Source organism: Callorhinus ursinus, unplaced genomic scaffold, assembly GCF_003265705.2.
Source record: "Callorhinus ursinus isolate GAN/ISIS: 27379988/994484 unplaced genomic scaffold, GSC_fseal_2.0 scaffold9, whole genome shotgun sequence".
Classification (NCBI taxonomy): domain Eukaryota; kingdom Metazoa; phylum Chordata; class Mammalia; order Carnivora; family Otariidae; genus Callorhinus; species Callorhinus ursinus.
The window spans coordinates 6,873,174-7,123,453 of NW_027397071.1; the positions used below are offsets into that span (position 1 = coordinate 6,873,174).

The window sequence follows — 250,280 nt, forward strand, 5'->3', positions numbered from 1 at the left end:
TATGCTGAGTGAAATAAGTCAATCAGAGAAAGACATGTATCATATGACCTCACTGATATGAGGAATTCTTAATCTCAGGAACAAACTGAGGGTTGCTGGAGTGGTCGGGGGTGGGAGGGATGGGGTGGCTGGGTGATGGACATTGGGGAAGATATGTGCTACGGTGAGCGCTGTGAATTGTGCAAGACTGTTGAATCACAGATCTGTACTTCTGAAACAAATAATGCAACATATTTTAAGAAAAAAGAAAAAGAAGAAGATAGCAGGAGAGGAAGAATGAAGGGGAGTAAGTCAGAGGGGGAGACGAACCAGGAGAGATGATGGACTCTGAAAAACAAACTGAGGGTTCTAGAGGGGAGGGGCTGGGGGGATGGGTTAGCCTGGTGATGGGTATTAAGGAGGGCACATTCTGCATGGAGCACTGGGTGTTATGAACAAACAATGAATCATGGAACAGTACACCAAAACAAATTATGTAATATATGGTGATTAACATAACAATAAAAAATTAAAAAAAAAAAAAGAAGACCCAAGGAGAAGCTTGTTCGGAAGAGGGGAAATAGAAAACGATGTTTGGCCATGTTATGTTGAAGATCCCTATCATACACATCTCAAATTTGGGATCTAGGGAAGGGTCAGTTCTAGAGATAGAGATCTGAGAGTCATAGAATATACATAAATCCATAAATTGGCTGAAATCATTTAGGGCGAATGTGTACATAGAGAAGCAATGGGCTTGCAGGACAGTCCCCTGGCCCCGGGGCACCTGACATTGAGAAGCTGAGCAGAAGGGGAGCAATTGCAAATTGCTGGGATGTGCTGCCCCTGCCTCTGTGAAGACAGGAACAGGAAGCCAAGAATCCCTTCTTCCTCCTCCAGCTTCCAGTCTCCTCCTAGTGATCTCCAGTCGCGGGATAGAACGGGGTGCTAAATAGCCAGTTGGAAATGTGGTTTCCAAAGCTCTTGCCCTAGCATCGCAAAGTAGAGGATAGATAAGACAGTTGAAGCCGAGAGACCAGAGCTAACGGGCACCCACAATCTGCCTAAGGCCAGTCTGGACAGGGCTTTCTCCCAGACTTTCCTCCTGGCCTCTGAGAGCTAAGAGGTGGCGGAGTAGAGCAAAGACTAGGGGAAGCAGGCATCAGCTGAGAGCTGCCATATTGGGGGAAGTAGATCAGTCCATTAGCGCTGAAATGGGAATGGAGCAGCTGGGAACTGGCAGTATAAGAAACCCACAGAAAGGAGCACCGGAGTGGCTCCGTCTGTTAAGCGGCTGCCTTCAGCTCAGGTCGTGATCTCAGGGTCCTGGGATCAAGCCTCAGGTCAGGCTCCCTGCGCCGTGGGCAGCCTGCTTCTCCCTCTCCCTCTGCTTGCTGCTCCCCCTGCTCATGCTCAGTCTCTCAAATAAATAAATAAATAAAATATTAAAAAATAAACCCACAGAGAAAGCACTCGAGGGAGCTAAGCTGATGGGAGGATGGGAGGAGAAGCAAGAGGGAGGGAGGTCAGCCTTCCCTAAGAATAAGGATGAGAAAGTATTTGGGCTTTCAGCTGTGATTCAGAGTAAAGCTCAGAGAGCTAATTCCATCTCTGAAGCCTCCTCCCCCCACATCCATCTCTGGTCAAGGCAGAGAAGGTCAGGGAAGCCTTAGTCCTTCCTTTCAAATCCCTTTGTTTTTTGTTTCTTTAAGATTTTATTTATTTATTTGAGAGCACGAGAGAGCAGGAGCATGAACAGAGGGAAGAGGCAGAGGGAGAGGGAGAAGCAGGCTCCCTGCCAAGCAGGGAACCAAATGCAGGGCTCCATCCCAGCGTCCTGAGATCATGACCTGAACTGAAAGCAGATCCTCAACCAACTGAGCCACCCAGGCGCCCCTCAAATCCCTTTGGATTAGGTGGCTTTCAAAGTCCATTTCAAAATGGACTTCACCTGGAACAGGGCAGGGTGCAGAGACTTCCCAGATCTGAGAGGGGGTGGGGACCCTTGGGATGGGGGAACCTAGGCAATTCAGTTGTCTGTCTGGAGGGCTCCCCTCCACACCAACAATTCTTTAATTTAATGTCTCAAAAACAAACAAAAGAGGTAGGAAGTACTTCTGCCCCACGAGGTCCAGACTGACTCGCTTCCATCAGCTCACCCTTCAGATTCTTCCCATGCTCACCATCCGCCAGCTAGGACAACAGCTCCTGGGATTTAAAGACTATCAACCACCACCATATAGACGGGCTCTCTGCACTTAGTCTTGTTTGATCTCTCGCCACCCAAGGTTTCCTGGGGAGGTCCTAGTGCTTCATAATTTGAATCCCACTCCCAGTCTCTATGGTCATATGGGTCCCTCCAGTCTCCCGTGGTTCCCTATATGGCCTCAAGAGACTGAAAGCATTTTTTAAAATTTTATCTTATTTTTAGTAAGCTCCAAATTTAATATGGGGCTTGAACTCAGGACCCAGAGATCATGAGTCACATACTCTACCGACTGAGCCAGCCAGGTTACCCAAGACTGAAGGCGTTGTAAATACTTACAGTCAAGGACTGGGGAAGACATCCTAACATGCTCCCATCTGGCTTCTCATGACCCTGTGAATCTCAAGTCCTTCAGCATAGTCAGGGCCAGGCCTGGCCCCCAGCAAGGACTCTGACCACTATGCCATCACATCTTGTACCGCAGAGCTCCCCAACTTCTGCATGGGGCCTACCACTTAGTGCCTTTCTTGGAACTCTCAGCCCACATTCTACATCCGATCTGTGCAAAAACAAAGAGGATAGAACCTAGGCTCACCACTGATTTGGACAAAAGCCCTGGTGACTATTTAAACTGAAACGCATTAATAGCTCTGAATATTTTATGCCAGGTACATTAGAAGAACCAGCATTTTTTATTGAAGGCTGATCCCCCCATCATGGGTATTAATACATTTTGCTTCAGTGTGTCAGCCAAAGGGAAATTCACTTTAAGGACAAGGAAGGAGGCTCTTGGTCTCCTAGGTACTTTTGCCTAAGGAGATAAATCTTGCATGTATAGAAGGTGTGGCCTGGCTTCTGACAAAACTTCTGGAAGGCTCATCAGGAGAGCCTTTAAACCACATGTGAGTAAGAGTCCTGCCATCATATCCTGACCAGGGCTGAGCTACAGCTCTTTCCAGCAGATATTAATTCCCCAATGTCTGACGTGGAGCCCCTTCTGGTTTTCTACAGAGGATAATAAAGAAGTAAATGGGCTTAATTGCTTAGAGAGGGATTTGGTTGGTACGAGAAACTCACAGCAAAGAGCGGCTCTGTTTTCTCAGGTTGGGCCACTATTTCCCTCATGTTGAGTCTCTGATACGGCCACCCTTGGCCTGTGCTCTCAACCTCATTCATCAGTCAGGATCTGCCCGAGAAGCAAACCATTCTAGCTATTTTAAGCACAAAAAATGTAAATCCGAGATTTAGGCTGTGGGAAGGGTTGGAGGAGGGGGCTCTCAGCTGAGCCTCCAGGGGTAGGTCACAGAACTTCATCCAGGCGACCCAGCAGAATGACCAGTCTACCCTTCTCTTTTCCTTATTTGTTGGTCAAGCTGCTGTTAATTTACTGTTAAAGAGATTAAGAAATTATAAAGAAAATATAGTTAGATATTAAAGCAATATAAAACATGTTAGTTGTATTTAAAAACTTTTTTTTTTTGGTCATAAGATAATGACTCTTCAAGCCTATTGCAGGGTGAGGAGTCAATGAGAAAAAATTTCCTAGGAGCATTTTTTGGGGGGAATTTCACTTGTACGTTGCATCCTGCCTGTTTACCCAGCCTTGCTCTGATGCTTCCCTGGGCTTCTCTCCTCAGCATTCAGCTCCTTCATCGGGTCCAGCCTGTTAGCATCAACAAGGGTGGGGCCCCTTGTTCAAAAAGCAGGAAAGAGGGGCACCTGGGTGGCTCAGTCAGTTAAGCGTCCAACTCTTGGTTTCAGCTCAGGTCATGATCTCATGGGTCGTGGGATCCAGCCCCCAGGTCAGGCTCTGTGCTTGATGGGAGTCTGCTTGGGTATGCTCTCCCTCCGCCCCTTCCCCCACTCCCTTTCTCTCTTTCTCTCAAAAATAAATAAATAAATCTTAAAAAAAAAAAAAAAGGCAGGAGAAAAGCACCATTAAGGTTACTAAAATATAAGGCTCTTCCTTTCTTCCATAGCTTCTCTCTTGACTTGTTATGGTATTTACTGGCTGTTTAATCTCATTCTAAGTAAAATAAAAGTAATAATAAATTTGAATTATTAACAGACATCTTACAGTTATCTTTATATTGCACAATTCCAGTTTTACATGCAAGTGCAAGGTCATTTCGTTCATGTAAAGAATCACCAAAGTTACACGAGTCCTATTTCATAGTTTGTACATTCCTACACAGTTTGTTCTTAGGCAGCAGGCACAAAACTAACTCCGCTGTTTTTCCTTTATTTCTTGATGTGCACACATCCTATTCCACTTTCAGCTTGCACGTAACCAAAGGACCAAACGGAAAGACCTGTGGCTTGTCCCAGCTTTCCTTCTGTATTATCGTTTTCTGTGTAAGTGGTTGCCAATCCAAAGAAGTACCAAGAAGAAGAAGGGAAATGGTAAGTTTCCTTGGTTGGTCATGTTTCTCAGAACTCTCTTGCCCTCCTTCTGGTTTGAAGCAAGTTCTGGTGTGAAGACCAAGTGTGGCCTCCACGGGTGGTCAGCGCCCTACCACCACTTGCTCAGACTCTGATGGAACACACCTACCTTGTATTCCTCCCACACAGGAGGCCAGCACTCATCAGGCGTCACAAAAGTGACCTGCGAATGGGGCACCAAGGAGCAGCAAACACGCACCTGCACATCTCTTCTGTCCAAGTCCGTGTTCCATTGTCCCGCTAGACTTAACAAACACCAGTTAAAAGACAAAATCATTAGGAATTTCAAGCAGGTGGCATGAAACAAACATGTGGCCAGGGTGTAGGGAAACCAGAAGGAAGAACACATTATTTGGGGGTTAGAAGCAGCAGAACAGTTAGTCAGCCCCTTGGCGCGATGGGGCCGGCACCCCAGAAGGAGAAGGTGACATTGAAGGGGATTCCTCGAGAGACAAGGAGACCTTCTGTTGAGGGGCACAGCGAATCCCAGGCAAACCCACAGGGAAGGAACTGGTGAAGTAAGTACCCCGACCTCACTTTCCTCCCTCCCTCCCATCTCCTGCAGGGGCTCTGCCGTTGTAAAATGAATGGGAAGCCAGAAGGCAAGTGCACCCATCTATATAGATCAGCCTCCCAGAGCAGAGAGCAGGGTAGAGAGGGGTGGGCAGTGGATGAGGGCAGGGGAGGGAAACAGAAAATATCCCTGGGCCAAGGGGAAGGAGCAAGACCCCAGCTGGGTCATTCATACTCTTTCCCCTTGGAATCAGAATTCTGAGTGGAATCATAGGACAGAAGGTAGTTGGGGCTCATTCACCCTAACTGTCATGTTAATTATTATCGAGGTGGCAAGACTACGAGCTCTTGCTACCTTTCCTTGACTTAGTTATTCAGCTGTTCCTGCTATGCTATAGGATGTCCTACATTCTTCCAGGAAATTCTCCTTTTGCTTTAGTTAGCAAGAGTTCACTTTTGTTGCTTGAAAGCAACAAAACGATATAAACTCCTAAAGCTAGGAGGAAGGGATGACGCCCTCAAACTGGCAGCTGGGTGGATTTTGTGGACTGGATATGGGAGAGCCAGGAAGCAGCGAGACCAGCTCAGAGGTGCCTTCAATAGTCCACGGGAAGGACAATAAGGGCCTGAACCAGGAACAAGAGGACATGCTCTAGTGAGCATCGAGCCAGTCTCTGCCACAGTTTCCTAAGTTAAACATATAGTATCAGACCATGTGATGAACAGCCAAAGGTCTAATTTGGGGTCTGGAAATGTGGTCACCGTACGTGTTGACTTCCAATGATGGACCAGGCATGGTGGTTTTTTTGGGAGAGACAAAGATTAATAAGACCTAGGTCTGGCCCTATAGGATGTCACCTACATAAAGATCTTTAATTTGAGGTAAAAAGCAAGATGGGCCCTAATAGAGGGCACAAAAAAATCCAGCGGGAGAACTGGGGAGGAAGGGTGCTCCTTCCAACAGTGGGGACCTGGGAGCAGCACGGAGGCCTGGACTTGAAATGGGTACACTTAGTTCTGTTACAGAAAAATGATTCTGACACTTGTTAAAATGGTAAGGAAGACTTTATCCAGGACTATTGCAATAGGGGAGAGAGATGGGACTCTACAGCAAGGACAGCCAGGACTTATGAGGAGGAAGTCAGTGCATGGGAAACCACTGAGAAGTCACAGTAAGGGCAGAACGATTCCTGCTCAAATGACTTAGGAAGGCTCTTGGCTAAGACAGGGCTGAGCAGGCACAGAAAGTACAGGGCACAGATCAGGGGCCAGGGTTGAGGCGTAGTCGAGAAGAGGGCTTGGAGGAGCCTGACTAAAGTCTGGTCAAGGAGAGAGTCTTTGCTGGTCCTCGGCCCTTTGAAGAGAGCCGTGCACATAGGCAAGCATGCCCGGGGTGTGGAGAGGGATGTGGGGGGGGGGGCAGGAGGAGGGTGGTGCACAAATGGATGCACAAGCCTCCAGGTGGGGACCTGCCTCTGCTCCCTTAACCTCCCACTGTAGGAGAGTCTCCTGCTTTGGGACAAGTGCGCAGAAACCCTCACTAAACTGAAGCAGGGGCTTATTTGTGCTCCAAACGGAAGCCAACAAAAGCTCTAGGATTCCCATCCTGGCTTCATTTTATTTTATTTTTTTTAAGATTTTATTTATTTATTTGACAGAGAGAGAGAGAGCACAAGCAGGGGGAGCAGCAGAAGGAGAGGGAGAAGCAGGCTTCCCACTGAGCAGGGAGCCTGATGCGGGGCTCTATCCCAGGACCCTGGGATCATGACCTGAGCCAAAGGCAGACTCTTAACCAACTGAGCCACCCAGGCGCCCCCTGGCTTCATTTTATCAAAGCCTTGCAGTCTCCTTTCTGAGGGACTGAGCATGGGGTGAGTTGGAAGAGCCCAGAAAGCAAGGACTCAGTGAGGGTCCCTAGTTAAGCTCATGCCTGGGAGCCTCTTGGGAGGGGTTTCCACCCCAAACCTGCTCAGACGTATCCACTGCCGAGTCATCAAACTATAAAACCATGCTGGAGTTGGGGTATACTTCTGGGTGTTAAGAAAAATTACCCAAAACTTGTAAATGGGGCAACAATGTCCTGGTATACACTTTCACACTTTTACTACAGCATTTCCAATGAGCTTCTCATTTGAGACCCACAGTCTATAAAGTCAGATGCTGTTTGGAAAGAAAAACAAACAAACAAACACAACCACAGGCCCCAAAATGGAATCACTTATGCTAGGCCACGTCACCCAACGGGGACTTAATACCTCACCTGACAGCAGTTTCAACCTCCCCCACTCAGTCAGGAATTTTCTCTGTGGTCCCACAGGGTGATCTGCCACATGGGTTCTTTCTATCCCCCAAAGGAAGATGAGTTAATTCACCTAACAAGACCCTTCTGTCTTCAAAGAGAAGTGACCTCCCTCTGTTCATGACTCCCTTATCCAGCCTATAAAAAATTCTCCGTTTCTGTAGCCCTTTGGAGCTCCCCTCAGCTTGTTGATTGGGATGCTGCCGGATTTATGCAATGATTAATAAAGCCAATTCTTTAAAAGGTTTATTTATTTGAGAGAGAGAAAGAGAGAGGGCAAGAGAGGGCACGTGCATGCACAGGAACAGAAGCAGAGGGAAAGAGAATCCAAAGCAGACTACTGAGTGCAGAGCCGGAGGCGGGACTCGATCCCAAGACCCTGAGATCATGACCCGAGCTGAAAACAAGAGTCAGGCACTTAACCAACTGAGTCACCTACATCTTCAAAATTTTTGTTTTTACTGGGGCGCCTGGGTGGTTCAATCGTTAAGTGTCTGCCTTCGGCTCAGGTCATGGTCTGAGCCCCACGTCGGGCTCCCTGCTCGGCGGGAAGCCTGCTTCTCCCTCTCCCCACTTCCCCTGCTTGTGTTCCCTCTCTCGCTGTGTCTCTCTCTTTGTGAAAATAAATAAATAAAATCTTTAATTAAAAAAAAATTTTTTTTTTTTTAATTTACCAGCGTTAACTTTTAGACGATCCGTCAGTTGCAATGATTTCTTTTTGGCCAATAGAGGGGCAAATGTATTCTGTCCAGCAGAAAAGATAGGTCTGAAGCCTATAGGTTTATCGCCTGGTAGGACATCAAGCAAGTTTTGTAGTTAGCAATCTCTCTTTCTCTGGCTACTCTCCTGCCTCAGGTATCCTTCTTTGAAATGGCTTTACCGTTCTGCTCATTCCCGCACTAATGAATTAAGAAATGCTCATGATATATTGTCATGAGAGTCATGTTTTCACTTTTTGAAAATGATATTTTGACAAGGGGAACTTTCCCTGACCTGCGGTTTCTTGCCCTTTCAGACTCCCCCATAGACAACCACATCATCCAAACACAGGGACGGAGATCACAGGATGTTTGAGTGAAGGTGAGAGAGGGTGGGCGTGGGGGTGGGAGTTGCAAGGTGGTCTCGGGCATTTTCCTAGAAGATGGAATGTCTTCCCTAATTCATCTCGCAGCATCATGTCACTCTGGAGTCTCTGAGTCCCACCAACCTGAGTCTAGGCCCACAGCAATGAGTGAGCTGCTGGGGAGCCCAGGCCTGAGTCCCTTCAGTGTCACGGACTTGTGGGAATTGTGTGCAGCTCGTCTAGTTCTCCTTTTTGCCTGCTCCCTTGAGGGAAGGGGAGGTGAGGGAGGAAAACAGTCATCCCGTGGATCATCAGATTGGCCAGTAAGAGCACTAACCCCAGTTCGCTCTTTGGGGAGTCACACAGCCTATACTAGGTGAGTTTTCACACAAAGGGAGCTTTATTTGTAGCAAATAGGAATCACTGGTCCAAAGCCATGACTCCCCAAGTAAGGGTGAATGGGTTTTTTTTTATTCAGGGTTAGGATGACTATTTTGAAAGGGGGCCTTGTCATTGTATGTAGAGGAGAGCATAAGGTCAAGTTTGTGCCTTAAGGAAACATACCTAAGCATACATTGCATGTTCTGTAAAGGAGGCTTGTGTTCCTCCTTGGGTGGAGATTTTAGTAGTATTATGAGGTAGTCACTCCATGGTCCATCGGCACAGGCATGATTTGGGGGTTCAGTCAGGGTGGTCTGGGCCACCCCTCCAGGCAGCAGTTAATGCTTGAAAGGCAGTTTGGGTTTCTATTATGGGATGCTATGCACTTCTGGTCTTTTGCCTGAGTTAGGAGATAAACTGGAAAGAGGAGCTTAAGGGAAAAGGTGGGACAAATTTCGGTGGGTACAAGCCGGCGGGCAGTAAAGGTCAGGTCTTGGAGTCCAGCTGGTGGCAAGTCTACCCACCCAACTTCCATCTGCAAGGGGCAGTTTTCCTTTTGCCCCCCCCTCCCCCCGCCCTGCTGTGTAAACCCTTTAGGATTCAACACAAACCCCCCCCCCCCGTTTCTGTCTCTCTCTCTCTCTCTCACACACACACACACACACACACACACACACACACACACACACACCTGTCTAAAAAGGTCCCTGCTCCACTGTTCTCGCTTCCCCACTGCCCTCCAGGTGCTTCTCCTCCTTTTTTTCCTAAATGCATAAGGGGCGTTGGAGTTAGAGAGATAGCTTAGTGAAGCTTGGCCAATGTCTCCTAGGTCAGATCACAGAGCTTGAGTTCTCAAGGAATCAAAACTAATTCCAAAAACAAAATAATAATAATAACAGAGAGAAAGAAAAAAAAAGAAAAAGATATAAATGGCCTGGACTCAAAGCCAATTTGTTTTAGCATGCTAATGAAGCGTGCACTGAAATGCATTATTTTTGCATACATTACTTTGAAATGCAAATTACAAGAACTGTCAGTAACCATCTCCCTAATCTCCTGGGGTTAAAGGGCAAAGGGGAGAAAAGGACTTGAAAACCCATTTGCCAACTCTCTTCTGAAGCAGGGAAACCTCTGCCATCTCCCAGGGTTGTCTTCTGTCCCCACACTAAGCAGTGAAGTCCGAGAGTCCTGCTCACACTAAAAGTCAACGTGTCACCTTCGCAGCCTGTGGCCTTCAGAGGGCTACCAGCCTCGGGGACAGGTCTAAGAGTCAGAAGGAAAGCAATCACCTTCAGTTTTAGTATCCTCTCTGTAACCCCAACCGGGCCACAAAAAGAAGAGGGACGGTGGTGGGGGGTGGATTGTCAGTGAAGGGTACAGGCGAACCATTAAACTGTCCTCGGCAAAGCTGATTAGAACTCCCAAGTTCAGAGCTCAGGCCAACTCATTCAGAAATCAGCACTTCTGTTCCTAACCTTATATCACGGGCCCAGCCATGTAGGTCTCAGAAACACTGGTGGCCTGCCACTCCTGTGCCTTCTGAGGAGTCTGACTTGTGGTTAAAAACCTGTGTGCTTTGGGGTGCCTGAGGGGCTCAGTCAGTTAAGCCTTCAACTCAATTCCGGCTCAGGTCCTGAGCTCAGGGTTGTGAGATCAAGCCCCGCCTTGGCCTCTGTGCTCAGCGCAGAAGTCTGCTTGAGATTCTCTCTCCCTCTCCCTTTGCCCCTCCCTCCGCTCGTGGGCGCCCTCTCTCTCAAATTAATAAAATCCTTAAAAAACCAAAACCTGTGTGCTTTTTCAGGCCTGATGTGAGGCAGTCACAAAGGCTTTCCCAGCAGGCCCCAGCAGGAGCTGCCCTCCCCACACCAGACCCGGCCACAGTTAGTGCCTTCTGGTCCCTAAGAGGCATTGCAGTCAAGGGCTCAGGTTGCCCGTGGAGGGGCCCTGGCCAGCACTTCTCTCACATATTCACATTCCTCCCCTAGTGCCCTTCATTCCTACGTCTCTTGCCCTGGGGCCCTGGGCCGGTGCTTTACAAGGTAGGAGAGGAGTATCTGGAAGACACTTTTCCCTCTCTGACTCAGCGCTCAAGACTTTTCCACTCTAGCCCTTCCATTTTGCCTCCCTCCCTCAACCTGGGTCCTCAAAACTGCCAAAGCCTTTTGAATTGATTCCTGAGACCACCTCACATCTGTGTTGATCCACTTGACCCTCAACTGGTGGGGAAAATGGAACAAAGAGTTGGTGCTTCTTTGGTTTGAACTTCTGGCTTATCCCATTGCACTAAGGGGTTAAAGGCTTAACTCATTTATGGCTGGTGACTTTTAATCAGCTACTCAAAACCTGATAGCTATCTCTCTCTCCCCTCCAGCTCAGCTGAACTAACACCTGCTCTTGCTGTTGTCAAATCTATTAGACTAGGAAGTCCTTAAGGTCAAAAGTACTCTTTCCTGATAATAACAGGTAAGGTTTTCAGCATTTGCTGAACGCCAGACATAATGCTATGCACTTTGTATGCATTAGCTTGGCTAATTCTCATGACAATTGCCTTTATGACTGATAATTGTGTGCCAAGCACATTCTTACTCCCTTTCTTTAGATGGGAAAATTGTGGTTTAAAGACATTAACTGACTTGCCCAAATCACACAGCTTTTAAGTGGCAGAGTGGGAATTGGAACGCAGGTCTGTGCAATCTAAGGTCCAAATACTTCCTGACTCTCCTCCCTAGCACCTATACATTTGGCACTTGCCTGAATTCCTGGCATTCAGCAGGGCCTCAGTAAATACCTCTTGTGTGAGTAATTCTCAAGCGTCCATCTTCCTCCCTAATTGCTCATTCCTATGCCTCTCCGCGTTAACGCAGGACATTTCAGTGAGTTGCCCCAAGGCCACTTCTCAATTTGCCCAACACTGAGTGAATCATCTCCTCCATCTAAACATCTCTCCTTCCCGATGGTTCCATCTTGCCTCCTATACCACCATTTTCCAGCCCCCAACCTCACAATCTGGCAGTCGCGTGTACTTATCACTCCCCAACCACCCCCATCCCGCCCTTCACAGCTCCATACCTAACCTGATACCAAGTTCGATTGCTTTCCTCTTTGAAGGGGTTCTTAGATGTCCACCTTCCCACCTCTCTGAGACCACTCCGGTCTCGGCTTGCCTCGCCTGGCCTGATGACCAATACAGCTACCATCTCAGCGTCCATCCCTTTGAGGACACCTCACACATTCCCAAGATCGTAAAGCCTGATAATGGGCCACATAAAATTGCATTTTATGATAAAATAATAGGTTTGTTTAGGCTTGGGTCAGAGTGGAATTGGGGGTCTGTGTTTTGTTGAGGAAAGGAGATGGGTAGTTTCATGTTGTTAAAAATTGGTATGAATTTTTTTTTAAGATTCTATTTATTTGACAGAGAGAGAGAGAGAGCACAAGCAGGGGGAGTGGCAGGCAGAGGGAGAGCAGGCTCCCTGCTGAGCAGGAAGCCCAATGATAGGGCTCAATCCCAGGACCCTGGGATCATGACCTGAGCCGAAGGCAGATGCTTAACTGACTGAGCCACCCAGGTGTTCCAAAAATCGGTATGAATTTATGCCCTCCAGGACTGCTCATGCTCCGGGCAGCACAGACTGCTCCCAGATGGTAGTTGCCAGGCTCTCACCATTTGCTCTGAAAATCTGGCTCCCATTTTTATAAACGAACAAACAAAAATACCTACTATCTCTGAGAAGGATAGCATATGTTTATTAGGCTTATTAGACTCATTATAGTTGCAATTCATGGCGAGTTTTCTGGGCACAAAAAATTGCATAGGATAAGTGTTTCCATGACTTTAAACTATAAACAGAAATAATCCTATTAGTAATTGAAGATTATGAAAAATACTGGTAAGAAGCAAGTTTGCTGCTCCCAGGACTGCAGAGCGAACACTTTAAAGGACAATACCTTTGGCTGGTTGGGTCGGGAATTATTGGACAGTTAGATTTGCGAAGTGGGGTGTAACTACCCTGTCATCCTTAAGATAGCCTCCCAACCCAGGCCACTATCAGTCCCATCCACTGGTGGCAGGGCCCCATCAGGGTTGGCGCCAGGCCACAAGGAGAGGGTGGAGGGAAGCCCTGCGCCTGGGGTCCAGGGAAGAAAGCATGTCTGTGCACCTCTGTGGGCCCTGAAACCATGGTCTCCATTAGCCCCACGGTCTTGCCTCTCCTCTCCTAAGATCAGAGCACAGGTATTTTAAAGACCCTATCTGTCAAGATATATGAAGCCTTTGCAGACTCTTGTGAAAGTTTACACAAATCTGATTATCCGCCCCACCCTCCCCCCCCCCCCCCCCCCCCCCCCCCCCCCGCCCCGCCGTGAACTACATTACAGTAAATTCCTCCAACAAGATTAGCATCAAATAAATTTGCTGAATTTACTGCCAGTAGCCTTGGCCAGTGCTGGGGAAAGAGCAGAAAAAAACAGAGCCCTCTGTCCCTTTCTTGTCCATTCCTTCTTTCTCTCCCCACCCCATTGCTGAAACTTCTAGATCTTCAAGGGTGAGAGCTTGTAAGTCACACATGCCATTTCTTCAATGATCTGCAGCCACTGGGGCAGAATTTCGTCTGTCCCTGATCACATCCTGCCCTGTCCTTCTCTCCTGCCGGAAGGTAAACAGCCCTTCATTAACCCAGCAGCTCTGTCTCTCTTCCCTGGCAGTTCCTGCCGACTGGGGAGTGATAACTGAACCAAACGTTGGAGCTGAGATGAAAGTGATTTTTGTCCCAGAGGTCTGGGCTTGGGGCGGGTGTGAATGGACCAATAACTGGGTGTAGCCTGGGGAGGTCCTGCTCCATTATTACACAACTCACAAATGTGATCAGGATCTAAATCTAAAGTCTTTCCCCCTGGGAGCCCCACCTTTCTCCTCACATTCCAGGTCTAAATCTCTCTTTAATGTGCCAGGAGAGCGGGACTTGTCATTAGTCATAACTGTCAATCATCATTTCCTCCATCTTACCAAGTAGTGTCACCTAATTTCATCTCCTCTAACCTCACCACAGCCCAGAGGCCCAGGTAGGTTGTTACCTCTCTTTCTTTCTTTCTTTCTCTTTTCTTTTTTAAGATTTTACTTATTTATTTGAGAGAGAGAGAGAGCTCACGAGCATGAGCGGGTGGGGGAGGGGGCAGAGGGAGAAGTAGAAGCAGACTCCCTGCTGAGCAGAGAGCCCTGCTGGTGGCCACAACTCGGGGCTCGGTCCCAGGACCCTGGGATCATGACCTGAGCTGAAGGCAGACACTTAACCGACTGAGTCACCCAGGTGCCCCATTCATAGAAGATGAGCATGAAGCTCAAACACCGGTGAGCCAGGCTGGAACCCCATCCTGAAGAGACCTCAGTGGACTCTGTCTGTGCCCCGCCCACATGCCCTTGGCATTCACCTCCACACATCCAAGGTTACCACTTAGAACCTCTGTGTGCCTGGTCATCCAGAACTACCAGACAGTTGAAGGCCCCAGGAGCAGCAAGTGACAACAGGGCAGGGCATAAGCACTTAGCTTCCTAGCCCTCAGTTGGGATAACTACAGCATGTCCTACGCTGCCACTAAACTTCCCCAGCAGGATGGGGCTCCAGCTGCCCACAGTGGTAACTGGCTTGATAACAACCCTGTATTAGCGGCCTCCCAATACTTTCTTGCACGCACATCCATGTCTCCCGGTCTTCTTCAGGAGAACCCAAACCAAGACAAGTCACTTCAGTGGATGGTGCCCTAACTCTGGCCCTGCGATGGCGGCAGTAACAATGATGGTTGATGGGCTTCTCTGGAGCCCCCAGCTGGGGTCTACAAGGTGGGTTCCAGGTAGAATGACCTGCTCTCACCAGGAGGTGAGAGCAAATCCCAGTACTGGACGGTATGGGATGGGTGATAGGCCCTCATGAGAGAGCAAAGAGAGACTATGTCACTGGAAGTCGGGACAACTTGGCATGAGACACTGGAAAATATTTAGCAGGAACCTGAATTTATTGTGCATTTATTCAAGTTTCTAAAAATATTTACATATTCAGTTTATAATCCTAGCTAAGTGACATCAGGCAAACCACCAAAGCACTCTTGTGCATTGTTCATCCATCCATTCATTCATCAGACATTTCGAAAGCTCTGTGCCAGGTACAGCGCTAAGTGCACGAATGGAAAGATGTGACTACCCTCTGGAGCCCCCAGTCTAGAGGGACAGACCCTCTAGACAGAAAGTGCTGAACGGGAGACCTTGATAATCCGCGTTTCATCAGGTGGAGCCAGATGTTGGGGTGGTGGACAGAGGGTGTGCAAGGGAGCAGGGATGACAGGAGATTAGCAACCTCTCTTCCAGGAATGAGAGCCATGAGTTCCCAGGTGCAGTGGGAGGATCCCAGGCCAGCGTCAGGAGAGTGACTCTGGGCACCCCCTGTCCAGACAGCCGAAGTGCTTGGCTAGAGAAGCTCAATAAGCTATCTGTTCATTCGTCCACAGGCCAGACAGCTACTGAGCACTGACCAGGAACCAGACACTGTACTCAGTGCCCCGGAAACAAGGTCCATGAGTCACAGTCTCTGTAATCAAGGGACTTAACAGTTTAGGAGGAGAGACCGACAGGCTAACTAAGGAGGGAATGGAGTGTTGTAAATCTCTGCCCAGTGGGGACAGACAGAGGCCACAGCCAATTCTCCTGGGGGATGTCTGAAAAGATTTTACAGTGGGAGTATGAATCTTGGAGGATGAGTAAGGTTTGCGAGGCACAGGTGGGGAAACATTCTGATATTAATAACATCAGCATCTCCAGCAGTTACTGGATGTGTGAGCATGGAGGGCCACATCCGGCCTCTGCCTTGGCTGACTGACAGATGATGGTGCCCTACACCAAGAGGGAGGATGTGGAAGGAATATGGCACATCTGAGGAAGGGGAGAGATTGTCAGCTTTGTTTCAAACAGAGGGGAAGCATTCACTGAGATGAGAGCCCTGGGAATGGTCACACGAGTGGGTGGGTAGCAGAGGAGGACGGAGGCTTTCAAGTGTTGGAGAAGGGGTGCCTGGGTGGCTCAGTCGGTTAAGTGTCTATCTTCGGCTCAGGTCATGATCCCAGAGTCCTGGGATCGAGCCCCGCATCAGGCTCTCTGCTCAATGGGGAGCCTGCTTCTCCCTCTCCCTCTGTCCCCCCCCCCCCCCCCCCCGCTCTTCCTCTCTCTCTCTCTCAGAGGCAGAGATTGGAGTGATCCAGCTACAAGCCAAGGAATGCCACCATTGCGGGCAACCACCGGAAGTGGGAAAGAATGGAGGAAGGATTCTTCCCTAGAGCAGTCAGAGGGAGTGTGGCCCTGGATTTCAGATTTCTGGTCTCCGGAATTGAGAAAGAATACATTTCTGTTGCTTCAAGCCACCAATTTGTGATATAGTTTGTTACAGCAATCCTAGGAAAATACAGAGGGGGAGAGGAATACGTATGTACTTAGATAATGGCTTAGATTTTCGAAACTAAATACTGAAGCCTCGACTTGCTGCTAATCTAGGTGGCCTGGCTGAAATGACTGGGGAGGGGGGAGGCGGGAGGGACTCAGCTCTGTACCGCAGGTTGCTAGCAGGCTTGTCCGGGCCTGTTCTCAGGCGCCTTTGTAAAGGTGCAGTGAGTAAGCAGAATAGCCAAGGAGCCTTAATGCCTGGGCTTGGAACGGACACACCATCACTTCTGCTCCATTCTGTTGGCCAAAGAGAGGCAGGAGCTCAGCCCAGATTCAAGGGCGGGAGGGAGTGGAAAAAGAGACTTCTCTTCTTTAGAGAGAGACTGAAAAAACCACACAGCAAAAGATAGGTATGCAGATATACACCGAGTGGAGATCTTGAGCCATTAATGCAGTCAATCTATGCCACGTGTGTGTGTGTGTGTGTGTGTGTGTGTGTGTGTGTGTAGTGGGATAAAGCAAATGAGTCATTATATTCAAGCTTATAAGACAATTTTCAGAATAAGAGACAAGAGATACAAATCAAATGAGATGTAAAAACAGAAAACTAAGAAGTTAAGTGCAAATTATGTCATATAGATTTTGAGTTGGAAGTAACAGGACGAACTCGGGATTTTTTTCTAATAAAAAGAAAAAATATATTTAAATATTTTTAAATTTAATTTTTAAGGAAAGTTATACTTCTCTTTACCTAAGAAATACCTATTTCGTAGCTCTGTTCACCAGAAAGACCTAGAAACAGTGGCAAGCTGGTAGCAATGGGCATTGCTCCTATTCATGCTCTGTTCCCAAATATCATTTCCCACCAAAAAGAACTAGGGCTATCTGGAGAAATGGTTAATTCCAGCTGGAGCTGGAGATGTACAAGATAAGCCTGAATCTTCTCGCCTTGCCTGAAATCAGTGACGTTCTGGAAGACTTCTGGGGTTATGTCGGAAGGATGCAGCAGTCAGCTTAATTGGGTCCCGGCTAGCCCAAGTTAGGAAAATGTGAGCATCAAGAAGAATAATGACCGCAAAGGATTATAATGTGTCAAAAATATAAAATCTAAGAGTTTATAATTATACTTTAAAATAAAAACTCATCGTTTGTCACCTTTAGAGGTTTCTGGGACACTAACTCATTTTTCTGAAAATTGATAAATAAAAAGAAAAAAAATCAATGAAGCATTTATCCTACCTTTCTTGTAAAAAAAAAACAAAAACAACTGTATTCAGGTTAACCAAGCAGATGACGTTATTTTTAATAGAAGAATCACAGCTAATAATGTCAGGAGGAATTATTGAAATAGAAAACCACCATCATTGTAACTCATGATAAAATAATGAATCTAGGCAAACATTAGGCTTCTTGGGAAATTTATAATAAATGGTCAGGCTGACATTACTTGAACCCACTGATCAATCTTCACTTCCATAAAAGCGGGAGAGCCAAGCATCATGTTTCCTCTGATGAGCTACAATAGGAAGGGCATGCACGGCACAGCCTTTGACATACGCGTTCAACAAAACATGAACCAGAATCTAATTGGCTTGGTTTGTGTACCCCTAGAAGCAGACCCCAAAACTAGGTTTCACTTTAAATAGTTTATTTGGGACGTGACCCCGGAAAACCCCAACAGGGAAACAGGAAAGTGAGACAGACACTGTGAATGCTCACAATTCGACCTCTCTGCAGAACTCCAACAGTGGAGAACAAATTTCAGGGTCACGCACCTATGGGATGAACTCCCAGTCCATTGGTTAGGGTTTGCTCTTACGGACTTGGATTCTCCTGCATCCCTGACTTGTCCCGAGCACCGGTAAGTGTGGCTCAGAGTGAGACAAAAAGTCCTTAGGCAGTGAGATGACAACCTTTGGCAGGAGAAATGAATGCTCAGGGAAATGGAGAAGCATCAACAGTGTTTGCTACAGTGATCAATACTGTAGATCTAACTTCTACTTTACAGTAGAGTAACACATTCAACAGTACCCAGATCCAGCCAAATCCAGATTGAACAGTCAGCCAAATCCAGAATGTGAAAAATACTACATGAGAAATGACCTGTATTTCTTTCACAAATTAACGGCCTTAGGAAAAAGGGGTGGGGCGGGGTGCCTGGGTGGTACAGTCAGTTGAGCTTCTGACTCTTGGTTTTGGCTCAGGTTGTGATCTCAGGGTCATGAGATGAAGCCCAGTGTAGGGCTCTGTGCTCAGCGGGGAGACTGCTTGAAAATCTCTCCCCCTCAATCTGCCCCTCCTGCTCATACTCTCTCTCTCAAAATAAATAAATAAATAAATCTTTTTTAAAATTAAAAAAGGGGGGGCGGGTATTATAGATTAATAGAGACTTAGGTGAAGTATCAACCAAATGCAATGTGTAAATTTGGATCCTTATTTACATAAAAGTACTGTAAAAAGACACTTCATATAGTCAGGAAAAAAACTGAACAAGGACTGAGTATCAGAGAATATGAAGACATTACTCTTTATTTAGTTGAGGGTCGTTATAGTTATTGTGGCAAAGTTATTTTTTTTAAGTCCTTATCAGAGATTTAAAAAAATAGACAAAGCAAATTTAGGCAATAGGCAAAACATTAACAGCTGTTAAATCCAGGTGATGAGTGTCTGGCAATTCCTTATACTGTTCTGCAAACCTGATAAGAGAGGAGAAAGGGAGAGAGGAGCAGGAGAAGGGGTGATGGGAGGAGAGGACGCCAGACGACCTGAGTTTGAATCCTGAACGATGCTTTTTCCAGCTGACTTAACTTGAGCAAGTTGCTTCAATTCTGCCTGTTTTCTCCGTCTTCAAATTAGGCTACTCACAGTGCCTTATTCACTAAGATCAAGGTGAAGATTAAGTGAGTTAATATCAGTGCTCAGTAAACATTAGCTATTACACCACTGAGAGCGAGGTCCCACGTCTGATGTGCGGGGAATGCCAGCCTCTGCACCAGTCGGATCTAGCTGGGGGTGTGGTTCGGTAAGAATAGGGAGAAGAGCTCTTCCCGAAAACACGAAAGCCCGTGGCTGGGGAGCGGAGGGGAAGCCGTGCTCAGGCCCCGGGAATCCCAAGAGGAGGAAAGTAGAGTACTTACTGCATAGACAAAACACTGGGAGAGGAGGCATGACGTCCCAGGTACCTTTCACAACCAGGCGGCAGTAACCTCACTCGAATGAAGTACAGGAGCAGGGTGAGGCGAAGCCCCAAGATCGCCGCGGCAGAACACCAAGGCCAGAAGTCAGGGGGCAGTTACTGATATTTCTTTCACTCTAACTGCTACAGGGGACCTCTGGGTCTGGAACAGGAAGCATCAGGTGTAGCGTGTACCCACTAATGAGGCCCTGACCTTGACAGACAGACTGTGTGAATAAGGCAGGCTCACCATGCCTCTTCTAAGGACTCTCTCATTCCAGAAGATGCGTGGTATGCAAATTTCAAAGAGCTTATAGGGCTGGAAGTTATATTTTCCTGCCTCAGTTCAAGCCTCTGAAACCAAAGGAAGCTTTAATGGCTCAGTCTGGAAAAGAGGTCTGTGTTTCAGCTCCTCTCCAGCAGCCTAAATACACGTAGCCAGAGTGAGAATGAGCAGCGTCCGCAGTGACCGGGCTCCTAGAGTGACTGGGCTCCTCTCCCTGCCTCCGAGCTCCGGCAGGTGGAAATCCCTACTCAGTCACTCCATCGACTTCTGAATGGTGCACAGGGTTTGCTAGGTTCAGGGGACAAAACTAGCTATCACGCCCCAAACAGCCTGCTGGGCCCTTGGGGAGAATTCACAGGGGGGCTGCTTCCTCCCACCCTCCACCCAAACCGATCGTTTCCAGTCTGTCCTGGACTAGAGTGCCCTCTGGTGAGCACTAGACCTGATAGACACATCCCAGGAGCTTGGGAGGAGTAGAAAGAGCAGCGTGGTACAGTGGGGGTGCAAAGGAAAAAAGTTTGAATTTGCGGTTTGGAGAACTGGTTTCGAGTCCTAGCTCTGCCTCCGACTTATTTGTTCATTTGTTTGTTTATTTATTTCTCTTGGGAAAGTCAGTTGCCATCTGCAAGCCTCTGCTTCCTTATTTGTAAAATGAGAATAATAATAAAACCTTGACTACCCACAGCTGTTGTGAGATCAAGTGAGATAATGGGAGAGCAGAGGAACTCTTTTCAAAATTCAATTTCATGCAGAGCCCCAATACATAAAACATTAAATGGCATTTTATAATAATTTATTATTGTTTTACTTTTTATTTAAGCAATCTCTACATCCATCGCAGGGCTCAGACTCATGACCCCGAGATCAAGAGTTTCATGCTCTCCTGACTGAGTCAGCCAGGTGCCCCAAAATGGCATTTTATATGAAGAAATATAGTTTATAAATTAAGATTTATAATATTAACTTATTAAAGGCAATGCTATAATAATTAAGAGGCTGCTTTGATGAATAGAAAACTTTGAAATTGAGCTATTGGATGATGGTTGCAATCTCGTGTATCCTGTTTCTTTCTCACCTTTATTTTGGTTGCACAGAACAAGAATCCTCATTCACACAAATAAGTAGTTGTAAATTTTAGCAGTGTTTTAAACCTTGTAATCTTAGGGTCCTCTTTAACTCCCTTAATTCCAGAAGCTTTAAAGAAGACTCAGGGATTTCCCCTCAAATAGAATCAATAATAGTTTCCAGCAGCAGCTCAAATTCTTTATTTTAATAGTGAAGTTAAACACAAGGTAACCCACTCTGACAATAAATGCTAACTGTCTAGAAAGATAACATCATCACAATGCATCATGTGTTAACTTATTATACAGCAACAATTACACCATGGAAAAAAATGTGTCCAAACACATGTGCCTCATCTTGCGTTTTACTGGGTGTTTTTGGGGGCTGCTTTTTTTAAAGATTTTATTTGATTTATTTGTCAGAGAGAGAGAGAGCACAAGTAGGGGGAGCGGCAGGCAGAGGGAGAGGCAGGCTCCCCGTTGAGCAGGGAGCCCGATGCGGGACTTGATCCCAGGACCCTGGGATCATGACCTGAGCCGAAGGCAGACGCTTAACGGACTGAGCCACCCAGGTGCCCCGAGCCTATTTTTGCGTATTTGCCAGCACAATCTTGAGTAGACACAGTCGGGTCTAGATTTTTTTTTTTTTAAACAACAGAGCTACCACCTTCCTAGTCAATCATACTTAAAAGAAGTTCTAACTGAACTTGCACAGTCATGGCAAAAAAAAAAAAAAAAAAGCTTTATTTGGAGGTCTTTCTGCCAAAGGGGAGTTGGGAAAATGTTGTCCCTTGCTGCCATTCCTGGATATCCCTAACACGAACACCAGGAGGAGGATGGGACAGTTGTCCCCCTTCCCACTGGGCCATCCTGCAACTCCACACTGACCAGGTGGAAGCCCCCCACCCCCCCGCCCATGGCTCTTTCTAAATCCTTCCTAGCAGCTGAGACATCCTGCTCAGTTGCTGTGGCTGTGGACAGCAGGAAGTCCAGGTAGCCCCACCAGGATAAGAGACCCTTGCTGTTCTAGAAGCCCAGCTAAAGGGGGCACCACTGCCCCAAGGGTTGTCAAAAACCTGGGCAGCCTGTGTCCCTGCCATCTCACAGACTTGTTCGCTTCAGAGAATTAGGCTGGTTAAGGTCTGTTAGAGAATCCAGCTGGAAAAAACAAGTCCCAGAAACATGCAAGGCTTCCTAAATGCCACAATTGAGACAGAGGGTTTTCCTTGAGGGGATTTGGGGGCTCTTAGTCCAAAAGTAGCTGGCACTTCATTTACTTCAGGGAGGAAAGGAAAGTTTCCAGTAACTTCTGCAGGGACCAGACTTCATGGGGTTGGGCACAGTCTGTTCTGAGGAAGTTAGTAGACAGATGTGGTGTGACAAAAAGAACATTATATTCAAAATAAGGAGTCCCTTCGTTCAGAAATACAAGCTGAGAGAACTTGAAAAAGTCACTTGACCTCTTAGAGCCTCAGTTTCCTTACCTGTAAATGGATACAATACCTTACAGGGCTGTGATCAGAACTTTACAAACCCACGTATGTGGAGCACCTAAGGCTGAACCTCAAAATTATTACTTACATCTGAATAGAATACACCTCAGCTGGCCAAAGATCCTTTAAAATCTGCTAACAGATTTCAGGGGAAGGAGGAAAGTGTGAGAAAGTATATAAGGAGACTAACATCACTAAGAAATAGTAGGTACCTGGCCAATATAAGTATTATTATTTCACTTTTGAGAGTTGAAAGGGACCTGAGAAGTTGTCTAAATAGGCCCAGAACACACTGCTGAACTGATCCATAGAAACTGTGAGGAATCACAAATGCTTGTTTTCAGCCACTAAGTTTGAGGGTGATTTATTATACAGGAACAGTTAACAGATACAAAATGTAATAGACCTCTCTCATTCTTACCTCCCTACCCACTTTTTTCCCCACCAGTTTCAGTTTATGTGATTGTGGGAAAGGACAGACTGTCACAGCTCCAGAGCTGGGCATGGGAACCAGGCCTGGCCCATAGGTTGTTAACTAAAATCTGCCAGGAGCCTCTGGGAAAGCTTTTTCTTTTCTCATAAAGGAACAGTTGATGCTAGTGCCTTCCCTTCTCTTCTTACTGCCTTGAACCTGGTGGTGAGTTTTGGAGCCTCAGCAGCCATTTTGTAACCCTGAGGCAATGCGAGGAGCATTTTGAGGCTGTTGATGCATTGCCAAACCACTAAATCAACAGTGGCAACTGCCTACCTCCAGTCTTCCTGATATAAAACAAAAATTAATCTTTATTTTTAAATACATCTTATCTTTGTGTTAGTAGTCGTCTGTTTCTTACAGTTGAAAGCATTCCTAACAGAGCATCTCACTAGCCACAATAATTAACCAAAACTATAAAGAAAATTGAGATCACTACAAATTACAAATTATTTTTGTATTACTCTTTCTTCTTTGTAACTTCCAGTATTTTTACTTTATTTTTTTAAGATTTTATTTATTTATTTGAGAGAGAGCAAGAAAGAGAGAGAGAGCGTGAGCAGGGGGGGAGGGACAGAGGGGAAGGGAGAGGGAGAGAATCTCTAGCAGACCCTGCACTGAGCGCAGAGCCCCACACCGGGCACTGTGCAGGGCTCGATCCCCTGACCCTGAGATCATGACCTGAGCCGAAACCAAGAGTCAGAGGCTTACCCAACTGAGCCACTCAGGTGCCCCAACTTCCAGTATTCTTAAAAATGCCTTTTAGTAAGCACCTATTTTCGTGGTAATGAGAGGGGGGAATGAAGATTGAAACAATTTGCTAGCAACAAACTCAAAGGATAGAAGCAGCCTGACCTACTGTCAGGAGACAGACGCAGGTGTGACCTTATGATGTTCAATTTCCTTAACGATAAAGTGGACATAATGTTTCCTATCTACTTCGTATGGATATTGTTAGAATGAAATAAGATCATGTTTATAAGTGTACCTGGTGCTAAGTACTCATTTCTTTGTGCTTCCTATTAAAGTAGGAGTTCAGACGTAAGTGGCTGGGGGCTCCTGAGGGCAGGGAGGAAAGACTGGGTGTGGGAGCCTGGACAGCCACCTTCTGGTCACACCCCATACTCCCGGATCCAACCGCACCCCTTTCTGGGTGGTCTCTACCCCGCTTGTGCAGGCTGACAATGCAGCCTCTTTGAGAAGTGAAATTCCCCTGCCAGCTCCACATCTCATCCTACTTACTTCTCAGATCCTTTTGTTGATACTGAGTCTCTTTCATCTTCGTGAGCCACGTGTATCCTTCAGATTGTTCTCTAGAACTAAGGAGTAACTCCCTTTCCCCCAGCTGTCCCTGCAGCATTTTTTCCTGGCCTTCTACAGGTCTATGTCTGTCTGTGTCTCTCGTCTCTCTTCTTTCTCTCTCTCTCTCGAGGCTAATTAGCTTTCATAGACGTGTCCTTTACGGTTATATCTTCCATGTTAAAAAATGTGAATGGCAAGCGAGGTTTCTGGTGTGAAGTTTCTCCTTTGAAGTCTCTTAAAAAGACACCCGGGACTGATGAAGGCGTGGAAGTGATGCCCAGAATACTGAGACAGGACTTTCTTCTGCAAGGAAAGGGGTGCTGCACCCCAGCCATCCCCTGTTCACCCTTAAGGAGTCCCTTCGCGGTTTCCTCCCACGCTGGTCTGCAGCCCTCTACAGGAAGAACAAGGAGCCTTCAGCTACAGAGAGATGGTGGCCACAGGGACCGACCAGGGCTTCCCTGACACCTGCACGCCCACCCTCCCGCACGCGTCCTCACCCGCGCCCACGCACGTCAAGGGGCCGCTCCACCTGCTCACACGGACGTTGTGCGCATGCTCAGCCCGCAAACCAGAGGCGCGTGACAGCCGTAGCTTTTTACCGCATGCTTACGGCACAGAAAGACTTCACGTATATTATTCTCAAACCACTACGCTAATTCTGTAAAGTAGGAGTTATTAACCACCTTTTCGTGGATGAGGAAACTGACTCAGAAATGGGAAGGCACTTGCCCAACGACGCAGGGTGAGTAAATGGTAGAACCAGATTCTGATTCTAAGTCAGTCTGGTCTTTCCCTGTGCCATGCCACCTCCTGGCCTGAAGCAAAGCCCTAACACCGTTAAGTTAGAGGACACCCAACTTGATGGATCTCGATGGAAGAAATTGTTTTCCTCTGTTAGGCAACGTGATTTTCTGCAGAAAGGGAGCTTGGTACTTAAGTGTGCTTCATCAATGTTTCCCACCCTCTCCTTCCCTCTTTACTATTTGCTGGAACTGAGTTTTGATAAAAAAAAAAAAAAAAGCTTTACCCAATTCACTTCATTAGTCAGCTAAATGGTAGAGAAAACATCCAAAGAGAAACGCGGAGCTTAGCCACTTCCTTTAGCCTTTTGTCCAGCCCAGGCACATTTCCTAGAGCATCCACAGAGCAGGGACCTTCAACACAACAGAGGAGTGCACCGGCGTCGCTCCCTCGGTTGAGTCTGCCTTGAGGGGCGCCTGGGTGGCTCAGTCGTTAAGCGTCTGCCTTCGTTCGGCTCTGGTCATGATCCCAGGATCCTGGGATGGAGCCCCCCTGCATCGGGCTCCCTGTTTGGCGGGAAGCCTGCTTCTCACACTCCCGCTCCCCCTGCTTGTGTTCTCTCTCTCTCTGTCTCTCTATCAAATAAATGAATAAAATCTTAAAAAAAAAAAAAGAGTCTGCCTTGGGCTCAGGTCATGATCCCGGGGTCCTGGGAAGGAGTCCTGCATCATGCTCCTTGCAGGGAGCCTGCCCCTCCCCTCTGCTCATGCTCTCTCTCTCTCTCTCTCTCTCTCAATAAATAAATAGAATCTTAAAAAACAACAAAAAAAGACCACAGAGGAGGTGTGGGTCCTACCAGTTGGCAGCAGTTACATTAAATTTGTCTAAATAAAGGTTGTTTCTTCTAACTCCAGGCTCAGGGAAACTCATGTTTCAGAGGTTAAGAAGCAGACCTGATATTTGGTTCATTTCCTAATAAAATGAAGTTTTTAACTGGAAGACAAAGAAAGGAGAAGCACATCTGACATATTATTAACACCTGTACATGTTATTAACACAGCTGCCTCTCTAAATCCTAGGATGGAAAAAATGGAAAGGCATCTATCAATGTAGGCTGTGTTAGAGGAAAGTCTCCAGTGGCCCTAATCACACTCATCACATGGAGACCTGGGCATGCACATACACACACACACACCGAGGGGTTAAAAAGATAGAACCTTGGGCCTCCGCCTCAGAATGTCTCAGTGATTCAACAAATGTTTGTAGGAATAGACAGTTTATAAAGAAGATAAAGTGAATGAAAGCAAACAAAAATCCTGTTTTTGTTGTTGAAGAAACAAATGATCGAATAAATATTTGTTCCTGTAACAAATATGTACTGATCAACTATCCTACGCCTAGTGTTTGGTGTTGGGGCTGGGACAGCAAATAGTCAATGGTAAATGAAGCACAGCACTCACTGGCCTTTACAGATTCGCAGCCTGTTGGGAGAGAGACACAAGTCAACGGACAACTTCAAAACCCTGGGGTAAGGGCTACAGTATCAACTCTGTTCGGGTTCTCACTCCTACCGGCCACCCATTTGTCCTCAAACTAAGCTACAGATCAAAAACAGTCCCGATCCAAATCCCAGCGGGCTTTTTGGGGTAGAAATTGACAAGCTGCATTACAAAATTCATATGGAAATGTAAAGCACCTGGAATAATAGTCCAAAAAACTTTTAAAAGAAGCACTAAATTGAGAAAGTAACTGATCTCGATACTTTTTATAAAGTCAAGGCACTCGAGATGCAGTGGTCTTGGCACAAAGTGTGCCTGGAGGGTGGAAGATGAGAAGTCTTGGAGAGAGACGAGCCGTGGCCCATCCTGAGACTGGGGCTTAACTCTGTCTCCTACGAGCTGTGCTCTCTGGGCTTCAGAACAGGGGTAAATTAGATGATATCTCGGTTTTCTCACAGCTCTGACAGGCCAAGTGTACGAGGCACAACTACGGCCTGACCTTGGGTTGAGAAGTCATGGATTTCACAGATAACTTGAGAACAACCCTGGGCCGTCATAAGCAGGGGAGCCTAGCAGATTGTGATGAGAGAAGGGAAAAGCAAGTGGGATGGAGTCACAGTGTTCACATCACACACACACATGCACACATGGGCCAAGGAGGCAGTAAACCCTCAGACCAACAAGTATTGGCTAATTCCCTCTTCCTCCCCTGCTGCTTCTGGCCAGAATATCCGGCTGTCCAGTGAGGCGATGTCCCAGAATCCTCGCCACATGGACTTTCCCTCCCACGTCCCTTCCCCATCAAACCACAACCTTCTCTCCCTGAAGTTGCGAGGGCTGCTTTGACAAGAAGTGAAATCAGCCTGGTCCCAAACCTCTGCTTCTCATCCAGTGTCCTGGCGCAGTTCCCGAACCTCTCTGTGCTACAGTACCCTCTCCGGGGTGGTGGGGGTAACAGTCGTACCTCTCAGTGTGAGGGCGCTGCTGTGGGTTAAATAGTCAAGTGCTGAGGGCAGTGCCTGATAGTCACTCTGTTGCCAGTATTACTATTTGGTTTATTCTATTCTCCCGGACAGGCCACGGCGGATGCCACTGTTTGTCTCTGAGAGCCAAGGAATCCACTGGGAGGGATGAAAATAGAGACAGGAGAGAAACGGCCGTGGTCACAGCGCTCACCAGCCTTGTCACTCCCATCCCATCTGCCACATCTCTCTCTCCACTTTTCCTCTCTGCCCCGGAGTCCTGCCCCTTCGCTTTGACTTGTTTTTCCCCTCCCTCTGAGTTAAGAATCAAGCCTGGGACATGGGGACGGGAAGGGGGAGGAGGAGTTAGGGAAAGAAGGGGGAAGAAAAGAGGACGAATGGAGATTTTTTTTTCTTACTTTCCTTCCTTTTCTTTTCTTCCAGTCTGACTTCTAGAAAGGGGCCTAGACCCACTCCAGCCGTGCGCCTGGTGGAGGGAGCTGCTACCTGTGTTGTAATCATTCTGTATTAGGCAGGTTCCTTGTCCCCAAAGTCACACCAGCTGAGGCTAGGCAGCCTGGTGAGCCTTGCTCTGAAGTGCGAGCTCTTTCTAGCCCCCCCAACCCTGGGAACAGATGGGAGTGCCCGCCCCCACCCAACTCCCTCAGGAGGGCATGTATCACGCCCCCACCCTCCTACCCTCTGCTTTGCCCCCACTCCCAGCAGCCTGACAGGCCTTCCCCCCTCAACGAAAGCATCTGGCTTGCTCCACAACCAGCCCCCCACCCCCAATTTCTGTCAACTTCACTGCATCCAATGTTTGACGTTCTCTGATGTTTTCTGAACTTAAGACAAGGATTAAATTTTTATCAGCAAAGTACAATGTTCATTGAGTTCAAGTCCTTGGTAAATGTCACCACCAGTGGAGTCCAAACCTACCCTCCCACCGTCCACCCCCCCACCTCTGGTCCCTACCCCGCAGTCAGTGGGGAACAGAAAGACTGGGGTGGGCTTCTCATGAGCCTGAGAGGTGGCATGCTTCCAGTGCCCTCCTCTGAGCCCAGGGCTGGCTGTGGGCCCTGGAGTGAGCAGGGGCCCCTGGAGCTCCGTGGCTCCTCTGTCACCTATAGTGACACAGTGACATTTGGGAGGCTGAGCCCGCCTGTTTACCTGCTTCAGTTTTGATGGTTTCTACATGTCCCTGCTGGGCCGCATTCTCTCCTCTCCTCTCCCCTGCCTGGGTCAGAATGCTATAATGGCGCTCTCTCCCTCGGTCTCCCCCCACGCCCCCCACTCCACAACCCCAGGGAGGACTACCACACAGAAAGTGGTGAGCTGGGAAATAATGGAAATTACTCCTCTGCTCCCGCGAGCACTCCTCCCATCTGTGTAAATGACCTTGGGGAGGGAAAAAGAATATGTTTTGCCTCCCAGGGTCCTCCTGGTCAGACAAGGGACAGGTCCCCACCTCCAAGCACATATGTAATGCCCCAGAGGCCACCCAAGGACATGTGCAGTAGATATCGGGCTAGCGGGTGATGGAAGGCAGCATCAACCCTGGACACTGGCCTGAAGGCGGGGGTGGGAGGCAGGAGGAAGACGGGGCTTTGCTTCAGAGGAGCCACTTGGGAAAACGAGAGGGCCCAGGGAGGGAGGAGGAGGCTGTGGTGGAACCAGATGGGCCACCCTGCTGCATCTGCATCCCCTATAATGAACTATCTGCCAGAGACTAATTTCCCCTCAAAGGAAACTCATTCTTAGGCCCTTCATCTATGTATTCAGTTCAGAGCAATTTCATTTTCCCTGATCCAGGGACAGGAGGAACTGCGGCAGAACAGGAACCTAAATGCGGTGTTTATTCTTTGGAGGGACTGCAACCTCCCTTCAGCCCACATCCCTAGCCCTACCTTCTCCCAGCCCAGCAGACAAGAGCAGCAAATACTTATTTCATGCCAGTTGCTCTACACAGACCTATATGTTCCTTGTAACATCACTGGGCATGTTCCATTCTCAGCTTGACTGTATCAAAGAGGAAACGGAGACACCGTGAGGTTAAATAACTTGCCCAGGGACACTCAGTTAGTAAGTAATGGTGTTCCGGAACCTGGACTGGATCAGCCAATGGAAGAACCAAGCGGCACCCGGAGATCTTGGAGGATCGGAGGTTTATTTAACGCCAGCGGGGTCACAGGAGAGTGGTCTCCAAAGGTCTGAGCCCCGAGCACAAAGGGGGCAATTTATACACTTCTACTTCCACATACTTGGCATTTTTGGCACGTGCGCAAAGCGGGGCAGGGAGAAGCACCTGGATTGGTGCGCAGAGTGGGGAGAAGAACCCCGTCGTGCGGGAAGCAGAGCAGGGAGAAGAGCCCAGAAGAGCCCCAGGGCAAGGACTGGGACTCTCTTGCTGGCTCTGCTGGCCATCTTAGGACACAGATTTTCCTTATCAATGGGACCTGGTTCAAAGCCCCATGGCCTGGCTCCCAGGCCACAGCCTGAACCACTGCGCTTCACTGCCTCTTGGATGAGCCACAGGTTTACTTCCTCTATGTAGGCAAGTCAAGCAGAGCCCCCTCTGGAAGCCTGAGACCTAGGCTGTTCTAGAAGCCGTTGGTAGAGGCTGAGGGAGGTCAGGACTCAGGATGGAGACACACTGTGACAGGTGCAAGAGTGGAGGGGGTACCTGGAGCAAGTGTATCTGCAACCAGCAACAGCCATGAAGACCAACCATGGAGGCATCCGTCCAGAGGAGCCATGGGACCAATCCTCTCACTGGCCATTCACTTCTCAGACAAGAACTCCCAGTCCAGAGCAGAAATGAGCGGCCCGAGGCTGCCCATCGTAGGGACACGTATGCCTCCAGGCAACGTGGCTCTCGGGAGAGGCTGCTGAAGTCCTCTCTGATTCTTGGTCTCTTTCCCACTGCTCTCTGAGCCCCTCGTGGTGCTCCCTCTCCTTAGGGAATAACTTTGTCTACATGGGGCTGCTGGTTCCAAAACTAGACAAAGACATAACAAAAGAAAACTGCAGACCAAGATCACTCATGAACACAGATGTAAAAACCCTTAACAAAATATGAGCACATCAAATCCAACAATGTATAGAAAGAAAAATACACCATGATCAAATGGGTGCCACCCAGGAATGGTGTGAAATTGGTTTAACATTCAAAAATCAATCATTAATCTACCATATTAGTCAACTAAAAAAGGAAAGCTATATAATCATCTCAATAGGTGCATAAAAGCATTTGACAAAATTCAGCACCCATTCAGGATAATATTTCTCAGCACACTAGGAGTAGAAGAGAACATCCTCAGTCTCACAAAGAACACTTATGAAAAAAAGCTCCATCATTTCTGCAGTATTGCTATGCACTGAAGGTCTACATCCCAAAGTTCGTATGTTGAAGTCCTAATCCTCAAAGCAATGGTATTTAGAGGTGAGGCCTTTGAGAGGTTATTAGGTCCTGAGGGTGGAGCCTTCGTGAAGCGATTAGTGCCTTTATAAGTAAGAGAAGACAGGAGAGAGCTGTTTCCTTGCCACATCATATGAGGATACAGGAAGGAGTCATCCATCTGCAAACCTGGAAGAGGGCTCTCACCAAGAACTGAGTCAGCTGGCACCTTTATATTGGGCTTTCCAGCCTCCAGAACTGTGAGAAATAAATTTCTGCTGTTTAAGCCATCCCGCTATGGTAGTTTTATGACACTAGCCCAAACAGACGAAGACAAATATTGTACTGGTTGCAGAGAGCAGCCAGGTTGTGTGTGGGAGAAGACTGCACATGGGCTGCAATGCAGAAGGTATTCATTAGGGGCCATCTTAAAGGCTGGCTACAAGTGCCAAAGTAATTTAATAGGGAAAGAGAAGTCCTTTCAACAAATGGTGCTGGAATAATGGGATATCCATATAGGAGAAAACGAACTGCAACCCCTACTTCACACCATATATAAAACTTAACTTGAGGGGTGCCTGGGTGGCTCAGTCGGTTAAGCATCTGCCTTTGGCTCAGGTCATGATCTCAGGGTCCTGGGATCGAGTCCTGTGTCGGGCTCCCTGCTCTGCAGGGAGTCTGCTTCTCCCTCTCTCTCTGCCCTTCCCCATCACTCATTCTCTCTCTCTCTCTCCCTCTCTGTCTCCAATAAATAAATAAAATCTTTAAAAAATAACTTAAAAAAAACTTAACTTGAAATGAATTATAGATCCAAACATAAGAGCTAAAACTCATAATTCAGAATAAGAAAACAAAGGAGAAAAATCCATGCAGCCTTGCATAAGGCAAAAGATTTCTTAGGTAGGACCCCAAAATCACAAACCATAAAAGAAAATAATGATCATTGAACTTCATCAAAACTAAAACATTAGGGATGCCTGGCTGGCTCCGTCAGTAGAGCACGTGGCTCTGATCTCAGGTTGTGAGTTCAAGTCCCATGTTGGGTGTAGAGATTAAACAAACAAACAAAACTAAAACTTTACTCTTTGAAACATAGAGTTAAGGAAAATGTAAAGACAAGCCACAGACTGAGAGAAAATAATGCAAAACATATCTGAAATATATATTAAAAAATTTCTACAGCTCAATAATATAAAATAAATGACCTGATAGAAAGGATCAAAAGATTTGAACAGACACTGCAGTAAAGAAGATTTATGAATTTTAAGAATGGGCACATGAAAAGGTGCTCAGCATCATTACTTATTAGAGAAATAAAATCTAAAAATAGAATGAGATGCAACAGGACACCTAGTAGAATAACTAAAATTTAAAAGGCTTACAATACCAAGTGTTGGTGAATATGTGGAGATGACTAGAATGTTCATATACTGCTGGTGAGATTGTAAAGTGGCTCAACCAGTTTGGTAGCTTCTTATAAGATTAAAAAGTCATTTTCCATATGACCCAGCAATTTTATTTCTAGGTATTTAGCCAAGAAAAATGAAATCATAGGTGCACACAGACTGGTTCAAATGTTCATAACAGCTTAATTCAAAATAGCCAAAAACTGGGAAGAAGTCCAAATGTCTACAGACAAGAGAAAGGATTAAACAAATTGCACTACAATCGGGCGATGGACTATCACTCAGCAATCAAAAGGAGTGAACTACTGATCCTTCCAGCAATATGGAGGATTCTCAACATTACCCTGAGTGAAAGAAGTCAGACACAGAAGAGTTCATACTGTATGATTCCATATGTATGAAATTCTGGGAAATACAAACATACAATCTATATTTGTAGGGTTGCCTGGAGCCCAGGTATGAGGGGTGGGGGAAGGGTAGCCAGGGACAGGGCACAAGGGAAGTTTTGAGCCGATGAAAATGTTCTGTATCTTGATCAGGGTGGTGGTATACAAATGTGTCAAACCTCATCAAAATGTCCATTTAAAATGGGTGCATTTGGAGCACCTGGGGGGTTTAGTGAGTTAAGCGTCTGCTTAGCGCTAGGGTCATGATCCCAGGGCCCTGGAGTCCATCTCAGCGTCCTGGGATCGAGTCCCGCATCTGGCTCTCAGCTCAGCGGGGTGTCGGCTTCTGCCTCTCCCCCTGCCGCTCCCCCTGCTTGTGTTCTCTCGCGCGCGCTCTCTCAAATAAATTAATAAAATCTTTTTTAAAAAATTAAGGAAGCGCAGCATTCCATTGGGCTTTACCTTTTGTACCCCTCCATTTGCTTCCACAGGGCCCGGGGCCTCTCTGTCCGGAGACTTTTTCTCCGAGTGCTACAGGGCCCGTCCTCCAGAGCAACCCAAGAGTTAACACGGCCACCGAGCAGGCAGAGGGGGCACAAGTTCAGTCCCAAAGGCCGGCGGGAGGAGGGGATGCGCGGGGAGGGGCGGGGGACGAGGCCAAGCCTGCCGCGTGGGGTGTTGCGCCGCCAAACCGCGCAGGGCCAGGCCTCTCTCTCAACGACACGCGCCGCCGCCCGCCAGCTCCGGCCACCACCGCGCGGAGGCGGGATGCGCCCAGCGGACTCGGAGAGCCTGTCCCCTCGGCGGGGACCCTGTCCTCGCGTCCCAGAGACCTCGGGATGGCACCGTGGCGTCCCGAGACCTGGATGCACCCGACTCGGCGGGACCGGCGCGAGCACGCAGTCCGCTGCAGGCCGCCGGCCCCGCGGGCAGGCAGGAGCCCGGCAGGCGAGCCGCCTAAGGGGGCCCGCGGTCAGAAAGGAGAAGCTTCCCTGGGAGGGAAGCACCCCGCCCGGGAGGTGACCCGCTCTGGTTGGTCGGCGTCGGAGCTCACTTGGGACGCGACCCCGCGGCTCGGAATTGCCCAGAGCTTTTGGGCACGCTGCACCCCACTCCTGCCCCACTGAGGCGCGTCTTCCAGATGCCCCCCAAATCTGCGCGCTCCAGGGCTCCCGCGGGGCCACCGCCGAGACCCTCCCCATCCCGCGGTGGCTGCCTGCCCTGCTCACCGCGGAGACGCGCCTCCCTCCCCCAGTCCAGCACACATCCCAACACACACGCACACACGCACACACACACACACACACACACACCCCTACACCCCGACCCCCAACTTCGCCTCCTCTCCTTCTCCCTCTGGAACATCTAACTAATGTCGTCAATTGTAACCGTTTCCTTGTAAACTTAATTAAAAGATTTAACTGTAAAGATTGTTGATGTTCAATAGGCTTACTAGCAGCTTAATGTTTAAAAATCAGCAATTGAAAGCAAACAATGTTCGCACATCTCATTGGCTGGTGGCTGGCGTCCTAGCCGGCACCTGGGAGCTGGCGAGGAGCGCGAAAGAGACCTCCCCGCGTGGGAGCGACCTCGACCTTCCAGCCTTGAAGATTGTCCCAGGTATCAGTCCCAAGGAGAAAAATTCAGCGCTCTTATCCTCAGGGCCATGGCCATCAAGGCCTCATGGCTTCGTCTTAGGCAGAGAGGGAGCCCTTAGGGAGGGTGCAAAGCGGGACTTGGGGCAGCTCACGTTGCTCCTGCAATTCGTTGTCTGCAGGAACTCTGAGAGGCCCCGACAGCCCTCGTTTGGCCAGCTACCAACAGCTTTTCAGCGTCCACCTCCCAACCCTCCTCAAAAAACAGGAGATGCTCCCTCACGTGCCTTCCGGGGCTCCGACCAGGCTCTGGCTGGAATAGACCAAGCTGGGTCAGGGAATCCACGTGCATAAAAAGAAGTGAAAGAGAAACATAACCGTGTGCCAGAGTGAAAGAGAGACCAACGTCCCAAACCTGCTGCAAGCCCAAAGGTCCACCCTAAATAGCCTGACCCTCCTAGGCAGTGTGGCCTCCCCTCTTTACCACCAAATCCTAGGTATCTGGTCCCCTGCAGTTGCCACAGTCCATCACCAAACTCATCCTCTAGCCTTTCCTTGCAATTAGCCAAATTTTGAATGATGCCCCTTAAAACATCAGTAACCAAAAGTACCAGTGAGTGCTTAGTAAATGTATGCTTTTGTATGTATACTGTCCAGATGGTGACTCCAGTGGAGGGGTTACAGGCCCTGGGGAGGGCAGCAGGTCGGGATGCTGGGTTCTCAAACAGCACAGAGGCAGTTGCCTGTCTGGTGCGTGGGTGGGGTGCCAGCGCTCCTGATGGTGGGAGAGAAAAAAGGCAAGCATCCATTAGGGAATGGAGAGAGATCTCCGAGCTTGATAATATCTCCATCTTCCTCCCTCTTCCCTCTCCACACCCAGGCAACCAGTGCTTTTAGCTCAAGGCCTTATTGCTTCTTTCATGGATTATTTTTTTTTCAAAGATTTTATTTATTTATTTGAGAGAGAGAGAATGAGAGAGAGAGAGCACGAGAGGGAAGAGGGTCAGAGGGAGAAGCAGACTCCCTGCTGAGCAGGAAGCCCGATGTGGGACTCGATCCCGGGACTCCAGGATCATGACCTGAGCTGAAGGCAGTCGCTTAGCCAACTGAGCCACCCAGGCGCCCTCTTTTATGGATTATTGCCAAGCTACTAACTGGTTTCTCTGTCTGTATATTCACCCCAGCATCTGGCCGGACAGTCCTGTCTCTAATGTGGCAACCTGCCTCTGCCCTAGCCTAGGACCTTGCGAGTTTCTCTGTTGTCATGAGACACAACTCAGACTACAGGGCAGCCAGCTTCTTTCTGAGCTCACCCTTGGTCAGTTTTCAGCCTCATCTCTCACGGTCTCTCCTTACTTCTTATATTCCAGCCACAGCTAGCTACTTACTTGAACTCATCTCAAGCCTTCGTCCTTTGTAAATGCTTTCCCCTTGGCCTTTGTAGACATGACACACAGACACACAGACACACAGACACACACACACTTTTTACTTGGCTGATTCCCATTCACCTTTAAAGACTTGGTCCTCAGCATGCCTTCCTTACACTGGATTTAGTTTCTTTTCTAAATAGTTTCTACCATAGCACAGAGAACACACATCTATCATGACACTTATTACCCACTTCATCCCTCAACCCCTTCCATCTTTTCTAAGCATATATATAACTGTAAAGCATTTGGACTCTGGGCAGCTCAGTCCTGGAGGAGATGACCAGAACACAATCCATGTGTGCTGCAAGAATATGAGCTTTAGGGTGCACCTGGGTGGCTCAGTCAGTTGAGCCACTGACTTTCTGTTTCAGCTGAGGTCATGATCTCATGGGTTTTGGGATCCAGCCTGGGATATGGCTCCTGCTCAGCGGGGAGTCTGTTTGGAGATTCTCTCCTTCTGCCCCTCCTCTGGCTCTCTCTCTCTAAAATAAATGAATAAATCTAAAAAAAAAAAAAAGAAAAGAAAAGAAAAGAATATGAGCTTTAGAGCTGAGCAGATGTGGGTTCTAACCCTATTTGGCTTTTTTATCCTGTGTGATCTTTGGCAAATTACTTAACCTCTCTGAGTTTATAGAGTCCTTGTCTATAAAATCAGAAGAGTAATACCCACCTTATGGAATTGTTGTGAGGATTAAATGAGACAATTCACATAAAAAATGTCTGCCCCTCAATTCTCACTTAGCATGTGCTTTTTCCTGGTCCCGAATTCCGGCCAGTGAGACAGTTCATGAAGGCCCTCAGACTCTGTTCCCTTTCTGAGCTTTTGCATCTGTACATTGCTATCAATAACACATCACAGGGTCTTGTGGAGATTAATTGATTCAAGGTATGTGAAACCAGTTTATTGAATTATAATGTCATGGTAGGACTCAAGCAGGAAACGTTTTTTAAAGGGTGGGGAGGGGCAGAAGGAGAGAGAGAGAGAGAGAACCCCAAGCAGGTTCCATGCCCAATGTGTGAGCCCGACAGGGGGCTCAATCTCACAACCCTCACATCATGACCTGGGCTGAAAGGAAGAGTTGGAGGCTTGACTGACTGAGCCACCCAGGTACTCCAAGTAGAAAACAGTTTTAGTCTTTTCTTTTCTTTTTTTTTAAGATTTTATTTATTTGAGAGAGAGCACAAGCATGGGGGAGGGGCAGAAGGAGAGGGAGAGAAGCCGACTCCATAGCTGAGCAGGGAGCCTGATGAAGGACTCCATTCTAGAACCCTGGGATCATGACCTAAGCTGAAGGCAGAAGTTTAACGAACGGACTGAGCCACCCAGGCGCCCCAGAAACACTTTTATTCTTTATCATGGCTTCACCTTTAACCTCAACATGTGGACTCATTTTTGTGGTTCTGGATGAAATCTTGGGCAACTTCTGTGTATTTTTCTGGTTGCTTTCAGGTAGTAAATAGTCCTGCTCACTTTCATGAGTGAGAAAAGAGAAGAAAGTAATTGGTTAGCATTTACATTAATACATTCATATTAATGTAGGGAAGAAATACTTGTAAACACTACAGTCTTCATTGCTATAACTGGTCATGTGGCCAAAGCTAGTGTTTTTAACTGATTCTCTAGTATTCTTTCCATATTCTCTTTCCATATTGCTTTCAGCAAACACCTCACCTAATACAATCCCTTAAAGATATCAATATTAACATATTTTAACCTAGGCAGGTAAGTTATTTTCAAAACCAGAAGAGCCCACAATTGAGGGTCTGGAAAGCAAACATTTCCCTAGTGGGTCACTAGGAGTAACAATGGGAGGAGCCATTCCCATTTTAACCCCTTGATTTTCGGATTCATGATCCTGGCTATGGAAGAAACCAGCACTATATATTGGTTAATCACTGGGGGCATATACAGCATTCTGGGGGACATTGCCCTGCCCAGTGTTGGCACTCAACTCGTGTTGTCACTGAGTGTCCAAAAGATCATTCTACCATTCCTTCAGGCCATTTAGTTCAAGGTGATCAGGTACATTGTAAGACCTGTGAATTCTTTGATCATGAGCCCATTACCATATTTCATTTGCTGCTAAATGAGTTCCTTGGTCAGAAGCTATACTTAGTGGAATACCATAACAATAAATAAGATATTCTATAAGTCTCTGGATGGTGCTTTTGGCTGAAGCATGTGAACAGGGAAGGAAACTCCATGTCCAGAGTAAGTGTCTACTTGTGAGAAGAAGCACTGCTGCTTCCATTATGGAAGAGTTCCAGTATAACTGACCTATCACCAGGCGGCTGGCTGCTCACCCTGGAAAATGGTGCCAACACTGAGGGTTCAGTGCTGGTCTCTGCTGTTGGCAGTAACCATATCAGACTTGATGAATGGGACCCTATGTTGCTGAGCCATGCAGAGCTTCTATCTTTGCCACCATGTGCACTTTGATCATGCGCCATTGGGCAAAGGCAGGGACGACTGGAGAAAATGGGCAGGGAAAGAATATGGCATCTTGCTGTCTTGACTCTTAAGATCCTCCTCCAATGAGGTTGCACTTTGGTGAACACTCAAGTAAGATATGAATATTTTCACACTTTGTGTCACTTTAGAATGGTTCGGCCACCTACCTCTTCCCCATCATCCTTATCACCAAGTTCCCAAATACAGTCCCTCCAGTACTCTGAACTAAAAGTCAAACCTTTAGCCATAGCACACACACACCCTTTCTTTAGGGTCTGTCTATACCTCTGGCAATCTCTCCTTCCAGGCAAAATGAGCAATTATTTGTATCACTCAAATTTCTGCATACTGGGAAGACTTAAGAGTCCTCCCTGAGTGGGCCAGTAGTGCGGCAGCGCTCCACCTTCAGGTAGTACCCCAAATAATTCAAATCATGCAGAACCAACTCATACCATGCCCAACCATCAGTAAAGCAGGTCAGCCTTTTTTTGTTCCTCAGTCAACTGGTCATAGAGAACTTCTTGTGAGACCATAGGCATGGGTTGAGAAAGAGGAGGCAGTTTAGTAGAAATAAGAGCCATGGGAATCTGAGGCACTTGTTCATGCAACTCCTTCTGCCTTTAAGACTTGCTCAAGTCCAATCATGTATACATACCATTTCCACCGATAAGGGAATACTGCTGTGAATGCTCATCTTTATGGCTTTGTGGCCAAAGAACACCCTGTTTATGATGGGCAGCTCAGGTCATCGGTAACATGGTGATTCACAGTCAAACATTCAATCTCTAATAGCGTCCAATAAATGCTGGAAGCTATCAAAAGGAAAATAGTTATCTGAAGAGAATGGCATAGTTTGATCTGTAACCCTAAAGGTTTATTCTGATTCATCTTCAGAGGCTACCAAGAACTCTACACAGTATCTGTGGCTCCATATGGAACCAGACACTTCAAGCACCATCAGATGTGACAGTCAGTATGGCCCAAGGGGCAGATAACTCGGTACAGCAGCCTATACCTTTTTGCAGAGCCTTCTTTTGTTCTGGATCCTACTCAAAGCTGGAAGACTTTTGACTTTTCTGACAAATTAGTGAGAGCAGCTGCCCAAATGAAGAACATGTTATTTTTGAAATCCAAAGAGGCTCACTAAGCACTGTACCTCTTCCTTACTGGTAGGAGAAGCCAAAGGCAGCAACTTATCTTTCGTCTGAGCAGAGATGTTTTGGCATGTCCCCAATCACCAGGCTCCTGAAAAATTTACCAGGGTGGCAAGCTCCCTAATTTCTGTAGGATTTATTTCACACCATCCGGCATGCATAGGTCTTACCAAAGTGTCTAGAGTACTTGCTGATTCCCACTCACCAGGTCCATCCAGCACGATGGCATCCGTGTGGTTGACAAAGCCCTGAGGAAGGAGAGTGAAGGTGTATGGCTGGCCGTACCAGTTAAAGTAAACCGCTTCTGGTGATCTTTACTAACAGGTGTAAAGAAACAACATTTGCCAGACCAATAGCTGAATAACAGGTGCAAGGGATGTCTTTGCTCCAGTAGAGAAATCATGTCTGGAATAGAAGCTGAAATTGAGTCAGCCTAATTAGGTTTATGATAATCCACTGTTATTGCCCCAAATCCATCTGTATGCCACACAGGACAAACAGGCAAGTTGAAAGAAGATAATCACCATTACTATATCCTTCAAGTTCTGACAGTGACATTCATCTCTGCAATCTCTTCAGGAAAAATAGTACTTTGGGCTTACCATTTTGGTAGGTATGGGCCATTCTAGAGGCTTCTTCTTGACATATCCCACCGTTATAGCCTTCATTGCATGTGTTAGTGAGCCAACATTGGGTGGAAATGGAAGGGGTTCTTCTCGTACCTATCTCTAATGATTCATTAGCAAAATGCTACTTCTCACTCCTAAAGCCTTGGGCACTGCTGGTTTAGAGGTATTCGTTCCCAAGACAAGAATGTCTCCACCAGGGGACACCAAAATGATTCTATTAAAATGGAAGTAGAGGGTGCCTGGGTGGCTCAGTTGGTTAAGCAACTACCTTCGGCTCAGGTCATGATCCTGGAGTCCCAGGATCGAGTCCCGCATCGGGCTCCCTGCTCGGCAGGGAGTCTGCTTCTCCCTCGGACCCTCCCCCCTCTCATGTGCTCTCTCTCTCTCATTCTTTCTCTCAAAAAAAAAAAAAAAATCTTTAAAATGGAAGTAGAGACTGCCACCTGGCTACTTTGAGTTTGGTTTTTAGAAATCTCAACCCTGCAGCTACAGGAAACAAAGGTTTATTTTAAGGCAATCACAGAACAATCCTGCTCCCTTACCTATGTCTTGAATTGGGGATTTAAAGCCCTGAGCTCATAGTTTTCTTTCTCCACGTTCTTGAGTGCACTTAGAAGGAACCAACTAACCCTATTGTATTCTTTATCTCCGTTATATTGTTCAGTGGTAGCAACTACTTGGTCACCCAGAGCCTTACCTTCTATAGGTCTTTGATTCCAGGTGAGTTTAGGTGATAATTAATGTACCTGTCTTGCCACTGCGTGCCATAGTCGCCAGTGTCACCTTTACCCTTAGCAATAGGATCATTAATGCCTTTAAATCTAACCATATTAACTCAAGATTCCTATCCCTAAGGTTCTATTCCTCTGGAATCATTTCTACTACCTATAATATATTTGATATTGATTTGATAATGATCAAATTATCATTTGATAATTATAACACTAGTAGTGTTAATCAGGGCTCAATCAGGAAAGGAGAAACAGTAGCAGTATTGTGTAATAAGGGATTTATTAGAGGAATAAGGCCTTCTACATTTTTGGAGAAACTGGGGAAATATGCAGCTGAATGGAGAAGTTGGAGGATCAGAGAAAAGGTACTAATCAGCCTTCTGAAATCAGGCATGTCCAGTTGTTAGAGCAGGATCTAGAGAGTTGGTGGAGTTTACATGGAAGGCTGTTGCCTCTGTATCTGGAGGTTGGCCTGGGGTTGCTGTTGGTCAGAATGGCTGAGATTTGCTAAGAAAAGCTTGATATGAGGTCACCTGGGTGGTTCATGCGGTTAAGCGTCCAACTCTTGATCTCAGCTCAGGTCTTGATCTCAGGGTCGTGAGTTCAAGCCCTGCTTTGGGCCCCACGCTGGGCATGGAGCCTACTTAAAAAAAAAAAGAAAGAAAAAGTAAAAGTTTGATGTGGAATGAGGGAAAGTGAGTATAGTCTGGGACCTGCTGGCACCTCTAACCATGACAATCTTCAGAGAATAATTGCCACTGATGCACTTCTCTGCCTTCTAACTTCGGCAACTCTAGGGAAGAGAATTCTGGGAAATATAGTTTCAGCTTACCCAAATCAGCACAGTACAAAACCACCGCATGCCATGTATTAGCGGCCTGATAGTGAGCAAATTGTTTCATGTCTATGAGTTTCTCTAAGTCTCTTTTCCATCTCAGGATTTGGGCATTGTCTTCTGGAACACTGTCACCAGTTTTCTGGAAGATGCCCTATTGCTGGGTATGTCCCATTTGATATGGGCACTACCTCCTCCCAATGGCCATCTATGACTCCCTCTCAGCCCCAGGACTTGTGGCAGTCTTTGCCAGTTGGGGCCACCTCTCCGTTCCAGGCAGCCTTCCTGGGCAGTCCACACAGGCCCTCAGAAAACATGCAAACATCTGTGCTCCACTAAAATCTGGAAGTGCAGCTTGCTCCCAAGAGAGCTCTCTGGGCTCACTATCCAGGCCAGGAAACCATAGCCACTGGCCTTCAGATCATTTTTAGGCCTGAGTCCCTCTGTGCCCCACTGTCCAATCGATTCAAGTCAAGCTCTTGGAATTCTTTTCTGCAATCCCCCTAAGTAGGGTATAGTAAGAGAGAATCAACACCTAACCTTCCCCTTGGCTGGGGGAGGGAGGAGTGGCAACCTTCTCCAGACAGATCTTCACTACCACCTGTTTTTCTGCTTGAACTCTCTTATACAGGCTGGGTTTGGGTAATGGACTATTGATCACCCCTTTTCCAAATCTGCAGAAATAGTCTACCATCTTGATTGAGAATGTGGCGGTAGTTGAGAATAGCTGATACCTATCTTTCTTTTCCTGACCTTTGGGGCCTCTGCCCAAATTTTGAGATGGGAAGGGTCCCATTTAACATACTGTTACCTATAGAAAGAGCCTAACACGGTGCTTGACACAAGGCAGACATTCACTAACAGAGGTGATGGTGGATGGTCAGACATAGGAATCAATCCCACCTTTGAAATGGTTGGAACCCTCTCCCCATAAGCCAGACTGAAAAGGAATCTGTACCCTCATGTAAGGCTTAAAAGGTAGTTGCCTGGCCCTCCTTATGCTTCATCTACATGTCTCTTCCAAATACAATGTTTACAGCCATTGGAATCCAGTAGCTTCCGTACGCATGCACACACCCAGATCCACAACCCACACTCAGTGACAAATCACAAGTCCCAGGAGGTCAGGAACCAGCTTAGCTGTTCACAGTGGGGGAAGAGAGCAATGAGCACTCTCCTGTTCTGAAGTCCCATCTCAGTCACGGTAGATGGAGTGGGAACGTGACCTCGTGCCCTGAGCCCCTGGTAGCCAGTGCGCCCTGGTCTGACATCCAGGCTGGCCTCTGTCTTGATTAGTCAGTCTCTGTGCTAATCTAGCTTGTCTATGTGGTAAATATCAGCCTTGTTTGTGGGCGTGGAGATACTCAAATCCACGGATGCACAGAAACACCAGCAGCATGTGTGTACACACAGTCACTTCTTTACTCAGAGGTGCACATGCAGTTACTTTCCTTGTAAAAGCAGAAGTTACATGAACTTGGAAAAAATAAACTGAGCTGATCTGGGGTGCGATAACATATTAAGGAAGCATTTATCTGCTTCAAGCCTTTCTCTTGGCCTCCTAGTCTTTGTGTCTTCATTCCTTTGGTTGTTAGTTCCCACAAGTGGCACTGGAAAGGATTATAGGGGACACAGGCACAGCCTCCAAGAAATTCCAAACCCAGAAATACAGCGTCGAGTCATCATTTTCCAGATGGTAGGCACATACTGAGAAAGGTTCAATTTAAACACGAGGGCAGGGATTGGCAAAAGTTTTCTAGAAAGGGTCTGATAGTAAATATTTTAGGCCTGTGGGCCTTATGGTCTCTTTGCAGTGACTGAACTGCTGTCCCAGCAGGGAAGTAGACCTAGATAATAACAAACCAATGAGTACAGTTATGTTCCAATAAAACTTTATTTGCAAAAACAGTCAGTGGGCCAGATTCAGCCCATGGGCCTTAGTTTGCCGACCCCCCCCACTAGAATCTAAAGAAGACAGAAGCCATCAAAACTGGCTTCGCAGGTCTTCCAAACGTTGATACGGGCTCCGTTCTACCTCCTTCAGAAAGGACAAAATCCACTGTTTTGGGTGTGGCATCAGTTTTCTTCTAATTATTTTGTGCTGTGCTTAGGTATTTTGATGTTCTTCTGAACGAGTTTTCTCAGTCCCTCCTTTTTGTCTTTATTTTTCTCTTTCTGCATATATATCTCTAAATGCTTCCCATTCTTCATTCTGTCCCCTTGCACCCACGGGGTTTGTAGATTTTAGAATGAGACTCTTTCACATCCATCCTTGCTAAAAATCCTGGTTTCATTTCAGGTTCCTCATCTGTATTGGAGTACAGAGGCAATGTACAGCAAAGAACACTCATCTGGATCACCGGACATACCACCACCTTGCTGTGTGACTTTGAGCCAATCACCTAACCTCTCTGAGCTTCCCTTTCCTCATCTGTCAAATGAGAGAGTTGGCTAACTGATCTCTTAAATCCCTTCTAGCTCTAAGCTTGTGATTTTAGGAAGCTGCAGCCTCAACTTGAGGCAACTGTCAGGGGCCATTAATTATAGTGTCACTCACAGACCTTAATGAAACTGCCAGGAGGTCACAGAAATTAACCACATGATCTCTGATACTTGGCAACCTTCACAGCTGAGGGGGTGGGGATACCAGCTAACCTGAGAGAATCTGAGAACCCAGCCCACTGACAAATGACTCCAGGACCCCTATGCTCCAGGAAAATTAATTTGCGTTCCTAAACTGCCACTGAAGTAGCTACAAAATGGGCACAAATATTGACTTGTTGGAAGCAGAACCCTAGGGAGCTACGGTTGGAGGTAGGAGGCTTTCTCTTCTCCACCAGACACCCCTGTGTTGTATGGAGCTCTCCTGGCCACATAAAGGACACCTCTCAAAGCCCACCAAATAAACGTATGAGGAGGTCATAAGGAAACGGAGGCAAATTCCAGCATGTGCCAGAGGAAAGAGGCTTTCTCTGCAAGTAGAGGTGAGAGACCTCAGGGAGGATCAAGGAACCAGGACTCTGGCTGAGGCAGGGGCTGGCGGTGGTTGGCAGCTGAGGTGGGGGCCGTGGGGGGATTTATACAGCATCATCCCGACTCTCTCAGGCTCCCCTAGCTCATAGCCCAGCGGCTTGTGGATGCAGCAGATGGGCAGGGGGCTGGCACCCTCCCCCTGCTCAGTCTCAAGGGACGGGGAGGGAGTGGAGAAGCCCACAACATCCTGGCCTCCAGGAGAGCAGGCCTTTCTTGTCTGACTCTGCTACAGCCGCCTCATTTGTAGCCTAAATAATTCACTCACCAAATTCTCAAGGAGCATTAGAAGGAAAACAAAACCCAACCCCACCCTCACACTCAGGTTCCCACTGCACCAAAGGCAGGCCAGGAGGCTGGGAGGCAGCCCCAAGCTGCATAGAAGGCCTGCCTTCAAAGGTTCGCGGGGACTGGCAACCTTCCAAAAACAGCCTGGGGTCTGGTTTTGTACAGCCCTGGAGCTAAGAATGGTTGTTACAGTTTTAAAAGGCTTTTTAAAAAAAAAAAAAAAACAAATAAAACACACAACAACAAAGAAAAACATGTCAGAGACTATATATGGCCTGTAAAGCCTAAAATAATTGCTACCTGGCCCTTTCCAGAAAGTTTGCCAACCCCCTTTGTCCATTCCCCAGTCTTAAAGGAAGAGATGACAACCTCTGACTCCCCCACTCCCTGACCCCACTAGGTGCAGAGATTCAAAGTTGGCAGAGTTCTGATATTTACAATCGAGTGAGAAGCTGGCATCATTTTCCACCCCATTACCCAAACCAGAACTAAACAAAAACAAAAAGAAAAACCCTCGAGTGGGGTGAACAGTCTTGGTTCTGCTGCTTGGGGAAGAGGAGAAAGAAGCAGGGAGGGGCTGAGATTCAGCCTCAGCCCAATCATGGGGGGGTGGGGGGGGGTCAGAATTCAGCATTGTCCTGGTTGGTCTCTACTGCCCCCCCCCCCCCCCCGCTTCAAGCTCCACACCCTCCACACACACCCTGTGATCCCAGCTGATCCCAGCTGATCCTAGCAGTCACTGAGCCTATAATTCTTTTACTGATGAGATATCCAACCGGCCCCTGTCTCTGAGTCCCTGAAGCCTGTGTCGGTCTGACTCTGCCAACCCTCAATCATGGACAGAGGCTCCATCTGGCCCTGCAAGGCCTCCCCTACTGCCCAGCAGGGCCTTGGAAGGGAGAGGACTGTGACCAGCCCTGGACTCCACCCAGAGTCTCTCTTGGAGCCAGAGCTTCTGCGCGTTCCATTCAGCTTAAGCACTCGGGAAGGGATGTGTCAGACTAGACACAATGGAGCTGCCAGCTCAGAGCACCCCGGGTGTAACTGGGGTGAATGATCTCTGGCTGTCATGGGGCCTGGTAGTAATTTGGGGGGCTGAGGGCAGAGTAGAGATCCAGTGGTCCCACATGCTGGCATATGAGTATTCTGGATTACTTCGGGTAACAGGGACCTGTTCTAGAGTCTCCCAAGAGAAATGTTGCTGCTACCCTGCCAGTCCTTTGCAGGTTCCTGTTCTTGAGCTACAAATGATACGGAAGGCCCCAGTTGAATCCCGTATCCAGGTTAAGCCAAAGGCCTTAGAGATTTGGAAGCCCAAACTGGAAGATCTTGGGCAAGTCATCTTACCTCTTTGGGACGCAGCTTCCTCATCTGTTAAAATAAGCAAATAAACAAAAACCTGAGGTCCTTGGATGGGGGCGATTTTAAGGTCCTATCCATCCCATTCCCAATGAACAGCCCAAACTAAGCCACATCTCCGCAGAGCTTTGCTGGAAAGTTGTCTGGCTTCACGTCGGCTTTCCTTCCCCAAGTCAACCCAGTCCCAAGCAAATGAGATAAAGCTGGTCTCTCATGGAGGCGAGGATTTCCTTCAGCATGTTGGCAGCTTGCTGGGCGTTCAGACTGACATGAGGGAGGGAAGTGGCAGGTGGTGAACGTGACGTCTTGTCTTCGTGCCTTGTGGTGAGGGGGTGGCTGAAGGGCTGTGGGAGTCTCACCCTTGCACCCCCAACATGCCCGCAGCGTATGGTCCAGAAGCCGTACAGAGTCCTGTACCTTTAACGTCGATTAGCTCAATCATCTTTCAACAACTCTCCAACTTGACTGGACATTCCTCAAGGGCAGGAATTGTTCTGGGTCCCCCAGGAGAACCCAGCACAACACTAGGTGTGTGGCCGGAGATCTGTCCTTATCTGCTGAGCAACTCAGTTGAAATGCCCCTGGAAAGAGTGATTCTGCACTTGGCACAGGGCGTGTGTCCAGGTAAGTGAATCTCCACTTTTGTTGGCTGATAACAATACCGTTCTTCAGTCCATGGCTCAGTCAAGCTGTCCTTTCCAGGCCGTGACCCAAGAACTATCGTGTAACCTAGAGAGCAGGCAATGGAGGAAGGCTGGAGAAGGGACTGCCCAAGACTCCCCAGGAGATATACGTCATATGAAGCTCATTGATGCTGATCCCTTAGCCCTAAAGCAGTGCAGACTGGGAGAGCATGGCTGGCTTGGCCTACACAAACGTAAATCAAGCACACCTCACCACTGCTTGCTTCAGAGTGGCAACCCAAACTGCAAGCGCAGCGATCTATGGGCGACCAACCCAAACCTATAAAACAGTGACAGATGTTACAAGCCCTGTGGTGGGTCTCACTGTCTTCTGGTCTTAACCACACTCAGAATGGCTGTCTCCCTTGCCTGCTTGCAGATAGGAAGCTCCACTTTTTCTTGCTGTAACTCCTTCTGTTCTGTGCTCTCCAAATATGTGGCTCTCTTCAGAGCCCTGAAGGCTGCCTTCTCTTCTCTGTTTATGTGTCTGCTTGTTTGCTCTGTGTGGTGGTGGGAAGGGAGGGCAGAAGGCAGAGTTCTGCCTTGCCCCAAGTGTCACTCCTCTGTACAAAGGGTGATGGCAGAGTCATGCCACTGATTAGCTATGACACACATGCAATTGCTAATGAGTTTGATAAAATTTTAATTACCCCTTGTTCCCTGGGGCAGGCAGCGAACCATGAAAGTAATAATCCTCTTGGGTGCCATCGAAATAAGATAATAAAATGAGTGGAAGATGGGTGTGAACTGTAGGGAGTTAATCCTGGGGGTTGGGGCAGGGTCTGCAGCAGGGGTGGGTGGGCAGAGTGGCTCCCCCCTGCCCCCCCCCCGCACAGATGCCCCTCCAAATTATCTGGACCATTTCCTAATTCTCTATCTTGTTCTTATGGACCTGGGAGACAAACTCACCCTAGGGAGAAGAGGAAACCAAGGCATATGGAGCATCAGGGATTAGCCCAGGACACATCAGATTTCAAATCCTGAGGCCCTAACTCCGGTCCCCACAGTGGAGACAGTCCAGAGGGACTGTCCAGCCAGGCATGTGCCCACGTAGTTCATAGATCTCACCTTGGGACATGGATCTCCTAGACCCCCGGCTCCTTTGCCTCCCTCTGTCCCACCCCACGTGAAGGGGGAAGAGTAGGGTGGGTTGGAGTGGCCATCCCCGGATACCTTGGTGGTTTTGACTTTGTGTCCGCTGCTGCAGCTCCATCCTGACAGATCCGGGAGCACTTTGCACTCCTCCCCTGGCAGGCAGGGCTCCATCTGACACCACCACTTCTGCAGGACAATGGAGGCTGTGGGAGCAGGCGGCAGTGAGGGCAGCTCTAAGCTGTCCTCGAGGACAGAGTGCAGTCAAGGGCAGGAAGTCCATGCAGAATGAAGGGTGAGTTTGCACACTGCTGGCTTTGGGTCCTGCGTTCCCCTGTCTTCCCTGACTCCTGGCTGCCCAGAAAGGCAGCACTCGGGCTGAGGCTGGGGCACACACCTTATCACATTCGATCCCACTGATCCCTATATGTCACCATAGACAGCACGGGGAGAAGGCAGGGCAAGTTCTCAAAGGAGCCCTCCGGTCAGCAGAGAGATACGGTCTTCAACATTCCCACCTGGTGTATGTGAGCAAGTGCGCACCCCAGACCAGGAGTGCAGAGCAGGCATGCGTGTGAGCACACGCCGGCACGTTTATAGTCCTGCCACGTGAGTGTGAGCTCATGAGCATGGATGGGATCGTGGGAGAGGGGTGGGTGTGAGTAACACGTGTGTGTCCACGTCAAGGTCACCGAAGAATGAGAGGCGGGTGCATGTAAGAGGCTGGTGGAGGAGCAGGAGATGAAGAGGTCAACGCCTGACGCCAGGTTTGGGAGAGAAGATTCGAGGGACAGAATGTCTAGCGCTAGGCAGGGAGTGCGGATATGGGGGGGGGGCAGGCGCAGATCAGGGCCTCTCCTTATCTGTGAAGCGGGGATGGTCCCCATCTGCCCTCCTCCCCCCAGAGGTTACCCATCATTTGAGACTGATCCCGAAAGCCCTGGGCTGGTATGAAATTGCATCCCGAGCAGATGGTGCGGCCTGGACAGGCCTTCTTATCTCTGTGATTGGGCCTTCCCTGCCAGGGCCCGGCCTCTCACTCACCGTCCACGCAGGAGGGCTTTGCCCGTGTGGTGCCGGCCACCTGGCCAGAAAAGCAAGAGCACTGGACAGTCTGGGAGCGCTCCTCGATGCGGTTCCGGTTGCAGCAGCGATGAGCAGCAATCACCTCGCAGGTGCCCTGTTTCACCAGGACTGGAGCGACCAGACAAGGTCAGGGGCCCAGCCCACGCCATCCGGCAGCCCTGCTCTCTTCCCACCTGCCCTGCTTGTTCTTGGGCCCTCCTCCCAGCCAAGGGGAGGGGTGTTCAAAGGATGGCCAACTGCAGGGGAGGAGGAGGAAACGAAATCCTCCTGCTCCTTCAGCGGCCCGATCCTTCCTTCTGCCCCAGTGAGACCACACTCATCCCTCTTTGGCAGAGCCTGGCCCTGGGGCAGAAAAAAGGTGGAATTCCCCACCAGGCCCCACTTCCTCTGGCCTCTTCCGGGTGAGGGCAAGGGCCCTGGGGGCTTACATTGCGTGGGGAGGATCATCCGCTTACACAGGCTTTAGCCATTCCAGAAGGAAAACCACAGAATTAGGCCAGGAGGCTAGACTTAAGCCTCCACCCCCGGGGCTCTCTCCCTGCAGAACACCTTCTGGCCTGGAAGGAAAGGTGAGCCACAGGTCTGCCCACACCTTCTCTGGGCTGGGATTACAGAGGGGGGCAGATTTTCCTGGGTGAAAAACAGAGAAGGAGCCAGAACCCCTAGAATCTGCATTTTACTCGGCCTTGGAGATCTGCCTGCTGTGGAATGGGGTGGGGTGGTGCCCGGCTCTGCCGGCATCCCGGGAAACCTTCCCCCAGGCTCTGCCTCCTTGCCCAAACCTGTGGGAGTTGGCGGCTGCAAGGAAGCCGAGGCAAGGTGGGTCCACAGGCAGGCCAGGGAAAGTACCAGCAGCCAGTGGCCCGTACTCCAGTTCTGAGCGGTCCTCTCACGCATCCTGCCGAGAGAAGCACACAGCCGGCTCAAGGCTGAGCAGGAGCTCCCCAGCACCCAGCCCTAGCACCATGCGCTCTGGGAGGCCCAGAGGTGGGCAGGATGCACACACAAAGTGATGAGTACCGTGGAGGGAAAGGGAGCTGGGAGACTGCCCGGTCGGGAAAGCCACAGACAGCTTTGTAGGGGAGATGCCATTTAAGAGCGTCTTGAAGGATGAACCCGACATGGTCCCTTGGAGGGCTGTGCCATGGGAGGAACAATACTGCTGACCCCCATTTGTTGAGCACTTGACCCAGGCACATCACATACATGCTCTTGCGGCCCTCACGACTGTCCTACACAGTGGGATTATTTGTACCCACGGATGAGCAAACTGATCCTCAAAACGCCTGGCGACAACTTAAACAACCACCAATAAAGGACTGGCTAAATACATCTGTGGAGCATCTGTACGAATGCAGTTATATCCAGGCCTCTGTAAAATAGAAGGAGGAAATGCTTTATGTACTGAGGCGTGCAAAGATCTCTAACGATAAGCCACTATTAAGGGGAAAAAAAACAAACAAACAAACACAAAGTGCAGGATGGTGTGTAGAAAATGCGTAAAAGGGAGGGATTATATATGTTGCTTTAATATGCATAAGCTAGCTCTGGAAAATGTACCAAAGAAAACCTAGTAACATTGATTGCCACCAAGAAAGGGAAACGGTTTACTCAGAGATGGGGGTAGAAGGGAGACTTAATCTTTCTCCCCGTTGCTTTTTTTTATTGGGGGGAGGAGGGTTGAACTGAACTGGAGGAATGTAATAGCAATTCAATTTCAACAAATTTAAATTTAGAAAAGAAGAAACGACACCAGGGCTAATAGAAGTCAAACGACTGCCCCAGGCCAGGGAGCATGTGGGTGGCAGAGCCCAGAGCCCAGAAGCCGGTCCTATTCCTACCCCACTACTATGGCTTTTCCTCGGTTCTCTTCCTCTATCCCTGATGGGTCAGGCCTCCCATCTATCCCAGAGCACGAGCTAGAAAGAGAGGGGGTCCCAAGGAAGCAGAGGCAGAAAGCAGCAGGGGGCTGCCCAGGCATACCAGGAGTCTGGACCACCCCCCTCTGCTGCACGACTGGCCCCTTGGGACATCGCTGGAGTCCCTCAGGCATCAGCAGTCCTGGCAACACCGGAGACCAAACCAAATGCCGGGACCTTGGATAAGGTGCTTGATCTCTGTCACCACCACCTGCCCTCAACTGTCTCCCCTTCAGCTTTCTCCTCACTCACCTTTTTGGGGATCTTTCAGCTTCTGTCTGTTCATCCACAGGCCTCAGACTCACCCCACCTAGACAAGTAGGAAAGATTCTTGGGGGGTTGCCAGGGACAGAGGGAGCCCATGGCCCTGCAGGAGGTGAGGGAGGGCCTGGGTGAGGACAAAAGGTAGAATGGAGTAGAGCCCAATTCTGAAGCTGTTCCTCAAGGGGCAGGGTGGGAGGCAGAGGCTCTCCTCTGCCTTGCAGACTCTGTGAACACACAGGACAGCTAGCCCCGGAAGAGTAGCCTGAGGATTCCTCTGTCCCAGGAGTGAAGCAGGGCCGATAGTGGGGAGGTGTCTAGTAATCAACGCTATCAGGGTTCTGGCCTTGGGAGGGAGCTGAAGGCCAGGGAAGGATTCCTGAGCAGGATCTGACAAAATGCTGCTCCAAGGGGCCCCTGGACAAGACCCTGAGGTCTTGAATCCTTTTGTCTCCACCTCCTATCCCCACTGCACCTGCGTCCTGTTCTGGAGCAGAGCTGGCTCCATTCTGCCACCCTCACCCCCATTTCCATGCCGGAGGGCTAGAAGGGGGTGCCTCCCGGTCTCTAGCCCAACAGCTTCTCCATTTCTCCCGAAGACCTCTCTTCCCTTAGCCTCCAAAGGGAGGTGGAGCTGAAGCATGAAGCAGGTAGGATGGTGGGGCCCACAGAGGACTAGGGGGACAGATGGAGGAAGTGGTGCCAATATCCCAGAGATGGCAGCGTTCCACGGGCAAGAGCTTCCCAGCCTTCCAGATGTATCTCTTTTCTGAGTAGGTATCTCCTCTCCCTGTCCCCTTCAGGAACCTTCATTTTGATCGTTTCAAATACAGCTTTGTCTTCTCTTAGGCAGCCTTCATCCTTTTTCCCTCTGAGCTGCCATACCCGCCAACCCAGCTCTCCCATGAACCCCAAGACCCCCAAAAATGAGGGGGGTGCTTTTGGGCTGAGTCCTCTGGCATTCTATTCCCTCCCTCAGGGAGAAGCGGAAAAGGAAGCTTCTGGGGTTTGTTCTGGGCTTCCACACTCCTGCCTCAGTTTCCCAGCCTGTTTTCCCCAAACCCAGGCGCCAGGTATGGGGAGGCTGAGCTAGCAGCCAGCACACCAGCGTGGAGGTGGTTGAGGCTGTGGACCCCGAGACGCTTTAAGTTTCCCTGCCTTCTCCTGGCCCCCGCCAGCGCCCACTCACTGCTCCAAATTTCTGAGCCCCCATCCCCAGGATCTACCTGTCCTACGGCGGTGCCCACTTGCCTCTGAGTCCCGCACCAAGACTCCGAAAGGCGGATTTCAGGCGGGAGCAGCCGGCTCGGGTGCTGTCAAGTCAGGAGCCCCGCGTCCCCCACCAAGTTGCCGCCGGGTCCCTGACGCGGCGGGACTTCGGCCAAACTGGCATCACGGTCTTGCCCGGCTCCGCTCTGGGCACGGGGAACTCCTGGCCCGCCCGGCCAGCTCTGCAAGGCTCAGCCGGGGTGTTTCCGAAGCTCCCGCCGGTAGGCCAGGGAGCGCGCAGCCGCCGCCGCCTCCCTGTCGCCGGAGGCCGTCCCCGCTCCGCCAGCCGCCGCCGCCTCCTCCCGGACAGCTCCGGGCGCCGCGCAGTAGACGCACAGACGCGCGCAGCGGCCCCTGGCGGCCGAGGCTAGAAGAGCGAGGAGACGCCGGCCGGTCCCGCCGCGCTGTCCGCAGTCCGGGTGAACGTCTCCCTGGTGCAGGCTGGGCTAACCCAAAGAGGTCCCTCAAAACTCTCCGCCTTGTGGCTTCCGGGGTGGGAGGGGGCTGCGTGTGGGGAGGGATTGCCAAGACCCCCAGGGGTTTGGAGTCTTGAAGATTCTAGAACTGCACTATCCAGTAGGATAGCCACTAGTTGTATGTGGTTATTTAAGTTTAAATACAAATCAAATAAAATCTAAAAATTGTTTTTTATTTGCTGTTGACATCACCACTGACCATCTGGTGCTGGAGCTAGGGATCTTTCTGTCCTGGCTCTGTGACCTATTTGTAGCTACATCATGGTGGGCGCTGTGAAGAGCAGGTATTAGGGAACAGGGTGACACAGAGAAATGGTAAGCCAACTGCCCCAGAAACACTGAATAATAAAAATAGCCAGGATGTTAAATTTTTTCATCAGTCTTGGCTTGCTGTTGTTGTTTATGCCATTTATCTGAGAGCTGGTTCCAGTTTTTCTTAAACAAGAGGGAAATGCCCATAGCAGCAGCATGGTCTTTACCTCCGTTTGCCTTTGCCACTCTATGGGCCTTTGGATCTGATTTGTTTTTCTTTTCTTATGACTTCTATTTTTCTGGCTGTCTCTGCCCAGAGTGTAGGTATAATTACAGCAAGTCTAAAGACCTGAACGAAGGGTCACCTGAGTGGCTCGTTCGGTTAAGCATCTGCCTTTGGCTCAGGTCATGATCTCAGGGTCCTGGGATCAAGCCCCGCATTGGGCTCTCTGCTCAGTGGGGAGTCTGCTTCTCCCTCTCCCTCTGCACCTCCCCCCCCAGCTCATGCTCACTCTTTCTGTCTCAAATAAATAAATAAATAAATATAAAAAGACCTGAATGACCATTATGAGATTTTTATTTGGAAGCGGCAAGAAAAGCCACTCCTTCTGGGGGCACATCTTAGCTCAGAAACAGAGAGGGTTATGTTCAGGGAGCATTCTGCCCACAGAGCCCAGAAATGGAGTCCCAACCATGAACTCGGTGCCAGTGATTCCTGAGGGCTACCCTGACTTGCATTAGGGCCACAGGGCCTTGTCCCCATTTGGACAGTGCACGGGGTAGGAGGTGTCTCTGGAGATGTACTGATCAATTCCCTCACAGCTGCCTTAGGAACAGGTCTCTTTGGACTCAGCACCACTTTTCCTTTACAAGCAAGCGCTTAGTCTGGCCTCTGTCTCCCCCTGGCGGTGCCTAAGGATCTTGTTCATCGTGCAGGCTCAGCCTCTGCCTTCAGAGGAGGAAGGTGAAAGAGGAGGAACCCCCACTCTTCTCTCTGCCGTTCACCTCCTCCTTAGCACCCCCTCCACGATCCCGACAAATCAGCTTGGCTCATCAGACAGAACGGAGTTTGGGCATTTGGGGACTGGCACGGGTGTGAGTCTCTAGTTGGCTGTGTGACCTCTTGCGGCAAGTCCTGTAAAATGACAGGCGCGTCATCGGTAAAAAGAACATAAAACCCACCTCGAAGGGCTGCTGTTTGGTATAAATAAAGTGCTTTGTAGCGGGCCTACTATATAGTAAGTCCGAAGTTATTGCTGTTATCCTTATTAACTAGCCCTGCTGTGGTCAGGGGAGGCCTAAATGTGGGGGGAAATTGGGTCCTGAGAAGGAAAGTGGAGTCAGAGTGGCAATCGCTCTCCCAGATCTAGAGGTGGTCATCGATGGGGAACAGCGCCGTCAGGAGCCCAAGAACTTACCTCCGGCTCCCTAATTCAGGACGGTCGGCTCCAGCCCGCGTCCTTAGCACCCTCACAGTACGCCCAGCACCAGCTCCTCGCCCTCGCTCTCACTCCAGCAGCCCCAGCCAGAGGTGTTGTCACACGAGGTGCCTCACACCCAGCTGTGGCGGAAGCTACTGGTTTCGCTCTGAAGTCACCAGCTCCATCACCCTCCGGGCAGGCTGGCTGAACCGGGGGCGAGGAGACACCACCCCCGCCCCCTGTCACAATGGGGAAGGTCTACCTGATGTCTCATCTAGAGCACGGCTGAAATAGGATGTGCTTCCCTCGGTCCCTTTCCCACAACAGCAAACCCTTCTTCCCCAAAGAAACTGAGGCGGAGCGAAGCCTGAACGCGGCGGGAAGGAGCAGCGAGCAGATGGGGCGGTGCCGGGGGCGGCCCAGAGCAGGAGGAAGTTTTGCAGCGACCCGCCCTGCCCGCCCAGAGCCAATGGCCGGGAAGAGCCCGCAGGAGCGAGCACCGCCCACCGCGCGCCCTAGGGGGCGGGGCCCGCCTCGGGGCGGGGCCACGGCCGAGGGCGGGGCAGGGAGGCAGCATGCTAAACCGGGTGCGCTCGGCCGTGGCGCACCTGGTGAGCTCCGGGGGCGCCCCGCCTCCGCGCCCCAAGTCCCCAGATCTGCCCAACGCGCCCTCGGCGCAGACCGCCGCTCCTCCAGAAGCGCCCAGGAGCCCTCCGGCGAGGGCTGGGAGCTCAGCGCCCGCGAAGACAGTAGAGGCTCGAGCGAGCTTCTCCCGACCGACCTTCCTACAGCTGAGCCCAGGGGGGCTGCGACGCGCCGACGACCACGCTGGCCGGGCTGTGCAAAGCCCTCCGGACACCGGCCGTCGCCTGCCCTGGAGCACGGGCTACGCCGAGTGAGCGCCCCCGGGAAGACCCTGGGCAGGACGGGACCCTCCCAGCCCCCATCCCGTTCCCCAGCTGGGCATCCCCGGCGCTGGGCTGCGTGCCCCTCGCCGTGCTCGGCGCGAGGAGCTCCCTTCTCCCAGGACCTTTGCTTTCCTTTGGGCTTCGGGCCGCAGCACCCCCCCTCCCCCCCCGCCGCCCTTAAGCCCTTTCTCAAGTCGGTGCAGTCTTCCTCAGGACCTTTCAGCTCGTTGACTACCCTCACCCGCGCCGCCTCAGGACCTTGTTCCCTTCCAGAGCCCGGAGGGTGGAGGGCCCCGTGGAGGATGAGTTGGCCAGTTCTCAGTCGGGGCCCCGGCAGTTTAATGGCTAAAGGAGGCGGGGTTTCAAGGAGGGGGGGTGCCCTTTTAATAGAGGAGATGGCGGCCGGAGAGACTCGCTCCTGGGCTTCCCGACCCCAGCGCCCCAGTTCTCTGTCCCTCTTACCGTTCCCCTCCCCCTCCACACCCAGAAATAGCCCGCGACACCAGGCGGCCTCCGGCTTCCCCAGGGCCGAGGGAGGGGGCCGCCCGGGGAAGCAAAAGGGTCCCCTTTGAATGCCTCTCGGAGGGAGGGCATGGCACTGGCCTGGCAAAGAAGTGGACCCCCGGTCGTAGTGGGGAGCCGCCGGCTGAACCCCAGGCCGGGTGTATTTTTAATGTATCTACTGGGAAAGTAGAGCACTGAGGGAGATGGGGGCGCTGAAGCCGCTGAGGGTGGTGGCTCGTAGACCCCGGGCCCTACCACTAGTTCCTTTAGCTTTCTGCTTGAGAAGAGTTGGTGGTTCTGTGGCTCCTGCGCAGTCCAGGTGGGCTTCCAACCCTACCCTATTTCAATTCCTGTTTCCCTATCTGGGCTCAGCGCTTCCTCACTGCCAAAGCAGCAGAAACTTTCACTGGATGATTTTAAGATAAAGGTGGGTGCGCCCATGAGGGTGGGGTGCTGTGGAGGAGGCACTAGAAAAATTGATTAGGTTTCAGAGTGGGATGGAGGGTCTTGGCAAGCAGGGTAGTTAAGACCTCCTGCTGCCCCTGCCCAGCCTCTTCCCCAGCGGCCTGTGGGGGTGCCCCCTTTGCCAGGGACTGAGGAACTGAGGCAGGAACGAGCTGCTGCTGGTCTTTTTATGAGGTGGGGGGGCCTGACACCCAGACAGTACTCCTTGTGCCTTGCCCTGCCTCCCTTCCCTTCTCCTCCTCTTTCTGGCCTGGATCCCGGGTGGCTATGACCTTTCTCGGTTTGGCCAGCAGGCTAGAGAGGGTGTGTGTGTCTAAGGTGGGGGTTATTCCGGGACCTGGCCTAGTGTCCAAGCTGATGTGGTCACTCTGGCCTGGCAGGGTCATCAACGCTGGCAAAAGCCGGCACAATGAGGACCAGGCTTGCTGTGAGGTGGTGTATGTGGAAGGTCGGAAGAGTGTTTCAGGGGTGCCTAGGGAGCCTAGCCAAGGCCAGGTAAGCCCCCACCCCCTTCCCTCGCCTCCAGAGATGGTGACAACTCTCCCTGGGGGTTCTAGGCATCCAGTTTTAAATCTCAGGCCTAACTCCTCACTCAACTAGCTTTCTACCTCTGGCACAGAAGCTTCTACCTCTGGCACAGAACTGACATTGACCAGTTAGAATGTCAGTATAAATGTTCCGCTTACACTTAGAATGTAGGTGCTCCTGTACTTACGGATGATTTAATTCATTGCCAATGTTTATTTTTGTATCTTTTATCCTCCGAGTTTGGCTTTTTTTGATGCTTTACTTTCTGACACATAATAGGCCCTTGGTGAATGAATGAATAAATCTAATTTGCCTTTCATACCAAACTCTGACCTCCTCTCTGATGTTTGTATGGTTGCCTAGAGTCTTGCTCTTCTCCTTGTATCACACACACACACACACACACACACACACACACACACACACACTCCCTCATTCACCTCCAACTTTTCCTCCACCAGGGACTCTGCTTCTACTACTGGGGCCTATTTGATGGGCATGCAGGGGGCGGAGCTGCCGAAATGGCCTCCAGGCTTCTGCATCGCCACATCCGGGAGCAGCTAAAGGACCTGGTAGAGATACTCCAGGACCCCTCGCCACCTCCCCTCTGCCTTCCGTCTACCCCAGGAGCCCCAGGTTCCTCTGATGCTTCTCACTTGGTGGGTCCTCAGTCCTGCTGTTCTTCACAGAAGGAAGTGACCCATGAGAGCCTGGTAGTGGGGGCCATAGAGAATGCCTTCCAGTTCATGGTGAGTGGGTGGTCCCCAGGCAGGAGCCTGCTAGTCAACTGGTACGGGTCAACTCTGTATGGGAATCAAGTGGCCTAAGGGGCCCTGAGTTACCCACAACACCTTTGAGGGCCTGAGCAGAGTTTGGTTCAGAGGGGAGGGAAGGGGGAGTTATACCCATGTCTGCCTTCCCCTCCTCCAGTGTGGCTTGGCCGGGCCAGTTTATTTCTGCGGATGGGGGCAGTGGTTGTGTGCCTGGAACCTGTTCTTCATTCACCCCCTCTGACCCTTCCTCACATGGCAGGATGAGCAGATGGCCCGGGAGCGGCGTGGCCACCAAGTGGAGGGGGGCTGCTGTGCACTGGTTGTGGTCTACTTGCTAGGCAAGGTGTATGTGGCCAATGCAGGGGACAGCAGGTATGGGGAGGGGGCAGGGGGTCACCCTCTGGGATGGGGGAATAGAAGAGAATGAGGTGGTGGGTGTTACAAATCAAAAACCGAAGGGAGGGATGGTGTCAGGAGCGGTCACAGACATAAGGGATGGCCTGAAATAGCCACGAGGGGAGGAAAGATGGGGGTCTGGGTGAGGAACCCCAAGGGTCATTGTGGGGAAGGCCTGGTCTTTCTGGAATTCTCCACAAGGGGGCTGAGGAGAGCCCAGCCCAAACCTTTTCTTTCTCTGGGCAGAGCCATCATTGTCCGGAATGGTGAAATCATTCCAATGTCCCGGGAGTTCACCCCGGAGACTGAGCGCCAGCGTCTTCAGCTGCTTGTAAGTAGGAATTAACCTCCCTGCTCCCATTCTTTGTTGACTCTTGTGGCTCTCTGTGGCCTGTGGCCCCACCCTCACCACCCGGACCGCTCCTTACTGGCTGCTCACTGGGAAGGCCGCTCTGCTCGGCAGCGATGGCTGAGCTGGTGGAGTGCGTAGCAGGAAGGAACGTGGGCTACTCCAGGGCTCCCACTGTGGCCCCCGCTGGGGAAGGAAGTGAAATCAGAGGCTGGGAAAGGAAGTAGCCAAGGCCCCTGAGAGGCAGTATGGTTTAGTGCTTTAAAGTACTGACTCCGGAGCTGGACTGCCTGGGATTGAATCCTGGTTCGAGTCCTTTGCTCATTGTTTGATGTGCAGATGGTTCCCTTAAGTTGCATCAGTAGCTCCTGCCTTAAGGGTTGTCGTGAGGTTAGGCGAGTTCATATACATTATTTGTATTAGAACAGTGCATGGCACATGGTAAAGAAACCCCATTTAAGGCCCTGCTGTAATTAACCTCATCTATACGGCAGGGTGTGCTCTAAGCCTAATGCCCCCCTGGCCCTCTGCTCTGTCCGGCCACTCCCAACCGCAGGGCTTCCTGAAACCAGAGCTGCTAGGTGGTGAATTCACCCACCTTGAGTTCCCCCGCAGAATTCAGCCCAAGGAGCTGGGGCAGAGGATGCTGTACCGGGACCAGAACATGACCGGCTGGTAACACTTCCTTCCGAGCTGGGGCCCGTTCCCATGGCAACACAACCAGTCCCTCACCACCAGCAGCAAGGTGGAAGCTGGAGGCGGGGCCAGTCTGGGCGTTGGGGGGGGGATGTGGTCCTTCTTAGGGGTTTGTGTGAGGAGCATGGCTCCTCAGGGAGAGGGGCTTTGATGCCTGGGTGATGCCTCCTCTACTCCCCCCTCCCCAGGGCCTACAAAAAGATCGAGCTGGAGGATCTCAGGTTTCCTCTGGTCTGTGGGGAGGGCAAAAAGGTAAACTCCACGGCAGAGGTGGGAGAGGGCAGGAGGACCCACCACAACTTGTCTAGGGAGGTGGAGGTTCTACCCCAGGGCAGGGGTGGGAGGGCCCACAGCTTCAGAGGCTGGGAGAGGGCCGTGGCAGCACCCATACCCATTCCCTTTAGGCTCGAGTGATGGCCACCATTGGGGTGACCCGGGGCTTGGGAGACCACAACCTCAAGGTCTGCAGCTCCACTCTGCCCATCAAGCCCTTCCTCTCCTGCTTCCCTGAGGTGAGCCGTATGGGGGCTTCCTCAACTATACCTTCCCTCTAGGGGCCCTGGGCTGGCTTTCTCCCAGGGTCCCTTTGTCCCCCAGCTCCTTCTCCACTCTCTTCTCCCCGCCAGGTGCGAGTGTATGACCTGACGCAGTACGAGCACTGTCCAGATGACGTGCTAGTCCTGGGAACAGATGGACTGTGGGATGTGACCAGTGACTGTGAGGTAGCTGCCACTGTGGACAGGGTGCTGTCAGCCTATGAGCCCAATGACGCCAGCAGGTAGGGCTTGTATGGCGGTGGGGGGGGGTGACAGTGGGGAAGGTAGGGACAAAGGGAAGCAATGCTGGGGGACCCACATGAGGACCTGTGTATCGCTCTTCCCATGTACGTGTTGGAACATGAATGTGCATGTGTGCTTCTGGCAGGTACACAGCTCTGGCCCAAGCTCTGGTCCTGGGGGCCCGGGGCATCCCCCGGGACCGTGGCTGGCGTCTCCCCAACAACAAGCTGGGTTCCGGGGATGACATCTCGGTCTTCGTCATCCCCCTAGGGGGGCCAGGCAGTTACTCCTGAGGGGCTCAGCCCCACCCCTCCCACGACCCTCCTGGCCTCTCCATGCTTACCCTCCGCTGACCCAAACTCTGAACTTGTCTCCCTGACCTCCTTTAGTGGTAATGTAACTGAAGAAGGGGTGTCAGTTAGATCCAAAATTAATAGCTAGTGGCAAATAAACCAGATGGATAAAAATGTGTGTCATGGGGCGCCTGGGTGGCTCAGTCGTTAAGTGTCTGCCTTCGGCTCAGGTCATGATCCCAGGGTGCTGGGATTGAGCCCCGCATCGGGCTCCCTGCTCCGCGGGGAGCCTGCTTCTCCCTCTGCCACTCCCCCTGCTTGTGTTCCCTCTCTCCCTGTGTCTCTCTCTGTCAAATAAATAAATAAAATCTTTTAAAAAAAAATGTGCGCCTTTATTTACTTTGATTAGAAACCAAAAGGCTCTTTCAGGTGGTGGAAAGAACAGCAAAGCAGTCCTAAAAATGTAGTGCTCCCAGTTTCCATCCTCCCCCTCTGCTCGTCCCACTCCATGTGCTCTCATCCACTTCCATGGCTTCATCTACCTGCTGGCGTTTTCCAAGTCAGTATTTCCCCCAGATCCTTCCTGAGCTTTAGGCCCACATGTCCTAGCTGTCTCCTGAACATCTAGACATCCCACGGGCATTTCAACTCAACGTACTTCAAATGGAATCGATTATTTCCCTACAAACGTGTGCCTTCTCCTGGTTCATCATGTCCATGGGTATCATCAGCACATCAGCCCAAGTTAGAAATCTTAGCATTGGTCACCTTTGCTTCTGGCTCTTCCCCAGCAAGTAAATCAATCACTATGTGCTGTCGATATATATATATATATATATATATATATATATATCGCAAAATATATTTCCTATTTGTCCACCTATGCGCACCCCTACTGTTACTACTACATTAGGCTTTTAACTCTGTCTCCAGGTCATGGCCCTGTATCCCTGAATGTAACCTTTGCACAGGCTGAATCCAAGTTGGTTATTCCCCTGAGAGAACATTTCAGTGGTTCCCTACTGCACCTAGACCAAAATCAACACTCAACTCTTGAGTGTGGCAGACAAGGACATTCGTGATCTGGCCACCGTGTCCTTCCCTAGCCCTATCTTTCAGCCCCACCCCCACTCTCCTGGGGGTTCCATCACTCTTTGGGCCTATTGTGGCTCCAACCCATTTAACATCTACTCATCACCTTATCTGGAAAACTTGACTTGTTCTTCAGGGCCGAGTACCCCATAGCCCTTGCGTGCCCCCAGTACAACCCCTGCCTCCTGTATATATAACTGTCTACCTGGAGTAGCAGTTAAGGGCAGAGGCTCTAGAGTCCTCCTATCCAGGTCCTGGTGCCAAACCCACCACTAGCTCTGCAACCTCTCTCAGCCTCAATTTGCTTCTCAGCAAAACGGAAGTAACAGTGCTACCTCACAGAGTTGTTTTAAGGACTAAAGTAGTTCACGTCCGTATGTAGAGCCAGGTGCATGCAATAAAGATTCAATAACTTGCTATCTCTAAGTTGTTGGTGTTTGAATTTGGACCGTTAAGTTCTTTGAAGACCGAAATCAATCTGCAGTGTATGTTTATTGAGTGGGTGAAGAGGCCTGGGCGCCAAACTTCTCTGGACCTCAGCTTACTCATTTATCAAATGTGTGGGCTGCACTTCAGAGCTTTAAAATCTACATGACTTCTGACGTTCATTCATTCAGAGAATATTTCTGGAAAAAGGTATGTGCCACACAGCATGCTAGGCAGTGGGGAGCGACAGGTGGGAGGGGGATAAAGGACAGCAGGGAGCGAGCACCAACTCTGGAGCCAGACGGGCCTGACTGTCTGAACTCTCACTCTGTTCCATACAAATCACAAAGATTTGGGCAAGCCACTTAACTTCTCTGAGCCTCAGTTTCCTTACAGGCAAAAGAAGATGGGTATGCTTAACCCCAAGATCCGTGATGAGTACTAAAAGGGCTGAACTGGGCGCCTGGGTGGCTCAGTTGGTTGAGCGACTGCTTTCGGCTCAGGTCATGATCCCGGAGTCTCCGGATCGAGTCCCGCATCGGGCTCCCTGCTCCACGGGGAGCCTGCTTCTCCCTCTGACCCTTCCCCCTCTCATGTACTCTCTCTCTCTCTCTCTCTCTCACTCTCTCAAATAAATAATAAAAATAAAAATCTTTTAAAAAAATAAAAAAAATAAAAGGGCTGAACTATGTAGCAAACAGGTCACAAACTAATGAAGTATTGGTAGACGTCTTCAACCTCCATCCTTATCCACCTTAACAGAGATACACGGGTAGGTAAATACCCGATGTGACGTATCAGACCGGGCCAAGGGACACTTGGCCCTAGCGGCACCGAAATAACGCACTGGGGATGGAAGTTGACTTCCCAGCTGGGGATCAGGAAAAGCCTCCAGGAGTGCCCTTTGAGGGGTACGCAGTAATTGGACTCAAGGAAATTCCAGGCAGGGGGAAGGGAACTGTCAAGTGGAAAGCTGGCCTGGGTCTCATGGGACCCGAAAAGTCCTCAAGGCCGGGGCGTGAGGTTGGGCAGTACTTACGCGGCAGGATTCTACTAGCTGGGGGCGGCCGTCTTCCGCAGCCCCCTCCCGCGAGGTCCCAGGGGGTGTAGGCGCGCGTGGCCGCTTGGCCACGGGAGGGCAGCAGCGGCCCTTTCCCGACCGCACCCCGAGCGCCTCACAACTTTCCCGACGCGGGTCCGCCCCTGGGGGCTGGAAGGCGGGGCAGAGGCTGAGTCTTCCAGGGGTCCCGCCCGCCGCCCACTCCCCGACCGGCCAGGGATCCCAGCCTCGACCCCCCCGCCAGCAGCAGGGGCAAGCGCGGTGGCCCCAGGCAGGGCAGTGGGCAGGCGGAGCCAAGGGCCGCCCCCCCCGCCCCTCCGCCCCTCTGCCCCGCCCGGTCCCTCCCCCCGCCCCCCTGCCCCGGCCGGTCCCTCCCTCTGCGGGTCCCGCCCCCCGCCCCGCCGCGGCGCTGAAGGAGGACGGGGCGGGGCCCGGGCCCCCGGGTCAGTCTCAGCCTCCGGCACTGGCCGCGCAGCTGGAGGCAGCGGAGCGGAAGGTACTCGGGGCCGGGGGCCGGGGTGGCGGGGCGTCGCGGGAACTCGTCCCCGCGAGAGCACTTTCGCCCTCCTCCGCTTGGCCGGAGCTCGGGGCGCCGGGCGGGGAGGGGGCTTCGGCCAGAGCGCGCCGGGATGTGCTGGGGTCGGCCCGGCTGGCCCCTCCCCGGGCCGCGGCGAGGGCCGTCCCCCACCCGACTCCGGGAACTGCCCCGCGGGGCCTCTCGCCTTCTGTGTCCGAGCCTAGGTCCCTGCCCTTCCCCTCCCGGCTTCCCGGAACCTTACCCGCCGGGCGAGAAGCCAGGAGGCAACTTAGGGTCTCCGCGAGGGAGCCCCAGTCCAGCCGCTCTGGCTCCCCGGCCGGGTGGCCCGATGTGGACCTGGGCCGGGGTGTGAGTCCGGGCACGAATCCGCCTGGAGGTGGGAATTCCCCCAGGCCGGACCGGTGGAATGGCGGGAACAGGGGCGTGGTGTGACCAGGGGGGGCTGCCACTGCTCCCAGAGGTCTGGACGCCTCCCTAGACGGTTCCTGGAGTGTACCTGGGGCGGGAGGTAGGGGAGATTGGGAAGGGTCTAGCTCCTTTTTATGTGTGCAAGAATCTCCTCCCCTCCAGACCCCTCCCTCCCTTGCACCCCGCAAACCTGGCTAAAGATTATCCTGGGGCTTTGGGCTGGGAGGGTCTGAGGCTGAGTCCTATGCTCACTTCTGATTTTAAAGTTGAGGTGGTATCCGGTTCCTCCCCTAGCCCTCAGGGCTGGCCTGCAGGGTACAGCCCACCCCGGGTCGTCTGGAAATCTAGAGAATGCTTGAGGGGAGAGAGGGTGGGATGTCTTGTCTGCCTAAAGACCCCAGGAACGTCGGGCTCCATTCCAGCCTGTGTGTCAGGGTTCGGGTGCCCCTCTTAGGGTCAGTGGGGCAGTTCTTCTGGGTCTGCCCCTCACAGGGAGCTGTTTTTCTTGCCATGTTGGCCTTGGGCCTAGTGTCCTGGCCTGGCCTAGGCCAGCTGCTCTTCTTGCCCAATGAGAGCCCGAAGGGAAAGTCTTCTCATTGAGCTGGGGGCTCCAGGTCACTTAATGCATGTCCTTGCCCCTGAATTCTGTCTGTGCTCCCACCATCTGGTGCCACCTAGACTGCCCTGCTGCCCGAGGCCAGTGGCATGCTCACACCTTAGCAGCTGGTACTCACCGTGGGGGTGACTGCCCTTCATCACCACTGCCCATCCCAGGCGGGGCTACCCCAGCTTGTTTTCGCCCAGCTGGACCAATGGAACTAGCTGGACCGATGGGACTAGCGGGAGTGGGGGGGGAGCTGATCACCGGGGCAGAATCTCCAGGGAGTACCCCCTTTTTGATGGGACTAGCAGGAGTGGGGGGGAGCTGATCACCGGGGCAGAATCTCCAGGGAGTACCCCCTTTTTGAAGGGGATCTGCTGGCATGGTGAATGCCTTCTTGCCTGTCTCTCGGGGTACCAAGGAGAGAGCCCCTTTTGTGGTAGGGAGAGTGTGGCCATGTCCTCTCAACTCCTATAAATTCTGACTCATATCCACTTCCTCTCCTCCCGGTTTTGTGCCGTGTGTGTGTGTGTGTGTGTGTGTGTGTGTGGTGTGTGTGTGTGTGTGTGTGTGTGTGTGGTGTGTGTGTGTGTGTGTGTGTGTGTGTGTGTGTGTGTGGTGTGTGTGGTGTGTGTGTGTGTGTGTGTGTGTGTGTAGAGGCGGCAGGCCACCCAGGATCCCACCGTTGAAGAGAACTAGCTTTGGGCTTGGAGCATTCGCTTTCCTGAAAGGCAGACCAAGCCAGGGCTGTGGGGTGGTGGTGGTCTGTGGGGAGTACAAGAGTTCAGCCCAGTTTGACAGGATGTGGGACTGAGAGAAAAAGCCAGGTTTAGGGCAGAGATCAGGTTACCATCCCCTCCGCTCTTAACTACTCCCTGCCTGGTTGGTGAGGCTACTGGCCCTTGTTCAGCTCTTTTTTGGGAGCTCCTCCCAGCTCGGGCTCTAGCCCCCTCCCCCTTCCCAACAGCCTCGACGGTATATCGGCTCTGGAGCCCGCCCTCTCTTCCTCCAAGGCTGGAGGCTTGGGAACCTCAGCCGGCCGGAGGGCAGCTCCTCTCCCCAGGGAGGGAGGAAGTGAGGCTCGGCTCAGGGGCAGGGAGGCTGGGTAGGTGTGATGAACTGTGCAGATGCTTGCTCGGGTGTGTTGGGGGCCGGGGACCTATGGAAACCTCAGGAAGCTGACTCCTCGCCCTGAGTCACAGGGAGGGGTGGGCAGGGCCTTGGGGTGAGCTGGACAGAGAGGGGAGGAGGGGGCTGCTCTAGGGGGTGGGTGGAGGGGACTCCCTAGTGGATTATTCTCAGTCACTCTGCTGTGGTGGATGTGTGGTTCCCTACAGTGTGGTCATTGTCCCCTGCCTGGGGCAGAGTGACCCAGTGTTGCTGCCAGGCCCAGGAGGAAGGGGGGAGGAGGGCAGACTGCCCGAATGTGGGCTGTGGGCACTGCCGGGACTGAGCCTCCTTTGTGTGACTTGGGGCTGGCTTTGGGGACAGGTTTGGGGTGGGCCGGGGAAGCCAGTTAGCTGCTACCACTGCCCTCTGTCTGGGTTTCCCTGCCTCTACTCTTTTTCCCATCTCTGGGGAGATAGATAGAAAAGGCAACAGACCCCAGAGTCTCACACAGCCCTGCCTTGAATGCCATCCCTGCCACAACTCCGAACACACGTCGTAACCTTACTGAGCCTCACTTTCCCAGTGCGTCAAAATGGGAAGCACACCATCCACCTTTGCAGGCTTCTGGGGCCTGAGGGAGATGATTTTTGTCAAAATGCTCAGCCCGGTTTCCCTTACCCACCCGTCACCTTGGGGTGCTTCTGCCAGCCTGTGGGAGAGGGACTCCTCGCTTGTGACTGGGCAGGCATGACTTGTTCTGAGTGAGGGACAGTGTGTTCTTTTTTTTTTTAATTTGATTTCATATGGATTTTTTTTTTTAGATTTTATTTATTTATTCATGAGAGACAGAGAGAGAGAGAGAGAGAGGCAGAGTGAGAAGCAGGCTCCCAAGGAGCAGGGAGCCTGATGCGGGACTCGATCCCAAGACCCTGGGATCATGACCTGAGCCGAAAGCAGACGCCCAACCATCTGAGCCACCCAGGCGCCCCGGGACAGTGTGTTCTTGATTGGACCCTAGGGATTATGAAACTTTAAAAGTATCAAAATCCTGGTAACGCATCAAGTCTGACTTGAAGCCCTGGTATATATAGCAGATTAAAGCTGGCTCTTCCGGGCATGTCCCTAATCCCCGAGCACCCCTCTAAGTGTCCAGGATCCCACAGCAGGTGGTTCCCAGGTGGGTGGTTCCTCCACCTTCCGCCTCTGTATTCTAATCTGTCTAGGGAGACCTGTCTCCATATTCTCATCTCCCCAGGGGGACAGCTCAGTTGTCTGAACAATTGGTTCTTGGCAAAAACATGCCTGAGCAAGCCCCTTTCCCTCTCTTTGCTGGAGGCCTCAAGTTTCCAGGTCTTGGGGGCCCCAGAGAAATGGTTTTGGATTTCCTGGCTTTTCCCAAAATCCACCCTGCCTTTTTTTTTGTCAGCCCCGGGCCATGGCTGCGATCAGAAAGAAGCTGGTGATTGTGGGGGATGGGGCCTGTGGGAAGACCTGCCTCCTCATCGTCTTCAGCAAGGATCAGTTCCCCGAAGTCTACGTCCCCACTGTCTTTGAGAACTACATTGCAGACATAGAGGTGGATGGCAAACAGGTGAAGGCCAAGGCCCTTCCTGTCTCCCCTGGGAACCCCGCCCTGTCACCATGGACCTTGGCTGTCCTTCCTCACCATACATCCACTCCCTGCTCCTCTCCCCCTGCTGGAACCAGTACAAGTTAGGAAGCGAAATTGTAGTTTTAGGAAATCTAGATACACCTCCTGGTTCTCTATGCCCTGACTCTGTAATCTGGGCCCCGTCCTTTTGCCTCTGAGCTTAAGTCCCTCCGACTGCAAAATGGGGATAAGGGTAAGGCTTCCTTCAAAGGTCTTTGTGACTTAAAATCAAATCATGGTGCTCCTAAACTACATAAAGATCCAAGACCCGTCTCAGGATTTCTAGAAACTCACCTTATTTACGTTGTGTGACGGTGACTCGCATTGTCCCTGGCACAGAGCAAGTGCTCAGGAGAGAGATGTTGAGTGAACCTAAAGGACCAGTGGTTTCAGAGGACCTCTGGGTGGCAGGGGAGGGGTGGAACTGGGGCCCTCAGGCAGCTGCTCACTGGCCCTGTGCGTCAGGTGGAGCTGGCTCTGTGGGACACAGCCGGGCAGGAAGACTATGATCGCCTGCGGCCTCTCTCCTACCCGGACACTGACGTCATCCTCATGTGCTTCTCCATCGACAGCCCCGACAGCCTGGGTGAGGTGGGGGTGAGGGCGTTGGAGGAAGGGCACTGAGAAGCCCTTGGAATCAACCAACCCGAGGTAGCTGTCATCTCGGCTCATTTCAGCCACCTTCGGAGATGGGGTGCTGTCAGCCTCCTGCGCTGGGAGGACGCTGGCCCTTGGGAGGGCTTGGTGGGTGGGGGTACTGTGGGGGGGGCTCAGCTGTGAAAGGGACTGTTGTGCCCAAGAGCCTCTAACACTGCTGTGGGGAGAGAAGGGGGCCCTGGGGGTGGGGGAGGGAGCTTTCTAGCCTAAGTGGAGGCACCGACACCTGTTGGGACACATCTGTGCAGAAAACATTCCTGAGAAGTGGACCCCGGAGGTGAAGCACTTCTGCCCCAACGTGCCCATCATCCTGGTGGGGAATAAGAAGGATCTGAGACAGGATGAGCACACCAGGAGAGAGCTGGCCAAGATGAAGCAGGTGGGTGGGGTGGCCAGGCCAGGAGCCCCTGGAGGGGCTGATGACCCTTGTAGAGCCTACTCTCCAGCTGACCTCCCCTTGTGAGGTGGTCAGGTTTGCCTCCTCCTCCCCGGTGAGGAAGAACCCCAGCAGGGTCCTCAGTCTCAGGTCCTGATGAAATTGTGAGGGAACGGAGTGACTTGTCCAAGGTCACCTGGCATTTTAATGTCTTCATCTGTTGTCCATTCGGTTTGGGTTGGGACTATTAAGAGTACCCCTGTACTCATAGACAGCTTCTGACAATAGGTGTTCTGCTCGGGGTGTGCAGGCTGAGCCATCAGGGTACACCTGGGAAGGTATGGGCATTGGAAATGGTTGGAAAGCCCATGGAGTGAGGGCCCTGGCTTACCTGGTTAAGTGGCTCTCTGGCCAGAGGACTAGAGTCTATATGAAGTTGCCAGGATGAGGAATACAGACTATCCTGGAAGGATAATTATGGCAGAGTTTTAAGCTGGGTCACACCTGTATGTTAGAGAAATTCCTTTGGCAGGCCTAGAGCCTGGATTGGAAACGTGAGAACAGAGGTGGGGGCGGTTGGTTAGGAGGCGCTGGATACTGTTCGGGGCAGAGGAGGGTGTACCATGGATATGGGGCCAATGGAGACAATTTTTAATGTAAATGTTAGTGGCTCGGGTCCTGGCCTAGAAACTGCCCAGGGTGGCTGGGGCTTGGGTGCTCTGTGGGGTGAGGGCTGGAGGAGATTATTTGTTCTAGTTACACTTTACAGGTAAAGTGGGGAGAGGTACACTTAGCCAGCGGCGTCCTTTGACCTCTGGCCTTCTGTCTTCTCAGGAACCCGTGCGATCTGAGGAGGGCCGGGACATGGCAAACCGGATCAGTGCCTTTGGCTACCTCGAGTGCTCAGCCAAGACCAAGGAGGGGGTGAGGGAGGTATTCGAGATGGCCACTCGGGCCGGCCTCCAGGTTCGCAAGAATAAGCGCCGGAGGGGTTGTCCCATTCTCTGAGACCACCCAGGCCTCCCCTATTCCCCCCCCTTCCCTTCCCAGGGGTGCAGAAGCTGCCCACCTCCTGGCCCCACCCTCTTAGGGCTCCTCGTGGAAGCCTCCCTTTTCAGCTCCCTCCAGCCCAGGACTGCATCTGAGTTTCCCCAGCGCCACCAGCCCCCAAGGTGGTGGTGGTGGTGGTAGGCCGGCCCTCCCTCCCCACACTCTGGGTACCTAGGGCAAATTCCTGCCCTTCCAGAACAGAGTCCCTCCTGCTGCTGCCTCAGTCCAGGGGTGGGGCTCTCGATCCCTTAGGCCTTCCCCAGAGGATCATCACACACCAGCACTTTACACACTTCTGGCTTACAGGAGTGTCTGGGGTAGGGGACTGGGAGGGTGTAACCCCAAGCCCCGGGTCCCTGGCGTCTCTGGACAGGGACCTTGTCTCTGGCTCTACTTGGTGGGGGGCACGAATAAAGGCCACAGGCCCCAACATATGTGTGGCAGCTTCCTGTCTTTCTCTCCTGGTCCCTGTCTTGGCCGTGAGCCTAGAGTCCCATCTCTCCCAAGTTGATTGCCAGGCTGGTCCCCAGTCTGCAAAGGCAGGACTCCCGGGCAGGCAGGGTGGAGTCTTGGAGCAAAGGATGAGGTCATGCCTGGCTCTGGGCCTTGGAGGCGGGTGAGGGGAGTGGTCTGGAGCAGGGGCTAAACTTAGAAGCCTGTGGGTGGCTTCCTTGCCACCTCCCACTGGGTTTCCTCCCCCTGGACCTGGGGGCTGGGTTCCTCTCTGGCCGGGAGGGGTATGGCCCTGGGCAGCGTGTGACAGTCCCACCCTCCCATCTGGGGTCTGCCTGGGAGCTCAGGAAGGCCACAAGGCCAGAGGGGGGCAAGCTGAGGAGACAAGGAGGCTTTTGCATAGAACAAGATTTTGTTTTCAGTTTTTCTTCCTCCCCCTACCCCCAATTGTTAGCAGCTTGATGTGTCATTCTCCCCAGCAGGGGAGGGGCTGGAATGGCTTGGGTTGTAAACTCCCTCCCCCAGCCTTCCTGTCCCGTGGAGGGGCAGCTCAGCTGGGCTCTGGTTCGGGCTGGGTTCTGGTTCAGGGTCGGGTGGGCGGTTAAGGCTTGGCTGGTGTGAGAAGGCGGTCTGCTGTGTCTTCAGAGCTCATTCCTCCACTCTGGCTCTACTTGCAGGGACAGGCCATCTTCTCCCTCCCGCTCCTGGGGGAGGTAGTCGTGACCTTGGGGCCCTAGAAAGAAAAGAGGTGAGCCTGTCTTCCTTACCTTCTCCCCTAGTGCTGTCCCCTACCTGGCCCAGCCATACCTGAGGTAGAGGGCCTGAGCTTGCTCAGGCCTTGGAGCAAGTTCTGTCCCTGCTGCAGGTCCAGTTTGGCAGGGAAGGGGCACCCGGTGTACCCCCCGTTTTCTTTACAGAACTCCAGGAATCTGTGGGGTACAGGGACATTCACACACACAGAGCTGCGCAGGCCTGGCCGAAGAGCGCCGTTAGAGGCTGGAGGCTAGGCCTTGGTCCTGCTACACCGGCCTGTGCCTCTGGGCCAGTTGCTTATCCTCTGCCAGGTAACTTAAATGGGGGTATTGTGAGGACGAACAGACGAACCCACTGAACAGACCTGCGGATTAACTGAGCCACAAGGAGGTGCTTAATCTAGCTGCACCTGCCCCAGGTTGGGGGTTGTGGCTACCCAGAGGGATTATGGGGGTGGGAATGCTCACACTTTCCAGTCAGGGTCATGGCCCAGGAGGAGCGGGTTGCCCACCACGATGAGCAAAGCCTTGGCCCGGGTCACAGCCACGTTGAACCTCTGGAAGGAAGGAGTGCTAGGGTCATGGGAGGGAAGGACCTTAAGGAAGGAAGAATTCCTCAAACCGGCCACCAGCCCTCAAACCTTGGGGTTCTTAAGGAAACCCAGGTTAAAGTCCAGATCCAGCTGCACAAAGCTCTGGCTGCTCCGGACGGTGGAAATGAGGATGACGCTGCGCTCTTGGCCTTGGAACTCTTCCACGGAGCCCACCTGGAGGGTGAGAGACAGGGCCTGCAGCGCGGGGCTCACAGGGGAAGCAGAGGGGCGCACCCTGCCTCGGGGAGCTTGAGCTCCAAGGCCGGTGCAGGGAAGTTCCCGGGCATTTGTTGTAGTGGAGGGAGTGGGCAGGAAAGAGAATGGGAAGATTGCCCTGGAAGCTGACACCTGAAGGGGGAATCCAGGTAAGGGGGGGGGTGCGGGCTAGAAAGGGTTCTCAGCCAAGAAAACCCGGTGGCAAGGACTTGGTAACTCAGAGCAGTGGTTTTCAAACTTGCAGAAAGACAATCACTAAGTACTTGTTAAAGACAAACTGGAGGCCTTTAAGTCAGAGAGCAAACCCCGGCTGCACGCTAGATCACCTGAGGAGCCCTACAAAAATAGCGATGCCCTGGTTCTGGCCCCAGGTAGCTGTGCCAACCCACCGGGTGGGGCTCTGGCAGCAGGCGCGCTAAAAAGCTTTCCAGGTGATTCTTATCTGCAGGCAGTGGTGAGAACCACCACGTGAGAGTCCAAGCACTGAATGACTCAGAGGGTGGGAAGGGTGAGCAGGGACACTATCACATGATGGGTCAGGCAGGCTGGGAGTTCGGACTTCATCCTCAGGGCAGAGGCCGCAAAACGGCCTGGTGGATAAGAATCAAGAATCTGGTGGGGTGCTTCTTGGTCCCGGCCCGGAAGGACAAGCGGACAAGCCGGGATCTGCAGGAGGGAGGGCTAGGGACAGCCCCACTGTGTCTCAGGCAGTGAGCGTGGGGCACCTTGGGGAGGTCTCTGGAAGTGGAGGGAAGTGCGGGGAGTGTGAAACAGTGGTGAGTGTCACCTTCAAGTCTTTGATGTCATCCAGTCCCCGAAGCTCCTTGTCAAGTTTGGTGATGCAATGACGGATTTTTTCCACCTGGAAGATGGGGACAGGTGCCTTTCTCTCATTCCATTACCCCAGTGCAAAAGGGAGCCAGGCAGGTGGCCAGAGAGCTGGGGGGCAAAGAGGCAGGGACAGCTGACCTCTGAGCTCTTCTGAGATACGGGGCCAGCAGAGGCCTGAGCTCCTGGAACCTCCACCTAGTGGTCTGGCTACGAAGGAGGTACCATCTGGAAGGGGGATGTCCCACCCTCGATGGGAACTGAGGGCCTGACCTGCTTCCGATATGGAGAGATGACACCCACGCTTCGGGGGCTCAGGCGGGCTTTGCCCTTCTTGGAGGAGGGGGCCAGGAGCAGCTTCAGGTAGGAGGTCACTGTGGCAGCCTCTTCTGGGTTGAAGAATGATGGGCTATTGCCCTCACGCTCATCCTTGCCCATTACGCCATGAAAGATGATGGGAAAGCCCTGGATAGGGGGTCAGGGGAAACCTTCAGCCAGACCGCCCGTCTCCCTTCCCTCCCACCCCCACACCCATGCAGGGAATGTGGGATCCCAGGCCAAGGTGACAAAGCCTGTGACTTCCACTCAGAGCCGCCTCCTACCTTGCACCTTCAGTAGGAGGGAAGCTGGGGTACAGGGGCGGCAGCTTGAGCCCCGGCCCTGTTTAGCCTCACCTGTCGAGGCAGACCCTCCCAGCGGCAGAAGCGCTCTCGGTCCACAACGTCGGCACAGGCCTGCAGCTCCCCTTCATAATAGAGTTGGTTAGGGATATCCAGGATGGTGGGGTGGGACCTGGGAGGCAGGAGGAGGAAGATTACTTCTGCCCCACCCTCGGGGTTCCCCCTGCTCTACCTGCTCTGGGTCCACACACATCATCCTCCTGTCGCCCACCCCCTGGACGGCAGACCTGCTGAGCTACGGTGCCCCGCTAGGCACTCAACTGCACGAGGCAGAACCCAACGGGGTTCCTGAGAGCATCTGGCCCGTGGATTTCATGGGCCATATTTAAAAAGAAAACACAAGAAAGGGGGAACCTATCCTCAGGTTTCAATTTTGCCAAGGGAAGACAGTACAAAAACACTGATCACCTACTGTTGCCATTATCTGACGAAATAACGTGTTAACGCTAAAAGCAGAAGTAATAACACGTGACAGCTAAGGCCGACTGAACTCGAAAGTGGGACTTAATCTGAGGAACTCTGAACTTAGGAATTCATCTGAGCATTTTGGGTCCATGAACTCCTTGACTAAAGCAGACATACAGCTCTTTAATTTGAATAACAATTAGGTTTATGAAAAACTGCCTTGTCCCAATTTTGCTGATTTCTCCTCGGACTGCCGGGAGACCAGACAATCCTGCAACACACAACTAAGCAAACCGCTCTGAAGTGAAGCCACTTGCAAGGCCAGAGCCCATGAGCAGCAGTGATGGGGCTGGAGTGGAGATCCCATAACCTCGGAGCAGCAGGACCGCAGGATGGAGCCGTGGGCGGGGTGGGGGTGGGGCTGCGTGGGGCGGGTGAAGGCACGGCGAGGGGGCGGGGCTACCTGTAGTTGCGCAGCAGCTTGGTTATGAACTGGGGGTTATAGCCATTGGAGCCCTTCTTGTATAGGGCGTTGTAGGTCAGCAGCCGCTCCAGCAGTGAGTACCCCAGCCCATGCTTCTGGGTCAGCGGGGAGCGCAGCACGGGCCCCAGCTGCCTAGGGTCTCCTGCCAGCACCAGCTGCCCTCCTGGATTGTCTGTTTCCTTGACTTCCATCAGCCCTGAGAGGCGGGGTGCCGTGGGGAGAAAGTTAAGCAGCGGGACCTCCCCCAACCCCATGCAGGGCGGTACACATGCAGCCCACCCTGAACCCCTCACCTGCTATGGCCACCAGACTCTCGGGCTCCATGGAGTGGCCGGCCTCGTCGATGAAGATGTGTGTGAAGTGATCGATGGGAAACTGAGCTGAGACCAACCTGGGGAGCGTCAGGCCGGGCAGGGGTCATATCCGGGCACCTGACCAGCAAACCTGAATGCCCACCCGGGCTGGCCCCTCACCCCACTGCCAGGCACCATTCTTCCCCAGCCCCGCTACCTCCTTACTTCCACACACATATACACGCATGCGCACACACGCTTCCCACCTGCTGGCCGTGATGAGGGTGGTAATCAAGACACGATATTCCTGCAGCTTCTTCTTGGCGGGAAACACGTAATCCCCCTTCTTTGCATCCCAGTTACAGCAGGGCTGTGGAGTGGGGGGGGGGTCAGTCAGCTCCACCCATCCTCACCCTCACTCTGGGTCTCCCAGGCAATTTTCTCCACCTCTCTCACTGCCCACACAGGGAAATGGAAGGCCAGAGAGGGGTCCCGACCCACCCAAGCTCCTGCAGCGAGTATCAGAATCCAGGTAATAACCTCATTTCCTGGCCCCAGCATCTACCCTGAACCTCCCAGCACCCACCATCCCTCAGCCCTGCACACTTCTCCAGATACCTTGATGTCCTCGGGCACCATGCGAATGTCCCTGCTGGGGGCCAGGAGGCGGTAGATGGATCTGGGCAGGTGGACCCGGAGCCGCTGACAGAGGAGGTCAGCCCCTGAGTTGGACGGAGCGCAGGCCAGGATGTGGGCTTTGGGCAAGTGTTTCACCACCTGGGGTGGGGATAAGCACAGTGTGGGAAGCAGCTTCTTTGGCTCCAGAAGGAGGGGTAGGGGAGAGACTTGGTTGTGCCTCATGTTGGCATGGGGTGGCATTTGTGTCCCAGACCTGAGGGAAGCAGTGACACAAAAGGCAAGTTCTGACCACCCCCCGCCCCCCAGTCCAAGTACGCACTTTACTGCTGGAAACCTTGTGTAGTAAACATTCGAGTCTATGATGGCCGAAACATGACTGGTGACTCCCGAGTCGTGCAGGACCCACCCTGCCCAACAATGCTCAGCGGCCACACGGACTCGAGGCCAGCCTGGGGGTGATCAGGGAGCTGGAGGCGCCCAGAATCTGGGAGCTGCTTGGTCCCCGGGGGACTCAGCGTAGGCCCTGGGTCTATGCTCAAGGCCCCACCTGCTTGATGGCTTCCACTAGGGTGACAGTCTTGCCAGTGCCCGGAGGCCCAAAGATGATGTAGGGGGCTGGACGGGTGGTACCCATGACAATGTACTTCATGGCCTGCAGCTGCTCAGGGTTCGACTCCAGACTGCGGTCGTATAGCCTGGCAGAGGGGCCCGAAACAGGATGTCACCTGGTGTCCCAGAGGCTTCCCCAACTCCATCCCCAGTGCCCCCCACTCCAAGTAGCCCCAGAGCACCCCTGCCCGGTCTCACTTGAGCTTCACATCTGAGGGCAGCAGTGGGACCCCACGGGAGGCCACGGGAAAGAGCATGGGCCACAGCGGCCAGTGCCCCGTGAGCTCCAGGGCGCGGTGCTGCACCCGCAGGGGCTGGCGGTTGAAGGTAAAGTTCACCTTGAAGGTCAGCCCATCCACAAAGCGGCTCAGGAGGCTTTGGGAAAGGAGAGGGGGGAAAGAGCTCCAGTTAGGGCCAGGACTCTGCATCTACCCTGATGTCCAGTCCCACCAGCAGAAGCTGCTACTGAGGCATCTCGGGGCTCCCCCTGAAGAAAAGCTCTGTCTCTGGGGCCCCACTCATCTCAGGGAGAAACACATCTGCTGCTCTGGCCTAAGAAGTATCTATACACCCTTCTAGCAGCTCATGGGTCCCCCAACACCCACCTCGTGGAAAAGCTCAGCTTGACACGGTCCAATTCCACCTTATGTACAAAGCCCTTGTAGGTGACAGGGTCCTCCTGATGGGTCTCAGAGGACAGAAGTGCGAACAGGTGGTCACCCCGTAGCACTGAGGGGCGGCTCTCAGTCACCCCAGGAACCTGTGGGGTGTGGACACAAGCAAGCTTCTATCCCTGGCTACTGGAGGGCCCAACCGCCCGGCTCTTCACACCTCCTCTGAGGGACAAGGACTGAGGTGGTGTCCTTCTATCCCAAGACCCAGGGAGCTGTGCTGTTCTCCTCTTCCACCTGCCAGGGCAGAAGTCGGCGGATGAGCAAAGAGACAAGTCTGCCCCAACTGCATAGAGATGCTGTGCTGGGAACGCTCCCTGAACAATTTCGGGACTTGAGAGCCAGATTCCCAGCCCATCCGTTTGCCCTCTTGGCCAACTCGGATCCTCCTCTGCCCTTGAAATCTTGCTCGAAACTCAAGCTACTGCAGGAATCTTTCCCTGCTCATCCCTAGCCCCTGCCTCTCTTAGCTGGTGTCCTCCTCGGCGCCTGTGTGCGGGACTCTATGCTCATGTGTTACTGTGGGCTTATGCATACGACACTCGACATATGAGAGCTGGAAAGGGATCTAAGAATTATCTAGCCCAGCTCTGTACTTTTTAGATAAGGGAACTAAGGTCCAGAGAGAGCGCGGGACTTGCCCAAGGCCACAGAGCTAGCAGTAGCCCTGTGTGGACTAAAACCCAGGCCCTCCCTCCCCGTTGCCCTGCTCCGACACCCATCTGGGGCAGAGGAGGACTACTCTGCTCCTTGCTGAGCTCTCTGGGGGCAGAAACAGGGTTCCCCCCTCAGCCTACGGGCTGGCTGACGTGAGCCCGCCCTCCCTGCACCAGATCCGAGCCCCGACCTCCAGGGTGAGCAGCCTGGGGTTCTGGTCTGCGGGGTCCCAGGTCATGGGCACCGACTCCAGGTCATAGTGGCGGATGTCATGCTCCATCTGCAGCTCCTCCAGGTGCAGCAGGAGCCGGAGCTTCACCTCGTAGTTCCTCCACTGCAGGCCTGTCTCCAGCTGGGCCCTGGCGTGACGGGTGGGTAGACAGGAGAACAGGACGGGTCAGGCAACCCCAGTGCGCGGGAGCAGCCACCCTCCCAGCTCTGGGGCCCTGAAAGCACCAGGAATCAGAGAAGACTAGAAGGGCAGAGAAGTGGGTGGGGCTCAGAGGCCTCGGAGCACAGAGCCCTGGCTCTCCACTTCCTTCCGACACCCCTGCCCCCACCTCACACCCGACTTGGCATCTGCACCACGGATCCTAGGGCCTGGAACATTCTCCCGCCAAGATGCTCCTGTGACATATGCCCTCGCCTCATTCAAATGTCATTCTCTGCTCAAATATCACCTTCTCAAAGAGGACGGCACTAACTGCCCTCCGCAAGACAGCACACCCCGTCCCCTTATCTGAAAGTGCAGCTTTACCGGCGTTCTTCGTAGCCCTCAGCACTACATGAAACCATGAGATAGATGCTCATTTTCCCCCACTGCCATGGGCAAGGACCTCATGTGAATGGTTCACCTTGAACAGTGCCTGGCACGCGGTGCCTGCTCAGTACAGGAATGAAGGCGCACAGGAGGCTGAGGACAGCCATGGGGCAGGGCGAAGAGACATGGAAAGCCGCACGAGGGGGGCAGGAGGGTGGCTCTTACTTGATCTCCGCAATCTCCTTTGGGGCAGTGAAGATACTTGTCCCCTGAAGAAGGACGGGGAGCAGCTGCCGGAGGCGAGGGGGTGGGTAGTATGTGCCCAGTGCCATACTCAGCTCCAGGTCATAGCCCTTAGCGCTGTAAGAGTGGGGGAAGCAAAGTGACCACAAATTCAGAGCTCTCTCCCCTTCAGAGAGGTGGAGAAGGCCCCTCCCCGGAAGATGCAAGAAGCCCTTCTAGAAAACTATTGCTGAAGGGGGTCAGCAGCTTTTGCCCAAGGAGGCAGAACTCACTACCCGATGAAGCTGCTCATCCCAAGGCTGGACCATTCTCATTTTGGAACACATCATACTTGGAAACATTCAAAAAACACACATGGGGGCGCCTGGGTGGCTCAGTCAGTTAAGCGTCTGCCTTTGGCTCAGGTCATGATCCCAGGATGCTGGGATCGAGTCCCGAATCAGGCTCCCTGCTCAGAGGAGAGCTGCTTCTCCCTCTCCCTCTGCCTGCTGCTCCCCCTGCTTGTGTGCTCTCTCTCTGTCTCTGTCAAATAAATAAAATCTTAAAAAAAAAAAACAAAACAACAAAACCCACATATGTTAAGACACATGTATGTAAATAGTATGGGTGTAAGTAATCAGAAAATAGCTAATAAATGAGTACATAAGTAACATTCTCATTATCCAGGGATAACCAACATTTAACTCTTTGGTAGGTAAACTTCTAGACTTTGCCAATTTGTATTACATACATATAGTTTTAACAAAAAGAGCTCGATTGCTTACAGTTTGCTTTTCTAGCTCAGTTATCTTGTAAACCTCTAGCTATGTCAAAAAAAGATGTCTACACAAATTATAGGATTCCACTCATGGAATGTCCACATAGGCAAATCTATAGACACAGAAGGCAGATGCGTGGTTGCTCAGGGCTGGGGGGAATGGGGAGCAAAGGGGGTGGCAGCTAAAGGGCATGGGTTCCTTTGTGGGTGATGAAGTGTTCTAAAACGGGTCATGGTGATAGTTGCCTGTATCTGTGAATATACTGAGAATCTAAATTGTATACTTTAAATGGGTGAATTGTATGGTATGTGAATTATCTCCATAAATCTGTAAAAAGGAGAGAGAGAGAGGTCTACCACAAGCTGCCTGACAATCTATCATACGATCGAAAATGCTTAGCATTTTTTCAGAGTCACCTGCAACTTTCTTCCCCAACAGAAAAGGTCTCTGAGGCCCGGAGGAGTTACAAACTCACTTGGGAAAGGGGCCCCGGCTCGGGCTCTGGGCTGGACTAGGTTGGAGGGAAAAGGAGTTACCGATCAGGTCTCTCTCCTTCCTCTATCCGGCTGGTCACTACAGGGTTTCCAGTGATCCGGGTCCGCTTGAAGGGAGTCGTGGGCTTCAGCTGTGCAGCCAGGGGACTGTGGGCAACGGCGGCCAAGAATCGGGCGATGTAGAAAGTACCAGCTCCTTCTGAACCCGGCTCCCCGGGGCCCAGCAGCTCCCAGAGCACTGTGGCCGGGAAGTAGCCCACAAAGCTGGTCTTGCAATGGACATGGAGCTCGTAGCACTCGCCTGAGGGAGGACAGCAGAGTTAGACGGGACAGGGGAGGGACGCTCCCCCAGCAGCCACAGCCCAGGGTAGGAGCCCCCCACCCAACAGAGGGACAGCAAGAGCGTGTTTCCAGAGGCACCGACTCTTCCCAGGGCAAGCCCCTGTCCACCAAAGGCTCTTTCCTGTGGAAACCCACTCACCGGGGCCCAGTGGGCAGGGCAGCTCCTGGTCTCCATTGTAGAAGGCAAACTGGGGGGTCCGGCAGAGTGGGAAGAGGTGAGTGAGGGTGACAGGCTGGGTTCCTCCGTTCCGAAGCCTCAGGGTCAGCACCTCCTTGCGGTTCAAATCCAGGCGGATAAGGAGCTGCCCATCTCGGGCTTCATGGGGCCCCTGGACTTCCACGTCCACCCCATGTTTCCCGTGAAGATACTCAGCCCTGGGGAGAGCAGGAGTCAAGGCGGGGCTGGGACAGGAGGGGCCTAGAACAGGGGAGGCTGGCCAAGTGCCCGCTGAGCTCAGGAACCCCACCGCCTCTCCCCAGACCGACTAGCTCCTTCCCTACCCTTCCCCCACTTCTTGAAGGAGGGGGCTTTACCCCAAACTGAGGCCACCCACTCTTCCATCAGCCAGACAGCTTCCCCCACCAACACCCACACCCACACACCTGTCGTAGAAGATCTTGGCTAGCAGTGACTTGTGTTTGCTGATGTCTGACCCCAGCTTCACTCTCCTCTTTTCTGGGAACCATACGTTGGCCCAGCGGTCGAGTCTGAAGAACCTGACCCGAGTCTTGGTGACGTAGGCCAGATTTGCAATCTTCATTCCATACAGCATGGAGGAGAAGCCAGGGGCAGGGGTCCCAAAGCTGCCGGAAGCAGAGGAGACTGGGAAGTGAGGGAAGGCAGGGCTGCTGGTGGTTTTGGGGGGGGGGCAGAAGGGGTCGGTGTCTGCGGGTCGCTCTGTGTGGGACACACCAGCCCTGCTGCGGAACAGGGCAGGACCCAGGGACAGAGACTCAGGCCGGGGTCATAGGAATTTTTAATGTTTTCAGGGAATTCAATAGGACTTCCCAAGACAAAATATGATTGTTTTAAAACAGCAGGTTGTAGAGTGTGCATTTCTGAGGAGGAAAGCCCAGTACTGGGCTGGTGATTTGGAGGACTAAGGGAAGAGAGACAAAGAAATGAAGATTGGGGGGTGGGGTGCCGAAAAAAAAAAAGACAGCAACAACCCAGTGGAAAGAGCTAGGGCTAAGGGGAAGCCGAGTGAGTTGATTCAGAGGGGTGGACCTGGGGTCCTGCCTGACGGTGAGGAGGGAGAGAGGGGTCAGAGAGCGCACAGATGTCCATGGTGTGTGGACAAGGTGGCTGATCAGACAGCAGTTTCCACCTGAAGTCAAAGGGTGCAGGTGGACCCAAGCAGGAAGGGAAAGGATCCTTCTCCAGAGATCAAATAGCTTGGTTTTGTGCCTAGAGAAGGTGAAGACAGGGAAAACTGGTCAGAAGGACAATAAACTCAAGGTTTAGTGCCTGGAATTCAGTTTAGTCAACTCAACACTTACAGAGACCTGTTATGTGCCAGACCCTGCGCTAGGCCCTGGGACGGGGGAGGGTTCAATGAGGCAGGAGACCCAGGCCTGCCTCGAGGAGCCCGGCACAGACTGAACACACGGATTCCGGCATTGCTGCCGGGGGCGCAGCCAGGGAGGGGCACGGAGCCAGGCTGGCCACGAAGGCTTCCCGGGGACAGCGGTCTGAACTGAGTCCTGAGGAATGAATGGGTGTCAACCAGGCACAAGAGCTCGGAGCGTGAAGTGTGAGCCCAGGTGGAGGGCTATGCAAGAACAGGTGCAGGGCGTCAGGCGGGACCTCCCCCTCGGCCCCTGGCTGGGTCACCTCGGGCTACGTCACTTCTTGGGAGTCTCACTTTCCTCCCCTATGGAACAGGGACAAGGACAAGTTACCTGGCGGGGTTGCTATGAGGGTTGCCTGAGGGACGGGCGCTGCGGTGTCCATCTAGCCCAGCGCCTGGCACATAAGGAGACCTCCGTAAGGTGTGCTACGATTAGTATTACACACAGCCGGGGGGCACTACGGTGAAAAGGGCGGGGCGGGCGTGGTGGGAGGCAGCAGAGGTGGGCAGGGACCAGGTCACACAGGTTGGCGTGCCAGGCCAGGAAGCCTAGACTTGACCCTTCCCCTCCTTTCCTGACAACCAGGAGCTGGGGGGCATCCCCACATGTGACACATCCAAGATCTGGACAGCTGACCACCCTCCCTCGGTGCGTTCTACAGAACGCAAGCAAATTCGTTCGTAAGAACCATGGCAATCCCTATTTAACTTGGAAGGCTAAAGCAGCATGGTCACTCACTAGCGTGTAACGAGATCATTTATGGTCCGCACCATTCCCTGGTGCCCCCTGCCTGTCACTCTGCCCCTCTCCCTTCTCACCCCAAGCAAATGAGACTCATACTATTCGGAAAACTTTGAATCAGCTCTGATTTGTTTCAAAAAGATAGTAAGTCATTTCGAGAACATAACAGAAAATGCTCAGTAAATGTTACTTACTATTATTAGTATTCATATTAGTAGTAATAGTAGTACTAAGAGTAGCAGTGGTAGTAGGAGTAGCAACAACTTACTTTCAGCCCACGGCAGAAGCTACACTGCGGTTACAGAACACCCGCGGGTGGTGGGTTTTAAGCAGGGGAGTGGCAAGATCTTATGTGCATTTCAGATCACTCTGGCATCAGGATTGGAGGATGGATTTGCTGGAGGCAAGACTGTAGGCAGGGACACCAGTTAGAAAAAGGCCATTGCAACAGTCCAATTAAAAGATGACAAGGGCCTGAACGAGGTGGTGGTGAGGACAGAAGAGGGGCCAGATCTGATAATATTCAGAATGTAAAATCAGCAGAATCTGGTGATTAACAGGAGGGGGGAATGGAAGCAGGGGAAGAGGGAGGCGTCCAGACAGTGCTCAAATCCACGGCTTGGCTTCCGGGACCATTCCTGAGATAGAGGTAAAGACAGGAGGAGGAGAAGAAGGAGGCTGGAGGGCCGGCCATGATGTCTGGATTTGGACATGTTCAGTTCGAGATTCCTCTGGTCCAGAGGCGGCTGGCTCCAGGAGTCGGAAACTGAGAACTCAGGCCAAAGTCAAGCCTGAGTCTGGCCTAACACTCAGGAGTCCTCGGTGGTCCTTACAACCATGGAGGTGTGTGGGATCTCCCCAGGCAGTGTGAGTCGTCTGAGAAGAGTCGCGACCAGGACAACCCAGGGAGGAGGAGAAAACTTCCTAAGAGAGGGAGGAGAATCAGCAGGAAGTCTCCACATCAGGTATCAGGCTCAAATGCCGCCGCCGAGAGGTCCAGTCGCAAAGGGACAGAAATCAGGAGGTGTCACTGTTATTCACCAGGGCCCCTCGGTAAGTTCCACAGATGGAGCACAAACTCAAATGGCAACAGAAGCCAGGCTCCACGGGCATCTTCCATACCTGAGCCCTCTCCGGCACCTGCACGGTCCCATTTCTGAGCCATCAGTGGAAGGACTCACGTCCCTCATAACTCCACTTAAGCAAACAGTGCAGGTGCTTTGAGATGCAGCCAGCTCTCAGCTTAGTGTTGGGGAGCAGACAGGGCTCTGAGGGGGCTGAGCAAACCTGAGAGCGCATGCCCTGTCTTGGCGGGGGGGTACTCCTTGCTACTCATCTCCAGACAGCTGTGGCCGGCAGGGAATGGAAGCCCAAGATGGCCAGATCTTTTGGCTTTTAAGAGAAGCCCAAATCAGGGTGCCTGGGTGGCTCAGTTGGTTGGCCGTCCGACTCTTGGTTTCAGCTCAGGTCATGATCTCCTGCTCCGGAGATGGAGCCCCGTATGTCAGGCTCCCCGCTCAATGGGGAGTCTGCTTCCCCTAAGCCCCCTCTCCCCACTCGCACACACACACACTCTCTCTCTCAAATAAATGAATCTTAAAAAGAGAGAGAGAGAGAGAGAGAGAGAGAAACCCAAATCAAAATTTGAATGTGAAATCTATTTTTGGAAACTTCCGCATGGGCCCAAGAGCAGGAGGAACTCAACTTTGCAAGTTTTGCAACTTCACTTCTGCCTTGGGTACTACCGTCTAACTATTTCTCAAAATTACTCCCCATGCCTATTACCTACCACTCCTCAAATTCCCCTACCCCTGGTCTAAGGCGACAGCCATAACAAAAAAAATTTTTTTCCATCAGAAACTTAGTACATACTTGTGGAAAAAAAAGTCCCAATTGTTGTATTCTACATCTAGGCACCTAAATTTCTAGGAAAAAAGATGAACACATCCAGGGCGCCTGGGTGGCTCAGTTGGTTAAGCGACTGCCTTCGGCTCAGGTCATGATCCTGGAGTCCCTGGATCGAGTCCCGCATCGGGCTCCCTGCTCAGCAGGGAGTCTGCTTCTCCCTCTGACCCTCCCCCCATCTCATGTGCTTTCTCTCTCATTCTCTCTGTCTCTCAAATAAATAAATAAAATCTTTAAAAAAAAAAAAGAAAAAAGATGAACACATCCAGATGACCAGATGAAAAGATGTTCCAAAGGCAGAGAAATGCAAATTACAGTCACACTGAGACACCATTTTACTTCCATTAGACCAACAAAAGTGGAAAATAGAGCATGTGTTACTCTTGGGCATATGTGCAGAAGTGGGCTGTTGAACATTGCTGGTAGAAAGGTGGAGTACAACAACCTTTCGGGAAACAATCTGGCAACGTCTCCGAAAATCTGAAATACAGGTATCCTTTAACTCAGGAAATCACATGCCTGGGAGGGTATCCCATAGAAAGAACAGTGCCTAAGGATCTGATCCAATAATATTTAAGATGTAAAACAAATGTAAAGTAATTAACATAATGTAAAGTGAGGATGCTTACTGCAGATTTATTCACAGTGGTCGAAAACTGGAAACAAAAAAAGTGCCCATCAACAGGGAGACGGCTGAATAAATCGCCAATGCCTATAGCACGGAATACTAGGCAGCGGTGAAAAAGAACACATCACACCTACCCAGATGGCTGAAATTAAAAGCCTGACAACACCAAATGCTGCCGAGGACACGGACACACCAGAACACTCCTGCATCGTCAGAGTATAAACTGGTACAATCCCTTTGGAAAAACACGCCGTTTCATGTCAAACTAAACATATGTCCCAGTGTTCTGATTTTTAACGAAAAGAACATTACGGGTGCAATAAAAATTCATTAAATAATGCAACCATAACACCTAGTACAGAGCTAGTACTGGTATTTATCCAATAAATACTTGCTGGGAGAATGAGCGAAAGGATTATCAAATAATTTCAGACTACGCTTTTATAGACAGAACAGATGACACTGCAAACACTCAACCATTGGCTGGCATAGAGCACTCTGCTGGGCAGGGGCCTGGGGTGTTATACATCAAGTTATATACATGGTCCAAACTTGGACATATATAATATAATTATATAATAGTATTACATACCATTATAAATATAATAAATATATAACTTATATAATCCTTCACACATACTGTCCAAACTTGGACACATATATAATAATATATGAATATACATATAATAAGTACACATATAGATAAATATAATATATATAAAGGAAGGCAGGTAGTGGAAAGGAAGTAAAATGAAGACCATGACCCGGTCACACTACTTTTAGATGACTATGTACATTTGGAATTATTAGTTATAACCAAAAAGAATAAATTAAGGCTGACTTAAGTGATAAGAGCTATTTATCAGTAAGTTGCGGGGAAGTTGAGAAATGGGCTCAGGAAACCGGCAGGAACTAGGGAAGGCTGAGCAGCCTCATCCTAGACAAGGTCACAACAGAGGATGAGTCCAGCTGCCAACCACCAAGAAAGAGGTCAAGCAACTTGCCTAAGATTCAAAAATAAAAATAAACACATATTAACCCTGTGACCCAGCAACTCTCCTCCCAGGTATATCCCCAAGTGAAATGTACAGGAATGTTCACAGAGATTTTTATTCAACATGGCCCCAAACCCAGAGCAATGTTCATGAACAGAAGAACAGATAAACAAACTGATTTGTATTCAGATGAAGTGTAATACTCAGTGATAAAAAGAAACTACCGATGAACACAACATGGATGAATCTCAACCAGGAGGGCTCAGTTGATTTGAGTAGGCAGGCGGACTCTCTACCTTGGGGTCATGAGTTCGCACCCCACGTTTGCGGTAGAGTTTACTTAAAACAAACAAAACATTATGCTGAGTGAAAGGTGGTTTTCACAAGAGTGCATACCTGGGGCACCTGGGTGGCGAAGTTGGTTAAGCGTCTGACTCTTGGTTTCAGCTCAGGTCATGATTTCAGGGTTGTGAGATCCAATGGTGGGCTCAGCGGGAAGTCTGCTGGGAATTCTCTCTCTGTCTCCCCCTCTGCCCCCCTTCTCAAGTAAATAAATAAAATCTTTACAAAAACAAAACAAAAAAACCCAAGAGTGCATGCATACCTCTTGATTCTTAAATGAAGTTCCAGACAAGCACAATCTCAAAAAAAAAAAAAAAAAAAAAAAAAATCAGCAGTGGTCTCCTCTGGGTGGGTAAGGGTGAAGACCAACCAGGAAAGATGAGAGAACTTTTGGGGGTGATGTCATGTTCTATGTCTTGATAGGGACTACACAGGATGTATGGATTTGTTAAAACTCATAGAATGATATAGTTAAAATGTGTCCATTTCACGGTCTATAAGTTTTACTTAAATCTGGAACTATTACGGTTAATAATAATCATGCTGAAGCGTTTGGGGTGAGGTGCACTGAAGTCTGTAACTTACTCAGAAATGCATCAAAAATACTAAGATGGATCGATGGACAGGTGTGCAAAATACTAATTAAGAAATCTAGGTGAGGGTATATGGGGGTTTGCTGTACAATCCTTTCAACTTTTCTTTATGTTTGAAGTTTGTCATAATAAAATGTTGGGGAAAAAAATCCCAACGATGTATTAGAGGTCTACTAGATGATCAGGAATGATTTCTGTGATGTACTGCTGAGTAAGAAAAGCAGGATATGGAAAATGCATATGGCACGATCCTTTTTATTTATTTATTTTTAAGATTTTTATTTATTTATTTGAGAGAGACAGACAGAGCATTAAGCAGGGGGAGCAGCAGGCAGAGGGAGAGGGAGAAGAAGCAAGCTCCCCACAGAGCAGGGAGCCTGACTCGGGGCTTGATCCATCCCAGGACTCTGGGATCATGACCTGAGCCAGGGCAGGCACTTAGCGACTGAGCCACTCAGGTGCCCCAGCATGATCCTTTTTAAGTAAAACAACCCAAAGAACACCCTGGTTGATATCATGAGTTTTCTGAGCATGGGGCAGAAAGTGGAAATGGAAATGGAGGTAGGATACTGATGGGGGAGGGACCCACAATAACAAGGATATATTATAATGATCCCAGAGGGGGCAAACCGACAGAGGTTTGAAGTAAGTATGGGTGCATAAAGAGATAAATGATGGGGTGGACAGCCAAAGGATCAAAAAACTTACTAACACAGAACATTAAGGGCCCTCACTCCCAACTACCAGTTTAACTGTTCAAGGTGTATTTTTCTGTATGTACCTTTTTATATAAAGACTTTTTTAAAAGAATATTTTATTTATTTATTTGGCAGAGAGAGAGAGAGTGCGCACAAGCTGGGGGAGCAGCAGGCAGAGGGAGAAGCAGGCTCCCTGCTAGGCAGGGAACCTGACGCAGGACTCGGGCACCCCTAGACTTTTTTTTTTTTTAAGTAGGCTCCACAACGAATGCGGGGCTTGAACTCACAACCCTGAGATCAGCACCTGAGATCAGGTGTGCCTGGGTGGCTCAGTGGGTTAAGCATCTGCCTTTGGCTCAGGTCATGATCCCAGGGTCCTGGGATGGAGTCCCCTGTCGGGCTCCCTGCTCAGTGAGGAGGAGCCTGCTTCTCCCTCTCCCTCTGCTAGCGCTCTCTGGCTCTCTCTCTCTCTAATAAATAAATAAAATCTTTCAAAAAAAAAAAAGAACCTGAGATCATGAGTCAGACACTCCACTGACTAAGCCACCCAGGTGCCCCAAAGACTTTTTTTAAGCACACAAATTCTTCCTGTGTGCAGCACACTCTCTCCTGCAACAGACTTCTTTCACCACCATGGACATCCTTCTCGGACATTTTACCAAGCCCCCTTGCTCTTTGGGATGGCTCTAAAGGACAGCATGGTATGAATGCAGGTGGGTGTGTTTCACTACTTGTCCAGTGATAGACAGTTAGGCACCTACAATTTTTGCCTATTTCAAATGTTATAATAACCATCCATGCACAAAAACTCTTGTAGGAGACTCATGGGACAAATGCCTTCAAAGCAGAACTTCCGGGTCAAACAGAATGACTCTTCACAACTTCGGAAAGGTCTGCCAAACAACCCTCTAAATGGGTTGTACAGACAACGTTATCACTGACAAGAATTTGAGAATACCCTTTTCCCAGACCCTAACGCCAGCAATCTTCAATCTTTTCAACTTTTGACAATCTGATAAACAAACAAACAAACAAACAAAAATGGTACCTTGCTTAAATCTGCATTTCCCTCATCACTGACATAGTCGAGGATCTTTCCTTCTGTCTGTTAGTCATTTGGGTTTCTTCCCCTAAATCAGGAGTTATCACCAAACACAAATCAGATCATGGCCCCCATTCATGACCCCACGGTCTATAAGATGGAGTCCAACCTTTTAAATACGGCATACTTGGATCCTCTGCATAACAAGGATAATGCAAACACAGTAACACCATCAACATTTATTGGACACTCCTGAAGTCTCTGAATGCATGATCTCATTTAATCCTCACAACCAGGTAGCAACTATTATTATCCCGTTTTAGAGAAGATACTGAGGCACAGGTCCTCACGTCAATCCCTCCTCAACCCTCCACCGTACCTCGGCCATTCCCAACTACTTAGATCACTCTCCAGACTTTCCTGTCCTTGTGGGCATCCTCAGTCTGTAATGCCCTGCCCTTGGCCCGTTATTGTATGGTGAACAATAATGAATCTTTTTAGATGCAGTGCAGGAAAAGCGGCTAGAGGAATGGCATTTCAGAACAAAATACCAAATCTGGCAATGATCTTAAAGGGACATCTAGTTCTGTGTTTTACAAACCGTGAGCTGCAACTCCCATTAGTGGGTCAAGACCAGGATTTTTATTTTTATTTTTTTAAAGATTTTATTTATTTATTTATTTATTTGACAGAGAGAGAGACAGCAAGAGAAGGAACACAAGCAGCAGGGGTGGGAGAGGGAGAAGCAGGCCTCCCGCCGAGCAGGGAGCCCGATGCGGGGCTCGATCGCAGGACCCTGGGATCATGACCTGAGCCGAAGGCAGACGCTTAACGACTGAGCCACCCAGGCGCCCCATGAGACCAGGATTTTTATAAAACTGAAGTAGAACAGAATAAAAACTATCAGAGGGCAGGGAGTGAGACTCTTTACTGTTTCAAGGACACACATTGTTCTGTGAAAGCGGGGCATCCCAGGCCCCGAAGCAAAATGTATTCTTTACTGCCAAGAGAGGTCTCACCACCCAGCCATTCTTCACGCCAGAAGCATCTTTCTACAACCCTGAATCCGTCAACTCCTACTTTGAACTTTCTGTGCTTTCCTATTTCTGTTAAGATTAAAAGTAAGCAAACAAACAAGGCCTCTTGGCAGCGGCAAGGTCCTGCCCCATGGGGCGCCTGCCTCCCCTCTGGCCTCCCGTGACGGTCACGGAGTTCACTCTCAGCTTGTGAAGGTGCTACTCCCCCTGGGTCTGGAATGCTGTCCCCTTCCCCCTTATGTCCGTGAACTCCCGTTTATCCTTCCAGATTCTGTTCCAACATCACCTTCTCCCAGAAACCTCAGATTCCTAGATCAGGTCGAGGCTCCGAGTTACACACTCCAATCATGTCCTGGACCTTTTGTTTCTAGCACTTATCACAACTGTAATTAAATAATGATGTTTCACTGCCGCTGACTTCCTTAGACAGGTTCCTTCTGTGCATCTACAGCAACTCATGCAGTTTTGCTTTACTCACAGGAAGTATTCGGCCAAGATTCGTTGAAGAAAAGAATGAGTCTCCTCCCCCAAGTTCCTGTCACGAAACTTCTCGTGACACCCGTCGTTCCTCCATACGACAGCCTCCCAACCATCTCTGTAGTAATGACAGCTACCACTTCCAGAGCCCACACAATAGGCTTCGCAAGGTAAAGGCTTTTACCTAGGGAGCTCATTTTGGCCTCACCCAACCCTCAGAGAAGGGCATTCTTTTAGGCGCGGTAACAGGAAAATTTAGATAGTTGTTCAAAAATCCAGTGCAAAACTCGTAAATGGCCCAGCCAAGATCTGAACTCCAGCTATCTAAACACTATCCCAGCCCCTGCAGGACTCTATTTCATTTGTCCACACATCTGTCACCCCCCCCACCCCAACCCCCACTAGACTACGATTAGAGGCAGGAACCCAGGCACAGTCGCAGAGCCTCATTAAACATTATTTGCTAAATAATGACCAACCTGGCAGCGAGCATCACAACATCCTGAAATAACCTAGCTGGCCCCTCCCGCCATAGGAAATCTCCCTACAATTCCTGCCAGGGGGTGACTTGCTATAGCTCTCCCGGTGACCCATTCTCTCAGAGATCAACTCTAGATCAACTCGACTAATTCAATTCCATCCTGCCAGTACTTACAGAGCACCTACGACCTACCTGGGGACTGCCGAAAGGTGCTTATGTGACCAAAAGCCTGTCCCCACCTTCAGATGATCTGACCGTCTGGTTGGGGAGCCGGCCACATACTAGCTCCAGCACAACACAAGGCAGTGCAATTGGGCTATATAACCTGGCTGTGGAGAACGAGCTCCGAGGGCCCAGAGGAAGCAGCAGTGAATTCTCTAACCGTAACAGAAATCTCCAGCCACCAGGCCTGGGGAGGGGGAGGGGGGTATGTTGAATGAACCTAGTTCTGCCTTCTGCAGTGACAGGTATAATCCTCTCCACCATGACAGTCTTCAAAATAGTCAAGGATTACTATCTTGTTCTCTCCAATGTCTCTCTTTTCAAGCACACATTTCTCAAGGTTTTTTTTTTTTCTTTAAGTAATCTCTACATCCAACATGAGGCTTGAACTCATGACCCTGAAATCAAAGAGTGGCATGCTCTACCAACTGAGCCAGCCAGGTGCCCCTCTTAGGTTTTTTTGACTGGGTCTCATGACAGAATATGAATCAACATAGAAGCTTTTTCTCTTCCTCCTCCGAGCATTAACACTACCTCTAGCCTTCAAACCCAAGGCCAAGGTCAAGGTCACCTTCTCCAGCGAATTCCCTAATTACAGAGGAGTGGTATCTATTTGCATAAGAAAACACAAAATTCCCTAATAATTACAGGGGGTGGTATCTTAAAATGCATATAGTAAAAATTACTTTTGAAACCCCTTAAATTCACCCATGATGTGCATTATATCTGGTTTTCCGTATATGCAGTCTGACAGAGCTTGTTTTTCCCCAGGACTGGAATATGTTGCGTAGCTTTGGTTTAGAGCTGATAAAAGACTCTCTCCTTGACCAAACTTTAGTCGGGCTCCTCTGAACCCCCTTCTCGATTAGGCCTCAACCTTGCCCCCCACCCCTTAATGTGTCCCATCCACTGACCCAACTCTCTGCTGTTGGCTATCAGTTCCCAGCTGTCTTTGCTGTGTTGGGAGTAAAGCTTGCTTTCCCCTACTACAATAGTCTTAAAGTCTTCTCCACCAGTCTAACAAGTATCCAAGAATACATTCTGTAACAGAGCCAAAAGTAGTAGTTGACTTGTGTTCAGAGCCACGCTGCACTTATATTTTGTGAACATAGGTGAATTCAGGGATGTGAAGGGCTGATAATGTCTCAGTTGTAACTGCTCTTTCCTTAATTCTCTTTGGCAGAGAGAAGTATATTCCTTATCTCTATTATATTCCTCATGTTATCTGGCCATTTATGATAGTATATTGTATGCATGCATACACCATGCCTTATTATAGCCTCTGGCTCCCCTGGGCTCGCGTATTATTCATCTTTATATTCCCCACAGTGCCGAGCACAGGGTGAGGGCATAAACAGGTCATAATGGTTGCCCCTCTCTCAGATGCTGCTCGAGCCTGTTAATGTCCCTCTTAGAATGTGACACTCATCACTGGGGGAAAAAAAAAATCCAGATATGATCTGGTCACTACGTCCTCCCCCAACCGAAACCACACTTCTATTAACACAGTCTACCACTTCTTTGACTCTTTTAGCAGCCACACCGGCCTTCTGGTCTGTTAAAACCCAGAGCGTTTTTCAGGAGGAAAGACAGGAAGCCGACATCCCCACCACCCCGTATTTATTTGTGTAAGTCTTCACATTTATCCCTGTTAAATCGTGTCGTGGTTTTCGGCCCAAGGCTGCAGCCTGCTGATAGGTGCTTCTGAAGCACAATTCTGTGGTTTGCCAGAGAGAAGTGTCTGATTTTCACTTCGATGCTAGCCGGAAAAGGGGACCAAACAGCCCGCAGCCACAGGGGGAGAAGGGCCTCCAGGAGGCTGGCCCTGGGTCTCCATGGAGAAGCCACAGGTGCTAATGGAGGTTTGGTACGCACGTAGTTTGCGACCTTTTCTTCTTTGCCGAGCTGCCCGAGATTCTCCCTCCGACCCCGGCCCCGCTCAGCTCCCCGGGATAGCGGAGTCCCCCTGCAGCAGCCCCTCGGCAGCGGGGCGGGGGGTCCCCGCAGAGCCCGCGCCAGGGCCGGCCGCCAGCGGCAGGCAGCTCCCTCCCGCGGTCCCGCGATGCCTGGGCCCCCCTCCCGCGCTCCCCTCCCCCCACCCCGAGCGCAACCCCCCGCGCTCCCCGCCCTCCCCCCGCGAGCGGCGCGTGAGCGCGGGACCCCGCTCCCCGGCCCGGACCGCCGGTGGTGGTGGGGAGGGGGGGGCGCGGGCTGCGCGGGAGGCTCTGCGCGGGGACCGGGCGCAGGGGCCCGGCCGGGCAGAGCGGGCGGGCTCCGGGCGGCGCTGGCGGGGCGTGGGCACGGCGCGGGAGGGGAGGTCTGCGCCGCCCCGGGACCGGCTTGCGCCACTGGTGGAGCTGAGTCCCTCTGCGCCCCGGGGCGGGAAGGGTGGCCCCGCGGCGGGGGTCGTGGCGGCGAGCTGGGCCCGCGAATCTGGGCCGGGGAGTGGGCCGGCCCGTACCTGATCTTGAAATCCCAGTTATAAACGGTTCGCAGCCGCTCGCGATCTGTCTCCATGTCCAGTCCCCGATCGACCAGGAAACTCTCGAAGCACTGGCCCGTCTCCCGGAGCTGCCGGCAGCTGAACTTACTGGGCATCGCGGCGGCGGCTGCGGCCCAGGCAGGAGGGTCCGTGGAAATGAAACTGAAAGTCGCCGCCGCGGATGTAAGTTGGCGGCCCTGGGATGCGGGTGCAACAGGGGGAAGCCCCCTAACTCTGACCCCTGGTTCTGCAGGCTCCCTTCTCCCCACCAGGCTTCCCTCCTCTGTTCTTTTCCTACCTGAGCCTTCCCTTCGGTCTCTCCGTCCTATCCCCTCCCCCTCCTCCCATTAACTCTTTCCTAAGGAGTCTGACCCCTCCCTCAGGGCCCTCCCCTTACCCCAAGCTCCCTCCCCTGGCTTCGAGCCAGAATCCGAACGTGGCTACCGCCTGGGGCCCCCCTAGCCGCCCTGGCGGACTTCCGAGCCTTAGCTGGGGCTACTCCCACGCCCACCCCCCCGGGCCTCGGGACTTACTGAAAAGCGGGAGAGCAAAGGGCAGGGACTGGGACCTGGGTTGGCTGCCGCTGGGCTGGGACAGCTCATCCAGCACCTCCCCCAGACTGCTAGGGACAGAAACCAGTACGGAAGCGCGGCACGCCCCCCTCCCCCATTCTCCCTCCCCGGGCTTTTCAGACGCAGGGAGGAAGGCATAAGAGCCAAAGAAGTTCGGGGGAAAGAACCAAGTGTCTCTGAGATAAAGGTGTGTGTACGTGTGGGAGGGAGGGACAAGGGGCTCCGCCAGCACGAACAGTCATTACTTTTCTCAGCCGCACAGGTTTCGTTTTAGTGGAAAGGCTGGTGATCCCTGCCCTTGAGCTACGTATTTGGGCACTTAATTGCATTCCAGTCTGTATTGCTCTTTAATTGTTACGAGTATATAAGCAAGGGTTGCCCCAGTCATCAAAATATCAGCCTGCGAGCAAGAGGTTCCTCCGTGAGGCAGTAACTGGTTAATAGCTACAGCATCAGTACCAGGAAGAGAAGTAAAAAAGAGCAGCGCGCTTCAGAAGACAGACTATTAAGACAAACTAAGGGGGGGTGGGGCTCCCACGACAAACATAAAACAAGCCTCTGCATCTGTTTATGCTCCCTAATAAAACACACACACACACTAGAATGGGGCAAAGATAATAAAAGTTATATAAAAAAATGTCTTTAAACAAATATACCAGAGTTCCAAATATATCAAAGGTAGTGTTGTTCTCCAAAGTAATTCCCTGTAGGAGGCCACACACTCAATCTAACGTAGTGTGAGGAATGTCCAGCACCCAGGTCACGCTCCAGCTGGGCTACTCTTGTGCCTTTTCCCAGGCCAACAACCAACTAAAGCCAGGAATAACAGATTTTAGCAACAGGAAATGCAAAGTCAATGGGAACCAAAGCTAATGGGAAGGGGAAAACAGGGCAGGGAAGTTCTGTCTTAGAATTTGTCTTAGAAGTTGATTATGCCAAGTAGAGGAAAACACTAGAAGAGCCGATTTTACCCTTTTTCTCCGAGATTACCTGGGGAGGTTTGAGAGTAGGAAAGGGTGGAACCCCTTAAAATCGCCTTGTTACTTACCATTTCAAAAACGTACCATCGGCCACACCCACACTGAATGCCTGGCTCCTTTCTGATAAGCAGATCTAAGTCCCCATTACTTTTGGATACCTAACACGCCCTTCCTCTCTGGTTAGGCCCATCTCCTAGATGTCAAAACATGCAAATGGGTAGTGCAGTACCAACTTGAGTAAAAATGTGATGTGATGTGCCTGTGGTTACAATGAAACCTCTCTAAACCAGTTTCATCTAGAAAAGTACACTTCACGTGTTATAATTATTTTCACACATGGCTGTCTAGATGTCTAGAATGGTCTTCCTTCCCACTTTTGACATCCAGCTTAGGTCTCACTTCTTGAAACCTTCCCCAAATCCATCTGCACTTGTAAGGGTCTGACTTTAAAGTGGTTGATTTTAGTATGGGTCCAAGTAACACTGAAGGGAATCTGAAAGTTAACCTTGGCCAGCCACACTACTAGAATAAACCCATATAGCCTCCCAAGAGAACTACTTTGGAGAATATGAAAAAGCTCTGTATTTTCTTCATTACTTCTTGTTACCTCATAGTTACTTGGGTTCTACAATTCAGCATTTGAATGTTCTCTCAGTTCAGGTATTCCAGCTAGACTGTAGTCCTTAAGGCAGCTGTAAGTCGCCCTTCAACTGAATGCTGACATTGGTGAGAGGCTGTGGGAGGTACAGCTGATCCTCATTATTTGCAGATTGTCTTTGCAAGTTCACCTACTCCCTAAAGTTTATTCATCACCCCCAAATCGGTACTTGTGGTACCTTTGTAGTCATTCGTGGACATGTGCAGAGAGTGGCAAAACAAATTCGAGTTGCCCGGTGTATGTGTCCCTAGCTGAAATGAAACAAGGTAATGGTCTGCCTTCTTGTTTCAGCTCCTATTTTAAACAAACATCCTTTTCATGGTACACATTTTGCATGTTTGTCCTTTTTGTTGGTGATCTCCTTGCTTAAAATGGCCCCCATGCCTGTGTGGTGCTGCAGTGCTATCTGGGGTTCCTAAGCACAATGCCGGGATAGGCCTCACAGAGAAAATTCCTTAACCTTCGTTCAGGCATGAGTTCTATTGCTGTTGACTGGGAGTTCAATGTTAATGAATAAACAATGTATATTAAATAAGGTGATTTAAATAGAAACACATATAAAACAAGATCATGTATTGATCCGTTGACTAAAATGTTGTGGCCAGAAGTTCCCAGGAACCTAATCTTGTATTCCCCTACGAGCAGTGTTTAGTATTTGCCAACTCGGTGTTTGCTGACAACACTTCCTGTGAATAAGGAGAATCAACAGTATATTCTTATGTGTAATAGTGCTCTTTGATACATTGGATTTGAAGAGGTACGAGATTGGTTTCTGCCCTCAAAGAGCTAAGATCTACTGTCTTTTTATACATACTCTGTTCAAGGGAGAATTTTAGCTAGCTCAACTTGTCTTATGGGACCATCCGGTTTTGTTCTGTATTTACCAATCCTCCTTTCTTTGATTTCCCAAGCAGTAGGCACCTTGGTAGTTTTATGTAAGATTATAAAATTATAAATGGACATTCAGATACGTGTCAGTCTTTTGTGAGTTTGGAGAAAATGTGCCAAGGTTTGCCAAGCATCTCCCAAACCTAGATGAGTCCAGCATCAAAATTCTAGATTATAAAAGAGAACAGGCACTGGAAACTGGGCGACTAACAGCAGCACAACCACCCAGGCTCAAATGAAACAAATAGTTTTCAGCAGTGTAATTTCAAATCCAAATATAGGAGTGAGGCCTCACAGAAAACTGCTTTCCATCTGGCTGAGAAACCTTTGCCCTAGGACCCCACAGGCTGATTGCAGCAGTGCACTGATAAAATGAACACAATTCAAGCAAATATTCTGCTGAAGGTTAAGGAAGTCGGGTCTCTGCAGGACTTGGCAAGAAGTGCTGACTTCCTCCCAATTATACAAGTAACCAAGGGCTTCAGATGGCCAAGAGATTAAGAGTTTTTACAAAAGTCTATGGGCTAGGGAAATGGATGGGATAGGCTGGGGACAGGCTGATGGAGTTAAAGGCAAGAACATTCGAATCTGTTTGCGGTACAAGTACAGAGTGTAGTACAACAGACGTTCCCCCTAAAAGGTGGGAATTTGATCTCGCCTTAGATGGAATGTGAATCACTGCAACTCCTCGGGTTCTCTCTTAGGAACCAGGATAAAAACCTTTCTCTCATGTCTGTAGCGAAGTCCAATTTGCACGGAAGGGAAGCTGTATTTAGAGTTAAGTCAATGTGAAATATCACCCAAGGTCAGGGATTCTTTCATTTCTACTTCCTGCCTAGTGACCACAGCCATACTTGGGCCTTGCTTTCTCAATGACAGAGAAGATAACTAGAAATGGAAAACAAAAACAAAAACTTTGGGGTGCCTGGCTGGCTCAGTTGGTAGAGCAATGCAACTCTTGATCTTGGGGTTGTGAGTTTGAGCCCATGTTGGGAGTAGAGATTACTTAAAAATAAAATCTTAAAGAAAAAAACCAAAAAACCTGTGAACCATCCGTAGCCTCTGGGCGAAGAGCAGTATTATCCATAGAGACAATGCTCAAATAAAAAAAAAAAAAGAGCTGTTCTTTCCAAGTGTTTGGATAATCGCTGAATATGTAATAGGTAGGAACCAATTTCGGAAACCCTGAACATTCTCATCAAATAAGACCAAACACGGTTCTATCTTACCTTGAGAACAAAAACTGAAGAGATGGATTGAAAAGGAGAGACTCAGACAATTTAAGAACAAAACAGGTATATTTCTATTGGACTACCTGATACAGAGGATAGTGTGATATGAATGGATAGTATGAATGACACATAATACAAATATATTTTATTTGAAATAAACAAAAATGCTTACACAGCTCAACAGGTCACTTGGAAACAAACTTGCTTGACTGTATTACTGAGCAAAAACAAAGCTGAAGCACAAACACCCTTCTTTTTTGACATTTATTTGGAGATAGGTAGGAAGACACTACTTGGTTTTTTAAAAACTGACCTTCCCTTAAGGCCTGGTCATAGAAGTGTAAACAATGTAAATGAATCCACCAATACCAGTTGTCATATCATATCTATGTCACCTGTGTATTCTGAGATCACACATATACCTGCCAATATACCTGGGAAGGGTTGCTATATCACAGTTACATTTTCTTGGCAGGCAGAACTGAGGAAGAGTAATTTGGAACAAGTTTTACATTACATCCTATTTAGAACAAATCACTAGTATTCCCTTAAATAACAGGTTACAATAGAAAGATACTGCCTGGAACGTATCCTTTTCACTTTGGTTCATTTTTAGTTTTTGTTTGTGATTTACATAGTTGTTTGATTCATCGGCTTATAGTACAATCCTGCCACAAAGTATTAAAGCACAAGATACCTATTATTCCTTCAACATCTGCATTTTTCAAGTTTTATACTCTATTACATCCCTAGTATGTCAGCAGTTCTTGAATAATAAAAAATAATAAATGGGTAAAACCCTTCTAAAAATGCAGATGTCTGTAACTATAATGGTACTAGATGGGAAGGAGACAATGAGGGAAGAGAAAAAAAGCAAACACGTTCATGTGCAGGGAATGTGGTTCAAGTCTTTGGATTTAAAAACAACTTCCCTAGAGAAGCTGACTATAATGGAATTTCCAGAAAACTTCCTTTGCTCCCACAAAAGGACCTGAAAAGCCCAATCCAAACTTTTGAAAACTACAGTTATGAGATGCTATAAATGATGATCAAAGCAGTTGGAGGGAGAAGGATGAATGTGTCTTCCACTCAGCTAGTTTGTAGCGTAGCCTCTTTAGCTGTTGGTGGATCAGTAAAAACCACTGAAGTACCAGAAGTGCTTTGAAGGACAGGAGTAGAAAAGTACTGAGCGTATGACCTGTCTATATCAGTAACAGGGCTTCATGGCTAGGAAAATTTTCTAAACAGTAAAATGACTCCAGGATAGATCTCTCTCTCTCTCTCCATCATTAAATGTGGCAGAATTAAAAAAAAAAAAAATTTACAAGTAGATATAGTGAAAACAGAAAATTACAAGGCAGAGAACACAAAAGAATCAAGACGATGCTATAGGTTCAACAGTATTCCATGAGGCTAGAAAACCTGTTAGCTCTGAAAGCCCTAGCAAAATATCACTCTTGTTTATAAATCACTTATTTATCATATGACCGCATGTTGAATCCTTTCTTTCCACATACTGAAGAATCCTACATTCAGCCTTTAAGCATTCTGCATTTCTTTGCCAATCTTGTAGCTGAGTATCTTGTTCCAGTCGATTTTGGTGCGGGTAACCGGAAGCTGCCGGCGCAAGGCCTTGAATGTGGTGTCTGACATTGTTTGATAGTTTTCACTAATTGCTGTCTGCAATAGATAATTGAAGATAAGTTGCTTGAACGGAAATGGATGGTTGTGATTAGGAAAGTAACTCTGTAGTCAAAGGACATGCTTGAGTCTTCTAAGAAGGACAGACAGGATGTAATATTCCTAGTAAGCTCCTCTCCCATTTCTGAAGCGAGTTAAGAAGCCCACTTACATTATTTCTAAAACTAGGGCTATAATCCCTTCCAATGTTGAAACCTTGACTGTAAGCACAATGCCAGGTTGCAAGGTCTGTAGTCTCCATACTTACACTGAACAACACCGATATTTATGTTAAAAGAACAAAGAGAAGTCTAACAAAATGTGTTAGCAGCAAAATAATAAGGTACTAAAGATCTAGAAAAATTAGTTCCAAGTCTTCTTACCTGATATTCATTTTCTGCATGTTCTATGATTTTAATAAACTCCTTGGCAGTTTGGACTTCATTCTAATGGAGGAAGAGGGGAAATAGGATTTTTTTTTAAGTATAAGCAGTCAATAAAAGGATACTGAAAAGACCATCTTAAAGAAATCTTAAGATATGTAGAACAGTTTATAGTTTGTCAAGTGCTCCCATGCACGTTACCTTCTTTGATTCTCACAACCCTGTGAAGTAGATCTGTTATTAGCATCACCTCCATTTTGCAGATGAGAAAACAGAATCCTCGTAAGTGACTAGACCAAAATTATATGGCTCTTGAAAGATAAAGACAGGGTCTGAAAAAAGACCCCATGCTCTTTCCAATCTACCACAGTATGCCCAAATGTCTTGAAATATTTTTTTTTGAAGATTTTTATTTATTTATCAGAGAACGAGAGAGAGCGAGCATAAGCAGGGGGAGCGGCAGAGGCAGAGGGAGAAGCAGCCTTCCCGCAGAGCAGGGAGCCCGATGTGGGACTTGATCCCTGGACCCTGGGATCATGACCTGAGCCGAAAGCAGCTGCTTAACCGACTGAGCCACCCAGGCGCCCCAAATGTCTTGAAATTTTTATGCCTTGAAAATATCTCTAGTTTAAGATGATATAAACAATGCCCTCACCAATATTAGCCATATATGTTAAACTCATATACTCCTCTATTTGCTACTTACGATGTTCAACCAACCACATTTTGCTTTACATGATTCAGGTACAATATTAACATATCCTTTTCACTTTGGTTCATTTTTCATTCTCTCTTCATCATTAAGTAGAACAGAATTAAAAGGTTAAGATTTTTCTGCCTAGAGCAGCAGTCCCCAGATTCTTTCAGTCAAAACCATCTTTTGTTTTCACAACAACACTAAGACAAATCATTTGCTTTTCTACTTCCCCTCTCAAGTGTGCATAATGCAGGTCCCAGAAGCTACATGATGTGTGATGGCTTCATCACTCTGATGGCTAATGGAATGTGTGGGCACATATGAGAATCCAGTTGTCTTTTATTAAGTCAGACACTATGCAATTCGTAAAAATGTAAATCAATGCCATTCTTTGCACTATTTTTCTTTTTTTTGTTGGTTGGAAAATATAGTTGTTTTTCATGAAAATGTTACTTAGGTTAACAAGTAATGAATTTATTGTAATTTTTTTAAAAGATTTTATTTATTTGTCAGAGAGAGAGAGAGCACAAGCAGGGGGAGCAGCAATGGGAGAGGGAGAAGTAGGCTCCCTGATGAGAAAGGAGCCTGATGTGGGACTTGATCCCAGGACCCTGGGATCATGACCTGAGCCGAAGGCAGATGCTTAACTGACTGAGCCACCCAGGTGTCCCTGTTATTATATTTTTAAATTAATAAATATTTAACATTTCTCAGTTTTAATTTCTAATAAGGTATATATTGACAGATAAACATAAACAAAAGCTATTTTTTTGTTTTTAAAATTATTTATTTTTTAAAGATTTATTTATTTTAGAGAGAGAGAGAGAGAGTGCGTGCGGCTGTTGGGGGGGGAGGAGCAGAGGGAAAGAATCTCAAGCAGACTCTCTGCAGAGCACAGAACCCAATGTGGGGCTTGATCCCACAACCCCGAGATCGCGACCTGAGCCAAAATAAGGAGTTGGATGCTTAACCAACTGAGCCACCCAAGTATCCCTTTAATTTTTTAAAAAGTTTTATTTATTTTTTAAAGATTTTATTTATTTATTTATTTGGGAGAGAGAGAGCACAAGCAGAGGGAGCAGCAGAGGGAGAGGGATAAGCAAGCTCTGCAAGGAGCCCAATGCAGGGCTTGATCCCAGGACCAATTTTTTTTTTTAAGATTTTTTTTTTTTTTTTTAATGTAAGCTCTACACTCAACATGGGGCTCGAACTCACAACCCTGAGATCAAGTCATAGGCTCCACCGACCAAGCCATCCAGGTGCCCCAAACAAAAGCTATTTGAAGGTGCTCGATAACTTCTAGGATATAAAGAAGTATTGAGAATACAAAAAAAACTTATGTCCCTTCTTTCCAGGTATAGAACACATACTTTTTAATTGAGTATTCCTAAAAATGTTCAGCTTCTCTAGTGATACGAATGTAGCCCTATAGGATTTGCTGGCAAACTTTCCTTCTTCCTGGTATTTATTGACTAAAGATATTGCTATCCTTGAGCAAATCTCACAATTGAGAAAGAAAGAAATGTGGATTCTCTAAAGCCATTATCAATATTTGTCATTATATCATGTTATGTTACATAATGACTTCTTATATTTAGTCAAAGACTGTGAACTAATATAGTGGGTTGATTGCATACTTTTATAAGCTGCCAAAAACAAAGCACTGAAAACAAACTGAATTTCTAGTGGCAGAATCAGTACTCAGGATCAAAATCAACTTTTTAAAAAAAACTGAGGTACAAGTGAGACAGATATTAAGTATTCCACACTCACCGAAACAGTTACTGAATCCTGTACATCTTTATGACTAACCAACTGAACATTGCCATCTTCGTAATAGTGAACCTGTGTGAGACAATGGTTGAGCAAGTTTATGTGTAGTTCATATAGAAACCTATTGCTAAGGTATGAATCCATGCTTTAAGCCATGCCCAATCTTTTTTTTTTTAAAGCCATCTCCAATCTTTACCAACTCTGAACAAAATATTAATATGACCAACTGTAACTCACAATGGTGGTTAAAATTCATAGAACACTTTAAATTTTTAAGAATTCTCACTTTTCTTAGCAGGGGAAACTGATTATTAATTAAGTTCAACAAATATTTATTATGTGTTATTACATTCCAGGCACTGTGCTAGTATTGTGAATACAAAGACCTTAAATAAGATTCCACTCTTAAGAGTATTAAAATAATTAAAATAAAACCTAACATTAGTTTTTCTCTGTGAAAACCAAGGAATTTTAATGGATCCTAATCCCTTATACATCCCTCCACATATACAATCATTAATATTGGTAAGTAGATCTGACCAAGTGCAGGAAAAACTTAATTGACAGTTAAAGACAAATTGAGAAAAAATATGCTACTGGCAAATCAGACTACAAAAAAGCAAGACAAAAGCAGTTCTGAGGATGTATGGTAAAGTGGGGTGCTACAATTATGAGACCAATTAGCAAGAAGGAGGCATACACAAGAGACAGACTAACCAATGACATATCAGGAAGTTTTGGCAACTTACAAGATAGGTTCAATCATCTTAACATGGCTACAAACTGGCCACATAAAATAGGATGAGAGTATCCTTTTGTTATGTGCATTTGAACAGGGTCTTGCAAATAGGAGTTGTCACCTAAGTGGACAAGTAGAGAAGGACATCTAGCAAGGGGATAAAAAAAGTACGAGAGAATGGTTTAGTTTAGGGAAGAATAAAGAACTCACTGTAGATGAGTATGTGTGGGAGGGTAGTGTGGCAGGAGACAGTGCTCTGATGTGAGGTGGAGACAGACTCTGAAAAGCAAACTGCCTTATAAACCATGTTAAGAGTCCAGACTTTATCCTATTAAAGGTGATGGGACTCAGGGAAAGGGAATGTTTTAGAAAGATTACGCTTGTGTTATGAAGAAAATCACGTGGAGGGAGTGAAACTGGGGCATAATGCTAGAATAGTAGTCTAGGTACTGCCCGTTTCCTTCATCTAGTCCAGGCCACCAGGAGACATTTGGACAAAAAGGAATGTTTGTAGAGATAAAGCAGAAAAAAAGAACTGTACCTGCACTACTACAGCTACTGAGTCCTTACTCTACATTAAACACTATGCCAAACATTTTAGTTATTACGTATATGATCTCATTCAATCTTTACAAAAACTCTGAAACAGGGACCATTGTTATTCCTATTTTTATTTTTTTAAAAGATTTTATTTATTTGACAGAGCACAAGCGGGAGATGGGGGGGTTGGCAGGCAGAGGGAAAGGGAGAAGCAGGCTCCCTGCTGAGCAAGGAGCCTGACACTGGGCTCGATCCCAGGACCGTGAGATCATGACCTGGGCTGAAGGCAGACGCTTAACTGACTGAGCCACCCTGGCGCCCGTTATTCCCATTTTACAGATAAGGAAACTGAGGCTTGAGGCAGTTTAATAACTTATCCATGTTCACATATAGAGTAGGAAGAGGAACTAGAATATGAATTAGGTCAAATTCCAGAACTAAAACCATGTCCAACATGCATAATACCTCCCACTGTTAAGTTCTGTCACAAAATTAGAAATTCCCTGATCCAGGTAGAAGTAACATGTCTCATTAGGGACACTCTTCTAAGATATCATTAGAAGGGGATTAAAACAGTCAAGCCTTCATCTAGGCAGAAACCACGATCCTATTAGCAACAAAAGGACTTCCCTGGGCAATATGAATCCATACAGAGCCTTATTTAAGGGGACAAAAACCGGTGACTCTGTCCAGATGCGCAACACAAACTAGACTTTCCATACCTTCTCCAAACACTTACATTTCATCTTTTGGCTTTCTAAAGGAGTTTAAAGAGAAAAAGACAACTTAAGAATACACTGGAAAAGCAGGGAGTTGATAAATGCCTGTAATACCTACATGCAAGAATCAGAACAGAAAAGATCTGGGCAAAAAAGACTGGGCTAAGTAATGATGACATATAAAGGTTAAAATTCCAACAGACAAGTGAGATAGGGAAGCCGAATGAACTCCATTCTAGAAAGGCCCTTTTTCTGCTGTTTCTCTGCTAAGTCCTATTTACTCATGTTCTCATACTTTGCATCTGAGTAAACCAAAGAAGCTATGTTCCCACTCCAAGGGGACACAAGAAAGTTAATCATTTTCTAGGTTTCATCCCAGGCCCCCAAATACCTGATAACATCTAAGAACCGGATCCCAAGCACATTCTGGGACATTAGCTTCGAACAAACCTTGGTTGACACTGGCATTAACACACCCTACCTTTGGTGATTTATGGAATACACCTATTGTTCACCTGGCACTCACCTTTAACTGGAAACTACCCTGAATTCCTGAAGGAACATGTACCCTGGATCCCTTTCCAGTATAAATCCCTAACCCCAAGTGATGGGGAGACTCACTTTTCCTTTTCTGAGTCTCCCAGACACTCCATCTGCTAACTTACACTATTCAATAAACTCTGCTCTCACTTCCTCCTGGCTTGAGTTTCATTTCTATCCTATGCAAAACCAAGGACCCCCCTGGTTGGTCCTATGGGGCCCCCTCTGAGTCTTCAGATCTGGCTTGCCTATGTTACAAGGACAAGGATGTTCAAAATACAGGTGGGTCACACCCAGACACTAGTTTTGTTTGATCATTTTTTAACTAGAAACTGAAAGTCCAGAGGCTGAAAAGAACACTAGGAAGAGGAGTGAGTACCAACAGGATGAGGGATATTTAAAAAAATGGAGCTCTGTCCAGAGAAGAAACAAGGACTTACATATTTGAGACAGGTGTCTCAGAACCCATCTGAAAGAAGGAATTATGCAAGGCACATCTTTTTTTATCCAAAAATAAGGACTATGCAACTGGTTTGCATGGGTCGTAAGAACTAGAACACGGACAGGAATATAGAATAAGGCCACTAAGGCTTGCTGTTTATAAACTCAGTTGAAAATTCTAAAAATATTGACTTCATTATCTAATACACCAATGACAAATTAAGCTTAAACTCTGAGGATTGCTTTTTTTTTAATTTTTAAAAATTTTTAAAGATTTTATTTTTAAGTAATCTCTATACCCAGCACGGTGCTTGAACTTACAACTCCAAGATCAAGAACCAGCTGGGTGCTGCAAACTCTGTTGTAAAACAAAACTTTTTCTTTTTTGGGCAGGGAAGGGAACAAACCATTTTACTGAGGTGCCTAGGGGGAGGAGTCCAAGGGCTGGGAGGACAATGACATCAGATATCCTCAATGAGATCCTTGGCCAGAATCTCCCCAGCTTCAAAGTTGCCAAAAGCAATAAAACCTTTCTAGGTCTCATCTGCTAATAAAAATTTCAACATGACTATCATCAACATAAATCCTCAGAAAGTGTTGACTTCCCAGAACTACCCTTTTGCCTATAGAATAACCAAAGGGCTAAATATCTTAGTGACTTTTCCAAGTAATTCTCACTCTGATTTTTAAGATACCTATATGAAGCAAGCTTTTCCCCAAGGTGTGATGAGCCAATCTGGTTAGAAGGTGTAAATAAGGTCTAGGTACTGACCCCTATTTGAAGTCTTATCAGAAACTATCACCCTTTATGACATATACACTTAATTTATTGGTTTGCATTGGCAAAGTTGAAACACAAGCAACTACTTCCTTCCAGAAGAAAATAAAGTTACATAAATTTATAGTAAGCTACTCGGTTAATGCTAATGTCACAGTTACGGGAGATCTAAAGCATTAGGCTACTCATATATACAGTAAACAGAAGTAGAATAATATATATGTTGTCTTAGGTTGGGCTCCCCCAGAAGCATACCCCTAGACAAAGATTTGAGAGGAAGTAGTTTATTTGGGAGGTAATCTCAGGAAGGACTAGTAAGGACTGCGGTCTTGAGACACAGAAGGGAAGAAAGTGTTATAGGTGTGGGCCCTGGACTCTGGAAGACTAAGCAGAACATGCTTCAGAGTTGTCCGACCTAATGGGTGAGGAAGCTGGCATATTTATCTACCAACTCTTGTATGGCACTACAGATTGCTCCAGAGCTGTGAATTTAACATTTCTAGCTTGCCTCATCTGAGTCGGGCATGTTTCTGTGGCTAGGAAAAGTTCCCAGGAAGAAAGCTGCTGTTACTTGTAGCAGGGAGCTATCCTGAAAAGAGTGGGTACAGATGATATCTACCACATATGCTCTGATTAAATTATACCGTTTAAAAAGGCAGCTCTTGCTAATTGTTATAAAAGCAAGTCTTAACGCAATATAATAGAGGTACGATTAAATACTGATTTTCTCAGTTATCATTAACTTTTAATCTGACCTGAGAGTTAGTTGGGCTTAAGAATTAAATCACCCTCAATTTGAAAGTCAAATCTCTGCTAGGATATCAGAAGACTCTGACCCAGACAGGCATCCAATGAATTAACAAGCTCCTTATTCACCTGCCTATCTGTTCTGAAACAAGCATTAGAAATCTGCTCAGTTTGGTTACTTATATTCCATACTTGATGACACCTGGCAATTCTCTCTAGTTCCTCTGTTATTTACTTGATTTTAAAATCTTCTGTTATTACTGTAAAAAACAAAACAATAATCCCATTCATGTAGCTCTTTTCAGAGCAAAGAGTTAAGTTTTATGTCTATGTACACACTTAAATGAGGTAATATACAAGGGACCCTAAGTAAGTTATAGCAGCTGCTACTTAGTCACTTAATAATTGTTTTCCTCTTTCTTAGAACTGCTATTTTTAAAAATTATTATTATTATTATTATTTAAGTAGGCTCCATGCCCAGTGTGGAGCCCAATGCAAGGCTTGAACGAACTCACAACCCTGAGATCAAGACCTGAGCTGAGATCAGGAGCAGATGCTTAACTGACTGAACCACCCAGGTGCCCCCAGAACTGCTATTTGATAATTCCTGGAAAAACCTTAGGTTATATTTGGAAGAGAAAAATAATAAGCAAGCAGTACATACCACATGACTATCCTTTATCAATCCAGAATAGCTCTTTTTAACTACCTCCCCACAAAGGAGGCTCCTATTTCTATTTACTACCGTCCATCTTCCTTTGCATCTATCTACATATAGTTGTTCCTTACTTCAAATACCAACTTCCATGTTTGTTTTCAAGATGTGACATTTTAACATGGCCTATTAACATGTGGGGTCTCACCTGAATCTTAAGTACTCCAACCACCTGGGCTGTAGGTGGTGTGATGGTGAACTTCCACTCTGATCTCCAACGACCATTCCTATTAAAACACATACAAGACTGCATAGTTAGCTATTAGCCCAAGAAAGAGGTGATTTGCCACTAAGGCAGAGAATTTGGGAAAGGGGGAGAAAAGTCATTTCCAGTTTGACATATCGAAGGCTCTGTCTACTCAAATATAAGTCTATATCCAAGTGCCTAAACATAAGCCTTTTCTAAGTTATTTTGACTTTCATTCTTCAGTCTTGGAATAGAAAACCATGCCTATACTGTTCATGGGAGGTTCTTCCACACACAGATGGATGGGCTGCTGAGTTTTGCAATGAACTCACGTATTATTAACCAAACCCAAGTAAAACTCAGATTTTCAACTAGGCACTTTATTAATCAATCACTTATTCTCACTCGATATTAAGAGCACTTTTTAAAAAGATAGATTATAAAATCTCAGAATTGAAAGGAATCTAAATGTTCATATCTAAATCCCTCGTTTTACAGATGGGGAACTGAAGTCTCTCAGTCAAATAAGTTATCCCAAACTAGTTAGATTAAAAACCAAGTTTCAACTGCCAGTTTGGTTTCTTTCCAATATAAGTTAGATACAAATAGAAGAGAACATCTGCTTTCTTACCAGAAGTTTTTAGGCTGAAACTGGTGGCTTTCAATACATGCAATAATGGTCTGTTGCCCATCTATAGTTTTAGCATAAACCTATTGTTAAAAAAAAAAAAAGTTAGACTCTGAAAACATTTAATCTAAGTGACAAACACTGTACAAAAGCAGCATACTAAGTTCTTGGGGGAGACAAAGAATCAGGCAGGATGAGCTTATAACTCACAAGACTTCATGGGATGTGAACACAGAGCAGAACATGTTTAGTTCCACAAGAGACCCAGGTACAATGAACGCAGAAGGAAATACCACTCCTGACTAGGGGTACAAGGGAGATGCCAGTTAGGCTGGGCCTTACAAGACAGGTGAGATACTCATAAGCAGAGACTGAGAGGGAAGATGAGTAAACTGTTCAGACAGGAAACTGGGGGATTGTTCAGTGAAATGGTGATAATCCAGGATAATAGATTTAAGTCCCGTAGTTCTACATGTAAGGTAAAAAGTCTGGACATTATTCTACAGGCAACGGACAGAACCAAAACAACATAACCGGAACAATGGAGGAAAAGCTGAAGTTGGTTAGGAGGCCAGAGCATTAAATCTAGGCAATATGTCAGGGTAGTATCAGTGGGTATCAGGATGCAGAAGCATAACCAAGTCTAGCAAAATAGTGCAAGTGAAGGGCAAAAAAGGGGAAAGAGCCAAAGTATTTGCATGCTGAGATGACCAGAAAGATGGTAGTGTCATTAACAAACTGGGAAATTCAGCTAGTAGTTAGAAACCCCAACTGTTCCTTAATGTGGAAGAGGAAAACAGAAATGCAATACAAAGGAAAAAAAAAAAAAAAAAAAAAAAAACAAATGGTGCTTTACAGTCCACAAAATGTTTTCACGTCTACTTTCCCTATACTGAATAACTATGAGCTTTCAAGAGAGAGAAATACAGCAATGGGGAATGCCTACATTTACAAAGTTTGGGGAGAAGAAAAGAAGTACAAACAGACTTAGAATGAGTAAAGGGTGCTGACAGAGCAGTGTAAGCAAAAGAGAATTTCTGGAAGTAGCTGGTTGGTCTCAGTGTGAAATAGCATACGGAAGTCAAGGATGAAGGAAAGGATACTGAGTCAGGCAATTCAGGAACCATCAATAACCTCAGAGAGAAATTTCTATAGAGACTGAAGCCAAAATTCACAGGGTTAAGAAGTAGATAGGTAATGAAGCAGTGGCACTAGTAGGAGCAGAATGCTCCCAGGTGTGGTTATGTAGCAGAGAGAGATAAGGGAAGGAAAGAAGTGGAGGAGAGTGAGGAGGAGCAAGAGAGAAAAAGAGAAGAGAAGTAACTTACAGAAATTATTATGACTGAAGAAAAGTTTGTTCTCCTTAAGGACAGGAGAAATAAAAATATTTATTTCTAGGTAAAGAGAAATGTATCAGATAGGATAATATAAAATCAAGAATAAGGATCCGTCTTCCTAAGATTAAGTACAGTGGAAGAGGGAAGATTGCTGAGTGTAGAAAGAAGAGAAAAAGATTTCATGTCAGTCTTACTAAAATGTGGGGGATCAGAAAGATGCCTAAGGACATTGAGCATGGTTTGGAACACGCGATATAGAAAATATCATAGGGAATATTGAGGTGACATTAAGAATTATGAAGCAGGACAGCTCTGAGGATATAAAGCACTTGGATACAGTAGACACTGTTAGAACAATTCCATGGCTTTCTATAGCTCATCCGTTAGCTAAGACAAGTGAGAAAAGACAAAGTAGGGTTACTTGGTGTAGAAGCTCTCCAAAATAAGAACAGGTAGTGCCAAATTTTAAATAGGTAACAAATGTTAAGTAGAAAAAAGTCAATTTCTAAAAGAGTGTGTGTCATGTCTTCCTTCGCAATACTGGGTTGCAAAATGGAACTGTACTTATCCACCATAATGGGTTTTCTCCATTATTTAAAAAACAAAAAACAAACAAAAAACATGTAATAATAACAATATCCAACATTTAGGCAGAGCTTTCTTTGTGTCATTTTCCAAGCATTTTATATGCATTATTAGCTCATTCAATCTTCACAACAATCCTATGAGGTAAGAACTATTATTTCCATTTTGTAAGTGAAAACAGGTACTGAGATGTTAACTCCTTTGCCCAAGGTCACATAGCTAATTAAGTGGCAAGACAAGGATTCAAACAAGTTAGTATGGCTTCAAGTAAGGGCTCTTAACTAATATTCTATTACTGCCATTTAACTCATCATCATTACATACTGAAAATATTCTAATAGACATTTTTAAATCATATCTGCAATTTTACAAAGGAAAAATCATGATAGAGTCAAATGTAGCATTTTTTAATATCAAGAGGTAGTAAAAAAAAAAAGTCAAATTACCCGATTAAAAAAAAATAGTTCAAATAGTTTTGACAATCCACTGAAAGCATGTAAACTATATAAGAAGTACCTTTCTATAAAAATGCCTATACCAAAAAGTTATAAATGTGGCAATAGCTGTCTTGACAATCTTAATTTACTTTTTCCCCATGTCTAAAGATGTTTAAAAACTTTTTTTGATGGATAATAAGGCAATTTCTGATGAATAAATAAGACAAAGGTGAAATAGGATACAATGAAATTTAATATTTTTATGCACTGGGATTTTTAAAAAGAATTTTCCATATAAAATTTTCCATTCATACAAACTCTTTCAAAAATGAGTTAGGGAATAAAATACAGAGGAGACTCTTAAGAAGAAGTGATGTTTGCCTGGCCAAATCCCCCAAAGGATAAGGTAAATGTAAGAAATAAAACATTCTTTAATAATGAAGCAGGCAGATACTTAACAGTACAGAAGCCATTGGAATAATGATCTTTCACATAGGCCCTTAGAGCACTGTCACAGGATTCTCTCCAAGACTTCAGACCTCCATCTACGTCCTCTGGCTGGGGGTCACTTGCTTCTTTCCGTAAGTGATCAAACTTAAAGGAAATTTTGTTTCTTGGATCTAAAAATCTGCTATTCCCCAGGTCACCATGTTCTGTAATTAAGACCTTCCAAAGAATAATTACAAATATGAGTAACTGTAAAAAGACAGTTCTTGTCAAATTTTACAAAACAAATTAAATTCTGAAGACAGTTAACTTTTCATTTATACTTGGGTTTCTCTTCCCATATTGATTTTTTAACAAAGTCACATATTTTTTTTAATTTAATTTTATTTTTTAAGTAAACTCTACCCCCAACGTGGGGCTTGAACACATGACCCCAAGATCAAGAGTAGCATGCTCTATTGACTGAGCCAGCCAGGTGCTCCTCAAGTCATATTTTTATTCTTTTTTCTTAAAGATTTATTTATTTGAGAAAGAGAGAGAGAGAGGTTGGGGGGAGAGGGAGACACTCAAGCAGACTCTGCACGGAGCCTAACTAGGGGCTTATCTCACAACCCTGAGATCACGACCTGAGCTGAAATCGAGTTGGACGTTCAACCAACTGCACCACCCAGGCGCTCCTCACATTTTTATTCCTATAAAAATATTACGTTTATGGTTAAGTCACCTCTAAACCACATTTCCCCATCCTACCCTTCATTTCTTGGTTTCTGTCTAATGTATTGCCAATGTATATACCTTATACGTAGCTGTAACAATAACTTATCTGTACACTTTTATATTTTTTTACATATTTCATAAAACTTTCCCAGTCATTATACTTAGCATTTAAAATAGGTAATACAGGGGCGCCTGGGCGGCTCAGTCGTTAAGCGTCTGCCTTCGGCTCAGGTCATGATCCCAGGGTCCTGGGATCGAGCCCCACATCGGGCTCCCTGCTCAGTGGGAAGCCTGCTTCTCCCTCTCCCACTCTGCCTGCTTGTGTTCCCTTTCTCACTGTGTCTCTCTCTGTCAAATAAATAAATAAAATCTTAAAAAAAAAAATAGGTAATACATTCACATGGTTCAATAATGAAAAAATATAAAGTGAGATCTTTTTCTCACCTTTAACTCCTATTTACCAAATTCCTAATAAATTTCCTCTTCTCCACAAGGCAATTGATTTTATTAATTTAAAGCAAGGGTCAGCATGGCAGGTGCCACTTGTTTTTGTAAAGTTTTACTGAACACAGCCCTGCTTGTCTGTTTTTGTATTGTCTATGGCTGCTTTCCTGCAACAGCAGGGTTGAGTAGTCACAACTGACCCTGTCCAGCAAAGCTGAAAATATTTACTCTCTGGCTCTTTAAAAAAAATTTGCAATCCCTGATATATTCTTTCAGAGTTTCTTTTTTACAAATATAAGCAAGTATGGATACGTATTCTAACTCCCCACCCCTTTCTTTAACTCAAAAACTAGCATACTATACTATACTATACCTACTGTTGTGGTTTTTTTTTTTAAACTTAATATATCTAGAAGAACTTTCCCGATAAGTACTTGGAGAACTTCTTTGTTTTTGTTACAGTTGTATACTACACCATTGTATGCATATACAAAAATTTATTCAACCAGTCCTCTATTAATGGATAGTTGGGTTGTTTCCAATCTTTTGCTATTATGAACAATACTGCAACAAATGTCCTCGTATGTTCATTATGTACAAATTATGTATGTGTGCCAAGCACTCATGTGAGATAAATTCTCTGAAGGGGGACAACTACGTCAAAGGGAAAAATGTATTCATAATATGGACATACATAATATAGGGTGTCATTCCAAGTTACAAGCACATCATTAATAGAAATTTTAATTGGCATTTCTTATCATTTTTTTCAAGTCATTTTCTAGTTGAACTCTTTATTAATTAGGCAGATAAAACTTTGCATGTGTCGAGTTTCACTTATTTTTTCCTAATTTCCCATTTGTCTTTTGACACATTTACCATTTTTAATAATTACATATAATTTCACAATAGTGACATATCATAATATACTTAATCATTTCTGAATTGAAGGAGGTTTAAGCTACTTACAGTTTCCATTATCGAGAGCCACTATAAATTCTACCATAAATAAAATCTCCTGCTTAAAATAAATTCTTTGGAAAGAATTCCTAGTTTTAAGATTCCTGTCCTTATTACCAGACTAACCTTTAAGAAACTTGCTTATAATGATGGTAGGAACCATGAATGTAACTATTTCCTTAGTCTTACCCTCATAAAGCTTTCAAAAATCATCATAATTCTGTAACTTTCATAACTAAAAGGTAAATGTATTCACATTAAATTTTAATCTGCATTTCCTTAATTACTACTTCTGGGCAATCTAACACTTTTCTTTCTTTCCTTTTTCTTTCTTTCTTTTTTTTTTTTTTTTTGATCTAACACTTTTCTAAGTATGCTTTGTTATTTCCAACTTGGGTACAAGTGGTTCATGTCTGTTGCTTGTTTATTCACTGAACTCTTGGTATCATCCTTAGGTATCTGAATAACCTCTTTATCTATTATGCTTGAGAAACATATTTACTCCTTTTTAAATCTTACTTTTAAGCCTTTTTATTATGCAACGATCACTTTCTTTTATAACCTTCTTTCTTTTAAGTTTTTATTTATTTCAGTGTTCTCTACATCCAATGTTGGGCTGAAAATCACAATCCTGAGCTCAAGAGTTGCGTGCTCCACCGACTGAGCCAGCCAGGCACCTGCCTCCTTTTATGAACTTTTCTAATGTTTCATCATTACTTAAGTTATGATTCCCTTTCCATTTCCTACTAAATTTTTATGTTTTAAAAAAATACTTTACATTTAAACTCCACCTGGAATTAATCAAAATGTACAGCTGGCACTGGAAATCAAAGATTAATCTCATAAATTTTACCAATTGTTTCCTTTTCCCTTCTGTTTTATGATACTTAGGGGCTTTCTGATTGTTGCCTTGTGTCTTTCATTAGTCTTCTTTCATTTGTTTTTCCAACTAAAAAAATGACACTTTCCAGCTAGGAATGACAGAATTAAAGGAGTTCTGTCAGTAACTTACCAGTGGAAGTTGCTTCTGGAAAGGCCAATAGCACCTTTTCCAACTTCCTCTTTTTTCCTTCCTGGATCTTGGATTCAATGCCCTGAAATGGGGCAGCTCTCTTAAAGAGCATGATAATGAGGGGTGCCTGGGTGGCTCAGTCGGTTGGGTGTCTGCCTTCAGCTCAGGTCATGATCCCAGGGACCTGGGACGGAGCCCCGTGTCGGGCTCCCTGCTCAGCAAGGAGCCTGCTCCTCCCTCTCCCCCCTGCTTGTGAGTTCTCTCTCAAATCAATCAATCAATCAAGCTTAAAAAAAAAAGCATGATAATGAAAACGACACCTATGGAAGGCAGAATACAGAGCTGGAAGCAACTAGGATATCTGATGACATGGTGGAGCTACTGTAACAGCTCTAACATTATCTCTGGACTTCTTATATGACAAAAATCTCTACTTAGTTAACCTACTATAGTCAATTTTTATTATATGCAGGAGTGGCATCTATTTTATTTTTGTCTTATTTTTTCCTTTGTGAGTATGTGTACTTTATGGCACCTACTTTATTTTTTTTTAAGATTTTATTTTTCAGTAATCTCTATACCCAACATGGTGCTCGAACTTAGAACCCTGAAATCAAGCACTGCATGCTCTACTCACTAAGCCACCCAGGCGCGCCCCTATGGCATCTTTAATAATTTATACATCTTTCCTTGTTTTAGTGTCCAGTAATGGGTTTTTGTTGTTGCTGTTGTTATGGCTAAGAATGCAATATCCTTTTGACTATATTTTAAGCTGGCTACTACTGATACATGGGAATGCTCTTATAACATGTATCTGGACACATCTTATTATTTCAATAATTCCTATTTGCAAGCAATTTTTATTTTTTCAGTATTTATCTTTTATATTTGTAATCTATTTTCATTAAGAAAATTAAGATAAGCAAAAATATAAACCAAAACAAAAAAAATATAAACCAAAACAAACAATAAGCAAAACAAAGTCTAGTAATCCTGTAATTCCAACACACAGAGTTAACATTTGGTATATATTTTCCCACATTTCCTTTTCTATGTACATGTATATATCTTATAGTTTTGATTCTTAAGATGCATATGTCCTCCCATGATTTAACATTTCATAAAATGGGATTCATCTTATACTTGATGACATCTTAGGACTGTGTCATAGTTTAATTGGCAGTGTTTTTTCTTAGTGATACATAAAATAATGGTGCACTTTTCACAAAATTTAATATACAATGATTCTGGAGTGCTTGGGTGGCTCAGTTGATTAAGTGTCTGCCTTCGGCTCATGTCATGATCCCAGGGTCCTGGGATCGAGCTCCGCATTGGGCTCCCTGCTCAGTGTAGAGCCTGCTTCTCCCTCTCCTTCTGCCCGTCCTCCACACTCACGCTTTCTCTCTCTCTCAAATAAATAAATAAAATCTTAAAAAAAAAGATGCATTGATATATTAAGTTCACTTTAATATCTATTTAAAAAATAAACTTGCACAATTCTACATATGCTCCCTTATGTTCTACCTTAATATATCACAAACATCTTCCCAGGTCAGCATTCCCAGATCAGTATTTATACTGGTTTTCAATGACTACATGGTATTTTGGTCTACAGATAATTAATTTAATGTTGGGCATTTAGATTGTTCCCAACTTTTCACTATTATAAACCTTGCTTCAAATAATCTTTTTAATACATTTACATACTTATTTTCCTAGGAGAAATTCTGCAGATTTGTGGGTTCAAAGAAGATTGAGACTTTTAAAAGCATTTGGTATTTAGTGACATATTGCCTTTGAAGTGTACATTAATGAATTTGCAAAGTCCTGTCATACAATGTTAATAACTATGATAATAATGGAAATATTTGCTTTGTTCCTCTATTTAAATAGGGATGCCTATTTTCCTATACAATGTCAAATTTGATGTATCATGTTACTCTCACCAAGGAGAATTACATATGGCTCTAAAATCTGTATAAAACTCAACTCTTATTTTCACTATTCTTATTAGGGGCAGCTCTCTTTTCCAGTCAAAGAAACTCCAAGTATTATAAGAGAGAGGAAGAATTTCCTAATATGTAGAACATTTGCAAAAACTATGAAAACTAAGACATGAATTTATTCAGCATCTTATCTTCAGACATCTGCTTTGGTTTCTAAGATTTCTACTACCACCCAGGCACAGCCTTCCAAAATGAACAGCCATTACCTGATCTTCATATCCTTCTATCTTCACAGGTGTGAACTGATCCATGTTATACTGGGCAAATGCACTGTTTTTTAAAAAGTAAAAAAAGGAGGGGGGAAGAATTATATATAAATACAAAGGTAATTCACATAATAGTGAAAGAGAATGTGAAAACACTCTCTGGTGCTCTTTCCCTTTCTCTTTAGGCAACTGGTGTTTTCCTAACACCTTCCAGCTTTCTGAAGGAACTCTTCTCCACAAAGATCTCAGATGTGCCCTAAACTCTGAAATTACCTTTTCCTCTCCACCTCTAGGCTCCGATAGAACTCCCCCTTAGACTATTCCTAAGTTTTAAGAAATCCAGTTTTTGTGAATTACCAACAGTTTTCATCATTTAGACAGAAGCTTTCAGTAATTCAAAAAAATCTTCAATTGATGCACATTTTAGCAATGCTGTCTTTTTTATTCTGGGCTCTCTAAGGTAGGGCAGGTAGGAGAGACCACAATTAAATGTACTGGAAGACATCTGACATGAGGAGAGGGTGAAGTAAGAGTTGAGCATGAGTCAAGTCTCCGATGAGAGTTTAAGGCAGAAGAGATTATCTGAAAAGGGGGATATGAATAATCAAAGTGCATGCCTAATATTGTTGTTTACTTGTCCAGTACTACTACATTTACAAAATTGCATTTTCAATGGCTCCCTAGTACATCTTACAAAGTAAGCAAAAAGGGTAAAGTGAAAGAAAAATGGAAATAAGCTGCAGTGTAAAAAAGCATAATACACTTACAAAGTATCAATCTTCTCAGAGAATTCACTTGCCAAGGGAAGAGTTAAACACCTCTCCAACCCTATTTTAACTTAGTAAAACACCTACTAGACCACTGTTTTTAAGCAGACTAAATTCTTCCTAGACTTTTCAAGAGAAACCAAAGAAACAGATATTTAAAGCTAATCTTCAGTCTTTTCATTTTAAGTTATTATTGTGCTTTTTAATTAATCATTTCCTCAGAACACCACAACCCCATTAACAAAATGAGGCCTCAACACAGTAGTTCTTCAGAAAGGAATCTAAATTAAATGTTCATGGAAAGTGGATTTTTTTTTTTTTTAGAAAAGCTTAAGGAGTAAGGAATAAATAAGTATTCCATTCTAAAATACATCCTAAGATTACAGATTACAAATACCAACATCAAAATTTGTTAACATTTAATCCCATCTCAAGAAAATGGTATTTCCCATTCTACCATTTGTGTGGGCCCAAAATTTGAGATCACCTTTGATTCTTCTTTCTCTCAAATTTCACATGCAATCCCATCAGCAAATCTTATAGGTTCTACCTTGAATACATATTCAGAATCTGATTCCTTCCCATCACGCTTACTACCACTCTACTCCAAACCACCGCTATTTATCTCTGAACTACTGCAGTTAAGTCTTCTAACTACTCATCTTCCTTCAGTTTTTGCCCCCTGCATAGCAACCAGTGATTATTCTAAAATATAATCTCATTGAGTCATTGTCTGCTCAGAACACTAATATTCTGCCCTCTCTTTCAGAATAAAATCCTCTCTTTAACATGGCCTACAACACCCTAGTTAGTCCAGAAGGGCTGGGAATTAACAGAGAATGGTTCTAGGGATCAGAAGCAAAGGGCAGAAATCCAGGAAAGAGTAAATCCAAAGTTGTTCAGGCCTCCTTTATTTTATATAGAAGGCAATGATGATGAGGATGATGATTACTGAAACATTTACTGAACGCTTACTATGAGGACTATGGCCAAAGGACTGAAGTACCTCATTACAGAAAAAAAAAAAAACACCTGAATTTTTCATCCCTGTGGAAAATCAAGTATTTGGGCATAAGACAGTTCTCCTTTAGTAAGACTGTTCTCTGAAAATCTAGCATCTATAAGAACCAGAGTATTTATGAAAACAATGCTTTACTGTCAGGGCAATTAAAGCATCTGAACTAAATACCAAGTTCTACTGTTACTCCTAATTGGAAATGGGACAACAGGCTTAAGATACAATCAATCTTGGGTCTTGGCATTCCACTCCCCATCTCCTCTTCAGCAGTACCTTATCACGTGAAGGATAGAGTAGATTTATTTTGGGTAGCAGGATATACTAAGACCAATACATGGCAGGCAAGGAACTTGCCCTGTGAAATAGTGAATTCCTTATTATTAGAAGCATTCAGATTGGATAATCATCTTTTGACAAAATGTAGATGAGGTTCTCTCAATGATAGAGCAGAGACAGACGGGCTGAACTAGCAAATCATGAATGCCTTTTTCTATGGCATTCTATGCATCTAAGAGAAACCAGCATTAGAATGCATCTTTGGTGTGTGCCTAAATCAATGTATAATTAGAGTTTCATTCATGATGACAATTATAGTGATGCTGTACAAATGTTAGGGTTTGCAGAATCTGGTCCCAAAATGAGTTTCAAAAGAGCAGCACGGACAGGGCGGAAGATGACTGTTTCCCAGGTAGCAGCTCTTAAGACAGTTTTCTATAGCTAAAATCTAAACCAAATGATGATCACACCAAATGCTTTTATGATAATTATTTGTTGTGCTACATCAAAATCCTTGTCCCACCCTCTTTACCCCACCCTTTCCCAGTCACTATCCTTTTCTGGTTTCCTCTTTACAAAGGAACTCCGGGCCAATGACACAGACAGCAACTGAAAGAGAATTTTGTATGTAAAGAAGAGTAGTGATAAAGCCAGATAACAGGGGGCCTTGAAAGCTGGACAGTGTTTAGACTGGAAGAAAACAAAAACACACATCACTGTCATGTTTTTGAGGACAAAGATAAAATGAAAATGGTATTTTCATTTAATTAGCCGCCTGATAGTGATAAGGAATCAATGACTCGGTTGAATAACCATGCTATTATTCTACAGTTAATTCTATTAAGGTACTTTATGAATATCTACTATTTTGTAGCAATTTGGGAACATTATTCCTCAATAGCAGCCTAATTTTTCTATAGCTAGCGTTTAAAAAAAATTCAACATGAACTAAAAGGAGTATAGAAGAAACCCTAACAGCTCATATTAAGCTCTGCTTTAATAGGGAAAATCTGGGCAAAAAGAAAAATAAAAAAAATAAGATCATATATAGTAAGTTTAAAGGAAGTAAACAACATGGCATGTTTTCTCCAAGTAAAAAAATACAACTAAAACTGCTAACTGCTTTATACTGAAGTGTTTTATTTTAAACTTAGGTTTCAGGGTACAAATTTATTATCAACATAGTTTATCCAAAATTAAAATAAATATGTAAGTGGATCTTGAAGGATACTTACTGTGCTGCCCCTTCCCTGAGGAGATTGTCATTATTAAGCAGTAGCCGGACATCTGAGGAAAAAACATTAAAAGATGCTAAAATATTCAATAGAGGACAAACTTCAGAAATTTTTTTAAAAACTAGGCTTTGCAAAGTTAGTTTTCAGATATATGTACACATAGAAATTTTTTATTTTTTTAAATATTTTTGACAGAGAGAGAGAGGAGAACACACAAGCAGGGGGAGCAGCAGGCAGAGGGAGAAACAGGCCTCCCGTGGAGCAGGGAGCCCAATGCGGGGCTCGATCCCAGGACCGTGGGATCATGACCTGAGCCGAAGGCAGATGCTTTACTGACTGAGCCACCCAAGCACCCCTACATAGAAATTCTAAAAAACACAAATGAACAGATGCTAATGTTCATAAATTTGCATGTAATTATTTGTGGTACAATAATCCAACAATAACTTCTCAAAGAATTATTCATAGCAAATGAAAAACATTGTTTAAAGAAAGTTATAGTTAGGACTGTTAATTTTGTATCTAAAGAATCCTTTAAAATGAGATTAAGAATTGGAGGCTTTTCTATTAACATCACACCAAGAAAGCTGGGCAAAATTCAGTCAGTGGCAGTGAAATTGGCAAATATATTTTTCTATGAAGCATCTAATGTAGGGGACTATATCCTTTTAAAAAGCTGTGTGTCAAGAGTCTAGTCACTCTTCTTTTGGAAAAGAAGGGTCCTTGTCATATAAGAAACTACCAAGCATTAACTCCAACAGGGAAGACTAATCATAAGCCACAGGCCATTGACTCGTAGGGCTTCTGAAAGAAGAGGCTGGCGGAGGCCAGTATGTAGCATGCCAGTAAAAACCAGCCCTCATGCCACAAGTAGCTTGCCAATTTTTTTTTTAGTTGCTTGCCAATTCTTAATCTAATGCTTTCATATCAGTTATTCTCATGATATTCTGTAAAGTACATTCAATTGTCAGAAATAAAACAAGGGACTTCTAACTACAAAGGCTATTAATTTTGTTAAGACAAGAATTCATTTGAGCTTATCAGCTGGATAAAGTTCAAGTCATAGGAAAATTTCCTAAAAGCTCAGTTGTTGAAAATTTGTATTTGGTTGATATGGAAAAAAGACTAGAGAAAACAAGGCTGTATTTGTTTCTCTTGCTATTAGTGTTCAAAATCTACAAACAAGTCTATAAGGAAGAATGTCTGGATTTAGTTCTAATGTATTATTTATTCCTTATAGTAAATGTTTATATGTTCTCCTGGTTACTCTTTCTCTACATCATTAATTTTTATCGATGGAGATTACTGATTTTCTATGATGTATGGGGCTCTGGACCAAGTATAGACGAATATCACATAGTTCCTCTTAAGTAGGTAGCTGTCTAATGTAAAACTAGAATTTCAAAATAAATGTTTGCTCAAATGAGCCAAGATGCACAAAGAACTTTACAACGAATTTAACAACTTAAAATGGGGTTGTAATGATTGATTGTATCATGGAGTTCACGATGCCTCATCTACATTTTTCATTATATATTACATTAAGCCAGTGAATAGCACAGGTTATAAATGTATTGGAACAGTGGTTCCCAAACTGGCTGTGACTCAGAATCATCCAGGAGAACTTAATAAAACAGATTACCCAATTCCACCTCAGATCTAATGAATGAGAAATCTTAAGAGGATGGTAATGCTGGAAGCTGTATATGTAACAAGCTTCCCAGATGCAGTAAGTTCAGCCCCAATGGATTTAGAAAGTGTCCTATATGTATTACGGGCACATCTTGAATGAAAGCACTGCAGAAGCTTAAGCTATGATTTATAATGATAGATATAAAATTATGAAAACAATTTAGTATTGCTTCTCTATTTAATCATATTAAACTACTTTAAATCTTTTCTCACCTAAGATAGGTATCCTAATTTATGGGTTAAGAATTTGCTTTTGACTCAGACCTAGGTTTGAATCCTTGCTCTGACACCTGACCAGCTGGGTGGCATTAGTTATTTTCACCTGTTTGAATCTTGATTTCCTTAGCTATAGCTATAATGTGCTGTAAGGATTAAAAGAGATAGCTTATATGTAATTAAGGAGAGCTTAAATACTAATGTTTACTCACCATTGAACACTTCATTAAATTCCCCTGGGGGTGCATGAGTGATGAATTTAGCAGCTATGCGTACCTAAAGAGAAATCAATAAAATAAGAGTAATATACAAAAGGAGAAGGAATTATCAGATCACAAAAATTTCTTCACATTCCTTGAAATAACACTTCCTGTTTAAACCTTTACTGTTTAGTAGCAAAATTTTTTTTCACAAAATATCCCAAAACTTTTATCATCAATATAGGTTTGTCCTGATTTGGGGCTATCCATGCTGTTTTGATTACTTTTTAATTTTTCTTTAAAAAGTTGAATAATCCATTTTTGGTCAAAATACACTACAGTCATAGCTTTGCCCAGTCCAGTGGCAGTATCATAGCCAATGAAGTTTATCCGAGGCACAATTATTGCTAATTTAGAACTTTTCCCAAAATATACCACAGTCACAAAAAGAGAAAGCTATGATCCTAATCTCTTATAAACATTTAAGCAAAACTAAATAAAATATGAGTAAATTGGTAGGATACCAAATTGTGTTTATAGTGTTTATCCCAATGCAAGGATGGGTTCAAAACTAATAAATCATATAAAGGAGCAAACCCTTGCGAGTCTCTTAACTCATACTGGGAAAAAAAGACAAAATTCAACACTCAAATATCATAAAACAACAAAACTACTAATTCTGGATAGGAATAAATTTCTTTAACTTGAAAAGGGATTATCTACCAAAATTCTACAGCGTACCTAATAATGATGCAACAATGCAAGCAGTGTCCCTAATTTTAAAAACAAGACAAAGATGCCTTCTATCACCTAAACTATTAAACGCTGTACTAAAGGTTCTAAAGAATACTATCGACAATATTTCTTCTAAATCCCTCTCCTGACCCCTATTGCCCTTCTACTTTTCTGGATCTCCTATTTGAGATGGATGTTGAAATCTTAGGATCTAACCTGCATATCTCACTTTTTTCTCCTATATTTTTATCTTCTTGTCACTTTATACTTTATTTGGGGAGAAGGCCTCAGAGCTCCATTTTTCAATTCATGAAAATGCTCTTCAGTTATGTCTATTTTGCTATTCAGATAATTATTTTAACTGTTCTTTTAATTTCCACGACTTTTATTTTTGTGTGTGTAATAATCTCTTGAGTCTCCTTGGGGGTATTAACTACACTGACTTTAAAGTCTTGCTCTATGGACTGTTTCCTAAGAATTTAGATCTACTTTTTGTTTGAGTCTGGTGCTTTTCTTTCGTTGCACTGGTTTTCCACAAATGTTTGGCGTTCCTCCTTGAATTTAATTTAGCTTATCTGTTCTGTTTACCTGCAATTTGTCTCTAGTGATTATAGGGGAGGGAAAGAGTAGACTTGCTGCTAGGTATGAGATTAATTTGAGTGAGCCTCATAAGGGCCAAAGGCTCCCTGAAGTATTGCCCGGCCTCTCTGCTCTCAGTGCTCATTCTCAATGCTATATATATGTATTTTTTTCAAAGATTTATTTATTTATTTGAGAGAGAGAGAGAGAGCACAAGCGGGGGGAATGGCAGAAGGAGAGGGAGAAACAGGCTCCCCAAGCAGGGAGCCAGATGTGGGGCTCAATCCCAGGACCCTGAGATCATGACCCAAGTCTAAGGCAGACGCTCAATCAGTTGAGCCACCCAGGTGCCCCTCAATGCTATATTCTGAGGACAAATGCATTTCTGTCTGTAGTTTAGGCCAAATGGGAGAGAAAAGAGGAGTCAAGTGGTACAGTTAGCTTACAGAACAGTTCCCCAATTAATCTACACCAAGACTCTTCTGAGTCCTTTCTTTCTTGCTTCTTAAAGTTCTTCCAAATGGCTCCTACTTCCTAACAGTTTTCTTTAATGTGTTTTGGGTTATGATTTCTTCTGATCTTACTTTTGCCCCCATGTATTTACCATTTTGCTTTCTTTCTATGAAGAACTGCTAAAAAATTTTGGTCCAATGATGGCACTCTCACTTTTCAGTTACTAGTTCATTTCTCCTCTCACTCTATTTTTCCCCACTCTTTTCATTCTAGTAAGGTTTGGCATAAAAGGTGAGGTGAAACCATGTGCTCAGTCTGCCATATAATTTAATCTCTTACCTCTCAAGTCAAATGTGACATACAAAGAATGTACAAACCCATTTAAAAGAAAAAATAATTTGGAGTATCATTTGGCATTATACATATGTAATTATGATGTTAGCAATAATAGGACTGACCTCAAATGAGTCTCGCAGTATAATTCTAACACACTATGACAGAAAGAATGTTGATAATTCCCTAATTTTTGATGTGATAATGAGTATGAAGATGATTCAATTCACTGATGAGGGGCAATGAGGAACGTGATATATCTATCTACCAATAAACTGAGCCCTGCTTTCCAATAAGGCATCCTCTGCTGACTTCTTAATTTCCTTCGAACAATTTTAAATTCTTGCCGACCCAATCAAATTAAGGCTACCATCAAAGTCAAACCATTCTTAAGCAGAAAAAAAGACTTTCAAGAGTCTTGAAAATAAGGCTGGGAACTGAGAAGAAAATAAGAAAACAAAAAACACTTTACAACTTTAGGTTTATACAGAAAAGAAAAGCTAAAGCTGTCCCATGGACAAACTTATTTCTTCGTCAAGATAGACCTACTGACTGGGGCGTCTGGGTGGCTCAGTCGTTACGTGTCTGCCTTCGGCTCAGGTCATGATCCCAGGGTCCTGGGATCAAGCCCCGCATTGGGCTCCCTGCTCAGTGGGAAGCCTGCTTCTCCCTCTCCCATTACCGCTGCTTCTGTTCCCTCTCTCGCTGTGTCTCTCTTTGTCAAATAAATAAATAAAATCTTAAAAAAAAAATAGACAGACCAATTACTGATGGAGCAAGGTACACCGGAAACCTGGATTCTAATTACTGGCTGTGTCGGTCCATTAACTAACTAGATTTATGATTCTAGAAACACTACTAACCTTTTTTGGTCCTGAATTTCCTCATTATAATCCAATTCCTAAAACAGATGAGAAGATCTGCAAAATTTCTTTGAGCTGTAACTCTACCTGATTCTTTAAGACTTAGAAAACAAAACCTATATATGTGTGGAAGCAGAGGCGAGGAATCCACACCACAAACACTTAAAATATTCTTATGCACATAAAGTCTGAGAGCCCTGCCATGACAGGGTAATTACAGATAACTATTAGTTTTCTGGGATGAAAACTGGTGGAGATTAAGAGAAATACTCCATAAAGCTCTTATATTAACTAACAATAAAAAGAGTGGTTCTAATTAGGAAATAAGAAATGCTGCTCAACTCATGAAAATTATACTACACAGGACTAACAGTTCCCATATGGATTGCCAACTGTGTATATTTGCATTGGCATGTGCTGTTAATCATATTTCTGTCCTCATCAACTGTTGCTGTCAATCACTCATTTAAGAAATTAGTAAACCTACTTTGACAGCAAACCTATACTTTAGTCTATTTGTGGCAAATCTGCTGAGCGGCTATGGTCTATCCCACTTCTGTCCAGGTGCTTTTCCCATAACTCTTACATAATTGTGAAACTCCCTTCAGTCAAGAAAATTTAAGTGTTTGTAGTTCAAGGACCTGACACATACGTAGTAATACAGCAAGCAAGAATTAAAGGCCACAGTGAGGCACCAAGAAGATGTAATCAACTCTACATATGTATATAAGGAGGGATGGGGTGGCCTTTAAATACAGTGATGTATGAGCTGGACTGAAGGATGAATAATACCAAGGAGGGCATTCCAGTCAGAGGAAACAGTATGTACAAACTAAGACAACACAGTACAACAAACTGAATGTAGATATTTAAAAGATTTACAAAATGTAAAATAGTCCTTTTCCCACTAATTCTTTTTTTGTTTTGGAAAATAAAGTTTTTCCCAAAACAAAATACCAATCATTTATATTAACATGTAATAATTATGTTTTTAAATGAACTAATGCTTTCAAAATCTCTTAAGTCTTAATATTTAGTAAATAGATATAAGCTACATAAATAAAAACTTGATTCCTAAGAGTGTAAAGGAATCCCGAGAGCAAAAATGTCTGAGAAGGGGCACCTGGGTGGCTCAGTCATTAAGTGTCTGCCTTCGGCTCAGGTCATGATCCCAGGGTCCTGGGATCGAGCCCCACATCGGGCTCCCTGCTCGGCGAGAAGCCTGCTTCTCCCTCTCCCATTCCCCCTGCTTGTGTTCCCTCTGTTGCTGTCTCTCTGTCAAATAAATTTTAAAAATCTTAAAAAAAAAAAGTCTGAGAAGTGTTCTGTTGACATAGGTTGATGTTTATCATATGCTGTTGAGTGAAAAAAGTTCACACAATGATGTATTCCCGTTTTATTAAGAGTAAATATATTTACATACAAGTATAGCTACTAATTTTAATTAGGACTTCCTCTGGTATTACAAGATATTTTTCTTTCCTTTTTTGGCTTATCTCCATGTTCAAAAAGCTGTACAAGGAACATAAATTACTTGTATGATAAAGAGAATTTTTTTTTCCTGGAAGTTAGTACTTTTTAATCCCCTTTATCTATTTCACCCATTACTTCATTACTTGTACGTTAAAGATAATTTTTAAATTTTTAAAAATCAAAAGAGGAGCATGCGAACATCTCCCATCCAATAAATTAATTTTTTTAAAGATGAAAGAGGACAGGGGCGCCTGGCTGGCTCAGTCAGTAGAGCATGAGACTCTTGATCTTGGGGTTGTGAATTTGGTTGTGAATTTGAGCCCCACGCTGGGTATAGAGATTACTTAAAAATAAAGTCTTGAAAAAAAAAAAAGATGAAAGAGGACATAAACAAGATAAAGGCTTTGGAGTGATATCAAAACTGAAAGCATGGGTCAAGGAAGCTATAGGTCAAGAAAGCTAAAGGACAGGACAAAGTGAAGTCGGTAAAATGCTAAAAGCAACAAGGAAGGCTTTTCAAAGTTATACTTTGCATATGCTTTTTGACCAGGAGCTTAGCCTTATTCACTTCCTAGGGGCATAATGCCTTATGCTAGAAAATTTAGGATAATTGGTTAAATGAAGGGATTATATTGAAAAAGAAAAGTAAAACCTTGCTTCCATTTTCTAAAGGGAAAAAAACCACAAAGTGCACAAAAGTCAGAGAAAGAGGAATATCAAGTAGTAGTATTTGAATTCAGGCTTAAGTGCTGAAGAATTATAATACTTAAAGTGCTGAGAAAAAAAAAGTAAGTGATCTCCATAAATCTGAGAATATCAAGAATAGGAAAAATGGGGGTGCCCGGGTGGCTCAGATGGTTAAGTGTCAGCCTTTGGCTTGGGTCATGATCTCCAAGTCCTGGGATCCAGCCCCATGACCAGCTCCCAGCTCAGCAGGGAGTCTGCTCCTCCCTCTCCCTCTGCCTCTCCTCCTGCTTGTGCTCTCTCTGTCTCTCAAATGAATAGGTAAAATCTTTAAAAAAAAAAAAAAAAAAGGAAAAATGTCCAATTAAAGAAATGAAAACATCCCCTAATTTTTTTTTTTTAAAGATTTTATTTGACAGAGAGAGAGACAGCGAGAGAGGGAACGCAAGCAGGGGGAGGAGAGGGAGAAGCAGGCTTCCAGCCTAGCAGAGAGCCCAATTCAGGGCTTGATCCCGGGACCCCGGATCATGACCTGAGCCTAAAGCAGAGGCTTAACGACTGAGCAACCCAGGCGCCCCAACATCCCCCAATTTTTAAATGAAAGCTGGTGAGGTGAAGACATATGCAACAGCAAGGATGAAATTCTAAATGAATGGCTAAAAAGAATGTAGTCATCATTAAATGCCAAAGCTGGATCCCAAAAACACTATCATGGTCAATAATCCCCGTGTTATTTTCTGAGAGTTACTAAAAAAGGTGGACTACCTAGTATCAGACAAATCTTAGTATTTGTCAGTCTTTGACAATAGACTTTGAAGTGGCACGGTGATTGTCACTATAACAATACCATAAAAATACCCTGAAATAGTAGTTGAAATCTTAATGCTACATTTATATATTCTCTATAAAAATCTAAAGTCTGCTCCATGGTCTCCAAGGCCCTTCAAAATTTGGTTCCCTCACCCCCATGTCCTACTGTTTAGCTACTAGACCTTACAGCTATACTACTGCCTCAGGGCGATCGCATTTCTTGTTCCTTTTGCCAGAAATGCTCTTCTGTCAGAGCATCTTTTTTCAGTCAAGTCTCTGTTCAAATGTCACCTTCTGACGTCCTGACTCCTACATACAAATTAGCCACGATACTTTCTGTACCCTTCACAATTCTAGCCCATTTACTTTTTTTCTTCAGGGAACTTGTCAACACTGAACTACTACAGGGACGCCTAGTGGGCTCAGTTGGTGAAGCGTCTGACTCTGGATCTCAGCTCAGGTCATGACCTCGGGGCTGATAGATCAAGCCCCGTGTAGGGCTCTGTGCTGGGCGTGGAACCTGCTTAAGAGTCTCTCTTTTCCCTCTGCCCCCCCTTCCCCCTCCCTCTCTCTAAAGGAAAAAAAAAAAAAGAACTATACTTATGTTTCTTGCTCAACACCCCCAAAAGAATTCCAAGAACACAGAGCATGGATCAGCAAACTGCTAATGTAAAAGGCCATGCAGTGAACATTTTAGGGCTACGTGGGCCACATGGTCTTGGTCCCAACTGTAAACAAATGAGCACAGTTGTGTTCCATTAAGTTTTATTTATTTTTAATTGAGGTACTATTGGGAAATAAGGTTGTAAGATATTTAAAGTGTATGATGTGATTTGATAAACACATACATTGTAAAGGATTACCCCCACTGAGCTAATTTTTAAAAAATTTTTCTTTATTCATTTGACAGAGAGCGAGCCCAAGGAAGGGGAGCAGCAGGCGGAGGGTGAGGGAGAAGCAGGCTCCCCGCTGAGCAGAGAGCCAGGCCTGCCAATCCCAGGACTCAAGAGATCTGAGCCGAAGGCAGACGCCCAACTGACAAATACACCCAGGTGACCTGCTAATTATTTTTTTAAAAGATTTTTTTATTTGACAGAGAGAGAGAGAGTGAGAGAACACAAGCAGGGGGAGTGGCAGAGGGAGAGGGCGAGGGAGAGGGAGAAGCAGACTCCCCGCTGAGCAGGAAGCCAGACCCAGGGCTCCATACAGCACCCCAGATCATGATCAGATGCTTAACAGACTGAGCCACCCAGGCACTCCCCCCCAAACATTATTTTGGATACTCTTATTTGTATTTCATGTATTCCCATGTCATGAAATATTCTTCTGATTTTCCCCCCTAACCATTCAAAAAACATTAGCGTGTAGTCTATATAAAAACATGCAGTATATCAGATTTGCCAAGCCCTGGCACAGAACATAAGAACTCATTATGCTTGTTCTTTGCTGTATATCCAGAACTGAGATCTGGCACATGCTAGGAATGTAAATTAATGACTACTATTTTATTGTTTACAAAACTCTTTCATAACCAGTTTCTCTTTTGATCTTAAAACAGCTTGTTTAGGGGGCGCCTGGGTGGCTCAGTCGTTAAGCATCTGCCTTCAGCTCAGGTCCTGATCCCAGGGTCCTGGGATCGAGCCCCGCATCGGGCCCCCCGCTCAGCAGGAAGCCTGCTTCTCCCTCTCCCACTCCCCCTGCTTGTGTTCCCTCTCTCGCTGTGTCTCTGTCAAATAAATGAATAAAATCTTTAAAAAAAAAAAAAAAAAAGCTTGTTTAAGTAGGCAGGCAAGAGACACTTATCCCCACTATAAAAGGAATAGATTCAGGTCATATACCTATACAGAGGTGGACCTGGAACTGGACAATCAACTATACTATGCAGTAGTAACAGCTATTAAAATTCAGGAGGATTATCTTTAGCATGGTATCACATGGATTTAGCCTAGTCCTTTTAGAATTTTTTTTTTTAAATCAGGAATTGAGTAGAGCCTTGCTTATGAAAGCTGCAGTTGAAACAAAGTTAGGGATAAATACAATACAAAATACAAAAATACAAATACAAAATACAAAAAATAACTTTAAAAGTCAGTATTATCTAGCTTCAAAACTGGGTCAAAACTAACAAGATGAAGGGCACCTGGGTGGCTTAGCCAGCTGAGCATCTGCCTTCAGCTCAGGTCATGATCCCAGGGTCCTAAGACGGAGTCCAACTTTGGGCTCCCTGCTCAGCAAGGAGTCTGTTTCTCCCTCTACCCCTCCCCCCTGCTCATGAACTCTCACTCTCTAATAAAGATTAAAAAAAAAAATCTAACAAGATGAAATTTGGTAGAGGTAAAACACATCAGTGGCAGAAGTAAAAAGGGAAAGAGAAATGACTTAGTAGTTAGTCATTGCAAAAATATTTTTGAGGCAATAAAAATGACGGATGACGTTTTTAAAAACAGTGATTTAATCAATCATTCTTAAGACTGGGGTGGGAAAAGAAAGTTGAAAGCAGGTATATTGGGGTGCTTGGGTGGCTCAGCCAGTTAAGCGTCTGCCTTCGGCTCAGGTCATGATCCCAGGGACCGAGCCCCGCATCAGGCTCCCTGTTTACAGGGAGCCTGCTTCTCCCTCTCTCTCTGCTTGTGCTCTCTCACTCACTCTCAAATAAATAAAATTAATAATAAAAAAAGAAAGCATGTATCCTATAGAAGGGAGGCATGTCATCCCCAGCCTAATAGAGAATCACTGATATGGAGGTTCTGGATGAACAAAAACTGCTTTAAAAAACAAAAACAAAAACAAGGCTTTTAAAATAAATCCCGATTCCATAAAGTAGTAGTTTTACTGCACGTAGCATTTATCTGCAGTGAAGGATATAACTCCATGTATATCTATTTTATTTTATTTATTTTGTAAAAGATTTTTAACTAATCTCTACACCCAATGGGGGGCTCAAACCTATACAACCTGGAGATCAGTAGTCACACACTCCACCAACTGAGCCAACCAGGCGCCCCTCCACGTATATATTTTTTAAGTTTTAAAAAAAATTTTATTTTATTTATTTTTTAGAGTGGGGGAGGGGCAGAGGGAAAAGGAGAGAGAGATTCTTAAGCAGGCTCAGTCTCACAACCCCAAGATCATGATCTGAGCTAAAGTCAAGAGTCACATGCTCCACCGACGGAGCCAGCCAGGCACCTGCACATACATATATTTTGAAAGAGTAACTCAAGTCTTATACACAATTCTAATCCTTTATATACTTAAATACTCCAATAATGTTGATTTCACAGAATCCACTGTATTATGTTTCTAACCTAAAGCGGGAGAATTTATTTATTTTTTAAAAAGATTTTATTTATTTTTCAGAGAGAGACAGAGAGAGTGAGTGTGGCAGGCAGAGGGAGAAGCAGGCTTCCCGCTGAGCAAGGAGCCCCACGCGATGCAAGGGGTGCCTGAGTGGCTCAGTCGTTAAGCATCTGCCTTCAGCTCAGGTCATGATCCCAGCGTCCTGGGATCGAGCCCCGCATCAGGCTCCCGGCTCCGCAGGAAGCCTGCTTCTCCCTCTCCCACTTCCTCTGCTTGTGTTCCTTCTCTCGCTCTTTCTCTGTCAAAAAAAAAAAAAAAAAAAAGGAGCCCGATGCAGGACTCGATCCCAGGACCCTGGGATCATGACCCTGAGCCAAAGGCAGACACTTAACCAACTGAGCTACCCAGGCATCCCAAAAGGGAGAATTTTGAATCTATAAGTATCATTAAGAGGTAAGTTCTCCTAGATTTCAGTTTCCTCCCATTCTCCTTATCTTTTCACCTCTCCCTAAAAGGGGGAAATAAAGAAAAATACCTAATCTTTGCAAGATTCAAAATTTCATTATTACATTACTAATACCTGTACTGAAAGTTTAAACATCAAACTGAGAAAGTAGTATACCTTTACTGTTCCCCAGAAACTGCTAATTCTGTTAATTTTCAACTACTTATAGTAAGGAACTTTAGAAAATATATTAAAAGACACTTAGAAAATTTATAAAACTTGGGTTTTTAGCTTATTAAATAATAATCTTTTAATAACAGACCCCACATATTTCAACATTACATCTATTCATAACTAGCTTTTAAAATTATTTTCTTGAAAATCACATACAACAGGACTCGAGTACTTAACAACTACAGCTCTGTTTGAATGTCAGTGATAACTCTGTACAGGCAAGGAAGAAATTTTTCCCTAGATAATAGCCTTATTCTACTTATCAGGAAGGCCGAGGCCAGTTTATACTGCCCAATATACTTGTATATATTGTATACTTCAGGAGCCACATCTCTGCCAGCTTGTTTCTCTGGTGTCTACCAAAATCTTTACCTCCCACTACTGTGTGTATTAAAGACTTTGCTTCTGGGATTGACTTACACTGTCTTGAAAGTTTTGCCTCTCTTCTTATCTTTGCTGGTCTAAACCCTTCCCATCTTTTAAGGTTAGGTTCTTCTGTTTCTTTCCAAGAAGTACTCCCCGTACTTATAATTTCAAGAATCATCTACCATATTATACCATACTTTACCATACTTTGTTTGAACATTTATTATAGCACCTAAAATATAATTACTACCGATAATTAGTTCTATAGATACTATTCTGTCCCCCAAAACTGAAGTTTTCTTTGCAAACTGCCTTGCTTTCCTTTTCTATACTATACAAGGTCTAGCAAAGTAAACAGTATATAGCAGGCAATTACTAAGTGTTTACAAAAACCCTTTTGAATAAAACAATACTATGGAAGTCTTCTTAGCTTTTCAGATTATTATGGGATACTATGGCAAAATGGAAAGATACAGGCTCTGGAGTTGGGACAGACCTGGATTTGAATTTCAATCACTTACTGTCTTTAAATCACATCCTTACCCTAAAGTAGGATAGTACCTACTTCTTACAATTTTTGTGAAATTAAATAAGGTAATAATATTTGTCTTCAGCAGAATATTCAAAATATAGGGGCACCTGGCTGGCTGGAGCCCAGTTGGTGGAGCATGCAACTCTTTCGGGGTTGTGGGTTCAAGCCCTATGTCAGGTGTAGAGATTACTTAAAAATAAAATCTTAAAGAAATAAAATAAAATAGGCACAATAAATGTCAGCTATTGTTAACTGGTCCTATCAAGACAACTGCTGCTTTAAATTATCAAATGGAACAAACCCTTCAAATTATTAAGAAAATACTTTCTCTATTCTAGAAATTCTTTGGATCCTAGTCACCTTATATTCCCCATCATTACAGTCTTTACCAAAAACTATAAACAGCAGCAACCTTTTAACCGACCAAAAGTTCTCCAAAATGTCTCTGCTTCACTTCCCTTTAAAGTAGTAACACATCTTCCAAAGTTTACTTGTTTTCAACTAGGCTATACTTAAAAAATAGTAACCAGCTGTACTTTTGTAAATGTTTATTTTCCTTATATTATTCTACATCATTCCAGAGGTATTCAAGGATTAATAACTACATTTCTCCTCCTGAAAGAGATTTACCTTATTCTTATCCACTTAAGAGAGTAAGTTCTGTTTGCATGAAATTCAATGCTATTTCCCAAGAGGTTTTTTTTTTTGTTTGAAGATATTCAGATGTTGTTGTTACTTTTTTAAGGCTTTTTTTTTAAAGATTTTATTTATTTGAGATAGACTGAGCGAGCGAGAGAGCAGGAGCAGGGGAGCAGAGGGAGAGGGTGAAGCAGCCTCCTGGCTGAGCAGAAACTCGATCCCAGAACTCTGGGATCATGAACTGAGCCGAAGGCAGATGCGCTTAACCAAATGAGAACCCAGGCGCCCCAAGGCTTTACTTTTTTTAAGAGCAGTTTTAGGTTCACAGCAAAACTAAGAAGTTACAGAAATTTTCCATACACTCCCTGCCCCCCAAGATGCACACCTCCTCCATTATTAACACCCCTAGCACAGTTCATTTGTTCATTTCATGAACTTATGCTGATATATCATCATCCAAAGCCCAGGGTTTACATTAGGGTTCACTGTTTCTGTTGTACATTCTATGGATTTGGACAAATGTATGACATGTATCCACCATTATAGTATCATAGAGAATATTCACTGTGCTCTGCCTACTCTTCCCTCCCTCCCCCTAGCGTGGTTTTGTTGTTTTGTTTTGTTTTTTAAGATTTTTTTAAGATTTATTTGAAACAGAGAAAGAGTTTGAGAGCAAGAGAGGGGACGGGGGAGTGCGGGCACAGAGGGAGAAGCCGACTCCCCACTGAGCAGGGAGCCCAACGTGGAGGTCCATCCCAGGACCCTGGGATCATGACCTGAGCCGAAGGCAGATCTTAACTGACTGAGCCACCCAGGTGCCCACCACCCACCCTCATATTATTTTGACAAGAAAGAATTTTTTTTTTAAACATAAATTGCCTCAATGTGGTTCATTTCTTCATTTGATTCTAAAGCTTTCAGTATATCAACAATAAACTGTCTGGGGCAATAATGTAATAGGCAAGTTCCAAGCTGTTGACATGTTTATATGATAGTACAAAAGCTGTAGAATTGTGCCTTTATCAAATAAACAAATCCCTCCTGGCTGAGGGTTCTCAGAGGCTAATAAGAATTTAATTTAGGGCTGTAATTCTAGAAAAAAAAATATATTCCCAGTGATCTCTAGGACCAAATGGAATATTGGTTTCATTAAATAAAACTTACTGTAGCTGTTAGCTGTTTTTTTAAATTTCAAATAAACTAAATATTATTTTCCTACTTTAGAACTAGAGACACTATAAACACTCAGAATGTACTTAGAAATAAAAATTTAGCTATAAATAGTTTATCATTATCAGTAAGGGCAAAAGCTTAAAAGCATAAAATGTCTTAAATTAGGATTATTATAAAAAATAAACGATGGTACTTCCAAATAATTTGCCTTGTTTACTCTTTTTAAACCATTTTAAGTAGTTCTTAGAAACTGTTTCTCTATTAGCAACCAACTATAAGTTTTTTCAGGTAGGGAAAGCAGGTAAGTTTAAGTAGAGCAATTTCATTCACTCATTCATTCATCGAAGATCTAATTGGCTTTATTTAATGATTCATGAATTGGGCAGCATCCCATCTAGCAAATAGAAAGGAACTCCCAACAATTTCATTTTAAAACTTCTATCAACTCTAGGGTGCCTGGGTGGCTCAGCTGGTTAAGCGACTGCCTTTGGCTCAGGTCATGATACCGGAGTCCTGGGATCAAGTCCCACAATGGGCTTCCCTTGCTCAGCAGGAAGCCTGCTTCTCCCAACTCCCTCTGCCTGCCGCTCTCCCGGCTTGTGCTCTCTCTGTCAAATAAATAAATAAAATCTTTAAAAAAATAAACACACACAAACAAAAAACCTACTATCAACTCTAAAGAATAATTGCTTCAAAATTTATTAAAGTAACTATGTATCACACATGGAGTATCAAATTATCTTCTCGACCAAATGTTAGGCTACTCTGAGCCCTCTCTTCAGCTAGGCCTTGATCTTGGCTCCATCCTATCTATGACCTGCCTAACCCAGTCCTACCAAGAATCCTGTTGTCAGTTTAGTGAGAATTTGCCCACTTTTATCTGATCAAGTTCCTTATCCCCCACTTTTGATGTGTAAGTCCTCAATCTGCCTTTAACAAGAATCCTGTTAGATCTATTTAGCAAGAATCCCTCCACCCGTGATGTGTCCTCTTACTAATTTTCTATCCACTGACCCCCTCATTCTGCTTGATGGCTATAGATCCCTGGCTGTTTCTGCCTCATCTGGAGCTGCGATCTAGCTCTCTACACTAATGGAAAAATACTGAATAAAGTTTTCTTATTTTAACAAGTGTCAGAATATTTTTTTCTTGAACAGAGCCATCATTGTATTTTATGTCACCTAGTATAATATTATAAAAACATGACATACTTAAGCATAAAACTTACAACAGACAAGACCCAAAAATCTGCTCTTGCCTATTTTGTTTTCTAGTTAATCTTTCCCAACAATTCCCTTTTAACTTTTCTATGCATGAAGTTAGAAGGAAATCATCCCTTCGTTCTCATTCTGGACTCTCCTAATATAAAACCTCAGAATGTTGGTAAAAAGATTTCCAAGTATACGTCTTAAGTGTTCACTTAGAAGTTCAAAGTCAGTTGTAAGCCTTAAGACATCAACTACTGAACAGAAAAAAAAATTTAAGTACTGGCTCAATCTCAGTGAAGACTTAAAAAATTGTCTTACCTTAAATGCAAAATAGCATTGCTATTCATACGGAAGGAGGTAAGAGACCCTATTTATTTTTTTAAGATTTTATTTATTTGACACACAGAGAGAGACAGAGAGAGAGCAAGCAAACGTGTGCACAAGCAGGCAGAGCGGCAGGCAGAGGGAGAGGGAAAAGCAGGCTCCCTGCTCAGCTGGGAGCCCAATGGGGGGCTCGATCCCAGGACCCCGGGATCATGACCTGAGCCAAAGGCAGATGCTTAACCGACTGAGCCACCCAGGTGCCCCAAGACCCTATTTGTTTTAATTAGAGGATCTAAATGTCTAGATCAAGAATTGAGGAAGTAAAAAAGTCAGATATGTTCTAATGAGTCAGAAAAAAAGATAAAAATGAGTGAAAAGATCACAGAAGCAACTTGTTGCTTAGGAGCTGTGTTAAAATGTACACACTCTCATCACCTATTCTAGGTGACTGGGCAGACAGTTGAAGGATGCCAAGCGCCAAATATACAATGGGCATTGTTTTGGAAATAGGAAGACCAAGTTAAGAAACTAGGGAAAAATCCACAGCAAACACCCTGAGATGCAGATGCTGAGAGCAATGACCAAAGTCCAAAAGGGTAGAGTTCGGTGGTGAGAACCTTCGCCGCATGGAAACAAAAGCGGTGGGAAACAGGAAGCTTCTGACATGAAGATCTACTGCACATCTGGCATAATCTGGCATTCTAAGTTAAAGGTACATCTTTTTGCCAATTTTAATTTTTCTTCAAAATCTTTGGAAGTCAGATGTGGTTTCTCATGCCAGCTTTAACATTTAACTGCTTAGGTCTTTGTTTCTTCATCTGTGGGTATAATACCTGCTCATATCTAGGACTGTTTTAAGAATGCAATGAGGTAACACGAGACAGACTTACACATAGCAGATACTTAAGTTTCCTTCCCTAAGTAAATGCCTAGATGTTACTGAATTTTGAGTAACATGTTTTCTTTAAAGTTCGGATCTTTATATTTACCAGTTTGTTCATTCACTCAAAACAACAAAACACTTTACTGGGTCCAAGGCACGGAGAGGTTACTAAAGATAAAGACAAAAAGATTAGTGAAAAGGGGCGCCTGGGTGGCTAGGTTGGTTAAGCGTCTGCCTTCGGCTCAGGTCATGATCCCAGGGTCCTGAGGTCAAGCCCCCATCAGGCTCACTGCTCAGCAGGGAGTCTTCTCCCTCTCCCTATGCCCCCAACCCCTCTTGTGTGCTCTCGATTTCTTGCTCTCTCACTCTCAAATAAATAAAATCTTTAAAAAAAAAAGAATAGTGAAAGAAGCCACCAAATCCCCTTTTGCCTTAAGCTGATGGTTCTGAACTTCTGCTGTATGTTAGGACACCCTGGGGAACTTTAAAAATACTGATGTTTGGGTTTCACCCACAGAAACTCTGAGGTAACAGATATAGGGTATGGCTTGGGCATCAAGATTTTTTTTTTAAGATTGTATACAGTCAGCACCTTGGTTTTTCAAATTTTTGTACACTTTACCACTGTTAGCAAACGAATTTATACAAATAGCCCTCAGTAAAGATCTATCAATCATTTAAAAATAACTATAATTCAAAGCCAAATTACTAGTGCAAATACAGAGCACAGAACTTAAGAGGAAAGAGGAGATGGATATGGGCTGGGCTGGTGAAAGACTACTGTAAGGAAGCGGAAGGTGGGTCTAAACTGAGCTCTCCAAAGTGCTTTAGATTGTAGGGGGAAAAAAGGAGGGCATTACAAATGAGGGAACAGAGGCGCCTGGGTGGCTCAGTTGGTTAAGAGACTGCCTTCGGCTCAGGTCATGATCCTGGAGTCTCAGGATCAAGTCCCGCGAGCCCGCTTCTCCCTCTGACCCTCCCCCTCTCATGCTTCTCCCTCTGACCCTCCCCCTCTCATGCTCTCTCTAATAAATAAATAAAAAATCTTTAAAACAACAACAACAACAACAACAAAACAAATGAGGGAACAGTAAGAATGACAAAAGGTGGGGAAGAAAACAGCCTTTTGTAAGCAGACCAGTTTCATAGGAACAGAAGCTTTATTTGGAGATAATAAAAGAGAAGAGTAGAATAAGATGAGTCAGATGACAGTAGTTTTGCTAATATCAAGTCTGGTTTTATTCTGTAGGTAATGGAGAAGTGCTGAAGCTTTCTGAGTGGGAAGCTCCATTAATAAAATTAAACTGTTAGTAATATGGAAGTATTGGAGTCCTCAATACGGCTTCACAAAATCTGGAAATCATTCTGTCCTCTAACAGCTATGAAATCAAGACAGATGCTATTAAAGTCAGATTCATTCATTCATTCAACAAATATCTGACAGTGTACTATGTGTCAGCACTGTTTTAGGCAATGGAGACTCACCAGTGTATGGTTCTTGTGGATCTTACATTCAAATGGAGAAACAACAGATAACATTAAATAAACTACATGGTCTGGTAGCCATTGATAAATGCTAAGGAATAAAAAATAAGGGAAGGTAAGGGGATAATGAAATGTTAGGATTTGGAAATATACAGGGTGACCAGATAAGATTTCATTGAGAAAGTGACTTCTGATGAAAGAGGTAAAGGAAGTAAGGATATAGAAGGAAGACAACTCCAGCGTACAGAGCAAATACAAAGACGCTTTTAGGTGAGAATGTGTGGTTAGAACAGGGAGGACCAGCAGAAAACAGGAGATGAGGTCAGAGAGGTAAGTGGTAAAGACATAGAGACTTGGAGTAAGAGTAAGAACTTTTATTCTGAAGAGGATGGGAAGCCATTGATTTTGAACAAAAAAGTGACATGTTCCGACTTACATTTTCTAACCAGATTATTCTGGGTGCTGCATTGAAGAAAGCCTGCTGGCTGGTGAGGAGGAGGCAAGAGTAGCAGCAGGGGCACCAGAGAGAAAACTACTGCAATAACCTCAGCGAGCAATCACAGTGGTTTCTTCCATAGTATTTGGAATAAGGTGTGGTGAAAAACAGTCAAATTCTCGGTATATTTTGAAGGCAGAGCCTATAGGATTTGCTAATAGACTATATGTGGATTGTGAAAGAAACAGGAGCCAAAGATGACACTAAACTTTTTGGCCTGAGCAACTCAAGAATGAAGATGTCATGAAGAGGGGAAGGACTGCAGAAGCTGTAATATGTAAAATTTTGATATGTGAAAATGCAGAGAGAAAAAAGAGGCTGGAGGCAAAGAGAACAATTAAGAATGTTGTTAAAAATAATTCAAGCGTCAGAAAAGGTCCTGAATGAAGACTAATAGGAGAAGGATATGTGGATGGGCTGGACGTATTGTTAAGTAAAAAGTACATTTGTTTGCTTGTATATGCACAGAATAGAAAAGGTATAGAAGAAAGTGGTAATACTGGCTGCCTCTCGGGAACTGGATGGCTAGAAAACAGAGTGGGGAGACGTTTTACTCATGCTCTGTCCTACATTTTAATTTTAAGCAATGTGATTATAGATCCTATACATTATGATTTTCTTAAAAATACTAATGGAAATGGAGGAACAGAATCTAATGATAGGAAGGAATAACTTACAGAACTGGAATACTAACTGAACGTGAGAGAAGAGGCTAAGAAGGAAAAAGATGATGCCAACGCTCTGGGCCTGCGTGACTAAAAGGGAACAATGGTGGGATGAACTGAAATGCAAAGGGTGTCAGGAGGTTCTGATGAAGGGAAAAGGGAAAACAACAGTTAAGTGCATGTTAAAATTATCACCTAGTTCAGAAATCCCCAAGTAGTTAAACGGTCTTCAGTATCATGACTGATTTCTCCTACCCAGGGTTTCTATTTTCAGGAGCTGATCCATATAAGAACTTGAACTTCTTCTTCTTTTTTGGGGGGGGCATGTGAGAAAGTGAGGGAAATTCATGAGTAGAAAAGCACAAATGATAACTGATCTTATAGCGTGTGCTTTTTTGAGCTCTAAAGGAGAGAACTTAAAGCAGATGAAGGAAATACTTTTATTAGGGCTTCTGCAAGCCTAGATGTATATATTCATTGTCATTTGGGTATGCATAAGGCTTTGCAGTTTTATGGTATTTACCAGGAAAAATGCTCCCAGAGGGATCTAATGTTCCCAGCACTGGCATGGCAGATCACCAGTAATAGCAGCACTTGCTCAGGCACAATGAATGTCCAAAGAACCCAGAGTGTGGGACATATTCCGGAACCCAAGAAATACCTAGAGATTACCAAAAATAATTGGGGGCAGGGGGAGGGGTGAGGGAGCATGAGCCGAGGAAATATGAGAATGAAGGAAAAGTGTGATTGATTGGTTTCCTTCATATAAATAGGTTGTGCCTCAACTATGTACCTGGTGCTATGCTAGGCACTAAAGAAAAAGATAGGGTTTCAGTTACCAAAGAATTGTTTCATTATCGGGCAAATGTGCAAAAGCAGAAAATGATAGAAACTCCTTAAACACTTTAATGTTTCATTTTTTAAAACAGACTGTTTTTATTAGTTTGTAAAAGTTCGTTAAACTTTGTTGGGTTACTTTGATCCAATTCTCCTTACCTACTTTACATGAAAACTGAGGCCCACACAGGTTAAGTGATGTTTCCAAAATCACACTGGTGGCTAAAAGCTCAGCAGAGAGAGGCCAAATCTCCTGACACTCAGAATCATTCTTTCCCACTACATCACAATATTTCATTTATAATTCATTGAATGGACACCTCTATTCTGGTTTTTTCATTCATGGTTACATGGGAAAAACATGTGCATGTGAAAAAAATGCATAGCTTCTGATTCAGACAAACCTAGGGTCTGAATTTTCCGACAAATTACTTTCCTTAGCATTAACCTACACTCTTAACCAAAGACTGGGCATCTGAGTTTGCACCTGTTTAGGCTTTATGCACCCATCCAAGGATTTTGTAACAGATTCTATAAATACTACTCAGCTAATCTAATTGAAAAAAGGGAAGATAAAGAATGGCAGCACTAATACTAATTGATGACTTGTTAGAAAACACCTATAGCAAATAAGCTCTAGGGTTTATCCTATGAGGGTAACAAATCATCTAGTAAATTAAGGAGGTAATATATAATTTAAAAAATCCAGTTTAAAAGGATATTTTTCATGAGCTCTAACGGAGCCCTCAAATTTCTGTATCTATTTACATTTTCACATCTCTCTTAAATAATTTTGATAAACCTGTTTCTCAAAAAGTGCCTTAAAGATGATACAATTATCTAAGCTTAAGGCATATAGATTCATTTCTCAGTTATGGCATTTCTGAGGTTGTTCACAAATATTCTACTAGTTAATAAGCTGAAAGGAAAAATATGCTAATTGCACTTTTTTTCAACCTTAAAATTCTTTCTGCAATTACGTTTTAAAAATGCTGAATCATGAAATAAAGGAAACAGTGCAAGGAACCCAAATGAGAAGTCTGTCTCATACTTCAAGTTTTCTAATTATGGTATCTTGTCATTTTGGTCTTGTTAAGCATTTGGAACCAAGGAACTGAAGAGTCTAAGTGACTAGAAGAATACAACTCATTCTCAGAAACCGAACTCGAGGATAAAACTAAAAGCATTTATTTCTGCAAGTTATTTTACACTTTCAACTTCCTGTTTTATTTAGGCAGCTCAGCATGACCATTTCAGGTAACAATGTAGAAGTTAAAAAACCCAACTTCCTCTTTGTAAAGTGATAAAATCCCTAAGCAGTTTCTTATGAGAATGGTTGATCTTACTAGCTTTTAAGAAGTACTTGCAAGGAAATCAAAGACTACCAACACCAAATTCACCTCTGGGTTCACTGCTTTTAGGAAACGCAACAAAGATAAAAAAGCAGTATTAAAATATATTTGCATCATGACATAAATGCCTTAAAAAAATCCAAATCAAATGCAGTTGAGAATTTGGTTAAAAAGAGGATAAAATGGAAAGTTTACAGAGTTCCTTAAAGGAAGAATCGATACAAATTACAGCTGAAAATATCCTGATTTTAAAAATTTGTAATTGTGCCTTGGCTGTAAAAATTTTATAGGACAAGAATCTCTCTTAAGGGTTGTTTATGAATGCTAAGATATTCCTATCAACTAGTTTTGTTGGAAAAATACCTCAATTCCTGAATTCCTGAGTTAAAAGGAATTAGAAGTCTGGAGGAAAAGGGGGCAACATAGCTATGAAGCTGAAGGAGAACTGAAGTAATCTTACAAATCAAGGCCCTTTCTTTTTACTTACAGATTCGCAACAGAGAAATACAGTTCAGTTTCTGTCTGGGAATAAGAATCTAACAAAATTTCAGTGATCTCAAATCATATGGATTATATGAGACTTCTTGATATTAGCTATTCGTAGTTATCCACAATAATAAAGATGTAGCTAATCTAAAACTGTTTACTGAACATGAAATTCATCAGCATTTTGGGACAGATTTACCGTACTAATTTTGACATGCTTGCTGTGTCATTATTAAAATTAAGCAACAAAAGAAGTATGCTGGGAGATAAGAGGAAACTGGTCACAAATCAGCTGTTATAAAATCAAGACTATTAACATTATTAAACATTGTCAATATCCAAAGACATCTCAATTTGCACTTTTCATTTGAAATACATGTATTATATTTTCCCAAGTTTAATTAAAAAGGCATTCTAACCTATCGTGAAAGACAAAAACCCGACAATACTAGTAAACGTAGTATTGTTTGGACACCATAAACTTCAAAGTTTATTGTTATTTTAGTTTTTGGTGAAATTTTGTTGTAACAATATTTTTCCTTAAAACAAGTGGACAATCAGTTGAGCTAACAAATGTATGGTTATTCCAATTTTTACTATAATTTAATTTCATCCAAATCAAAACTCTTTGACTTAGACATTTTATTACAGTCTTCTCTTCAGCATAAATTCATATATATGATGTCCTTTTCTCCCGTTTTACACATGAGAATTTTCAAGAATGAGAAAATTCAATGCTAAAGTATTATTCAATGACTTGTGAGTGTTTAGCACATTCTTCAGTATTTCAAAATGACATGGTATATGTAAGTATGACATATCAAATCATTCTGTACCGAGTACTCCTGGATCATAAACTGTCCCTTGTGCCATCCCATTCTCTTTTATTAAAAAAAGAAAGAGCCCAGATACATTTACAGAGCAAGAAAGTACACATTTTGTTACAGTCACTGTGAGAAACAAAAGACATAATTCTTGTCCTATAACGAGTCATCTAGCGAAATCATTCTAATTTCTACAGGCCCTAAAATCAGGTAGTTACTGAAAAGCTTGACAAAGTGTTAAGAAAGGTGTGCAGCTGTCAGCAAAAAGTTATTCCACCTAACATAGAAGAATATGCTCTTGTATTTAAAACACATTTGAAGAAGTAAATAGGCAAATTACACACTGACAAATTTAACTATACTCAAAGACACCACAGTGGAGCATCAAAGAAAGCACGATGTTTTGTCCAGACTTGAATGTGTTAATATGAAGTTTATGTGCTATATAAAAAACCTTTATAGAGTTAAAAAAAAATTCGCTGGCTATTCTTGATTTGTTAACAAGAAATAGAAAACTATTTTTCAAAAATTACCGTTAATAGGATGTAAGACGCAAGGGATGGAGTCACGGCGGGCTAATGTGCATACATACAATCAATCAAGGGAGTGTCTACGGGGAAGAGTGGTGTTTAAATTCTGAAGCAAATGTCCTGAGGCTTACACATTTATTACTGAGAATCAGTTCAGCCGATAGTCAGTGAGAAAAGAGTGGATGGGCGGACAACACATGGGGACCTCTCCCTGTCGAGGAGTCGTGACAGCAAAATCACTTCCTGAGGAAGGAGGAGCAAAAGGGAAGTTAAGAGGCCACCCTGACCAGGAAGTGACTCGCCCTAAACTAGCCTCAATCATATTTAAAAATGGGGGGATGGGGAGAGCCCCAACAGTTGAAGGCGGTAAAATAACTGCTTCTTGATACGTCGAGACATCACCGTCGCCCCCTCTCTTAATTACAGAAAAAAGTCCACAGTCACGATTCAATAAAGGAAAGTCTCTTCGCTTGCAGGAAGGTCACTGGGCTGTGCCTCAGGCCCAGGAGGAGAAAAAGAGAGTTGAGGAATGGGGAACTGGGGCCACCGTGAGGCAGACGAAAGCCCCTAAAGAGAGAAGCGTCCCAACTGCAGAGCGTATGCCAGCACAGGCCAAGAAGCTTCTTTTTCCTGGGGACACTGCCAGGGTTCCCACCGCAGCCAGGTCGGGCCCCTGTTCCCTGTCGCGAGAGGAGGCAAGAGAGAGAGGCGGACCCCTTACCTTCTCCTCATCCGACACCCGGTCCTCGAAGTCGGCCATCTTGGGCTGCTCTGGCCCAACCCGGCTCTGGCGCGAGGCAGGCCGGGAAGGAAGCTGAGTGATGGAATCACCGCGGGGGCCGTTGGAAGGACCCGCCCGGAAACGCCGACCTAGAGGGCGCCATGTCAGTTACGGGAGCTCCGGGAAGTCTCAAACTCTGCCTTAAGCCTTTTCCTTAAATGATTTTAAGTCTAATTGCTTCCTCACTGAGTTACATTCATTTCCCCCATTCATCTATGAGACGCTGGGAGCGTGTTTCGACTATTCCTGACATCCGAGCTCCATCCGACCAAGCAATTGCTACTGTAGGTCTTCCCAGTACCAGTGATCTCCGTGGCAGCCGAGTCCAAAGGGCTAAGTGCTGCTCGGGCCCTGGAACGGTCGGTGGCTTTTCCAACCCCAGGAATAGGGTGAGAGGTGATCCTCACTCGTATGGAAGCAAAAACATTTCACTCCGAGATCACATCTCAGTCCAGTTCCTCCAGAATATGTGCCTCTAGTCACCCCTTCCCGCCCTTCGAAGGAAAGGTAACCCCAGTCCTGGGACTCTCCTCCACCTTCCAAATTTTCTTGCTCCGCTTTCCCTGGGACTCAGCCTTCACAGAGGCCAACTTCATGTCCGCCACTATCCCAGGATTCCCGACTCCCGGTTTCCTGCCCTTCTCCCCTCCCAGCTCCCGGAGCCTGCGGGAGCGGCAAGATGGCGGACGGTGACGGCTTGGGTGAAGCAGCGAGTGCTGCGGCATCTCCTCCTGCACCTGCTCCTGGCCTGAGCCCGTCGCTGGGCTGGAGGGAGCGGCTGCGGGCCGGGCTGGCGGGGACTGGGGCCTCGCTGTGGTTTGTGGCGGGGCTGGGACTGCTTTACGCTCTGAGGGTCCCGCTGAGGCTGTGTGAGAATTTGGCTGCGGGTGAGAGGCCCAGACCTCCCTGGGGACGGGCGGGGGAGCTAGAAGAGGGGCCGGGGGCAAGGGGCAAAGGGTTAGAGATTCTCCGCAGTCACTGGAGGGCTTTGGAGAATGAGTCGGTGGTGTGCGCGACCTAGTAGCGACTCCGCAGCTGATTGTCAAACCTGAGCCGCAGCTATGGGCTCCTCCCTTGAGCTCTTAAGATCCGCCCTCTCTTTTCTGTCCTCGTTTACCCGAGGAAGAGCCACCTGACAAGCTGTAGGCTTCAGGTAGTATGACAGATGAGAGCGTTTTCATATCGGTTGCAGAATTTATATACCCTCCCAGCATTGGTAGGATCCCTTGAAAATCATTCTTTTGAGTGTTTCGCGGATTAGCTGAGAGTTCCCACACCCAGACAACAAAGATGAGCGCTTCTGCAAAGACCTAAAAGGAAAAAAATGCCATGACCTTAGCCAAATATTTTAAGATAGTTCTGTCAAGAAAGTTTTCGTGGTATCTTGGTCTGTCCTTTGCTTTGGGCTTTATCTTGAGTAATAAAACAGTACAGGAAGTAAAGGGAAAGAGAGCCACAAACAGTAATGGGTTCTTTCCTTACTTCTTTCAACATTTGTAGAAAGCTTGCTATATTAGTCTGAGCTGAAGATACAAAGACGTGTAAGAAGTGATGATCCCCGTGGATTCTGCAAATACTATCCTTTACCTGTAGCCAGGACAAAGTGGATGGGAACCAGGGCCTCTTACCATGTCATTACATATTTCCACTCAAGCTCTGAACAAGATGAAAGTATTTCTGCTGTGTGTTGTCTGTGACTATCAGTACCTGTGGTTTATTTTTCTGCAACAAGAAAAGGCAAATGTCTCCTTTTCTATTTCATAAAATGACCTGAAATACTGTGAGATAATGGTCTGAAATATTTTGGACTTTTTAAAATATAGGTTCTATGTAAGTTCAGATATAACTAAACATACTAAAAATAAATTGGCCTTCCTAGACTGTTTGAAAGAGCTAATTTGGTGTCTCTGTCACTGGTTAATGAAGTGCTTACCTAGTGGTTTACATGCTCAGTGAAATATTATTCATTGACTTTTATCATTTATTTTTCTACGTGTTAACTAGATCAGCATTTAGAAGAGAGTAGTTAACTATGATAGATTTTTATTTATTTCTGAAACCCGTAGTATTTATGAGACAGTTATTTGAAGTGAAAAATCTGGTCCAGGCTTTCAGTGAGTCAGGTTCAAGGAGTTCTCTCAGTCTGTTGCTCTCCTCTTTGGTTTATTTTGCCTCTCTATCTGACATACCAAATACATACACATACTGGTTCCTTGCCTCTAATTTGAAACACTGGTTTGTATCTCACAAAATAATTAGGGAGTGGTTCTAAATCTCTTTTGTAACAGGATGTTTGTTTAGTTTATCCTTAGGGATTTGCAAAACTTCTTGTCGAAGTTATGGTTGATAGGTTCTTAATTTATTCTCAAAAGTAAACTGAATTATCTCATTTTGATTTGCTTAATTAACAAGTTATCAGTTTAAAATGCTACCCTTACGGGGAGCCTGGGTGGCTCAGTCGTTAAGCGTCTGCCTTCAGCTCAGGTCATGATCCCAGGGTCCTGGGTTCGAGCCCCATATCGGGCTCCCTGCTCAGCAGGAAGCCTGCTTCTCCCTCTCTCACTCTCCCAGCTTGTGTTCTCTCTCTCGCTGTGTCTCTCTCTGTCAAATAAATAAAATCTTAAAAAAAAAAAATGCTACCCTTACATGTTCAAAGGTAATTTTTAAGATATGATAGAATGGGAATTTAAAGTACCTTTTTAGGGGCACCTGGGTAGCTCAGTCGTTAAGCGACTGCCTTCGGCTCAGGTCATGTTCCCAGAGTCCTGGGATCGAGCCCCTCATCCAGCCCAGTATCGGACTCCCTGCTCAGCGAGAAGCCTGCTTCTCCCTCTCCCACTCCCCCTGTTTGTGTTCCCTCTCTCGCTGTGTCTCTCTCTGTCAAATAAACAAAAAAAACTTTAAAAAAGTACCTTTTTAAAAATTACAACTTTCTCAAATGAATCTCATCCTAGATATTAAAACTATGTTCCTCCACTCATAAAGACAACTGCGTATTTGTAACTTGAGTATTTTGAATTTGCGTTTTTTTAAACTTTGATTTTTTTTTTCCTTTTGCAGTGACAGTATTTTTAAATTCATTGACACCCAAATTCTACGTGGCACTTACAGGAACATCTTCTTTGATATCAGGACTAATATTTGTAAGTAGTTTCCATTTCCTTCATGGTTTGGTATTTATCTAAATATCAAATATCTTTATGGTTACAATAATTATAAATACTTATAGATCAGCGTTCTCAACATATTTCAAAATTTGAAAAAACACCGCATCTTCCTCTCCACTTTTAGAGACTGGCAGTATTCATTTGTATATGAAAGACTGTTGTATAATGGAAGGGGCAGGGGTTGGGGGTGGGTTCCCAACTAAATGCTTGCAGGGCCCAATTTAGTAACAAAAATGAATGAAATAGGCAGAGTGTAAAAATTAAGTTCCTTATTTACCTTTAGGATTGGGTAATCTGGACAATGCATACTCCTTCTGGAAGGGGATAAAGCCAGTTGTTGCCATATAGATTTGCAGACCACTATAATGAGATCTTCCAATTTTTCATATGATTTTGAAAGAATCTGGATGCAACAAGTTTTTATATAAAAGTCTCCCAATACTTTAATCTTGGCAACATCGGGCAGACTAAAAATTGTGTCTTGAATTCAACCTATAGATTGTCAATTATCTTCTCTGGAGTATTTTTTTTTAAATTTTTTTAAAGATTTTATTTATTTGAGAGAATCAGAGAGAGAGAGAGAGAGAGAGCATGAGAGGGGGGAGGGTCAGAGGGAGAAGCAGACTCCCTGCTGAGCAGGGAGTCCGATGTGGGACTCGATCCCGGGACTCCAGGATCATGACCTGAGCCGAAGGCAGTCGCTTAACCAACTGAGCCACCCAGGCACCCTTCTCTGGAGTATTTAAGAGCAGAGTATTGGAGCCAAGCTAACCATCCCTTTATTTATTTTTTAATTGTGAGAAGAAAATTTTTTAATTGAAGTATAGCTGACATATAATATTATATTAGTTTTCAGAACCATCACTTTAGTTGTGTGACTTTGAGCAAGTTAATTAACTTTTCTAAGCTTTAATTTCCTCATCTATAAACTGGGGGTGATAATATCAACTTCATAGGATTATGAAAACTAAATGAGATAATGTGTCTAAGAGCTTTCAATAACATGGTAGCTAGCTCAGAGTGAGCACTTAATGAATTTTGGGCCATTATTATTCTGAGAAGTCTTAACTTTAATTCAGCTTTCCCTTGTCTTAATTGAACTATCATTTTCAATTAAGAAATTAAAAAATATATATACATAATCTCTGTTAACATCCCTGGGAACTAGTGTTTCCTAGTATAAACTTTGGAAAAATACTGCTACAGATAAAAATCTTAGGAAGTATGGCATACATGACCAATGAATTTTTCTGTGCTTTTTTTCTCATCTCTAGATGGTGCTCTTCTGTTATAGTAGAAATAATGGCATTTGTATTAGAGTTTTTGTTTCTGTTTTTTTTTTTTTTTTAAATAGGGACTAATACTTGGCCATTTTGTTAAAGTGAAATGCTAGACAAGAAAGGGATTTTCTCTTGATCAAAAAAAAAATACTGAGGAATTTAAGATGAAATCTATGTGTTAGTATAGTTAAATTAGTTAAAATTTACTGATTATAAAGCCCACTCATAGTTCAGCATATTTTAGCATATGTAGTCAATAACATGTAAAAATCTAAACAAAGAGAATGATCTATCTCTAAACAACTGATGAGTGGAAAAAGCGTTAGTCTTGGAACCAGAAGATGTAGTTTTGAGTCTCGACTCTGCCACTTAATAGCTGATAACTTTGGGCAAGTTACATAAGTCTTAATTTCCTCATTTATAAGGGCAGAAAAGCTTACATATATGTTATACATGTATAAAACATAACACGTATAATACATAAAACAGTTCTTAACATTTGTTGTTCTTTTTTAAACCAGAGTTTTAAATTTACAAAAATTAAGAAATTCATACTGTAATAGCATCATATGGTGATGGTCCACTTGTTGTGAGCAAAGCATAATGTGTAGAGAAGTCAGATCACTCTGTTATACACCTGAAACTAATGTAACATTGTGGATCAACTATACTCAAATAAAAGAACTTTTTTAAGTAAATGAATTAGGTTCAGTAAGAGGTTAACAACAGTAGCTAATAATAAAATAGAGTGGTTATAACAATATACTGTAAAGAAAATTAGGAAATTCAAATAACATTTTAAAGGTTAAACTATGTCATGACCCTTATAATATTGATGAGTTTTTATTAGCAAAGGTTATTATGTTTATAATTTCTTTTACCCCCTGAAATACTGAAGCTATCTATGCTGTTTGTGTTACTTCCATCTGAAGGGGTAGGAGCTAGTGTGCTTAGGAGCTTGAAGAATAGCAATGAAGCCAGTTGTTTAGCTAATTATTACAAGTGAAAAGATTACTCTGAAAGGAAAACGCAAGATCCAGTGGGAGTGCATATAATACTCTTTTGTGTTCTGTGGAATCAGGGAAAGTTCCCTGAAGACCTGTCATTTAAGCTGAAACCCGAAAGAGCCAGGCAAAGGTAGTTGAGAATGCTAGAGTGTCCAAATATGAAACATTCTGCTAATTCAACACAGAGAGCTTTTTTTTTTTTAAAGTAATCTCTAGCCCAACATGGGGCTTGAACTTACAACCTGGAGATCAAGAGTTGCATGCTCTGCTGACTGAGCCAGCCAGGCGCTCCCACAGAGCTTCTTTTGATTCCTCTTTTTACAGCAGTGATAGACCATGAAAACATAAAAGAGTGAATATCCTGATTTTTAAATGGTTCAGTATGAGAATCAGCCTCTTAACCTACATTAATTATACTGCCAAATACTGGAGTAGTACTTCATTGTTCAAAAGGCATTTACAATTCTTGTTAACCATATTTAATAGATAGGACATTGAGACTCTGAGAGGCTAGAGGTTAAGTGACTTACCCAGAGCACACAGGTGGCCTAGGAGTCAAATGTGGGCTTTCTAGCCCTAGTCTTAATCCACCGTGCTAGTTATTTCAAAATTGTTTTTCTTTTAATTATGCTACAGATGGAGTAAAATGACAATGTAACGTAACAGAATTAGATTATTTACAGATTAAATGCTTCTTGCTGGTTTGTTTGTTTGCTTGTTTTAAGTAATCTCTACACCCAACATGGAGCTCAAACTCACAACCCAGAGATGAAGAGTCACATGCCCTACCGACTGAGCTGGCCAGGCACCCTTGTTTCTTGTTTTTTTTTTTAATATTTCATTTACAAATATATTTCTTCTAGTTTTGCCTCAGCTTGTTTAAATTTCATAACAAAAGCTATAAAAAAGGTATTTTATTTTTGCCTGGCATGTGTTATTGGGGAATCTTATGTTTGGCTTATTTTTTGGGTGGAGAGTACATTTAAAATTAAACGGGACTGTCTTGAAAGAATGTTTTAATTTGAGCTCATATATCTGCTGATCAGTTCTATTTTAAGTTAAGGATTTTTTGTTTGTTTGTCATAGATATTTGAATGGTGGTACTTCCATAAGCACGGCACGTCTTTTATTGAACAAGTATCTGTGAGCCATTTGCGACCACTGATGGGAGGAACAGAAAGCAGCATTTCAGAGCCAGGTTCTCCTTCTAGAAACAGAGAAAGTGAAACCAGCAGACAGAATTTGTCAGGTGACTATGTAAAAAATTTACAGAGCTGTATAGTTAAGATTGTGTTTGTCTCTGGGAGATAGGAAACTCACAACAGAGAGAAATTTGTCTTTCATGTAAATATAGGTAATCTGCAGCTGATACGGAGAGCAATGATCATCAGAGACCCAGTCTCCCATTTTGTTAGCCTGCCATCTCTAAGTGAAGTTTTTCCTTGTGGTCCAAGACAGTTGCTCTCGTTTACGCCATCATACCCACATTCTAATCAGGAAGGAGACTAGGCCAGTAGAAGGCCACTCTTTCCCCCTACTCAATCCCACAGCAGCCAAGGATACTTCTCAGAGTGTTACATACTGTTTCAGCTTACTTCCTACTGGTCAGACCTCTGCCAAATGGCCACAAGTAGCTATAAGGGAAGCTAGAAATTGTAATCATTTTCTTAGCATACATATGCTCGGCTAATAATTAGGAGATCTTATTAGATAAAGGAGAGAACAGAGACAATTAGCCATTTCTGCCAACATAGCAAAGTTAGGAAAAATACTTTTTCTTCTCAATATATTTACAAAGGCATCAAAATCTCAGTTATTCATGTATAGATAATCCATTGTCATACATTAATTGTAGGCTATTCCTCTGTATGTATCCAGTAATACAAAGTAAATATTATTAATGATATGCAATTAGGAAAGTAAAAATTTGAAGGCCAGATAGAAATGATATTTTTGGATTATTGTCCCTTTAATTTGATATCAGTAAAATTTATACAGTGATAATACAAATGACCTAATTCCATAGAGTGCCATAAAGTCTCATTTGTTCAGTAAACCTAACCACTAGAGTTGTATTAGTTTAGTAGAAAAATACTGCCACTTTTTAGATGTGGTCAGGGAAAGTCAGAGAGAGTGCCGTTTAGGCTGAGCCCTGAAGCATGAGCGGGTATTGACCAGGAATAGTAGGGGTGGGACTGGCACCCGTTCAAGAGTACAGGAAGGAATAATGGTGTTTTTCTTTCCCCTTTTCTTTGCTCCTCTTTCATAAAATAATTACAGAACTCCTAAGAATGAGACATATTAAGATGAATATGACATAGATCTGTCCTCAAGAAGCTGAGTCCAGTATGTAAATAACTATGACAATAATGCATTATGTGATCTTATTCCATGTTGTGAGATTGAGTCTATCATTGCATACAGAGAGTGAAGACACTCCCTACCCTGCGCTCTAGCCTGGTTCTACTGTGCGGCTTTTATGATCCTTCCTCTCTCCTTAGAATGTTCTTAATCTGGCAACCTTCTACTCATCTTTTACCATGATTCAACGTCATTTCAAATGTTACCTCCTTTCTAAAGCCTTTTCTAATTTCCCCAGAGAAAAATTAATCACTTTCTTTTTTTCTTCTCTTGGAACAAAAAGTATCTCTACTATAGCACTTATCACACAGTTCAGATGGTAGTTTACGTGACTGACTCTCATGTGACATTTCATTCATTTAAACAAGTCAGTTCCAAATGCTGTGCTAGGCTCCAAGAATACAAAAGTGAACAAAGTTGTAAAAGCTCATATTCTAAAGGGAGAAACTGAAAACCAAATGGATAATCACATTGTAATATGTTAAGTGAAGTGCTGTAATTGAATTGAATTATGAACTAAATGCTATAGAGATAGAAACAGGAGAATGACTAGATTTAATTGTATGCTGCGTGACAGCAGGGGTGGTCCAGGCCTTATTCATCTTTGTGCTGTCTGGCTAGCACTGTGCATAGCATAGAGTGACTATACAATAAATGTTGGTGAAATTAAGATTTAACTGCAGTTGATTAAGCTAATTCATTTTCCTCCCCCCCCCCTTTGTTTTTTAGAATGCAAGGTATGGAGAAACCCTCTAAATCTTTTCAGAGGAGCAGAATATAGGAGGTATTACATTTTGCTTTCAGTATAATTATTGCATTAGTTTTAGAGTAGAAGTGTTACGGAAACATTTGTTTTTATAAACACATCACAGCTCTTCTAGTTGGAGACACTGGTGTATAATAAGGTAAAATGATTAGCCCAAGCTTCAATTGGCAGCATCTTCACTGTATTTACTTCAATAATCATGAAAAACATTGCTTCAAACCATGTGTTTGTGATAATAGTAAGTATACATTTGGTTCCTGGTTTTGGCAAAAGGCCTTTTCAGAGAATTCATGAGATTAAGAAAAGAAGTACAAATGTCAGCATATGGTTATGCATATATGCTCAATTTCAAAATTTGAGGACTCACTAGAAAATATCCATTTGAACATTGAATATGAACTTCATTTGTGCAACAGTACAGGGTATAGTATTTTTTTTAATTTTTTTTTTTTTTTTGAAAGAAAGAGAGCACACCCGCATGTGTGGGGAGGAGCAGAGGCAGAGGCAGAGGGAAGAGAGACTCTCAAGCGGACTCCCCCAACATGGGGCTAAATCTCATGACCCTGATAACTTGACCTGAGCTGAAATCAAGAGTTGGTTCCTCAACCAACTGAGCCACCCAGGCGCCCCTTGTATTTTATATTTCCATTTGCTATCCACACTACTATGTCCATTTCTTTTCTGGTTTTAACTCTAGATGAGAAAACAGCTTTTGACACTTAAACCCAAAGATACTTTGTTTTAATAAGAATTGTGTTTTACCTGGAGGTAGAGTGAGCCATGTTATTTTATTCATTGAACAAGAAATATTAGGTGTCTACTATGTATGGCCACTGTGCAAAATGATGGGGATACAGAGTGACTGAGCAATAATCCTTGTGCTTAAAGACTTGATAGTGTAGGATAGTAGTATCCTGGGAAGGGAAAGCTAGGTTTTTATGAGAGATGCTTTTAGTCTGTATTAAGGGATTCTGCAAGAAACAAGTCCTAGAATTTTTCAGTCCATTTGTTGAAATAAAAAGATTTTAGGCTGTTTCTTGTTGTTTTACAGTGTTCACTTCACAAAGATATAAAAAAATAAATTTCCTATCTTGTTATCAGGAACACTTATAGTTCTTTTTGAATGATTAGTTTCTCTTAATGTAAAAGTCTCAATTGCATTGATAATCATTGTGTGGTTTTAGAAAGCTTAAAGTTCTATTGTAGTCAGCCTATAGTAAGTGTGCAGAACTCTGATACGTATTTCATATATTAGATTCATTCCTGGCTCCACTGTATGGTCAAATTTTTGCTTTCACTGAGTGTTTTTTATTTGCTTCTAATTAAGTTCAGTAATATTGTACATTATATTTTTTTAACTCCTTTAAATCATTTTGGGAATAATGTAGATCATTAATAAGTAGTCTTTTTACAAGTTTAGAATATGTAGCAAAACTTTGCTAGTTGAACAAGGATCTACTTTTTTATTCTTTATGATAATTTTTCACAAAATAGCTTAAAAACTTTAAATAGCAATGCAACTTGGACTATTAAATTACTTAAAATCTTTTATCATGTACATTTAAATAGTACTTATAATGTGCTTTTAAAATACCTTTTTTTTGGATTTTAAAATGTATGTATAGTCACTGCAGAAAATTGGAAAATGAAGAGATGTATCAAAAGGAAAGTAAAAAAAAAAAAAAGTAAAAATCACCTTTTCCTACCACTAAGTGATAACTGCTATTAGTATTTCTGTCCAGTCTCTCTTCTGTATGCATGTATAGAAACAAAACTTGGGCATCATTATGTGTATGTAATTTTACATCCTTTTTTCCTAACACAGTGTATGAATTTTCCACAGAATTTCTTCATATATGAATTGCTTTTTTTTTTTTTTTTAAGAGGGGGAAGCAGAGGGGCAAAGGGAGAGGGAGAAAGAGAATCTTAAGCATATGCTCCACTGGGTGTGGAGCCTGACAAGGGGCTTACTCACAGGACCCTGAGATCGTGACCTGAGCTGAAATCAAGAGTCAGACGCTTAAAGCCGACTGAGCCACCCAAGTGCCCCTTCATGTATGAATTTCTTCAAAAACATGGTTTTTAATGATTATACTCTATTCTGTTATATGGAGGTATCTTACCTTACCTATTGCTCCCCTATCTGGGTCACAGATTATGTTTCACAGTCAACATTTACACTAGAGGGGTATCTTTATATATAAATATTTAGCATATGATATTAAACATCTGTGATTATTTCCTTAGGGCTGATTTGTAGCACTGAGATTCCCGAATTAAAGGGTTGAACAGTTTTTCCCCCGCCTCCCCGTTACTATTTTCTTATTTGTGGAGGTTTTCCCAAAAATTAAAAAGTAGAATGGCATAGTGGAATTCCACATACCCATCCCCTAGCTAGATGTGAATATTTTTAAGACTCCTAATAGATATTACCTAATTGATTTTTGGAAAGAGAAATGTAAATGCCAGTTTACACTTATACCAGCAGTATGTGTGAGTCCATATTCCACCTCATCCTCAGCAACATATATTTGCCATTTGACAGATGAAAAGTAAAAATTTGTTAATTTAATTCACTCTTTGTTAATTACTGAGATTGGACCTTTAAAAATGTATTTATTAGCCAGTTTGTTAACTTGCTATTAATTGTTGTGGGTTTCAGGGGGATATGAAAGTTTAAATTTCTAATTTAGTAAAATCTGGAAAAAGTTTCTATTTGCTTTATGCTTTGAAAGCCCTTTACCATTTTGACATCTGGTAAAAGGCCACCTATGTTTTCTTCTAGCTTCTTTGTAGTTTTACTTTTAATAATCCTAATTCACTGAGAATTTAAGTATATTTAATAAGGTATGTATCTAAGTCAAATTGTTTTATCCCCTCATCTAATTTAGAAGCACTAATAATCTGGCCTTTTCCCTTTTGGTTTTTGATTTTTTATTGTTATACTCTAAGTAGTTTGTATTGTTATCTCGTTTTTCTGATAATAAGCTTTTAAAACATCCTGAAATAGAAGTTGTAGCAGTATATTTTTGCATTTTAAATAGTGTCTGTTGTAGTAGGTAAAGGTTCTCTCATGTTCAATTTACATATTTTCTTGTGTTTTGGTAAAGATACACTTGGGTGACTGGTAAAGAGCCACTTACATACTATGACATGAATTTGTCAGCTCAGGACCATCAGACCTTTTTCACCTGTGACACGGACTTTTTACGTCCTTCAGACACAGGTATGTGTCATATCTGTTCATGCAGTAAACAGTGGTGATGAAAATTACTTTAAAAAGTCTTTGGAGTTACTTATTATAATATACAAAGTTATTTGGCTTGAGGTTGTTTTGCATCATGGATAAGAGACCCAGATTAAATTGAAACTAAGTATGAATGTAAACTAGGTTGTTACACTACCTATCCTTCTTAGAAAGAATTTAAAGTATTTTATAAAAATGTAAAATTGCTTCTTTTATTACTTAAAAAACCTTTCAGATCAAATACAGCAACTGTTCATGCGAAGAACAATAAACCCAGTTTGATCTGGGGAATTAACATGTGCAATTATACATAAGAGTAAGGCAAAGTGTAAACCCAGGCATGGCATGTAGATTAAAATGGAGTATATTTTATCCCAGTCATGTTAGAGGTGAATGGAAAGTGGTGGAAGATCATAGAAATGTCTATGTTTAGGTCTGAGTCTTCTCTATGGAAGATAGTATTGAGACTCTTAAATACATGGTTAAAGACAGATCTTTATCACTATTCTTTTACTTTGAATGCCCTCTCCTTTCGTATCTATCCTCCTACTTTTATGCTTCCTGCTTTTATCCTTCAAGATCCAAATTAAAAGTCACATTCTCTAGGAACCCTTCTCTGGGAACTCCAGAGTTAAACACTTTCTTCTCTGCAGTTCTACAGTACTTAGTCCAAGCCTCACTGAAACCATTCTAGTTAATTTATTCAACTACAAACATTTACTTGTTAATTTTATCATGTTGTTTTATTTTTTATTATGTTATGTTAATCACCATACATTAAATCATCATTAGATTTTTTTTTTAAGACTTTATTTATTTATTTGACAGAGACACAGGGAGAGAGGGAACACAAGCAGAGGGAGTGGGAGAGGGAGAAACAGGCTTCCCACAGAGCAGGGAGCCTGATGCGGGGCTCGATCCCAGGACCCTGGGATCATGACCTGAGCCGAAGGCAGACGTTTAACAACTGAGCCACCCAGGCGCCGCACGTCATTAGTTTTTGATGTAGTGTTCCATGATCCATTGTTTGTGTATAACACCCAGTGCTCCATTCATGTTGTTTTAATGTTTATCTTCCCTAATAGAGTGGGAAACTTTGGAAAGCAGGGACTACATTCTCATCATCTTTGAATCCTTATCGTCTAGCACATTGGCATACTGTAAATATTAATATTTATTTTTTGATGAAAGTATCGATGAATGACCTTGGTGTCACAGATGTCTTAAGCAATTTCACTAATAATAGCTAACACTTGTATAGCACTTACTATGCACCAAGCACTGTTCTAAGCAATTTATATAAATGTACTGATTTAATATTCCCATTTTTATGAGATAGGCACTATATCAGCCTCAGAAATAAAGGAATAGAAAAAAGGGAGGAAAGAAGGAAGGAAGGAAGGCAGGCAGGCAGGCAAAGGAAAATCAAGTAATATGCCAAGTAATCTAGCTAATAAATGATAAAGCTGGATTTTCAAGGTCAGGTCTGACTCTTAACCACTATACTACTACTGCTTCTACTCACCATAGTGATAGGCAAAAGAAAATCACCACTAAGGATCTGAAAAATAGCCAGTTTTCCAGCATTGAAGTGAATTCTTTGGGATCTATATCTGTTGGACTAAGTATACTAAGGGTGGATGATAGCAGGAAATCCAAGGATCTTTGGAATGGTTACATAAATGGATTTAATTGGAAATAGAAAAAGGAATTACGTTATGTTTACATGCTTAGTGTTTATATTAACGGCAAAAGTGTTGGGTTGGGGAAATAACAGAAATAGAAATTAGTATGTTATGTTAACTTTAAGGACTAAAGTTGACTCTAAAAGTAACTCTAGAAATTGGGCTTTACCTTCGTATCACAAGCAGAATTGCAGACATTGGCGGGCTTTTCAAATAGCAACCATGGCTATCCACTAAAACTGTGCTCTTAAACATTTTTGTTCACTTATCTCCTAAAGGATTTTGAAAAACTATGTATCCTTTCAAACATTTTTAACTTGACCTCGTAAGATTAAATAATTGCAAAGAATATGATTTTTAGCATATTAAAGATAGTTGAAAATAAAACTAGAATACCCTATATTTAAATGTATCTCAAGAAATCTAATGACTTGATACCCACCATTATCCATTGAAAAAGACATCGATGAATACTCTTTAGCAGTAGTAAATTTTATGTGAGTCCTTTTGCTTCTTGAACTCATCCATTTCACACCTCTATATTATTTTATTATAATTATTATATACTTGAGAGTCCTATCACACATGCTTTTCCACAGTAAAATTTTTTGTGTAAGTTTTTAAAAATTTTAATTTCCTTTTATCATAAGGTTCTAAATGGTATCATGTACTTTAGTTATATTTTTGTCAAATCCTTGGAGCTACATATTTGGTATTTTCAGCTTTAGAAAATGTTCTCCATATAACCTTGTTGGCCGGGTAAGTTCTCATTGTCAATTCTATCAACCAAATCAGACTTTCTGACAGAAAAGTCTGACTTCATTTTAAGTCAAATAAACATGTTAACATGCCTCCCTATGACAGCCATTTCTCTTTAGAATTTAGAGTCTAAGACGGAAAGATAGATAATTCTTGGAGCTTTGCCTAGAGCCTATCACTTCGCCAAAATAAGATTCCACCGCCTTTATTGTCCTTTTTTTTCTAAAGATTTTATTTATTTACTTATTTGACAGAGAACAAGTAGGCAGAGAGGCAGAGAGGCAGGGAGAGGGAGAAGCAGGCTCCCCACTGAGCAGGGAGCCTGATGCGGGGCTCGATCCCAGGACCCTGGGATCATGACCTGAGCCGAAGGCAGCTGCTTAACTGGCTGAGCCACCCAGGCGCCCCTATTATCCTTTACTAGTGCCCCCTTTGCCTTGTTGTGAGGGGACCTTCCCTTAGTAGCAACACATTCTTTGACAGTAAGAGGCGAGGGGTGCTGATGAGTGGAACTGATAAAAATTATCACTCCCTCCCCTATAACATACTTGCATTCAGAGTATCCAGGGACTAGAATACTCTTATTTCTAAAGCCAAGCTTCACTATTAAGTAAAAGGAATACCTGTTGTAGGTGCCTTGACAAAAAAATGGCTTTCCCAAAACCCAAACTTTGAATTGTCCTTTGGGCACTTGGAGATTTTTACACTTTAGGGATTGCACCTTAGAAAGATTCAGGAGGGGTGAGAAGTAAGAGTTTTTTCTGTAAAGTAGAAGAAGGGAATATATCTTTTGGGGAGTGGGGAAGCAGATGTTGGGTAGGAAAGGGAAATCAGCATGATGCATAGACCAATCAGAGGAACATTCTTCAAGTAGTTCAGTTCTAGGAATGAGTCATATAATGTTGAGACTTTATAAATTGGTTTTCTTAAAACCACGCATGCTGTTTTGGTCCTTGCAAAGTTTCGTGTACTTCTAGAGGTATGCATAATCCCATGAAAATACCGAGCTCAAGGACAGACCCCATCAGTGAATTGATCCATTTTGATCTTTTCAGACACTCACATAAAGGTAATGATTTATATCTGTAATTTTATTTTAAAAAATGTATACATATGTGTGGTGTTACAAATTTCTCTTGATGAATTGTCAGTTACTAAGTTAGTAGATTCTGTTCTCATCCTACTGATTTATTTATTTAAGGCAGAAAACAAACATATCTTCAGGGCCAGCCAGCGGTATTCTTTTTTCGTTTTTTTTTTTTAAGATTTTATTTTTAAGTAATCTTTATACCCAACGTGGGGCTCGAACTCACAACCCTGAGATCAAGAGTTTCATGCTCTACCAACTGAGCCATAGAGGCGCCCCGGTCAGCAGTGTTTTTGGAATAATTTGTTTTCATGGTATTTTCTCTTCAACACTTACGAATCAGGAGATTTAACATTTAAACCCAGATTTACACTTTTTAGAAGTTGGAAAATACGGCAAAACTGGACCTGTAAGTCCACCTTGTAATAATCAATTAGACCCAAGCTGTGACTCTTCTTTAGAGAGTGTGCATGCTTTTAGTTTACACATCTATGTTTTCTGCTTCGTCTTTATAGGCATCTACATTTATAACCCCTGATCTTGGGATTGACTGTTCTCTTTTCTGCTTGATAGCATATTGGAATATTATTTAACTTAAAAAAATAGATAAATTTGATTGAATTGCTGATTCTTTGTGTTGTTTTTTAAGCATATCAAGAGCTCTTAAAGAGGACAGTTGAGCAGCTCTTTCTGCCCACGGGTCCTGTCCCTGTGCTTTAATAAAACCACCTTTTTGCATTAAAAAAGAAAAGAGGACAGTTAAATACTAAATCAGCATTTTCCTTTTAATTACTCCTAAGCCTTGTTTTAGAAAGAAATATAAATTTTTCTTCTTGTACTTTATTTCCCCTTTCCCCTTTGACTTGGAACTGAATAAGTTGTGAGGATTAATCTTGAAAGTCTGGATAGAGCAGTTGAAAACTTAAGAATACGAATAAGAAAAAATGCTTAAAGGTGGATCAGATGACCTTAGTAAAAAAGAAAGAAGTGCAAAGAAGTTTCCATGTATTAAATTAGCAAAGATTGATACTACTCAGTGTTGCTAAGTAGGGATATAGTCACTCTCCTCCACTGCCTGAAAGAATGTAAATTAATACAATCTTATTGAGAAGAGTTTGGCAGTTTATATCCAAAATCTTTTAAAAGATGCATACATTTTAATCAACGATTCCACTTCCAGAAAGGAAATATTGGGTCAGGCATGCAAAGGTAGATGTTGAAAGATGGTTATTACAACATTTCTATAATTAGCAAAAAATTGGGTGTGACTTAATAATTTAAAGGAATTATTTCAATAAATTTTGACATATACTTAATAGACTAGAATACCAAATAGCTATTTAAAATGTTGATTAAGATTTCAGTATCCAAATTTGACTTGTCAGTTAAATCATGGAAGTTAAAGAAGAAAGCCCCATCATTAAAACTGGCAAGTTTAATATTATTCTTAATTTTTTGTAATATTTTAATGTTTCAGCAAAACCCTATTCTTTACCTGGTTATTATCAGATGGGTGCTGACTTGCATCAATTTGTCAAGTTCAGGAAGCATTAGCTGTCAGACAGCTGGTGACATGTTCGATATGAGAAATGTATTTTTGTAACACAAGTGAAATATATTGTCTTCTTTTCTAGGCCAAGACTAATATTTTGTTTCCAAAGGAAAACTCAAACATTTTCCACATTATTCTTTCTGGACAGTTGTAGGTTTTGTTCCAAAAGCAACATTCATAGATTCTCTATTTTTCTTATCAAACTTGAAATAGGCCAGATAGTTTCATGAATCTACTTTGTTTATTTGTTTGTTTAATTTTTAACAAACTTATTGTTTAGTATGAAATTTTATTTAGTATTTATTGGTATTAAATTTTCATTTTGGTAGAGTAATTGGTAGCAAAACTAATATTATTATTTTAGAGAGATCTTAATTCAGGCTTTTGTTGAATCTTGGTAGAGACATTTTCCATAAATGTACTAAATTCTAAATTAATTGCTTTTTCCACCCTTTTGTACAAAATGCAAATTCAAACATTCTTCCTGGATTGAATCATTGATTAGACAAAGACTTTGTTTTTAAGTGTTTCGTATATTTTTAACAGTTCCATAGGCCCTTTTCAAAGTGATAAAAGAACTAAAATATTTCATATTGATTATAATTTGATGTCACATAATTTTAGTATGCATTTAAAAATATAAATGTTCAGGTATAATAATGGTGTAATTAACTGGATTAAATACCTTATATATTGTACTTAAATCAGAGAAAGAATATATTTTTCTTATGTGTGATGCTTCCAAATTTAATTTAAATTTCTCATAAGATTAAGGTGAACTGACACCCCAATTTCTAGTTTCTTATGTTTAAGAACATGTTATTTAAATCTTTGTTTACTCTCCTAGCTCATTCTTCAAACGTTTTGCATAAGATTATTTATGTTTACCATCTCATCTACTTTTTGAAATATTTTTCCTACAGTTATGCAGAAGGCATGGAGGGAAAGAAATCCTCCAGCTCGAATCAAAGCAGCCTATCAAGCTTTAGAATTAAACAATGAGTAAGTTTGAAATATATGGAAAGTAAGTTTGTTTTGAAGGAAACTCAGGCAAATGATTTCATGTTCTTATGTCTCTTCCTAAGACACTTGGAGTCATTAACAATCCCCTTCCTTTTTTTCTATACTAGAGACAAATTTTGCAGTGTTCACAGACATCTGTACTTTGCTTCTGAAATTACAAACCTATCAGTGCTTTTGAATAGAAATTATCCTAGAGATACTTTTTTAAATAGAGAATGTTGATCTAACTGGTGATAATTCTTGATAGTTAAAGAGTACTAAAATACTTATGTCACCTTTTTAAATTTTGTTTTTCATTTAAATCATTCATTTAAAGCATTCATTCAGTCCTGAGAACTTTACTTGCTAATGGGATTGGAGGCATGCAAAGAGGATTCAAAATAAGTAAAATGTAGCATTTATTTTTATAGCTCTTTCTGTCAGTTCTATATTTTGAAAAGGCAAAATGTAAAATCATAAGTTAACCTAATATTTAAGTGAAACAGATCAATAAGTATTAATCTGATACTAAATAAATGCCGAGAGTAAAATATGGCCTCAGTTGGGGTTAATCAAGGAATGCTTCCTGAATGATGTGAATTTAGTATTGTCCCCTGTATCCCTCAACAACCCCGCCCCCCAAGATATATTATCATTATTAAGAAGACCTTCCCAAGGTGGAGCAAAAATCAGTGTAGGGAACTCAAAAACTGTCTATAGGAGATTCATTTTAGATACAAAGATACAAAGAAGTAGAAGGTAAAAGTATGGAAAAAGATATTCCATGCAAATGGTAACCAAAAGAGAGTTGCAGTAGCTACCCTATATCAGACAAAATACACTTCAAGACAAAAAAAATTTTTTTTAATTATTAGAGAGCAAGCAAGGGGAGGAAAAGAGGGAGAGGGACAAGCAGACTCTGTGCTGAGCACGGAGCCCAACACGGGACTCGATCCAAAACCCTGAGATCATGACCTGAGCTGAAATCAAGAGCCAGATGCTCATCCAACTGAGCCACCCAGATGCTCCAACAAAAATTTTATAAGATAATTACATTATATAATAATAAAAGAGGTTTAATTCATCAAGAAGATACAACAATTATAAACTTATATGCACTTAATAACAGAGACCCAAAATAATATGAAGCAAAAACTGACAGAATTGAAGGGAGGAATAGACAGTTGTTGGAAACTTCAACACCATTTCAGTAATGGATAGAATAATTAGACAAAAGATACACAATGAAATGAAAGACTTGAACAACACTATAAACTAACTAGACCTAACAGACATCCTTATAGCATTCTATCCAACAATAGTAGAATACATGTTCTTCTCAAGTGTACATGCAACATTCTCTAGGATATATCATATGTTAGATATAAAGAATTTTCAATAAATTTCAAAAGATTGAAATTATATAACGTACTTCAACCACAGTGGAATAAAATTAGAAATCAAAAATGCAAGGAAATTTGGAAATTTCACAATATTGGGATATGTGGAAGTTAGGCAAGAGTCTTAAACAACCAGTGAGTCAAAGAAGAAATTACAAAGAAAAGATAGAAAATACTTTGGGATGGATGAGTGAAAATGAAAGCACAACATACCAAAACTTAAGAGATACAGAGAAAGTGGAAACTGTAAACACAATACTAAAGAAAAACAGATCTCAAATCGATAAACTTTATACCTTGAGAAACCAGAAAATGAAGAGCCAACTAAACTACAAGCAGAAGGAAGGCAGTAACAAAGAATAGAGTGAGATAAACAAAATAGAGAATAGAAAAGCAATAGAATCAATGAAACCAAAGGTTGGTTTTTTAAAAGATCAACCAAATTGGGGCACCTGGGTGACTCAGTCGGTTAGGCGTCTGTCTTTGGCTCAGGTTATGCTCCCAGGGTCCTGGGATCAAGCCCCGTGTTGGACTCCGGACTCAGTGGAAAGCCTGCTTCTCACTCTCCCTCCGCTGCTCCTCCTCCTTGTGTGCTCTTTCTCTCTGTCAAATAAATAAATAAAATCTTAAAAAAATAAAGATCAACAAAATTGACAAACTTTTAGCTAGACTGACCAATTAAAAAAGACAGAAGACTCAGATTACTGAAATTAAGAATGAAACCGGGAACATTACCTTACAGAAATTAAAAGCTGAATACAGTGAACAATTATATGTTTATAAATTAGATAAATGGACACATTTCTAACAACTCACTACCAAAACTGATTCAAGAAATAGAAAATCTGAGTAGACCTATAACAAGTGAAGAGGTGGAATCAGTAATTTAAAAACTTCCAAACAAAGAAAACCGAGGACTAGATCCCTTCACTGGCAATTGCTACCAAGAACTAGAAGAAGAATAAACACCAGTCCTTCTTAAACTCTTCAAAGAAATAGAAGGGAAGTAACTCTTCCTGACTCATCCTGTGAAGCCAATATTACCCTCATACCAAAACCAGACAAAGACATTACAAGAAACAAAAATTATAGACTAATCCATTATGAATATAGATGCAAAAATTCTCAACAAAATACCTAGCACAGCATATCCAGCAGCATATTAGAAGAATTATACACCAGGAACAAGTGGTATTTGTCCCAAGAAGGCAAGGGTGGTTTAAAATATGAAAATCAGTCAATGTAAGATACCACATTAATAGAAAAAAGAATAAGAACCACATGGTCATCTCTGTTGATATAGAAAAGGTATTTGACAAAATCCTACACTACTTTATGATAAAAACACTAAGAAATAAAAAAGGCATAGAGGGAAACTTCCTCCAACTGATAAAGGACATCTGTGAAGAACCCACAGCTAACTACATATTTACAGATGAAAGACTGAAAGGTTTCTTTCTAAGATCAAGATAAGACAAGGACATCATTTCTCTACTTCTATTTAACCTTGTACTGGAAGTGCTAGCCAGTGCAATTAGGCAAGAAGAAGGAGGGAAAATGGCTTCCAAATCAGAAAGGAAAAAGTTAAAAAACTATCTTTATTCACAGATTATATGATCTGATACATAGAAAATCTCAAAAGAATCCACACAAAAACGTTATAGCTAGCAAAAGAGTTCAACAAAGTTATTGTCTACAGGACATACAGAAAACAAATAGGAAAATGGCAGAAACAAGTCCTTCCTTATATCTGTCATATATCTATACACTAGGAGTAGACAGTCTGAAAAAGATATTTATTTTAAAGGATTTATTTATTTGACAGAGAGGGACACAGCGAGAGAGGGAACACAAGCATGGGGAGTGGGAGAGGGAGAAGCAAACTTCCTGCTGAGCAGGGAGCCTGATGCGGGGCTTGATCCCAGGACTCTGGGATCATGACCTGAGCCAAAGGCAGACGCTTAATGACTGAGCCACCCAGGCGCCCCAGAAATTTATTTTTTTTAAAGATTTTATTTATTTATTAGAGAGTGGGGTGTGGGGAGAGGGAGAAGCAGACTCCCTACAGAGCAGGGAGCCCAATGCGGGGCTTGATCCCAGGACCCCAAGATCATGACCTGAGCTGAAGGTAGACGTTTAACTGACTGAGCCACCCAGGCACCCCTGAAAAAGAAATTTAAAAAACAATTCCATTTACAATAGCATCAAAAGTGTTAAAATAAAATCTTTAAAAAAAAATACTTAAAGATAAATTTAACCAAAGAGTGTAAGACTTGTACACTAAAAATGACAAAGTATTGTTGAAAAAGTTAAAGAATATCTAAATAAATGGAAAGACATCCCATGTTTATTAGTTGGAATACTTAACATTGTTAAGATGGCAGCGCTCCTCACGTTGATCTATAAATTCAGTCCAATTCCTATCAAAATTTCAATTGCTGTTGTTATGAAATGGACAAGCTGATTCTAAAATTCACATTGAATTACAAGAGTCCTCAAACAGCCAAAACAACCTTGAAAAAGAACAAAGTTGGAAAACTCACTTCCTGATTTCAAAGGTTACTATGAAGCTGCAGTAATTAAATCATAAAAACAGACATCTAGATTAATGGAATCAAGTTGAGTCCAGAAATAAACCCATGCATTTATGGTCAATTGATTTTTTTAAAAGATTTATTTATTTTAGAGAGAGAGAGAGTGAGTGAGAGAGTGAGAGAAGGGGCAGAGGGAGAGAAGCAGACTCCGCACTGAGTGGGGTTCCTGAAGCAGGGCTCGATCTCATGACCCTGAGATCATGACCTGAGCTGAAACCAAGAGTTGGGTGCCCAACCGACTGAGACATTCAGGAGCCCCTATGGTCAATCGATTTTTGACAAGGGTGCCAAGACCATTCAATGGAGAAAGAATAGTCTTCTCATTAAGTGATGGTGGGCAAATGGATAGCCACATACAAAAGCAGCCCTTAACTCATATCATGCACAATTAATTCAAAAAACAAAATAAAAGTTAATCTAAGACCTAAATTTAAGTGCCAAGACAGAGAAAGAAAACGTAGGGACAGATTTTTATGGCTGGATTTGGCAATGTTTTCTTAGATATGACACCAAAAGCACAAGCAACAACAAAGAAAAAATTAGATAAATTATACTTCATCAAAGTTAAAAGCTTTTGTGCGTTGAAGGATACTATCAAGAAAGTGAAAAGGCAACCCACAGAATGAGAGAAAATATTTGCAAGCCATATTTGATAAGAGTCCAGTATCCAGAATATATCAAGAATTCTTATAACTCAGTTACAAAATGATAATCCAATTAAAAATGGATGAAGGATTTCAACAGACATTTCTTCAAAGAAGGATTCAAACAGACATTCATATAAATGACCAATAAGCACGTGAAAAGGTGCTCAGCATCATTCATAATTAGGGAAATGAAAATGAAAACGAAAACAACAGTGACATGCCACTTCATAAGATGGGTATAACAAAAACAAAAACCTCCAGAAAATACCAAGTGTTTGCAAAAATATGGAGAAATAAGAACCCTCATACATTGCAGAGGAATGTAAAATGGTATCACCACTGTGGAAAACAGTGCAGCAGCTCCTCAAAAAGATAAAATTAGAACTATTATATGACCCAGCAGTTCCACACCTAGGCATATACTGAAGAGTACTAAAAGCAGGTGTTTACAGCAATATTATTATAGCCCCAAACTGGAACCAACTCAGATGTCCATCAGCTGATGATGATTGGATAAACAGAATTGGTATGTTTACACAGTGGAATATTAGTCATAAAAAGGAATGAAATACTGCTCCATGCTACATGAGTGAACCTTGTATATATATTACAAGTCCCTGAATGACATACTTTAAAATTGCTAATTTTATTATGTGAATTTTACGTTAATTAAAAAAAACCAACCTTCCTAACAGTGAGATTCATTCAATACTCATAAAATTAATTTCTGTATTAACATCTCCATTAAAAATATTTTGAACTGGGGCACCTGGGTGGCTAGTTGTTAAGCGTCTGCCTTCGGCTCAGGTCATGATCCCAGGGTCCTGGGATCGAGCCCCACATCGGCCTCCCTGCTCCACAGGAAGCCTGCTTCTCCCTCTCCCACTCCCCCTGCTTGTGTTCCCTCTCTCACTGTGTCTCTCTCTGTCAAATAAATGAATAAAATCCTATATATATATATTTTTTGAACAAATACAGGAAAGCTCTCAGAGGAAAGAATCTTTTTATCATATAGCTAAACTGTAATTTAAAATATTTATATTTTGATTCTACTGCATCAGTTTATACCCATCTAGATCTTTTAAAAATGTTTTTATTTTATTATTTAAGAACATTTGAATTGGGCTTAGAATCGCAGTTTGGGAGCCTAGTGTTTAAAGCAGCAATATATGTAATGTTTCAGAGAAATCTAATATATGTAATGGAGAAATCTCTGTTGGTTAGTGAAATTGTTATATAGTTCAATTTAGTGTACTATTTGAAGGATGCTGAAATGGTCCGATTTGCATTTTCTGAATTCAAAATTTCCTCCTTGTCTCCAGCTGTTTGATAGCTACCTTGCCATCATTTTTTTATTATTTTTTTAAAGATTTTTATTTATGAGAGAGAGAGAATCAGAGAGAGCACATGAGAGGGGGGAGGGTCAGAGGGAGAAGCAGACTCCCCGCCAAGCAGGGAGCCCAATGTGGGACTCGATCCAGGGACTCCAGGACCATGACCTGAGCCGAAGGCATTCGCCCAACCAGCTGAGCCACCCAGGTGCCCCTGCCATCATTTTTTTTTAAGATTTTATTTATTTATTTTTTTAGAGAGACAATGTGAATGGGGGGAGGGGCAGGCGGAGAGGGGGAGACAGAATCCCAAGCAGACTCCCTGCTGAGCGTAGAGCCCAACGCAGGGCTCGATTTCACACCCCTGAGATCATGACCTGAGCTGAAAACAAGAGTCCCAGGCACCGCCCCCCCGCCATCATTTTTGTTTCATGCCTGGTCTTATACTTTTGCCAACAATTTCTCTTCTCTTGTTTAAACACCGTTCAATAGAAATATAACATGAACCATATATGTAACTAAATTTTCTGGTAGCCAGAGTTTAAAAGTAAAAAGAAATAGGTGAAATTAATTTAACGAATATATTTTATTTAGCTATATTCCATCTATTAAAATATTATTTTAACATATAATTGATATATTTCTTAAACTATTAAAGGATTTTACCTTATTCTAAGTCTTCAAACTCCAGTGTGCACATTACACTGACATCACATCTCAATTCGGACTAGGCACGTTTCAGGTGTTCAATAACTACATGTAGCGAAGGACTTCAGTACTGGACAGTGCAAGCTTAGATAATCAGAATTAGGACATTGTCTCCAGAAGAACTAGGATGTGGGTTTGCTGTTTCTGGGAATGGAAAGGAAACTTTTTGTTTCTCTTTTTTACCCCCAAACAAGTTAACTTACCTTATTATCCAGCTTTTGACATAACTGATACAAAGAGAAATCTTTGTGTTTTAGTGGGATGAAGAAAGGAAACTTGGAGTGACCCTGGGTGTGATGAGTAAGAGCAGCAGTGTAGGAAGAAAGACTAGAATTCAGACCAAGGAAGTTTTGCTGTAATACGATTGAGGCTAAGTCCAAGAGAGGATGGGGCAGTGCGCAGAAGGAAGGCTCAGGGTTGGGAAAAAGGGATAGTCCTGGAATGATATATTCCAAAGTCAAATGTTAAAGGTGCCTAGTTGGCCATGGGACTTTCTTCTCAATCTTCACCCTCTCCCATACTTGCCCCTGTTAGGGGCATATTACAAAGTATATAGTAGCTAAGAGCAGGCATGACCCCTAGAGTATATAGTCCCTTGAACTACTTTTTAGGTAATTCTTTATAGATCTTATTTTCCACCCTTTCACAAAAGGAAAATATGAGACAAGCAGTTAGAGTATAGATAGAGAAGTAAAGCAGATAGAAAATAAAGTGAAGAAAAGAAAAGTAGGAAAGGAGAAAAACTGTGGAAACACATAAAAAACATACCAATATACCCCTAATAAATTAGAATATTGAGTGAAGGTTTTTTTTCTTCTTCAAGAGATGGAAAGTGTAGGTAAAGGTAGGGAAATGTGATGCAGAACAAAGGGCATATCCAAGAGAAAATACTTCTTCACCATTTTACTTAAAATTGCCTTGCTTGCTTTCTTCATAGCTGCGCCACTGCATACGTTCTACTGGCTGAGGAAGAAGCGACAACTATTGTAGATGCTGAAAGATTATTTAAACAGGCACTCAAGGCAGGAGAAACAATTTACAGGCGGTCACAGCAGTGCCAGCACCAAAGTCCTCAGCATGAAGCTCAACTGAGTAAGCAAATTTGAACTGATTTTTACCTGTCTTTTATTTAGCTCCTGCAGTTGGCTCTTTTATCTTTAGGACACACAACAACAATAATGAAAACAACCCTTAATACTTAGAAGTTAGCTTCTTTTCATAAGAGATAACTATCTATTATGTCTACAAGCCAGCAAGACAAATAGGCATTAGCTAGAGAATGCTTGCGGAACGGAACAAATGTGCTTTGGTTATTGAGAGATGTGCTGCTTTGAGACTCAAGGTAATTCATTTCATGTGAGAATTGGGCTAGTCATTGGAGAAGCACAGCTCAAAAATATCCAGGATTCAGGAGAGCCTTCTCGTAATGATAAGCAGCTATTACCTTTATCCTCACCCTTCCCCCCAAGCAGTAGTAGAAGTACATCATTTGGTGTGCCCTTCAGACTGTATGTACCTCCACACAGTGCCAGGAAGTAACCCCTTTAGTATAACATCAGCTCTACATGTGGCATCAATTCTTTCTTTCTTTGACTTTTCTCTATGATATGTTTGAGAACATATGGGCCCAAGCAACTGAGATTCTTTCCTCTCTTAGGGATGCTCTCTCGGTTACTATTGAGATACTTCCACCAAAGATGTTAGAATCTGTAGAAGCTGCTGCTTCCTGCTATTTTTCGTGGCCAGAGGGTTTTAGTTTAATGATTTTGGCAGATATTAGGCAATAAATTGAAATATGTTTACATAATGCATTATCTGCTAGCAGTTAAGTTCTAAATCTTTTGTTTGTAGAAATTAAAATTTGGATAATGTTTTCTCTCCAAACTAAATATTGATGTATACAGTATGTTTCCTTAATGTATGTTGTTATAGCACACAACTGTGGGAATATATAATTTTGCAGTCTGGAACTAATGAAACTACATCTGTGAAAAAGCCATGCCATTTGTCTTTGTATATCTCAAATATGATTCTGAGATAGTTACAGAAATATTTGTGAGCTCTTACTAGACAGAGTTTTATAGTTTGTTAATTACGAGCTGTTGAGCAAAAGTTCACACTAGCCATGGAGATTTTGTTTCGAACATCTTTTGTTTGTCAGTTCAAACAATAGAGAATATTAAAATAATAGATTGTTTAGGCAGAAACCCAAAATAATAGGTCAGAATTAGTTTTTCCTATTAATGTGTATATTTCTTTTATGTTAATATTAAAATATAGTTGTCAAGTTTAAACTGATTAATTTATATATAATGTATTCAGATTACTTATTGTTAGAGGCAAAAGTAATTCTATATATATATAGATAGATAGATAGATTTTAAGCTTTTTTTTTTTGCTTTTTAAAGACTGAACTTTTCTTTTTTTCTTTTTTCTTTTTTCATTTTTTATTGTTATGTTAATCACCATACATTACATCATTAGTTTTTGATGTAGTGTTCCATGATTCGTTGTTTGTGCATAACACCCAGTGCTCCACGCAGAATGTGCCCTCCTTAATACCCATCACCAGGCTAACCCGTCCCCCCACCCCGCAGATTTTAAGCTTTTACTATAAAAAACTTCAAACATATACAAAAATAGAACAGTATAATGAACCCCCATTCAATGTTAGTCACCCAAATTCAATAATCATTAATAGTCTTCCATTCTGACAGTTTAATTTTAATTGAAACTTCCAGGGTAAGCAAATAATTACTTACAGTTAATGGATAATATGTTAATGAAATAGTACTTCGTAATACAAAGTGATAGTTGTGTCATTTTTTTTTTTTAAATAGGAAGAGATACCAATGTGCTGGTATATATTAAAAGAAGATTAGCAATGTGTGCAAGAAAATTAGGAAGAATAAGAGAAGCAGTAAAAATAATGAGAGATGTAAGTAAGTTTGATGATTGGATGTTTATATTTCTTCCTTCAAAAACTGAAAATGTGGTTTAAGTTGCCAATTATTTTAATGTAAAATCATTGTTTTTTAATTGGTAGTTTTTATAACAAGCTATTTATTAATATACATGTACTTCTAAGGGTTGAGTTTCCACAGTTTTGTTAAGAAACTAAAGAATTCTACCTTAATGAATCAGATTCAGCTCTATTGAGTTCCTTTGCTATAATTTTAATCTTTCTTCCTTTTAATGTACAGTTGATGAAAGAATTTCCTCCTCTTACCATGTTGAACATCCATGAGAATCTCCTAGAATCACTTTTAGAATTACAGGCCTATGCAGATGTTCAGGCAGTCCTAGCAAAATATGATGGTGAGTGATAATTGACTTAGTTGATAGCATGGTTAAAATATTTTTTTCAGTTATGTAATCATAAATGTGATCCTATTGTGGTATTTCTTTGATTTTCTCTTCCCATTCTTACTAGTCAGTATTTAGAATCCATGGATACAAGTTATAGTATTTTCTTTATCAAGACTTTTGGGAGCAAAAGCCTACAAGCAGGAACTTTTCTTCTGTAAAAATTTATTCATTTGTTTATTGAGTGAGGGGCTTGGAATACAATGGTGAAGAAGAAGACATGGACTTAGTCCTTGTAGGATTTCCAGTTTAGTAAAGGAACATACAGACAAATGAATAGTAGTTATATTGAAGCATAATGTGTTAGGTGAGATAATTGGAAAAGTATGGGGTGCTATGGACATAGGATGGTACCTCATTTGTTTTGGAGTGTCAGAGACAGTTAACAGAAGTTGCTTTATGGTATGTATAAGAAATTCAGAATAACATTTTTACGATGCTTTTTGGTTACAAAGTATAATTTGTTATTTCATATGATCAGTATAATAATCTTGTGAGGTGGTAGGACAAGTTTGTTTACTCTTGTTAGAAAAAGGAAACTGGAGTTGAAGAAGGTTAAGTAATTGGGTAAGGTCCCAGCCAGTAAGTGTGGCAAGCTAACACTTAAATCCAGGTATTCCATTTCTTTGTTTACTAGTCTTCCAATAGTAAGAAGTCGATATATATTGGCTATTTTTATTATTATACTAAACAGTGCCAGTTCACCACAAATGGAGTTGGGAGAATTTTTAAGAAGCATGACCATTCTCCTCATTCTGAGTGAGGCATCAGCTTTTAACATCCAGATGAAAACATCCTAACTAGCATAATCTTGCTGGTCATATCTTTCACTATAACATATGTACAGGTCACATATTCACCGTTGTTCTGTTGTAAGTTCCTAGCCATTAGCTTGGGAATCCCCATGACTTGGAAAGTTTGAAATGTGTCACACTTGGAAAGAGAAGTTTATTTCTTTTAAACATCTGGAATTCTTACAAGTGCATCACAATAGTGTAGGCTTATGGAGAAATTTGTGAGAAATTCTTTCCATGTGAATCTTATCGGGTGTGTGGCCTGCTTATGATACAGTGAATAAGCTTAGCATCCAAATACAAAAAATCAGATAGGACCTGATTTATTCAAAATAAAATAAAACTAACAACTTATGTATGCTTCTGTATTTTCAGCTGTTTTTATGATTCCCCAGTTTTTACCATTCTAGAATCTTGTAGAAGCTAAAAGCAAATTTATTTCTTTAGTTCTCGATTTGCTGGTGTAACTCTGGAATCTAAAACTTCGAGAGAGTTCACTAGTACTACTCTCCTGATAACATTATTTTGGGCATTCTTTAAGAAAGGATTGGTATAACTAACTATATTATAATTCCTGATTCTTTTTTTTATTTTATAAAAAATCCTGTAAGACAATGTAGAAAATACAAAAACATTGGAAGAAGAAAAAATTAAAATCACGTGTTGTATTACCTGTATTTAACTTCTTTTAATATTTCTTTTTTTTCCCCCTGAATCTTAGTTTTTATCTATTGAATTTGTACCAGGAATTATTCTTATTAAAAATTGTCTTAAGATATTTTTTGTGATTCTTACCTAAGTTGAAAATTACAATTACAGATATAAGCCTTCCAAAGTCAGCAGCAATCTGTTATACAGCAGCACTATTGAAGACAAGGACTGTTTCAGATAAGTAAGTATTGAAAACTAGAGTAATTCAGAAAGACTACTAAACTCAAGGTGGGTTTCCCCTGCTATCTGAAAGTTCACTTTATGCCACTTCACTTTTATAAAACACTTGCATTAATACCTGTGTTTGCTAACTGAAAGAAATCCGAACAGGATGCTCACATTTATGAAATGGTAATTGCTTCTTCCCTTTACACCATTCCAGCTTAGGAAAGGTTTCTTAGGAACGCTCTACTTGCAGATCGCAGGGGAAACCTGTATTGTTTTTCACCACTGACTTTAAACAATGCTTTTTCCTCCCTATTTCCTTTTGAATAACCCTTGATCTCATGGGACTTTGAGGCTTCTTACCAATGTAGTGAGCATGATTTTTAGAGCTAAATAAACCTGGATTCCAGTTCACAGTCTGCTGTATACCAGCTGTGGAACTTTGGGCACGTTAATCAGTTTGAGTCTCTTCCTTTCTGTAAAATGAGAATAATGATACTGTAGCATGGTTGTGTACATGGAGTACATTGTAGCTATGATGATGATAAGGTGTGTGGTAGGGAAATAGTTTCATGCTGTCTGTTCTGAGATTATAATTCTACATTATTCTGTTTCCCTTGTCTTTTTGGCTGTCCTTAATGAATTTCTCTTTATTCCACAGATAAGATTTTCAGAAACCAAAGGGCAACCATTTTCTTTTGCCTTAAATTACTATGCCTCAATATGAATTAGAATGGAATATTCACAGTCTGTTTCCTCTCAGTGAAAATTTTATAAGAATGTACCTCTATTTCATGAGATTCTCTGGATGTCCCTATGTAGCATTTCTTATTTTATCACCTTTCCCAGAACGTGCCAGTGGACTTGTGAGGGCTTTCACTACCTAAACTTGAAGATTTCCATTTCTTATGCTGCCCTTCTTTATATGTTGACCCAAGGGCTTTATTTCATGTTTAGTAGTTATTTGGCTTTATCTTTGGCTTTCACCAAAAACCCCTGCTTCAGAAAGTTAGATTATGATCAAAATCCATGGATTTTTATATTAATTTTTTCATGTTGTGGTTTTCTTACAGATTTTCTCCTGAAACAGCTTCCAGAAGAGGGCTAAGCACAGCAGAAATCAATGCTGTGGAAGCAATTCATAGAGCTGTGGAATTTAATCCTCATGTTCCAAAAGTGAGAAATTTTATGATGAAAATGCTACATTTATTTGAGTTTATCAAATTCATGAAAGTATGTAGACCAAAGTTTGGGTCTCTATAATTCTAGTCAGAATTATTTCAGTCTGTTATATATTGTTTTAAAGATTTATTTATTTATTTAAGAGAGAGAGCTCACATGAGCGTGCACGTTGGGGACAGTGGCTGAGGGAGAGGGAGAGAACCCCAAGCAGACTCCACACTGAGCACGGAGCCTGAGGCAGGGCTCGATCTCATGACGCTGAGATCACAACCTGAGCTGAAACCAAGAGTTGGACACTCAACCGACTGCACCACCCAGGCACCCCAAGTCTGTTAAATTTTGATACTTATTGACTGTAAAGGGAATCTTAAAGACATACAGAGAGGTGAATAGTAGTAGTTCACTGTAGGCTTTGTAATTGCTCTCAAAATAAAATTTGAAATGTGTTCACTTAGCAGTTCCTTTTACTTTAGTTACAGAGAAGAAATAAAATGGCGTGGTCGTAATAAAAGATCATTCATTTTTCAGATCATTAAATCAAATTTCCCGTTACTGTAAAAGCTTTTTACATCTAGACAGATGCCTGCGTTTTGAACTAGGGCTAGATAGACAAAGACTGAAGACAAATAGATTAAAATAATCAATGATAGGAAACAGATGTGGAAGTTCCCAGAAAAAATGCCGAGTTGATGTTTATTTAGTCCCAGATAAAACTATACCCATCTCATTTGTCTTTATATTGTACACCCTGCAGACATACAGATTATTAGTTAATCTTCGTGTCTTGTCACCCAAGATTAAATTTTGGGTTTTAGAAGTAATGCTTCATGTTAAGAAGTATAGAATATTCAAGAATAGGTACCTTTATTACTAAATGTAATATAACTATTGATTCCAGTATAATGTGCGTTAATGGAATTTGGAAGCAAGTAAACATTAAAGAGATTAATCTCTAAAAGATTATCTCCAAGAAGTGGAAGTTATAAGTCTGTTAGAGTAAATATAGGTAGAATCAAGAAAATTACTGAACAGTCAACAAATATTCATACCATTCTCTTATTAACTGACACTGGTCCCATAAATTTAAATAAAAATTTTATTATGACTTATATTACACATACAGCAGTGTAAAAAGCAGAAATGTGCATCTTAGTGATTTATTATAAAGCAAATGAGAGGAAACTACTACTGAGGTCAAGAAACAATATTGCCAGTCCCCAGAAACCCACCTGCCTGCCCTTTCCCGGTTATACCTTTCCCTCCTGCCTAAAGGTAATCACTATTCTGACATTAATTATGTTCACTTTCTTTTTTTCCTATACTTTTGGTTTATACTTTTTATTGTTGGCTTTATAAAATAAGGAGTGGTTTCTCTCTCTCTTTTTAAATTCTCTGGAGTAATTTATGTAAAATTAGAATTATTTCTGCCTTAAATGATCAGTAGAATTTGCTGATAAAGCTGTCTGATTCTGGAGTTTTCTTTTCTTTTTTTAAAGATTTTATTTTTTTTAAAGTATTCTCTATACCCAAGGTGGGCTTGAACTTACAACCCTAAGATTAAGAGTCCCATGCTCTACCAGGTGAGCCAGCCAGGCACTCCTGATTCTGGAGTTTTCTTTGTGAGAAGGATTTTCATTACAAATTTCATTTCATTAGTTTAATAGGTTAATTACAAGTTTAGTTTCTTTAGCCATTCCATGACATTCAAATTTGTTCTTGTGTTGGTTTTTGTTGTTACATTTTTCTAGGAATTTATTTCATCAAAATTTTGAAATTTATTGGCACAAAGATTTCATAAAATCCTTTTGTTATCTTGTTAATGTTTGCAGGATCAATTGTGATATCCACTGTTTAGTTCCTAACACTAGTTTTTTTTTATTTTCTTAACCAGATTCCCCAGGGATCTATCAATTTTATTAGTCTTTGCAAAGAACCAAGCTCTGGCTTTATCAATCTGCTCTACTATTTGTTTCCTGCTTCATTCATTTCTGCTCTTTATGGGCTTTTTTCAACTTTCTTTGGCTCTATTTTATTATTTTTTTATTTCCTATATCTTTTTATATAGGTACTTAAATTAACACATTATTTTCCAGACTTTCTTCGTTCTAAAATATTTGTTCAAGTCGGTAAACCTCTAAGTACAATGTTAACTGCATTGGATAGCAGTATTTTTTGTTTAATTTAATTCAACATATTTTCTAATTTCCATCTTGATTTCCTCTTTCTAAATATATCTTTAGAGATAAATTTATTCCATTTAGCTGTTTCTTAATTTCCAAACATGTGAAGATTATCTTTTTATCAGTGATTTCTAGCATAATTGCATTATGGCCAGAGAACATACTCTATGATTTCACTCCTTTGAAACATTTTTCAATTCTTGAATTTCTTTTTATTTTTCACATCTCTTGTGTTAATTATAGTTTGTGATTCTCTGCCAAAATTTAAAATATACTTTTTTATCTCTTTGAAAATAGTTTAAAGTAGTTATCTTAAAGTCTTTCTCTGATAATCCACATATCTGGAACTTCTGTCTGTTTCTATGTGTTTTTTTCTGCTACATTATTTCTTCTTGTCTTGTTTTCTCTTATGCCTGATTTTCTTTGACTACGTACCCGGTATTTTGATGTAAAAAAAATGTAGAAATAACTTGAAACCTCAGATAATAGTATCGTCCTTCAGAGAGGATTTTCTTTGCTCTTACATGCTTAGAAGAAGCAACCAGCAGGACAGAATCATCTTAATTCAATTTCAGGGACTGATATTTTCTGGTCTCCCCAGATGACTAGAAACTGGGCTGAAATCCATGAATGTCTGGGTTTATTTCTTGTTCACTCTTATTCCTAGGATGAAGCTTTTCTGGGTCCCAGTTTAATCCTGAGGATTTTACCAAGGCTCTCACTCTTAAAACACCAGGAACTCCTGACTTTTGTTCCTTTAACCTTATAAAACTGGCATAAAAAATGAACAGCCTCTTAGCCATCTGGTCCGGAATTGGCAAATGTTGCTTCTCTTATTGCTGCCTTCTTTGGACTATGTGTTAATTCCTTACCCTTTGTTAATTCCCTGATGTATTTGATTAGGTTTTTAAAAATATTTTGTTGTTTGAGAGGGTTGATCTGAATTATCCAGTCTTCAATTACTGGAAGCAGAAGTTTGAAAATCCTTCTATATGAAATGCTCTGCTCTCTCATGCTGCAGAGTGGTTAAGAGAATGGATTCTGCAGCTACACTGCCGAGGTTTGAATTCTGGCTCCATTACTTCCTAGCTGTATGACCTGGAACAGGTTACTCAATTTCTCTGGACTTGAGTGACCTTGTGTATAAAATGGGGCTAATAATCCTTATTCCTTAGAGTTGTTATTAAGATTAAATGAGTTCATATTTTTAAAGTGCTTAGAAGAATGCCTGACACACAGTGAACATTTCAGAAGTGATTTTTATTGTTGTTATCCAGGATAGTGTAGAAATCTGTTCCCCCTTGAGAAGGTAAGCAGCAGTTATTAATCAGAACTATTCAAATTAAATACATCCCTAAGGTGTCTAAAATTTTTTTTTAGTTCCCACTCAAAATAACAAAATCTGCACCCTGTAGTTGTGGACTTGTTTTCTGCTTCAAAAATGCTCTCATGCAAAGTGTATTCTCAGCAGTAACAATTCTGATAATGTGCATTGTGCATTTGTCTTCAAAACTACTGCTGGAGGCACTTGGGTGGAGGGAGGGTAGTAGAAATCCCAGGCATTGCCCTAGTTAAATTAAATTGTTAGATAGAGGGGTGCCTGGGTGGCTCCGTCGTTAAGCTTAAGTCTGCCTTCGGTTCAGGTCATGATCCCAGGGTCCTGGGATCGAAACCCCGCATCAGGCTCCCTGCTCGGCAGGAGGCCTGCTTCTCCCTCTCCCACTCCCTCTGCTTGTGTTCCCTCTCTCGTTGTGTCTCTCTCTGGCAAATAAATAAATAATCTTTAAAAGAAAATAAACTGTTAGATAGATAAAATATATTAATCTCCAGATTGAATCTGCTTTAGAGAGTCTATAATGCTTTTAGGGATCCTTTTTTTTTTTTTCCCCACTTTAAACACACGAGAAGTTAAAGAAGACCTAAATAAATGGAGATATGTACCATGTATGTGGATTAGAAGACAATATTGTTAAGACCACAGTTCTCCCCAAACTGATCTGTAGATTCAATCTAATTCCTATTAAAATCCTATCAGGCCTGTTTGTAGAAATTCACAAGCTCATCCTAAAATTGATAAGAAGATGCGAAGGACATAGAATAGCCAAAACAATTTTGAGAAAGAACAAAATTGGAAGTTACCCAAGTTTACCCAATTTCAAGACCTTTTTAAGCTATAGTAGTTAAAATAATATTGGCATAAATATTAAAATATAGATCAATAGAAGACAATAAATAAACCTGAAATAAACTCACTTCATGATGATTGATTTTCTTTTGTTTTTAAAGATTTCATTTATTTATTTGAGGGGCGGGGAGGGTCAGAGAGAGAAGCAGACTCCTCGCTAAGCAGGGAGCCTGATGCGGGACTTGATCTTGGGACTCCGGGATCATGACATGAGCCGAAGGCAGTTGCTTAACCGACTGAGCCACTCAGGCACCCCATCAATTGATTTTCAACAAGAATTCCAAGGCAATGGGTGCCAAGGATAGTCTTTTTTATGGGGCTGGAACAAATGGTGCTGGAACAATCAGTTATCTATATGGAGGAAAAAAAAAGAAAGAAGAACCCAGACCCTTCCTTCACACCATTTACAAAATTGAAGTCAATATGGAACATAGATCTAAACGTAAGAGGTAAAATTACAAAACTTAGAGAAGGAAACAGAAGAAAATCTTTGTGACCTTGGGTTAGGCAAAGATTTCTTCAAAAGCATGATCCATAAAAAAGTGGATAAATTGGACTCCTTAAAGTGTTTGCTCCTCAAAAGACATCATTAAGAAAATGGAAAGCCAAAGACTAGGGAAAAATATTTGCAAATATACTGTTAAAGTTCCATATCCAGAACTTATAAAGAACTCTTACAGCTAAATAATAAGAGGACAAACAACTTAATTAAAAAGTAATTAGCGGGGTGCCTGGGGGGCTCAGTGGTTAAGCGTCTGCCTTCGGCTCAGGTCATGATCCCAGAGTCCTGGGATCGAGCCCCGCATCGGACTCCCTGCTCCGCGGGAAGCCTGCTTCTCCCTCTTTCAATCCCCCTGCTTGTGTTCCCTCTCTCGCTGTATCTCTCTGTCAAATAAATAAAATCTTAAAAAAAAAAAAAAGTGATTAGCAAAGGATTCAATAGTCACTTCACCAAAGAAGATATATGAATAGGTAATAAGCGCATGAGAAGATAGCATCATTAGTCATTGGGGAAATACAAATTAAAAGCACAATATGATATTACTTTATACCCACTCAAATGGCTATACTCAGACTGACAAAATCAAGCGTTGGCAAAATGTGGAGAAACAATAAGTTGCTGCTGGGCATATAAATTAGTATAGCTACTTTGGAAACAATTTTGTAGTTAAACATATGCTGGCCTTATGACCCATCAATTTCAGTCCTAGATATCTACCCAAGAGCAATAAAAACTTATGTCCATACAGAGACTTGTATGCAAGTGTTCATAATAGTATTATTCACAATAGCCCAAAACTAGAAACAGTCCAGAAACAGGTGAGTGAACAAATAAATTGTAGTTATCTCCATACAATGGAACACTTCTTAGCACTAAAAAGGAATAAACTATAAGTACTTGTAACAACATAGATGGACCTCAAATACTTTATGCCAAGTGAAAGAAACCAGACACAAAAGACAACATATTATATGATTTCACTAATATGAAATTTCTCAAGCAGGGAAAACAATAGACACAAAAAGCAGACCAGGGGTTCCCTGGAGCTGGGGATGGGAGCATGGATTGATTGCAGACCAGCGTGAGGGAGCTTTTTGTGGTGATGGTTGCACAACTGTATAAATTCATTAAAAATCATTGAACTGTATATTTAAAATGGTGAATTCTGTGACATGAAATACATATCTCAGTAAAACCGTAATATATAATTTAATATAAGTATGTATTTAGTATATAATGTGTATATACTTTAACATTTTTAAATCATTTCTATTTGTAGGTAGAAATTTAAGTATTTTCCCCCAGCTAAACATCAAAGCCAGTTGACAGTTCCACTCTATCAAAATATCTAGCTAAGTAGAATGGTGCTATAAGCCTTACAGTATTGTATGTGGATACACACTGTAGGCTGGGTATTTTTAAAGAGGATCATTATTAAGGTTTTTTGGAGAAAATTTAAGCTCCAACAACTTAGATAATATCCCACCTAAATAACATTGGCGTTATATGAACTAGAGAGCTCTGGTCTGTAAGGCCATTTTTGCTAGGGTTTTACAAGTGATGAAGTATGTACTGATTCAGATCCCCCCTCCACCAATTATGTTCTCTGTCCCTGTCTTTCAGCTGGAGCCAAGGAAACATAAAGGGCTTTAGGAGTTTTCTTCCTCAAACTTCAACTGCGGGTTGTGATAGCTTATTTAACCTAATGAACAGTGACCTTTACATACATACATACATAAATAAATAAATAAATAAATAAATAAATAAACAAACAAACAAATTTATTACACAAATTTGTCAAATGTTGTATGACTCTTACCAGTAAAATGACAAAGGATAAAGCTATTTTAGCAGGAAATATTTTTTGGCAACTCTCCACATAACTACAACAGAAATGGCTGCAGGTCGAGCTGTGCAATTTGTTAAAGCTGGAAACTATTAGAAGCGCAATAGAGAAAGATCACATAAATCTCTTCAGGCTATGAATTCACTTTAGATATTTCATTAATATCGATTGTACAGATTTTTTTAATCTACTGAATGAATTTCAGTGTACAGTAACTATGATAGTAATAGCAAAAAATTAGAACAGCATGTTTTCATGGGTTTTGACTTGTTCTTCATTACCTAGCTATGGCTTTGGTTCAAAATTTTTTTTAGTCGCCAAACAAGAAAAAGATTGTGCATCTTTCAGCTACTATAGAAATAGGTTCTTTTTTTTTTTTTTAAAGATTTTATTTATTTGAGAGAGAGAGAATGAGAGAGAGAGCACATGAGAGGGGGGAGGGTCAGAGGGAGAAGCAGACTCCCTGCCAAGCAGGGGGCCCGATGCAGGACTCGATCCAGGGACTCCAGGATCATGACCTGAGCCGAAGGCAGTTGCTTAACCAACTGAGCCACCCAGGCGCCCTAAATAGGTTCTTTTTTAAGAGTAGAAAATGTTTCATACCTTTTGACTATTCCACAACACCATGTTTCAGTCATTCTAGTGTCTCATATCCTTTATTATCCAACCATCAGAGTTTTATAGAAGGTATTTTTTTAATTGAGATAATTCGCATGCCATAAAATTCACCCTTGTAAAGTACAAAATTCAGTGGTTTTTAGTATATTCTTAAGGCTCTACAATCATCATTACTATCTAATACTAGAACATTTTCATTGCCCCAGAATGAAACCCTGTACCTATTAACAGTCACTCCCCATTCTTTTTTTCCCTAATCTCTGGCATCCACTAATTTACTTTCTGTCTCTGTGGATTTGGAATCAGAGAATATGTGGCCTTTTTGTGTCTGACTTAGCATAATGTAGCATGTATCAATACTTCATTCCTTTTTATGTCTGAATAATATTCCATTATATGGATAAGACTACGTTTTCTTTATTCATCAATTGATGGCCATTTGGGTTGGTCCCACTTTTTGGCTATTTTGAATAATTATTCAATGAATATTCATGTGCACGCTTTTGTGTGAACATGTGGTTTCACTTCTTGGCTATAAACCTAGTAGCAGAATTGTTGGATCATATGATAATTCCATGTTTAATTTTTTGAGAGACTTCCAAACTGTTTTCCAAAGTGGCTGCACTGTTTTACATTCCCACCAGCAATGTGTGAGGGTTTCAACTTCCATACATCCATGCCAACACTTGTTATTGTTTGTCTTTTGATTATAGTTATCCTAGTAGGTGTGAACGGTGTCTCGTTGTGGTTTGGGTTTGTATTTCCTTAATGACTAATGATGTCAAACATCTATCTTTTAATGTGCTTTTTGGCCATTTGTATGACTTCTTTGGATAAAAGTTTATTCAAATCCTTTGAACACTTTTAAATTTGTCTTTTTATTGTAGAAGGTATTCTTTAACATTATTCTTATGGTAAGCTATTGACAGTCTTGACTGATATGGTCCAAAACCATTGTGAATCTCCATAGTTGAAAATACCACTATAACATAACTTCACCCCTGAAATGTAAATATGAGGATAGGTCATGAACCTTGCTGAGATGTGAATACTGAAGAGTCAGGGTTACTCATTAGATAAGTTACTCACATGTGTGCACAAGCCTCAGAGCACATGATTAAGATTTGTGCCCTAGCAAAATGATGGCTTTATAAGTCATGGATGTTTAGAGATACCAAAGATGATTGAAATTGTAAGTATTAAATCCATGAATGTCAGTGACCTATATAGATGTGATTGTTGACCTATGACACTTTACATATCCGTTAAAATAGTATTGTCCAGCTTTAACTTAGAATCTAAAAATAGCTTGCTGCAATATTTCATTGAAGGTTTGTTTCCTAAGCATACTACCACCAAATTCTTCTAAATTTTATTTTTATATTTAAATTTGAAATAATTATCTTTTTAAAAAGATTATTTTAGAGAGAGAGAGTGCGTGCCAGAGCAACAGTGCAGGGAAGAAGGGCAGAGGGAGAGGAAGAGACTCTCAAGCAGACTCCATGCTGAGCACAGAGCCCAACGTGGGGCTCGATCCCACAATCCATGGGATCACGACCTGAGCAAAACCAAGAGTTGGACGCTTAACCAACTGAGCCACCCAGGGGCCCCTGAAATAATTATCTTAAAAACAAAACCACAGGGACGCCTGGGTGGCTCAGTCAGTTAAGCGTTTGCCTTCAGCTCATGATCCCAAGGTCCTGGAATCGAGTCCCGCATTGGGCTTCTTGCTGAGCAGGGAATCTGCTTCTCCCTCTACCTGCCACTGCCCCTGCTTGTGCTCTCTCTCTCTCTGACAAATAAGTAAGATCTTAAAAAAAAAAATCACAGAATAGAAAGTCCAGAAATATATCTACATGTATACTGTCCATTGATTTTTTTTTAAAAAATCAAAGTTTCTGTTTGTATTTTTGCAACTGATTGGTTTGGCAAAGGATTCCTATTCAGAATATATATATATATAGGGTGAAAAATGACCAAAAGCCTTGAACAGATACTTCATAAAAGAAGACACTGGAATGTCCAATAAACACATAAAGGTGTGCTCAACATCATTAGTTATCAGGGAAATGCAATATAAAATCACAAGGTGCTGCTTCACACCTACCAGAATGGCAATAATTAAAAAGACTGATAAAATGGTGGTAAGATTGTATAACAATTAGAGCTCTGACACTTTGCTGCTAAACGTATAAAATGATACAACCACTTTAGAAAACTATTTGGCAATTTCTTATAAAGTTAAGCATATATCTCACTTCTGTGACCCAGCAATTCCACTCCAAGGTATAGACCCAAGAGAAATGAAACTATATTTTTCCAAAAAGAATGTGAACGTTCATAGGAGCTTTATTCATGATAGCCCCAAACTGGAAACAACCCAGATGTGCATTAACAAGTAAATGGACAAATTGCGATATATTTATTTAGTGGGGTACTATTCAGCAATAAAAAGAAAGATACAAGTAAAATACGGATGAATCTCAAAAATAGAGTGTGGTACAAGAGAGTACAAGATGAATGATTCTACTCATGTGACGTTGAAAGGTGAACTGTGCTGGTAAGAAATCAGAATAGTATTTGCCTAAGGTGGTCAAAGCAGAGAGTTAACTGGAAAGGAGAACTTTCTGGGGTGATGAAAGTATTCTGTGTCTTCATTTGGGTGTTACTTGTCCTCATTTGTCAAAACTCATTGAATTGCAGGAGTTAGGTCTGTGCATTTTACTGTTTTTAAATTATACCTCAGTAAAGAAAAAGAATTTGACTCAGCATGGAAAGCACTGTCAAAGTATCATGCCTTCTGATTAAATGCAATGATATGTATGAAGCACTTAACACAGTGTCTGAGTATCAGGCAAGAGTATTGATCATGGCGAGTATTGTTTTATTATACCTCCACTGCCATTTTCTCTTCCTGTTTAAGCTGTTCTGTGCACACTCTTTTCTTGTGAATATTATTTTAGTGCTTATTGGCCTTAGCATGTGTCAAATTTGGGGATTTTGTTGAGATAAGGTAAAGGTGAAGTTATTGAGACAGGAATTAACTAATTTGAATTAGTTAATACCCTGAAAATAATTTATTTTGTGTCTGGCAGGATAAGCTCTTGAGAGAAGAGTAAAGTAACAAACTCGAGCACATGTTTCAGAATATGTTATCTGTAGCTTTTAAAAATTATTATTTCTTATTTTACAAAAAAAGCCATTTTGGGTTGCCAAGAAACCAGACCATGCTTGGACGTTTCTTTAAATGCAAGGGGAATTTTAAAAATAAATTGATACAGAAAAGGAAAAATCCATTCTGGTTGATCAGAAATTGAAGCATGTAGGATGTTCTGAGTCCCATCCACTAACAGAAGATACCAGCTCTTTAGCAGCAAGCTTACATTTCATTGACCAAACTACCTATATTATAGCAGCATATATGAAGGATAAAAGCGGGAAACATGCACTTGATTGAGACTTAGTGGTATGGCGGGAATCAAAGGAGAAATGGGAAGTGGTGTTGAAATCTCTGACCCAAACTTAGGGCACAGAAAAGCGCTATACCTTTCTGTTGTGTTATGCTCTGGCCTAGGTGGACGAGTAGATATATAAAATGCTTATCTCTTGAGGTACTGCTCTGTAGGATGATATGGAAAGAAGTTTTCCTGTGGCAAATGCCCTCTCTAGTCTCCCTTCCTTTTCTTTTCAACATAAGATCACTTTCTCTTTGCTCCTGAAGCTGCCAGGAGTATTATGTTTTATTTCAATTTATTAATGTAGCAGTTCTGTTTACTTTCTTTCTGGGAACTGTCTTTAGTCTCCCCGCTAATACACATCCATGTGGACTCTTTGCATTCAATCTGCCTGTCCAATCTCATAGAATGTGCACTGAGAAAACTAATTGCAGAGATAAATTGGTTCTTGATGTGCATGACTGATCAAGAGCAAAGTACCTTAATTTCAGATGCCTTCAGAGAGATTTTTCTTTAACCTCTGCTTTTAAGAGGAAGATTATAAAGTATTATCATTACTTCAGGTCAGAATTATATTGCTTTTGGTCAAAAGCTGTTGTAAGATTTACAAAGTAATAGAAACGAAGTAATCTAAAGATAAATTATGAAGATCAAAGCAATTCAAAATTAAAGTGAATTTGAGTGTAAGCATAGGTATGGTTTTAGAGTAAAAAAGGCCTCAGACCATACATCATTTATGTCTTTTTTTTTTAACTATAACTTCGAAAATAGCTTTAATTTTTTTTTTAATTTTTAGGGAAAAGCAAGAGATTTGAGTGTCATTTGAGTATGTTATCCATAGTTGGATACAAATTGTTCCAACAGTTTCGGTTCTTTTCCAGATATAACAGTAGAGTGATTGATTTGGAGGTAATACGGAAGGTCCTGCAGCATATACTAGGTACCAGCCTTGGTTTATATCCTCAACTATATTTTATTTGCTGATAATTTCCAAACCTGTATATTTTAACTCTGGCTTCCTTCCTTGTCTATAGACTTGTATTTCTATCTAGTTGTAGAAATTTTTACCTGGGTATCTGATAGGTACCTCAGCCACTTCAGTGTGTCTCAAACTGAATTTTTTAAAAAAGATTTTATTTATTTGAGAGAGAGAGGCAGAGGAGCAGAGGGACAGGGACAGGCAGACCCTGTGTTGGGCACAGAGCTGATGCGGGGCTCAATCTCATGACCCTGAGATCGTGACCTGAGCTAGAATCAAGAGTCAGATGCTTAACCTACTGAGCCACCCAGGTGCCCCTCAAACTGAATTTTTTAAATCTTATTTTTAAGTGTCTTCTCCAATTTGCCTGTCCTTCCTTATTTCTGTATTTTGATTTATGGCTCGCTATCATCTTCTCATCATTAATCTTTACTTCTGCCCTTCCCAAACTGCCAACTCATAATCTTTGAAATGTCTTTCAGATCTAGCCATCTACTCCATCCCCTCTGTCACTGACCAGTGTATGCCCTCACTACCTGCTCTTTAAAAAATTATCATTATTATTATAAGAGTAATGAGTGCTTCATAAAAAAGAAATAAGACCCTTCAGAAGTTTGTAAAATAAAAAATCCAATTCTTTCTCTCCCAATTCTATTTCTCTCATGTAACTACTGTTTCTGTTTGGTTTATATTATTGCCAGACATTTTCTATGCATTTCTAAACATACAGGTAAAGATATAGAAATAATCTCAAATACTTTCCATCTTTTGCTGGGATGATTAAAACATATGTCTCAGTAGTCTCCCTGCCATAATCCCATCTCCATACTGGCCATCACCAGAGTTTTCTACCTAAATAGCAAAGCTGCTCTGCTTAAAGAGCTCTCTTTGTTCCCTATCACCTGTCAGATAAGGACCAACCCCCTAGTATTGCATATACAGAAACCCTTCACAGTCTGGGCCTGGCATCTGTCTCCAACCTTATTCCTTGCCACTTCTGCTTTGCTCCTTATCTTATTCCCTGGATTGGTCATGTCTTATCATGTCTCCCTACCTTTGTACATGTGCTTAATCTCTTCTCTACTTGGCAAGTTTCTACTCATTCTTCAGGATCTTGCTCATCTGTTGCCTCTTCTGTAGAGATGTCTTTACCATTTTTCCCAAGCAGAGAAAATGGCTCTCTCTTCTCCATTCCTTCAATGCCTTAATCATATCTTGGGTTTGGTTTGGTTTTGTTTGTTTTTTGGTCTGTTTGTATGTCTCTTCCTTAGTTCCCTAAAAAGCAGAACTCTTGTTTTACTTATTTTATGTTTGAAACTCTGCTTAACACATAACAGGCATTCAGTAGATGTTTGGTGAATAGACATGTCTGTACTTTAGATTTATTTTGCTATAAAGACCTCAGTTAGACAAACCAAGTTAAACAAAGTAAAATTTTAGATCCCATCACTTTTTGGAATTTTGAAGCCGTTTTACTTAACGTTTTATGAGTTTCACTTAATGTAATTATTTTTGGCCTTTTAATAATGGTAGTACAATTTCAGCATGACCTTATTTCTTATAAAATAACTCAGCTTTTTTTTTTTTAAAGATTTTATTTATTTACCTGAGAGAGGATGAGAGAGAGAGCATGAGAAGGGGGAAGGATCAGAGGGAGAAGCAGACTCCCCGCTGAGCAGGGAGCCCAATGCAAGACTCAATCCCAGGACTCCAGGATCATGATCCGAGCTGAAGGCAGTCGCCCAACCAACTGAGCCACCCAGGCGCCCCAAAATAACCAGCTTTTAGTGGAACACTATATAACAATTAAAAATAATGAGTTAGATCTATATAGAGATAAGAAGAGATGTACAAGATATATTGTGAAGTAAAGAGTTACATAAAAGTTTGATCCTGTTTTTAAGGATGTTATGTGTAAAGAAATCCAGACAAATATAAATTAGATTATCCTTTTCTCTTTATTCTTTTTATTCTCCAGTCTTTTTTTAAAAAAATATTTTATTTTATTTTAGAGAGAGCACAAGAGTGTGAGCAGGGGGAGGGGCAGAGGGAGCAAGCAGACTCCAAGCTGACTGTGGAGCCCAATGTGGGGCTCCATCTCACAGCCCTGAGAACATGACCTGAGCTGAAACCAAGAGTCAGATGCTCAACTGACTGAGCCATCTAGGCGCCCCTTTTCCCCAGTCTTTTAATATAGTATTTCTACTATGTAATTCTGCAGTGTTTGAATTTTTATGCACTAAGCATGTACTTTCAAAAGCAGAAAAAAACCCACACCAAACCAACCACTCTTCAGTTTTCAACCTTTCATATTCTTATTCACAGAAAAATAAAGTCTAGGTAGCAAAAGTTTGTTTTGTTTTGTTTTTAGTTTGCCCAGAGAGTTAAAAAATATCTTTAAGAAAAAACTGAAATATAAACATGAGTCTGAAGACATTTTAGCTATATATATCAGATCAGGTCAGTTAGTAAGTGTCTAAGTGCCTACTTTGGGAGTGGAGTGTGCCAGGTGCTATAGCAGAATATGAAGGATGTGGTTTCTATTGTGTAGTTACTTACAGCTTATGCTGGGTAGCAGAAATTCCTGAGTAGCAGTTTGTGAAGGAAATAAAATAAGTTCTAATCCTATAATTACCTATTTTATTTTATTTTTTTTAAGATTTTATGTATTTATTTGACAGAGAGACGGCAAGAGAGGGGTTTATTTGACAGAGAGACAGTGAGAGAGGGAACACAAGCAGGGAGAGTGGGAAAGGGAGAGGCAGGCTTCCCGCCGAGCAGGGAGCCCGATGCGGGGCTCGATCCCAGGACCCTGGGATCATGACCTGAGCCGAAGGCAGTTGCTCAACCAACTGAGCCACCTAGGTGCCCCTAATTACCTATTTTAAAGATATCTTCCTTAAACAGAAAATTTTCCCTTATATTTTGAGAGTGGAACTTTATTTCAGTGTCTTATTAGAAACTGAAACATAAGAATTGCTTTGTTTTAAAGTCAAATTGGAAAGGACATTTGCTTGTAGGTGAGATGTAATGAAAAATAAGATAGCATAAGGAAGATGTTTTTTTAATGATTAAATGGCAAAGATTTTAAAATAGAAACTCCTGAAGTCAATTCCTAATAAACATGCCATATGTTTGACTACTATCTGAATTGTCACTCAGATCATTAAACTGAAAATATATAGTTGCTGTTCAAAAAAGTATTTTCTTAACATAATTAGTTGATATATTCTCTAAGTTTGACTGAATAATTGTTAAGTGAATATCTTTGGCTTACCAATTGCTAAGTGGCTACCAAGGCAGGTTTAGTTTAAAGTTTCAGGGTTCTAAAACTCATTGAAAATAATTTGGGATACTTTGTCTCTTCTACCTGTAAAATGAAGTAGAATTTTAATAGAAAGGACTTGGTTTACATATTAAAACAGTTTTCTTCTGAAAATGAGATACCCTTATGATGGAGATTCCATTGTGACTGCTGCTTTTTTTTTTTTTTTTTTTTGCTTCCTACTGAAGAAGCTCTTAGTGCACTTGCTAAGAACATAAGGAGTCATGTCAGAGGTCAGCTATTTGAGTCCATTTTCCCACAGCCGCCTGGTGCGAGTGATCTTTTACTGTGTTTTAAAAAAATGGGCAAGGATTAGAGAGGATTAGAAAGAATATTACCCTCCTGAATATAGGCCCAAGGCACTAAGGGGAGAGAACCCAACCAGGCAGCAAATGGGCTTTGCTTGACCAGGACACAACCTCTGCTGCATTCCTTTAAGAAACTGAATGGGAAATGTTAAATCCCCAAACTGGATTAGTAAATAATCTCATAGCTTGTGACATCTGCTAAAATAAATTGATGAGCAGACTGCATTCTTACACTTTGAGGAGAGAGCCAGAGACATCAAGATTAACTATTATTTTTTTTCCAGCTTTATTGAGGTATAGGAGTAAGAGTAATTAAAGATGGGCATTAAGCTCAGTGAGTGTTGGAAAGGCACATTTCATAAAAAAGAAAAAATTATTTTAGATACATTAATACAGTACATACATATATATTGATTAGTAACCTAAGGCTTAATTTTGAAACCACCACACTTTTTTGTTTCTTCCTGCTTGTAGCAGTTTTACAGTGTTTCACAAGTTTCAGCTCAAATTTATGTTGTTTATCTCCTTAGTTTGTGTAACAACCTGAGGAACTTAGAATTTGAAGTTTGAGAATGTATCATTTACAGCACTTCTTAGGAGTGTTTCTCTTTCTATATTTTATAACAGAAGTTAGTGTGGTTTGGACCTTACGACACATAATTTGGTATCAAATTATGTAGAACCAAAGAGGTTGTTTCAAACTAGTCTAGTAGGGAAAATGTACTCTGGTCTTAGTCTTTGGAGGAAGTATTTAGCTAAGTATTTTTTGAAAAGTTTTGTTTTAAGTTGACCACTTTAATAGTAAAGATGATGTACAAGTGGTTAATTTTGTGTCTTTTTTCATGTAATTAGTACATTTAATTATACTGCTTTTGTTGTGGATTATAATATTAAGGTAAGTATTTTCTTCAAGACTTTAAGATATAATTTAATTTCATATGTGAGAACTGATAGGCCATAACTTCTTTAACAGGCACACTCACTAATTCCTTAAATGTGTCTTGCTCTAAGCGTTCTTAGCCTTGTTCAAGTTGGCCTGTATTCCAGTCTGCTGTATCTCCCTACCCCACCACCTGGTCTGTTCATCTACATTTTATACATCTTTATATGTCAGTTCATATCCCCAATTCCATCAAGTGGTTTATTTTCAACTCCTAAATCATAATTAATACCTCCTAAACATATAGTTACCACATGACCCAGTGCTTCCATTCCTAGGTATATACCCAAGAGAGATGAAAACATATATGTTCAAATAAAAACTTGTGCATGAATGTTTATTGCAGCATTATTCATAATAGCCAAAAGATGAAAACAACCAAATGGTCATCAAATAATGAATGGATAAACAAATGTGGTATATCCATATAATGGAATATTACTCAGCCACAAAAAGGAATGAGGTACTGGTATATGATATAACATGGATGTACCTTGAAAACATTACGTGGGGTGAAAGAAACCGGTTACAATAGACCATATATTATGTGAGTCTTTTTGTATAAAATAGCCAGAACAGGCAAATCTATAGAGATGCAAAGTAGATTAGTGGTTGCTTAGGGGGAATGGGGGTTAGAGGGTAATAACTAAAGAGGATGGGGGTTCTTTTTGCTGTGATGAAAATGTTCTAAAATTGACTGTGGTAATAGTTGTACTTATCTGTGAATATACTAAAAACCATTGAGTTGTATACATTTTTTTGAGTCATATACTTTAAATGGGGGAATTGTAAAATATGAATTATATCTCAATCTATTATAAAAAACTAAAAAAATTAATATCTTCTATCCAAATTCTTATATACATATACACTGTTTATACCGCTAATAAAGCACTCAGTATAGTCTTATTATAATCATTAACTTAAGAAATCTGTCTTTCTATTACAGTAGGAAGCTCCAGAGAATCTAGTGTTTCCTAACATAGTGCTTTGCTCTCAGTAGATATTAATTTAATTGAACTTATTCACAATTAAGTTCCTCCACCTGTAAGATGGGAATGAGAGAAAAAAAGAATTGAATGTCAGCACAAAATGTTGTTCCAAAATTGGATTTTATGATTTTTATACTTAATTCTCTTTTGGAAAAATAGATATTTGCTCTCACATTATTTCCTCAGCTTGAATTTCCATTATGTATTTAGCAAGGTCATACATAAGCCATTTATCATCTTATTTTTGCCCTTAGGAATATTCTGATCTTTGGAATTTGCATAGATGAGCATTTTATACACATGCTATCAGTGTGACCCTCTTGTCATCTCAACTAGCTTAATATTTGTTTTTTAACATTGTAAAATTTGAATCTACATTTCTGTGGGTGTTTGAACTTAACATAATTTAATTTTTCGTTTTTCTGTGGTGTGTCTTTGTGTGTGTTATCTTTCTAGTACTTACTAGAGATGAAAAGTCTAATTTTACCTCCAGAACACATTCTGAAACGGGGTGATAGTGAAGCAATCGCCTATGCTTTCTTCCATCTTCAGCACTGGAAGAGAATAGAAGGTGCTCTTAATCTGTTACAGTGTACGTGGGAAGGCAGTAAGTATTCTTTTCCAAATGTACCGCTAATCTCTTGGACTATTCATTGCATTCCCAGGCAGCCTTTTTAAATAAGATTGTCTGAGTTTCCCTAAGTATTGTTCAGATTGGTTTCAAAGTGAACCCAGAGGTGTTTATTTCGTTTATTGGTAGGAGAAATACTTAATGTACTTATACTGATGCCACATTTAGGAAGAGCAAAATGAGAAACTGTTACAGTATTCTGTCATATGTTCATTTAAGTTACATACTTGTAAGGAAAGAAAATGAAAACTTACATCCCTTGGTTTATAGGCTTTTTAATGTGGTTAAGTTATTCTAGTATTTTTTAAATTGGACTTTTGTTTAATTTTCAGATGTTTACATCATGAAACTATTTTCTTCACAACTAATATCAACTCTTGTTCTTTTTTTTAAATCTATTTTTTTATTATGGTAAAATACGCATAACATAAAAGTTACTATTTTAACCACTTTATTTTTTATTGTTTTTTAAAGATTTTATTTTTAAGTAATCTCCACACCCAACGTGGGGCTCGAACTCACAACCCTGAGATCAAGTCACACACTCTGCCGACTGGTTCAGCCAGGTACCCCCATTTTAACAGTTTTAAAATGTACGGTTCAGTGGCATTATGTACATTCACATTGTTGTGCAACCATCACCATCATCTATCCCTAGAGCTTTTTCATCATCCCAAACTGAAAATTCTGTACCCATTAGACAATGACTCCCCATTCTTCCCCTCTCCAGCCCCTGGTAACCATTCTACTTTCTGTCTCTATGAGTTTGACTAGTCTAGATATCTTCTATAGTGGAATCATACAGTATTTGTCTCATTAAATCAGGCTTACTTCACTTAGCATAATGTAGCATGTGTCAGAAAAACATCCCTTTTTAGGGCTGAATAATATTCCATTGTATGTATATACTATCCTTTGTTTATACATCCATCTGTCAATGGACATTTGGGTTGTTTCCACCTTTTGGTTATTATGAATAATGCTGCTATGAACATGGGTATTACAAGTATTTGTTCAAGTTCCTGCTTTCAGTTCTTTTGGGTATATACCTAGAAGTGGAACCTGTAGATTATATAATTCTATGTTTAATTTTTTGAGGAACTGTCTTACTATTTTCTGTGGCAGCTGTACCATGTTATATTCCACCAGCAATGCACAAGCGTTTCACTTTCTCTGTATCCTTGCTAACATTTGTTCTTTTTTTTCTTTTAATAGCCATACTAATGGGTGTGAAGTGGTATCTCATTGTGGTTTTGATTTGCATTTTCCTAATAATTAATGTTGTTGAGCATTTTTTTTATGTGCTAATTGACCATTTGTATATCTTCTTTGGAGAACTAGATTGTTTTTCAAGTAACTACCAGATCTCTTATTTGTAACTTCTTAAAGTCACTTAGAAAATGAAAAAGCTTAACCAAAATATTTTGTCAGTTGAATTCTTATAATAATTGTCTTGGAAAGTACACTCCTGCTATCAATAGAAATTCAAAAATAAATTCAATACTCATTAACTAGAATTGGTTAACCCCCTCAGTTCCCAAACTTTGTAATGAGGCACCTTGGGGCATTGTAGCAAATTCACAAGAATGCCATGGGATATTTTAAAAATTTTAGTGGAAGCACAGCAATACTCAACATCTGTCAAGCATCATTCAGACTGTTAGCTCTGCATAGTTCAAGGTTTCACCATTAGGTGGCTCTCCATTCTCTATTTCTTTTGATCCTGTCATAGCTTTGCAAAGCTGGGTTTTTCTTAATTGCTATGATTAAAAGAACTACCACACAAAAAAATCAGTGTGGAACAGGAAGTGAGGATGGCGGTGTCCAATCTGATTCCAAGGTCTGAAAAGTTATGTGGTGTCCAACAGGTACATACATCCCATTAGTAAGAAAGGTGATTGTTTAAAAAATGAAATAATTAGAGGCCCCTGGCTGGTTCAGTTGGTAGAGCATGCTGCTCTTGATCTTGGGGTTGTAGGTTCAAGCCCCACACTGGGTGTTAGAGATTACTTAAAAAAATAAAATCTTTTAAAAAAATGAAATAATTATTTTTCCCTTTAATTGACATATATATTTTCCCCCAAAATCACTGCTAAGTTGTTAGGACATAAACCTTTAAAGTTGTTTGGACCCACTACTTAAGTGGAATTGTTAGGTATTTCTTTCAGCCTAGGGGCATGAAGAGACATGAAGGGCACCATGTATCCTTAAAGCAAGAGAATTTGGGAACCTCTGCATTAACCACTTGCTAAGGGTCAGACACTGCGTGCCACTGACAATATGCAGATTAATGAAACTGGAACTACTAAAACTGAGGAGTGGAATGTCTTTGGGTAATTAGTCTTCCTTTTGATTTTTCTCTAGTAGTCAGTAAGCTCCTCAAAGCCAGGTCCTCTGTCTCATTGATCCTGTATGTGTCTTCAGTGCCTAATGTTCTGCCTGGCACATAGGAGGTTCTCAGTAAATATGTGACTTACACTGTATTTCATAAATAATCTTCTTTATGAACGATTTCCTAGTGTTACCACTGATTTGCTCTGTGCCTTTGGACAAATCCCTACTCTTTATTGTGGCAGAACAAAATTCATATTTTGACAAAAGTTTATAGAGCTAAGCACTAAAGGAAAAACAAAAACATCACAATTTTGATGAATACTCAGCTAGCTGAGTAGCTAATAAAGATTCCTTCTTTAAGAAGTCTGTAAGAGCTGATGATAATCTAGATCAGGGATGGGTAAACTTCTGTAAAGAGCCAGATGGTAAGTATTTAGTCTCTGTGGCCATAGTCTCTGTTATAGCTACCCAATTCTTGTAGCCTGAAAGCAGCCTTACATAATACATAAATGAACAAGTGATTTTAATATCTGTATTCTAATAAAATTTTATTTATAAACATAAATAGTGGTCCAGGTCTGGCCAAAGGATGATGCTTTGGTGACCTCTGATTTAAGTTAAAGTCTGCTTGTAGAAAACTTTGGTGATATCTAACACATGAAGTTAGGAGCCATTGAGAACTCTTGTAGGTTGCCAACAGTTTGGGTCACAACAGTTATACATGTTGCAATTTTATGAAGATTCCTGGAAGAAAAGGAATTCATACCCACAGAGTTAAGTCTGTTGTGTTTATAGTGAGGAGACAGAGGCAAGAAGGACCTAGCCAGCCTTACCACCCACTACTCCTTTTAGTTTTATTCCAGCCAGACCATTCTATTCTCCAAATAAGTCTTATTCTTCCTCTTAGTCCTTCTTTTGCTTACTTTGTTTCTTTCATCTAAAAGGTATCTCTAAAAAAATTAATAAATGCTATGTGAAAATTTTACAAAAGTATGTCTCCAAAGTAGCTTTGATCTGTAGTATGGGATGAAAGTGAGTCTGAATGGAATGTCAACTTACGTATTTTTTTTCTCAGCTTTTAGAATGATTCCATATCCATTAGAAAAAGGCCATCTATTTTATCCTTATCCCAGCTGCACAGAGACTGCTGATAGAGAGCTATTACCTAGTAAGTAAATATTCTAGTTTTCCTAAACTTAAAAGTAGTTGTGAGATTGTTTTTCACAGTATTTTCTCATAGCAAAAGTGCTGTTGGTTGAAATTCAGGATACTGTTTAAAATACTATTTTAGCCATTTCTTGGATGTAGTTGCATAAGTTCATTCCCATATGTTTCTGGGGTAAAATGCTATGTGAGATGCAATGAAGAACACAAAAGTTGAAGATATTAAAAAGAGCAGCCATCTTACAAACATTTGAAGAAGAGATAATACCAATCCTTCACAAACTCTTTTCAGAAAAGAAAGGAGGAAGGAACACTTCCCAGCTTATTCTGTGAAACCAGTATTACCCTGATACCAAAACCAAAGACATTACAAGAAAACTATAGAATGATATCCCTCATGAATATAGACACAAACATGTTCAACAAAATATCAGCAAACTGAATCCAGCTATATATAAAAAAGATTATACTCTGTGAGCAAGTGGGATTTACCTCACAAATGCAAGTGGCTTAACATCTCAAAAGGCAATGCATCATGTTAAGAGAATAAATGACACCAGATGCAGAAAAAGCGGCTGACAAAAATCCAACAACCATTCATGGTAAAAATTTTGAACAAACTAAGAATAAGAGAATTTCCTTAACCTGATAAAGAGCATCTATGAAAACCCCACAGCTGACAGGATACATAATGGTGATTTTATGATTTAACCATTGAATGCTTTCTCTCTAAGATTAAGAATAATGCAAGGATGTCTGCTCTCTGCACTTCACTTCAGCATTGTACTGGAGATCCTAGTCAGTGCAGTCAAGCCAGAAAAAAAAATAAAAAGGCATTCATGTTGGAAAAGAAGAAGAAAACTGTCTTTATTCACAGATGACGTCATCTTCTATGTAGGAAATCCTAAGAAATTCATAAAAATACTATTAGATCTAATAAACAAGTTTAGCAAGGTTGCAGGATATAATATCCACATATAAAACTCAGTTGCATATTTATATACCGGCAGGGAATAACCAGTCCAAAAATGAAATTTAGAAAACTTCTAATCACAGTAACATCCAAAAGAACAAACAATTCAGGAATAATTTAAATGGCTTGTATACTAAAAACGATGTCATTTGCTGGGAGAAATTTTAAAAAACTAAGTAAATGGAGAGACAGTCCATGTTTATTGATTGGAAAACCGAGTATTATTTATATGGCAATTCTCTCCAAATTGATCTATAGATTCAATACAATCCCTACCAACAAAAACTGACAAGCTGATCTCAAAATTTATACGGAAAGGTAAAACACTCAGAAGAGCCAAAGCTGTCTTTACAAAGAATGAATTTGGAAGGACTACACTTTCCAGTTCTAAAAAGAGCAGTCTTAGACTTAGGGGGAGAACCAGAAGTATATAGGGTTATGATCGCTGAGAGTCCCATTGAGTCCCTGCTTTCAGGAAGCCAAACTTCTCAAAAGAATGGTCTATACTTATTTGTCTCAGCTGCCTTATCCTCTCACTCTTCTCTGTGAACTGGTAAATTTCTGTGTAACTTTTCTTTTTATGATTTAACCAATAAGCATGCTGAAGGTTATAAACACTAGCACCATGTTTCCTTATGTGATATAAACCTATGCCAGTTTTTACAGTTCTGGGGCCATTAGAGCTCAAGTCTAAGAAGGAAAGTTGCAGTTTTACAACCAACAAACGTGGTGAGCTGAAAGGTCCAAACAGATAGATGAAAATTTAGGAGAGATTATGGATGTTGAGTATGCTGATATTTTTCTCCCAGGGTCTTTTATTTTCTTCCATCCTCTGAGATAAGTTATCTGTTTTTTTCTTTGAACTCTCAAAGTACTTTGTGGACTTCTTAACCTCCCCCTTCTAGATTGTAAACTTGAAGGCCAGGATTCTCTTTATCATCCCTCTATGTATCTCTGCAATGTTCACAATGTCTCTGTAATGTTCACAATGAAAATTGATATTCAGCAAATATTTTAATTAGTCAAATTTATTAATTTATTTTTTTAAAAAAGATTTTATTTATTTATTTGACAGAGAGAGACACAGTGAGAGAGGGAACACAAGCAGGGGAGCGGGAGAGGGAGAAGCAGGCTTCCCGCTGAGCAGGGAGCCTGATGTGGGGCTCGATCCCAGGACCCCGAGATCATGACCTGAGCCGAAGGCAAACACCCAACAACTGAGCCACCCAGGCACCCCTTCTTTTCTTTTGTTTTAGTTTCAGAGGTAGAGTTTATTGATTCATCAGTTGCATATAACACCCACTGCTCATTACATCAAGTGCCCTCCTTAATGTCATAAACAGGCCAAATACATTGTCAGTACCCAACAAAAATATTAAATATTAGTACCTTTTCCTCGTTATCCTACTCCAAACTTCTGAACTGCTCATGAGTTAATAGACTGATAAACAATGTGTTAAGTGCTACATGTATGGAATAGATTATAAGGAAGCTGAAATGGGGTGTGCTCTCTCTTTAAGGGCAGGGGATGATTCCCAAATCTGACTTGATTGACTTGAAGAATGGGAATTCCATCATACAGCAGGAGGAGCAGGTTTGGGAACAGGAATGGGGGAAGTAAATTCAGGCTTTGAGTATGTTGCATGTATACCACATCTTGTGTGTGTGTGTGCACATGTGTATGCATGCTTAATTCTATCTGTAATCTATTTTGCACGTATATACATATTTTTGTATCTCTAAATATATGGGCCTAAGATATATTTATAAGATATATATGTATATGAAATATGTATATACTATATAAATAGTAAATGTAGGTATTCTTTGGGTACAAGTAATAACTGTTTTAAACTTAAAATTTGTTAGGAGAAGACTGGATTATCTCAAAGAATCCAAAGGCAGCTTCTGAGGCAGATTACAGTCGGACCTTAGAAGGGACTAGAACCAGAAACTAGAGGGCTATCAGGATTTCCGGGAGTCAGTTATCTGTATATCTCTATCTCTGGCTGCCTTTTTCCATCTCTCCTGTTCATACTTTTCTTTTTCTCCTTCCCCAACGCCATCTCCTCTCTGTATGAACTCTCATTTCTGCTTCTCTCAATGTGTCTGCTTCATTTTGCTATCTTTCTCTTTGTCGTTTGGCTTTCCCTTCTTGGATACTCATGTAGCCAAACTTGATGCCCTTACATGGCTCTAGTTTACACGTTATCAGTTCAAGCAAATTGTACAGCATGAATAAGATCTCAATCTGGCTTCTAAAACTTCTGGAGGAGAGCATCAGATTTATCCAGGTGTTTATTCCTGATGTGGTTAGCCATGGCCTAGGGACAGGGTCAGGTTGTGTATACAGGATTCCTGGGGGTTCCACTATCTCTTTCTCTCTACATCGGTACATCACCATACCAACTTGGGAATCATCATTTTCTAGGCATGGATGAGCTCACTAAGGGAGACTGTGTAGAGTGAGAAGTAAACTAAGAGTGGAACCATGGGGGCACAAAAATGTTGAAGGAATGGGTGGCTGATAAGGAGTTGGGAAGATTCATTGAAGGAGTGGACAGAGAGACAGGACAAGAACCAGAACTAGATAGGCTAGGAACTAAAAATTTCCAAGTGAGGAGGAGTATCTGATATCAAGGAGGGTGATTACTGTGAAGAATCCATTGACTCTGGTAATTAGAAGGTCATTACTGAAAGAAATTTTATTTTCTTTCCTAGGATGGTGCTGGTAGTAGTTGTTCTTGTTGTTTTTCCATTTTAAAAGAAACAAGGATATTTAAGGCAAAGGAGTCAATCTTTAATTATGGAACATCAATATGCAGGAGTGTATTATATTAGGTTAATACATCTAGCCTAATATAATGCCCCCTCCAAATCATTACAAAAGTTGCTTAAGGCCAATTTTACATAGTAATATGAATAAAATCGGGGTTGTTATCATGTATTGCCAGAGTCACAGGCTATAAGAATGAAGAGTTTGCTTTTTTGGCAGGCCTTTATTATTTCTAGGGTACTTACACATTTGCAAATTCCAGGAGGTAGGAGAAGAGGGATATGCTGGGCTTTTGTTTGATTATATTGTTTGTTCTGAGAGTATTTGTCTGTGGTAGAATGAACAAATTTTTAATAATGTGGAGTTCTAATACCCAGGAGTACTTAATGTTTTTTTGTTTTCAGTTCCCCTTCAACCTTGATATGACTTACAACATTCTGGAATTTGCTTAGGAACCTCATAAGTTCAGACTTGAACTATTCCCTTAGTTCACATAGCTATTTAGTTGTCTTTTATGCCTCCTGATAAATTTTTCTCTACAAGCCAGTGATGAAATTTGAACTTTACTTCCAAGGGAGTGTTTCTGTACTAGTCATCCATTATACTGATGTACTAGCCAAACATTGACTGACAGACGAATCTACAGAAAGCAATCCAAAAAGAAAAAATTAGGTCTCTCCTATAATATAAAAAGCTCATATTTTAAGAAATTATCTTACTAAAGCTATATCGTTTCCACCTTAAAAAGTGGAAATAGGGTGCCTGGGTGGCTCAGTCATTAAGCGTCTGCCTTCGGCTCAGGTCATGATCCCAGGGTTCTGGGATTGAGCCCCGCATCAGGCTCCCTGCTTGGCGGGAAACCTGCTTCTCCCTCTCCCTCTGCCCCTGCTCTTGTTCCCTCTCTCGCTGTCTCTCTCTCTCTCTCTCTCTCTCTGTCAAATAAATAAATAAAAATCTTAAAAAAAAAAAGTGGAAATAATACTATCTATCTCTTAAGGCTATTGAAAAAATCAAACTAATAGAAATTAAAGCACTTTGTAAATCATAAAATGCTATACAGTTCAATTAATTTTATCAACGTTGCTGTCTCTCATGCAATAGGAATTTTAGTGACCATTGGTATACATAAGTGTTCCCTGTCTTTGCAAGTACCATGGTTTATTTCTCTTGGTTTGCTTGAGAGGCCAAGAAGAAGTTGGCCTCTCATGCTTGAGGGACAGGGCAAAAGCGACTGCTGGTTTTTTGGGTGCTGAAAGTACAATGTTGTCCACAGCTTCTAATGTTTCTAACTTTTTTAAAAACAAATTCAAATTTGGTGTGCTTTTACTTTAAACGTGACCCAAGCCTCTGGAAATTTTCTGGATTTTTAATGAGTTCAGTTTTTGGCATATACTTTTGAGTATAGTATAAGACATAAAAAATATGGCTACCAAAGGAAACTTAGGTGTAATCTTCTCTGTGAATCGTTATGTTGGAAAAAGTGAAATTTATAGCTGACCTTGATTCAGCACTGAATTAGTCATCCCTTACTTATGCAGGATATTACATCAGGAATTCTTGGGTTTGTGTCCAGCCCTGAGCAGTCAACTTCCTGGACAATGAAGTCCCAGAATAGCTCTCCGTTTAACAGACATTTATTGAGCACCTACTGTGTGCCACGCATGGTGATAGTCACATCTCAGCATTGGTATTCAGGTATTTTCAATCAAATTTCAAATAAGATATAAATACTTGAATACTATTAGTAATGAAATATCCAGTCATTAGAAAAATGATACCTGAGTTAATGTGTGAATGTGATAAAATCAGACGAGGGACTTGATTTATGTTCAGAATCTTAGGGCTTTGGTGTTCTATTTCCATTTTTGTGGTGCTCTATGAAATGCCACACATAGAACATTTATTAATAGCTGGGTAAAATTATGGTTCTGGGAAATCTGCAACCACACATCTGTCTCTCGATCACTATACTTGTCTCTGAGCTCCTGAAGAGCAAGAATTATAACAACTCACATATAAGGACTTACAGTGTTCATCATAACAACTCCATAGCAACTATGAGAGGGTTTAGCAACTTATTCAAGACCACACAGCTAATAAGTGACAAAGTTCTTCAAAACCACCTCAGCATGACTTTACAATTAATGTTCTTTCCCACGATGCCATCCTATTCCCAGTCCCCAGCACAGTCATCTGGTTCTGTAGATATGCTATCAATGCTGGAATAAATAATGGATAACTTTCTTCTACCTTGCTTAGCCAGAGATTCCTTATTCTTTTTTAAAACAATTATTTTCCTTTTAGTTTTAAACTTCATTTGAAAATATTAAAACTGGCTTACACTATATTCTTAAATAAAATCCATTTCTGCCTTTTCTCCCTTACAGCCTTTCATCATGTTTCTGTTTACCCAAAGAAGGAGCTTCCTTTTTTCATCAATTTCACAGCAGGACTGTGTTCTTCTACAGCAATGATAGCTCTTCTCACACACCAGTTTCCTGAAATCATGGGTGTTTTTGCTAACGCTGTAAGTATGATCTCAAGGACTTGTGTAGAGTATTTGTAAAACACACAAGAAACCATCTCTGATCTGTTTGTGCTAAACCAGTTGTTCAGAAGATGTTTGTATAGTAAATTACAGGACTTGATTTGTAAAGCTGCTGCTCTAAATATGTCAAACATAAGTTTTTGCTGACTTGAGCTATGTTTTTGTTGCTTAAAAGTTTAAAAGAATACAATGGCATAACATGATAAAGTTGGTCTTTGTAGATCACTTTTGGTGGTAAACATAGCACTTGTTACTAGCTAAGGAATAACCCAACTCTTTTAAATGCTTTCTTTTTGGCACTAAAAAAAATTCCCTATTTGAGAAACAATTCCCTATTTGAGAAACAATTCCCTATTTCGATTTTTCCATTTAAATGAAATCATTAATGGTAAGGTTTGCTGATGGAGAATAAGTAGGTAAGATGGGACAGATGGAACATTTACCCTGGGTACAGAATGTGCTTCTTTACTCAAAGCTTCTCACTGTTGTATCTGCATGTTCTTCATTGACCTTCCCCAAGGTTGGGTGTAGAACCATGGATAGACCTTTATTTTCATTTTTATCCTTTAATTTGAACTACTTCCCCATTTCCTGAGCCAGGTCCAGCAGGTGCTTGAGGACTGATATTAGAGAGAATATCCCATGATTATTTACTCTTCTACACAAACATAGTAATTAATTAATTAACTGGCTCAAAGTAAAATTACCAACTTTAAGTTGCTAAGCCTTTAAAAAATGGGTCTTTCTTATACATCTTCACATTTTTACCAGGTAACAATAGTTCAAACCCAAAAGGAAAATGCTAATTCATTTTAGTCCCAAATCAAAAAGCATTGAGAACTGTAGCAGCACCAGCCCTTACTTGGCAATGTAATTTCTATATATGCCTCCGATCTAACTCCCTCTTGCCTCACAATTTCTTTTTCTGCCTTAAGAACAGTTTATTTTGTGCCTTAAAGATTCGTTGGTTTTCTTTTGGCACCAGGAGTAAAAGCACTGGTTTGCCTTTTTCCCTGAAGGTCAACTGTATAATGTGTTAAGTTGCCACTGGCGGTAGGCCTAGCAGTCTGAGACTGCACTTGATTCTGGGTCAGTCTTCAAGGAGAATGACTTTCCACTGTTGTTCAGGGAGTATAGATATTTGGGTTGGAAACTGACTGTTTCCTTTTAGTGTGAAAGGGAAGCGTAGTGATCATACCATAACTGTTGTTCGCGGTGGTGCTGACTGGGGAGTGAGTACATCTCAAACTGAGATGACCTTACTGTGTACTCTGGCATGGAAAAAAATTGACTGGAAAGGGAATCCCATCCATTTAACAACTGGAAAAATATATGCAGCTGTGTATTTGAGGTCACAGGCAAGCAGTGGGAGAGGTGGTCCTTGGGGTTCTCTTAGAGTATTGGAAAGAGGTAAAATCAAGTGAGGAGAGAGATTTAGAATCTGGAATCGATATGTAGCAATTGTTAGTAGTATACTTCCATGAGGTACTGGCTAAAATGAGTGCAGAGTGTATTCACTGTCTGCTCTATCCATCATTGGTAGTATGTAGCATCACTGAGACATGGCTGATGCACCAGAAGAGTCTTTAAGATTACATTGCACAAGCTCCTTAGCACTCCTCCAGCGGAGTCTGAGAATGAATAATTATACATTTTAAAGTGGAAGCTTCTTTTTTTAGACTAAAAGGTATTAATTTACTGTGATTCTAGTTAGTGAACAATAAACAGGCATTTATATACCATCCTTTGATATTTGTATAGTTGGTGGTATATAGTAAAAATGTGCCTCACAGCAGACTTTTATAGCCACATTTTATCCGGCGGCCTTTACATGTACATTTTTAGTTCCTAAAAGCTAACTCTTTACTCAAGGTACCTGGAGACCAATATTTGGCATGCCGCAGTACCAAGGGCAGGTTCCACTGAAGAATTTATGGAAAATGATTACATGCAGGCCATCTCCAGCTTATAAACACAATGTATAAATGACTCCCAGCCAGCCAGCCAGCAAGGGAGCTGGAGGCTCAAATTCTGCTTCTTCCCTGACTTAATGGTGTATGTAGTAGGAGCTTCACCATCACCCAGGAGCTTTTTAGAAAGGCAGAATCTCAGGCGCCACTCCAAACTTCCTGAATCTGCCTTTTAACAAGATCATCTATGTGCGTTTAAAACTTGAGAAACCCTGCTCTCGTCTCCCCGCAGTCGGAGGAATTTAGACGCCTGGATAGTGCCGCCTCTTCCAGGCAGAGAAGGGGCAGCATTAAAGAATGGCATGAGTGTAGGCTCTGGAGCCAGACTGCTTTCCTTTGAGTTCCAGCCCTGGCACTTACTGGCTGTGCAACTTCAGGTAAGTTCCTTAGCCATTTCTCCCCCTCATTGTAAAAGGGGAATAGTACTACCTCGTAGGCGTTTGTGAGGGTTAAAGGAGTTTAAAATATGACAGGTGTTTAGAACCATGTCTGTCCACAGGAGAAACTAGGGAAGTGTCACTCTTGTCACCACCCATCATTGTCATCATTATCACCAGAGTGCAGCTGTGATGAGAAATCCTAACCCCTTCACGTTGGGAGGAGCTGTGTCTTGAAAGTAAACTCAAAATGTATTTTCCCATAGAAATGGCAGTATAAATTGTGGCTAGGTATCATTTAAACAATACTGCTGGTACATTATGTGTATTTGTACCACCAAAAGTGGAGAAATGTTTCAGATTGTAGGCGCTGGCAAACTGCCTGGTAGAACATCAAGTATTGATAAATTGCAAACGGCCTATGTTAGGAGTTTCAATTACGTCAGGTATTTGATAGCCAAATAGAGTGGAAATCAATCTAGTAAGGCAAAGCAATTTCAGAAAATTTCCTAAATTTTTTCCATTGTTATCAGTCTCTTCCTCATCCAGCATATTTTTATATTAGCTCATATGCTAGAGTAAATTTAATTTGAATTTGTTAAAATACGTTTGTTACAAAAATTGCTTTTTTATGAAGCAAGGCACTAGGGATTTATGCTTTTTCATAATCTTCACTGTTCCTCAAATTGAGATAAATGGAAGGGTATGAACTAGAATGGCTAGTGATTTTAGTGCCCCATCTTTTCATGGTACAAAGCTGTGTGGAATAAGACTTTAGTTTCAGCAAGTTAGGACTTTCTTGATTTTTCTCCTGGCTGAGATGAAAACCACGTCTGACATTCGACATAGAGCAATAAAAAAAAAAAAAAAAAAAAAATTGCATAAATCCCTGGAGATGTGGAATGTGCTGATATCAGAGCTGATATTCTCCAAGGCCAGAATTCCTGAAAAAGGAAAAACTGCTTTTAAGTGGTAGGTCATTTTCTCACCTGCTTTGAAGCCTGCTGGGTTAAATATGAGAGTTCAAAGTAAGGGTAGCCAGCAAACCAAATGAACTGGAATCCGATTCTGCTTATCTGAAAGGAGCTTCTTTATTTAAGAGCAGCAATGCCCTCTCCTTAGAGAACCAATCTTCATCTAGCCTGGCCCCTTTCATTTCTCTCCTGCAAGAAAAGCTTTCTTCTTAGTAAGCCTTGGGAGGGCATTATCACAGCAGTGAACACTATAGATGGTCTTTGGGGGTTTCACTGACTTACTGATAAATTCAGGCTTGTGGCATGTGACTTTAGTACTTTGAATTCAGAAGTGTGTTTGCATACAAAAATCTCTAGTTGGGTTTTAATGAAACAAGCTAGATAGCCTTTGCAACCTGGCAGAAAAAGATGTTAATGAGTAAAGACAGGAATCAGAAAGATTCCCAAATAAATAGTTTGTTTCGCTAAAGCAAAACTTTGTTGAAATCCGTTTCACTGAACACACACTGTAGCTGTGCTGAGGTGGGAATGGGCCCTGTTTCCACATATTTTTACTAATCTTTATGTGGGAAAATGTGGTTGGACATGCCAGTGATGAATTTCTGAGCAACTCATAATTGGCTGGCTCCACTGTAACTAGGGCCTAACAATCTGCTTGATTAATTCTTTAAGGACTACATTAGCCAAGTTGTATGATTTCCAAAGATATAGAAAGTCAGATGTTATGCTAACAAAAGACCTTTCTCCAGAATGTCCCACTGGGATTTCTGCAGCCCCTTCCCAAAAATAATTAACATTTTTCTCCCCAAATTACATTTTAAAAAATAATAAGCAGAAATAAATGCCAAGTGTGTTTTACTGAATAGTGATCAAAACTTTTGAGGTTTGTACACTATTCTCATCATTTTTTTCAGGGCAAAGAGCGTCTTCATACCTAGGGGAGTTGATAGATAATTATAACTTTATATTGATATAGACCAGTAGAAAAAATGTATTATTTCTAAAGGTTCCTAATTTTCCATTGTCATAACCAGTGACATGAAATCTGTTCATAGGTGAAAGTGATTTTTTTTATATTCTCCATCTGATTTCATTCATGCTAAAAACCTATGATAATTGTATCACTCTTTATTAAATACACAGGGCCACATCAGAAATTCAACCAACAAGTAAAACAAGTTTCTTCACTTTGTTTGAAAATGGATTACTTTTCAAAGCTGTGAGGCTTCTTTGGTTCCTAGGAACTGACATAGTTTTTAAAACATTTTGAATTGTACCCAAGCTTATATCCCCATAAAATACTGTCCTGTAGTCATGCTCTTCCCACAGCAATATATCTGACGTATTTCCCAGAGATTATACTGATAATTAAAAGGAGCCCGTGTGTGAAAGGTCAAAACATTTTAAATGTTCACATTTTTGTTCCCTTGTTAGTGCCACTGAATTCAGTCTTTATTTGGGCAGTCTAGCATATTCCAATTTTCATTTTCTTAATCAATTGGGATATTTCTAGCAAAAGAAAAGATGTTCTCTGCTTCCATCAAGGGCATTCCTCGTGCTTCATTCTCATTGTTTTCCTTTAAAAAGAACCAGACTGAGAAGTTTGTGATATTGCTGTTGTTCTTCTTTATCCATATTTTCTGAGTACTAAACTCTTCTTTTCAAAGCGGGGGGGGAAAAAAGTAAAAGTTAAGACAGTGTACTTTTTAACACATGTTTATACCCCTTCCCCAGGGTTTCCTTCAGTTTTGAAGTTTGTGGAAAACACCCTCTTTCCCTATTAACATGCCTGTCAAGTATGAAGTTCACCAAAGCTTTCCTTTCCTGAATTTATTTGGCAGTATATTTAATCATCCTTTCCCCCTCAAAGCAGATGTCTCAGTGCCAAAGTTTAGGACATCCTGTCGCTAACTGCTACTGATATATTGATTGCTTAATCATTAGCACTTGGGGCAAATGGACTGCATAGCAGTTTTCAGAAGAGTGGTGCTTAGATATTGTTGTCAATTGCTTACTCTAACCCCGTTACATGAGTGATACTAGAATTCACATTAGGAAACCTACTGATTTTTCTTTTAGAAAACATCTTTGTTTTTTGCAGACCCCGCAAAGTCCTCTAAATGGAGAGAATAATGGGATACAGAATAAAATTATAATCTTGAGGAATAGTTTTTATTGGCTTCTTTCTTGAGTCAAACTTTGCTCTTTCTCCCACCAATCAAATTTCTAATGCTCAAGAGAACTAAATTTGTATGACTATTTAATATATTATGATTCTAAACCAGGAGTAATTTAGATTTCAGTTAGTTATTATCTTTGTTCTTAAGAGTGTATATTTAGACTTTCATTTATTCTTACTCGAGCCATTCGAGGACAGATTGTGGTTTTCCAGTGTTTTAGATGGGCAAGTTTGAGTCATTCAAGTAAAGTGATTTGCTTGAAATCACACAATAGGTAGCCCTTTAGTCATGATATATATGCTTGGTTTCAATAAAATGTCAGTTCACAACTTAGGCCAAAACAAGTACAAAAGAATATATTTCAAACAAAATATAGTGAGGCCGAAGGGATATAGAATGATGGAGTGGTGATAGTAAAGTGGTTTTGCTAGAGAAGTCTTCCTACAGGAGATGAATTTGGAGAAGAGTTTTAAATGAAAAGGCCAATATGGATTTTCAGAAGGACGCTTAGGTTGCAGAAATGCTTTCTACGAAAACAAAAACATCAGTAGACACACTGCCTGGAGAACTCTTCACTCTTCACAACATAAGCCTATTTGATGAACTCTGATGCTTTAAAATAAAGAATGTCCATTTACTTTTTTTCTTTCAAGTTGGTTCACTTTAATTTCATTCCTTTTCTTGCTAGTAAGCCCCTTAAGAACGAAGAACACTGGTCCCTTCCATCCACACTCATACAACGGTATAAAAAACTTCAGCCTGTCTAACTCTCTGAAATGTACAGTAATATGAAAGAAGCAGCAGGCACTGCTTTGTAATGATTCAGAGGGAATTTGATCGACTCTCTGAAATGGTAAAAAAAAAAGAAAACGAAACTTTTAATATAAAGTACAAACGTATACCCCATGTTTCAGTATCATTCTTCTTTCAAAATCAGAGGGTAAATTTGTGAAGGATTATCTGGGGAACTTTAACTGAACAGGATAAACTTTGGTCTAAAATACAATGTGTGCGTATCTTCTGGCTAACATGGGAATTTTAGGTAGCAGATGTACTCCTAGTAGTTGTATCAGTAGGTAGGAAACGTAGGTGTGTTTCTTAATGCTGATGAGGCCTTGATACAAGATTGGCTATTGATAGTATTCTTTCTGAATCTGAGGAAAAATAAAATTTTCTGTCTTATTTTTGTAATGACATTAAGATTGTCTTACGTCCATCTCTAACAGGCAGCTTCAGGAAAAGAAATTACTTGGGCTTCAGATGCTGCTCAACAAAATTAAGAGAACTGATATTCAGAGAAATCAGACCACATAATCACCCTCTCATCTCATCCTATAATTTCATGCATTCTGAAAATGAAACGTATATGTATTCTTCAAAGTGTTGGAAAGGGCTCTATTCTTATTGAGCACTTGTAAATTACAAGGAGGATATATATATATATATATATATATATATATATATATAGAGAGAGAGAGAGAGAGAGAGAGAGAGAGAAAGAGAGAGAGAGAGAGAGAAGCAGTTTGGGGAAGAATTCAGAAGGGAGCATATTCTCACAGCCTTTGTTAGGAACGTGCCCGCTCTTGTTTTCGTCTATTCAAGATGCCGGAGTCCCACTTTCTTTGTGAAGCCAGAGTTCAAGCTTTGACTCCCAGGTAGCTGCAGCTTTACAATTAAACTTTAATCCCTTAGTGTTTGTTAGACTCCTATCTAGAGTGTAGCTGCAACTATTCTTGGCGGGTAAATACATTGCTGTGTTTCCTGCAGTCACAGTGAGATAGAAGAATGTTCTCTGGCTGGGGTGTGGGTGAAGGCACTTTACTAATCTTATGCATAATTCATCCTTGGTTGCTGGGGTACTCAGATTTGAAACTTTGCCCTCTGATAAAATTCAGCTGAATTTTTTATTTACTTGACTCTGATCCCTTTGGATGTAGCCCTTATTGGGAGCCTGGGGATTCTAATTCAATTAAGCCCTAGCTGTGTAGACTTTTCTTATTAATTTGCTCTTGGTGTATTTTAGCTATTGTTCAGACTGCCGTAAACAACAACAGCAACAACAGCTGTGCTAAAGAACACGCAGTGCAGAGGCCTGGGGACCCTGAAAAGATTTCTTCTTTCAGTATTAGCTGATTGACTGGAAGGACTCCAATAGGGCTTGTCTTAGTTTGTTTTCAAAGTGTAGTTTATAAAGAGCCTCCGCATTTAAAACTATGTGAACTCTTGTTCTATAGCGTGCCACAGTATGGTAATGATGATTCTGTAATGTACTCCACGTTTTCACCACTCGTATTCATTATATTAAGATGTTACTACCGATGGATCTGTTCCTTCCTTCCTTCAATGAGCAGGTATGTGTTGGGCCCCTCTATGGAGTATGAGGTACAGAGTGTGTCCACAGGTAACTCGTAGTCTAGCAGCAGGGGGTTTGAGAGGGGCAAGGGATGTGTTAGTATAAGACAGAAGCTGCTGCCACAGCAGTAGATTAGCTCACCCTTGCATGTTTATTCATTTGACTGGACGTGACTGAGGAGTTATTTTCACGTGCCTCACATAAGATATAGTGACCTAAAAAGTCATTTTAGACTCAGAGAGGACTTTCCCTTTTGGAACACTGTTTAGTTAGGAGCTCCTTCAGTCACACAAGGAAGGTAGAAAGAGGAGCCTCTATTCTCTTTCAAACATGAGGCATGTAGGACTTTCATCTTAACACTTAACTGAGCAAGTACATGTTTTTATAAACAGTGGCATTCCTTATGTCTATCTGAATAGTTTAAACTTCATCGAAAAGTGAAGCGTTCCACAATTCAGAATTTAAATAAGAAATATCTCGCCTCAGATTCACATAGTAGCTGCCATAAGACAAAAGCCTCTCACGCTCCTACATTTTCATCATCCTTGTTTGTGTCCTCTCATTTCTAATAATGACAGATTGATAAGAGGTAAGGGCCATTCTGGTTTGGAGATTGAAACAGCACGATGTCATTGTGAAGCAGAATGGGGTAGCAAGAGTTAGGACTAAAATTACTTGGGTCTGTGGTCATGTTAGAGAGACGGGAAGGAGCCACTCAGAATTCCCCAGAGCCAACTGTTAATGTCAAAGCTGCATCCTGCAGTCACTGATTCTGAAAACCGGCACAAATGTTAATTTTTAAAAAAATAATAAAAAGACACTGGGGTAGGCACTGAAATAAGGTTCCTTTTCCTTCTCTCCCAAGCTGAATTTTGCCGATCAATTCTGCATCCTGGACAACTCTACCTTTTTATAGGGGGGACCACCAAGATTTTCTAAGGAACTACAAAATATTTCCAATCTTTACTGGCCCAATCAGGTTTATGTGCTAACTGGATCATTGGGGATATGACCTTGGAATACATATTTCAAAATAGGCACAGAACCTGTCCTTGGGGAGCTTATACTAATTGGGCATGTCATCAATAACTGTGGTAAAATGATGGAAGTTTATGGCCCAAGACCGTACGAGGGAGTCAAAGAGTATGCTGATTTAACTCGGTGTGGCAGCAGAAGAAAGGAAGTGGGGTAATTTGAACAATGACTTGGAGGCAGAAGACTGCAGATGAGGCTTTGGAATTTACTGGTGATTGTTAGTTCTCTAGCAATCCATCCAAGCTTGCAATATCTGCTGGTATAAGTAGAAATTATCTTTCTTTGGGTAGGTTAACAGAATATATATCTCCAGATAATGAGAGATGCATGATAGCATCTTCCAGCTCAGAAGTTTGATTTGTAACATGCTGGTAAGGAGGCACATTCATATTTCTGGGTTGTAAGGAGCCCACTCTCATCCATTCACCTGTGTTCCCATTTAGACTAGACCATGTCTGCCAATATTAGGTCTCTAGAGAAAGAGTTAAGTTAAGTCAAAAGTCAATTCCAGGCCCCCTGAGCTCCTGGCTACCACCTACTCCCATAGGACTTGGACAAAGATAATGAACACAATTACTTAACTTTTTTTTTAACTTTTATCTTTCAGGTGGCATTGAGAGTAATCATCTCTCTTGTCCTCAAGCTCCATATTAAATTATTTTTTTAATTGCTTTTGAGCAATAACTTTTCTTTGGTCGTTTAACCAGTCATACAAGTTGAGACTTCTATCTCGATGTCCATTTTATACTAGCTGCTCTGGGAGAACAGATGAAAAATAATAAGTCAGTTAGATATTTTATGAGTATTGAGATCCTTTCCATTCAGAAATGTAAATAAAATAACCAGCATGAGCAATCGGCTTATGTCAGATTCTGTGGGTTTATGTTACATAGGGAAATTATAGTGCAACCTGAAACATGCCTCTTAGTGAATTCATAGTGGTGTCACAGTTGAATGTAAACCCTTGAGCTTTTCTATTGTGAAAGGTTTCAGAAATCACCTTTTATAAACTGCCTAGGGAAGGAGGAAAAAACTAAGATGATACCAACAAATGCTGTCACTGTGTAAGTGGCTGCCTCCCAGCACCAAATTGTGCCAGTTAAGTAAAGCAAACACTTAGGATACTGTTCACCTTTTGGCTTATTCAGTGGTGTGTGTGTGTGTATTCTAATATAGTTGACCCTTGAACGACATAGGAGTTACGGGCACTGACCTCCTGTACGGTCAAAAATCCACTTATGACTTTTGACTCCCCATAAACTTAATGTTGACCAGAACCCTCATCAACATAAACAGTTAACACACGTATTGTCTGTTGTATTGTTATATACTGTATTCTTATAATTAAGAAAATGTTATTAAGAAAGTCATCAGGAAGAGAAACAAATACATTTCCAGTACTGCACTGTGTTTATAAAACGAATCTGCGTAGAAGTGGACCTATGCACTTCAAACCTGTGTTGTGCAAGGGTCAACTTATTCTGTTTCTGAAAGAGAAGCACAAGGAGAGTGCTGTGGAAGAATGGGTTGTCCTTGTGATTTTTGTCCTCAAAAATTAAGAAAGCTCAGTAAGGAAGTAGGACAGGAGCCTGGTAGATAGCTCTGTTTTTACCTTCATGATGCAAGAAGCCAACGACCTAAGTGGAAGTTAGGAAATCGGAATCTGTCTCTTGTTTTTGGCAGTCACTCTGTCTAGCAGCTTGTAGTGCACAAGACCTGTCTTCTCCCTTATCAGTGAACTGGTTTTGCGGTCCCTAAAGCTCTTTCATCACTCTCCTCCCATTCACTGGGGCCTCACATATGATGAATCTGCTCACCACAAAAGTTCCATATGTCAAACGGGACATCGAGGCCTGTCAAATTCTAAGGTGGAGAGTGAGGGAAAGAACCACATATTTTTAATTTTAAATTATTCCTTTTTTACATTGTAATTTCTTAAGAGTTTGGCTGAATTTATGCCAAGCGTCTGGGCCTGTAAGCCTCCATTAATGCATCACAATTGTGGACAGAATATTTCACATCTCTTATTTAGTCTAGAACCTCAAATGCTAGTGAGTTGTCATTAACACTTAGCATTTGTTATGTACAGTGTAGCTCTCTTTTCGTCCCTGTACATGTAACAAACGGACTCATCCCTGTGCTTTCCCATCGGTGCCCCGGCGTTGATGGACATAGATCAAGATGCTTTGCAGCCCTGCAGGGGCTCTGCACCATGTGACAGTGAGGCGCATGCAGCTAGCTCACGTTAGTTCAGCCCTTATCTCAGCATTCTCATTTCTCGGTCGTCCCCGGTGTATATAATATGTACCGGCTTGAAATTCCTTATATATTGCTTGCACATTCTTGCTTCTACGTCTCAGCGCATAGCAGTTCCTTCGCTGTAGACCGCCTTCTCTGACTCCCCTCCACCAGTCCATCCCTTATCTTTTAAAACTCCAACTCAGAAGTCACCCCTGTAGAAAGGGTGCTGCATGGCCTCCGCCGGATTGCTGTATTTGGAGACTTCTGTTTCTCAGTCCATTCCTCGAGCTGTTTTTCCTTCGTGATTGTTGCCTGTGTAGCTTGTCACCCAACAGGCATAATGATCCGAGGAATGATGAGTTTCCTGTATACCCTTGTCTTTGTCTATTACATACAAGCGTTTTGAAGGCCATGGCCTTCTCAATTTCCCCAGAGTTCTAGTCCGCCTTCCCCACCTTTTCCCTTTACATCATCGCTGACTGCCTGGAGGAACAGGCCACGTGTTCAGGGCTGGGCCTCCACCTCAGCATGTGTGTGGCAGCCTGCTGAAGAGGCCCCGACAAATGGGAAGGATTTAACCCTTCGGCTTGGCAGTCTCTGCATTCTACTCAGACGCCTTCAAGGAGTAGATGTGGGATCAGAAATAGGTCTGGAGACAGGAGCAGGGAAATTTTTAATGAAGGCTTTGTCCTTCCTTTTCACACAAGACCCATGAAGCTGCTGTCGTCAGCAGCTCACCCGACACTCTCCTGCTCTGCCTCTTTTCCAGGAGTCAGGGTTAGTTTTAGAAAAAGCCTCTTGCTAGAAGCCATGACCTCGTACTTTTATCCCCTCCATCTGGTGTGCGGCCTCATGGGGCTGTGCTGCTATGCAGGAGGTGAGCAGTGGAATTCTTTAGATGATGACTTCTGAGCCCACATGCGGAGGCAGTGGGGGTGGGGAGCAGGGAGAGCTGTGAGAGCCAAGATCGATGGACCACAAAGTAAGGTTTGCTCTGGGACAGATCCTGACTCTAGGTAGACTGTTTTCACGAGGTGTCCTTCCCCTAGCTCAAGTGGGGGCCTGGGTCTGTGATGGATGAACATTGTGTTCCTGCAGTTCTCCCTTCTGCCTTCACAGTTGGAGTGCAGGAGTGGGATCGGTAGGGTATGTGCAGGCGTACGCGGTTTCTGAAGGAATGCATTCCAGGGTTGAACAGGGAAGGGTTCCCCTTGCACACATCCTCTCTTGGAGCTGCTTTGTCTCACTGTCTTGGACCTAAACAGAAGTCCAGATTTTGAATGAGGGTGGGAGGAGGGGGGTTGAGAGCAGCAAAAGTTTTTGATCAAGTAAAAATCTGTTGCCTGCCTCGTCTCATAGGGGTTTCTCTGCAGGGTGGATTCTCCTTCCCTTGGTGTAGATAAATGACTTGTCTCAGCTAGAGGTCCCAGGACTTTCGCCAGGCCTTGAGTAGGCATCTGGCCTGGGATAGGACAGGTTTTTAGCACTCTCATTCCCTGTTCTTACCTTCCTAGCCCAGGAGTTGACAGCATTTTTTTGTTTGTTTTTTTTTTTAAAAAAGAGTGAAATCTCAAAGGAAATTCTAATACATACTTTAGAAGCCCAAAGCCTTAACAGTTTCCGCTCACAGCTTCTCAGGACTACTCATACTCTTTGCGCTTAGCATCACTTTAAAAGAACTAGATAAAATTAAAACAAATGGTTAAAGTGTTAATCTGAAGAAGAAAAAAAGGAATAGAAAGTGCTAGGAGCCAGGGTTGATTAAATGCAGACTGCGTAGTGTAGTGATCATTTTGTGGCGGCGGAAATAGTGGCCAAAATGACAGGGGATTCGTTGATGTGGTGAAGGAAGGCGTAGACTGTTCCTGTTGTAAATTCTGCTCACCTATACTCTCCTCGAATATTTTGTATCCATTTCTGTTCCGAAGGGGCTGGGACTCTGGCCCTCCCAGCCTGAGGTAGTCTCAGTCTTTGAGGAGAACACACAGGGTTTGAAGTGAGAAACCACGGACTTGAGTTCTGTCTGCGCCACTCCGTATCACCTGACCTCGGACAGATCCCTGAGCCTTTCTGAACGGCACCTGTGCAGTGAGAATGTCTCCTGCCTCACAGGGTCGGTGTGAAAATTAGGTATATGTTAGAGCATTTTGTCCTTGAAAATGCTTCTCATGAACATCACAGTTATTCTCCGGGAACCCCACCCAGACAGTTGTCAATGGGACAGCTGTGGATTACCTGGTCTTCCCTTTTTCTTCACTCAGTTTAGCCTTTCTGTTTGGTCAGGCCTGCGTACAGGGGCTGGTGGTGGTGAAGTAAAGTCACCAGATTTCAGCTCCTTTTGGTCAAAGAAAGAGAACATCTATGTCTAGCTGCTCCACCTATAGCCTCATAGGCAAGAACGGAAGTGAGCACACAGTAGTTCAGAGTTAAGGGGTCAGGGGCAGAATGCTTCCCTTGCTTTCTAAACTCCAGGATGACTAAAATGTCTTCATTAAATGAGGAAGAGCCCCAAAGATGCTCAGGGATAAGTTAAGCCATGAATGGGAAGTGGAAAAATGTACTTAAAAACTCTCCCTCTCTTCTATCACTTTGAGCTTCGGGGTCGGGGACAGGCACATTATTGACACTCCACTGGCTATTGCCTGAAACCTGCCAGTCACCCAAAGAGATTAACAGCTTCTAGGAAAGCTCAGTTCAGTGCAGCAGCTGTGACATATTTACCCTAGAAAAGTCACTGCTTGCTCCTCTCCAGGACCTCTCTCTTATGGACATTATCTCTGGAACCCAAAGCTATCCTGTTTTCTAACTGAATAAAAGTCAAAAATAACAGGTCTTGGGCCGCAGACTTGGTAATTGTACCTCGTGCAGTCCTAGGAGGCTGCCCCATCATCCTTAGCACACAGGGCACAAATTGCACTATCTCCAGCATGAACCAGCCATGAGAAGTCCCACAGTCCTAGCCATTCTGCTTGGGTGGCAATTGTCTCCTGTTGATCTCTCCTCTCCATGCCTTTTCTGCATCCTTTCGCTGCTACTTCTCAGGGGAATACCAGTCCCCAAACTGCACAGCTGCTTGCGTATTGATAATGGAACTTTTTAACGTTCCTTGGTGATGGCTGAATCCCTGAAGTTGGTATGACTTTTGAAGGATTTGATTGAAATCCAGTTGCTTGTTTTATTGTCAGGGAGAGGGAGGCGGACTAGAACTCTGCTGCAGCCTGGGAGAAGCTATGTGTATGTCCACAGAAGTGCAGCTCATGTGTGTGCATTTCCTCCCCGTTGTGCGCAGGCTCACAGGAGGAGCAAAGAGTGGAAAGGAAGCATCTCTTTCTTGTTTTCCCACATTGCTTCAAAGGTGCCCAACCCCCGTAGTAGCAGGCAGTTCCCAAGTGGAGGGTGGGGGCAGAGGCCTCCACCAAGGCCATCAATAACCAGGTGTGAGCTACAGGTCTCCGTGTAATGTGAAGCTCTCCCGTATTTCATTTCTGCACCCAGGGGGCGGCTCTGCAGGATTGCTTACGGAGAGCTCTGTGTCTGGCACCTCTCTCCACAAGGCCCAGGCGCCCAGGGTCCCACGGACCTGCCCAGGAATGCATCACATTATTCTCTGGTGCTGTAATTTGGCTGCAGGAGCTAGGCTGACGGCCTCCCAGGGATGAGAAACATACTCTCCCTGGCGGCCTCCCTTGGGCTTCTGCCCTATGACCACTGAGGGCATTTAAAAATCTCAGAAAGGCTGAAGAAAAAAGAAAAATCCTGATTATCTCTCTTATATTAAGCCATGTAGACACCAATGTCCTGAGTGGGTCCGAGAATTTGGCAAAAGACTTTAGTGGTTGGTGTTCTTGCTAAGGGAGGTGAGAAAAAGGAGAAGAAATTACTCTCTGCAAGAGGGAGGAAGAGAAACGAGGCTGTAAGTGGTCACGAGTCAGACCTACAAGACTTTTTGCAAACAGACGTTCAGGGCCAGGCAGTGTTTAATTTTTTTAAATAATCCGAGTCCCTGATTTCATTTTTTCCAGCATCATTCTAAGAAAGCATATGGGTCAGCGCTGTTATTCAAGGCTAGCAATCACAGAAGTTGGCTCTTACGTGCAGGACTAGGTTCAGGCTGGCGTTCTTACTTGTACATGAGGGAAACTGGCCACGGGCTCTGCAGCCGAGGTATTTCAACCATGTGCCTTCTCTAAAAGAGGCTAAGACCTTTAAAGGATAGAGATCATGTCTTTGAAGCTAACTTTGTATCCAAATGGCACTTTCTGCAATGCATTCTACTAAATATTGAAAGTTAGAAGAGAGGAGGACCGACACGAAGGAGTGTCAGAGAGGAGAGGGGCGAAGGGACTGCTGCCAGAGGGACAGACCTATACTGACCAGAGGAGGAGTGCGGGGGGGTGGGGGTTAGAGGCAGTGAGTGGGTGGCAGCAGAACTAAATGGAGCCCTGACTGCACCAAATGCAGTTCTCCTTTTGCTGCTTGTTCCACATAAATTTGTTTGTTTATTGCGGAATGGATGCCTGTTGTCCAAGGCCAATCGGAACGCAGAGGCAAGCTAAGAAATAAGAGGAAAAAGTAATTGTTTGGCCATCATTCCTTCTTGGGACCACATAGCCTCAACAGTAGGGCTCACATGGACCTCTTTTCTCTCGCTGTCCGCCCCACTGTTCATACATGTCACTTTCTGGCCAGCTTGCTCTTAACCATTTATAGGAACGAACTACAGTTTGGAGCCCAGGAGAAGCACAGAGCAGTATGAGATGCCAGAAGAGGCTCAGTTCCTTCCACGGTGTAAGAACTGAAAAGGAATAGGTGACAGAGCACAGGCAGAGTGAACTTGGGTTGAAGTCCCAGGAAGGTCTAGCTATCCTTTATGCGGTAACCTGGGCATTCTTGTGAGTAGGGGCGGACTGGGACCCGAGGCTCTACCCAAAGACAGTACCCTTATGTCAATTCCTGCAGCTCTAGTCTTGATTCAGACTGACTATGACCCCCTTACCTTTCCACTACTCCAAGGCTTTCTTCCTCCTAATCCCAGCTCAAGATGTCAGAAGCTCTTCTCCTCCCCTCCCATTTCCCCCTCCCTAATCCCACCATTGGCTCATCAGTTATCCACTCTGCAAGGAAGACATTCCCCTGGCCTGACTCACTCAGTCCCATTTCTCCACAGGAATCCCCTTACCGCAGACCACAAGGGCCCTGACTAGCTCATGTTTTGTGTTAATGGATGTGAAACCGGAGCAAACCCCTCACCAAAAGAAAAACCACCCTAAACTCTCCCACACAGGTCTCAGCAGGTTACACAAATATTAGTCCTATCATCCAAATAAATCTGCCCCCATGGCCCAGAGCTCTGGCTCCCCCATCCTTCTGCTGCCTGTGCAGAGTGAAGCTGCGCCACAAAACACGTGAGGACCCCAAGGGTTGTTGGAGAGGAACTTGGAAAGGAGGGGGGGGTGCCTATACTCAGAATTCCTTGTGTAGGCCCCTTAATCTACAGCCTGCTGTCAATACAGTTCTAAATGGAAGGTTCTAAGAGACATCATGATGGGCTAGACCAGTTAGGGACTTTGGTAAGAGTGTCCGATGGCTGGAATGGGGGACATAATTAAAACTCAATATCTGAGATAGGTTTGTAACCTCGCTTTACAGAGGAGACGATAAGGGCTCAGAGAATGTGGGTATCTTGCTCAAAGTATCAAAAACAGTAAATGGCACAGCTGTGATTTTAACCCAGGTCTGTCATGACTGCGAATTTCTATGCCGCTTTGGTCTTTTACAGTATCACCAGGCAAGAGATAGCCATTGTCCAAGTCACATAAAAATAGGACAGGATGGTTTGGGGACTCCCATGTCCTAGCCTCTAGCTTACTAAGTCTGCCATCCCTGGAGACTCCTCTACTGCAAGCTTAGTTAGGCAGCGGGTAGTAACATAGAAGGAACTGCCCTATTTAAGCCAAAGATGGTGTGAAGAGTAATAATCACCAGGACTTGGAGAGCCACTAAGAAAAAAAAAAAAAAAAATTGTTGAATAAATGGGGAAAGGCTGCTTTCTGAGCTGTTTACCGTTTTGGCCCCAAGCCCCAGCTCTCCTTCCCTCTGTAGCCACTGGCTTCCATTCCCAGCTTTGAAGACCAGGATCCTCTCCTAAAAATTGCCCAAGCCAGAGATCCCTGCCTACTATACCTGCCTAGTATACACTGATGCCTCATGTGGGGCCCTTGAGATCAGACCTGCTACCCTCTCCCACCCCTCATGAGTCTCATACCTTTTACTGAGTATTTCCCAAACCTGGCTGACCTCTAGAATAATGCATAGGAACTTAAAAAAAAAAAAAATCAAATCCCAAGGCCTAGGCAGGCTTACCAAATCACTCTTTCTCGGGAGTGTTCCAGGGTATTCTAGTCATCTGTTAGGCATAAGAACCACTACATGCCACTTGGTTTGAACAGGCAGCAAGTAGAGTAAGAGGCGAGTGAGCAACATGCTGTCTGATATAGGTTGAAAAGAGGCGGGAGATTGGACGAGAATGTATGTTTATATAGTTATATAATTTTTTTACCCTACAAAATACAGCAGTTTATAAACCTATGAGCATGTGAATGGAACCTTGTCCACTATGGCTAACTCTTATCTAGCAATCCCAAACTCTTGATAATGGAAGAAGGTTGTAGCCTAAGAGTTTCTTTGGGGGTACCAGGCAGTCTGCTCAAACTGACCCAGGGAAGAGATGTGGTTTCATCTCTGTCCCATCTCCCCTCAGTCAGGTAGGAACACAAAGAAGCTCTCCCCAGGTACCCTTCCTCTTGCACACACAAGAAGTGTTAGGAAGCCGGTGCAAAGGAAAGGAAAGATGAGCCTTGACCATGTGCTTTAGTGCAACTTCTATCACTCTGAAGACCCCTCCCTCTTCCACTCTCCCTTCTAACCTCCCGAGGGGGCAGTCAGGGAGCCATTCAATTTCTTAGATCCCCTGTCAACTCCTTCCCAGGGCTAAGGAACCAGTAAGGACACCAGAGTCCTTCTGGATTACTCTCCAAGTCCTTAAATAGAAACTGTAGCAGCCCAGAGTTGAGGGTAGAGGAAGGTGTGCATGCAAAGATCTTGTGCTTTTGAGTCAGGAGGTTTGAAGTAGAGGGATGAGTGAGGTATTTCTATGTTCAGGTCTGGTCCAGCCACTCTGCCTTCTTGGGGGCCTTGCAAGTGTGGACGTCCACAGTGTTTCTGCACTCCTTGCATCGCACTGCACAGCACCAGTGGAATTTGCACTCACACTGGGTGACACGGGTGACTCGAGTTGTGTCATACCCTCGGCCACAGCACATGATTTCGCAACCATCCGTCCCTTTAGATGTCTTGCTGCAGACACGGCCCGCAGTGCCTAGGGAACCTGGGTTGGGGAAGAGAGAGAGTGAGAACCAAGCTACCTCTTCCTTCAGCTGCTCTGGGTTCCCTTACCCACATCCTCACGAGGAAACCATAAAGAATCCCTTTTCCTGAAAATATGCCCAACTAGCCAAAATGACCATCTCGTTGCTTCCCTCTGTACCAGCCTGGCTTCTTCCCACCATCAAGGCTCCCCAAAGACCATTGACTTCACCTGCAACAACCCCCCCACCCCCCGCCAATACATGGTTCCGTATCTCTTTCAAGACCTGGCCTTAAAATGCTCCCAACTGTTAAAGCTGGGTAAGGGCTCTCTGTGTTTGAAGTTGTCCATACTAAAAAGTTAAAAAAACAAAACAAAAAAAAACTTAGCCTATAATTTATCTTTTCCAAGAAGTCTTGCCACAACTCTGATCCAGCTACCATTTGTTAGTATTTTGGTCCTTAGTTGATATTTTATTAAGTTGTACCATACAGGGAAGTAGTATAGTATGGCCATTAAAAAGCACAGGCCTTATTGTCAGATTGTCCAAGTTTAAATTCCAGCTCCGCCACATCCTAGCTATGTGATTTCGCAAGGTAGTTAATCTCTCTGGACTTCAGTCTTCTCCTATGAAAATAGGCATAATAATAGCATCTAACTGAGTGGATTGTACACTATGTCTATAATCTCTGTTCAGCTGAGGAGGCAAACTGATTAGCATGACTGCCCAGAAGCATATCCCTATGGAATTCCTACAGAATATCCCTTGCCCCCTACAGTAGGAACACTTGAAGGGTAAGGATGATGTTATCCCCCTGCACAGAGAATGCTCAGGACTTCCTTCTGACTGATTTTAGCAAAAGAGATCCTGACAACGGATCATAAAATCATAGAATTTTGGATGGGATGGACCCTAGAAAGTATCTATCCTAGAGTTTCCCCAGAGATGGAGCATTAACTGACCTGGGGGCTGAAGAAGGGGAACAGACTGATTCTCTCACAGTAGGCTGCACATTCTACTGCCATATGCAAAGAAAATGCTAGAACTTAGAACTTCTATATTTGTTTTTTATCTCATAAACGTAAAATCTCTACTTTGTATGTTTTATAATGTACATATTAATACAGTGGAATATATCTATCTGTTATAAGTAAATATCCACATTTTAGAGGCATACCTCTAAAGAATTACTCCCAAGAATTTTTTAACAACAGGAATATACAACCCAAAATGTTAGGAGGCCACTCCTCTGGCCTGTGACCTAACTAGTTCTACTCTCTCTGTTATTCTCCTAACTCCAAGTGCTGGGGCTTAAGTCCTTCTCTTGTGCACCCAAAGCCTCTTGTATAGACTGGAGCTGAGCTGTCCAGTGTAATAGCCACTAGCCACATGTAATCATCTAGATTTAAATTAACTAAAATTAAGTACAATTTAAAACTTTGTTTCTCAGGCACACTAGCTACATTTCAGATACTCAGTAATCCCATGTGGTTAAGTGGCTACCGTATTGGAAGGCACAGATGTAGAACATTTCTATCATTACAGAAAGTTCAACTGGACAGGACTGCTTTGAAGGGAATTTCTGGATCCTTACTCCCTTGTGGGATGACTTATACCCTTTGAATTCCAGACCCCACTTCGGGTTTTATGAGACTTAATTTTATGCCTCCGAGGAAAACCAACGCATACATGACCCATCCTCCCTTCTAACTCCGAAGATCCTACCCCAAAGGTGCATTTTAGGTATGGCAGCCTAGGATTACACCTCAGATGTTATGGAGTTATTTCAAGACACTCAGAGAGTAGTCCTCTGAATTGCATCATGTAGGAAGAAAACATACCTAGTGGCAGGACATCACTGGGAGAATTGGAAGGGCTCTTTCCACCCTTTTCCTCCTAGCACCATCCAAAGGACACAAACTACTTTCTGTGTTACTTGGGTGAAGCCCCACCCTCTTTCTGTGCCCAGTTTTGCTCTGAGCCACTCGACTCACCAGGAATGACCGTGTTGGGTGAAAACAAACAGAACTGAAGACAGCTGAGGTCTCTGGCTCTATCTCACCCAAGGCCTGAGTGCCAAGTCTACAGACAAGAGCCTAGGAGCCCATGACAGACCAGGGGAAGAGCTGTTCTTTTGCACAGCAGGTTGTTCCTAGTCTAACCTGTCTGAACCTGAAATATGAGCCAAGATGGTGACTTCTACTCTGTGGGGGCAATAGCATATCAACCTCCAGCATCCCCAAGAATTCCCCCATAAATATCTGGAACGGATTGAAAAACAATTTGCTGCTTTCTGCTAATGGTTAGCCCTGCTGGGATCTCCTCTTTCCTTGCTTCCCTAATTCCATTTTTTTTTCTTTAGAAGATTAACTAAATTTCTTTTTTTTTTTTAATTTTATTTATTTCACAGAGAGAGACACGGCGAGAGAGGGAACACAAGCAGAGAGGGTGGGAGAGGGAGAAGCAGGCTTCCCGCGGAGCAGGGAGCCCGATGCGGGGCTCGATCCCAGGACCCTGGGACCCTGACCTGAGCCGAAGGCAGACGCTTAACGACTGAGCCACCCAGGCGCCCCTCCCCAATTCCATTTTTGAATCTTCAATGGCAGCACACTGGATACAGCCTTTCAAGGCCACTCACGGTCTGATCCGAACCCATCTATCTACTTCTAGTCTCCCCATCCCAAACCTTCACTGAGTCAGATTAATCTGAGTTCTCGGTTCCTAGAATGATCGTGTACTTTCCCACTTGCCACTCTGCTTCTCTGCCTGTTCTTCTCTCTAGGCTGTCCAGGTAATCCCTACACTTCAAGAAAGAGCTTAAGTTCCACATTTTCAAATAAGCTTGTCTGGACTTCTCCAGTCATCTGTCTTTTGCAGTTGCATTTGTCTCCCTGTTACATCTCAGTTCTTTAGCTAGGCTGTAAAGAGCCAGAGACTTAGGGCTCCATCACATGGTTCTTCTGTTCAGCCCACCCATTGCTTGCTATGGAAAACAGGTGACTCATTTAAACATTCCCTGCATAGTACCTACTGTACCCCAGATGCTGGGGATAGAAAGGAGTGACAGATGACCTCTCCCCTGCTTGGGCAGCCCTGGGACTGGTGGACTGAGGCATTCACCACCAATCTCATTATAAGGTGTTCATGTCGGGAGGAGACCGACTCCTCCCACAGTACCGCTTCCCTGACTCCTGAGGCCGACCACACCGTGATTAACCAGGGCTGCCTGCACCAAGAGCTGGAGGCTCCATGTCCCTACCTGCTTTCCTTACTCACCTGCAGCCTTGTCCAAGACACAGTAGTCTGGGGAGTTATCAAAGTAGACGAGGTCAGTCCGGGTGGCACGGCGATAGCCCTGGCGGGCTGCTGTGAAGTTGGCGCCATCCTGGGTTGCTGTCACCTGCACGGCGCCATCATAGCGCCGCCGCAGGTAATCACCCGTGCGGCGGAAGTCTGAGAGCGCACGCCAGCAGGTGCGCAGAGTACAGGAGCCGCTCACGCCATGGCACTTACACTCGAGCTTCAGAAACCGCCGCACGGCCTGGATGGTGGGGAAGCAGGTGAGGGAGAGGCAGCCAGTCAGGGCACTTTTTAGTCCTCCCCGGGGCTAAAATCAGGAGCACTCTGACATCTGCCAGACCTGGCCTAGGCTGGACAGAAGGGCCATTGGCTCTTCTCTCCCCCTATCAGATCCCACCCATTCTTCCTGACCAAATTCAAGAATCTCATCTCCCATGAATCCTTCCTGGAACTTCTTCCCCTCTTTTCTCTACCTTTCCCTTCTTTCCACCTATGTGAAGACACATTATGCACCTGGTTGAATCTAGGCATTCCCGAGCTCCCTTGCATTTACTGCTCCAATGCCATGGGGGTTGGGGTCTTTGGAAGTGATCCAGAAACCTTCAGTGCTTCCACCTTCGCCTTCAGTCCATGATCACACACCCTGGTCACCCCCAGCAGACATGAACGTATGTGCATAGACATGAGTACTGACCGTGCGACCACAGCGGTTGTTATGTAAGTTCATGAGGGCCCGGGCATCCTTAAGCCTCTTTTCCTTGGCATCCACAAAGGCCTTGGCAAAGCGAACACCGTAGTGGATGTTGTCACTGCAGCCACCCCAGTCAAAATCCCCACGTTGGTCATGGTGTCGGCCACGGGTGTAGGGGTCACAGCTGCACACACTCAGTTCACCCTGGCTACAGGCACGGGTGATAGCATGGACCACCCCCGCTGACGAGATGGCATATACAAACGCTGCCTCCCGGCTGCCTGCAGAGACAAAGGGAGAAGTAGGGTTCAGCAGAGAGGCCCACGTCTGTCCCCTTGTTCAGCCCACGCAACCCCCAACTCTACAACCTCCTCTCTTCTTGTCTTTCCCAGAGCAACTCCTGTACCCCCTTTATTCAAGGCACCCTTCCCTTCCAAGAGCACTCCCCAGAGTATCTGACCTCTTTGCCTCGGCCCTCACCACTCTCTATCCGCTTCTTTGTACATCTGACCTCTTGGGCTGACCTGTACTCTTGCCTTCTTCCAAACTCCCTGGGTCCATCCATTGAAACGTTTCACAGTGAGTCATCCTCTCCCACAGAGGGGATGGCTCAGCTAAGCCTGCCTCAGTCCACATTCCAGGCCTTTTCAGGCCTGCTCTGCTGGACAGTTCCCCTACAATAGAGACCCCAGCCCAGGGGTCAGCCTGTCTGGGGAGACCTGCTACTTTCCCCGGCCTGCTTCCTTCCCATCCTGCTCTTGGCGATTGATGACTCATCACCCCTGTCCCCCAGACACTGCCAGATTCCCATCTCGTTCCCTTTCTCCTAGTTTATTGTCTAGCTCGGCTTAGCTTTTTTGCTGAGCTGGGGCCAAGCCGCCAACTCTCCAAATATTTACATATCACCTTTCTGTTTATCCCTTGCCGCCATTACTGGAGTGTTGGGAGGGTTGGGGTGAGGGTAGTGATGGTGGCAGTAAGAACAGAGCAGCCATTCCCAGTCCTCAGCCCCACATCCAGGCTGGGCTTGGGGACGGGAGGGAAAGGGAAGAAGGGAGAAGGAGGTGCCAGGGAACGCTGTACCTTTGTGCCATCATCCCAGAACCCTGGAATTTAGAGGGGCCCCTGCCTACATCTCTTAGGTACTGAGGGTCGGTTCCCAGCCATCTCCTGGGCTCCACCCTCAACCGTCTCTCTGATGATGAGGCAGTGTGGAGGAGAGGGGAGGAGGATCATGCCTACCCCCCACCCCTGACCCCGGGCACAGAAAGGGAAGCAGGTGGGGCAGGGTGGAAGAGGCCCCTACTTCGGAGCATGACGCGACCAAAGACAGTGTGGTCCCGGTCCAGCGTGGTGCAGTTCCAGCGGTGGTGGCGGAACTGGTGCTGACACTCCCGGATCCATTCTCGGGCGCCCTCGCCCACCGAGCGCATGATGTCTGGGTACCGCTGGCACAGCTGCCGCTGCCGGCTCACCAGGCCAGGGATATTGTCACAGATCACTCGGGCCCCCAGGGCCCCGATGTACCTGCAAGGTGGAGATGGCCCTGTCAGAGCAGCCTGGTCCTTTTCCTGCCTTGGGAGAGGGATCAGGAGGGGAGAGGTTTGGCATTCAGAACTTGAAGAGGTTCCTTCCCCTCCTCCAACCCACATTCCCGGAGGCCAACGGGTGCAGCTTTCCCCCACAAGCTCTGGAGAAATGGTTACGCATTTACAGAGAGTCACTGAGTGGTCTCTCACCATCACCCGCTCCCCAGGCAGAGGCCAAAGTGACACACACTTGCAGAACACGGGCCAGGCATGTGTCACATACATAGAAGCCGTGGGCATGTCACACAAACCCATTGCCTGTTTATTTAATAAACATTAAGAGCCTCAGAGAAAAATAAACCAACAAAACAAGAGTCTGAGACAACACTCTTACACCCACATGTGAGGCACGTCCTGCATGGCTGGTCCATGAAGACATGGTTTGGGGGAGAAGGATGGAGACAGGGAGGGGCCGGTGGGAAGAGACATAGTGGGCAACTGTGAGGAATGCTTACAGCTCTAGTCAGATCTGTGTAGCTAAAACTCCTCACCCCCAATCCTGAGGTCTGGGGAGGAAGACCCCCCCCACACACAGATTTCCTCCCTGTTCCCTTTATTTCTAGGTCCCACGGCCTTTCTTAACTAATGAGTCTTTGAAATCCTCCTCCCCAACCTATAAGGGATGATGTCCTGGGTGAACCTGCATGGGCAGAGGGCTGTTAGCAGTGGGAGCGACAGGGGTGACCCTCCCCATATTCCAGTCCCCAGTCCACCTAATTCAAGCAATTGTAAGGAGGTCAATTGGGGTGGGCTACTAAAAGTTAGCTGGGTTGCTAGAGTCACTCCCAAATTTCTCAAGGCAATATTTTCTCTTCACTCAAACGCTCTTAGCCCTGGACTCCACCGCGAGCCTTGGGAAGAACGTTTCAGAGAAGACAGGACTGCATCATGACCTTTTCTCCCCACAAGGCCACCAAATGAGATCTGACCCATTCATCCACTTCTCACTGCCTGGCTGTCTCTCCCAACACCTAGCACCTTCCTTGGCTTGCTGGGGATTCTCTGCTCTCCTAACACATCAAAGGGATACCTTTGTCCCCTTCTCTGAACAGGTGGGGGTCAAGGAAGGCAGTTGCTGCTACAGGCTGAAAAGATTTGGTTTGGTCTGTGAATGAGCGAGCCTGTGGTTTGGGAAAGATCCCAAAAATGAGCCTAGAAGTGGGTGAGGAGAACAGAAGGCAGCCAGTGTGGAGAGGGGAAAAGCTGGACCGCCCTGGGCTCTATGTCCCCCTCCGCCTCCCCCCCCACCCACATTCACGCACCCGGCCCTCACCCACAAACTAGGTCACCGCTGGTGACACCAACTCAAACAAACACAAGGAGGGCTGATGCTTGCCTCTTCTGGAGCTGAGCAGGGCTGATGGGGCCCATCTGTCCCCGGGGAACAGGGAGAGGGCTGGCCCACCACTGACAAATCCCATGGAATCAGCGTCCCCAGCAGCACTGTCCATCAGGGCAATAGCTTCCAGGAACAAACAAAATAAACACCCCGGGCTGGGCCAGGCCGGAAAAGGCCGCCTGACGCACAGCCTGGAGTTACACCCACTGCCGCGGTGCTTTGTTTGGAGAATCGAGACCGTTGGAATTGGAGTTCGTCCCTGTCTCACCACCGTTCTGCTTCCCCGGTTCAACCCAAGTACTGCTCTAAGCAATGGGTGTTTGTTTGTTTTTTTTTTTTTTTTTACTGGGGCTTGGAAAGAGGGGGGTTGGATGGGAACGGGAGACCAGTAATCCAGCCCTCATGAGACAGTCTGGAGTGGGGCAGGCCAAACTCTGGCAAAAAGTCCTTCCTGTGGTCTGACTTAAATCCATTGTGCTGCAGCCCACATTGGTCCTTCTTGTTACATCCTCACTGAGCGTGGGAACATCAGTATCTAAGACAGGAAGATAATTACGTTTCTCCACAACCACCCATACCCCTCTAAGTAGCTGCACTAAGTACCCCACTAAGATTCTGCAGAGCACGGTGCTTGCCTGCGGGCCAGTGGTCAGGCCCTTGTAGTTGGTGTGGGGGCCTCCAATAAAACTGAGCCTGAGCCCCCTCTCCATTCAACACATGCCTGCAGAATGCCTACCGTGTGCCAAGCATGGAGCTCAGCTGTTAGGGCACAGAGATGTTTAAGGCACCCCCCAGCTCATTGGCTGGTAAGAGGGGGCGAAATGCCCCTGACTCCAGCTCTGTTTTCCCTTTCAGAAGTTTTCACTTCCTTCCCGGCTTCCTGCCCCAGAATGCTCCCTACACCTGCTTTTGACCAATTCACATCCCTTCCTTTGACAGAGTGACTCATACCCTACTCTAGCCCCTTGCTTCTCAAAGTGTGGCCCCAATAAAGAACAGCAATATCGGCATCATCTGGGGATCTGTTAGAAATGCAGAGCCTTGGGCCCCACCCCCGGCCTACTGAATCAGAATCTGCCTTTTTACCAACATCCCCAGGTGATTCAGACACCCTGTTCCACGAAGGCAGGGATTTTTGTCTGTTTTGTTCACTTTGCTATCCCCAGAACCTAGAACAGTGTCTGGCACATAGGAGATACTTAATAACTGTTTGTTGAATAAACACCTAACCACTCTGATTTACCGCCAACTCTCTTTTCCCCCTAGCCGGCCATAAACTTCATTTTAATTACAGCCTCACTCCTGTTGACATTGCCAGCCTATTTGCAGATGTTTTATATTTGTGTCTTTTTAATGAGGCCAGGGATCCTCTTTTCATTTCCCCTCTTACAGTCCCTAGTGTACACAATTCAGCCCAGCCCACACAGGGCTTTGAATGCGGGGATAAAACTATTACCCTCCCTGGACCTCTCTATACCACAACATTTATGTGGTGCTTTACAGTTGATAAAACGTTTTCCTTAACAAAAATCCTACGAGACAGAGATCTCCATTTTACAGATGAAGAAACCGAGGTTCAGGGAGTGTAAGTGATAACACCCAGCTCTGTCCATCAGGGCTAGTCAGAGGACAACCAGCTGAACCAAGGACATCTGATTCCAAAGTCCAAGCTCATTTTCATCCCAAGAGCAAGAGAGACATACAGTGCTTAACCAGGAATAGAGCAATCTAGCTCCAAAACTGGTGTACACTTGGGCAAGTCTCTTACCACTCACCTCCTAGCCCTCATTGTCTTCATGTGTGAAACGGGGATAATAATAGTATCTACCTCCCTGGATTACTCCGGGAATTGAAGAAGCTGATGCTCATAAGGTACTTAGCTGTAGTGTCCAGAGCTTTAGTAAAGGCTCATGAAATGGCAGTCATTGTTGGCAACAATAATGCTAGTATTATGATACCACTCTGTCCCTCTCCCTTCGTGAATCCTCGAACACTGTCCGGCTCGTGGGATTCCCTGCATCCCGCTCCCTGCAGAATGCAAAATGGAACAGGGAAGCACAGGCGAGGAGCCCATTTCTTGTTCTGTTTATCACAGAATAAGAAGAGACCATCTGTTTCCTCCTCCAGTGAGAGGTGGGGAGAGGGAAGGAGTGACTGGAGAGTAAGGGAAGGGCCGTGGGGAAGATCAGACTGTTAGCTGGCGATAGTGATGACCCTCTGCTCTGGACTGGAACACGGACACACACACAGAGTCAACAGGCATCTCTTCCAGGGTTTGGACAGAATATCAATCTTGCTGGGGTTTTTTTTCCTAAAGGAAAGAGAGAGAATCACCTTGGGGGCCTGACCTGCCTTTAGAAAGCAGCTTTCCACTTTATCTCAGAAGTGATGACCACTGAGGCAGTCATCTGGGGCCTACAGCTGTGACAGGTGTGACACAAGGAGATTGAAATGATCCCTGCACTCACTCCCTGTCCTGGATCCGTTGCTGCCTTCCTCGCTTTCACCGGGACTGCTGAATCCCTCTGTATCACTGGCTTGCCCCGCTCTAGCTCTTCCACCCAGAGTTTTCCCAAAATATTTAATGTGAACCACGTGGGGTGAGAGTAGTAGAAGGGAGAAAGGAAAGGAGAGGGAGTAGCCAAGTAGCATTTGGGGACCGAGAAGCACGCTAGTTGGGTCCTTAGGAAGCACTACCAGGATGCTGAAATTAGCAGAGTGACGCTTCCTCACCTAAACACCAAGTGGTCCCCAAACTACCTCCCAAACTGGTAAGAAGCAATCAAGAGTCCCTAAAGGCAAACTGTCATCCGGGATGGATAAAGATGGGCAGTGGTCACTTCATCCTCTCTCCATCGGGCCACTGAACACACAAATCCCCAGCCAAACTGAGCCCCTGGCGGTAGAGGGTGGCTCTGTTGAAAGGCTTTTCTCCTTGTCGTCCCTTCTTCTCTTTCCCTTCCTAAAAGAATGTTTCAAGCCAGATGTAAGATACGGGCCTCCCTTCTCCCCCATCCAGAACCCCCTCCCTTGCCTTCCCCAACACTGCAGAGATTAAAAAGATCCAAAAGAGAGATTTTTCTGAAACAGGAAAATGGGGGGTGGGGGGTGGGGATGGAGAGCAACGCATCTTGAAATGATAGGAATCTGCAGCCCAAGCTTGCTGGCCCCTCAGCCAGCCACCCCTCACCCTTCTAGCCAAGATTCCAAGTCTAGAGGAGAAAAGCCACAGGGTGCAAGGGGAGGAGAGACCCCTCTTTGTGGTGGGGAGGGTGGGGGGAGGGGCAGAGTAAGGAAAGGAAGGGGGCACTGCATGGGTAGGGAGGGGCAAGAGCCCAGTCTGAGGCCAGTTTGGTTGGGGGGGGGTCAGTGGAGAGGAAAGATGAGAAGACTGTCTTTTCTCAGTCCAACGACCCCCCCCTTTAACGCCCCCCCCCCAGAAGGTAGGGGAGGAGGGAGAGCAGCTCTTTCTCCTGAGAGAAAAAGATGAATGCCATCTAGGGCTGGGGGTGGGGGGGTGGCGCGCGGCAGGAGGATTCGGAGAAGAACAGACATCCAGTGGGTGTTTAATGCCTTTTGCCTCATCTGCCCTCTTGTGAAGTGTCTGGAGTCTCAGGCCTGCAAGAAATCTGAGCGGAGGGTCTCTTAATACTGTGGGACTCCAGAAGCCTCTAGTTCCTGGAGGGGAGAGAGATGGAAGGGAGAGGGTGGTCATCTAGGGGAAGAAAAAGGAAGAAGAGAGGGATATCAAGGTTCGAAGTAACCTCCTCAAAGCTGCCGCTGAAGACAAACGCCAAAATTATGCAAACCCAAGTGTTTTGTTTGTTTTAATTGTGGGAGTTAATGGAGTATTTTTGCCTTGATTCCATTTCTGAACCTTGCGCTGCGTGCCGCAGCCTCCCCGAAGTCTTACTGCGTTCCCGGGTGGGGTGGACGAGCGAGAGGCCCGTGCGCCCTTGCTAGCTGCGCTTTTCTCCACTTCTCAGGGGGGGCGACCGTAGGCGATCAGAGGGTCCTTTGGACGGCCACCCAAGGCCCCCCAGATGGGCGACTGGTTCCTTGAATCCACCCTGCGAGAAACCTGGAAAGTAGCTTTTGCCCCTAAGAGGACTGAGCTGAACTGGAGCGGGCCCAGCACACGAGAGTCTGGGAAGCCTCGACCACCGGGCGTCCTTGCTCCGAATGCCCAGGGCCCACCTCGCTGGGCGAGCGGCACACCTATCCACCCACCTTCCCCCACACACTCCGCGACTTCGGTGACAGTCCTGCTCGGATCGTCTCCTACTCCGTCGAAGCGAAAGCCTGGTCTCCTGAGCAGCTGATGCCAGGAGCTGCGTATTGCCTCTGGGCGCCTCCGGCCAGCCTCTAACCCAGCGCCTCACCCTCCCCACCCCGAGAGCCGCGCTCACCACCAGGATGTGTCTACGCGGGCCGGCAGCGTCAGCAGCAGCAGCAGCAGCGGGCAGGCAAGACCGAGGCGGGCCGAAGCCCGAGAGCCGTCGGGGGCCGCGGGTCCTGGCGCGAGCGCGGGGACAGGGGCGCGGGTGCGCCGAGGGGGGAGCTGCGCGGCTTCCTCCGCACTACCCGGCTTCAGCATAGCTCCCCGATGACTCCCGCCGCGCGGCCCGGAGGGGCGTGGACGGGGCACCGGCTCGGGGTACTCAGGCTGCTCCCACCTCACCCCCCTGGGGGGGCCATAGGGCTCGCCGCTGGCCGGGGACCCAGGGGCACCTGGAGTCCAGGAGCCGGGGCGCAGGGTCCCGGAGAGGGGCGCAAGGAACGGGGTCCGGAAGCCGACGGGGGCGCGCCAAGCTCGGGGTCCGGGACGCGCTGCCCCGGCGCTGGGCGCGGTGTCAGGGGGTCGGCGGCGCGGAGTGGGGCTGCGGGCAGAGTGTGCGGACAGCCTCTCGGCCGCGGGCTCTCATTGGACGGCGCGGGGCGGGGCCGAAGCCGGGGACACGCGCGGCCCTCTGGGCGGCTCCGCCCGCGCCAGCCCCGGGCGCTCCGCAGCGCCCGAGGTGTGGCTGCCGCCTCCGCCCCTCGGCGCTCCGCGCACCACCGCGCCGCGCCCCCACCTGCTCCGGCGGGACGCGACAGGGCGCGGGGGCGCCCTTCGGAGCCCGCAGCGCCCAGTCCCGGCCGACGCCGCGCCACCGGGTCCTAGCGCCCTTCATGCGGCAACCTCAACTTCCGTGGGTGATGGCCTGGAGCGCAGAATGAGGGGGGGGGGCTGCAGACACTTCCCCCTGTCCTCTAACCTCCAGTGACACTGGAGCTGAGCCACGAAGGATGCACTCATTTCCTCGGTCCTCTCTCGGTCCTTGCGCTTCTGTGAAATGGGTAGAACCTCTGCCACCCGGAGTTGCGGGAGGATCTTAACTCCCTTTCAGCGCTGCCAAACTGGGGCGCCTTAGGCAGCCGGCTTCAGGTAGGGGCTTATCTCATCTAGGGCTTGCTGCTCCTCGTTCCTCCGACCCACACTGCCCGCGGCAACCCCTGCCCCTAAACAATGTTTAGACATGGCTCCCACCGGCCTGCCCGGCCCCGATGCTTCCCTCTGGCCTGTGGACCGGGAATCGAAGGCGGAAGCGAGGGGGCACACCTGCGGACCGGACAGGGACTCCCCGCCCTTTTTACCGCCCGGCCTCAGCAGGACTAAGTCTCTCCCGGCTCCCTCGGTCCCCCACCCCCTCGGGCGGGGCTGCAAGTATGAAAGAATCAGAAACAGCTGGGCGGCTTTCCCGAACCAGAGGCCAGGGTGGGGGGTCCTGCTGAGAGAGTGGGAGCCCCGGAGCCATTTCTCCCCTTCGTCTTTCCATCCTTCCTCCTCCCCACCTCCCCCTGACCCCCTCCGCCACCCAGCCCCAGCACAGCGCCCCGGGGCGTGGTAAATCAGGGAGAGGTGGGGAGGTGCGACTGCTGAAAGCGACACCGCTCTTCTCTCCCGGCACTCACCAGGCAGGCGCCTAGAACCTTTGGGGTCAGAGTGGCCCTCACCGAGAGGCAAAAAGTTTTTTAAAGCCCAGGCCTTACAACTTGGAGAGTTTGCCTGGGGAATGGCCCTGACCTCTTCTCCAGCCTCAGTTTCTTCTGCCTAGCCCCTCATTCCCAGGTGTCTTTCGTGCCTCTCCCCGGGATTTATCTAAACTATAAAGCCTTGGTGTAAACAATGCGCTGGAAACTGCCCACCCTCCTCAACACCAAACTCCCTGTCAGTTCTCGGTTGGGAGCCGGCGGTGGTTCGAAGGGGGATGTTAGAGACGCCAGAGTGTGAGTGGACAGGGCGCAGCTGGCTTCAGAGATGCTGCAGACATCCAGGGGCAGATGTGGGGGAGAAAGGCTCGGAAGGACCTTTACCCACCCCCCATCCCCCGCCTCTCACTCCTTTAACCTCGCTTTCTGTGGCAGGGGGCAGAGTGTATTCATTAATTAAACAAATATTTATTTACTGCCTACCACGTTCCAGACTGTGCTAGGCACCAAGGACACATCAGTGAACAAAGCAAAACAAAATAATTTCTACCCTCATGGAGTTTACCTTCTATTGAGGGAAGATGGACAATACACAGTAAACATCCTAAGTAACGTAGAGTATGTCAAAAAGGGTAAGTACAGTGGGGAATATAGAGTTGTAACTAGGATGATCAAGGTAGGCTCATGAAAGCGACATTCAAGCCAGGACTTGAGGCCAGGGAATAAGCCAGGCAGATTCTTGGTGAAGAGCATCCCCAGCAAAGGGAACAGCCAACACAGAGACCCCCACGGTGGGTGTGGGCTGGTGTGCAAAAGCTAGCCTGTAGCCAGCCAGCTGGAGCCAAGGAGCTGGGGAGGAGAGGAGTTCAGCAAGGTAGCCAGGGTGGTCCACGTCCTGTAGGGTGGGGGATAGGGGTGGGAAGTAGGGGCTGGGCTGGAGTTGCATAGGAGTGGGAGAGGGTTGAATACAAAGACCAAGCAGGGCCAGCATGCAGCCACACACATCCCTTCCTGCCAACCAGCTGACCCTTCCCTCCCCGTCTCTCCTTTCTCTCAGTCTGGGAGGCTCCAGTTGGCCCTCGTGTCAGACTCTCTGCTGAGTGTCCCTGAGAGGGGCAGGTGAGAGAGGAGTGGGCCCAGGCTCCTTCCTGGCCCGGACCCTTTCCTTGAACCACTGTTTCACCTCCCCCCCAGCCCAGTCCCACCCTGATGCTGGGCAGCGGTCTACAAGGTCTGCAAGCTCTGGCAGCCTCTCCCAGACTCCCCTGTGTGTTTAGGCCTGGGTGGGACTCTGGCCCTGGGTTTATTTCTACATATGGACCCAAGGTTGTGGGGTGGGCTGGAGATGATCACATCAGCCCTAACCGTGCGTGGACTCACCCACATGGGCCCCAAACTCACTTCTGAGGCCCCTTCTTTGGCTTCAGCTGTCCTCACAGTCAAGTGGGACTGTGTCTTGGCACAACATAGATGCTCAACTATTAAAGCATGTTGCTGAGTGAAGGGGGCCCCCAGAAACAACAGCAGCTACAGGAGCAAGGGCAGTGGGTGAGGGGACAAGACTTCTCCCCAGTGCTTATAGGCTACCTCTGCTCTAGAGTGGACAACCCGAGATGGGGCTCTGCTCCCTCCTCTTCTTCTTCCCCCCCCCTCTGAGCCCCCAGTTCCCCAGGAGGAGGAACCTCAGGCTGCAGGAGCCAGCTGACTGCAAGAACTGCACTCAACCACTTAACTAGAGAACAAATACGGAGCCAGAGAAGAGGTTTTCTGGGATCTGCCACTTTGGACTTCAGATCTCAAAATAAACTTCCAGTCTCAAGGTCCTAGACGCTACTGGAGAGCTCAGCTCCTCACGCGAGGGCCTGTTGTGGGGCTTCCAGCCAGAGGGTCAAGGCCAGGGACTAGGCTAGGGCCTGACCTGCCCCTCCCTCCCTCCGACCACCTACCCCTCCACCCTAATGGTGGGGCGGCGGGGGGCGGGGGTCACTGATTTGGGAGTCAAGTTCTGGTCTAGAGGGCCCTGCATGGAGTCAGGTTGGCACTTATTGAGCACCTGCTGTATGCCCCGCACTGGCCAGAGCATCCTCAGTGACCCAGAAGGAGAGAAAGGGTCTTAACTCCCCAGGTGTTTTCAGGCAAATACCATAAAATCCCCTGAGTGGCGGCACACTAGACTCTGCTGTTCAGGGCTGCATATCGCAGACTGAGTGCGCAGCGTCAGCAGAGACCTGAGGAAGAATTCCAGCCCCCCACCCCCTCACCCCAGAGGCCACTAGATTCCCTGGGGCCTCCAGCAGGGCACCTTCCCCCTCAGCCAGCAGAGCCAAGTCTCCCTTCTTCCTCAAGGTGGCACCATAGCCTCCCGCCGGCTCGAAAGTGGCTGCCCAAAGAAGGGTCCCCCCTCACCCTGGGTATCTAACCTCATACTCTGCTCCCCCGTGGGGACTACTTTCACTCTCTTCTCAGCTGTGTGGGGCTGAATGATTTTGAGTTTTTACTGGCCCTTAGATGGGAGTGGAGATGAGCTAAGGGGAGCTTGGGTGGTGTGGGTAAACAGCTCTTACTCTACCCGGGTTGACCCCCTGAGGAGGCCACCCCCCCCTTCCCTGGGCCTCTTTGGTGATGACCTTCTCTCTTTCCTGGTGGGTGGGAGGTGGTGTGGATGGTAATGAGCAGAGAGAAAGGCCGAGAAGGGGCTGGGGGGAGGTTTGGATGGGAGTCAAGGAATTCCTGAGCCTGCTGCTTGCACAAGGGGCCCTGAGACGCCTTTCCTGAGGTTTCTTTGCAGACGGAGGCAAGTCTTATTTGAAATGGGGCCAGGTTCACACAGGCCCCTCGTGCCCCCACCCCATCTCTCCCTCCCCAGCCACCCCATGCAGGTGTCTAGGGAAGAGGAGAGAGCTTGGGAAGAACCCAGGGGCTTTTAAGGGGGGTGGAGTGGGGAATCTACACTTTGTACACAGCCTGACTGGCCTCTCCTTGGTATTTATGAGCTCCCAAGCGAGGCATGGAACGTGTCTCAAAGAGGCCAGGCCAAGAGGGCTTTGGAGGGAAGAAGGATCCAGCCCAAACCAGGGAAGGGGGCTCGGTGGGGCAGAGCCAGTGACAAGGACCCTCTTCCTCCCAGCCAGTGGCCAAATAGGAGAGTAGATTCTTCCCGCAAGGGGCCTGGGAGAAAGGAAAACAGGGAACTAAGGGAGAAGGGAACGAAAAGGGGAGGTTTGGGGAGGCTTGGGGAAGCTTGGGGAGGCGGAACCATGGGGGTGGGGCAATGGGGTCTGGAGCCTTTTAGCACTTTGGCTGTAATCAGACTGGAGCCAGGCGGTAGGCGGGCTCACAGCCATCCTGGGCGGGTGGCCCAGGTTCTGTGTGAGGCCAGTGGGTGTGCTGCTGGGATTCTGGGTGGTCACTGACCAGCCTAACCCCAAGGGAGAGAGGTTCCCACTTTGCCCCAGCCACCCTCTCCCAATCTGCCTGTATCAAATAGTCTAAACATTGAACTCTCTTTCTCTCCCCACCACCTGCTCTGGGCCCTAGAACATTCTGGAAGCGAGATTTTCTTGCAATGGTCACAAATCTGCAGAGCCCATACAATCTGCCTCCCTCATTTCACTCTGCCTCTTGCTCTCCCCATGTCCTCTCTCTGTCTCTCTAGGTCCTTCTCTGTCTGGCTCACATTACGGTCATGCTGTGTCCATTCCCACCCTTCTGTGTTCGTCTCTCGGTCTGTCTTCCTTTTCTGTCTGCGTCTGTGTCTGCCAGCCTTTCGTCCTCTGTCTGAACCTCTCTCCGTCTTTCCCTCTCTTGATCAATCTATATGACTGTCTCTCGTCATTCTTTCACTCTCCATGTCTTTTCTGACTCTCTGTGTGTACGGGTCTGTGTTCCCTCTCTATTTTTCTCCCCTGTGTCTCTGTTTCTCTTTGTCTCTGTTCCTTTCTCCTGCTCTCGGTCCCACACTTGCCGGGCAGGCCCTGCGACAGAGTGCAGGGTGTGTGCACTGGACTGAAAGAAATCAGAAAACGGGAGTTTTCGCCTCCACTCAGCCACGCGCAACTTCCATGCCTCTGAAGGTCACTTTTGCACTCCTGGCCTCAGTTTCCTCACTGGCGAAACAAGGAGGGTGGAACGTCTAGTTCCCTCTGTGGGGGCCATTTCTGTCTTTATCTGTCTCGTTTCTTGTAGCACAGCCCACCCGATTCTCCAGGGCCTCTGCTTTTCTCTCCCGAAGATTTGACCCCGGAGCCAGGACTCCACATCCTTCGGACCCCAGTGGGAAGGAGTCTTTGATACTGTCAGCCAGCAGGCCCCAAAAGGAGGACTCCTCACTCCTTCACCTCCTTAAACATCAGGGTAGACAAGGTCCCTTTCTGGGGCCATGTCTGGCATACAAACCAGATTAGCTCATCTCTCTAATCCTCTTTGTGCTGGGGCCTCTGCCAGGCAGGGACACCCACAGCGCAGAGTGAGGGTGTGTGTGTGTGTGTGTGTGTGTGTGTGTGTGTGTGTGTGTGTGTGTGTGTGTGTGTGTGAGTGTGTGTGCAGATCCTCGGAGAAGGCCAGACCAAGGTTCTCCTCTCTCTGGTATCCGCTCCTGCCTGAAAAGCCCAAATCAGCGGCCTTCARCTGTATAAGAAACCTCATCAGGCTTGAGCCAAATTAGGGTTCTCAGAATCCCAGCCTGCCCCACCCCCGCCCAATCTCCGTTTCTACAGCATCTCTAGGGCTGGAGAAATCATTCCCAGAACCCACCCCTTCTCCATACATAACCACTGGCATATGTGCGAATATTAGTCTGTAGTCTAGGAAAAGGGTGCTTCCATCCCTTCTTGGAAAGCCTGGAAAGCCTGGAGTGTGACTCAGGGCACAGGGGACATGGGGGGCAGGGGCGGGGGGGGGGGAGGGAGTAGGCCGTCCCCCGGCTTCACACTCCGAGTTGGAGGCCTCCAGCCCCCTCTGAAGTTTCATTTGGAGAGGTCTTTCTTGGCTGATAAGATCAAAGCATTCCCTCAGCCAAATCATTACCTTACTTTCGAGGCAATTATAGAACTTATTGTATCAATTAGCCGGGTCTCCAGCTGCAGCCGGTTATCTCCGTCTCGCCGGTGCTCGCAAAAGAAAGGGTCGGCCGGCCCAGCCAGGCGGGCCGGAGACTCAGGGGCGGGAGCCGGGCCGGGCCGGGGAGCTGTCCGGCTGCTTTCAGCAGAGACGGGCCGGGGGGAGGGCCCGGGGGCGGGCCCGGGGGCGCCCTTCCGAGGACTGCAGAACCCCGCGGCTCCTCGCGCGCCCCGCCCCTGCCGCGGGAGCGCTCCCGTCAGCGGCCCTGTGTGGCCCGGGAGGGCGAGCCGGCTGAGCCCGGGGAGACAGCGAGACCGTCAGGCCAGGCCGGGCCCGGGCTCCGTGGAGGAAAGCGCCGAGCCGGCCAAGACGTGCGTCCCTTCCCCACTCGCCGGCGCGTGACTCAGTCTGTGGGCCGCGCGCCCCGCAGTGGCCTTTCCTGGAAAGGCATGGCAGGGTGAGCTTCGCCTGCTTGGGGACTGGGTGCGTGGCACGGAGAAGTGGGTGTCCCCATGGGTGCGGGAGTGCGGCTTCCTTTGTTCCTACCCTGTCTGCAGCCCCTTCCTGCAGAACCACGCCCGCACGGGGTGTTTGGGGTCAAGCGGCAGGTCCCTTAGAGCTCCAGTGCTCAAACTTTTTGGTTTCAGATCGCCTTTACACTACAACTTATCAAGGATCCCGAAGACCTTTTAGTTATGAGCGTGTTAGCTATCCATATTAAAAATTACAAGGAGGGGCGCCTGTTTGGCTCAGTCGGTTAAGCATCTGCCTTCGGCTCAGGTGATGATCTCAGGGTCCCACAGCTGGCTTCCTGCTCCGAGGCTCCCTGCTCAGCGGAGTGTCCGCTTGCCCCTCTCCCTCTGCCCCCTCCCCCCACCCCACCCCGCTTGTGTGCTCCCCCTCCGCCCCGTCTCAGATAAACAAATAAAATCTTAAAAAAAATTACAAAATGGCCAAAGCTGGACAATTGGAACAACGAAATAGTTTTGGATTGTAATCCAAAGTATAAATAAATATGCATGAATCTGTACTGATATGAATAAATGAGTAAATAAATACAAGGTGAGGGGAGACGAATCTCCCACGCAGAATTCCAAATAACTTCTGCAGCTACTCCTTAAGTGTGGGCTCCAGGTTGTGACTTCCTTACAAGAGTACAGAACAGAAAAGGGGAGGGTGGGGGGAGGAGTCACTTAGGTGTTCAAAGTCAGCATCAACGGTGATAACTCATGTTGATGATAGGCACCCTGGGTGAGAAGGACACTTTACCTCTGTGGTTTTCCTCCCCATAACCCCTGTGTAATCATGAGATTGATTCACACCTGTTGAATTATCCTTGCAACCCAGGGATAAACCCTACTTGACCGTGATATATGATCCTTTTTTTTAAAAGGTTTTATTTATTTATCTGAGAGCAAGAGAGCACGAGCAGGGGGGCAGGGGGCAGGGGCAGAGGGCGAAGGACAACTAGCATATTTTTATTTTATCTTACTTAAAAATTTTTTTAATATATTTTATTTATTTGAAAGAACGAGGGAGTGCATGAGCGGCGGGATGGGGTGGAGGGCAGAGGAGAAGGAGAGGCAGACTCCCTGCTGAGTCGGGAGCCCGATGCGGGGCTCGATTCCAGGACCCCAAGATCATGACCTGAGCCGAAGGCAGACACTTAGCTGACTGAGCCACCCAGGCGCCCCCCCCCATAATCTGCCTTTTAATTGGTGTATTTAGACCATTGACATTTAAAGGGACTATTGATATAATTGGATTGATGTTTCACCATATTTGTTTCTGTATTCTATTTGTTGCCCTGGTTCTTTGTTCCTCTTTTTTGTCTTCTACTCTTTTTCTGCCTTTTGTGATTTTAACTGAAGATTTTATATGATTTCATTTTCTGTCCTTTCTTAGCATATCAATTGTACTTCTTTTTTAATGGCTGCCCTAGAGTTTGCAATATACATTTATAACAGATCCAGGTCCACTGGCAAATAACACTGTCTGACTTCACTGGTAGTATGAGTATCTTATAATTACAAAATAATCCTCATTCATCCCGCCTGTCCTTTGTATCATTGTGTCATTCATTTCACTTATATGTAAGCATACATAAGCATGTGTATATCCTTAAGCATACATACTCAAGTACATTATTGCTATTATTATTTTGAACAAACTGATCTCTTCAATCAATTAAGTATAAGAACAATAAATTTTTGTTTTTTTACTTTCAACTGTTTTTTTCCTGATACTTTTCCTTTTGTTATGTAGATGTGAATTTTTGACCCACATCATTTCCCTTCTCTAAAGAACTTCTTTTAATATTCTCTGCAAGGCAGGTCACCTGGCAACAAATTCAATTTTTGTTTTATCTGAAAAAGTCTTTATTGCTCCTTAATTTTTGAAGGATAATTTCACAGTGTATAGAATTCTATGTTGGTGGGGTTTTTTTCTCTCAACGCTTTAAATATTTTACTCTATTTTCTTCTTGCTGGCCTGGTTTCTGAAGAAAAGTCAGATGTAATCTTTATCTTTGCTCCTCTATCAGTGAGGTGGTTATTCCCTCTGGCTTCTCTCAAAATGTTTTCTGTATCACTGGTTTTCTGCAGTTGGAATATTATATGCCCAGGTGCTTACACTGCCCACCTATTATTGCATACTGTTTACTTTATCTGTTAGAGCCCTTAACATATTAATTGCAGTTGTTTTAAATTCTCTGCCAACATCTCTGCCATGCCCGAGTCTGTTTTTGATAAATCTTTGAATCTCTGTCTCTTCAAACTGTTCTAAGATTTATTTATTCATTTTAATAATTTGGGTTTTTAAATTTTTATTTATTTGAGAGAGAGAGAGGGAATGGGGGGAGGAGATGAGGGAGAGGGACAAGCAGACTCCACACTGAGTGCAGAGCCCAATGTGGGGCTTGATCCCACGACCCTGAGATCATGACCTGAGCAAAAACCAACTGACCCATCCAGGCACCCTCTATTTATTCATTAGAGAGAGAGTGAGAGAGAGAAAGAGTGCTTGTGCACTCGAGTTAGGGGTGGGGCACAGGGAGAGGGAGAGAATGTTCAAGCGGACTTCCTCCTGAGGGCAGAGCCCAACACAGGGCTTGATTCCATGACCCATGAGATCATGACCTGAGCCAAAATTAAGAGTTGGATACTTAACCAACTGAGCCACCCAGGCACCCCTGTTTTTTTACCCTTTTATTATGTTGTGATTTTTTTCTTAATAGCTGGACCTGAGGTAAAAGGAACGTCAGTAAATAAGCCTTTAGTGATGTTGTGGTGAGGTGCAGAAGCATTTGATGATCCTGTGATTAGGTTGCAGTCTTTTAATGAACATTTGCCTCTGGACTGTGAACTTCACCAGTGTTTCTCATAGTTTTCTTCCTCTGCTTAGGTGGGAAACGATAGAGTGGGCCGGAATGGGGTATTTCCTTTCTTCTACATGGGAGAGTAGAGTGGGCTAGAGTTGCATATTTTCTTTTCACCAGTTTGGTTAGGCTCTGGAAAAACACAAATAGTTTGGGCTCTGGTAAAATAGTTTCTCCCTAGGGAAGGCTTTGTTAAGATCAAAATGCTTTGGTGTATTTCAAAATGATTACTTGCTCATTCTCCCTGCTGGAAGCATGAGGGGATTCTTTTTTTTTTTTTTTTAAGATTTTAAAAATTTATTTATTTGAATGAGAGCGAAAGTGATCACAAAAGGAAAGGGATGACAGTGGGAGAGGAAGAAGCAGACTCACCGCTGAGCGGAGAGCCCAGTGCGGGGCCCGATCCCAAGACCCTGAGATCATAACCTGAGCTGAAGGCAGACACCTAACCGGCTGAGCCGACCAGGCGCCCCAACGGGATTCTTCTCTAATATTCACTCTGAGAATCAGGTCAAGCTCCTGAAGGTAAAATTCACAAAAGTGCAGGAGGGGGGGGGTTTCCCTGTCACTGGTTTCTCCTGGAGTTGTTAAGTCTCAGACTTGTCACACTGACAACCTCTAGCACTTTGTCAATTACAGTTTAAGCTTACCTACTTAGGTTTTCCTGGCACCGTTTCCTGCAGAGGTTTCTGCTCAAGTTGTGATTCTCCATTTTCACCTGTCTTCTCTTCTCCCAATTTCGGGAGCAGTGGTTTGCCCTGTGACCTCACTTCTCTGATGGATTTAAGAAAATATGTTGATTTTTCCATTTGTTCAACTTGTTAGGACAAGTTGAACAACTTCCAACCTTCTCATACGCCAGAGCAGGAACCAGAAGTCTTGAGTTTCTTTTTATATTGATTTATAAAAGTTTCTTTACATGTTACGGAAAACAAATCTTTGTCATATATGTTGCAAACTTTCCCCTATTCTTTTACTTTTTCTCTTAATTTTGTTTATCATGACTTGTCATAAAAATATGACGTTTATGGCTTCAAGATTATTATCTTACTTAGGAAGGTGTTCTCTGCTCCTACAATTATAAAACTAATCTCTTATTTTTTCCAGTGCTTTTATGTTCTTTCATTTAACTCTTTAGTAATTTGGAATTTGTTTATGGTATGTGGTGTGAGGTAGGAGTCTAACTTAATTTTTTGCCCCAAAATCTTCCCAACTCTTCACCCTCCTCACACTTTTCCCTTAGCCTGGAGTGTTCTTCCTGTGTTTACCTAATTAGCAGAATCTTTTTCGTCTTTTAAGGTCCTGCTCCATGTAGCCTTTCTTGACCAGCTCAAAATGTTTTGGCTGCTTCTGAAATTCTATCACATTTGTGATTTATTTGACTCATCGATTTGTTGCTTATAATTTGCTGCCTGACATTTTAACTACCACTTATATTTACTTTTTTTGAATGCCCTTTGTGTGTTAGGCACTCTACAAGCCAGCTAATACCACTCTTCAAGATCCTTTAGTCTGCTGGGAAGAAGAAACACAAGTGCAACTTCATACAAGTGCTGTGGTTGCTCAGCGTATGGAAGAGTGATTTCTAGGTTTAGTTAGTGGAGGGGTGTTGGCGATCAGGGAGGTCTTTCTGGAAGAGGTAGATTTTGACCTAGGCCTTCAGAGATGGGTAGGATTTGATATACAAAAATGGGGAAATGAGCATGTCAGGCATGGAGAATGCCAATATAGTCTTTTCTCCGTAAGTTCTTTGGGGCACTAGGGTGGCTCCGTTGGTTGGGCGTCTGACTTCAGCTCGGGTCACAATCTTGGGGTCCTGGGATTGAGCCCCACGTTGGGTTCCCCACTCAGTGGGAAGTCTGCTTCTCCCTCTCCCTCTGCTCCTCCTCCTGCTTATGCTCTCTCTCTCAAATAAATAAATAAAATCTTCAAAAAAGTATAAATTATTTGAGAATAAAGGAAATTCTTATTCTCATCTCTCTCTCTTCAATAGTCCCCGTCCTCAATCACACACGGCAGAGCAGCTTTGCTACAGGTTACCTTGAAAACTGAATCCCTTACCAGGCCTTCTCAGCATCTCCGTCAGAACGAACTGGGGAGGGCGCCTGGGTGGCTCAGTCGGTTAAGCGACTGCCTTCGGCTCAGGTCATGATCCTGGAGTCCCCGGATCGAGTCCCGCATCGGGCTCCCTGCTCGGCGGGGAGTCTGCTTCTCCCTCGGACCCTCTTCCCTCTCGTGCTCTCTATCTCTCATTCTCTCTCTCTCTCTCAAATAAATAAATAAAATCTTAAAAAAAAAAAGAATGAACTGGGGAGCGTTGGTGGTACAGTGGTGAGCATAGCTGCCTTCCAGAATGAACTGGGGATCCCAAGGCTGATCTTCTCTACCTGGATTCCCTTCTCTCCCAACCCCCCTGAGACCTCCCTCCAACAGTTACTCCCAGCTCCAGAGCTTCTTACTGTCTTTTGGACCTGAGGTGCACGGAGTTGGGTTGCTCCTCCTCCTCAGTTCTTAACACGCGACCACCACCAAACTTGTCTGTTCCTTTGTCCCCGTGTCCCATTCCCCACGCCTGTTCCCTTACCCTGTTTTATAGGCATCTGCTCTAATGTGACTGAAATATGCCCTCAGATATGTATGTATCCGTATGTGTTGTTTGTGTGTGCATTCCTTGTTTTTCATTTTTATAGATGGTAATGTGATACAGACCTTGTATGAGTCAGCTTTGCCGAAGTAACAAGTCTAAAATCTCAGTGGCTTGTGACAACACTTATTTCTTGCTCGCATTACACGTTAGTGCTCGTGGGTTGGAGGTTGAAGTTCTCGACCTCCATATTCTCACTTTAGGATCCAGGATCCAGCCTTTTGATGGACATGCTATTCTCTTGCAAAAGGAAACAGCAAAGGAATTAGCAGCAATTGTAATGCTTCTTAAAACTTCAGCTTGGACTTGGCCTTTGATCCCTCCAGTCATATCTAATCCTAAGCCCGGGATGAGGAGGTACACCTGTTGCGAACATTGTCACTGCAGGTTTCATCCGATAGGTGAGATGGATAATCCCGTTGCAGTGAAGAGAGTGAATTGCTGAGAACAATAATGTGACAATCTTAGGCCTCTTTCGTTTTTATTTTTTCCACGCTATTGTGTTAAAAAAGTATCTGTTCTTGTTGCTGTGTAGACATGTGTAGTTCACTGCTTCTAAGCATTGCATTGTATTCCATAATGAACATTTGTCATATTTTACTTATCCATTCTCCCAGTGATAAACATCTAAGTACGTTGAACCCAGGCTATCACAATGACTGCCTTCCCAAACGTCTTCATACATGACCTTTCAGTGTGCATATTTATCTAGGATTGCTGGGTTTCAGGATGCTTAATTTCACTGCTGCTGCATACTGGGGCTGCCATGACCCCCACTCTCCCAGTGGGGATGAGAATTCCCATTTTCTCTTGTTCTTGACAACAGGTCATCTTTTTCAACCTTTTGATATTACTTATTTTATAAAGTTGCATCTCATTTTAGTGGGGTTTTTTTTTTTTCCTTTTTAGAGGAGATTCCAAATGCTGTGTGGAGCCCAGTGCAGGGCTTGAACTCACGACCCTGAGATCAAGACTTGAGCTGAGATCAAGAGTTGGACACTTAACTGACTAAGCCCCCCAGGCGCCCCTTATTGTAGTTTAAACGTGCATATGTCTTATCAGTGAATTTGACTGTACATAATTGGGATTTCTTTTCTGTGAATTGCCCATTTGCCCATTTTTCTACTCAGCTTCCAGCCTTCTTACTGAGTTGCAGAAGTTTTTTGTATATTTTAATACCTCCATGACAATTTTAGATGTTGCATCTATCTCCTCTGAGGGCAACTGTCGGGAATCGTATCTATTGTGTTCTTTGTTGAACAGAAATCCTTAATTTTGATGTAGTCAGACCTATCCATTTTTACCTCATGGTTTTATACTTCTTGGGTTTTACTTGAGAAGTCTTCATTATCCAAGGATCACAAAAGAATTTTTTTTTACATTTTCTTCAGATAGCGTTATAGTTTAATGTTATACTTCAGTTTTTATTCCATCTAGATTGGATTTTATATATGGTTCAAGGTCTTTTATTTTTTCCATATAATGAGTCAACCTGTGTCTCTGTCCCTTAACCGGGTACTCCTGGTCTATAAGTAAACTCCAATTTTTTTAAACTTCTTCCTTAACCACTAAACTTCATGAGAACACAGTCTACACTCTCCATTAAGGAGAACTCCATTTTTTTCCATCTTCATTTTTTTAAAGATTATTTATTTATTTATTTGAGAGAGAGAGAATGAGAGATAGAGAGCACGAGAGGGAAGAGGGTCAGAGGGAGAAGCAGACTCCCCGCTGAGCAGGGAGCCCGATGCGGGACTCGATCGCGGGACTCCGGGATCATGACCTGAGCCGAAGGCAGTCGCTTAACCAACTGAGCCACCCAGGCGCCTCCATCTTAATTTTTGTAACTTCTATTTATTTCTTAATCTTCCATAGTCTGGTTTCAGTACCCAAAAGTATATTTGGAATTGTTGTCAGTATCGTCACAAAATGCCTCCTAATTGCTGGGTTTTGTGGCCCATTTTCATCCTGTATCCGCCTTAATTGACCTTTCCATAGTTTATTACTGAAAGCATACTTCTTCAAAAGCTTCTCCTTCTCTGCCTTGAGAGCCTTGAGACCTTGTTTCCACTTGGTTCCTCTCTCTCTCTTCCTCCTCCCCCCCCTCCTTTTTACCTGTCTTCTTTTGGGCAACATAATTATTTTGAGATTCATCCATGTTGTTGCATTTATTGATACTTCATTCTTTTTAATTGCTGAGAAGTATTTCATTTTATGGATATACCACAGTTTATCCATTCAAATGGATATTTATCCAAATATCCATTTGTTGATAGGTATTTGGGTAATTTGTAGTTTTTGGTCACTACACAAAACTGCTATGAACATTATTTTACAATCTCTGTATAGGCATATACTTTCACTTCTTTTGTGTAAATATGCTGGAGTGGGATGGCTGAATGGTATGATAGGCAGGTGTATGTTTAACTCTTAAAGAAACTACCAAACTATTTTCCAAAGTAGTTGTACTACTTATAGTCCTATGAGCAGTTCCAGTTGCCCTATATCCTTATCAACACTTAGTACGGAGAGTCACTTTAATTTTAGCCACTCTAAGAGGTGTGTAGTGTTCTCTCATTGTGGTTTTTCATTTGCATCTCCCTAATGGCTACTGATGTTGAGCAGTTTTTCACTTACTCATTTGCCTCTTGTGTATCTTCTTTTTTGAAGTATCTAGTCAAATATTTTCCACACTTTTTATTGGGTTGTTTGTTTTCCGGTTATTGGGTTTTGAGAATTCTTTATATATTTTGGATATAAGTCCTTTATTAGATATGTGCCTTGAAAACTCATTTTCTAGTCAATGACTTCTCTTTCCATTCTCTTAAAAAAGTCTTTCAAAGAGCAGAAGCTTTTTATTTTGATAAAGTCCAATTTATCAATTTGTTCTGTATGGATAGTGCTTTTGGCATCATATTAAGAAATCTTAGCCTAACCCAGGGTCACAAACACAATTGTCTTGTGTTTTCTTCTAGATGTTTTATGGTATTAGGTTTTACATGTAGGTGTTCAATATATCTTGAGCTAATTTTTGTATATGCTGTGAAGTATGGATCAAAGTTTGTTTTTTGCATACAGATGTCCAGCACCATTTGTTGAAAACACTATCCTTGCTTCACTGAATTGCTTTTACACCTTTGTAAAAAAAAAAAAAATCACCTGATTACATATTTGAGGATCTATTTCTAGACTCTCTATTTTGTTCCATTAATCTGTTTATTTTCATGCCAGTACCACACTCTCTTAATTACTGTGGCTTTATAAGAAGTCTCAAAACCAGATAGTGACATTTTCCAATTTTGCTCTTATTATTCAAAGTTGTTTTGACTATGTAAACCTCTTCACACTGAAAATAAAGTTAGAATTATCTACTTCTACAAAAAAGGCTGTTGAGATTTTGATTGGGATTGCATTGTGAATCTATTGAGCAATTTGGGGAGAATTAATGTCTTAGCAATATTGTCTTCCGGTCCATGAACACAGTACATCTTTCCATTTATTTAGGTCTTCTTCAGATTCTCTCAGCAATGTGTTGTAGTTCTCAGAGTACAAATCTTGCACATGTTTTGTTGAATTTATCCTTAAGTATTTTAAAATTTTATTGTAAGTGGTATTGCTTATTAATTTCTATTTCCATTTTTAGTATAAAATATATCTTCTGTTCTGCAACCTTGCTAAACTCACTTATTAGTTCTAGTATCATTTTCTTTTTTAAAACAATAGAATCCATTAGGGGTGCCTGGCTGGCTGAGTTGGTAGAACATGTGATTCTTGGTCTTAGGGTTGTTAGCTTGAGCCCCATGTTGGGTGTAGAGATAACTGAAAATTTTTAAGAAGTGAATGAAAAAAATAGAATCTATTAGATTTTATACTTAGAACACTAGGTTTGCAAATAAAGACAGTTTTACATCTCTCTTTCCAATCTGGATATCTTTTGTTCCTTTTTCTTGTTTTGCTGTTATGGCTAGTACTTCCAATATAATGTTCATAGAATATGGGTATTATTGCCTTATTCCTAATTTTAGGGAAAAACATTTAGTCTTTCATAATTAAATTTGATGTAAGCTGTAGGTTTCTCCCTTTCACTGTCAGGTTGAGGAAGTTCCTTTCTATTTCTGGTTTGATGAGTTTTTTATTTTAACTTGAAATGGATGTTGGATTTTGTCAAATGCTTTTCCTGAATCTATTTTTTTCACTCAGAAAATTCTGCATTTATTTTTTTCAAAACCAGACGCTGGGACATGATTATAAGTTACCAATGGCATTAGACATTGGATCCGATGGATAATTACAATAGGCACATTCCAAAATATTCTTTTCCCTGAGAGTAAACTTTATGAAAGTTACTCTTCCAGAAAACATACTCAGTAAGTGTGGTAATGTAGCAACAAACTTGGGCTTATAAGCCTTTGAGATTTTAAAGTAATCTTCATGATGTTGATCAGAAAATTCTTTCATTGTGGAATTCTCCACTACCCAGAATTGTATCACCTGGGAATATTGACCTGATCATGCAGTTTTCTTTTTGAATTGTTGCTATGGTGCATTACATTGATTGACTTTCAGATGTTAAACCAATTTTGCATTCCTGAGATAACCCCAGTTGGTCATTATATATTTTTATGTATTATTGGATTGAGTTTCTTAAAAATTTTTAACGATTTTTGCATCTTTGTTTATGAGGGCTGTTGGTTTGTAGCTTTCTTTTGTCATATTACTGCTTGGTCTTATAGAATTAGCTGGGGAGTGTTTCAACCTCTTCAATAGTCTGGAAGAGTTTTTGTAGAATTCTTTTTTTTTTTTTCTTTAAATGTTTGTAAGATTCACCAATAAAACCATGTGGGCTTAAGAGTTTTCCTTGGTGGGAAAGTTTTAAACTAAGAAGTCGATTTCTTTGATTTGTGCAGGGCTGTTCACATTACCTATTTCTTCTTGAGGGAGTTTTGCTAATTTGTGCATTTCAAGTAATTTGTCCATTTCATACAAGTTGTTGAATTTATTGGCATAAAATTGCTCATAATATTCCCTTATTATCCTTTTAACATCTGTGCATTCTGTAGTGATGGCACCTCTCCTTCCTTATATTTGCCACCTGAATGTTTTCTCTTTTAGTTCTGATCATTCTGGCTCTAGGTTTGCAATTTTACTGATCTTAAAGAGCCAACTTTGGGTCTCATTGATTTTTCTCTGTCGTTTTTGTTTTCCATTTTACCGATTTCTGCTGTGATTTTTATACTTTTCTTTTTTGTACTAACTTTTTCTGTTTTATTTTTAGAAGAATTTATTTTAGAGAGAGAGGGAGAGAGTGAGTCTGTGTGCGTGCGCACGCGCGTGAGCACGTGAGTTGGGGGAGGGGTGGGGTGGGGAGAAATCCTCAAGCAGACTCCCTGCTGAGCACGGAGCCTGCCACAGGCTTGATCATAGGACCCTGAGGTCATTACCTGAGCTGAATTCAAGAGTTGGAAGCTTAACCAAGTGAGCCACCCAGGCACCCCTGTTTTCTTAATTGACTGAATCCTTTCTTCTTTTTAAAATATAGACATTAGTGTTATAAATTTCCCTCTAAGTACTGTCTTATCTGTGTCCCACAGATATCAGTATGTTGTCTTTTCATTTTCTTTTGTATTAAAATATATATATATATATATTTTAATTTCTTCATTGACCCATGGGCTATTTAGGAGTGTGTTGTTTTTCAAATATCTGGGGATTGTCCAGAGACTTTTCTGCTGTTGATTTCTAATTTCATCCCATTGTAGTCAGTGAACCTGCTTTGTATGATTTAAATCCTCTTAATTTTATCCAGACACGTTAATGATCTATCAGGTAAATATTCTGTGTGTACTCAAAAATATTATGTATTCTACTGCATTTGGTTGGAGTATTCTAAAACAATTAACCCTATTTGTATCCTTATATTGAAAGTGGATTTTTTGTAGGCAGGTCTTGCTTTTTAATACAAACTGACAATCTCTGCCTTTTATTGGGTTGTTTAGACCATTTCATTTTAAGTGATTATTGAGATGGCTGGTTTTCAATCAACATTGCTATTTTTCTTTTTCTTTCTTTCTTTCTTTCTTTCTTTCTTTCTTTCTTT

General features: G+C 43.9%; 8 protein-coding genes, 1 long non-coding RNA gene and 1 pseudogene across 31 annotated transcripts in view; 5 read left to right on the plus strand and 5 right to left on the minus strand.

The window, feature by feature from the left end:
• Nucleotides 1-45,313: 45,313 nt before the first annotated feature.
• TAFA3 (TAFA chemokine like family member 3) lies at nucleotides 45,314-63,042 on the minus strand. Of its 3 annotated transcripts, XM_073896138.1 has the most exons (7): nucleotides 62,706-62,838; nucleotides 51,031-51,088; nucleotides 49,880-50,231; nucleotides 49,642-49,757; nucleotides 48,818-48,967; nucleotides 47,855-47,979; nucleotides 45,314-46,727 (listed from the first exon to the last, which is right to left on the minus strand). In XM_073896138.1, exons 3-7 carry the CDS (start codon nucleotides 50,065-50,067, stop codon nucleotides 46,716-46,718), a joined length of 591 nt encoding a protein of 196 aa, XP_073752239.1. In that variant the 5' UTR covers nucleotides 50,068-50,231; nucleotides 51,031-51,088; nucleotides 62,706-62,838; the 3' UTR covers nucleotides 45,314-46,715. The 3 variants fall into 3 exon arrangements, with proteins under 3 accessions (XP_073752239.1, XP_073752240.1, XP_025727865.1); XM_073896139.1 differs by lacking the exon at nucleotides 49,880-50,231 and having other exon boundaries at nucleotides 62,706-63,039; XM_025872080.2 differs by lacking the exons at nucleotides 49,880-50,231; nucleotides 51,031-51,088 and having other exon boundaries at nucleotides 62,706-63,042.
• On the minus strand, nucleotides 53,596-54,626 carry LOC112824664 (uncharacterized). The gene is made up of 2 exons (XR_003208483.2): nucleotides 54,455-54,626; nucleotides 53,596-54,171 (listed from the first exon to the last, which is right to left on the minus strand). It is a non-coding gene; the product is annotated as an uncharacterized lncRNA (long non-coding RNA).
• On the plus strand, nucleotides 55,019-61,033 carry PPM1J (protein phosphatase, Mg2+/Mn2+ dependent 1J). 6 transcript variants are annotated; one of them, XM_025872436.2, is made up of 11 exons: nucleotides 55,019-55,352; nucleotides 56,715-56,829; nucleotides 57,324-57,434; nucleotides 57,552-57,611; nucleotides 57,895-58,007; nucleotides 58,278-58,362; nucleotides 58,937-59,055; nucleotides 59,265-59,328; nucleotides 59,481-59,588; nucleotides 59,703-59,854; nucleotides 60,001-60,522. In XM_025872436.2, exons 1-11 carry the CDS (start codon nucleotides 55,033-55,035, stop codon nucleotides 60,146-60,148), a joined length of 1,395 nt encoding a protein of 464 aa, XP_025728221.1. In that variant the 5' UTR covers nucleotides 55,019-55,032; the 3' UTR covers nucleotides 60,149-60,522. The 6 variants fall into 6 exon arrangements, with proteins under 6 accessions (XP_025728221.1, XP_025728218.1, XP_025728222.1 ...); XM_025872433.2 differs by having other exon boundaries at nucleotides 57,324-57,611; nucleotides 60,001-61,027; XM_025872437.2 differs by lacking the exon at nucleotides 57,324-57,434 and having other exon boundaries at nucleotides 60,001-60,520.
• A 3,738-nt stretch (nucleotides 63,043-66,780) lies between the features above and the next one.
• Nucleotides 66,781-69,547, plus strand: RHOC (ras homolog family member C). Its single transcript, XM_025872431.2, has 4 exons — nucleotides 66,781-66,974; nucleotides 67,500-67,620; nucleotides 67,940-68,070; nucleotides 68,902-69,547. The coding sequence occupies exons 1-4, from the start codon at nucleotides 66,819-66,821 to the stop codon at nucleotides 69,073-69,075; spliced, it is 582 nt and encodes a 193-aa protein (XP_025728216.1). The 5' UTR covers nucleotides 66,781-66,818; the 3' UTR covers nucleotides 69,076-69,547.
• Nucleotides 69,548-69,963: 416 nt separating this feature from the next.
• Nucleotides 69,964-92,828, minus strand: MOV10 (Mov10 RNA helicase). Of its 5 annotated transcripts, none has more exons than XM_073896126.1 (22): nucleotides 92,189-92,319; nucleotides 81,576-81,716; nucleotides 80,323-80,402; nucleotides 79,598-79,798; nucleotides 79,134-79,266; nucleotides 78,695-78,953; nucleotides 77,383-77,517; nucleotides 76,588-76,756; nucleotides 75,675-75,829; nucleotides 75,268-75,444; nucleotides 75,008-75,155; nucleotides 74,440-74,598; nucleotides 74,088-74,191; nucleotides 73,822-73,919; nucleotides 73,508-73,724; nucleotides 72,634-72,751; nucleotides 72,233-72,424; nucleotides 71,919-71,993; nucleotides 70,964-71,089; nucleotides 70,791-70,879; nucleotides 70,378-70,499; nucleotides 69,964-70,303 (listed from the first exon to the last, which is right to left on the minus strand). In XM_073896126.1, the coding sequence occupies exons 4-22, from the start codon at nucleotides 79,679-79,681 to the stop codon at nucleotides 70,212-70,214; spliced, it is 2,652 nt and encodes an 883-aa protein (XP_073752227.1). In that variant the 5' UTR covers nucleotides 79,682-79,798; nucleotides 80,323-80,402; nucleotides 81,576-81,716; nucleotides 92,189-92,319; the 3' UTR covers nucleotides 69,964-70,211. The 5 variants fall into 5 exon arrangements, with proteins under 5 accessions (XP_073752227.1, XP_073752226.1, XP_025728209.1 ...); XM_073896125.1 differs by having other exon boundaries at nucleotides 79,134-79,369; XM_025872424.2 differs by lacking the exons at nucleotides 80,323-80,402; nucleotides 81,576-81,716 and adding an exon at nucleotides 92,743-92,826 and having other exon boundaries at nucleotides 79,134-79,369; nucleotides 92,189-92,406.
• Nucleotides 92,256-217,659, plus strand: ST7L (suppression of tumorigenicity 7 like). 10 transcript variants are annotated; one of them, XM_073896132.1, is made up of 16 exons: nucleotides 92,256-92,392; nucleotides 127,503-127,644; nucleotides 146,210-146,292; nucleotides 149,690-149,852; nucleotides 151,694-151,748; nucleotides 154,841-154,956; nucleotides 160,984-161,062; nucleotides 168,680-168,834; nucleotides 170,583-170,680; nucleotides 170,946-171,060; nucleotides 172,722-172,794; nucleotides 173,852-173,954; nucleotides 191,747-191,897; nucleotides 195,331-195,423; nucleotides 201,556-201,695; nucleotides 203,919-204,042. In XM_073896132.1, the coding sequence occupies exons 4-16, from the start codon at nucleotides 149,768-149,770 to the stop codon at nucleotides 204,024-204,026; spliced, it is 1,371 nt and encodes a 456-aa protein (XP_073752233.1). In that variant the 5' UTR covers nucleotides 92,256-92,392; nucleotides 127,503-127,644; nucleotides 146,210-146,292; nucleotides 149,690-149,767; the 3' UTR covers nucleotides 204,027-204,042. The 10 variants fall into 10 exon arrangements, 9 of the variants coding, with proteins under 9 accessions (XP_073752233.1, XP_073752236.1, XP_073752234.1 ...); XM_073896128.1 differs by lacking the exons at nucleotides 92,256-92,392; nucleotides 127,503-127,644 and adding exons at nucleotides 143,672-144,036; nucleotides 217,557-217,639 and having other exon boundaries at nucleotides 203,919-204,063; XM_073896135.1 differs by lacking the exons at nucleotides 92,256-92,392; nucleotides 127,503-127,644 and adding an exon at nucleotides 143,295-143,433.
• On the minus strand, nucleotides 96,663-143,265 carry CAPZA1 (capping actin protein of muscle Z-line subunit alpha 1). 2 transcript variants are annotated; one of them, XM_025872432.2, is made up of 10 exons: nucleotides 143,090-143,265; nucleotides 120,675-120,738; nucleotides 118,555-118,606; nucleotides 115,259-115,322; nucleotides 109,926-110,132; nucleotides 107,111-107,190; nucleotides 106,441-106,519; nucleotides 101,073-101,144; nucleotides 98,603-98,665; nucleotides 96,663-98,219 (listed from the first exon to the last, which is right to left on the minus strand). In XM_025872432.2, exons 1-10 carry the CDS (start codon nucleotides 143,126-143,128, stop codon nucleotides 98,079-98,081), a joined length of 861 nt encoding a protein of 286 aa, XP_025728217.1. In that variant the 5' UTR covers nucleotides 143,129-143,265; the 3' UTR covers nucleotides 96,663-98,078. The 2 variants fall into 2 exon arrangements, with proteins under 2 accessions (XP_025728217.1, XP_073752238.1); XM_073896137.1 differs by lacking the exon at nucleotides 101,073-101,144.
• On the plus strand, nucleotides 121,013-121,095 carry LOC112824689 (U4 spliceosomal RNA; annotated as a pseudogene).
• On the minus strand, nucleotides 210,833-232,043 carry WNT2B (Wnt family member 2B). 2 transcript variants are annotated; one of them, XM_073896136.1, is made up of 6 exons: nucleotides 231,542-232,043; nucleotides 225,511-225,731; nucleotides 224,208-224,485; nucleotides 223,490-223,754; nucleotides 220,117-220,233; nucleotides 210,833-214,103 (listed from the first exon to the last, which is right to left on the minus strand). In XM_073896136.1, the coding sequence occupies exons 1-6, from the start codon at nucleotides 231,727-231,729 to the stop codon at nucleotides 214,090-214,092; spliced, it is 1,083 nt and encodes a 360-aa protein (XP_073752237.1). In that variant the 5' UTR covers nucleotides 231,730-232,043; the 3' UTR covers nucleotides 210,833-214,089. The 2 variants fall into 2 exon arrangements, with proteins under 2 accessions (XP_073752237.1, XP_025728413.1); XM_025872628.2 differs by lacking the exon at nucleotides 210,833-214,103 and having other exon boundaries at nucleotides 219,989-220,233.
• A 6,532-nt stretch (nucleotides 232,044-238,575) lies between these two features.
• Nucleotides 238,576-250,280, plus strand: part of LOC141373344 (uncharacterized) — a 17,052-nt gene continuing 5,347 nt past the window's right edge. Inside the window, exon 1 of the mRNA XM_073895994.1 lies at nucleotides 238,576-238,620. Coding sequence (XP_073752095.1) covers nucleotides 238,613-238,620 — 8 coding nt within the window. The 5' untranslated portion in view covers nucleotides 238,576-238,612. The remainder of the gene's footprint in view (nucleotides 238,621-250,280) is intronic.

Bases quoted from the DNA above. Each gene is read 5' to 3' on its own strand.
- TAFA3 (XM_073896138.1), bottom strand. From the start codon at position 50,067: ATGTATGTGATGTGCCTGGGTCAAGTGCTCAACAAATGGGGGTCAGCA. The intron at 49,758-49,879 runs GTACTCATCACT...TTCTCTCGGCAG, and splicing joins CAGCTCCCTTTCCCTCCACG to GATGCGTGAGAGGACCGCTC. The intron at 47,980-48,817 runs GTGAGTGAGAGG...CTGCTCCCACAG, and splicing joins AAAGCCCTCCTGCGTGGACG to CCTCCATTGTCCTGCAGAAG.
- PPM1J (XM_025872433.2), top strand. From the start codon at position 55,033: ATGCTAAACCGGGTGCGCTCGGCCGTGGCGCACCTGGTGAGCTCCGGG. The intron at 57,612-57,894 runs GTGAGTGGGTGG...CTCACATGGCAG, and splicing joins AGAATGCCTTCCAGTTCATG to GATGAGCAGATGGCCCGGGA. The intron at 59,589-59,702 runs GTGAGCCGTATG...TCTCCCCGCCAG, and splicing joins TCCTCTCCTGCTTCCCTGAG to GTGCGAGTGTATGACCTGAC.
- RHOC (XM_025872431.2), top strand. From the start codon at position 66,819: ATGGCTGCGATCAGAAAGAAGCTGGTGATTGTGGGGGATGGGGCCTGT. The intron at 66,975-67,499 runs GTGAAGGCCAAG...CCTGTGCGTCAG, and splicing joins TAGAGGTGGATGGCAAACAG to GTGGAGCTGGCTCTGTGGGA. The intron at 67,621-67,939 runs GTGAGGTGGGGG...ACATCTGTGCAG, and splicing joins CGACAGCCCCGACAGCCTGG to AAAACATTCCTGAGAAGTGG.
- MOV10 (XM_025872424.2), bottom strand. From the start codon at position 92,811: ATGAGCTGTCCCAGCCCAGCGGCAGCCAACCCAGGTCCCAGTCCCTGC. The intron at 73,920-74,087 runs GTGGGAAGCGTG...GACGCTCCCCAG, and splicing joins ACCCTCATCACGGCCAGCAG to GTTGGTCTCAGCTCAGTTTC. The intron at 70,880-70,963 runs GTTTGAGGGCTG...CCTTCCTTCCAG, and splicing joins GTTTCCTTAAGAACCCCAAG to AGGTTCAACGTGGCTGTGAC.
- CAPZA1 (XM_025872432.2), bottom strand. From the start codon at position 143,128: ATGGCCGACTTCGAGGACCGGGTGTCGGATGAGGAGAAG. The intron at 110,133-115,258 runs GTAATGGCTGTT...ATTCTTTGGAAG, and splicing joins TAGAAGGATATGAAGATCAG to GTCTTAATTACAGAACATGG. The intron at 101,145-106,440 runs GTGAGACCCCAC...TGTCTCACACAG, and splicing joins TTGGAGTACTTAAGATTCAG to GTTCACTATTACGAAGATGG.
- ST7L (XM_073896128.1), top strand. From the start codon at position 143,829: ATGGCGGACGGTGACGGCTTGGGTGAAGCAGCGAGTGCTGCGGCATCT. The intron at 171,061-172,721 runs GTGAGTGATAAT...TTACAATTACAG, and splicing joins AGTCCTAGCAAAATATGATG to ATATAAGCCTTCCAAAGTCA. The intron at 201,696-203,918 runs GTAAGTATGATC...GTCTCCCCGCAG, and splicing joins TGGGTGTTTTTGCTAACGCT to TCGGAGGAATTTAGACGCCT.
- WNT2B (XM_025872628.2), bottom strand. From the start codon at position 231,729: ATGCTGAAGCCGGGTAGTGCGGAGGAAGCCGCGCAGCTCCCCCCTCGG. The intron at 225,732-231,541 runs GTGAGCGCGGCT...TCCACCTTGCAG, and splicing joins CGCGTAGACACATCCTGGTG to GTACATCGGGGCCCTGGGGG. The intron at 220,234-223,489 runs GTGAGTAAGGAA...TCCCCAACCCAG, and splicing joins TGTCTTGGACAAGGCTGCAG to GTTCCCTAGGCACTGCGGGC.